Source organism: Solanum lycopersicum, chromosome 10, assembly GCF_036512215.1.
Source record: "Solanum lycopersicum chromosome 10, SLM_r2.1".
Taxonomy (NCBI): Eukaryota; Viridiplantae; Streptophyta; class Magnoliopsida; order Solanales; family Solanaceae; genus Solanum; species Solanum lycopersicum.
In genome coordinates, this window is record NC_090809.1 from 54,452,074 (window position 1) to 54,740,431 (window position 288,358).

The 288,358-nt window shown below is 33.8% G+C and overlaps 18 protein-coding genes across 31 annotated transcripts; 10 read left to right on the forward strand and 8 right to left on the reverse strand.

The window, feature by feature from the left end:
* Nucleotides 1-836: 836 nt before the first annotated feature.
* LOC101249968 (auxin-induced protein 15A-like) lies at nucleotides 837-1,564 on the forward strand. Its single transcript, XM_004248826.5, has one exon. It carries the CDS (start codon nucleotides 1,049-1,051, stop codon nucleotides 1,358-1,360), a length of 312 nt encoding a protein of 103 aa, XP_004248874.1. The 5' UTR covers nucleotides 837-1,048; the 3' UTR covers nucleotides 1,361-1,564.
* A 25,900-nt stretch (nucleotides 1,565-27,464) lies between these two features.
* LOC101249687 (auxin-responsive protein SAUR21-like) lies at nucleotides 27,465-28,786 on the forward strand. The gene has a single exon (XM_004248825.5). It carries the CDS (start codon nucleotides 28,174-28,176, stop codon nucleotides 28,459-28,461), a length of 288 nt encoding a protein of 95 aa, XP_004248873.1. The 5' UTR covers nucleotides 27,465-28,173; the 3' UTR covers nucleotides 28,462-28,786.
* Nucleotides 28,787-37,058: 8,272 nt separating this feature from the next.
* LOC101055584 (small auxin-up protein 81) lies at nucleotides 37,059-37,406 on the forward strand. Its single transcript, NM_001279255.1, has one exon. The coding sequence runs from the start codon at nucleotides 37,062-37,064 to the stop codon at nucleotides 37,386-37,388; it is 327 nt and encodes a 108-aa protein (NP_001266184.1). The 5' UTR covers nucleotides 37,059-37,061; the 3' UTR covers nucleotides 37,389-37,406.
* Nucleotides 37,407-69,300: 31,894 nt separating this feature from the next.
* Nucleotides 69,301-73,136, reverse strand: LOC101251935 (probable carboxylesterase 18). The gene is made up of 2 exons (XM_004248621.4): nucleotides 72,275-73,136; nucleotides 69,301-69,937 (listed from the first exon to the last, which is right to left on the reverse strand). The coding sequence occupies exons 1-2, from the start codon at nucleotides 72,875-72,877 to the stop codon at nucleotides 69,500-69,502; spliced, it is 1,041 nt and encodes a 346-aa protein (XP_004248669.1). The 5' UTR covers nucleotides 72,878-73,136; the 3' UTR covers nucleotides 69,301-69,499.
* A 5,568-nt stretch (nucleotides 73,137-78,704) lies between these two features.
* On the reverse strand, nucleotides 78,705-80,014 carry LOC101253031 (probable aquaporin TIP3-1). The gene is made up of 3 exons (XM_010329120.4): nucleotides 79,865-80,014; nucleotides 79,690-79,774; nucleotides 78,705-79,604 (listed from the first exon to the last, which is right to left on the reverse strand). Exons 1-3 carry the CDS (start codon nucleotides 79,960-79,962, stop codon nucleotides 78,801-78,803), a joined length of 987 nt encoding a protein of 328 aa, XP_010327422.1. The 5' UTR covers nucleotides 79,963-80,014; the 3' UTR covers nucleotides 78,705-78,800.
* A 687-nt stretch (nucleotides 80,015-80,701) lies between these two features.
* LOC101252233 (uncharacterized) lies at nucleotides 80,702-82,050 on the reverse strand. Of its 3 annotated transcripts, none has more exons than XM_010329119.4 (3): nucleotides 81,891-82,050; nucleotides 81,736-81,820; nucleotides 80,702-81,635 (listed from the first exon to the last, which is right to left on the reverse strand). In XM_010329119.4, the coding sequence occupies exons 1-3, from the start codon at nucleotides 81,983-81,985 to the stop codon at nucleotides 80,832-80,834; spliced, it is 984 nt and encodes a 327-aa protein (XP_010327421.1). In that variant the 5' UTR covers nucleotides 81,986-82,050; the 3' UTR covers nucleotides 80,702-80,831. The 3 variants fall into 3 exon arrangements, with proteins under 3 accessions (XP_010327421.1, XP_069146487.1, XP_069146486.1); XM_069290386.1 differs by having other exon boundaries at nucleotides 81,736-81,817; nucleotides 81,891-82,048; XM_069290385.1 differs by having other exon boundaries at nucleotides 81,736-81,823; nucleotides 81,891-82,048.
* A 2,338-nt stretch (nucleotides 82,051-84,388) lies between these two features.
* On the reverse strand, nucleotides 84,389-86,187 carry LOC101252534 (X-intrinsic protein XIP1.3). Of its 3 annotated transcripts, none has more exons than NM_001305562.1 (3): nucleotides 86,108-86,187; nucleotides 85,479-85,554; nucleotides 84,389-85,385 (listed from the first exon to the last, which is right to left on the reverse strand). In NM_001305562.1, the coding sequence occupies exons 1-3, from the start codon at nucleotides 86,134-86,136 to the stop codon at nucleotides 84,582-84,584; spliced, it is 909 nt and encodes a 302-aa protein (NP_001292491.1). In that variant the 5' UTR covers nucleotides 86,137-86,187; the 3' UTR covers nucleotides 84,389-84,581. The 3 variants fall into 3 exon arrangements, with proteins under 3 accessions (NP_001292491.1, XP_069145767.1, XP_069145768.1); XM_069289666.1 differs by lacking the exon at nucleotides 86,108-86,187 and adding an exon at nucleotides 85,705-85,895; XM_069289667.1 differs by lacking the exon at nucleotides 86,108-86,187 and adding an exon at nucleotides 85,740-85,863 and having other exon boundaries at nucleotides 84,451-85,385; nucleotides 85,479-85,548.
* Nucleotides 86,188-101,544: 15,357 nt separating this feature from the next.
* LOC101251423 (uncharacterized) lies at nucleotides 101,545-103,132 on the reverse strand. Of its 2 annotated transcripts, none has more exons than XM_004248619.4 (3): nucleotides 102,981-103,132; nucleotides 102,682-102,766; nucleotides 101,545-102,584 (listed from the first exon to the last, which is right to left on the reverse strand). In XM_004248619.4, the coding sequence occupies exons 1-3, from the start codon at nucleotides 103,073-103,075 to the stop codon at nucleotides 101,787-101,789; spliced, it is 978 nt and encodes a 325-aa protein (XP_004248667.1). In that variant the 5' UTR covers nucleotides 103,076-103,132; the 3' UTR covers nucleotides 101,545-101,786. The 2 variants fall into 2 exon arrangements, with proteins under 2 accessions (XP_004248667.1, XP_010327420.1); XM_010329118.4 differs by having other exon boundaries at nucleotides 102,682-102,769; nucleotides 102,981-103,126.
* Nucleotides 103,133-125,516: 22,384 nt separating this feature from the next.
* On the reverse strand, nucleotides 125,517-127,056 carry XIP1-1-beta (X intrinsic protein). 2 transcript variants are annotated; one of them, NM_001316770.1, is given in 4 exon segments: nucleotides 125,517-126,372; nucleotides 126,375-126,526; nucleotides 126,623-126,713; nucleotides 126,813-127,056. In NM_001316770.1, coding segments are annotated over 4 exon segments (981 nt in total). In that variant the 5' UTR covers nucleotides 126,908-127,056; the 3' UTR covers nucleotides 125,517-125,729.
* A 6,862-nt stretch (nucleotides 127,057-133,918) lies between these two features.
* LOC101253632 (uncharacterized) lies at nucleotides 133,919-139,064 on the reverse strand. Its single transcript, XM_004248627.5, has 6 exons — nucleotides 138,751-139,064; nucleotides 135,884-136,083; nucleotides 135,121-135,261; nucleotides 134,915-134,995; nucleotides 134,340-134,464; nucleotides 133,919-134,252 (listed from the first exon to the last, which is right to left on the reverse strand). Exons 1-6 carry the CDS (start codon nucleotides 138,971-138,973, stop codon nucleotides 134,204-134,206), a joined length of 819 nt encoding a protein of 272 aa, XP_004248675.1. The 5' UTR covers nucleotides 138,974-139,064; the 3' UTR covers nucleotides 133,919-134,203.
* A 5,142-nt stretch (nucleotides 139,065-144,206) lies between these two features.
* On the forward strand, nucleotides 144,207-156,043 carry LOC101247970 (uncharacterized). The gene is made up of 10 exons (XM_010329116.4): nucleotides 144,207-144,724; nucleotides 145,385-146,993; nucleotides 147,238-148,674; nucleotides 149,808-150,181; nucleotides 150,339-151,999; nucleotides 153,533-153,971; nucleotides 154,170-154,329; nucleotides 155,009-155,112; nucleotides 155,222-155,313; nucleotides 155,404-156,043. The coding sequence occupies exons 1-10, from the start codon at nucleotides 144,510-144,512 to the stop codon at nucleotides 155,478-155,480; spliced, it is 6,168 nt and encodes a 2,055-aa protein (XP_010327418.1). The 5' UTR covers nucleotides 144,207-144,509; the 3' UTR covers nucleotides 155,481-156,043.
* A 986-nt stretch (nucleotides 156,044-157,029) lies between these two features.
* Nucleotides 157,030-167,200, reverse strand: LOC101250846 (triosephosphate isomerase, chloroplastic). Of its 4 annotated transcripts, none has more exons than XR_003244037.2 (10): nucleotides 166,834-167,198; nucleotides 166,440-166,466; nucleotides 166,239-166,308; nucleotides 165,058-165,181; nucleotides 163,476-163,560; nucleotides 163,179-163,311; nucleotides 162,758-162,931; nucleotides 162,210-162,292; nucleotides 161,199-161,362; nucleotides 157,030-157,580 (listed from the first exon to the last, which is right to left on the reverse strand). XR_003244037.2 is itself a non-coding variant. In XM_004248617.4 (9 exons), exons 1-9 carry the CDS (start codon nucleotides 167,017-167,019, stop codon nucleotides 161,306-161,308), a joined length of 939 nt encoding a protein of 312 aa, XP_004248665.1. In that variant the 5' UTR covers nucleotides 167,020-167,200; the 3' UTR covers nucleotides 161,034-161,305. The 4 variants fall into 4 exon arrangements, 1 of the variants encoding a protein (XP_004248665.1); XR_011212210.1 differs by lacking the exon at nucleotides 157,030-157,580 and adding an exon at nucleotides 161,034-161,090; XR_011212209.1 differs by lacking the exon at nucleotides 157,030-157,580 and adding an exon at nucleotides 161,034-161,093.
* A 3,012-nt stretch (nucleotides 167,201-170,212) lies between these two features.
* LOC101253329 (translocon-associated protein subunit alpha) lies at nucleotides 170,213-174,842 on the forward strand. Its single transcript, XM_004248626.5, has 8 exons — nucleotides 170,213-170,485; nucleotides 171,228-171,392; nucleotides 171,744-171,794; nucleotides 171,884-171,972; nucleotides 173,535-173,612; nucleotides 173,741-173,944; nucleotides 174,354-174,431; nucleotides 174,558-174,842. Exons 1-8 carry the CDS (start codon nucleotides 170,422-170,424, stop codon nucleotides 174,606-174,608), a joined length of 780 nt encoding a protein of 259 aa, XP_004248674.1. The 5' UTR covers nucleotides 170,213-170,421; the 3' UTR covers nucleotides 174,609-174,842.
* Nucleotides 174,843-182,460: 7,618 nt separating this feature from the next.
* LOC101254847 (proline-rich protein 4-like) lies at nucleotides 182,461-183,600 on the forward strand. The gene is made up of 2 exons (XM_004248631.5): nucleotides 182,461-182,707; nucleotides 182,950-183,600. The coding sequence occupies exons 1-2, from the start codon at nucleotides 182,545-182,547 to the stop codon at nucleotides 183,477-183,479; spliced, it is 693 nt and encodes a 230-aa protein (XP_004248679.1). The 5' UTR covers nucleotides 182,461-182,544; the 3' UTR covers nucleotides 183,480-183,600.
* A 3,963-nt stretch (nucleotides 183,601-187,563) lies between these two features.
* On the forward strand, nucleotides 187,564-188,833 carry LOC138339055 (proline-rich protein 4-like). Its single transcript, XM_069290363.1, has 2 exons — nucleotides 187,564-187,940; nucleotides 188,183-188,833. Exons 1-2 carry the CDS (start codon nucleotides 187,778-187,780, stop codon nucleotides 188,710-188,712), a joined length of 693 nt encoding a protein of 230 aa, XP_069146464.1. The 5' UTR covers nucleotides 187,564-187,777; the 3' UTR covers nucleotides 188,713-188,833.
* Nucleotides 188,834-196,966: 8,133 nt separating this feature from the next.
* On the forward strand, nucleotides 196,967-197,762 carry LOC101254541 (peptidyl-prolyl cis-trans isomerase). The gene has a single exon (XM_004248630.5). It carries the CDS (start codon nucleotides 197,059-197,061, stop codon nucleotides 197,575-197,577), a length of 519 nt encoding a protein of 172 aa, XP_004248678.1. The 5' UTR covers nucleotides 196,967-197,058; the 3' UTR covers nucleotides 197,578-197,762.
* A 56,993-nt stretch (nucleotides 197,763-254,755) lies between these two features.
* On the forward strand, nucleotides 254,756-260,190 carry LOC101251132 (probable magnesium transporter NIPA6). 5 transcript variants are annotated; one of them, XM_004248618.5, is made up of 10 exons: nucleotides 254,809-255,250; nucleotides 255,354-255,541; nucleotides 256,946-257,002; nucleotides 257,113-257,203; nucleotides 257,297-257,457; nucleotides 257,559-257,686; nucleotides 257,829-257,966; nucleotides 258,806-258,898; nucleotides 258,983-259,100; nucleotides 259,592-260,190. In XM_004248618.5, exons 2-10 carry the CDS (start codon nucleotides 255,418-255,420, stop codon nucleotides 259,702-259,704), a joined length of 1,023 nt encoding a protein of 340 aa, XP_004248666.1. In that variant the 5' UTR covers nucleotides 254,809-255,250; nucleotides 255,354-255,417; the 3' UTR covers nucleotides 259,705-260,190. The 5 variants fall into 5 exon arrangements, with proteins under 5 accessions (XP_010327417.1, XP_004248666.1, XP_069146230.1 ...); XM_069290129.1 differs by having other exon boundaries at nucleotides 254,885-255,250; nucleotides 256,317-257,002; XM_010329115.4 differs by having other exon boundaries at nucleotides 254,756-255,541.
* Nucleotides 260,191-277,862: 17,672 nt separating this feature from the next.
* On the forward strand, nucleotides 277,863-278,342 carry LOC101247377 (dirigent protein 23-like). The gene is made up of 2 exons (XM_019215966.1): nucleotides 277,863-278,204; nucleotides 278,286-278,342. The coding sequence occupies exons 1-2, from the start codon at nucleotides 277,863-277,865 to the stop codon at nucleotides 278,340-278,342; spliced, it is 399 nt and encodes a 132-aa protein (XP_019071511.1).
* Nucleotides 278,343-288,358: the final 10,016 nt, after the last annotated feature.

Below are 288,358 nucleotides of genomic sequence, written 5' to 3' on the forward strand. Positions count from 1 at the left end.
TGTCTTTGTTGACGATGTGGCAAATTATGCTTGTGTGGCAACTAAGCTGTTAAGAATTGGTTAATATAAATAATTTTTACATCATCAAATTACTAATGGAACAAATAATATATTTTACTTTCAAAATTTTAAATCTCACAATTTGAAAAAGATTACTCGTACATATTTATTGTACAAACAAATATAATACTATACAAAGAAAAATTATGTTATTTTTCTTTTTCAGAAACAACCATGTTCAAAAAGTTTAAAATCCAATTCTCGACAAGAAATCTCTATCAATTAAGGCATTTTTACTATTGAACAGAGTTGGAATTAATCTTTAAGTAGAGAATCCAAATACAAATCTTAATCAACTAACCTGACTCAATTAAAAAATTTGTACAAGGTGAGTTGAGGCTCCAATATCAAGAATCTAAAATATATTATCCCAATGACCCTACTTAGTTTTAATTGTAAAAATAATGCAAGTTCAAGTTCAATGCTCCTATAATAGAGAACAAACTCTTTGGGATTCTAAATTTATTAGGTATCAACAAACAATCGTAAATTTTGAAATGTAGTGAGTGTAAGTGCTTGTAGAGAATAACTAGATACAAATATTAGCATATCACATTTTTTTATATTGTGTAATCTGCTTATTATTCTTCTTTGTACCCTAAAGTGGTAACACATGTTGTCTTAATATATATATTAAGCCAAATACCATGTGATATTTTGCTAATATCTAACCATATGTTTTTACCAAATTCACTTACTAGACTCTTCTTTATTCATAATTTGATGAATGTAGTGTCCCTATATATATAACACTTTACTTTTCAAAATCTACCATTGCAAACACTAGTCAATAGTACAATTCTATTCCCACACTTCAATCTGAACCTTTTTTTTCTAGTCAAAGCTAACTAGCTTTTCTATTGTCTTGCTATAACCTAGCAAGTCTTACATATTCACTATTACCTCCTAGTTTGTTTTCGTTTCTTTCTTTCGTTCTTTCTTTTTTTGAGAATACCTGTCCTGTTGTTTACTTATTTTTTCTCGAAAAATGGGAAGGGGTTTAGTTGGTATAGCTCATGCAAAAAACAAACTTCGACGATCGATTTCACATAAAAATGAAAGTGTATCACCAACAACCACGACTAATTATGTTCCAAAGGGACATTTTGTAGTATATGTTGGTGAAACATGTAGAAGATTTGTTGTTCCAATAGCACATTTGAGTCATCCTTTGTTTCAAGATTTGTTACATTGGGCTAAAGAAGAGTTTGGGTACAGCCATCCAATGGGTGGTCTAACAATTCCATGTAGTGAAGACTACTTCATTAGTCTCACATCCCTACTTAATAAGTCATCATAGACCAAACAAAACCGAAATAATGTATACTTCATGGTTCATCAAAACGATACAGAGAAGATTAGCATAATTTCTTACTTCGACATACTGATTTATTTTTTCCTTGTATTTATTTGCTGAAAGAGAGTTGACTAAGTCAGCTCTCTTTACTTGTAATTTATACATACATAATACATTCTTCGAAATAAAATGTTTCTTTTTGTCTCATTATGCTTCTAAGTCATGTTAGTATCATGTTTAGTTTATGTGCAATATTTGCTATAAATATTTTAGCCCTGTCAGAGTGGTTAAAACTAGGGGGTAAATGATCAGGTTAGTTTGGATTTTTAAATATCAAATCAAATTATTCATGTAATAATTTTAAATTTATAAATCAAACCAAATCAATAAAGTTTGGATTTTTTTTTTAGGTTTTTCAACTTCGGGTTGGTTCAGATTTTTCAAATACCAAATTAAACCATTATGTCGAATTTTTAAGTTTATAAATCAAATCAAACTAACAAACTTCGGATTTTTCCAGATTTTTGGATTTTTCCGTTGAAGCTTGCATATAAACAAATTATTAACTTGTGCTCCAAATATTTCTTTAGTCCAATCAAAATACAATTTTCTAAGGTGTTCCTTAAAAAAATAACAAAAAATATGAGATGAGTACTGATGACACAGAAATATTCAAAAATAAAATAAAATAATGAAATCAACATATAAAATAAATATTGTAAAGTCATAATAAAAATAATCATAATTTAAAAGTACTAAATCATGATAAAAGAAGTTTAATAAGTATTAGTTACATTACTAAATATTTAAGTAAAATTAAATTAGATTATATATTTTGATTGTCTAAATCAATGTAAAACTAAAGAACAAATATTCAATATTATTGTCATTCTTAGTGTTGAATTGATTTTCTTTTTGCATTAGTATTAATTTAAATTTGATTTAAGTTTTATTATAATTATCAACATCTATGAACTATATTCTTTATTGAACCATTCTGAATTCTAAGTTTTAAACTTGAAATAATATATTAAAAGATAAAAACTATGAAATAGTACCAGAAATATTTTAAAATGATAATATTTTAATGTATAAAAATAAAATTTTAAAATTACATATATAATATTGGGTTGGTTTAATCTCGGATTATTTTTTTTAGTTAAAACAAAACCAACCCAAATATAATCAGAGTTTTTTTCTAATACCAAACCATTGATCGAATTTTTTTTTTCTAATTTGATTCGATTTTTTATTTGATTTTGTACCCCTAGTTAAAAGTATATATAACTAGAGATATTTTAAAGTAATTACTTTCACTCTAATTAGGATCTAGATGTGATTAATGATTACTTATTTTCTTTTTAGTTCAAATTCATATTCTGAAATGTGATTCACTAATATACTTGACCGAAACCATTTAATTGAATTTTTACTTTCATTCTAATTAGTTTAGGATCTACATAAATTATACTCTCTTCTCCGTCCAGAAATAATTGTCAGTTATACTAAAAATAAATGTCCAAGATTAATTGTCAATTTAAATAATTAACAACTAATTGGCTCATTTTTCCAATTCTACCCTTAATAATTATTCATTTTAATAATTATTGATTTAAAGTTACAAGAAGACTTTAATTTATAAAAGGTTGCTTTTGCAGTTTTAATAAAATATCAACCATTGTCAGTACAGTTTTTTAAGAGTCATTAGATTCGTAGCACGTAAATATTCATTCTCTGTATACCAAAAGTCCATTCTCTGTATCCACTCTCTGTATAAACTTCATTTGCCTTTAAATGTAAGAGTCATTAGAGTTATTGTTATAAATCTGACAATTATTTCTAGGATTATATTAGTTAAATTACATATTATATTAATTTTTTCTTGAAGGATGTGTATGATCTAAATCTGACAATTATTTCTAAACGGGGGTGTAAATATTTATTGTTCTTTAGGTTATAATCTGTAATGAAAATAGAATATTTCTTTTATTTCAATCCATTTAATTCTTCACACATAGTAATGTAGGTCTTTTTATTACTGGGAGTGAATAGTTGACTTATCCGAAAAAATGATAGGTTTTTATTTGATTTTATAACCATATCGAATAATTAGTTGGGTTTTTAGTATTATAAAAACAACTTTTTAAAATAAAACAATAAAATAAAATAGCGAACCATCCCAAATAAATTTATTTGTAAATTATATTTTATGTATTAAGTTTTAAAATAATGAAGTCCTCCCTCTAAAACATTTTTTCTTTGGGTTAAAACTCTAAAACTAATTATATGTCACTCCTATTGAAATTAAACAAGGTCTAATATCTTGAATAGTAAGTTATAAAGTATTTAATAATTTTGAGTAGCAAGCTACAAAGTATTGAAAAACAGTCTATGATCATATCATTTGAATTTTCTTATTGGATATTTGATCAACTTATAGTAGATTCAGTTTTGAATCTCATGATCTCTTGATTAATTTTTTTTTCATTAGTGTGATCCAGATTTTTGTCTTTGCTTAATATTATTTGTTTTTATTATTGTAACATATTCAGATGTATCTGTAATCTTGCCTGTATTTTATTTTTTCTTAATTTACCACATTTTAAACAATAAAAATATTTAGAGATCTTTTCCGTGAATCTTACACAAGTATATACTTTCTTTGTTTTTAATTATTTGTCCACTTTTGATTCGACATATATTAAGAAAATAATAATTGACATAATGAATTTATCATTTTATCTTGTTAGTCATGAAGTGGTAGATTAAAAATTTAATATTTTCAAAAACTTCAATCCTTTTCAAAGTAATTAATTGAATGCATAATAAATAAATAAATTATTCTTTTTTGATTTGTAAAAGTAAAGGTAAATTTTACAAGTAACAGACGGACAAGTAAGATAGTGTGTTCTTTTTCATGATAAAACTTTATAGGTTAAGATAAAAATATTGAGAAATTCTAGTACTAGTACTATTGCTAGAAAAATTAATGTCATGTAACATTAGTGATTAGACTGTGACAATATGCTTAATTAAATAGTGACACTTAATTAATTATCAGAGACAAAATTTTCGAAAAAGATCCACTTGCACATTCTCACATTCAGATATGAGAATCCATTTTTTTAATCTTCAGATAAGAAACTAACTTAGATCGGTTATATGGTTAATTATTGGTTATATAATAAAGAAAAATGTGCTAATTCATGTTGACAACAATACTGGAACTATAATAAGTCTTTAATTACTAGTTAGAGTTATTATTTTGGAATTACCAACATTAAAATGTTTTCCTTTCTTCTAGCCAATAAAAGGAAAAGCTACTTAATTATATAAATATTTCTATCATATTTATTAATTGTCTTTATAATTTGAAATAATTATATTTTATTTTCTTAATTTAATAATTTTATATTAGAATTCAAATCACATACACCTAGATACATGTGTGTGTAACGACCTGTTTAGTCGTTTTGAGCAGCAGATTTTATTTCTGGAAAAACAGGCTGAGGCGACGGACTCCACGACGGACCGTCATGGGCACGATGGACCGTCGCAGGGTCTCGTTTCAAAACACTTAGAAAATCTGAAATTGGGTACTGAAAATCGACTCTCTGAACTTCGTGACGGAATGGCAGGACGGACCGTCACAGGCGAGACGGACCGTAATAGATTGTTCAGTGGAAATTGACTCTCTGACCCTCGCGACGACCTGCAGGACGGACCGTCGCAGGCACGACGGCCCGTCACAGGTTGCGCAAATCCCAGGCAGAATCGGATTTCCTTACACGTTTTAAGGGACGTTTTGGGACTATTCTTTCCTTAATTATAGATTTCGTGGGGTTATATTAATAACTCAAATTTTTGGGGGTTAAAAAAGGTAACCCTAAGTTAATTAGTGGGGTATTATTGCCATCTTTTATTCTTAATTATATACTAATTAGGGTAAAAGAAAGAGGGTTTGATTAAGAAAATAGAAAGAACAAGAAGGGAGAGAGAGAAACGATCGAGAAGAAGAGGAAAACACCAAGCTTTGAGGATTAACTTGCTTGATTTCAATTCTTCAGTGGAGGTAGGTTATGGTTTTCATGCTTTCATAGTAAACTCTTAATAGAGAATGATATGTATTGGTAGTATTGTAAACCCTACTATATGCTTAATTGTATGTTTGCATGAATATGATTATGTGATTGTGATAAGATAAGCATGATGAAAATATTGAATCCCAAATCTTGAAAAGAAACTTTAACATACATTATTAATGATGATGCCTTGGCATAGAGAAGGCTTGATGATTTACAGAATGATATTAGTGGATCGGAGTGTCACGTTCCGACACATAGATTTAGTGGATCGGAGTGTCACGTTCCGACACATAGATTTAGTGGATCGGAGTGTCACGTTCCGACACATAGATTTAGTGGATCGGAGTGTCACATTCCGACACATAGATTTAGTGGATCGGAGTGTCACGTACCGACACATAGTATTAGTGGATCAGAGTGTCACGTACCGACACATGTAGGGGATTGGAGTGTCACGTTCCGACACATGTAGGGGATCGGAGTGTCACGTACCGACACATGTAGGGGATCGGAGTGTCACGTTCCGACACATGTAGGGGATCGGAGTGTCACGTACCGACACATGTAGGGGATCGGAGTGTCACGTTCCAGCATATAGAATTAGGGAATTGGAGTGTCACGTACCGACACATAGTAGTAGGGGATCGGAGTGTCATGTACCGATACAAGAGGAGGAAAGATAATGAATCTTGAAAGATGATAATATACTCAACTTAATAAACTTAATTCCCAAATGAGTATGGTGTTGAGGCTTGAGCCCTCATGGATGAACTTGATGGTACTTATTGATGATTATAGTACTTGTTGTTGCTACATGTTGAGTTTTATAGTTGATTTACAATAATATTTGATATATACTGTTCCCTATTTTGAGTTGGCCGATGATATCTACTCAGTACCCGTGGTTTGTACTGACCCCTACTTTTATGTTTTTCTTCTTGTTATTTGTGGAGTGCAGCAAACGTGCCGTCATCTTCGACTCAACAGTAACTCAAGCCAGTCTTCGTCACACCGGATCTTCAGGGTGAGCTAACGCTTCTAGCTTGGACTGGATCTTCTCCTTCATGTCTTGATGCCTTGAACCTCCGGCATGGACTAGCTTCTTATGTATTTTTAGCTTTTAGAAAACTCTTAGAATTAGTAGTTTAAAGTAGATGTTCTTGTGATGATGACTTCCAGGTTTTGGGAATAATAGATGTTGAATATTGATAGTTATTGAATTGGTTTTTATTAATGAGTTGAAGTCTTCCGCATTACTTTCTGTTGCTATTACATTGAAATATTAAGATTTAGATTGGTTGGTTCGCTCACATAGGAGGGTAAGTGTGGGTGCCAGTCGCGGCCCGGATTTGGGTCGTGACAAACTTGGTATCAGAGCATTAGGTTCGTTGGTCTCATCACACAAGAACAGGTCTAGTAGAGTCTTAAGGAACGGTAGGGGGACGCCTTTACTTTTCTTTGAGAAGCTATAAGACTTTAGGAAAATTTCACTCTTTCATTCGTTCTTTCATGCTACTACTTGAGTCCAATTGGTATCTAGGCGATACGAATTGGTATCTGACCATCTTCACTCTATTTCGCGGATGGTTAGAACTAGAGCAACGACTGCGCCAACACTAACATCGGCAAGACAAGAAGCGTCTGAGCCAGCCACTGGGGCTGTGGCTCGAGGAAGAGCAACAGCAAGAGGCCGTGGTAGAGGTCGTGGGAGGACGTCCTCTAGGGGAAGAGGACGAACACCTAGTCCATCTGATACTAGGCAGTGACTCCTCCACCGACTGAGGAGGTAATAAGAGAAGGGGAGGATGGAGAAAATGAACAAGTGCAGAATGAGGGATTGCCACCCCAACCTACCCCAGAGATGATCAATCAGGTTCTCGCCTATCTCAGTGGGTTGTCTGATCAAGGTCTGGCACCTCCAATGTTTTCTGCGCCAACACCTCCGGTTTCAGAAGTACAACATGCAGCCACTAGGGCTCCTCGTATGGATGCCTCATTGGACATAGGCACATTTCCACGTCTGACTACTGGGCCTATAATGACAAATGATCAGCATAAACTTTTCAGTAAGTTCTTGAAATTGAAACCTCCGGTCTTCAAGGGTGCTGAATCGGAGGATGCTTATGATTTTCTGGTTGACTGTCACGAGCTACTACACAAGATGGGTATAGTAGAACGGTTTGGTGTGGAGTTTGTGACTTATCAATTTCAAGGGAACGCCAAAATGTGGTGGCGGCGGTCACATATTGAGTGTCAACCAACAGAGGCACCACCTATGACTTGGGCATCATTTTCGAGCTTGTTTATGGAGAAGTATATCCCGAAACCTTGAGGGATAGGAAAAGAGATGAGTTCTTGAGCCTAGAGCAAGGTAGGATGTCGGTTACTGCATATGAGGCTAAGTTTCGTGCATTATCAAGGTATGCCACCCAACTTTGTTTCAGTCCACAAGAGCGGATTCGCCGTTTTGTGAAGGGGTTGAGATCAGAGTTGCGGATTTCAGCCTTACAGGTAGCGGCTACAGCGAAATCCTTTCAAGAAGTGGTGGACTTCGTGATAGAGGTAGAGGGAGTGAAAAGCCCAACTTCAAGAGTTGTTGAGCAAATGCTTCATTAGACCAAGTGCATCTCCTTGGGGTGCTCCGATTCTGTTTGTGAAGAAGAATGATGGGAGTTTTCGGATGTGCATAGACTACAGACAACTGAATAAAGTAACTATTAAGAACAAGTATCCTCTTCCCCGCATTGATGACTTGTTCGATCAGTTACAAGGTGCTTGTGTCTTCTCTAAGATTGATTTGAGATCCGGTTATCATCAATTGAAAATACGGGCAACGAATGTGCCAAAGACTGCTTTTCAAACGAGGTATGGGCATTACGAATTTGTAGTGATGTCTTTTGGTCTAACGAATGCCCCTGCTGCGTTCATGAGCTTGATGAACGGGATTTTTAAGCCATACTTGGACCTCTTCGTGATCGTATTTATTGATGATATATTAGTATACTCAAAGAGCAAGAAGGAACATGAAGAGCATTTGAGAATGGTATTGGAAATGTTGAGGGAGAAAAAGCTTTATGCCAAGTTCTCTAAGTGTGAGTTTTGGCTAGATGCAGTGTCCTTCTTGGGGAACGTGGTTTCTAAGGATGGAGTGATGGTGGATCCTTCTAAGATTGAGACAGTGAAGAATTGGGTGAGACCTACTAATGTGTCAGAAATAAGGAGCTTTGTTGGGTTAGCTAGCTACTACCGTCGATTTGTCAAGGGATTCTCTTCTATTGCTTCCCAATTGACGAACTTGACTAAGCAGAATGTTCCATTTGTATGGTCGGACGAATGTGAGGAAAGCTTTCAGAAGCTCAAGACCTTGTTGACTACCGCACCTATCCTTCCTTGCCAATAGAGGGTAAGAACTTCATCGTTTATTGTGATGCATCCTATTCTGGTTTGGGTGCAGTACTAATGCAAGAGAAGAATGTGATTGCTTATGCTTCGAGGCAATTAAAAGTGCATGAACGTAACTATCCAACCCACGATTTGGAATTGGCTGTGGTAGTGTTTGCATTAAAGCAATGGAGACACTATTTATATGGGGTTAAGTGTGAGGTCTACCCGGATCATCGTAGCCTTCAGTATGTCTTTACTCAGAAAGATTTGAACTTGAGACAGAGAAGATGGATGGAACTACTGAAGGACTACGACTTCACCATTTTGTATCATCCGGGGAAGGCGAATGTTGTGGCGGATTCTTTAAGTAGAAAAGCGGGAAGCATGGGAAGTCTATCTCACTTGCAAGCCTCTAGACGCCCATTAGCTAGAGAGGTTCAGACTCTAGCTAACGACTTGATGAGATTAGAAGTAAATGAGAAGGGAGGATTGTTGGCTTGTGTGGAGTCAAGATCTTCTTTTCTTGACAAAATTAAGGGAAAACAGTTTGATGATGAGAAACTAAGAAGAATTCAAGATAAAGTATTGCGAGGGGAGGCTAAGGAAGCACAAATCGATGAGGAAGGTGTTTTGAGAATCAAGGGAAGGGTATGTGTACCCCGCGTCGATGATTTGATCAACACTATTCTGACAGAGGCTCATAGTTCAAGGTATTCTATACATCCGGGTGCAACCAAGATGTATCGTGACCTAAAACAACACTTTTGGTGGAGTAGAATGAAGCGTGGCATTGTGGATTTTATTGCCAAATGTCCAAACTGTCAACAAGTAAAGTATGGAAACCAAAGGCCCGGAGGAACACTTCAGAGAATGCCCATTCCGGAATGGAAGTGGGAAAGAATTGCAATGGACTTTGTGGTTGGTCTTCCGAAGACAATGGGTAAGTATGACTCCATTTGGGTGATTGTTGATAGGTTAACTAAATCTGCTCATTTCATTCCGGTCAAGGTGACTTACAATGTAGAAAAGTTAGTCAAACTTTACATCTCGGAAGTGGTGCGATTGCATGGGGTTCTACTATCCATCATATCAGATAGAGGTACGCAGTTTACTTCTAAGTTTTGAAAAACATTGCATGCGGAATTGGGTACTAGGTTGGACCTTAGTACCGCGTTCCATCCTCAGACCGATGGTCAGTCTGAAAGGACGATTCAAGTGTTGGAGGATATGCTTCGTGCGTGTGTGATAGAGTTTGGTGGTCATTGGGATAGCTTCCTACCCTTAGCGGAGTTTTCATACAATAATAGCTATCACTCAAGTATTGATATGGCTCCATTCGAAGCATTGTATGGTAGGAGATATAGGTCTCCCATTGGTTGGTTTGATGCATTTGAGGTTAGGCCTTGGGGTACTGACCTTTTGAGGGATTCGATGGAAAAAGTGAAGTCTATTCAAGAAAAGCTTCTAGCGGCGCAAAGTAGACAAAAAGAATATGCAGATCGAAAGGTTAGAGACTTAGAGTTCATGGAAGGTGAACAAGTCTTGTTGAAAGTTTCGCCCATGAAAGGGGTGATGCGGTTTGGAAAAAGGGGTAAACTAAGTCCAAGGTACATTGGACCATTTGAAGTACTCAAGCGAGTAGGGGAGGTGGCTTATGAGTTAGCCTTGCCCCCAGGGCTGTCCGGAGTACATCCGGTATTCCATGTGTAGATGTTCTTGTGATGATGACTTCAAGGTTTTGGGAATAATAGATGTTGAATATTGATAGTTATTGAATTGGTTTTTATTAATGAGTTGAAGTCTTCCGCATTACTTTCTGTTGCTATTACATTGAAATGTTAAGGTTTAGATTGGTTGGTTCGCTCACATAGGAGGGTAAGTGTGGGTGCCAGTCGCGGCCCGGATTTGGGTCGTGACAGTGTGTTTGCTATCGATATACTAAAATAGGAATAGAGGCGAGCAAGAACAAAGAGGGAGGTGTGTGGCATTCACCTATGTATTCCATATACGTGTGAATCAAACTAGATATATTTATCTGAAAATACATGTGAATCACACTAGATATATTTATCTGGAATACATCTTAGATACATCTTACATCGATGACATTTTTTTTTCTTTTCTATAATAAAGTTTTGGGGGTGAGATGAACGCACAAATCGTGAGAAATTAATATGAGAAAGAGATCTAATTAGGGTTAAACTAGATCTTGCATTTAAGTGATATATTATATACAAATGCCTTGTCGTTATATCAAGAGATCAATTACAAATATTCTCAAACATTAACAATTCAAATTTTTAATGATGTGACAAATCATGTAAGATTAATCCTTTCACTTTAAGTGTTGCTAATTATGATTTATTACAAGAAACTACATCTTTAGCAGCGATAACAATCGTCACAAAATTCTAAAATATCACCACTAAAGATTTTCATTGATTTTTAGCATAGATTATAAGAATGATTTACTTTTTTTTTTCTTCTTCATAACAGGGATATTATTTTTAAAAAATCACAAATGACATCGGAGGAGTTTGAACATTTTTATGTCATATGTGTGAATGTATGAAGGGTATGTATAACAATAGATTGTGTGCATAGTAGGAGATTCGGATCGAATAGTAATTTGGATTCTTTTCGTAATAATATTGAATGTTTTTAATACAAATAGTACATGTATATTTTTGAAACAATAGGGTTTAGTGGCTGCTAAAGTTTAATTTCTTGTGATGAATCCTAATTAGCAATGCTTAAGTGGATGAATTAGTCTCATATGACTCGCTACGCTACTAAATAATTAGGACCTAAATCAATGGAAATTTTTCTTTATTACTACTACGTTCAACTGCCCTTCCATCATAAAAGCAAGTGTTTAAGCTCTGGACAGTGGAGTACACAAAGTTCTTTTCGTAATCAATGTCACCTTTTAATGTACTATATATATAAAAATGTACTCTTGGGGTTTCTTGCACAGACGAATGTTACAATTACCCACTACACTGCACATAATTTTGTGCCAAAGCTTACTACAACACTATATATATATTTTAATTTTTTTCTGTCTTTTAATTGATGGCGTTTAGAATTTTAAAATCATGGATGTTCACTTTTTAATATAAATGCATGATTATTTTAATTAATGTGAAAATAAAAAGCTTATTATAAGAAATAAAATTTCTAGTGATCATAAGTTACCAAGCGAACTACGATCAATACTAATATATTTTTTTTTTTAAAAAAAAAAGCTTCTACTAGTATGATTCTCGACGAACTTTTATATTTTGAAGATATTGAACAATTGTATCATATCATTGCATGTTGACAGCTACGTATATTTAGGAGTTTTTAAAAACTTAAGTTTTTTGTTGTGATAAATGAGATATAGGAAATTAGAACAAGTATAAAAATAAACTAAAATAAAAATTAATATTGAAATGTTAGCGTAAAAAACCAAAAAAATTTTGCTTCCACCAAGATTTGAACTCCCATTCTCTGATGTGCTGAGCAAAGCATATTCAGCTTCAAATACAAAGCAGCTAATGCACTTTAGTGTAAGTTGGTGCTCAATTATTAATATATTAATTTTAAAGTATTTTATGTCTAATTTTAAACGTCACATGTTGAGATTAATGGTTGTTCAATGAAGGAATATTGATTGTATTGAAGTGTTAACCTAATAAGGGAATACATGAGAGAGATATATATAGGAGATATAGGAAGGAGTACTAATCCTAATAGGACTAGGATTAAGGAGTACTAATCCTAATAGGACTAGGATTAGTACACAGTAAATACTAATATTATTTATTAATATATGTTATTATCCCCCCTCAAGCTGAGCTGAGCGGAAGCGAACGGAAGCTTGGAACTGAGGTAATCATGTTGTCGGCTCGGGAGAGGCTTGGTGAGAATATCAGCCGGTTGTTCTTCAGTGGGTACATACTGCACAGTCATGCTGCCGGCCTGAACTTCATCGCGAACAAAGAGACAATCGGTATCAACATGCTTCATTCTGGTCTGTAGAACGGAATTCTTGGCCACACAGATGGTTGATTTATTGTCACAAAAGAGAGCAGGAACAGTGTGAGTGGCGCGGAGTTCGCGAAGAATATATGTGACCCACATGGTCTCAGCAGCAAGAAGAGCAAGGGCGTGGTATTCAGCTTCAGTCGAGGACGAGAGACCTTGGGTTGTTTTTTTGTACACCAGGAGATCAGGTTCGGCCCCCAAAAAATGAGAAACCCTGATGTAGATTTTGTGTCATTTTTATCATTTGCCCAATCTGAATCTGAGAAACCCCGAAGCTCCAAGTCCCCGGGTCGAATGAGTAAACCATGACCAAGAGTGCCAAAAATATACCTGAGAATGCGTTTTAGACAATGGTAATCATGTTCACTTGGTTGATGCATGCGCTGAGCAACTCGGTTGACAGCAAACTGGATGACAGGACGAGTAATGGCCAGATACTGTAGAGCCTCAATGAGGCTGCGGAAGTGGGGTGATATCGGCAAAGGGGGTGTCGGCTCCATTCGTAGACGAAGAGACTACCATCGGTGTTAGTTGACTGGTGCATTTTTTCAGTCCAGCTTTCTGCAACAGATCTCGAGCATATTTTGACTGATGAAGAAACAAGCCGTTGCCTGTCCGAGAAACCTCCATTCCCAGAAAATAATGTAACGGGCCAAGGTCCTTCATTTTAAAGGTAGTATGCATAGCTCGAGTGACATCCTGAATGAGAGCTGCAGTAGAGCCGGTAATAATGATATCATCTACATAGACAAGAAGAATGATTGTACCGTGTGCTGAATGTCGAGTAAACAGACTCGTGTCGTGTACGCAACACGTGAAGCCGAGTCCCTGGAGGAACGTTTTCAGACGTGTGTACCAAGCACGGGGGGCTTGCTTGATCCCATACAGAGACTTCTGGAGTTTGTAAACATGTTGAGGGAAGCGGGGATCAACATAGTCTGGTGGTTGCGTCATGTAGATAGTTTCATCAAGCATGCCATGAAAAAAAGCATTGGAAACATCCAACTAATTGATGAGCCAATTGTTGCGAACGGCGAGTGACAGTACCAGGCGAATGGTTTCCTGCCGAATAACAGGACTGAATGTCTCGGAGTAATAAAGCCCATACTCCTGATTGTAGCCTTTAGCAACCAAACGAGCCTTGTACCTGGAAATACTGCCATCTGCATTGTGTTTAATTTTGTACACCCATTTACAGCCCATGGGGCTTAGGTACAAGAACCCAATTTTTCTGATCAGTCAAAGCCTTAAACTCGTCATCCATAGCATGACGTCAATAAGCATTTTTGAGGCAACAGAGTAGGTTGTTGGTTCACTATCGGGAAGGGTGTATTTGGTAATATGGTAGTCTGAAAGGTTTTGGGTTTAAAGATACCGGCTTTGCCACGGGTTAACATGGGTTGAGTATTGGGGGTGGTACGGGCGGTGGTGATTTGGAGGTGGCTGGGAAGGACCCAAAATGGATCGGGCTGGAGATGTTGTGGGTATGGGGTGGTTCGGGTTGGTTGTGAGTGTGGGTGGTGGTTGCGGGTGTATTGTGGGTGACGGTCGAAGAGGTGATGAGGGGTGGTTGGGTAGTGGGTGGAGGTGTGGGGGAAGGTGGTGAGGGACCTTGTGAGTATGTTGGAAAAGGGGGAAGGACGCCAATGAATGATGTATTTGTGGAGGGGGAAATAGACTCGTAGGGAAACTTATTTTCGACAAATTTGACATGACGAGATATGTAGACTTTATGAGTTTGTGGGTCAAGACAGTGATAACCCTTGGAGGTAGGATGATAGCCCAAAAAAATATAAGGACGGGATCGGATAGTAATTTGTGAGTAATATGAGGGCATAGCCAAGGGTAGGCAAGACACCCAGAGACGCGGAGGTTAATATAATTGGGAAGTTCTTGGTAAAGGAGTTGATAGGGTGATTTGTTGGAGAGAGTGTGATTGGGCATTCTGTTAATGAGGTAATTTGCGGTGGCTAGAGCTTCTACCCAAAAGGAGACAGGGAGATGAGATTGATGTAGAAGAGTAACCACCGTTTCAATGAGATGGTGATGCTTACGCTCAGCCACCCCATTTTGTTCGGGAGTGTATGGACAGGAGGTTTGATGTATAATTCCCAGGGATTGCAGAAACTGTCCAAAGATGTTATTGACATATTCCTTTCCATTGTCACTTCGAAAAAGTTTAACATGAGAATTGAATTGTGTTTTGACCATTTTTTCAAAAGTGACAAAGGTGGTGTATGCCTGTGATTTGTGTTTTAGTGGGTACAACCAAGTATATTTTGTAAAATCATCCACAAAACAAATATAATAGCGAAAACCAGCAAATGAAGGAACAGCAGTAGGACCCCATAGGTCAGAATGAATAAGTTGAAAAGGTGCAGTTGTACGCTTCTCAGATAAAGTAAAAGGTAATTTATGAGATTTAGCAATTGAACAAGAGTCACAATTGTTTACTTGAATGGAAGAAAAGACTAACTGAGACATTAAAGAATTTATTATTTGAGTAGACGGGTGGCCCAGACGACTGTGCCACAACAGACTGTGGCCATCAGCTGAAAGAGCCACCGGAGCTACAGGAACGCTTTCTGAAACTGGGTGGGCAGACGAACTTGTGCCAGGAAGAACGTACAGACCATGCTCACAGGGGCCCTGAAAAATCACCCTCTTGGTAGTATTGTCTAGGATCTGAAAATCATTAGAGGTGAACAAGAGTGAGCAATTATTGTCTTTTGTGAATTGAAGAGCTGAAAGGAGATTGATTTTAATAGAAGGGACGTGGGTGAGGTTACCTAGGTGAAAGATAGCGGTGGGGGTTTTAATGGTACCCGTGCCAGTGTGACAAATATTAAGGGACTCACCGTTGCCAACAGTAATACCATTGGAGTCATGATATAAATTTGGAGCGTTAAGCTTGGATAGATCAGAAGTAACGTGCATGTTGGCCCCAGTATCCAACAGCCATTCAGAGGAAGGGTCGGCTTGAGATGCATAATTGGCACGGTTATCACTATTTCGACTCTCCTTATACCGAAACCAGCAACGAACAGCGGTGTGTCCTATTTTCTGACAGATTTTACAAGTTGGACGATCCCGCTCGTAAGTGCCTTGCCCGCCGCTGGAAGATGACTGCCCGCCGCTGCCGAAGGAGTGCAGGCTGTTGTTGCTGTCGTGCTGCTAACAGTTGTACGGCGGACGATTGCCCTGCCGCCCGTCGCGCCCGCGGCCTCCGCTGTTTCTGCCGTAGCCACCGCGGCTCCCCTGCCGGCCGCCACCACGCCCCCCGCGATAGTTCTGGCTTGCGGTGAGGGCGGTGGCCGGCTCCATAACAGCGGCTTCTCGGAGAAGAAGTTTGCTCTCCATATCCACGTTGATTTCTTCACTTTTTAGCCACGAGGAGAGAGTAGCCAGTTCAACGGGCGTTGGACTGATGCGAACCGCCTGTTTAATGGAGGAGTACGCTGATGGGAGCCCCCGAACGACGCACATGATGAGATCTTTCTCGAGAATGATTTCGTTCACGGTGTCGAGGGTTGTGATGATGGTGGAGACCTCGTCTAAATACTCCGTCATAGCTTTCGTGCCTTTGGTAATTGTGTGGAGACGATCACACAATTGAAAATTATGAGAGTGGGAAATTGATGCTTAGCGTGTTGCGAGGGCCGTCCACAGGGCTGAAGCAGTTGTGTAGGATCGAATGTGTTTCTGAACCATGGGAGAGATGACCGCAATCAAACATGATCGGATCTGGCCATCCACGGCTTTCCAGGAGGCATGGGCCGGATTGGTTTTTTCTGATTTGTCCGTGGCGGTTAGGGGTGGGCATAAACACCGGAAAACCGAAATACCGAACTGAACCGAAATTTTTCAAAATTTCGATTCCAATTTTTCGGTTTTCGGTTCGGTATTCGATTTATTTTTTTATATTTTTGATATTTCGGTTCGATTTTCGGTACGTATTACTTTGGAATTCGGTATTTCGGTTTAAACCGAAATATTATATTTTAATTTATAAATTATATTATATTTAAAAATTATTAATATTAAATAATTTTTTAAAAAAAAATAAAAAACCCTAAATCCCTAATACCCTATCCTCTTCACTCTTCAGCACAACTTCTTCAACTTCATCCTCTCTCTTCAACTTTATCCTCTTCCTCTCTCTTCAACTTCATCCTCTCCTCTTCACTCTTCAGCACAACTTCTGCCTTCTTTTCTCCTCTTCCTCTTTTACTCCAGCCGGCGTCCACCGCCACCAGTAGCAGCGCCGCAAGCCTCCGTCCTCGAGCAACAGCCAGCAGGTCAGCAACCGCCCGCGAGCTGCGACAGCAGGTAGCAACAGCCAGCAGGTCAGCCGCAGCCAGCCGCCGGCGACAGCAGGTCAGCAGCAGCCAGCCACCAGCCAACCCAGGTGCAGGTATGCAAATAGTAATTTCAGTTTTTTTGATTTTTTTTTTTTGATTTTTTTCATCTGATTTTATTTTTATTACTAGTTAATAGTTATTGGGAATTTATTATGATTTTTTTATATATATAGATGGTTGAACAAACAGAATTAAATATGGGTGTAGCTGATCAAAGTCGAATAAGTATGGCTGATTCTACGGATAATACACCTACTAATAGCAATGATTTGTCGATTGGTACAGAAATAACAAAAAAAAGAAAAGAAATGGATCCTAGGTCTCTTGTTTGGCAACACTTTGAAAAGGTTTTTGAAAATGGTGTATTAGTTAAAGCAAAGTGCTTACATTGTAAACAATATTATGCTGCCAATACAACAAGAAATGGAACAAGTGGACTAAAACAACATTTGACTTATCGGTGTAAAGTGTATAAACCTCCGACTGTTGCACCCGATATTCAAAAATTATTAAATATTCAAAATAACAATTTAGAGACTTGGAAATTTGAGCAAGAGGTATGTAGGAGAGCTTTAGTTGAGATGCTTATTTTGGATGAACTACCTTTTAGTTTTGTTGAAAAAGAAGGCTTTAAGAAGTTTATAAGTAAAGTCCAGCCTTTGTTTCATATTCCTTCTCGTAGAACCATAAAAAGGGATTGTTATGAAGTTTATGGTGAATTGAGAATAAATTTGAAACAATATTTAAGATAAATACAACCAAGAATTTGTCTCACAACAGACACATGGACTTCAGTGCAAAGAATAAATTATATGTGTTTGACTGCTCACTTTATTGATAGGGATTGGGTGCTTCATAAAAGAATATTGAATTTTTGTCCTATCACTAGTCATAAAGGTGAGCATTTGGCTGAGTCTATTAGTAATTGTTTACTTGATTGGAAGTTGGATAACATTTTTATTGTTACGGTTGATAATGCTTCTTCAAATGATGTGGCAGTTTTAGAGTTGTCCAAAAAATTAGATATGTGGGGAACTAATTTGATGGAAGGTAAGCATCTTCATGTGAGATGTATGACTCACATACTTAATCTAATTGTGCAAGATGGTTTGAAAGAAATTGGTCCTTCTATCAAAAAGGTGAGACAAATGGTGAAATATGTTAGATCATCTTCTTCAAGGGCAAGAAATTTCTTGAAATGTGTTGAAATGCAAAAGATAGAATGTGATAAGATGTCTTTAGATGTGCCTACTAGGTGGAATTCCACCTATTTGATGTTAGACACAGCAGAAAAGTTTGAGAAGGCTTTTGAGAGGTTTGATCTTTATGATGGTAATTTTCATTCTTTTCTTGCTACTGATGTTTGTGAAGATGGAAGTATCGCAGGGTCAATTCAATATGAAGATTGGGCAAATGTGAGGAATGTCACAAAGTTTCTTGAAAAATTTTATGAACTTACTTTGAAAGTTTCAGGTTCACGGTATGTTACTTTTAATGTTCATTTTGAAGGTATATGTGAACTTGATGCTTATTTGAAATTATGTGTAGCAAGTGATGACCTTGATTTGAGTAAAATGGCTTTGAGAATGAAAGAAAAATTCAAGAAATATTGGGGGACTCCTGAAAAATGAACAAAATGATTTTTATTGCTTCTGTTTTGGATCCTCGCAATAAATTTGTCTATGTTAGTTTTGCTCTTGAATAATTACTTGGGGAAGAAACGGAAAATGTAGTGAATACGAAAGTAGAGGCTTACTTGAGGGATTTGTTTGCGATATATGTAAGTAAGTATGGAAAAGGTTCCAAAAGTCAACCATATTCATCTGACTCATCTGATTCTTCTGGCAGTGGTATTTCTCAAAATATGTCCAAAAATTCTTTGAGAACTAAGTTGCACATGAAGAAACAAAAGAATGATTCTGAAAGTTTAGGTGTGAAATCTGAGTTGGATAAATATCTTCTTGAAGACCAAGAACTTGAATCTGAAGATTTTGATATTTTGAGTTGGTGAAAAGTTAATTCTCCTAGATTTCCAGTACTTTCACAGTTGGCTCGAGATGTATTGGCTATTCCTATGTCGAGTGTGGCATCGGAATGTGCATTTAGCACCGGTGGTCGAATTCTAGATCCCTTTAGAAGTTCATTGACTCCCAAATGTGTGCAATGTCTTATTTGTGTCCAAGATTGGCTTAGACAAGAAACCAAGCCTATTTGTGTTGAAGAAAGTTTGGAGTTTCTTGAAAAAATTGAACTTGGTAAGACTTTTTATTTTTTATTTATTTATGGAAAAAATAAAATACTTATTGTGTTGTATCTTGTATGACATGTTTCTTTTTATTAATTGTAGAGATGACAAATAGTGGAAGAAGCTCTTCCATTGTTGATCTATGATTGACTTGCAAGCGGTGAGTTTAATACATTATTTATTTAATCATATCATTTTTTAATCTTAAAAGTAGTATTCTAAATTTCTAATAATTGATTTTATCTTAAAAGGTCCAAGGGTCAAGACAATGAAGAAATAATTTTGTTGGCACGTGACACTTGAAAGTTGAAAGCGATCTCATGGAAGAAAGTCAAGAAACTCATTATTGTTGTTTGTTATTGTTGAAAGTAATCTCATGGAAGAAGACAAGAAGTTCAAAATACATTGTTTGTTGCTTATTATTGTTTATTATGAGTTAATGAAAGACTTTATTGTTACTTGTTAGATTCTTATTATGTTGTATTTGTGAAGACATTAAGTTATTAACTACAAATCTACAATGCAACTTTTGCTTTAGTGTCATTGTGAATTTAAAATTTGCGGTGTTAATGCCTAATGACATATTGAAGATTTGAATCATTGATAATTGATATATTGAAATTTGATAGTAAATTAGTAATGCACTTCTTTGATTTATTGTCTATTTTTAGTTTTTAGCCCATTAAGTTGAAAAATCAAACAAAAAATTGTAAAGTTTAAAATTTTAAAAAGCCCACTAAACAGGCCCATTAAAAAACTGAAATAAAAAACCGAACCGAATTAATAAAAACCAAACCGAATTAACAAAAATCGAACCGAACCGAAATATTTCGGTTCGGTATTCTGTACGTAATTTTAAAAAACCGAAAACCAAAAAACCGAAAAAAAACCTAACCAAACCGAAATACCGAATGCCCACCCCTAGTGGCGGTGATGACTGTCGGCGGCGGTTCTGTGCTTCCATCGACGTATTAGAGAAGATAATTGGCCTCAAGGGCTGTAAGAACGGTGATTTTCCATGTAGGGTAATTTATGTCTGATAATTTTTCGGGAATCGGGGCATGAAGATGCCTGAGAAGGAGTGTAACGCCAGAAGGAAGTGAATCGAGAGGATCCACCTCGGTTGTCATGGCTGCCGCCGCCCAAGAGAAGAGAGGGAACGATCGGTGCCCTAAAGAGAGAAAAAAACCTAGAGAAAAGAAGATCTAGGTTTTCTGGCTCTTGATACCATGAAGGAATATTGATTGTATTGAAGTGTTAACCTAATAAGGGAATACATGAGAGAGAGATATATAGGAGATATAGGAAGGAGTACTAATCCTAATAGGACTAGGATTAGAAGTACTAATCCTAATAGGACTAGAATTAGTACACAGTAAATACTAATATTATTTAATACTATTTATTTAATACTATATGTTATTACTCAAACACTCGAAACCTACAACGTAGGTCCACCCTGCTTTTAATTATAGATACATATTTGACATTTTTTTTCAAATGAAGTCGTGTTTCATGACACCTCTTGAGTGTTACTAGATGCACTTCTAACTATAGAACTAGATGCACAAGAGTAAGAAACTCTTGCCCAAAGTAAATTGTAATATAATCACATTGGATTATTCCCTCTACTTAAGTGTTGCCAACTAAGATTTACTAAAAAAATTATGAATATATATTGGTGACAACAATCGTCATAAATTTCAAAATATCGTCACTAGAGATTTTCATTGGTTTTTAGTATTAGATTATAAAAATGATTCTGCTTTTTCTCTCTCTCTTCATAATAGGGATTTTGCTTTTGAAAAATCACAAATGATGTGATTAAGGAGGAGTTTGAACATATATTTTATTTTCATGTCATATGTGAATACATAAAATGTACAATAATGCATTTGTGTAGTATAGGATATTCGAGTTGAGAGAAAATTTTGGTGTTTTTCATTATAATATTGGATGTTTTTAATATTGATAGTATATATATGTATATTGATTTTAGAAAATTAGATCGAAAATTGAAAATTACCATATTTTTTTGTTGAAAAATTAAGTTTTAGTGGCGGTTTTTAGTTGCCACTTAAAATCAAAGAAAATCTTTAGTAACAATATCCTGTATTTTGTGGCGATTTTTATTGCCGTTAGGTTCTTATAATAAATTCTAATTGGCAACACTTAAATGAATATAATTAGCCTCACATGGCTTGTCTTATTACTAAAAATTTAAATTGTTAGCTCTTGGAGTATTTATGAATAACGAAGATACAACTTATTTCAAAATATAATAAAAAATCCAAATGATCTATTTCACTTAATCAGTAAATGTATCGATAGCTGTTACTCTATAAGCGGATACAAGTTAAACTTCTTTTTGTGAAGTCTCGTTCTGTGTTAAGAAAAAATGAGCATAAATTTTCCAAGAAAAAATTGGAGTAGCCTATTCTTACTCCAAGCCAATACAATGTATTTCTCGAATTAAGAAAATTAGGATTTAATCTCTTTATTAATAATCTATGAATTTGTGAAATATTCGAGATTTTAATCTCTTTATAAATATTTCATGAATTTGTGGTGGAAATATAGTATCCTTTATATAGGCATGAACTAAAATTTAGGATTGGAGGCTAGTAGTCTTAAAGAATACTTATTAGAATTGGACACACCTTATAGATTTTCAACTCAAAAATTCAGCGCCCACAAAATTTCAATGTCTATAACTACGAAATATAAGCAAGTCACTTAAGGAAAGATACTATTTTATTTTACTTTTTGAACTTGGTTAATTGAGGTATATTATCAAAGCCATGTGAAGTAGCTCATAACATGACCCATTGCCCATAACAAGAGCTGACCTAGGGTGTCTTATAATTATATTGTGGCAATAGTACAATACGTAAACAGCTATATAAATGCAAAATGCATAACAAGAAAAATCAACCAAATTACATAACAAGAAATGGGGTTTCGTTTGTTACCGATGATGATTTCCAATGCTAAACATATCTACAAACTGCAATCCGCACTTACAGAGAAGAAACGATTCGTGGTCCCAATAACGTACTTGAATCATCCCTCTTTTTCAGAAATTATTAAGGCGAGAAGAAGATGAATTCTGGTTTCATCATTCAATGGGAGGTCTAACAATACCATGCAACGTAGATGCATTTGTTGATGTCACTTCTCAATTGAACACTTTATGAAATCAACAACAACTTATAGTTCAGAATTTTTATTTTTCAAATTTTTCCTATTGTCATCCAAGAGATGTGAACTTATGTACAAAGCCATCAACAAATGTAACATTTACCAATATTTTTTGACTTTGAAAATGTATAGCCAACTTTTTTTTTTCGCTTAAATTTATTTGTTCTGCTTTCGTTTTTAGTTCGTTTTATAAAAAAAAATTAACTTTTCGCATGTCATGTCAAAATCATAAAAATTAAACGGCATTTTGGTACATTTACATATCTTTAATTTAAGATCACAGAATTTAAAAGATTGAGATTCAAACCCTTACAACAAAGTGAAAGTTTAGATAATCAATCAACTAATTTATTAAGATTTTTGAAATTATCAGCATTTAATGATCAGTTAGTTAGAAAATTTTCTTTACTTCTTTCCTTTTAACTGTTGAGGGCATCTGAGTTTCATAGTTATACGTCAGATTCTAATTGAGATTGTGCATTACAGACAGTTATATTAAAATAAAAATTATGGAGTTTAAAGAAGACACATTCTCTTGTTTAATTTTGTTTTTGCATAATTTCTTATAGCAGTAAATTAGAATCTCTGTGCTGGCTTTCTCATTACATTTTTTAATGCCAACTGGAAGTCATGTTAAAATGTTTAGAAGGCATAGTATATAAAAATATACAGTATATATTTTTAATTTAGATTTAGTTGACATTTATGTTCTTCGTATAAAATTAAATAAATATTTTTAATTTAGATTCAGTTGACATTTATGTTCTTCGTATGAAATTAAATAAATAGACACACACGTCTTGTCCTACTTGACATAATATATACAGTATGCTACGTAGAACACAAAATTGTCAAATAGAATGTCACGTAAGACGAATATGTTTATTTGTTCAATTCAAGATTAAGAGCCTAGCTATTTGTGCACACCAATTTTGGAGGGCATAAATATCAATTAAAACTAGGTTAAAAGGATGTTTATGTATTATGTATGCCTTATTTAAACTGTGAAAGATCCTTCATTATCGATGCGAATTTAAATTAATTGAACTTTACTGTGAATATCGAATATTGGGCGAAAAAAGATTGCGAAAGATCTAGAATAATGGGATCAGTAGATACAGAAAAATTAAATAAGGTATATAAAAGTACCTAATTAAACTAGCTCAATCATACACATCAAATTAGTTGGAAAAATAATATAGAGCATATCTTGTAAAGGGATCACAAATCTGATATTATATCTCAGGACCATCCAAAGCAAATCTGTTTATTACTACTTTTATAATACAAATAAAACCATGATTACTAAATTACAAGATTAGATATATAGATGAGATAATATGCACATGTAGACAGTTAACAAAGAATGAAAAACTTGCGATCAATGATTGAACAATATTGGATGAATATGGTACTAATATAATGTAAGATGACAACAAGCTCACATGTAACTGTAGATCCAGGACATGTCTTCTTGAGAAAAGATTGGAAAATTACATACCTGAATTGGTAGGGCAGTTACGAATCGAAGTTACGGAGCTAACTCATTGAGGGAGGATTGTCCAAGTGTAACGGCTCAGTCCGTGATTATTTGCTATAGGCCTAGGCGTGCATAATTTTAAAACATGATACTAGTTGGTAAAATCTGCTTACTTATATACTCAATATTTCTCATGTATTAATAATCCCTCTATGCTTTGATATCATTTGTAATGATTCAACCCTCTAGAATATTGTCCGCTTTAAGCCTAGACAAGCACAAATTTAAACCGCATCACTAGTTGGTATACTCAATATTTTTTATGTATTTTTCTGATGTGGTCTTAAGCTGGGTGTCACACCAAGTCTATAGAAGTAGATCATCAGTAGATTCTCCAATTAATGTGGAAGTCTAAACAGTTCTTTGGACGTGCAGTCCCAACTACATGAGTGTGGATTTTTAGTTCAAACAGAGATGAATCTTACTCTGATACTATATAAAAATATGATATTTGAATCTATAAACATAAAAAATTATATCACGAGAAATTCAAGTTTATATAAGCAGATAATTAATCAAAACATATTATGAATTTCAGCAAGTATCATATATTTACATAACAGAGAATCCTAGGTCCGCCTACGTGGCGCCACCACAAGCAAGAATTTGCTTGTAAATTTATTTATTTCTAAAACTAGCCTTCTCTTTCATGAAAAGATGTGACTTTTATGAAAAGTTGTGACTATAATGAAGAGTTGTGATTTTTATTAAAAGTTGTGACTTTTATGAAGAGTTGTGACTTAAATAAAGAGATGCGACTTTTATCAAAAATTGTGTCTTTTATCAAAAGTTGTGACTTTAATGGAGAGTTGCACCTTTTACGAAAGGTTGTGAATTTTCCAAAGGGTTGTAACTATTCAAAATAGTTGTAACCATTCTGATAAGACACGGTAAGGATTTGTTGATACTACCCTTTGTTGTCTATACATAGTGGGATTTCCTCTCATTTTAAAACAACAAAAATTCTTATCTTCTTCTTCTACTTCCGCAAAATTAAATATTTCTCAATTAAAATCGAAAGGGTTGTGTCACATCGAGATGTTGATTCGTTTTCCTCCCGCAATGAGATGGGGAATTTTTCACCCCCTATTTTGATTTTTGGGCCCTTCATCTTTCTGAACATTGTTTTTGTCTCTCATTTTAAAATAACAAAAAATCTGATCTTCTTCTTCTACTTCCACAAAATCAAACACTTGTGTACTTTGCTCCTATTGCGTTACTTACTAACACCACAATTTTTTTTATCAATAAGTTTGTGAATAAAATCGTTTCATCTTGAGAGGATGTAATTCATTAAATCACTGATATTGGAGGAGAATAGTTTTAAGGGGACATTGTGCATTAAGTGGACTCAATTTTTTTCTTTCTATTTCATTTTAATTTTTACATATTCTGGTATGTTTTTTGCACTCATTAATTTATGATTATGATATTAATTGTTATTTTTTAGTATTTGTTTTAAACTCTGTTGTTTATGTATCTGCAAAGTTATTGTTTCCGGTTATATTGAACCTATACACATATAGTATGTATATTCATTGTGCAAAAAATAATTATTGTACTAAGTTTCAAGAACTCATTTTTGATATTCTATATTAAATTTTGTAACTTAAAGATATTTATAAGTTACATGTACTTTTTTTTACATAGATATGAAATTCTCACTTTTCAATTGACGAAATTCATTATGCAAGTTCAAAAGTTATAATTGTCTTCATGTTCAAGCGTTATTTCTTTTTTGAGTTCCTTTTTTCTTCTTTATTTCCCTTTAAATGTTTATTAAAAAACCATTGATTTATTATTTCGTGTATAATTCATTCATTAAAGGTTCTTGAGTTATGTGATAATAACAAATCATCAAATTCATGTTGAAATATTATTAATATGTTTTTAAAAACCTATTTTTCTATTATATATGATTTATGGATATTAGAAAAGAAATTATCTTTGCAAGTTAATTTCAATTATTATTTATGATCGCACGAAACGATAGACAAATTATGTAGTAGTTTAATAATTCTACAAGCCTGAGCCAGATGAGATGCTTCTGATTTGATTACAAGTTGCAGAGAGTTTTAAGGATTAGTCAACAAGTGATCATTTAGTTGAGCTTTAATGATTGAAAGATGCAGAGAGAATGACAAAGCAATTATATATGCTTATTAAAAGGCTGCTACAAGTACAATGAGTTGTTAGCACAAGCTGATAGGGAAAATATTACTTGCATTAAAAAAATAAAGTAGCAGAAAGCAATAAACTATTAAACAGAAGAAATATATATTATATTATAAAAGAAATAGTTGCTGAATCTAGGTGACGTTAGAAAGTACACAGTTTGAGCACAAAACTATGTGCTATTCTTGAAATGTATTGTTCCAGAAGTTTTCTTCCATCTACAAGTTGGGAATTGAAAAGAGTGTTAGTCATTTTGGTCCAGCATTTTTGGGAACTACTGAAATGAATTAAAGTGTTTTCTTAAAAGATAAGTTGGTCTCTTATTTATTTTTCTAGTGATTGGTAAGAAAGTAAGAAAATATTATTTGAAGAATACTTAAATATGTTATGTAGCAAAATATTACGAAGGAGGATAGAGATGGGCAGTGGGAGTTCAGGGATGGGGGAGTGGACTAAAGGGGTGAGAGTTGGATGAGACGATAAACTTGGAATGTCACTCATTATAGACATCAAAATCTCGTAGGATTCTACATGTGTAGTTTAATTTCAGTTAGGGTTTTTGGAAGCTATGCACTATACCAAAAATGATCATTAGCGGCAATTAAGAATATATATTTTTAACGGCAATTGACATTCTTTATATATGTCTCTAAAACCTTTAGCATATTGATTCTAATGACACTTAACTAATGCCGGTAAAGACTTTAGCACTGTTTACCTAAATCCTAGCTAGCTCATGTCTATATATCAAAGTTTATATATTTTCTTAAAGAGGCATCTCATGCAGAACTTCCATAAATTATGAAATATTCACAAAAATTAGATCAAGATGTGTTCAGCTTCTCGACATCATCCTAGTTCGAAAAAACATTTTCGAATCATGAAGAAATTTTAAGTGAAAAGAATCAAGTAAAGAACAAAATTATACTTGCATTGTATTATTAATAAAATCATGTTTCTTCATATTTTATATGTGATTACAATTTATTTTCTATCGCTTCAATTTGTTGCAGATAATCTCTTATGCTACTTGTTTTCCCAACTTGCATTAGGGAAGACATTTTCCTCATTTTATGACACTTCCCACCTATTAATCCCTCTACCACCATACTAAAATTGATCTTTAACGATAATTAATTAGCACTCTTCTTAAACGTTCCTAAAATGTCCTAAAATTTATAGTGATATTGAATTACTCAGCTAGGTAGGCAGACACCACTTCTTTTGCAGTCATCTTGGAGGCTGTCTTGATGCAAATAGTTATTATTACTAAAAGTGGAGTCACATGCATGTGTATGCATACTTCAATAGAAGTCTATTTGTTGAAGGAAATAAAATTTAATAAAAGCAGAACATGTCCAAATTACTTCAAAAAAGGTCTATGAATTAACAGAAACCTATTTATAGTAAAGCATTATTTCCAGATGTTCAGCATAGTAACTTTGATATTCACATCCTTATCGATCACATAGTAGTACGTACTGTTATGAAATCGTTGTACGATCAGCTATTCCCGATGCATCAGCAACAAAAAGGAGGCACTCCATAATGCAATAACTGCAGAACACACCTAGCAACTTGATCACATCAGTCTGATGCAGAACACACCTACTATTGAACATATTGCATTTTTTAATTTATTGAACTTTATGACCAAAGACATGTGGGTTAGCTCTCCCCCATAGCAACAATGTATGCTGGCAACTATATAAATATAACTTATTCCTTGTGCAAACTTCAGTGCAAGTGTTAGTTCAATCTAAATTACTCTAATATTAACATATCAACAAGTCATGGGATTTCGATTGTTACCTATGATTGTCGGTGCAAAGCAAATCCACAAGAGGCAGTCTGTTCTTACAAGAAATCATTCAGATGTTCCAAAAGGACATTTTGCAGTTTATGTAGGTGAGACAGAGAAGAAACGATACGTGGTGCCAATAACATACCTGAATCATCCTTCTTTCCAGAAGTTGTTACGGAAATCAGAAGAGGAGTTTGGATTTCATCATCCGATGGGTGGTCTAACAATACCTTGCAATGAGGATGATTTTTTCAACATCACTTCTCGATTGAGTTAATGATATGTAGAACTATGAGATAGTACTGTTGTAGAAATCAGACAATTTTGAGTTTAGAATTTTCATCTTGCTAGGCAAGAGTTGTAAACTTTTGTACAAAGTTAGCAAAGAATACAAATGAAATGTTTACAATTGTTTGTTGTTTGCTTAAAATGGATAGCCATATTCTTTATCTGTGAAAATCTCATGTATTCTTTTATAATACGACTGCAGTACAAGATAGCTCGTTTGCACTTCAACTAATTCACGAAACAGTTTACTATCTCCACAAGCACAGCGTAAAATGTTCTACATAATATCTTAAGATATGCAATCTAGGCTTTAGTTTGGCATCAGCTTAATAGTTTTTTGGTATGAATGAATCTCTATATATGTCACGGTTTTTATATATGAAATAATTTCACATGGAAAGTAGAAGTTATGTTAGGATGATTATTTGATCTGTGGAAAATCTTGATTGATTTGTTAAGAGGAATATCGATAGTGTTAGAGCTGTATTAAGGCATCAAAATCTGTTGCTGTATCTTAATACAAGCCAGAGCAAATCTGTTTATTAGTACTTTTTTTATACAAAAGCAAATCTTTATCACTTAATACAAGATAACATGCATGAATTTAATATCTTACATGTGGACAGTTAACAAAAAGGCCACAGGAACGACAAACGTCCTATTGATGATTGTGTTGGGAAAGACAAGGCACTAACAAAGAATGCCTGACAGGATAACAGCGGAAGAATACCCAAGTTTATACTTTCCCTTCTCAATTTGAACCAAGAGAAGACAAACAACCACAAGCAATATGATAGTAAGGCAGCAAGTAATTCAACCAAACAAATATAACAAGACAATAATAAACCAATCACACCAGACACCAAGATTTACGTGGAAAACCCTTCGATGTGAAGAGTAAAAAACCACGGGACCAAAAGCTTCATTATAATCACCAAGAGTTACAATATTGTTCTCCAAAATTGTCCACAAAACAAGTGTCAAACAACGAGCAACAACAAAATAAGATTGCACCAAATCTAGAGAATTAAAGGAGCAAAATCACCAATTTCGCAGCTACTGTTCACGACAGCAAAACTGAAGCTGCAGGCCACCAAATCCAACTCTGTCAGTTCCTAATCAAAGATTGAGATGAATATAATATGCTGTCCAAAAAACAGCTCAAACGGACAAGAAACGAAGTGGAATCGCAATTTGAAGTTGGCTGTTAGGGCTGAATTTTTGACTGCGAAAAAGTGCTCTTTTTTTTTCCTTTTTGGCTGCTGAAAAACTCTTTTTATATCTGAAAATAAGACCTAAATAGGCTTATATTTGCCTCATAAGAATGGGCTTATGGGAAAAAATGGGTTGGTCCAAATTGGACTTTTATTTATCCACATAGGAAGGGAAAAAGATCCATAACCCAACAATTCTCCCCCTCACGACTATGTGGAGGAGACCGCCATCCCGGCGACCATGCAACAATATTCAAACTTCCCTCTTGGCAAAGATTTAGTCATCATATCAGAACCATTGTCATTTGTATGAATCTTTTCAAGCTCAAGCAACTTAGAATCCAACACATCTCGAATCCAATGGTATCTCACATCAATGTGTTTAGACCGACCATGGAACGTAGAATTCTTGCCAACATGTATAGCACTTTGACTGTCACAATAAAACACATACCTCTCTTGAGCACAACCAAGTTCCCCCAAGAATCTCTTCATCCAAAGATATTCTTTACAAGCTTCAATGACAACAATAAGCTCAGCTTCTGTAGTAGATAGAGCAACACATTTTTGCAACCTAGATTGCCAAGACACAGCTCCCCCTGCAAAAGTAACCAAGTACCCTGAAATAGACTTGCGAGTATCAACATCACCAGCCATGTCTGAATCAGTATAACCACAAAGAATAGGCTTCCCTGTACCAAAACACAAACTCAGACTAGAAGTGCCACAGAGATATCTCATAACCCACTTCACAGCATTCCAATGTTCTCTTCCCGAATTAGAAAGAAAACGGCTAACAACTCCAACAGCATGAGCAATATCCGGTCTTGTACAAACCATCGCATACATCAAACTACCAACAACTGAAGCATAAGGAACTTTCTTCATATTTTCCTTCTCATCATCACTAGAAGGATACTGTTTCGTGCTCAATTTGAAGTGCATAGCTAAAGGTGTATCGACAACCTTAGCTTTATCCATACTGAATCTGCGAAGTACTTTCTGAATGTACTTCTCTTCTGATAATACCAATTTATTGGCCTTTCTATCACGGACAATCTGCATGCCAAGAATCTGCCTTGCTAGTCCTAAGTCTTTCATAGCAAAAGACTTACTCAACTCTTGCTTCAACTTCTAAATCCTGCAAGTATTATGACCAACAACAAGCATGTCATCAACATAAAGCAACACAATAATAAAGTCACCATCAGAGAACTTTTGCACAAAAACACAATGGTCTGAAGAAGTCTTCTTGAAGCCCTGCTGACTCATAAAAGAACCAAACTTCCTGTACCACTGCCTGGGAGCTTGTTTCAAACCATATAAGCTCTTCTTCAATTTGCAAACATAATTCTCTTTACCCTTGACTTCAAAACCTTCCGGTTGCTCCATATAAATTTCTTCATCTAAGTCACCATGGAGGAAAGCAGTTTTAACATCCATTTGCTCAACCTCTAAATCTAGACTTGCAGCCAAGCCTAGAACCACACGAATGGATGACATCTTCACAACTGGAGAGAATATCGCATCAAAATCAACTCCCTTTTTCTGATTAAATCCCTTGACAACTAATCTAGCTTTGTACCGTGGAACTGGATTACCATCTTCATGTTTCACCCGAAAAACCCACCTGTTTTTCAAAGCTTTTCTGTCTTTAGGTAACTTAACCAAATCAAAGGTATGATTATCATGCAAGGATTTAATCTCATCTTCCATAGCATCAAACCACCTTTCTTTTTCTTCACTTTTCATGGCCTCATCAAGACTCTCAGGTTCTCCCCCGTCAGTCAAGAGTACATACTCATTGGGAGAATAACGAGATGAAGGAATTCTCTCTCTACTAGATCGTCTGAGAGAACTCTCTGGAGCATCTATAATTAGTTGTTGGACAACCACATCATCTTGCACTGGAGCATCAACAACATCATGCCGGTCATTCTGAACATGATCAACATCTTCATTATCAACTTGATTTTCATCATTATGAAGATTTTCTTCCGGTGTGATAGTCAAAGGAACTGGATTAACATCAACTAAGCTCTCACTACTCTGAAAATCAGCCTTGTCAGCTTTGTCAAAATCTTCAATTGTTTGGTCTTCAAAGAACACAACATCACGGCTTCTAACAAGTTTCTTCTCAACAGGATCATAGAAACGATAGCCAAATTCATCTTGACCATAACCAATGAAGATACACTGCCTAGTTTTAACATCCAACTTTGACCTTTCATCCTTAGGAACATGTACAAAGGCTTTACACCCAAAAACTCTAAGATGATCATAAGAAGCATTCTTACCAGTCCAAACTCTGTCAGGGACATCACCATCTAAAGCAACAGCAGGAGATAAATTGATAACATAAGCAGCAGTATTAAGTGCTTCCGCCCAAAAAGAATCTGACAGCTTAGCATCTGAAAGCATACATCTAACCCTCTCAACTAGAGTTCTGTTCATCCTCTCTGCTAAACCATTTAACTGAGGAATCTTTGGAGGAGTTTTCTGATGCCTAATACCCTGCTCTCTACAATATCTATCAAAAGGACCAATATACTCACCACCATTATCTGAGCGAATGCATTTCAATGTCTTCCCTGTTTGTCTTTCAACCAAGGCCTGAAAACTCTTGAACACATCAAGTACTTGATCCTTGGACTTCAAAGGAAATACCCAGAGTTTGCGAGAATGATCATCAATAAAAGTCACAAAGTAAAGTGCACCACCATGAGATCTTACCTTAAAAGGACCACACAAATCAGAATGTACCAACTCCAGCAGATCAAGCTTTCTTGAAGGCGGATGACTCTGAAAAGAAACTCTTTTTTGTTTACCGGCTAAGCAATGAACACATTTCTTCAACTTTGCTTGTTTCACTTCAGAAAGCAAATTTTTCTTAGCCAAACTATCAATCCCCTTCTCGCTCATATGACTCAGCCTTCTATGCCATAACTCTGATGAAGTATTATTCTCCACCAAATTTACTGAGTCTCTGGAGATGGAGCCCTGAAATACATACAAGTTAGACAACTTGTCACCACGGGCCACAACCATCAAACCTCTAGTAAGCTTCCACTGGCCAACACCAAGTGTATTAACATAACCCTCATCATCAAGATATCCCACAGAAATCAAATTCAAGCGAACATCTGGAGCATGCTTTACATTATTGAGAACTAGTTTGGAACCATTGTTACTTTCCAAACAAACTGTCCCAATGCCAATAACTTCAACTTCATGATTACCATTTTCAACGTTCCAAAATTACCTGGAGTATAAGAAGAAAATAATTCCTTCTTTGGCGTGACATGAGAAGTAGCACCAGAATCCACAAACCAGCTAGACTCATCACAAACAAGATTAATGACATTTGCATCACAAGAAACAAAAAGATCATCATTAGCAACAACAGCAACACGATTTTCATTATCGCCTTCTCTCTTGTGTTGTCTCATATCTCTCTTGTGCTTGTAACAATATTTCATGATATGCCCATTCTTGTGGCAATAGTCACATGTAATATTCTTGTATTTAGACTTTGACTTGCTTCTACTTTTACCTCTATCATTCTGACCTCTGGACTTGTTTCTCCCCCTATCTTCAGTAACCAAAACATCGGAGTGTGAAGCTCAAGAAGATGAGGCTTGAGATCTTTTTCTCATTTCTTCATTCAAGACACCACTCTTAGTATATTCCATGGTTACAACACCACAGGGAGCAGAATTAGTCAAAGAAACTCGAAGAGTTTCCCAAGAGTCTAGCAGAGAATTAAGAAGCCAAAGTCCCTGTATCTTATCATCAAACTTTACACCCATTCCGGACAGTTGGTCAAGAACACTCTGAAAATCATTAATATAATCAGAAATAGGAGTGCCCTCTTTATACCTGATATTCATTAATTGTTTCAATAGGAACAACTTGTTGTTGCCAGTCTTCGAAGCATAAAGTGTCTCGAGCTTGTCCCACAAACTTTTGGCATGTGTCTCATTCACAATATGATTTCTAACATTATCTTCAACCCATTGTCTAATATAGCCACAAACCTGCAGATGCTCAAATTCTCATTCTTCATCATTCAAAGACTGAGGCTTATTAGAAGCAAACACAAGTAAATGCATCTTCTTGACAAATAGAAGATCTTTCATCTTGCCTTTCCAAATATGATAGTTACTACCAGTTAAACACACCATTTTACTCATATTTGCCTCCATCATTCAAAACGACAATCAACAATAACCAATGCTCTGATACCACTTTGTTGGGAAAGACAAGGCACTAACAAAGAATGTCTGACAGGATAACAGCGGAAGAATACCCAAGTCTATACTTTCCCTTCTCAATTTGAACCAAGAGAAGACAAACAACCACAAGCAATATGATAGTAAGGCAGCAAGTAATTCAACCAAACAAATATAACAAGACAATAATAAACCAATCACACAAGACACCAAGATTTACGTGGAAAACCCTTCGATGTGAAGAGTAAAAAACCATGGGACCAAAAGCTCCACTATAATCACCAAGAGTTACAATATTGTTCTCCAAAATTGGCCACAAAACAAGTGTCAAACAACGAGCAACAACAAAATAAGATTGCACCAAATCTAGAGAATTAAAGGAGCAAAATCACCAATTTCGCAGCTACTGTTCACGACAGCAAAACTGAAGCTGCATGACACCAAATCCAACTCCGTCAGTTCCTAATCAAAGATTGAGATGAATTTAATACGCTGTCCAAAAATCAGCTCAATCGGACAAGAAACGAAGTGGGAATCGCAATTTGAAGTTGGCTGTTAGGGCTGAATTTTTTATTGCGAAAAACTGCTCTCTTTTTTTCCTTTTTGGCTGCTGAAAAACTCTTTTTATATCTGAAAATAAAAATAAGACCTAAATAGGCTTATATTTGCCTCATAAGAATGAGCTTATGGGAAAAAATGGGTTGGTCCAAATTGGACTTTCATTTATCCACATAGGAAGGGAAAAATGTTCATAACCCAACAGATTGGACAGTCGAGCATATGCCAACCTGCAATAAGATGACATGATAAATCACAGTTCAGATATACTTTGAGACCTATGTGACATGTGCTCTGAGATGAAATGTAGTAAAGGACAATACCTCAAATTGGTTTGGGCAGATATGTTAGGATGAACAGCTAAATCATTCATTTTGACAGCAGAAAATGAACCAATCTTGATTGAAGGCCAAAATACGAGATAATTCACAGCGCCTGAACAAGAAGAATGCAGGTGAGTGGTGTAATAAAATGAGCCAAGTGGCACTGCTAGCTTCATCACCAATGTATTCTAAAGCGCTAGTATCAAAAACCCCATATTGTTTTGCTTGTAGGGAACTTCTATCGATAACCAGCAAGGACGGCTGCAAATACAATAATTGCATTCAAGTACTACACCAAACAGCAAAGCCCCCATATATGCCTCATTAATAAATCTGTTTCCAGTCTGAAGACTGAAATGATAACCAGTGAGACAACATCTGTGACTTCTCAGTCGAATGTCATTTCATTGTCAATTAACAAAGGTATACAATCCTAGCTCTTCAATCGATACCATCATGTGTGTTGTTGAAGGTTGGTAGCTAGTAATAGATTACAGAGTCCTCTCCTTACTAAACATTGTAGATACTATTTTCTTGTAAACATGTAACTATTGATCCAATTCATCATCTCGTTAAGCTGCATTTCATATTAAGAACAAAAGCTTCTGTCATATGACATGATATAGGCTTTTGTTCTGTTTCTAATCCAGCAACTTTACCATACTTACTTGAAACTACTCATTTAGTTGCATAATTTCCTTGTATGGACAATCATCAAAATGGAATCATTTGCTATAAAATTGCCATTGCGCGATCCTAGTTGAATAATCATCAAGTTTATATTATAGCATTCAAGGTTCAGTAATTTGCATATGAACAAAGTGGATCCTTTTAAGATTGTTAGAATAATGCATTATTTTCAGAAATTAGGGATGGCTTCTAGTGCTACTTTTTTCTTTCCCTGCAGACCATGAGAGCCTCGACATCTAAAGTAAGCGCAATATACAAGGGAAATATTCAAGGCATTAAAAGATGATTTGACAAAATACAAGATCACTTTTATGAAGATTAACATCAGATGTGGACAGTTAACAACTTGTCATCAATGATTGAATATTGAATTCCCTAGCAACCTGCATGCGCCAGAACAGTATCCGGATAATTCAAAAGAAATGTAGAAAAGGACAGACCAAATTGGTAGGGAAGATATGTCAGGATGAACATCTAATAAGTCACTGCGATAATAGGTTAACAATCTGTCTTAATTTAACCATTCAGATCCTAAAAGAGATATTTTACAATGTTCGAATATAGAAAACTGAAGGTGATATATCGTGGAATTGTAAAAAAAACTCCTCAGTACATAAGAAAAGACTTTGATTTTGGTAGTCGCGTTCCTTCGTCACATAGTATGGTAATGAATGTTTTCATTGTACGATCAGCTATTCCCGAGGCATCAATAATAGTATTAGAGCAAGCCATGCAATAACTTTATAGGAATTGATGAATGTTCTTTAGCCACTTGACTACTTCAGGTTGATGAATTCACAGAGAATAAAAGATACTGTATTTTTATTCAGCTATATGATCAAAGCCATGTGAGACTCACCATCCCTCTCCCACCTCACTAGAACAGTAGAACCATAGCCCATAACAACAGCAGTAGTTAAAGTAGCAAATTAAGGCATCAAGATATGATGTTTAACGTTAAGACTTGCCGAATAATATTTGTTTTTTACATTTTAACACAAAGAAAATATTTGTCACATGAGGACAGTTAAACTTGTTATTAATGGTTTTGAATATTGAATGCATACTGCAGCCTGCACCAGAATAGTATTCGGGTTAGTAAAAAATGACCTCATAATCACTTGTAGTTGTACCAATAGGACATATGCAAATTGGTAGGGAAGATATGTTAGGATGAACAACTAATAAGTCGTTTGTGAGAACAAGTAAACAATTACTCTTGATTTTAATAATTGAGGACCAAGAAGAGATATTTTCATAGTGCTCAAAATAGAAAATACTAGTGAGAGGAAGTGCAAATTAATCAGAGGGGGATTATAGATGCGGTTTTGAGCAGTAAACTATGTGCTATGAATTGTTAAATCAAAAGAAACCTCCTCTATCTTACACCAGCAAGTTGGGGAGCAAACATAGCTCTCTTACAGTGAATTTTGGTCCCTACATTGTCGATGTCATGCTACTATATATATATATATATATATAAGTCAGAGGACTCATTCGCAAAATCAAGTTTCTTTCTCCACACTACACATTACTCTTACCAGCTATAAGTTGAAGAGAAGTTCATCGATCATGAGGAATCATCTCAAGACAATCCTTCATCATGCTAAAAACAATATTCTTCACCGTCAAGGATCAACTGCAACCCCTTCATCAACATCAACAAAATTAACAGATGTTCCCAAGGGTCACATGGCAGTTTATGTTGGAGAGAACCATAATAATAAGCATAGATTTGTGGTTCCCGTCTCTTGCTTGAAGCATCCTTCGTTTCAAGACTTGTTAAGATATGCAGAGGAGGAATACCGATTTGACTATCCAATGGGAGCCCTTACTATCCCATGTAGTGAAACTGCATTTCTCTGTGTCACTTCTCACTTGAATGTCATTACCAATTAGTAAAGGCAGTGTAGAAGTATACTTCTTCAATCTATATAATCATGTATATTTATAGGTTAGATAGCTTATTAATGTAGTTCATATATTACTACAATCCTAACCTACAAGTGTAACTATATATGAAATTTACTATAACAATGCAATAGTAATCACGAACAATATATTTAATCAAATCATTCATTAACGATCTTATCAACCACTTGTAGAGGGATTGGAGTTTGATTATGCTAATCTACAACTATCAAAAATGTGTTTCTCTATTATGAAAGTATCTTTAATTTTACTTAGATCGCAAGCAATTATTTGGTTATAGTGATTGGTATTTGTTGTGCGGAATTTGAGATAATACGAGAAAATATAAACGCGAAAAACAAGACAACAGTTTACGTAGTTCACCAATAAATTGGCTACGTCCACGGGAAGAGAGGGAGCAGTTTTATTATGGAGAGGCAAAAACAGAATTACAGAATAGGGTTTCCCATAGCGTCTATATATAGTGCTAAGCTACGCCCTAACAGGCTTGGGCCCAACATACATAATCAACAGAAAATTAAGGGCCCAATACAACAACATTGTATACCATCGGGCCGGGGGCGTCTCCGCCCCCCCGGACCCCCAGGCCAGGGGGCGCGTCGCCCCCTGGACCCCCCGACTCGCTAACCGGGCAGCGAGACCCCCGTCCTTTCTGTTTGTAGCAGGTCCGATTCAAGGCATTCAACAGTATTACTGTGGACTATACTCTGTAGGTCCTAAAATAAGCCATAGCAATGATAAAATTGTGATCAATGATTGATTAAATATTATATGCACATATCAATATGCACCAAATAATACTCAGATTATCTAACAAATAATAATTGCATCGCTAGGACATGTGCTTTAGATGAAAGGAAGAAAAAGACATAACAAAATGGTAAGGAAAGGAAGATATTGAGCTCAAAATAAACAACTATTATTGTGACAACAAGAAATAATTAATCATTGAGGGGCCAAAACATAGATATGTCACAATCTTTGAACTAAAAAACAGCTGATGAATGGACTAGTTACAAAAATAATAAGAGGGGCACTGATTGACAAAAACAGTGATCTTTCCTATATCCATTTGCAACTAATTGGCAGATATTTTTTTAAAAAAAATTACCATGGTGTTCGGTTAGCTTGTACAGATACTAATTGATAGAATATTATCAAGTGGAAGAAAAATAGTAACAAATTGATGAACTGAGTTCGATTTATTCACCAAATCATTTTCCTTTTCTAATCTTTCAGAAAGTTGTTTGCCTTGAGTAGAATTCCATAAATCTCATTTACACTACTTCGTCTATTGGTTTAGTTCCCATAAGAAACACGTTCAATCTCAGACAGCAGATTTTAAGGCACCAAAATCTGGTGCTGCATCAGGACTGGCACTCGAGAAAATCTGTTTATTAGAAGTAAATATCTTTCAAGTTGCATGTGGACAGTTAACTAGAAGGCCTCAGGAATGACAAGTTTCCTATCGATGATTGTATATTTGGTCATATGCCAACCTGCAAAAAAATAGTAGTAACTGGATAATCTGTATATATAATGATGACATGATAAATCACAAATCACATGTACTTGAGACTTATAGGATGTGTTCTGAGAAGAAATGTAGAAAAGGACAATACACTAAATTGGTAGGGCAGATATGCCAGGACAAGCAAGAAAACTTCATTCGTTTCATTTTATTTGTCTGATTTTGACTTGGTATGGAGTTTAAGAAAGTAAAGTAAGCTTTTGAATCTTGCAGTGTTACATTAAAGATACTTAGAAGGCACTAAAATTTCATTTGATCTTGTAGTCGTACACATGATAAGTGGAAAGGACTGCTGCAAATACAATAAATTTTGGCACCACACAAATTAGAGAAGCAGATGGGAAAAAATAATTGCATTCAAATACTACACCAAACAATAGAGGCCCCAAATATGCCTCATTATAGTAAAGCTGTTTTCAGTCTGAAGAGTGAAATGATAAAGAGTAACAAAAACAATAAATTATCAATTAGAAAGGCAATAATAGAGCTGGAAACTATGTGCTATTCTGTAAATGTATTGTCTAATCAGACGAAAACTCTTCTATCCTTACAGCATCAAGTTGGGGGGTGCAAACACAGCTATCTGGCACGATAATATTAAGCAATCGAGTCCACTGTCATGTTTCATTAAATTGAATTTTAGTCCAACGGGGGGCCTTACTGTTCCATGCTAGAGAGACAACATTTCTCTATGGTCACTTGAATTTCATTTCTTTACCAATTACAATTCTAGCTCTTCAACCTTTACCAACAAGTGTATTGGTGAAGCTTGTTAGCTAGTGTAGCTATTGATCCAATTCAGCATCCCGTGAAGCTCAATTCCCTATTGTTAACAACAAAAGATTATGTCATATTACATGATATATGTATATATATATAAAGGATTTTCTTCTGTTTCTTATGCAACAACTCCATTCAAACAGAAACACTCGTGAAACTGATTTCAAGAATAAATAAAAATAGAGTGAACAAATGAAATTCCAGCTATGTATCAATTTGCACAAGATCTGAATTTATACAAGGAAAAATCTAACCATTTCCTATCTTGTAGCCACTTACAAAGTGAATGTTAAAACTAAATAAGAACATGTGTCATTAACAACCATAAAAGGGACCACTAACTTCATAGAGTTGAGCAACTAAAGTTGACCAAGTCTAGCTAGAAAATAGAAAACACTAAACTGAAATAAGTAACAATAATAAGCTGGAAAAAATGTCAATTGTCTAATACTCCTCCTTGGCATTTTTGTGGCAAATACCAATTCTTTGCCTCAGATCTTCAAACCTTTCCTTTGGCAATGACTTAGTGAAAATGTCAGCTAGCTGGTTCTCAGATGAAAAAGGAACAAGAAACACTGCATTAGATTATTGGACTTCTCTAATAAAGTGAAACTTGATCTTGATATGCTCAGTTCGATCATGAAATACTGGATTTTTGAGATGGAAACTGCTGAACTGTTGTCACACATGATCTTGGTAGCTTCTTTTTGTTCATGGCCCGAGTCCTTTAACATTTTCCTTAGCCAGATAGCTTGATACACAGCAGATGCAGCAGCTATGTACTCAGTTTCTACTGTTGATTGAGCTGTAGTTTCTTGTTTCTAGAGCTTCAACTAAAACAACTTGTCCCCAAACAGAAAAGATATCCAGAGATGCTTCTGGAATCGTCAACTCCACCACCCCAATCACTATCAGAGTACCCGATCAGGTCCATATTTACTTCGGCAGATGTTGGGAGAAAAAGTTCTAAACTAATAAGTCATTGTGACAACAAGTAACAACCACTCTTCATTTTAATAATTGAGTACCAAGAAGACATATTTTCGCTAACCTACAAGTGTAACTCTATGTGAAATTCAGTATAACAATGCAATAGTAATCACGAACAATATATTTAATCAAATTATTCATTTCCGATCTTATTAACCACTTGCAGAGGAATTGGAGTTCGACTATGCTAATCTACAACTATCAAAACTGTGTTTCTCTACTATGAAAGTATCTTAGTTTTCCTCTGATTGCAAGCAATTATTTGGTTGTATAAAACTAACATTAATGAACAACAATTGCTACTAAAAATACAATGAAATTTGAGCAGCATCTGTTGAATTATGAACAATTGCATTACAACCAAACAACAAAGGCATGTATCTGTCTTATCTTACATACTGATTACATATATCTTCGTCTCGAGACTTAATAGATACAGTAGCAAAAGAAAAAAATTATGTTTAACTGATTCCACTGATGCAATACTGCAAACAAATCAAGTAATTTCTCCAAAACTCAAACCAATCCCTACACATATCAGAGGACTCATTTGCAAAAGGCATTAGCTTATTTTTTTCAGAATACATGAATCAGTTGAAGCTTTTTAAAGTTGAAGAGAGGTTCATTTATCATGAAAGTTGTTGATCAGCTTAAGAGATTGAAAAAGCTATATGGTGTAAGTTAGTTAAAGTTGTTAGAAAAAATCTAGAAGCTTCTATAGTTAGTTAAGAAAGTAGTTACAATTCTATAGTCTATAAATAGATATTGAACTACAATGTAAACTTCACTTTTCAATATAACAGTAAACTCATTTTCATATATGAAAGATGCTCTCTTCTCTTCTCTTCCTTTTGTCTCTTCTCTCTGTACTTGTGTACATTCTCAACCTCCATTAATGGTGTTTTCATGGTATCAGATCCAGGTTGATCAAAGACTAGTTCCGCTGTAATTTGTACCACTAGGTGCTCAGAGTTCATCCCTATTCAAAGGAAACTCGCAAGGAAGCATCAAATGTTAAATTCAGCTGCAATCTATACTCTGCAAATGGCAATTGAATCAACTGTTGAAGGAACAAGTACTGGAGTTACAACCATGGCATCCTTCCCTGTAATTGGCCACAAAAATCTCTTGTTTCTTCAAAACACAGATACTCCAGGTAGATCTCTGATCTCTCTTCAATTAATTGGATCTGAAAACTATGTATTGTGGAGTAGATCATTTAGGATTGGACTCGTGGGATATAGCAAGTTAGGGTTTGATGGAAGATTCCCTAAATCTATGTTCGAACCTATGTTACATGATCAATGGGAAAAATGTAATGTTGTAGTATTATCTTTGATAATGAATGTTGTTCGACCTGGACTTCTAAGTTCAGTTGTCTATGCATCTGATGATCGTAAGGTATGGCTGGATCTAAAAGAAAGGTTTGATATAGTAAACGGATCTAGGATATTTCATTTACACAGAGAGATTCACACTCTCACTCAATACACATTAACAATTGCTGACTACTTCTCGAAACTCAGCAACCTGTGGGATGAGTTTGATGCTCTCATACCGTGTCCCTCGTGTCCTTGCCCAGAATCAAGGAAATTTGGTGAACATTATGAGTACCAAAGACTTCTTCAGTTTCTTATGGGTTTGAATAAGTCCTATTCACCACCTAGAAGTCAAATTCTTATGACGAGTTCTATACCTTCCTTGAACAAAGCTTGTGCTCTTCTTATGGACCAACGGTGACAAAGAAATCTAGTGAATTCAAGTTCAATGAACTTAGGATCTGGTACAATTAAAGTCACGGTCATGTACAACAATAGGAATTCAAACTCTCATACAGTTCCAAATACATTTAAAGGAGGCAGTTCGGGTAATATCTCGAGCTCTTCTGGTAGTTACAACAATAACGGTATAAGAATAAAAGACATTTGTTGCAATGTGATCACTGTGGTTGTAGAGGTCACTCTAAGGAACAATGTTACAAAATTGTTGGATATCCAACTGACTTTAAGTCAAAAAGGAAAGGTCAGTGATAGAATATATGCCTTCACTTAACAAGTAATGGACCAGGTCCCTTACTACACTAATGAATAAAACCAGAAAGTTAAATGCAGTAAAATCCACAAGATGATTTTATGTGGAAACCTCCTTGCTTAAGGGAGTAAAACCACGACCTGTCTCACAGGATTTTCAATCGTTTTCACTAATCTTCAAAAGCAAAACTAAAACACGATTACATCAAATGTAAGAAAAAGTTTTTAATCTCACGTTTAAGCAGTAATGACTATTGTTAACAAGCCTAAGTTGAAAACTATCTACCCACTAAGCTATCCCACTTGGACAACCTAGACTTTTAACACTACACACTGATTCCTTTATAGATTCAGGAATAATTTACAGTTTAAGAACAAGAGAATGTATTCTTAAACAACTACATGAAAAGCTCCAGAGATTGTTGTTGTTCTTGGAATAATTCTGCCTTTGTTTTCTAGCAGCCTTTGCAAATGTTCTTGAAGAGGTTTCTCTCAAGTTGCAAAAACTATCAAAAATGTTTAGGAAAGTACCTTTTATATGGACAAGTCACTTTCCTAAACCTCTTTGCCATTGGTTGGAAAAGTCACACTTTCTGACGCCATCGGGAAGTGTGCACCTACTTTCTGTACCGTCTCCAGCTGGCAGTCAACTGGCTCGTCATCATGAGAGCCTGGTACCTATACTAGGTCCCTGGGTTTGTTTCATCTGCAACACACAAGTAAGAAACCTGGTACCTTTACAAGGTCCCTAAGTTTGTCAAATCATCAAAACTACAAATAACATTTTCCCCCCTTTAGATGATGACAAACAATGATCTCAGATCGTCTCCAACTTTGTTCCCCCTTGCTATATTTCCCCTTACTGTATATTCCCCCATACTGTATATTCCCCCTCACTGTATTATTTAGCTAATTACAGTTTTACTTCCCCCTTTTGGCATCATAAAAAAGATATGCAGTAAACCAATGATGTCAAACAGAAATACCTGAACAAGATCAAAGCTAAAGAGCAATCAATCAGTAAGGGAAAAGCATGCACAAACGAAGATAATCAGAATAGCAAAGGAATAAATTAACCAGCATAACATTAATACATTAAAAACAAACTGAATATACATCAACACAGTGATAAGCCACACGAAAAAAATTGACACAGGGGGGAATTGTTCAACAAGCTAGGAAGAGGGGGGAGGATGAGACAGGGACTAAATAACAAGAGTGAGTCATGTATTGGTAGCATCATTATCTTTGATGGACTTTTCCTGCAAGGCAGTTATCTTCGCCTTCAACTCGGTATTTTCTTTCTCCAGAGCTTGAACCACTGAAGAACCAGGTCCCTCACTATGTGCAGTAAGCAGTTCTGCTTTGAGTATAGCAATCGCTGCCTCTTTACCACTTAACCGCACAGTAAGCTCTTCCACCTCGTGCTTAAGCTGATCATGATCATCAATAAGTTGGGCCATCTTGCTCTTAGGATAGCCTCTTCCTTCAATGAATTCGCACTCAACCAAGGTAATTTTGGAGATAGTCTGCTTAACCGTCCCCATTTTTCCCACACTAAGAGGGATTTGAAAATGCTTGAATACCTCCGTGAGAAAGTATCCGTAACCCATCCGTGAACACCTTTCCTCTCAATAACAGTTTTGTGGATATGCTCAAACATTAGACCAGGGAGGTTCAGGGCTTTGAAGCTGCACAACATCTCCATCACAAACAAATTAGCAGCAGCTGCTACTGTCCTCTTTTTAGTGCGAGGAAGGAGAACTTTGTTGATGAACTCAAAGACCAACTGGTACTCACTCTTCATGACTTTCTTATAAATCCCAGCAACCTTGGTTGTGGGTGTCTTAGAAATGACAGAAGCAAACTCAGAAGAGCAAGTTCTGCCCAGTATAGACCGGGTCCCCTCTCTAGGCACCCTGAGAATTTTGCTCAACACACCCTCATCTAAACATACAACAATGTCATTTACCAGGGTGAGGATGCTCCCATCGTCCTTGAATTGAATATTATAGTAAAATTCGCGCACTTCTTCTTCATGGAGGATGGGGGATTTTCTGTTGAACAAGTGTAACCAAGATTGGATCTCTACCATATCGTGAAGAGAATCCATGTCACGAAGAGTTATGATCCCCATATCAAAAATTCTTCCTGCCAAGACAGCTTGGTTTCTCAGGTTGTCAACAACTTCCTGCATGTTGACACTGAAGAAAACTTACCCCAGAACACAAACCAGGTTCGTGTAAGTTGCTTTTAAGTAAGACAGAGTAAAGACACAAACACTTATTGAATTAAAACCTTCCTCACTCAAGGAAGGAAAACCCTCATTTTATTAATTCAACTATAAGATTTTGTGATTACAACTCAATAATCAAAAGTCTTATTTCTACTAGTCCCTCGATTGACTCCAATCGATCTCTCCAAAAGGCCAAACCTACCTTTTGTTACAACTCTTGCTAACACCCAACCCTACAAAGAGCCAAACCCACCCTTTGTACAATAAACTGTGAACTATAATTAAGAACAAAAACAGGACAAATAGTTCTACACGATAAAAACCTTCTCACTCAAGAATGTTTTGACCGTAGTAATCCTATCAATCTTGACGACCTCAGGTTGATGAATAATTCTCTCTTGTTCTCTGCGTGAAGTGCTATTGTTTTCCTCTGCCTCGTATCCTTCTTATAGAGTTTTTGCCTTGCGCAATCCTTACTAATAAGGTAAGAAAGTTATATTTAAACAAGGATTTTTTTTAATTTAGAATCCTTATTATACACAACTTCCTTCTTTAATAATATATTTAAGGTTTTCCTTATTTGTATTAACTTGTACCTTTAATATATTATTTTGGCTTTGAAAAATAACTCTATTTTACTTGATCTTGGACTCTAGCTTGACTTCTTTGCTGCGTACATTTGCTACTGTTCTTTGCGCTTTTTGTCTATCATCAAAACGAATTAACGATTCTATCACATTCTATCATATTCCCCCTTTTTTATGAAGACAAACATGTAACGTGTGATGTGTGCACAAATAACTTTTCCCCCTTTTGACGAATCAAAAAGACATCCACAGCGGATATTCAACACTAATCAATGTCCATAGCAACAAAATACGCCCAGCCAGTTGAGCAATGTAAATTGTTCTGGCAACAAAACAAGGAGCAACAATACAGAGTGAAACCAACTAAGAGAACCAGGTTCAGACAATATGCTTTATCACTGTGGAGGTTGACCAGGCTTAGTTGAAGCAAAAGCCAGCATATCCAAAACTCTGTCAACTCTTGCATTGTTAGCAAGTTGCAGCTGCACCAACTGATCCTTCAACTTGTGTATTTCAGCATTTGAGGAATCGAGCTCAGCACGTAACTTCTGGTTGTCTGATTCAAGAGAGGCGTTTTTTTCTTCAGCTACTTTAAGTTCCCTAAGTAACTGAGCAACAGGACCAGATGTACGTGGAGACGCAGTTGCAACCTGCTCCAACTCCATAGGAATGCCACAATCAGCAAGGATAGTTTGAGTGAACATATTTGCACGAGTTAAAATCTTGCCTTCTCCCAATGGTACTTCAAAAGCATCAAACACCCTAGTCAATAGATTTCCAAAAGCTAACTGATGAGAGCCTAACTTAGGATCCACAATTCTAGCAAGATGTTTGATAATCAGTGTAGGCCAATCAATGCGCTCTTTGCGCTCAAGTGCGTTCATAAGTCCCATGTCTCTTATGGAGGCAATGTGACGTTGGTGACCTCTAGGCAGTATCACCTTATGAACTATCTCAAAAAGAAGCTTATGCAACGATCGCATTATTCCCTTTAAAACAGTTTGAGCCCTAGAATTGACTCTACCTTGAGAGAATCGAGCTGGCAGACTAGAATACTCATCAAAACCCCAATTGTACTCATTTATACCCACAGATGGTATATGCAAGATTTCCCCAAGCTTGGTTGCATCAAATACAATGTCAACCCCCCTTACACTAGACGACACCACATCTCCTTCAAGGATGACCAAGTTCGTATAGAATTCGACCACTTCCTTTTCATAGATCAAACTAGGTTCTAGAAATAACTCCTCTCACCCTTGAAACCTTAGAAGTTCACAAACCTGCTTCACTAAATCCATTGAAAGTATATCAGGGTGAAAAGTTCTACCCCTAAGCACTGATTTGGTTTGGAAGTACTTTTTCCTTCCCACTTTTAAAAATTTATCTGCATTTCTTTTCGCAAATTTTGATTTGGATCGAGGAGTAGCAGATTGTTTACCCTCAGACATAGCATCAGTATCAGAAGCAAGATCCATTTGGGAGACTGATGAAGGAACAGGAGACTTACCCAATCGGCGACGCTTCACCCCAGATATTGTATCATCAGCTGGTTTGACCACATGCGCACTCCTTGTGACTGGTCTGTGTGGACGAACCTGTTTGACGGAATATGCTTTCTTGGCCGCCTTGGTTTTGTAGGGTGAAGGGAACTCAAAAGAATATCATCATGGATTGGAGAGAGTGGTGGGTTTTGAGAAGTGGTTTGGTGAGATGGTGAAGAAGGGGGGATGGTTGGGACAGTGGCTGTGGGAGATGTTGGGTTTTGTGAAAGTGGGGTTTCGTGGACCGGTGATGCTAGAGTTTCTTAGACTGGTGAAGGGGGAGATTCGATGATGGGTGGTGGTGGGGAGTTTGTAACGACAGGTGAAGATGCTCCTTTAACTGGTGATGGTGAAGGGGTTACTTGTGGTGGTGGAGATGTAGCTTTTGGTTGTGGAGATGGAGTTTTTTGTGGTGGTGATGGAGTTTTTTTTGTGGTGGTGATGGAGATTTTGGTGGTGGTGATGGAGCTTTTGGTGGTGGTGATGGAGGTGTGGTTGGGAGTTGGCTTTCCTTCCAAAGATCAGGTACAACATCAACAACTGGGTTTTCTTCCCCCTGAGAATATGCACTATCAGACGAGCTTTCGTCATCGGAGTAAGCAACAAGTGGATTAGTCATGGTTGTGGAAGGGTTTTTAGTTTCTTGGTTTTCTAAAGAATGAAGATGAGAGAAAGTTGGTTGCTAGTTTAGAGAGAGTGCTTTATTGGGAACGGTTTTGATGTTGTAATCAAGGAGTTGGAGTAATTATGGCGGATTGACATCGAGGAGACGTGCGCTGTGACGGTTGCACCTGCTTGTCAAAGAGGGGGCATGGGAGAGAGAAGATGAGATTGATTTCCCCTAATTTTATTTTTTTTAAATTTAACATTTTTTTTAATTAATCTTTTTTTTTAAAGTAAAGATTATGTAGAACCATCTTGAGTGAACCTGGTTTATAACTCAAGTCTATTTTTCTGAAATGACTCTCTTCCTAGTGCCTTGGTAAAGATATCAACAACTTGATTCTCAGTTTTGCAAAACTCCATTATTATGTTTCCCTTTTCAACATTATCACGAAGAAAGTGATGTCTAACATCTATGTGTTTGGTGCACTTGTGTTGAACTGGGTTTTTGGCCATGTTTATAGCACTTGTGTTATCACATAGAATAGGAATATGACCTGTTTCTATACCAAATTCTTTAAGCTGCTGTTTTATCCAAAGAAGTTGGGCACAACATGAAGCAGCTGCAACATACTCAGCCTCTGCAGTAGATAGAGCCACTGAATTTTGTTTTCTTGTTGCCCAGGATATTAAACATGGTCCTAAAAAGTGTGCTATCCCAGAAGTAATTTTTCTATCAACCATGTGTCCTGCATAATCAGCGTCAGCAAATCCCTTTAGATAAAAAGAGTCACCAGTTGGATACCAGAGAACCAGGTTTATTGTGCCTTTCAAATATCTCAAGATTCTCTTGACAGCTTTTAGATGTGATTCCTTTGGGAAAGACTGAAATCTTGCACATAGACCAACACTAAACACTATATCAGGTCTGCTAGCAGTGAGATATAGGAGTGATCCAATCATACCTCTATATCTAGTGTCATTGACTGGTGAACCTGGTTCATCTTTATCAAGCTTTGTTGTTGTCCCAACGGGGGTATCATTTGTCTTAGCTTCATTCATATCATACTTCTTCAGTAATTCCTTGATGTACTTTTGCTGATGAATTGATGTTCCAACTGGAGTTTGCTTAATTTGAAGTCCCAAGAAGAAGTTCAATTCTCCCATCATACTCATCTCAAACTCACTATTCATTAGTTGAGCAAATTCTACTCCTAGTGAGTCATTGGTTCCTCCAAATATGATGTCATCTACATATACTTGGACTATGAACAGATCTTTACCTTGTTTTCGAAAAAACAATGTATTGTCAATTTTTCCTCTTGTATATCCATGTGTGAGAAGAAAAGTAGACAATCGATCATACTATGCTCTTGGTGCTTGTTTTAATCCATAGAGTGTTTTGTCCAGTTTATATACATGATCAGGATTTATGGTATTCTCGAAACCTGGAGGTTGTTTTACATACACCTCTTCTTGTAGATAACCATTTAGAAAGGCACTTTTAACATCCATTTGGTAGAGTTTGAACTCCATGTGAGCAGCATATGCAACCAGTATTCTAATGGCCTCAATTCTTGCTACTGGTGCGAAGGTTTCATCATAATCTATCCCTTCTTCTTGGTTGTATCCCTGTATAACTAGCCTAGCTTTAATGCGCACTATTTGACCTTGCTCATCGAGCTTGTTTCTAAACACCCACCTAGTTCCTATTACTGTTCTATTTTGGGGCTTTGGAACCAGGTTTCACACTTTGCTTCTTTTAAATTGGTTGAGTTCTTCTTGCATAGCACCAATCCATTCAGAGTCTAGCAATGCTTCCTTTATATTTTTAGGCTCAATCAGGGACACATAGGCAGAGAATGCACACATACCACGTAGTTTGGATCTTGTAGATATGCCTGAGTTAAGAGGAGTAAGAAGATTTTGCAGAGGGTGAGAGCTTTGATGTTTCCAATTATGAGTGGGAATAATCACTAGTTCTTGAGGTGCAGATGAACCAGTTTCGTCAACAGACTTATCTCCTATTTCAGATGGTATGGTTTCTTTTTCCCATGTTTTTGGGTCTGATGGCTTGGAGCAGGTTCCCTCATTTTGTTCATCCTCTAAATTTCCTTCAACTTCACTAGTATGTTATTAAAAACAACATGGACACTTTCTTCTACACGATTTGTTCTTTTATTCAGTACCTTGTAGGCCTTGCTTTGTGATGAGTAGCCTAGAAAAATTCCTTCATCACTCTTGGCATCAAATATTCCCATATTGTCTTTGTCATTGTTGTGTATAAAACATACACATCCAAAGGCCCTAAGATGTGCCAGATTTGGTTTTCTTCCTTTTAGTAGCTCATATGGTGTTTTGTTTAACACTGATCTGATCATATATCTATTTATTAAATAGCATCCTGTATTTACGGCTTTATTAAATAGCATCTTGTATTTACTGCTTCAGCCCAATAGAATTTTGGAAGTTTGATTGAGATTAACATTGTTCTTTCAATATCTTCCAGTGTTCTATTTTTCCTCTCAACAACCCATTTTGTTGTGGTGTTCTAGGTGCTGAGAAGTTATGCTCAATCCCATTTGTAGTACAAAATTGTAGGAATTGTAAGTTCTCAAACTCCAGTCCATGATCAGATCTGATGCTGATTATTTCTTTGTTGAATTTCTTCTGAACCAGCTTTGCAAAAACTTCAAACATAGTGAATGTCTCATCCCTTGTTGCAAGAAACAATGTCCAAGTGAATCTTGAGTAGTCATCAACTATTACAAACACATATCTTTTTCCACCCCTGCTTTGTACACGCATTGGTCCACACAAATCCATGTGAAGCAGTTCGAGTGGCTTAGTAGTACTTACTGTCAACTTTGGTTTGAAGGATGACCTAACCTGTTTTCCTTGAATGCAGGTTCCACATACTTGGTTGTCCTTGAAACTTTTGGTTGGCAATCCCCTAACCAGGTCTTTAGATATGAGCTTGTTTATAATTGTCATGCTAATGTGTCCCATTCTTTTGTGCCATAGCATGGAGCAATCTGAGACTGCACTTAGACATTTAAGATTATTTTCCTTGGATTCAACAGTCTTGACTTTGTACACATTCTTGTGTCTCTTTCCTAGTAGAACCAGGTTTCCAGTCACTGAGTTTGTTACTCTACATTCTTTTTCTGTAAAGAGAACGTTGTTTCCTTTATCACATATTTGAGATACGGTCAAAAGGTTATGTTGTAGACCATTCACATAATATACATTCTCAATTGCATGAGTATCCATTGATCCAACCCTTCTAATTCCCTGAATTTCACCACTTTTACCATTACCAAAGGCAACGTTTCCTCCTTTGATGTTCTTGAGTGAGAGGAAGCTTCTTTTATCTCCAGTCATGTGTCTTGAGCATGCACTATCCAAGTACATTGTTGTTGCTTCCTCTTCACTGATCACTGCAATTTATTATTGGATTTTAGATTTTGGTACCCAAATCCACTTTGATTTAAGCTTAGAGAATGGGTGGATAAGATTTATTCTGGCCCATATAGGAAGAGATTTATCTCAAGGGATTTGTTTTTGCTCATTGGGTTTATCATGATGAGGTTTTCTCAAGGATTTCAAGTTTTTGTTATGAGCAGTTTGTTTCTTGACAATCATGACTTTTATGTCCTACCAGTCCACAGTGCATGCATAAACAGTCTATGTTGGGATTTTTTACTTGAGAGATGGTTCTATCAAAACCTATCCCATGTTTCTTAATTGTGCGATTCTTGTGAATGCTGTCAAGCAGTATGGAGGACCTGGTCCATCTCATTCCATTTTCTGCTTCAGTTTTAGTCACAAGAAACTCTTTGGAGAGTGTTTCATTCCTTTTAGTTACCAATTCTAGATTTCTACTTATTTTGGTATTCTTAGATAAAAGATGAAGATTCTGTTTTTCAAGACTCTTGTTTTCTTCTCTTAGTAATGCATAGTCTTCCATTATCAGTTCCCTTTTTGAGTCTATGGTTTTATATGCATCAATGAGAGTGTAGAGTAAGGATTCTAGCTCTCTTTTTGAGTATGAACCTAGATTGTCTTGTAAGTGATAAAGACTAACCTTTTCATTTATGTCTTCTTCTTCTTTTTCCTCTTCAGAATCTGATCCAGCCATGAGTGCTAGTATAGTTTCTTGTGATCTGCAAGTTTCCCTTTCTTCCTTGGTTTCCACTGCTACAAGGGCAAGAAAGTCATAACCATCTTTTTTTTCTAGTGCAAGAAGAGACTAGTTTTCTGTCTCATCACCCTCAAAGTCTTCATCAGATGAATTCCCTCTTGCTGCAAAAGCCCTCTTCATTGACATGTCTGCCTCTTGAGTTGTCATTCTTTTGTTTGAGGGAACAAACTTATCCTTTTTGATGTCTTTACCTTTCTCAAAGTTTACCTTTTTCTGCTCTACAGCCCAAAGTGGACTGAATTTTATGAAGTGATCTGGACTCCCACACTTGTGACAAACCTGGTCTTTAGTGTTTTCAGATGGTTTTTGAAAAGCTTTCTTTTGAAAGGGCTGCCCTCTCTTTAGCATTCTAGTGAACCTTTTAGTTATGACGGTGATATTTTCATCTTGAAAATCATCTGATACAGTAGCCTTTAGAACCAGGTTCCTTTCCTTTCTTTTTCCTCCAATTTCCTTTTCTTGGTTTTTCTTAAGTTCGTATGTGATGAGATTACCAATTAACTCATCCATTCTCAGTGAGTCTAGGTCGCGGGCTTCAGTGATAGCCTCGACTTTGCTTTCCCAAGTTTCAGGAAGGACACTCAAGAGTTTCCTTACTGCTTTTCCATTAGGCACTATTTCTCCTAAAGAGTACATCTCATTAATGATGGAGGTGAACCTGGTGTGCATGTCTTGAATAGTCTCTCCTTCTGCCATCCTGAATAGCTCATATTGCCTGTTCAAGTTATCAATTTTAGACTTCTTGACTTGCGTTGTTCCCTCATGAGCTGTTTGCAGTGTTTCCCATATGGCTTTGGCATCTTGACATGACGAGATTCGATTATATTCGTCTGGTCCTATGCCACATATCATAATTTTCTTGGCTTTGGCATTGTTTTGAATTGCAAGCTTGTCTTCAACATTCCATTCCTTTCTTTCTTTTGGGATTTTGGTGATTCCATTAGTTGCTGTTTTCATAGGTATGGTTGGGCCATCTAGAATTACTCCCCATAGATCAGGGTTTTCGCCAATAAGATGGTCCATCATACGATTTTTCCACCATCCATAATATTTGTCATTGAACAGTGGTGGTCGTGTTTGTGAAGCTCCCTCTTGTGGGGTAGGTGGTGCTGCCATTGAGTCTTTTCAAGGTGTGAATCTTTCAACGAAAAGACCTGCTCTGATACCAATTGAAGAAACCTTACCCCAGAACACAAACCAGGTTCGTGTAAGTTGCTTTTAAGTGAAGACACAAACACTTATTGAATTAAAACCTTCCTCACTCAAGGAAGGAAAAACCTCGTTTTATTAATTCAACTATAAGATTTTGTGATTACAACTCAATAATCAAAAGTCTTATTTCTACTAGTCCCTCGATTGACTCCAATCGATCTCTCCAAAAGGCCAAACCTACCTTTTGTTACAACTCTTACTAACACCCAACCCTACAAAGAGCCAAACCCACCCTTTGTACAATAAACTGTAAACTATAATTAAGAACAAAAACAAGACAAATAATTCTACACGATAAAAACCTTCTCACTCAAAAATGTTTTAACCGTAGTAATCATATCAATCTTGACGACCTCAGGTTGATGAATAATTCTCTCTTGTTCTCTGCGTGAAGTGCTATTGTTTTCCTCTGCCTCGTATCCTTCTTATAGAGTTTTTGCCTTGTGCAATCCTTACTAATAAGGTAAGAAAGTTATATTTAAACAAGGATTCTTTTTTTTTTAATTTAGAATCCTTATTATACACAACTTCCTTCCTTAATGATATATTTAAGGTTTTCCTTATCTGTATTAACTTGTACCTTTAATATATTATTTTGGCTTTGACAAATAACTCTATTTTACTTGATCTTGGACTCTAACTTGACTTCTTTGCTGCGTACATTTGCTACTGTTCTTTGCGCTTTTTGTCTATCATCAAAACGAATTAACGATTCTATCACATTCTATCAGACACCTTCATCTCTCCTGGCTTGGGCACCAGGTCCCTGTGACCTCTTCCTTTTTCTCTCATAACTCTTCCTTTTCGACTTTGTGTTTTCCACCCTTTTTGAAACTTTTTCCTTCTTCTTCTCTAACCTCTTTTTCTTAGTTTTCTTTTCCACTTCTTCACCGGAAAACTCAACCACATTAGACTCAGATATACTAAAATTTGATACCTTGAAGGTTCTTGCACTTCTAACTGCAGCGGTAGAACGTGCACTAGCCTTCAAGGCATCAGCCATCAACTTTTGAGCGGCAGACCTAGTAGTAGGTCGTCTCCTAGGGGCCTCCTCTACAACCTTTTCCTTCCCTTTTCTAGATTTCTCCGCTTCTCTTCTCTCAACCTTCAATTTTAAAGGTTCCTCCTCGCTTTCAGAGTCAGAGGAAGAGGAAGAAGAGTACCTTCCTATATCAGGGGTTTTATCTAAAATAGGTTGAGTGGTTCTTACCTCTTCCCTCTCCAATACTTCAGTTTGCTCCGTCATTGCTTCTTCCTGCATCATAGCCAAGATTTCAATCACCAACTCTTCACTCGCTGCCAATATGTTGGACTCAGAAGCCTTATACTTGGGTAAATCCCCTTCAAACAGATTGTCAGGCAACATGTCTTGAAACGGACCAGGTCCGGTAGGCACGACTAAACTGTTCAGATCTATGGCATAGAAGGGATTGTCAGGAGTGTCTTGTTGAGAACTGGAAGGGGGATTGAGTCTGGACTGTGTAGTGGTCGGAGAGTAGAAGGCAAGAGGCTCTATTTCACTAATTGCATTTAGTATCTGTTTGGAGGAAGATGAAGGGGAAGACATGTTTTTTTAAAAAAAATGGTTTCTTTGAACAGTGAAGAGAAGAAGAAGAAAACAATTTTTTGCCTTTTTAGCTTTATGCTAAAACCCTTCGTGAACAAGAAGAAAGTTAAGAGACAGATGAGGATTTCAAAAAGAAGTAAATGGGGTTTTTAAAAGGCGTGAAAAGGTGCCAGGTCCGTGATTGGATGTGTCGTTTGAGAGAGAAACGATGGGACAAACGGTCAGAATAATCGATGACTGACACGTGGCATTATCAACGGTCATATTTTTCAGTTTCAATTTAATGTATAAATGCTAACCTGGACAGGCACCAGGTACCATAGCACAGTTAAATTTCATTCCTCAGTTGTTCTAGTTGTTTCCCTTACTAAGCAGGTCCTTACTAAGAGTATACCTATAAAAGGCACAAAAAGGATCTTTGTTCAAATATTTAAATATTCACACAAAGGATACCTGTACTGCGATTTTATCCATCAAGGGAGTTCAACTGTTGGAAGCTAAGAGCATCACTTGGATATCAACATGCCCAACTTCAACCGATTTCTCTCAAATTGATCCTTGCTGAGAGCCTTGGTGAAGATGTCTGCAATTTGCTCCTCCGTTGGACAATATGTGAGAACAATATTTCCCTTCTCAACATTATCTCTCAAAAAGTGATGTTTAACATCAATATGCTTTGTTCTCTTATGGTGGACTGGATTCTTTCCCATACTAACAGCATTAGTATTGTCACACATAAGGGGAATTGCTTTGATGTGAATCCCAAAATCTTCCAAGTGTTGCCTGATCCACAGCAACTGAGAACAACAAGCTGCAGCAGCTACATATTCAGCTTCAGCAGTTGAAAGAGCCACAGAGTTCTACTTCATAATACCCCAAGAGATAAGTGATGATCCAAGGAAATGATCCATTCCAGAGGTACTCTTCCTGTCAACTTGATAACCAGCAAAATCAGCATCTGCAAAACCAACCAGATCAAAAGTATCACCTGCAGGATAAAAGAGAACCAGGTCCCCTATTTTCTTCAAGTATCTGAGAATACGTTTTGCAGCCTTCAAGTGTGAATCACGAGGACATGCTTGAAACCTGGCACACATTCCAACACTATACACAATATCAGACCTGCTAGCAGTTAGATATAACAAGGATCTAATGATTCCCCTGTACATTGTCTGATTCACAAGAGGATCAGATTCATCTAACATCATCTTGGAATTTGTTCCCATAGGAGTATCAATAGGTTTAGAATCAAACATATTGAATTTTTTCAGCAGCTCCTTAATGTACTTCTCCTGACATATTGAAATCCCATTTGATGATTGCTTGATTTGCAGACCTAGGAAGAATGTTAATTCACCCATCATGCTCATTTCAAACTCCTTTCCCATTAAAGATGAGAATTCTTCACACAAATGTTTTGAAGTAGCTCCAAAAATTATGTCATCCACATAAACTTGAATGATAAGCAATTCTTGTTCTCTTTTTAATAAGAACAAAGTATTGTCTATCTTGCCTCGTTTGAAACCATTCTTCAGCAGAAACTTTGACAACCTTTCATTCCATGCTCTTGGAGCTTGCTTTAAACCATATAGTGTCTTATTCAATCTGAACACATGATTTGGTAGCTCTGCATCTTCAAAACCAGGAGGTTGCTTGACAAACACCTCCTCTTTGAGATCTCCATTCAGAAATGCACTCTTCACATCCATTTGATACAGATTGAACCTCTTAAATGCAGCAAAAGCTATTAAATTTCTAATAGCTTCCATTCTGGCAACAGGTGCAAAAGTCTCATCATAGTCTATTCCTTCTTCTTGATTGTATCCTTGCAACACCAACCTAGATTTATTTCTAGTAATCACTCCATTTTCATCAAGCTTGTTTCTGAAAACCCATCTAGTTCCTATTACTGTTCTGTCTTCAGGTCGGGGAACCAGGTACCATACCTTGCTTCTTTCAAACTGATGAAGTTCTTCTTGCATAGAATTGATCCAGTCTACATCACCTAATGCTTCTTTCACATTCTTGGGCTCAATAGATGATATGAACGCTGAGAATGCAACTAGATTTCTTGTTTTTGATCTAGTATGAATTCCAGAATTCAAAGGAGAAATGAGATTATCAAGAGGATGTGATGAACTATGCTTCCATCCTGACCTTGGAGCAGACTCATTGAGTTGATCAGCATGTTCTTCTTCATCAAGAGTGACATCATTTTCTGGGGAGTCTGATGTACTCTGGCTGGATTTTTGAGTAGTACCAGATACCATATCATCCTTTTCAACCTTAGCAGCCTCTTCAGGTAGACTATGATTCTGATCATCACAGTCATTTTTCAGTTGTTGATCTGCATCAGCTTCACCTCCTTCAGTCTTCTTTGATTTGAACATTTTCATCACATCATCATCATCATTTGATCCATCATTCTTCAGCTTCCATCTTCATCAAATACAACATGAATGCTTTCTTTAATGCATTGAGTTCATTTGTTGAATATTCTGTAAGCTTTGCTGGATGAAGAATATCCAACAAACACTCGTTCATCACTTCTAGGATCAAATTTTCCCAGATCATCCTTTCCATTATTCAGCACGAAACATCTGCATCCAAATGCTCTAAGATAGCTCAGCATTGGCTTTCTGTTGTTGAGCAGCTCATATGAGGTCTTATTCAAAACAGCTCTTATTAAACACCTGTTGGTAACATGACATGCTGTGTTAAAAGCTTCAGCCCAAAAATTTTGAGGAAGATTTGATTCAATAATCATAGTTCTGGCAATGTTCACCAAGGTTCTGTTTTTTCTTTCCACTATCCATTTTGTTGAGGAGTTCTTGGAGCAGAAAAATTATTGCTCGTACCGTTCTCCATGCAGAATCTATCCAGTGTTGAGTTCTCAAACTCGGTTGCATGATCAGATCGAATGCTGCAAATAACTTGATTCAATTTGGTTTGAATCATTTTGAAAAATACCACCAACTCTTCAGCTGTGTCTGCCTTTGATCTCAAGTCTTGTCCAAGTGTATCTCGAGTAATCATCAACAATCACCAAAATGTACTTCTTGCCATTTCTACTTTGAACCTTTAAGGGTCCACACAAGTCCATATGAAGCAGCTCTAGTGTTCTTGATGATGTTACTTGCTTTTTGGGCTTAAAGGATGATTTGATTTGCTTTCCTTTAACACAAGCTTCACAGATTTTATTTTCAGCAAACTTCAGCTTGGGCAGACCTCGGACTAGGTCCTTAGAAATCAATTTGTTCAGTAAAGATGAGCTTACATGTCCCAGCCTATGATGCCAGAGATCAACATTCTCATTCAGAGCACTAAGACATGTTAGGTCATCTCCATGAGACATTTCTATGTTTGCCACATATATATTTTTACTTCTGTGTGCAGTGAGAATTACCTTATTTGTAGTTAGACTCACCACAGTGCATTTCTCAGAAGTAAACTTGACCTCATTTCCTTTGTCACAAATTTGTGACACACTCAACAAGCTGTACTTCAATCCATCCACATGATACACATTGTCAATTGAATCTTCAAGAGATCTTCCTACTTTGCCAACTCCCAAAATGTACCTTTTCTTTCCGTCGCCAAAAGAGACACCTCCTCCTTGAAGTGTCTTGAGTGAGAGGAAGTTTTTTACATCACCAGTCATATGATTAGAGCATCCACTGTCCATATACCAACATTGATTGTTGCTCCTCTCACTCACCTGCATCAATAATCACTTGTTTAGCTTGGGAACCTATTGCAATTTGAGTTCCCAGAAGGCAGACAAAGGAGTGATTAGATTGGATTTAGTCCAATAGGGTAGATTTTGAATCTTTCTAACAAAGTACATGGAAGAAGGGACAGATTTTTTCTTTGAAAATTTGTGAGTTGAAACATGCTTTGGAGGACCAGGTCTCTCTTTTGGTAAATTTTGCCTTTCAGCATAATTAGAGAGCCTATCACAGGAGTTTCTCCAGCTAGAACACTCACCCTTCAAATGTCCACTCTTACCACAGTGAAGACATAGCAGATTGTCAGACACAAACACATACTTACTGTGAGGATTATAAGGAGGAGTGATGTTCAAACTTCCTAGTCGAAATTACTCTGATTTGTTGCATTTGACAATAACTTTAAGGATTTTGTCCATTTAAGGGATTTTTCAAGTTCTTCCTTAAGTTTGACAATATCCTATTCTAATTTGTTACTCTTTTCAAGCGACAAACCAAGTTTTTTCTCAGAGTTTTTCAATTTTTCTTGAATTTCAGCTCGCAAACCATTTGACATTCCATTCAGCTTTTCAGCTTCTTCAGTAATCTGGTTCAACTGGTTCTTAAGTTCAGAGTTATTTGACTCTAGAGACACCATTCTTGACATTTTCTCTTCAAGTTTAACTTTGTTTTCAGTTAAACTGTCAAGTTCAGCATTCATGGTGTCTCTTTTAGATGTTAACTCTATCACAGAATCAATCATGACTTTTGCCAAAGTTCTCAATTTTTTAAGAGAATATTTATCCAAGTCATTTTTCATATCTAGAAGAGTTACCTGATTGTCCTCTTATTCATTTTCTGTGTGAGCCATGAGAGCAAACATTTCATTGAAGACAGTTTCCTCCTCATGTACAACAACCATGGACACATCTTTTGGCTCATCAGGGTCTTCTGAATCACTTGAGGAATCACCCCATGCAGCAAGAGCCTTTTTGACAACCAAATCTGAAACAGCTTTTCGATATCTCTTGCCGAGTACCAGGTCCCTTCTATTCTCTGTCACTTCTTGGTTTTTGATGTTCCTTGTTTTCATTCTTGAGCAAAGGACACTCTCTAATGAAGTGCCCAACTTTTCCACACTTGTAGCAAGTATCACCTTGAGCAGCATTTCGAGTACCATTTGTTCCTCGTTTATAAACTTTGTTTTTTCTCACAATTTTTTGAAATCTGCTGATGAGATATGCCATATCATCATCACTGGAATCTTCATCTGATTTGTACTTCAGCATCAATGACTTGTCCTTCTTGGCTTCCTTCTTAGACAAATTGTAATTTCGATTCATCTCATGTGTCTTCAGATTACCAATCAAAGCATCCATAGTCAGCACCTTCAAATCCTTGGCTTCTGTAATGGCATCAACCTTGCTTTCCCAAGACTTTTGAAGAATTCGAAGCACTTTTCTAACTTGTTTGGTCATGCTTATAGGTTCACCCAGACTTCGCAGCTCATTTGTAACGGAAGACAACTTGGTGAATATGTTATGTATTATTTCTCCTTCCTTCATTTTGAAGTTCTCATGCCGTGAGGTAAGCATGTAAATCTTAGATTCTTTGACTTGTTTAGTTCCTTCATGTGCAGTCTTCAAACAGTCCCAAATTTCCTTAGCAGACTCACAAGTTGACACTCTGTTGTACTCATCAGGTCCTATCCCACAGACAAGAAGAGTTTTAGCTTTGAAACCTTTTTCAATCTTTTTCCTGTCAGCTTCGTCATATTTCTGTCTTGGCTTTAGAACAAGAATAGTCTTCTCTCCATCCTTTTCTTCTATCGTTGGAACAAACGGTCCATCCAGTACAATATCCCATAAATCACTGTCTTCAGCCCTGAAGTAATCGTGCATTCTAACTTTCCACCAACTATAGAAATGTCCATTGAAACGGGGAGGTCTTGTTGACGACTGACCTTCATCGAGGTTAAGTGGAGCTGCCATTCTAGAGAAAATATCACTTCCTTGGTGTTAACCAAATAGATAGTACCTGCTCTGATACCACTTGATATAATATATGCCTTCACTTAACAAGTAATGGACCAAGTCCCTTACTACACTAATGAATAAAACCAGAAAGTTAAATGCAGTAAAATCAACACGATGATTTTACGTGGAAACCTCCTTGCTTAAGGGAGTAAAACCACGACCTGTCTCACAGGATTTTCAATCGTTTTCACTGATCTTCAAAAGCAAAAGTAAAACACGATTACATCAAATGTGAGAAAAGGTTTTTAATCTCACGTTTAAGCAATAGGGACTATTGTTAACAAGCCTAAGTAGAAAACTATCTACCCACTAAGCTATCCCACTTGGACAACCTAGACTTTTAACACTACACACTGATTCCTTTATAGATTCAAGAATAGTTTACAGTTTAAGAACAAGAGAATGTATTCCTAAACAACTACACGAAAAGCTCCAGAGATTGTTGTTGTTCTTGGAATAATTCTGCCTTTGTTTTCTAGCAGCCTTTGCAAATGTTCTTGAAGAGGTTTCTCTCAAGTTGCAAAAACTACCAAAAATGTTTAGGAAAATGCCTTTTATATGGACGAGTCACTTTTCTAAACCTCTTTGCCATTGGTTGGAAAAGTCACACTTTCTGACGCCATCGGGAAATGTGCACCTACTTTCTGTACCGTCTCCAGCTGGCAGACAACTGGCTCGTCATCATGAGAGCCTGGTACCTATACTAGGTCCCTGGGTTTGTTTCATCTGCAACACACAAGTAAGAAACGTGGTACCTTTACAAGGTCCCTAAGTTTGTCAAATCATCAAAACTACAAATAACAGTCAGACTTCTAGAGCCTATGCTAATCAGGTTGATACACCTCCTAGTATCGGGTCAGCTTCCTCAAATGCATTTCAAACTTCTGGAGGATTTATCACTCAGGACCAGTATCAACAAATTCTTCAGCTACTATCCAAGAATGGAACTGATAGCACAATAGAATCTTCTGCCAAGGTGGCCTCTATTGATGCAGGTATACATACTTCTTCTCTTTTGTGTTCATATGATGCAGGTGAATGGGTAGTAGATATAGGATCTACTCATCACATCAGATCAAATCTTGACACAACACACGAGTATTGTATATGTTCCTAATGCACATAATAAGGTGTATCTGCCTAATGATAATACTACTATTTCTCATATTGGTAGCATATGTATGTTTATAAATAAGTTTGTATCAAATGTATTATACCTACCTGACTTCAGAGTTAACTTGCTGTCAGTGTCCAAGATCACTAAGAAGCTTAACTGTCTAGTGGTATTTTATCCTGACTTCTATGTGTTTCAGGATCTCTCAAATGGTCAAGTGAAGGGGATTGATAAGGAACAACATGGACTTTACATACTAAAAGGAGGACCAACTCAAGCTCCAAAGAAGCTGGTAAATAGTAGTAGGAGTCTTAGTGAAAAACAACTTGTTAAGTCAAATGTTGTACCTGTTTCTTCTAACTCGGTTGAGATATGGCAGAAGAGGTTAGGACATGCACCTCTTGATATAATAAAGAGACATGGGTTTCTTAGGTCTTTAGAAGAACAAGATCAATCTCATTGCACAGTGTGTCCTGTTGCTAAGCACACAAAACAACCATTTCCTTTAAACTCTACTGTGTCTAGCTTTATCTTTGAATTTGCTAAACTGTGATATTTGGGGACCCTACAGAGTTCTTACTTATAATGGAAAAAAGAATTTGTTACAGTTCTGGATTACTTTAGTCGATATACTTGGATTTTTTTGATGAATTCCAAAGCTGACACTATAGTTGTTCTTAAACATTTTCTTACTCAAATTAAAAATGTGTTCTCTACAAGTGTTAAAACATTGAGAACAGGCAATGGCTCTAAGTTCTTGATTCACAACTTTCAGTCTATGCTAAGTGAACTTGGCATTGTTCATCAATCATCTTGTGTGTATACCCCTCAACAGAATGGAGTAGTTGAGAGGAAACACAGGACCATTTTAAATATAGCTAGGTCCATCAGAGTCCAGGTTGCTATTCCCCTCAAGTATTGGGGTGAATGTGTTTCTACTGCTGTCTATATTTTGAACAGGCTTCCTTCAAGGTTATTGGGGTTTCAGTCTCCTTTTGAGAAACTATATATGCATCCTCCATCCTTGCCTCATCTCAAGGTGTTTGGATGTTTATGTTATGTTGTCTGTCCTAAAGTATTGGAAAATTCTCCTCTAGAGCCATGTCTGATGTGTTTATGGGATATTCTTCCACATAGAAAGGTTATATCCTATTTGATCTACATGCCCATTCTTTTTTTTTGTAAGTAGACATGTGACCTTCCATGAACACATATTTCCTTTCAAGCATGTACATGAATCATCTAATCCTATATTTTTAGTTCTGGACATACTGCTACCCCCTAATGATACTGTGTGTGTACCACCTGCTGATGATTGTGTTCCACCAACTAAAGGTTCTGTCCATTTTGATCCTTGTCCTGTATCTACAGTTTCGTCACTACAGGTTACTCTACCTGTTCCCTCCAGAAGATCTACCAGAACCAGCAAGCCTCCTTTATGGCTGCAAGATTTTGTTACTCAACCCAAACGCAATACGTGTTCTTATACTCTTGCTGATCAGCTTACATATTCCCATCTATCTCAACCCTATCAACATGTACTTCAAGCATATTCAGCTTTATATGAGCCTATGTCTTTCCAATAGGCTCTGCTGATCCTACTTGGGTTAAGGCAATGTAGTTGGAGATTGATGCATTAGAGAGCAATCACACATGGAGTATTGTAGATTAACCACCTTGTAAGAAGTCTATTAGGTGTATGTGGATTTATAAAATCAAATACCTTTCCTTGGGGCTGTTGAAAGGTTTAAAGCAAGGTTGGTTGCACAGGGGTTCAGTCAGAAAGAAGGTATTGATTACAGTGGGACTTTCACTCATGTTGCTAAGATGGTCAATGTTAGATCTATTATGGCTCTGGCAGCATCTAGGGGTTGGTATATCTATCAAATGGATGTTCATAATGTCTTTCTTAATGGTGATCTTCTTGAGGAGGTTTATATGGTTATTTCTAGTTGGTTTGCTAGACAGGAGGAGACTCACAAGGTCTGCAAACTACATAAGTCCTTATATGGACTTAAGCATGCACCAAGGCAATGAAATATGAAGTTAACAGAAGCCTTGTTAGATATGGGTTTCAAGTAGTCATTATGACTATCACTATATATTAAGTACACTGAAAATGACATTGTTGTGATATTGGTCTATGTAGATGATTTGCTTATAACTGGGAATAATCAACATCTCTTATGCAACACTAGATTGGATATTCAACAAAAATTCAGAATGAAAGATTTGGGTGAGTTAAAGTTCTTTTTGGGTATTGTGTTCTCAAGGTACAACCAAGGCATACTTATGTCACAGAGAAAGTATGCATTAGAATTGATATCTGAGTCTGGCCTAGGGGGAGCAAAACCAGCTTGTACACCTTTAGAGATGAATAAAAAGCTAACATCAGTTCAATATGATGAGCATATTAATGAAGGGACGGATGAAGGAGACAACTTGTTAACTAACATTACAAAATATCAAAGACTGGTAGGGAGTCTCTTATATCTTACTATGACAAGATCGGATATTTCTTTCTCAATACATGTCTTGAGCCAATTCATGCATTGTCCTAAACAGTCACACATGAATGCAACTCTTAGAGTAGTTAGGTACATCAAAGAAACACTTAGCTTAGGCTTGTTAATGCTTGCAGCAGCACAGACACTTCTAAACTCACAGCTTACTGTGACTCTTGATTGGGGAGCATGTACGGAAACTAAGAGATCAGTTACAGAATACTTGGTTAAATTTGGAGAAGGACTTATTTCTTGGAAATCCAAGAAATAAGAAACGGTTTCAAGGAGCTGAGCTGAAGCTGAGTTCAGAAGCATGACAACATGTACAACTTAGTTAATTTGGTTGATAGGATTGTACAAAGAGTTGGGGGTCAAGATAACCACACCCGTGAATATGATTTGTGATAGCAAGGCAGCCATCCAGATTGCAGCTAACCCCATCTTTCATGAAAGAATAGAACATTTTGTTATTGATTGTCACTTTGTTCAAGAAAGGATTTGACATGGCATGCTGAAAACTCAACACATAAACACAAAGGACCAACTACCTGTTCTATTAACTAAAAGTTTGGGCAAGATACAACACACTAGTTTGTTGAGCGAATTTGGAATGAAGAATGTGTTTCAATAATAAAGCTTGAGGGGGAGTGTTGATCAGCTTAAGAGATTGAACAAGCTATATAGTGTGAGTTAGTTAAAGTTGTTAGAAAAATTCTAGAAGCTTCTATAGTTAGTTAAGAAGGTAGTTACAATTTTATAGTCTGTAAATAGATATTGAACTATAATTCAAATTTCACCTTTCAATGTAACAGTAAACTCATTTTCATATATGAAAGATGATTTCTTCTCCTCTTCCTTTTGGCTCTTCTCTTTGTACTTGTGTACATTCTCAATCTCTATTTATGGAGTTTTCAAAAGTTCAACTCAAGACGCTCTTTCATCATGCTAAACACAATTTTCTTTTTCCGTCAAACATGAACAACAACAAATTCATCAGAATCAACAAAGTTAGCAAATGTGTCCTACCTTTAGCTAAATCTATATTGATTTCGAGAAATTGTAGACTACGAATAACATCTTTATCTATAATTTCATTCTCTTAAAATTATAACGAGCCTATTGTCTAAGTTGTTTGTATTTCAACACAACAATACCCCTCACCTCAACTTCGCTCTTCTAATGCTGACTAAATTTCAATACAGATATTCGATCTTACTTCTACTTATCCAAAAATCCTTAACTTTCCAAAGCAATGTTCCACAACTCAAGAATTTGATTGACACTTCAAAGTTATTTCCATCAATCAATACAATATCGTTAGCAAATAGCACTTATCATGATATCTCATCTTGTAATTTGATGATCAACTTATCCATAAGTAAGTACAGGGTTCAATTTTGATCCTGTAGACAAAGTGTTATGAAAAACACCTTTCTATTTGATTTCCAACAATTGCTTTCACATTAGCGACAACTCCTCCATGCATGTCATTATGACACTTATATATTCAATACAAATTTGTAATTCTACTCCATAATCTACAGAAAAATTTTATTATGTATGAGGCATTCCATGTCACGAGGCATTGTTTGATTGATATATAGACATGAATGGGACCCATTTTGTCAAGCTAATAAAGGGACATCTTTTTAAGTCTCCTTTGTATTTTCTTAGTTTTAAATATATTATTTTCTTAACATTATTTTAATCATATCTTTTAAGAATTTATTTGTTGATCTACTTAGTTTATGCTTTTCTTTTTTTGCGAATTTTTATTCAAATTTTACGATCATTATATAAGTTTTTAGTTAGTTATTTTTAATATTATTTTTCTATTTTATGTTATTTATTCTATTATAATAAATATTTGTCTTTTTTTGTTTATAAAATCAAGATATAATAGGTTTTCTAATCCTAACAATTATTTTTATTAAAATTATAAATAAATTTTGTAAAATGCGAAAATTCATTAAAGGAATAAATTATTAAAATTATTATTTATATTTATAATTTCTTAAGAAATGTATAAGAAAATTTAATCAATAAAATGTTAATTAAATTTCACCTACCTTGAATTTTAAGAATAAAAATATCATATAAATTGACGGAAATAATATGAATTTATGTTGGTGTTTATGGATGTATTTCTTTTTCGAATTTCATGATAATAATATCAAAACTTATATAATTGTTTGTCAAGATCATTGATTTTTTTCGTTATATTTACTTTTGAAGAGTATTTGTGAATTGAAGTGTTTTTGAATTATGAAATTTTTGTGAGTAAAATAAAAGAACATATTAAATTTCTACCTTCTTTATTTTCATATTAATAATTTATTTTTTGCTCTTACAAATTTCTTAAAAATCATAAATAGAATAATATTTTACTAATTTACATCTTAACTTTTAGGTAACTTTATTAATTTATTTTACTTTTAAAAATAATTAATTGTTATAATAAAATAGAAAATTGTAATTAATTATATCTTTGAAAATTAACAAATAATTTTATATAACTATTTTTAACAATATAAATAATTAATATTAAAATGAAAATATGATATCAAAATGTTAAAAATAAAATAAGTTAGGCAAGATTTTTTGAATTTCTTTTTTTTCATGAATAAAGTTATTAAAGTATGAGATTTGGGACAATGGTTAGAAAGAAACTAAAGGAAAAAAAGTAAAAAAAAAAAAATAAGAAAGAGAGAAAAAACGTAAAAAGGAAGAGAGAGAAGAGTTTGGTCAATTGTCTGACATATATTCAGACAGTTGTTAAATATAAATGGGTCTCATAAATTGTCTGTCACAGAGTCTCATTCATGATAAAAAAAACTTCATAATCTACCAAAAGATCTTTGATCGTATCTTAGCTAAGTCAATGAATACATTACGTTTGATCTTTTCTTTTCGTGATGACTAAATTTTCGTCAATCTTCTTATAAAAAAAGATAGTGTTCATTGTATTAAATCTACGAAACATAAATTCAAATTGATTCTCTCGTCATAATCCTAAAACCTGCACAATATTACAATATTTCGTTCGCAAATTGAAAAGATTTACTTGTCAGTATTCATTAATAAATAATTTAACTTACTATAATATTCCCCTTGTTTGTGGCATTATATAGTTTCATATTGTAACTTGCATATGGACAGGTAAAGCCTTTTTTAACATTGTTAGGATGATGTAATTCCAGGAATTAAGGATGACTTCCACTATCTTAAAACAAATCATATTTCAGAGGTAGGTGGTTTTTAATAGGGGACGATTCGATGAAATCTATGACCAGAAGTCAAATTATAATAAGAGGCTTCAAAACAAATCGACTTATTATGTATGTATTAAACAAACGAGATAAACAGAAATTACTAAGTCATAAGAGTTAGGTGGATGATTTATTTAATTTGTAGAAAATCTTCATTGGAAACTAAGACATCAAACTCTTATCATGTTTTATTTTAAGATCACAAGCCAACTTAAATCAATTCTATTTATAGTAGGTACATTTTATATTACAATATTGCAAATATTTATGATCATTATATACATTATTAAATGTCTTTGAAGTTCCATACATGTGGACAGTTAACAAGTTGTTATTAATGATGAACCCATATAATTACAAAATGCAATAAATTAGAACCTAGATATGTAGTTGCAACTTGCACCTACTGAACATGAATGTGATCTTCACAAAAGTACATACACAAATGGGTAAGGAATTAAGATATCTCAGGATAAGAAGATAAACTAAACTACTTTCTTTAAATAGACAAGTACCGGAGATGGGTGGATTTTATAATCTATTGTTAGATGAAGAAAAATCTTTCATCTTACATGTTGGGTAATGCTAACATTCTGTCTATAGCAAGACTCACTAGGGGTTAAGTGGCCTAGATCGAAGTCATGATCGGACATGAAGTTTATTTGGTGGATTTAGTTAAAAAAGAAAGTTCCGTTTTTACTATTAGCAATAGCTTTTTTGACATAATGATAACCGTTTGATCCTAATATTACCGCTACAATTTAGGGATATTCATCATAATTTACAAGGGTTCACATACTCCATGTTTGGATTGTACAACCCCCTGATCTGTACTCTGTAGCATCATGCAAAGTGAACTATCTTTCCAACTAATCCTAACAATAAGTATTTCCAACTAATCCTAACAATAAGTATTTCCAACTAATGTCATAAACTATCTTTCCAACTAATCCTAACAATAAGTATTTCCAACTAATGTCATAAACTATCTTTGCTAGTAGTCCCTTTGTACTCCCTCTGTTCAAATATAAATGATTCACTTTACCTAGCCTTAAAATAGAGGTGTATTCAGGAATTTGAAAAGATACATGCATTTCTACGGGGAAAAAACAAAAAAAAATTAAGATATAAATTTGATCGTTTTGATCTTTTAATTCTTATTGCTGAACCTGCTAAACTTCTAAACATATAGCAGTATGTACTATATATGTAAGTAATTTTGTGTATGTAATCAAATATCCAATTAGGATAGTACTTCTACAAATGGATTGATCAATCTTTTTAGGGGTTGTTTGGTTACTGGTTAGAGTTATGCAGATATTAGCTTTTCAAGTATTAGCTATGTAAGATTTAGTTATTTAGATATTAATTATTCAAGGTTTAGTTATGCAAATTTAGTTAGTGGCAACCACAAAATAGTGCCACGTAGGCCGAAACGGGTAGAAAATTATTAATAAAATAAGTTCAGGGGGGTAATAGTACCTTAGTATAGTATAAGTGTCCCTGAGATTTCGGGCATAGATTGAGGGAATATTTGTACATTATCCCTAAATTATTTATGTATAGGTTTTCTTCATAGGAGCCCCCGGAGGTAGGGATAGCTGGGTCATTTGCATTTTTGCCCCTATTTTGTGGTTGGCCTTTAATTTTATCATGAACTTGTAAAAGATGAATGTTGAATCTAATTCAATCCTCACGAACTCGCTCATGAAAGGAGGATCAATGTCCAAATTCATACAAGGAGATTATGCACCCATCCCTTTTTTCTTTGATGTGGATACTTCTACCCCACCCCACGACCCATGTTGGACATTTGATGCGTGAGCAACTTAATTTAAAACCTCCAATATCGATACACAATTATTGAGATGGAACTTGCTTTGGTACCTTATAAAAAATGATATATTGTGGTTTGCTCAATTGCAAAAGCTTATGCCCCACTAGACATTAGTTCCAGAGCAAAAATTAAAATAATCAATCCATTTGAAGGGTAAAACGTGCAAATTAAGGAAATGAAATACAACCATTTGTTTATTACATTACAACACATAAACATGGATCCTCATGAATACATGCCTATTTTACTTGTTTAAGCTCTATCCATGAGAACCCTAACAAATACTACACACATGATATGACATCTTGGTTAGTGAATCATGGCACATCAATTCTTCACAACTTTAGAGCATTGCTTATTGATAAAGTCCTTAACCTCAAGAATAAGTTGTGTAGCTTCAGGAACCTCAGGGAAAATGTAGAAAGCATGCACCATAGTTGGATACTCTGAGAGGTGAACATCTTTGCCAGACCTCTTAAGCCACTCATAGTACCTCCTTTGCCAATCTTTAAGGGGATCAAAACCACCCACGACTACCACCGTTGCTGGAAATTTGTCCAGCTTTGATATGTCAACAGCCCTTGGACCGCTAACATTAATAACCTCATGATCGCGATCCATTCCTTCACCTGGTGGAATGAACGCGTTCCACATCCAATCTGTTTTTCTCACTGATATCAATGGATCAACGTCTACTAGTTTTAATTCTGACTCCGTTCGTTCCTCTCCTCCAAAAAAGGGTTGTATAGCCACCAGTCCAATTACCTAGAGCACATAATACAGTAAGGCAAACCCAGAATCAGGGGATATTGTCTGATTAGTTTAATATGAATAGATTTTGGGCAAACAGGGTATATACATTTTTAAAAGTGCCACTATTTCATACTAGTGACATTCAAAATAAATATCCAATCTGTTTTAATTTATCTGTCTTAGTCTTGCTTTACTTTACACTCCACAAATTCCATATAGTTTGTGGGCGAGGGAGAAGTCTCTAGTTAGAATCAAGCACGCAACCAACTGTGACGTGAAAAAGTGAAAAGATGGTAAGGCTTGATTGTCAAAAAGGAAGAAAAATCTGCAATAGACTCTAGTATAATTAATGATTGAGATTGGCTTCCTCACAATTTATTTTTTTTCAAAGGTACATGTCTATTTTTTTTAATTTTTTTATTTCAAAAAGACATATTTCCACCATTTAAAAAAGGATGACGTAATTTTATTTGAAATGAAATTTAAAAAAAAGAAAAAAAACTTTTTAATCTTGTGGTTTTAAATTAAAGTTATGTCAAATGTACCAAAATGTCTTTTAATCTTACGGTCATAAACATGTCACGTGGAAAGGTGTTGTGAAAAAAGGAAAGAAATTATTCTTTTTTAAACATAATAAAAAAGAAATAGGGATATTCTTTTTTTAAACGGAGGGTAATACATAAATGTATCTTTTAACTTGATAACATTTTCTAGTTGTGTCATCTAACTTTAAATGTGCACAAATATTTCACACTTGTGTGCTCCAACTTTGGGTGTGCACAAATAAACATTTTCATTATATAAAGTTGAACAAGTAGAAACGTGTGTCCTACGTATATAAGACACCACCATGTAGGATGAAAATTGTCTAAGTATGATGTCATAAGATGTGTCTCTACTTATGTAATTTTATATAAATTTAATATCTACTTAATGCACACCTAAAATTAGAGAAGATAAATATAACTTAACTTCAAACGGTAGAATTCTGTTAATGTCAATCGAACTACTTTGTGAAAAATGTGTAGAATTTCTACTTCTAAGTTCTAATCTCACTGATCTATTGAGTCCTAATTTAGCTACAAATATCACAAAATTAAAGAGAAAGAGACACAATCTTGAAAACACTAACTACTATCGTCATACGGTTCGCACTACTAAACACCAAATGAAATGAAGAATTGGTAAGCGAAGAATACAATAAAATTGGGATGGAGATGACATAAAAGACCAGGGAAAAAAAAGGAGGAATAAGGTGGAGAAAATGGCATTTCAAGTATGGCTATGGTGGAAAAGATAATTAATATAATGAAGAAAATGATTGTATGGGTATGGATTGTGGCGGAAAAAAACAATTAAAAGTGGAGGAAAATGATAGAGAAGATGATTGTGTAGGGATGGGAATGTTAATTTTTTCTTTTAATTTATTGAAACCTTTTTTAAAAACATATTTGGATAAATAATTTACCTGTCGTTTGTTCATTGGTCGCTTTTATCTATTTTTGATCCTTATTTTATATTTTTAATATGACATGACTTGAAATGACTTGGCTGTTGTCGCGATATAAATTGTAATTGTCATATTATCACTTGTCACTTATCCCACCATTTATAATTTACATTATTATTTATATTTTCATTATTATAAAATTTATTATTATTATAAATTAATTTTTATTTTAGCATTTTTTATAAATTAATTTTATTATTTTTTACAAAATTTATTACCAATTAAATTGGCCAACAAATGATGAAAAGTAATAATATTAATTTATTTTACGATCATATAATCGAGAAATGCAAGCATTGTTTGTACTAGATGTAAGGATTATATTATAGACTAGTACATTATAATTTATGTTTTTTTGTTGAATCAAAATTTAATTAATAAATGTTAGCTTTATGACCTTGTATTATGTGATTTTATAATTTTTTACTTATTTGGTATGATTTCTATAACTATATAATATTAAAAGTTCAAATTATACACATCCAAACAAATTTTCGATTTCATCAAGTAATTTATATGATAATTTCATATTGGATGGTCAAAGTGAGCCTTTACGATCTCATAGTTTATATTAATATTTCATATCTTCATTTTAAGATTTCTATCATTTTACATAACATGGTTAAGCGGACCCTTATCAGAAGAAGATTTTTTATGAAGAAAAAAACTCAAAATCACATCACAAGAAGATGTCTGAAATAAATAATGCTAACTTGAGGTAGCTATGGCCTTCATCGCAAATTAGAAAATTTTTAAAAAAAAGGACCGAAAAGTTAGGCAGTATAGTGACGTGACATGTATTGGCATGGAATATGATATGAGTAAAAGAGGGACCATACCTTCAGTGCGCCAAAGTTGGACGTCATTTCAGATGCGCGCTTAGCCACGTGATGAGCGAGGTTCCCGCCGGCACTATCTCCGGCAAGGAAGCAGCGAGATAAATCGACATTTTCCGGCAATAGCTCACGGCTCTTCTCATTGTCAAGGAACTTGAGCACATCAAAGCCATCGTCATACTGCGCAGGATACTTGTGTTCCGGAGCAAGCCGATAATTAACAGAGACAACAACAGCCGGGGTTTTCCTCGCGAAACGACGGCAAACGGCGTCGTACGCCTTCGTATCCGGGCTGAGATACACAAATCCGCCACCGTGGAAGAAGACGATGATTGGAAGTGAACTCAAATTCCGAGATTCATCGGTAGTTGGAATGAAGAGGCGAAACCAGAGATCGCGAGAAGAATCTACAGTGACGTCGTAGGATTTAACGCCGTTAACTGGATTTGGATTGGCAGAAGTTTTGAGACCAAAGATCCCGAGTAGCCGGCGGTTAACGGTGCCGTTTTGACGGCGAGAATAATCGGTAACGGTAGAGACGAAGGATAGTGCAATTCGTGTCCTCCAAGGAATTCCCGGAGATGATTTCTTCTCTTTTTGGGCCATAGATGAAGAAAGAAAAAAACGGAGAGAAATTGTAAATGTGTGCAAACAGAAAATCGGTTGTGAAGAAGCACAATAAGTAGGATTTAAGAGCCTGTTTGGCCAACAGTTGGGGAGACCAAAAAGACTTTTTTTTAAGAAAAAAAAAATTAGTAGTATTTACTTTTTTAAGAAATAAAAGTAATTGACAAATTAGTGAAACTTATTTTAAATAAAATTAGAAGCCGGATTCTTAGGTTGGTATGAAGAAAAATAGTAAAAAAATAAGTGAATTTTTTTTTTAGTTGTTTGAAAAGTAGGTAAGAAAATGTTATTTTAAAAATATTTAGATGATGTTATTTAAGTGAATAATGTAATGTTTCGAATCATCATAAATTAGGAAACGAAAAAAGTCAGGAAAGTTGGGTCTTTCAGCCTGCCAGAGTGGGTCTAATGCTACTAAGGCGACGACGCTCAAGGAGGATAAGTGGCCGACAGAAAAGGGATGGATGAGACAAAATTTAAATAACGCGGATTCTTATTTTCTCATTTTTCTTAAAACACCAAAAAGAGGATAGAATCACAACAGAAAACTTCAATAGGTTGCTCTAGGCTTGGGAATAAAGCAAAAGGATGTTTCTAGCGTAAGGGTAGCCTGAAAATTTCCTGTCAAAATCCACCCTATCTTCGTTCGAAAGCCTGGATTGGAGTCATAATCTCTCTACATCTGCTTGACGTCCAGGTTAGCTAAGTGTATTTAATTGAGTAGTTATAATTAAATTCGTGATCACTGCATAGTATATTGATAATTAATGGTAGAATTAATGTGTAGGCTTCTGTGCACCGAAAAGAGATGAGTATACATATATTCCTAGGGTTACATCAGACGTATATAGTTGGAGGAAACCCTACTACGTGAACTAACCTACGTGATGGTTTGATCTTGTTTGTGTGATATATGTTGATGATTACTTCATTGTAATGTATTTATGTATGTGAATGAAACCTTGTTGATCAAACCTAATGAAATAAGTGTGGATGATTAAATGTATTTCATGATTCACCACTTGATTGTATGATTATAAGAATGTACATATGAGTGTAATTGTGATTGTGGTTGTGCTGAATGGATTGGGTGTCATGTTCTGACACACGAACTTTAATTCGATGTCACGTTTCGGCGCATACCATTAAAATGTTCATATCTATTAGTTATTGATAATTAATGTGGACGATATGTTGCTCTAAAATGATGACCAAATTGTTGAATTGACATATGTACTTGTTATTGAGAATGTGGAGACGTACATTGTTCATGAAATGTTAATTGATTTATGCATTCTGGATTTGTGTGTTCACTACGTCGTAACGTGTTGGATATTTTGTTACTGAATGAACTGAAATGATAAGGCCCAATTGGGATGTGGTATAGTGGAGATTGAGGTCGAAGTTACTATGCATTACTTAAGGTGGGTGGTGTTCGTGTTGCAAATGTTCTCTTAAGGGGTAGAATGACTAAATTATGACCAAGACCGAAGCGAATCGGGGGTTAAAGTCAAGTGTACTATTGTGATTAAAAGTATACGAGAATGGTAGAGGTGGAGGAATAGACAGTCTTATTATATGTTTCCTACTAGTTGATTTCCCTATATTATGTGATGGTATTGGTTTAACCGATGGTACCTACCATTACGTATAGTTGTACTGATACTACTTTTGTTATGCTTTTTTGTCATAGTTTGGTTGTAGGCTCAATGAGTTTTCATAAGTGAAGATGAACACCATCTCCAACAGCTCATATTTTTCCTTCCATGTGGTGGGAGTTGCGTCATTTGTTATTATGTTGTTTTCCTTGTGAATCTTAGAAGCACTTGTACATGCTTAGACTAGATTCTTGGGGAAGTTGATTACTTTACGAGTTAACTTTGAGTGATCCAAAACTCTTATTTTATAAATCATTACATAAATTTCCTTTTTATTTGTCAGTTTTCTATATTATTTTGCACCTTTAAAATAGTTAGGATTGAGGTTTCTCCAATAAATGCGCGCACGACCCTATGACTTGGATCATGACAAATAAGAATAGGAAGCGGGAACTGAGTTCTAAGGTGGCGGGTATGTGATGATCAAGGAATTAGGGTTGTGTGTTGGTGGAGAGGGAGAGGGAGTGGGAGAAAATAATATTTGAAATGTCAAATAAAACCATTTGTTTTCTATCTCTATATGAAGAAAAAAAAGATTAAGGAACTTGATTTCTAAGAAAAAATAGTTTTCAAAAATTGAAAATGAAAAATTGAAAGCTCCCATACCAAACAAAAAAGTTATATATATATATATATATATATATATATATATATATATATATATATATATATATATATATATAAAAGATTCTTTTCGTCCTCTTTACCCAATACTCTTTATTTTTTGTTTTTTTTTTTGTATTTTATCTATTACTTTCTCCGTATACAAATTTATCATATTAAGCTTTTTAAAAGTCAACTTGATTTATTTTCAAAGTTAATTAGATTACATAAATTGATATTTTAAATAAAAAATTTAGATATTCAAAAATCATACGCAAAGTTATATAAATTATAATTTTTATATATAAATATGATAAAAAGAATATTGTAAAATGTTAATCAAAGTTCTTATAATTTGACTCTAAAAATAGAAATTATGTCAATTAAAAATGAACAGATGTTGTATCATTCAAAGTCTTACTTTTACCTTTGCATGTAATTTACTCTCTCTTTTTTTGTGTTTCTTTTTAGGGAAATTGTATAAAATACTTCTCAAATTATTAATTTAGATTAAATGTTATATTTATAGTTAATTTTATTCGTAATTCACAACAAACATCACTTTTTGTCATCTGACTCGATATACAATTAGTCATTTTCGTATACAATTAGTTATTTTATATATTTTAGTATAAAATGTGTTTGTATTTATATAAACGATAGAAAAGTGTATATACAAGTACAACTACATATATTTTCATCTTATATACTTATAATTATATAAGTACAAATCTTACTATACAAATTACAATGTATAAATGAAATTATATAAAACTGAACGATTTATATAAAATTGGATTTATTTAGCTAATTATACAAATCAAAAGTTCCATAGCAAACATAAAATTTTTATATGAAGCGTAATTATATAAATTATAGCTATAAAATACAAATATAAATTTTATATTTGCTATACGTAAAAGTTACTTTTTTTATATGCAATGATTTACTTTGTAGAATGATATTTATATATAAAAAATAATCTGATATTTTTTAGTATATTGAAATCTTTATGTTATTATTATATTAATATTTATATTATTCAAAGTTTTACTTTTACCTTTGCATGTAAAAAGTTTTACTCTCTTTTTTTGGCGATTCTTTTTATATGCAGTGATTTACTTTGTAAAATGATATTTAAAATCTGATATTTTTTAGTATATTGAAATATTTATGTTAATATTAATTAATATTTAATTTACCTATAGATTACATTGATTAAAAATGTATCGTATATGTACTTTTTAATTGAATAAAAGTACAAATATTATTAATATCAAATGTTGTGGTCGAGATATGCTAATATAACAACGAAAGAGTTAATTATATTATATCTCTATTCTTATTCAAATTACAAAATTTCTCAAGTTTAACAAAATTTGGATATATCCCAAAACTTTCAAACATCGTATTTCGATTCTGGATACATTGCTCCGACACATCACGTTTCAGTTTCAAATACATCACTCAAGGTCCTGATACATCGAATATGTTTAAATACATCGCATAAAGTGATGTATCAGACTTATACATTACGTAAAGTGATGTACCAGACCTCGATACATCGCGCAAAGTGATGTATACACTACAACAAAAATAACTTTTAGCTGCATAAATATTGACACTAATAAAGAGTGCTAAAGTCTTTACCGGCATTAGTTAAGTGTCATTAGAACCAATGCCACTAGAGGCTTTAGGGACATATACAAAGAGTGACAACTGCCGCTAAAAATACATATTTAATGGCAATTAAGAATTAATTGTCGCTAATGATCATTTTTGTTGTAGTGATCCGAGAATATGAGAGAGTATGAATTTTTATAATTTTTTAAATTGTGATTTTTTTTAAGAATATGGTAAAATAAATTCTATATTTTGGGCTAAAATTTTAATAAAACAACCTGATCTTATATATATAAAAGAAAGAAAACCTTGTTGAAACATTTTACATGAAAAAACAGCATAACATGACATCCATTTTACTAATTGACAACATATAGCCTCTTTTTATTTTATAAACAAAAAAAAGGTTTTTTAAATTCAAATTTTACAATTAGTAACTCATATATTGGGAAGGCTTTTTTTAATTAAATTAATAATTTTAAAAAGTGGTATCATGATATCTTTTTTTATTGAGAAGTGGTTTTTTTTTCTTCATTTTTTTCTCTTTTGTGCCATACATATATGATTCTTTTAAATTGTGTTTCTTTATTGATTATCTTCTTCATTATTATGAATAAAGATGATTTGTTTTCTTGTTTATTAGTTTTACATATTGAATTTTATAAAAAACACTTATTCATAGTTTATTTTGTCTCTTTCGCTTTCAAATTCTTGATGGTTTGTTGATATTTACCCATCAATTTCTGTACTTGTTAGCCTAAGTTTAACCCTCTTTTGTATTGTCGTTCGATTTTTTTTTTTTATGTTTTAATTTGAAATTGAAGATTATATCTAATTTAGATTTAAAAAAATTAGGTAATAGTAATTAATTGTGGGTATCAATTGTCATGTTTAAGAAACTTATCCTAGGATTATTTATAAAATTGGGATTCTGATTCTAATTTTGTGGATTCTCCATCCATAACTCTAAATTTTATAGTCATGTAAGTTCTTCTCGTTATTCGATTCAACTTGCGTGTTTTCCATTGAGCATCTTATATTTCATGTGCAATCCTCATTTTCTGAAGGAAGAATTTGAAATCTATACAATTTTTAAGAGAATGAATACACGGATATGCATACATGATCTTCCTAATTAAAAAAAAAATTCAATGCAGTGTATACATATTATGAGTGAATGACTACATAAAGTGTTTAAATTTTTAATATGTATACATTGGACAGGATAACATAGATATAAATGTATAGTAATACTAAGTGAATGAATACACCATTTTTAGGCGGTTACGTATCGTATATATAATTTTGTATGTTTTCGGGTTATTTTTGTTTTTGAGTGATTTTGGTTATACGAGAAAAATAAAAAAATAAAAACTATAAAAATATCATTAATTAATTTGGGTCATTTTATGCTTATTTTTTATTTGTCTATTAAATACTAATTAATGTTGAACTATTTATTGTTAATTGTAACTATTAGTTGTATATATATATGTCATTTCCTCTTTTTACATCGAGTACTTAGTACTCAAGTCCTATTAAAGATTTATTACTGGCCCATAACGGATACCCAAAACTAAATAAGAAAAATTACACGAATAAATACATTTTTAAAAATAATTATTGATTTTTGCGATACTTTTTGTTTATTATCATTTATAATAATTATTGTGATAAATCTGTAATATGTATTAAAAGTGAATTATGTATGCAATATATTTGAATTATAATTGTTTTTGAAATATGTTATGTTTGTTTGGTAAAAAATTGTCACATTGTACTATAAGTGTATTAAAATGTGTGATAAATGTATTATCCATCATTAAAACTTGTATTATATTTGAATAATAATTATATTTGTAATATGTATTAAACTTGTATTATAAATGAATTAAAAGTGATCAAGTGAAAAGAAAATGTAATTGCTACAAAAAGTAAATATTTTTTTATTATCATATATTTATGTAAGTTTCCGAACTAAATACAATCACCATAGGCCCATTATTACATCTGGGCCTTTACACATTCGACTCAAACAAAGCCTTAACAACTCCAACAAAATCATGTTTGTATCCATATTCTGCATGGAAATGTTTTGGTGGAATAATCTTTGTGTACACATAAAAGGCCAGACAACTAATAGTAGGACCAATCCAAAAGATCCAATGTCCATCCCAAAGGTGACCTCCTCTAACGATCGCGGGTCCCAAACACCTCGCCGGGTTCATCCCTACCCCGGCGTAGCCCCTTTTCGTGGTGACCGTGGTTGAGATAAACACTAGAAGGCCTAACACCAAACCAACAATGGTCAAGACAGTGACAAGGCCAAGAGCCTTAGCTTGTCTATGATCATAAGCCATCCAAATTGAAGCAAAGAGTAAAACAAATGTACAAAAAATCTCAAGCCACAAGGCTTGGGCCGTCTCTAGGCCCAAAGTTACAGGCCCATTTGGGCCCGGTGCAATTATTGTGATAGTGCAACCACCAAGTGAGAAAGTGTCTTCAATTGTTGAACTAACCACAGCTTTGAGAGCTAGTGCACCTAAAACTGCACCAAGACATTGAGCCATAATGTAAATTATGGCTCTTGACATAGATATAATTCCGACTAGCGCAGCTGAGAAGGAGATAACCGGGTTGAGATGGCCTCCGGACACTGGAACAACCGCAAGTAGTAGAACTATGAGCACAATTGCTAAGAGAATTGACATGATCAAATTTGGCATTTCAGCGTCACTTTCGGAAGTAGAGATCACTATAGTATCCACCATGAAAACAAGTACCGCTGAGCCTAGGAGTTCTCCCATCGACGCTCGCCATACCTATATTAAAAAAAGTTTCAATTTTTTTGGCACCGACAATTATGGTCAATTAAGTAGTGTTTGAAATCAAAATATATTTACTAACGTCCAAAGAAAAAAAGTCAGGAACGCCAAGCCTTTGAGAGAGTGAGAGAAAGTTTTGCTTCTTTCCCTCGTCATCAATAGTGTTCCTAGTAACATGAGTGAGGTAATAAATGTTAGTTCAGCGAGCATCCGATAAATCAATCTGACAAAATTAAAGAAATTAATTCCACACATACTTTTTTGGTGTGGAAGAGTAAGGTTGAACTCTATTAGTATTACCAGCAGAAAGCTGGCTTTCTTCATCACCTAAAAAAATATTATTGTTGGAACCCATTTTTTAGGAGAAGACTAAGATAGTTGCTAAGTATTTATTAATGCATTTTCCCTGAAATATTGTGCATGGATATGGGGTTATAAATATTACTTCCCAACTACCACTGCCTAACCTATCTTTTGTTGTTGCTAAAATACAAGAAAAGAAAGAAAGTTACGTCTACGTATATATAGGGATCTCTTAGCCAATTTTTATTCATTTTGTTGAATATGCACTCAAAATTGTCATACAGTTAAAATAGGTTATTACTGCGTTGTTGAGAATTGAAGATTAAGACGCCTTTTCCCATTTTACATCAATTAACAATTAATTAGTCAATTAGCCGAATAACTTGAATATGTAAATGAAAACTGATAATTTAGTTTCTTCATTAACTAATAGTATTAATTTTTTTCTATAAAAAATGACAGAAATCTCACCTTTTAAGTTCTTTTTTTACCATTATTCCCTATTAGTTTTACAAATCCCCAAAATTTCTCATTTTCACGCATCAAATTAATGTATCAGAGCATCAAATTAATGTATCTCGCGCATCAAATTAGTGTATCATGTATAAAATATATATCAGATTAGTGTATCATGTATAAAATGTAATGTATCTTACTTAATCATTAATGTATCATCGCTTATATTATTGTATCAGTTTGAGGAATTTCTGTGATTATAACTTATAAATAACAAATGATAATAAGTATTTGATTTCTGTTCTTTGCCCTATGGCAGAAAGAGAAAGAGAAAATTTATTGAAACGTAATTTGATAAAATTAAATTTTCATAAATTACATCGAGTGGATACTGGCTAGGCCCATTATTGAGTCCGGGCTATAAAGCTAATACAACACCATAGGCCCATTATTGCATTTGGGCCTTTATACATTCGATCCAACCAAAGCCTTAACAACTCCAACAAAATCATGCTTGTATCCATATTCTGCATTGAAATGCTTTGTTGGAATGATTTTTGTGTATACATAGAAGGCTACACAACCAATAATAGGCCCAACCCAAAAGATCCAATGTCCATCCCAAAGGTGACCTCCTCTAACGATAGCGGGCCCGAAACACCTAGCTGGGTTCATCCCTGCCCCAGCGTAGCCCTTTTTGGCGGTGACCGTGGTCGAGATAAACACTAGAAGACCTAACACTACACCAACAATCGACAAGACAGTTACATGGCCAAGAGCCTTAGCTTGTCTATGATCATAAGCCATCCAAATTGAAGCAAAGAGAAAAACAAATGTACAAAATATCTCTAGCCATAATGCTTGGGCCGTCTCTAGGCCCACACTAATGGGCCCATTTGGGCCTGGTGCAATTATTGTGATAGTGCATCCACCAAGTGAGAAAGTGTCTTCAATTGATGAACTAACAACTGCTTTGAGAGCTAGTGCACCTAAAATTGCACCAAGACATTGTGCCATTATGTAAATGATGGCTCTTGACATGGATATAATTCCGACGAGCGCGGCTGAGAAGGAAATAACAGGATTGATGTGGCCTCCAGACACTGGAACAACCGCCAAGAGTAGGATTGTGATTATGACTGCTGCGAGAATTGACAAAATCAAATTTGGCATTTTAATGTCACTTTCTAAGGTAGAGATTACTATTGTATCCAACATGAAAACAAGAACCGCTGTGCCTAAGAGTTCTCCAATTGACGCTCTCCATACCTATATAAGAAAAAAGAAATGTTTAATTTATATGTAATGAAGAAGATCGATTTATTTATTCTAAAGGCAATTAGTGATGAAATCAAAATGTAATACTAACATCCAAAGAAAAGAAGTCAGAAACGCCCAGCCTTTCAGAGAACGAGAGAAAATTTAACTTCTTTCCCTCATCATCAATAGTACTCCTGCTAAATACATAATTAATTAAGACAAAATAAAGGAAAAATGATATAAGAAGAAATTAATTTGACGCACCTTTTTGGTGTAGAAGAGCAAGGTTGAACTTTATTAGTTCCACAAGAAAACTGATTTTCTTCATCACCAAAAACAGCGTTATTATTGGAACCCATATTTTGGGAGAAAAACAAAGTTAGTTGCAAGTATTTAGCTTAAGCTTTTTAATTATTTTCCTTGAAATTCTGTGCATGGATATGGGGTTATAAATACTACACTCTCCAACCTCCAATGTATTATAATATAAGAAAATTATGTCTACGTGTATATAGCAACAAAGAAGATCTCTTGGTCAATTTTATCAGAGGCTTCATTTTATTATTAATTAATTTTGTTAATTTGTTCTAAAATATGGTATTTCTACTAGTACATGTAGGAGTGTGGTAGATCCTAATTAAATAGTAGGCCTTTTATGATTCACTAAATAATTTTAGTAACGTATTATTATTGAAAGTTATTCGCACCACATGAAACTTATTCGAGAAGATTTTAGTTATGGTACTTCTTATAAATAGTTGGTTCAAAAATAATTATTGCGACAGAAAAAAATTTAGAGATAGAAATGATTCAGCTTTATTTATCTTTATTCAATAAATGTGGTAAAAAAGGATTTTTTTTATGGTTTTCTTTTTGTAGAGTCCAATAATAAAATGAATTTTGATTAATATGTAAGGATATTTTTTTTAATCATATTGAGATGAAAAATATTGCATTTTATAGAATTTTTTAAAAATAATTTTTAAGTATCTAAATTTTAATTTTAGAATATCGAATTAATCTAATATAATTTGATTTAAAAAAATTTCTGACTCTCAAAAAGCGAAATGTGAGAAATGTTTTTGAAGAATGGAGTATTAAATTAAAATGAAATAGTAAATAAGGATAATTTAATTAAATTACACTATAAATTAATACTCCCTCTGTTCTATATTAACTGAATTTGTGAGGTAATGCATACTCATTAAGAATAACATGCAAAATCATAATTTAAATCATTTTTTTCGTTATTATCGTTTGTAAAATCATAGATATAGCTTCTTAAATTGTGCAATTTATCTCCTTAAAATATAAATTCTCATTAAATAAAAGAGTAAATATGAAAAATATTTCAAATTCACCTTAAACTTTAAACAGTTTAATTTTTTAAAACAATAAAAAAATCGTTAATATAAAATAAGAAAAAGATATCAAATCTTTTCACATAAATTAAGACGGAAAAAATTTCATTTAACTCTCTTTCAAAACAGTCTATTTTTTTTTTAAAAAAAAAATCAAAGTATTTGGAAACTAAGTAATATGGAAAGACAATTGATGTGGGGGAGTAGAGGAATGATTTTTTAAAACAAATACACCAAATGTTAAAAAATGTAAATCAAATATTATCCAATAATAGAGAATATGGGAGATCAAATATCTTATTTTGACAGAGTGTTGTTGTTATCAATATTTCCCTATTTGTAAGTATCAACCATGAGACCTGGGATTTGCATGGCTGTCACCATGATCCATGGTTTTTAACTAATGAAAACAAAGCCATGCTAGTATTTAATTTTTTACACCTCTAAAGAAAATATTTTCTTAATTCTTCTTGATTTTTGTGTTGCATACTTTCGCATTAATTCATGCACCAAACAAATTATGATGATATAATATATCATTATATACTTCCTTCGTTCAATTTAGGTGATGACGGTTAAATAGTGGATATAAGATTTAAGAATTAAAAGAAAATATTGAACATGTCAAAAGTTATAAATATTTACTTAAAGAAAAAAGGTCTTAATATTTGTAATGTACTTTTAAAAAAGGTTATATTTATCTTTCGTAATACTTTTTTAATATATTTATTTTTATCATAATTTTAGATACATATTTATTGTTTTTAAGTGTTAAGTCTAACTATTCCACTTTTATCATTTTATGTGGTGTCTACACAAATATTATTTTATCACAACTAAAATTTACTTTCTATTTAATATTTTACTCAATCATATTATGAAAAGCTATATATATAGGATAAGAAAAGAGGTGATATGATACTTGATTATTCGAGAATAAATGTATGTTCAAAGTTGAATGACAGGGATAAATATATTAGAAAAATACAACAAAAATAACTATTAACTCTTTTGCAAGAGTATAAAGGAAAAATATAATCCTTGTTTGTCTATATATAAGAGATTAATTTGACCGTCCTTTTCCTGTTCAATATTTCCTATCAATTCACAATTAATTCATCAATTAGACAATCAAAACTTTGGATATGTAAATGACAAATGATACTTTAATATAGTTTCTTTATTAACTAATACTCCTTTTATTACTGTTTGTCATAGTTTCTATTTTTAGAGGCTTCTCCGATTGAGAAAACCCCGACAATTACTTTTATAGTAGCTGCGAGCCTAAGATCAAAATTTAACTTTGAAAGTTAGTTAAATTGAGTTTCAAAAAGCATAACATACAAATAAAAATCGACGGAGGGAGTACTAATTAATTTCTTAATCTATAATATAATAATAGAAAGAGAAACTTATTGAAACATTGATAAGTTTAAGAGTAAATTACATCAAGTTGAAGGGAAGTGGGTAGGGACAATATGATCTGATATTCTATTACTAAGGCTAGGCCCATTACACATTAGTTATTGTTGGCCCATAATAAAGAAATCCAAAACTAAATACATCAAATAGGCCCATTATTGATTATGGGCCTTTATACATTGGACCCAAACAAAGCCTTGACAACTCCAACAAAATCATGTTTGTATCCATATTCTGCATTGAAATGTTCTGCTGGAATAATCTTTGTGTATACATAGAAGGCTACACAACCAATAGTTGGTCCAACCCAAAATATCCAATGTCCATCCCAAAGGTGACCTCCTCTAACAAGTGCGGGCCCCAAACACCTCGCCGGGTTCATCCCCGCCCCACCGTAGCCTCTTTTAGCGGTGATTGTGGTTGAGATAAACACTAGAAGGCCTAACACCAAACCAACAATGGACAAGACAGTGACAAGGCCAAGAGCCTTAGCTTGTCTATGATCATAAGCCATCCAAATTGAAGCAAAGAGAAAAACAAATGTACAAAATATCTCTAGCCATAAGGCTTGGGCCATCTCTAGGCCCACAATAACGGGCCCATTTGGGCCTGATGCAATTATTGTGATAGTGCAACCACCAAGTGAGAAAGTATCTTCAATTGATGAACTAACCACTGCTCTGAGAGCTAGTGCACCTAAAATTGCACCAACACATTGTGCCATTATGTAAATTATGGCTCTTGACATGGATATAATTCCGACGAGCGCGGCCGAGAAGGAGATAATCGGATTGATATGGCCTCCTGACACCGGAACAACAGCCAGAAGTAGAATTGTGATCACAATTGCAATGAGAATTGACATGATCAAATTTGGCATTTTCGTATCACTTTCTAAAGTGGAAATCACTATAGTATCCAACATGAAAACAAGAACCGCTGAGCCTATGAGTTCTCCCATTGACGCTCGCCATACCTATATAACAAAAAAATAATAATTATGCTATGATAATAATTGATTTATTTATTCTCAAGGTAATTAGTGATAAAATCAAAATATATTACTAACATCTAAACAAAAAAAGCCAGGAACGCCCAGTATTGAAAGAAAATTTGGCTTCTTTCCATCGTCATCAATATTATTCCTGCCAATTGTGAAATTAATTAATTTAGACAAACTAAAACTTGAACTTTCTCACATTAACACTCACCTAATTTTTATTATCTCAAAAAGTCACCATATCAAAACTTTTCAACAAAAAATTTGACTTTGTGAGATAACAAATATTGGTTACCTGACCATCTAATAAAACAACAAATCAAAGAGATTATTAAATTGACAAATTTTGTTGATGTAGAAGAGCAAGGTTGAACTCTATTAGTCCCACCAAGAAGCTGGTTTTCCTCATCACCAAAAACAACTTTATTCTTGGAAGCCATGTGTGAGAAAACTAAGATAGTTCATCCTAGTATTTAACTTAAGGTTATATAATAAAGTTTTGTTTACGTGTATATATCAAGCAAAAGAAATCTATTGGCCAATTTTATTGGAGGAGTCAATTTCTTATTATTATTATTATTTTTTTTAAAAAAAATATCTGTTATGAATAATTTAAGAATAGTAAGCTCTACTTTTTCATTCTCTTTACTATTTACGAGTCATTAGAATATATAAAAGTACTAACAAGTTATACACACAATTTAAATCTTTGGGTGTTGGAGAACATGCTTCGAGTGTGATTAATTGATTTTGATACTCGATGGGATCAATATAGAATGGATTCTCTTATAAATTGTTCGACCACACAACTTATACACAACTAAAAAAAGGCCAAAAAGAGACCTAGAAAAGAGATCTCGTGAGGTCTCTTTTCGGGAAAAAGAAACCGAAAAAGAGACCTCAACGTTAGGTCAGTAAAATGCAGGTCACTTTTTTACAGACACCTCATGAGGTCGCCAAACGGAGACCTCACGAGGTCACCAACAAATTATCTGATTTTTTACAAAAAAGAGACCTCATGAGGTCACTATTGTATTATTTAATTTAATTTTATATTTTTTATATAGAAACCTCATGAGGTCACAATTTTATTATATTATTTAATTTTATATTTTAATAAATAGACCCCATTAGGTCGCTAAGATATTATTTAATTTAATTTTATATTATTTTAAAGTAGAGACCTCATGAGGTCTCTGTTCTGCATTTATTTTTGGAGATCTCGTGAGGTCTCCATAATGAAATTTACGGAAAATATAATGCAGAAAAGAGACCTCATGAGGTCTCTTTTCTGCATTTATAAAATATAAAATATTAATTAGAGACCTGGTGAGATCTCTATTATGAAGTAGCTGAAAAAATTAATACAAAAGGGAGACCTCATGAGGTCTCTTTTCAATATGCATTACATCAAGATTATGTCGAAGAAGATTGTCCTTCCAATACGGTAACTCCCAGAATATGCTTTGTTTTGTCCAGTTATGTGCAACACCATATCCATCAAATTTATAGGGTTGTTCTTTTGCGACCTTTGAAAAGTTTTGAACTCTCTCCCAAACTTGTTCTCCAGTTAAGATTGGAGGAAGATAACCTTGTTCAACAGAATTCTTTCTGAATGCATTTTTCAAACACCTAAACTCATGATCCATTGGCAAGAACTGTCGATGACAGTCAAACCAAGAATTTTTACGACCATGTTTCAAAGTGAATGATTTAGTATTTTCCATACAATAAGGACAAGCTAACTTTCCCGCTGTCATCCACCCTGACAACATTCCATATGCTGGAAAATCATTAATAGTCCACATTAAGGCAGCCCGCAAATTAAAATTCGGCTTAAGAGACACATCGAATGTTTCAACCCCTTGAACCCACAATTGTTTCAACTCATCAATCAAAGGTTGCAAGTATACATCAATCAATACTTTTGGATTCCGAGGGCCAGGAATGACACAATTGAGAAATATATATGGACTGGTCATACACATCTCGGGTGGAAGATTATATGGTGTTACAAATACAGGTCAATAAGAATATGGTGCAGCAGAAACAGAATGTGGCGTGAATCCATTTGAACATAAATCCAATCTAATGTTACGTGGTTCAGCTGCAAATTGTGGATATGTTCTTTCAAAATGCTTCCAAGCCTCTCCATCGGATGGATGACACATAACTCCAGGTGGTCTTCTATGTTCATGGTGCCATCTCATATGAGGAGCAGATCTATTAGACGCATACAACCTCTTTAACCTTGGTATAAGAGGTAAGTAATGCATTGCCTTAATAGGAACTTTCTTCCCACTAGCTGTCTGTTTATAATGACATTTTCCACAAAACTTACACGATTCTAGATCAATATCATCCTTATAGTATAACATGCAACCATTTTCACAACAATGAATTCTCATCGGTGACATTCCTAACTTTGATATCAACCTCTTTGCCTTATAGAAATTATCAGGTATCTCTAGATTTGGGTCAACTAAATCATGAATAAGGTCAATCACAGAGTCCATTGCCCCTTGAGAAACATTCCAATCTGATTTGATACTTAATAATCTAACCGCAATAGACAACTGTGAATGTGGACTCCCCTCATATAAAGGCCGACTAGCAGATTCCAATTGTTCAAAGAAAATTTTACATTCAACATTAGGAGCTTCTTCACCTTTAGCAAAATCAAAATCAGAATGCACACCAAAAGCATCTTGAACCATGTCATCAATTCTATAATTTTGTGCATTAGAATTTACATTGCTACTACTTTCACCAGGAACATAATGTTGGAATACATCAAAGTTATTATCAATTTCTCCATGACTAGTCCACACAGTGTATTCTTTTTTAAACCCATTTCGATAGATATGAAGCTCAACAACATCTGGTTTTTCATAATTCAAACATTGACATTAATTACAAGGACACTTAATCATACCACTAAGTTGAAAAGGATCTAATGTCTTTGCATACTCCACAAAACCAATGACACCTTCTACAAATTCAGGTCTTAGCCCCATTCGACCAAAATTAGTCATATTATACATCCAATTACGATCCATCTACATAAGAATCATAAATTAAATTTGTCAAGCACTAACACAATAGTTACAAATTTAACTTATTAACCAACTTAACAAATTTCTAAGTCTAATTAGTCTAGTTTTAACTAAATTCTAATACTATAGTAACAAGTTTAACTTATTAAATAGGGATAATACCCAATTACCCCCCTAGCCTATACCCAAAATCCCTGCGACACACCTTATCTTTGATGAGGTCCTATTACCCCCTCCAACTTTTTTTAAGTAATTAATTACCACTTTCGTGCCTACGTGGCAATAATAATCTGAAAGGTCGATGTGTTTGTTCAACACGCGCCGGAACCCACTTTTTCAGCTTTCGAAAAAGTAACTTTTACACTTCCCAAGTTTGAAAAGCTGGCGTTTTATGTTTTCCAAATTAATTTTACCAAAAAAAAATAAGTAACAAGGAAAGAAAGAGGGAAAGTGCTGCATGGGTGGATCAATTTCAAAGGTTAGAAATTTGATTTCCAACTGAAATTTGATTTTCGATGTTGGATTTTGATAGTTAATTTTCGATGTTGGATTTTGATAGTTAATAATGGATGGAGCTTCTTCAAAAATGAAGAACCATGAAAATGAGATTATTTTTTCAAAAATGAAGAAGAACTGCTTTTGAGAGAAACAATAAAAAAAAATTTCAAATTGCTTTGACACGTGGCTAACTTTTATTGGTCATTGTTAACCAAAATCTGCACTCACACGCCCTACATGAGTGAAATCACGATTATTGTCACGTAGGCACGAAAGTGGTAATTAATTACTTAAAGAAAAGTTGGAGGGGGTAATAGGACCTCAACAAAGATAAGGTGTGTCGCAGGGATTTTGGGTATAGGCTAGGGGGATAATTGAGTATTATCCCTATTAACTAACTTAACAAATTTCTAAGTTTAATTAGTTTAGTTTAACTTAATACTAACACGATAGTTACAAACTTAACAAATAATTATTTATAAAATTTAAAGCCAAGTGTCAACACTAGATGGACACAAAATTGATTTTCAAAAGAAAATCAATTTTGTCATCAATAGGATCAACTAGTGTTGGTACTTATGCTTAACAAATAATTATTTCTAAAATTTGAAGCTAAGTGTCAACACTAGATGGACACAAATTGATTTTCAAAAGAAAATCAATTTTGTCATCAATAGGATCAACTAGTGTTGGTACTTATGCTTAACAAATAATTATTTCTAAAATTTAAAGCTAAGTGTCAACACTAGATGGACACAAATTGATTTTAAAAAAAAAATCAATTTTGTCATCAATAGGATCAACTAGTGTTGGTACTTATGCTTAACAAATAATTATTTCTAAAATTTAAAGCTAAGTATCAATACTAGATGGACACAAATTGATTTTCAAAAGAAAATCAATTTTGTCATCAATATGATCAACTAGTGTTAGTACTTATGCTTAACAAATAATTATTTCTAAAATTTAAAGCTAAGAGTCAACACTAGAAGGACACAAAATTGATTTTCAAAAGAAAATCAATTTTGTCATCAATAGGATCAACTAGTGTTGGTACTTATGCTTAACAAATAATTATTTCTAAAATTTAAAGCTAAGTGTCAACACTAGATGGACACAAATTGATTTTCAAAAGAAAATCAATTTTGTCATCAATAGGATCAACTAGTGTTGGTTCTTAAGCTTAACAAATAATTATTTCTAAATTTAAAGCTAAGTGTCAACACTAGATGGACACAAATTGATTTCAAAGAAAATCAATTTTGTCATCAATAGGATCAACTAGTGTTGGTACTTATGCTTAAACAAATAATTTTGTGATATTTGGTTCTCATGTGTAGTATATTATGACTTATAATTATGTAGATTAATGTTAGGGATTGGGGAATTGTTGTTGATTCATGTTCACATCTCTATAATATGTATATCATTCTACATCTAACTATTATTATATGTATATGATTAGACATCTCATAATGTTTATCTAATTTAGAGTAAATGAGTCATCCCAACTCTTATTAATTGAAAAAAATAATAATTTTTACTTCACAAGTTCCCAATATTGCTTTGATGAAAAAAGAGATGTTAAAGAGTAAAAATCACATATTTTAAATTCATAGCAACATAAGTATATGTGCAAAGTGACAATATTACAATGAGATATAAATATATAATAATACAATCAAATGAACCTCAAACACCTCATCTCAATGATCTAACACATTTATTTTCAATGACCAAAAATAAATAAATTTACCTGGAGATGGAGGTGCTGCTGCTGAGGCGACTGCAACTGGCGGTGGAGAGCTGGCGATGAGCGAGAGGGTCGACAGAGAGCGATGAGCGAGAGGGTCTACAGAGAGAGAGAAAAAGAGAGAGGCGGTCAACGATGAGAAAGAGAGAGGCGGTCGACGAGGTCAGTGAGAAAGAGAGAGAGGCACGCGGTCGACCAAAAAAATTAAGAGAGAGGGAAGAAAGAGCTATTTTAATTTTCGCTAGGTTTTTGGTTTTGTTTAAGAGACCTCATGAGGTCTCGAACTTTTTAAATATTCAATTAAATTAAATTATTATTTTTAATTTAAAAAGTATAGACCTCATGAGGTCTCTACTTGTTAAATTAAAAATAATAATTTAATTTAATTGAATAGTTAAAAAATTAGAGACTGAGGTCTCCAATTTTATGAGAATCAGATTAAAAATTTAAAATTTTTAAATAAGTCAGGTAAAAAAAAATTATTCATTAAATTGACCTCACGAGATCTCTCCTACATTAAAAAAAAATTAAAAGATATTAATTTAAATAGCGACCTCATGAGGTCTTTTATTATTGACCTATTTTTGAGTCTCCATTTCTAGGTCTCTTTTTGGCCTTTTTTTAGTAGTGTTATTTTCTTGTTTTAAGTTTTACTAATACAAGTTTATTTCTTGATTTTATAAAATTATATCGTATCCAAGTTAAACAACCATCATGATTCATGTGGTAAGTCCAGTCCAATTTACATCGCTATATACTAATCTCTATTTCTTTAATTACTTGTCTATTTTAATAAATCATAAAATAACAATAAAAAATTTACCTATTTATCTTCAATTAATTACTTTAAAAAAAATAGAACTTTTTCAAAATCTTAAGTTTTTAATTCATTCACTTCATAATTAATAAGGGTAAAATAATAAATTCAATGTCATCAATTGTTTTATTAATAGGTGAGTCAGTTTAAAAGTGAACAAATAATTAAGGGAAAAGGCATAGATTCCACCTTAAACTTGTACCGAAAAGTCAGTTACACGCTTGAACTATATTACGACCTATTACACAGCTTTATTATTTAAAAGTAAATTTATTTAATCCAAAAGCTGACATGAAAAAATAATAATAATTAAAAAAAGTGTGTGTATGTGTGTGTATATATATACATCTTCTTCTGCATACCTCACCATCCTCGTCTTCTTCACACTCCATTAAACTTAAAATAAACTAATAACAAGAAGCAATAAAGAAACAAATTACTTCAAATAGGAGTAAAATTTTGAGAGGTTTCAATTGTTGAAGCTTCGACGGACATTTTGAGTGAATTGGGTGACCGATTGAAAATGGGAAGAAAATTATTTTTCTATTATCTTGATTTTTTAGAAACCTCCATGAAAAACATGGAAAAAGAACAAAGAATGTATGTCCAGATCTGAAAAATATTTACAACTACAAGCCGCAACAAATAACAGTGGAAGCTCATTTTTCATATGAAAGAAATTGAAGCAACCTTCTTGTGAGTACATTTTGGAATGGAAGAAATCTTCAACTTCGACTAAACTCCAAATTTAGGGTAACTTTTTTTATGGTCATTCCTAAAAGTTTCTTTTTTACCATTTTGATATGAAGAAGACATAATTATTAGAGAACTTTAATAATGGATTAGAAATTAATTGGTGTAAAATATAATTAATAAAATAAAACATAAGTAATAAAGAAAAGAAAAGAAAAAAGATTTAGAAAAATACAAATTCTAACGTACACTAATGTGGCAGCGAGTGTAATACATTGCATACTCTAGAGTAGTGTTGCACACATCAAGATAGTATTAAATTCACTTTGAAGTAGTTAAATGTGTAATAATCATTATGATAGTTAGAGTGTGTAACTAACTTTTCAATATAAGTTTAAAAAGAAATTCATGCCTTTTCCCAATAATTAAGAACATAATTTCCAATAATTAAAAACAGAATGAGTATTAAATCTTTAATTTTCTAAAAAAATAATAAGAAGAACTGAACCACTGGCTCTTCCAATGGAGCTTGCTAACAAGTTAAAGCCATAATTTTTTCATCATAATTAGTTAACTCGATTTAGAATTACATGAAGTATTGACCTCTTTCATATTTAAGAGACTAGATTTATTTAACATTTTCTCAAGTTATGAGATTAATCAATGTCACTATTTCTTTAGTCTTGATGCTTAATATGATATCAGCTAGTCCAAGATCTTTCGTTAAAATAAAAGATCTTTTCAATTTTTTTACGATATGTGCATAATTCTTGCTATTTTTTTGTTTCAAATTATCGAATCGTTGAGATATTTTTTATTTTTCAAATTAATTTAATTGTGTACTTTTCTAGATTACTTTTAGATATTAGTGTCAAAAACACAACTAAATTCTTTTTTTTTTAAGTTTCATATCTAAACTATTGAAAGTATGAATTTCATACTTAAACTATCACTTTTTAGTTTGAGAAATACCTCAGTGGTGTGCTAGTGCACTCTCTCTTTTATATGAAAAATCATTGACACGTGACAGACATTCTACATAGATAAAATATTTTATCTAGATAAGTGGGATGGGTAGAATTATATTTTTAAGAAAAAATAATATCTAAATTAGTATTGATGAGGGAGAGGAGATGAAGTAAAAAATGAATTAGTTTTATAAAAGAAATTTAAACAAAATAAAAAACTTTAAAAAATGGTGTGGGGTAAGACAAATAGTTTACATTTTATTTTATAAAGAAAATATTATTTTTTTATAATAATTTTTTAATTTTTAATTTTAACTAATACTAATAATTTATTTATTTTTTGTTAAAGTTGAATATTTTGTTCATATGGAGTGTGATGTGAAAATTCTTTAAAATAAAAGGGAGAGAGTGTGTATTACATATACACTGATGAGAGTGGTATAAAAGAGAGATGTGTGTTTCTCAAACTAAAAAGTGATAGTTTAGGAATGAAACTCAAACTTTCAATAGTTTAGGTATGAAACTAAAAAAAAAAGGGGGTATAATTTAGGTGTGTTTTTGACACTTATCTCTTACTTTTAAAATGTTTTTTCAATTTTATTTTTCATTAATTAGTATTTTATTAGTTGTGAATTAATATTTAGTTATTTTATTAGAAAATTTGACAATAATTAATTTCGATAAAAATTGAAAATTATACCTTAGTTATATTTTAATCTTCTTTCTTTAAAAAGTGTAAAAAGTCTCAATAATTCGATTAATTTGAAATGTAGAGTGTATCATTATATCAATAAACTATGTCAAATTTATGTTCTCCAAATATATATTAGCTAATGCGAAGTCTGCAATTAATTTCTAATCTTAAGCAACAAGCCTCCCACATTTTGGATGTTTAGAAGCTTATTCCATCATATATGAAAACTCAAATCACATTTAAGTAAATGCACAAAATTATAGGCTTCTTACAACATCAAACTCACAAGATGTATTGACCTTTGAACGGTAACAAATATTCTCTCTATTCACTTTTATTTATCAGTTATTTCTAGAATAAATTTTTATTTTTACTTGTTATTTTTGACATATCAAGAAAAGATAATTTTTTTTTCTTCGTAATGATGATGAAGATTTTATAATATGAGCAACGAAATAGAACTAATGACTTAAAACACTTCCCAAAAATGATATTTGCTTCTTCTCCTTTTCGAGATTGCTATAGGATTGCACGTAAATAGGTTAAGTGGATGTGACAAGCCTATAAATTTCTGCACTAAGCAAATAATGAAGAAATCCCATTAAAAAGCAAGAACTAGAACTTGATCTTTTTGAAGAAGAAAGAAATTCTTTGTATAATGTGTTGTATTAGCATTTTAATTTTAATATCATAATATGCAAAAGTGTTGAATGTTCAACAGCTTGTGACATTGCTACCGTTGGTGCATTACTTGTCCATCGATGCTCATAAACATTTTCGCCTCAACCTTAGAAGAGATTTATTTTTTCATTTTCATTTTCATTTTCAATTGTAATCTTATATTTTTTGTTATTTAGTAAGTTTTTCACTAACATAATATTATAAGGAAGAATATTATGTTAAAAATTACAGTGAAATCTGCCTTCGTCTGATTTCAATAAAATTTGAGGCAATCAAATTAAAAATGAACAAACAAACGCTTTAAATTAAAATACACCAACTAAAGAGTAAACAAACTTTTTTTTAAAAGACACATTTTCAATCAAAATACTTATATTATTTATTTAATCTTAATCTAATCAAAATTTCAATAAATTTAACAGTGAATTTTGTCCTTAATGAAATGTACTACTAATTAATTTTGATGAACAAAATTTTCATAATAATATTATTAAGCTCGAGAGTTCGTTTACTTAGGGCCCATTTGGCCATGCGATATCATGATATGAAATCATGATGAGGAATTATAAAATAAAATTGAAGTTTTGTTTGGACATGCGATATGGAATTTTTGTATTGTATATTTTCTCATAAACATAAAAATCTTCATAAGTTGTAAAACTATTATAATAACCTGATTGTTTATTCATCATATCAAATTAAAAAATTATAAAATCGCATAATAAATTATTACAAAGGTATTTGTTCTCCACTTAAGTAATTGTTTTATCTATTTTTAATTTAATAAAAAATTGAACATAAATTGTAGTGTACTAACTTTTAATATAATTCTCCCACATAGTACCTCAAGTTGAATTTGCATTTCTCGATCATGTGACGGAAAAGACGAACCAACATTGTTACTTTAAGTCATTTGTTGGTCAATATCATCCGCAACTATATTTTCATGTTTATAGACCATAAATATTTTATCACTTTAACAAGCGGTTGGTGTGAGTTAAAGTGATTATATATTGGTGAGAATAATATATTTTATGCCGCTGAGAATAATAAATTTTAAAAAGTAATGATGTGATTATAAATTTTATGCACATGTGAAATAAAAGGTAAGTAGATATAAATGTAGGGTTGTTTTAACAAAATATAAACTTGTGGATCAATTTTTGTATTAAAATATCTCAAATCATGATATGGAATCACCATGAAATTTCATATCATGCTTTTAGAAGAATATGGAATCACATCTCATGATATAAAATCATGAGATGAAATCAGTGTGAAATTGCATGTCCAAACATTGATTTATCTCATAATATCGTATCGTGATATTGTTGGAAAAACGCAAACAAGCTCAAAAGAATATATGGTAAAAGTAATGAAAATATAATGGGAAAATAATGATACCAAGAATTTTACGTGGAAACCCTTCTGAATAAAAAAAAAACCACGGGTCAAGAGGAGCAATTGATATTACTATATTAAGGAATTTTACACTGTGTAGTCACGAATACAACACTCAAAGTGACTACTACACAATCAAAAGGAACAACACTCTTTTGGTTTCCGTCTTACTAAAATATCGCTCACACTCTATTTTTCTTCACAGACTATTTACTTGTATAGTCTTTGGAATACCTCACTTTGCTCTCAAAATGATTTCTCTCTCTAACTTGGTGTGTTCTACAAATGAGCAAGAATGCTCTATTTATAGAAGGATAAAACCATGCTTATGTCACTAATGACATATGTAAACATAGCAAAGTCAAGAATGGTTGCAAATCTTACCAATTTGCCAACTACCAAATCTTTTATTTTCAACTCCAATTACTATTCCTTTTTAACAATTGCTTGTACCAATTGAAGAACTAAAGTTGACTAAAACAATGGGATGGATTCAACAAATCTCCCCCTCCAGTCCCATTTACTGGAAGAAGGTATCTTCAACTTCTTTAGAGAGAGCTCATACACACAAGTTCTTTGCATAATTCGAACTTGTCTTTCGGTACCATCTTTGTCAGCATATCTGCAGGATTTTCACTTGTGTGAATCTTTTTGACGTGAAATGATTCATTCTCCACTTTCTCACGAATCCAATGATATCTGACGTCAATGTGTTTTGTTCTTGCATGATACATGGAGTTCTTTCTCAAGTCTATTGCACTCTGGCTGTCACAATAGACAATATACTCCATCTGATTCAAACCAAGCTCTTGAAGAAATCGCTTTAGCCATATCATCTCCTTGTCGGCTTCAATAGCCGCAATATACTCAGCCTCAGTTGTAGATAGTGCAACACACTTCTACAACTTTGACTGCCATGATATAGCTCCCCCCAAAAAAGTAAACAAATATCCAGTAGTGGATTTTCTGTTATCAAGGTCACCTGCCATATCAGAATCTGTATAGCCTTTCAAGATTGGATTTGATGCTCCAAAACACAAGCATTCATCTGAGCTTCCTCTAAGATATTTGAGTATCCACTTCACAGCTTCCCAATGCTCTTTTCCCGGATTTTTGAGAAATATACTGACAATACCAACTGCATGAGCAATATCAGGTCTAGTGCACACCATTGCATACATTAGACTTCCGACGACGGAGGAATATGAAACTTTGGCCATGTTCTATTTTTCCTCTCTGGCTGTAGGACACATCTTCTTGCTCAACTTCATATGACCAGCAAGAGGTATACTAATAGGCTTAGCATTCTTCATATTGAAGCGCTCCAGTACACGTTCAATGTACTTCTTCTGGGACAAATAAATCTTCCTTTTATCTCTAAGACGATTAATTTTCATGCCCAAAATTTGCTTGGCATGACCCAAGGCTTTCATAGAAAAAGATTTACACAACTCTTTCTTCAGCTCGTCAATCTTGGAAGTATTCTTGCCCACAATCAACATATCATCCACATACAACAAAAGGATGATAAAATCATTGTCAGAAATTTTTTGTACAAATACGCAATGATCTGAAGAAGTCTTCTTATAGCCTTGCTCCCCCATAACAGATTTAAACTTTTTGTACCACTGTCTGGGAGCTTGTTTTAGGCCATAGAGACTCTTTTTGAGTTTGCATACAAAATTTTCTTTACCATCTACTTTGAAGCCTTCAGGTTGTTCCATATAAATTTCTTCTTCTAGTTCACTGTGAAGTAAAGTCGTCTTCACATCCATCTGTTCAATCTCTAAATTAAGACTAGCAACCAAACCTAGAACTGTGCAAATCGAGGACATTTTCACAACAGGAGAAAATATTTCGTCAAAGTCAATACCTTTCCTTTGACTGAATCCCTTAACAACCAATCTAGCTTTGTACCTGGGCTTCAAGTTGTGTTCTTCAACTTTAACTTTGAACACCTATTTGTTCTTCAAAACTCTCATGACCTTGGGCAATTTTACCAACTCATAAGTGTGGTTCTCATGCAAAGACTTCATCTCGTCTTGCATGGCTTCAATCCATTGATTTTTGTGCTCATCTTCCATGGCCTCCTCATAACATTCATGTTCTCCCCCATCAGTGAGTAACACATACTCGTTGGGTGAATAACGGGAGGAAGGAAACCGCTGCCTTGTGGACCTTCGAAGTGGAATATTTGATTCGTCCACAACTTCATGAGCAACATGATCATCAATAGTAATATCATTGTTATTATCAACATCAACATGTTGATTCGATACATGATTCTGGGCGTCACCATGATTAACAAACCCAACAACATCATGCACACTTGTGTGAGGAACTTTATCATGATGAACTATACCATCAAAACTTGAAGATTCTACCTTCTCCGCTTTGTCAATATCTTCAATTGATTGATTCTCCGTGAAAATAATATCACGGCTTCTCATAAGTTTCTTTTCAATTGGATCATATAGCCTGTAACCAAATACATCTAGGCCATATCCAATAAAGATGCATTGCCTTGTCTTGGCATCTAATTTTGACCTCTCATCTTTCGGCACATGTACAAAAGCTTTGCAACCAAATACTCTTAAATGGTCATAGGAAACATCCTTTTCATACCAAACACTATTTGGTACATCACTTTGCAAAGCAAAAGCAGGAGATAGATTAAAAACATGTGCAGCGGTTAATAAAGCCTCACCCCAAAATGAGTTCGACAACTTTGCTTCAGAAAGCAAACATCTAACTATTTCCATCAAGGTCCTGTTCATCCTCTCAGCCAAATCATTAAGCTGAGGAGTCTTCGGAGGAGTCTTCTGGTGTCTAATATCTTGATGCTTGCAGTATTTGTCAAATGGTCCACAATATTCACCACCATTATCAGTACGAATACATTTCACTTTTTTTCCAGTTTCTCTTTCAACTGAAGCCTGAAACTGCTTAAAGACACCTAGCACTTGGTCTTTAGTGTTCAACACATAGACCCAAAGTTTTCTCGAGCAATCATCAATGAAAGTGACAAAGTAAAGTGCACCACCTAATGTCTTTGTCTTCATTGGACCATATAAATCAGAGTGCACTAACTCAAGCAACTCTGTCTTTCTCGAAGGAGGGTAAGACTTAAAGGAAACTCTATTTTGTTTACCAGCCAAGTAGTGCTCACATTTTTCTAATTTAGCACTTTGGAAATTTGACAATAATTTCTTCTTGGCTAGAACATTAAGTCCTTTCTCGCTAATGTGGCTAAGCCTCTTGTGCCATAATGTTTAAGAGCTATTGCTCTCAACCGCATTCACCATATCAATACAAGCAGAGGCCATAGTCCAGTATAGACCACGACGTTTGTTACCACGAGCCACAACCAAGGAATAATGAGCTTCCATTTTCCATCACCGTTGGTACTAACATATCCTTTATCATCTAAAACACCAACAGAAATTAGGTGCAGACGAACATCAGGAGCATGTTTCACATTGTTCAAAACTAGTTTAGTTTCAACACTAGTTTCCAAACAAATTGTACCAATACCAACCACCCTAGAAACAGTCTCATTACCCATACTCAAGGTTCCAAAATCACCAGGAGTGTAGGAAGAGAAAAAATCCTTCCTTGATGTCACATGAGATGCGGCACCAGTGTCCACAACCCAGCTTGACTTATCACAAGCAATATTTATCATGTTTGCATCAAGAACGCTAACAAGATCTTCGGTGGTGACGGTGGCTAGGCAATTTTCATTGCCATCAATTTAGTTTCCTCTTTGTTTTTGTTCTCCCTCTTCAACTTCCTGCAGAAATTCTTTGTGTGCCCTTTCATGCCACAATGATAGCACTCAATATCCTTAAGTCTGCCTTTGGATTTGCTCCTATTTTGTTCTCTATGCTGAGAACCACGAGTTTTATTTCTCCCACTGGGTCCAGTTATCAGGACATCCGACAAAGAGGAACCTTGAGTTTTTCTTCTCATCTCTTCGTTCAAGACACTACTCTTGGCGGAATCCATAGAGATCACACCATCCGGAGCATAATTTGACAATGACGTTCTAAATGTTTCCCATGAATCTGGTAGGGAACCAAGTAGAAACAAGCCTTGAATTTCTTTATCAAATTTGATGCCCATAGCAAATAATTGGTTTATAATCTCCTGAAAATTATTCAGATGGTCTGTCATCGGAGAACCATCATGATACTTCAAACTCAACATCTGCTTTATTAAGAACATTTTGTTGTTGCCAGTCTTTCGAGCATACAAAATTTCAAGATGCTCCCATAGGGTTCGAGCATGTGTTTCCCCAGAAATATGGTTCAACACATTATCGTCGACCCATTGCCTAATGAATCCACAAACCTGTCTATGCAACAGATTCCACTTTTCATCTGTTTTATTATCAGGCTTTACAGTGGTAAATACTAGTTTGTAAAAATTCTTAACATAAAGAAGATCTTCCATTTTTCCCTTCCAAATGGCATAATTAACACCATTCAAAGTAATCATTCTACTTGTGTTGACTTCCATTGTTTTTCCCAAAAAATATAGTTATCGCAAATCAAAGTAAATCTTTTCTGATGTGGAAGTTCAGACTGTGCTGCAACCACAGAGCATACTCAGATAAAACCTTAGCTCTGATATCAGTTTGTTGGGAAAATGCGAACAAGTACAAAAGTATATATGGTAAAAGCAATAGAAATAAAATGGGAAAATAATGACACCAAGAATTTTACGTGGAAACCCTTCTGAATAAGGAAAAAAACCACGGGTCAAGAGGAGCAATTGATATTGCTATAATAAGGAATTTTAAACTGTGTAGTCACGAATACAACACTCAAAGTGACTAACACACTCAAAAGGAACAACACTCTTTTGGTTTCCGTCTTACTAAAATATCGCTCACACTCTATTTTTCTTCACAGATTATTTACTTGTATAGTCTATGGAATACCTCACTTTGCTCTCAAAATGATTTTTCTCTCTAACTTGGTGTGTTCTACAAATGAGCAAGAATGCTCTATTTATAGAAGGATAAAACCATGTGTATGTCACTAATGACATATGTAAACATAGTAAAGTCAAGAATGGTTGCAAATCTTACCAATTTGTCAACTACCAAATCTTTTATTTTCAACTCCAATTACTATTTCTTTTATAACAATTGCTTGTACCAATTGAATAGCTAAAGTTGATTAAAACAATGGGATGGATTCAACAGATATGATATCGCATGGAAAAATGCCTACTTAGTTTGATATATATATATATATATATATATATATATATATATATATATATATATATATATATATATATATATATATATCTTATGTTGGATAAAATAAGGGGTTAATAGTTTCAAACGTACAATCTAAGTTTTAAAAATCAACACTTCACACTGTAAACTTTATGTATGAGTCACTTAATTTAAATTTATATGTTAATACATTAATTTACTATTATATGTTTAATAAAAATATCACACAAATCAATATTTGATGATATGCTTTAATTAATATGTCGTTAATGCACTTATCGTCTTCGAATACCAAACAAAATTTTGGATAGGTAAATGACAAATGATACTTAACTGGTTTCTTCATTTACTAATACTATTAACTTGTACAACCGAAAGACAGAAAAACTTGTCGAATCATTCACAAGTTTAAGCTTAAATTACATAAAGTGGGTACTAGGTAGGGACAATAGGATGATAATGTTCTATTTACTTATTATTCAAGTCTTATTACACATTTAGTTTATTATTGGCCCATAAAGGAAACCCCATACATCACCATAGGCCCATTTTTACATTTGGGCCTTTATACATTCGACAAAGCCTTAACAACCCCAACAAAATCATGCTTAAATCCATATTCTCCAAGAAAATGCTTTGGTGGAATGATTTTTGTGTACACATAGAAGGCTACACAACCAATAGTTGGTCCAACCCAAAAGATCCAATGTCCATCCCAAAGGTGACCTCCTCTAATAATAGCTGGCCCCAAACATCTCGCCGGGTTCATCCCCGCCCCTCCATAGCCCTTTCTCGCGGTCACCGTGGTCGAGATAAACACTAGAAGGCCTAACACTACACCAACAATGGACAAGACAGTGACATGTCCAAGAGACTTAGCTTGTCTATGATCATAAGCCATCCAAATTGAAGCAAAGAGAAAAACAAATGTACAAAATATCTCTAGCCATAAGGCTTGGGCCATCTCTAGGCCCACAATAACGGGCCCATTTGGGCCTGGTGCAATTATTGTGATAGTGCAACCACCAAGTGAGAAAGTGTCTTCAATTGATGAACTAACCACTGCTCTGAGAGCTAGTGCACCTAAAATTGCACCAACACATTGTGCCATTATGTAAATTATGGCTCTTGACATGGATATAATTCCGACGAGCGCGGCCGAGAAGGAGATAATCGGATTGATATGGCCTCCTGACACCGGAACAACAGCCAGGAGTAGAATTGTGATCACAATTGCAATGAGAATTGACATGATCAAATTTGGCATTTTCGTATCACTTTCTAAAGTGGAAATCACTATAGTATCCAACATGAAAACAAGAACCGCTGAGCCTAGGAGTTCTCCCATCGACGCTCGCCATACCTGTATAACAATAACAACAACAAAAATTATGCATGGATAATGCTCGATTTATTTATTATGAAGGTAATAAGAGATGAAATTAAAATATATTACTAACATCCAAACAAAAGAAATCAGGAACGCCCAGCCTTTCAGAGAATGAGAGAAAAATTGGCTTCTTTCCCTCATCGTCAATAGTATTCCTGCTAATCGGAATGTACAATAATTAATTAGGACAAATAAAATGTTTAGTTTTTTCATATTGTTACTCAACTAACTCTTACTATCTCAGAAAGTCACCGTTTCAAAACTTTCCAACAAAGAAATTGACATTCTGAGATAATAAATATTGGTTAAGTGACGATATGAGAAATCAATATAATATCACAATAAATCGAAGAGATTAATTTGACATACTTCCTTGATGTAGAAGAACAAGGTTGAACTTTATTAGTCCCACCAGGAAGCTGGTTTTCCTCATCACCAAAAACAACATTATTCTTTGAAGCCATATGTGGGAGAAAACTAAGATAGTTGATCCTAGTATGTAGCTAATTAAGGTTTTAATTGTGTGCATGGAAATGGGTTATAAATATTAAAAATACTACTCTCCAACCTCCACTGCCTAACCTATCTTTTATTGTTATTATTATTAATTATTAAAATATAATAAAGTTTTATTTGCCTGTATATATCAAGCAGAAGAATCTCTTGGCCAATTTTATTGGGGGAGTCAATTTCTCATTAATTTTTTTTAAAAAAAAAATTATTATAAAATATGGTAGTTCTACTACTAAATGTAAGGATTTGACAATTCCTCATTAAAATTGTAGGCCTTTTTGTGATTAGGAAATAATTTAAGAATTGTAAGCTATACTTTTCATCCCCTTTATTATTTACGAGTCATTAAAATATATAAAGTATTAGTGAAAGGTATTCGCACTATGTGAACCTTAAGAAATATGCTAATTTCTGAATCATATGAGTTATCGTACTTTTTGAAAAAATATTTAGTTTAAAAGTTTATTAATTTAAGAAATTAAGAGATGATTAAATTTTTATTTTCACTTAATAAATATAGAAAGGGAGTAATGTGATGAAAATAATTAAAAGGGTAGCATCAAATCAAAATTAAAGAGTAAATAAGAATAATTTAATGAAAGTATTTCTTTTTGTTAATCTTTTGAAAAAGAGTGTAATGAAAAATATAACAAGTAAAATAGACCGGAGGAATTGATTAATTTGTTAAATTCGAATTGATTAATTTGTTAAATTCAAAAGATATTTTTCTCCCACCCTCTTTTATGTAAAATGGTTATTTGTTTTAGGAGTTAAATATTTTTAAATTTTCTTTGACTAAATAATTTTCTCAAAACTCTTTTTAAATTCTTTCAATTATATTATCATGTTAACTTATTTTATTTTTAAATGTATAATTTTTATATTAAGAAGTTTGAGGGAGGGAGGGGTATATACCTTACTTCATAGTAAAAATTGAGTGGTTTATCCTTAGTAATATTGAATCCCTTCTTATAAATTAGGGAATAAACATCATTTCTCTCTCTCTTTTAGCATGATTTAATTGTGGAGTAATAAAATGAGAGTCCAAAAAACATATTACATATATATGTTTTTTTTGAGTCCGGAGCCCAAAAAGGTATAAAATGTTAACAAAAAATTTAAAATGATAAAATCGCTGCAATAGCAATGATCGCTGCCCTTGCAGCGATTTGCTCTTAATATTTTTTTAATTTCAAATAAATAATTAAAAAAATTTAAGAAATCGCTGCTTTGGCAGCGATTTATTAAAAAATTATTTTAAATCATTAAAAAAAATTATTTTGGAAATAGCGATTTCTTTAAAAAGAATTTTTTTAAAAAAAAAATCAAATTTTGCAAAACGCTACTATTGCAGCGATTTTGCTTTTTCCGGCGAGCGAAATCGCTGCTCTTCTATTGATTTTTCCCTTTTGGTTAAAATAAAAATTCATATACCGTTTTGAAAATTTTGTTAACATTTTATACCCTTTAGGCTCGGGACTCTATGTTTTTTTTGTAAGTCAAGTATTTTGAAACTACCACAATGTTTTGATCATTGTTATCCATTGTATTGTGTTGTATTGTTGCTATATCTACAATGTTTATTTTGATTGTTACTTAAAATATATTGTACTGTATTGTTAAATTTCATTGTTACGTAACAATGAAAACCCTTAATGGAACAACCTATTTGGTGTGTTCGCATTGTTAGTTAATTTCTTTTTTCAATTATATCTTTACATAATATTTCAAAATACTATTTTACCCTTTACGTTAATTATTTAAATATTATAAATTTATAATTTACAATACAGTACGATACAATTAAACTAAACAATTAAAATGTTATTAAACAACAACAAACAATATAGTTTGATCAAACCTTATATCTACCATATAATGCAGTACAATATAATGAAAAATACATAACAATGATCCAAATTAAGCGTAAATAATTCAGTAATATGGGAAGACAATTGTTGTTGGGGAGTAGAGGAAATACAATATATTTTAAAATAGGTAAATTAAAGAACGCGACAAATTGTATGGAAGTATCAAAAAGTGAGACTTGATATTAGCATTGTTTGCTCCATGATTTGTGGTTTAACTAATAAATGAAGTCACGCTCATTCAAATCTATAATGTCTCAAAATTACATCGATAAACATTTTATTTTTGCTCTTAACTCATATATGCTTAGTATTTTAATGGTCATGTGGTATTCAAAATTCATGAACATTTATGGAAGTAAGTTTGAAATCTCAAACAAAGTGGTATTACTTTTATGTGTATATAGGTGAAACTTTTTTAGTGTCTTTGTCATTTTGAGACGCTTGTTCCTTAAGGCATGATACAAGTAATTCCATTTTAAATTAATTTTCTCATGCAATCATGTGAAAAATTATGCCTTTTGACTTCTTATAATATGATATCTCCATGCTCGAATTAGAGTGACTTGTGTTGGGAATAAATCCGTAACAGAAATAATATTTGCGGTAATAAGGCAATAAATGCGGAACACAACAATACGATTAATCAACGAGAATAAAAGAGAAATAATGACATGACACCAAGATTTTATGTGGAAACCCTTCTAAATAAGAGAAAAACCACGACCCGAGAGGAGCAACGAATGTCATTGTAGTAAGGATTTTACACTTGTATGTCTGAGTAAAACTCCAAAGACCACTACACATTCAAAAGAAATAACACTCTTTTGAATTTTCTACCTCACTACAATATCGCTCGCACTTTCTATTTTTTTCATAGATTATTTTCCTCTGTGATGCCTCACTCTTCTTTCTTTCCTTTGTAATTCTTTTTGGTGCATTTTTGAAATGAGCAAGGGCTCTGTATTTATAGGAAAATCTACTCCTAATGATGTCACCAGTGACATCACAAAAAACACAAGATTCAACCTTTTCACCTATGTAGAAATCTTGCTAAGATTTTAGTTGAAAAAAGAAATGGTGAGCTTTGAATTTTGTTGCAGCATTTGTTGACTTTAACAATAAGCAACAAACAAAATTCAACTATTTCTGCATTTTAACTTTCCTTATGTTTATCTACAATGGGTATGGACTCCACTAATCTCCCCCTCCATACCCATTCACCTGAAGGAGGTAGCTCTAGGTTTCTAGCTTGAGTGCATGCCAACAAGTTCTTTGCATAGCTCAAACTTGTCCCTTGATACCACCTTGGTCAACATATCTGAAGGGTTTTCACTAGTAGGGATCTTTATGACCTGCATAGATCCGTCCTCTATCTTTTCACGAATCCAGTGATATCTCACGTCAATATGCTTCGTCCTTGCATGGTACATGGTGTTCTTTCTCAAGTCTATTACACTCTGACTGTCATAATAGACGACATACTCCTTCTGATGCAATCCAAGTTCTTGAAGAAATTGTTTCAGCCATACCATCTCTTTGCCAGCTTCAGTAGCTGCAATATATTCTGCCTCAGTTGTAGAGAGTGTGACACACTTCTGCAACTTTGACTTTCATGATATAGCTCCCCCTAAAAATGTAAACAAATATCCATTAGTGGATTTTCTATTATCGAGGTCACATGTCATATCAGCATCAGTATAGCCCTTCAAGATTGGATCAGATTCTTTAAAACACAAGCAATCTCTTTTGGTACCTCTTAGATACCTAAGTATACACTTAAATGCCTCCCAGTGTTCTTTTCCAGGATTTTCAAGGAATATGCTAACAACACCAATTGCATGAGCAATATCAGGTATTGTACACACCATCGCATACATCAAACTCTCCACTGTTGAAGAATAAGGAATTTTAGCCATTCCCTCTTTCTCCTTTTTTGTTGTAGGACACATCTGTTTGCTCAACTTCAGATGACTCGCAAGAGGCGTGCTAACAGGTTTAGCACTCTTTATGTTGAAGCATTCTAGTACACGTTCAATGTACTTCTCTAAAGATAGTCACAACTTTCTTTTTTTTCGTCCTCGAACAATCTTCATCCCTAGAATTTGTTGTACTGGGCCCAAGTCTTTCATGTCAAATGACTTGGATAAATCTTTCTTCAACTTTGCAATCATCTCTTTTCTTGTCCTACAATTAACATGTCATCCACATATGACAACAAAATAATAAAATTGTTATCAGAAAATCTTTTGAAGTATACACATGGATCAAAATAGGTCTTTGTGTACGTTTGACTTTTCATGAAAGAGTCAAACTTTTTGTACCATTGCCTTGGGGCCTGTTTCAACCCATAAAGACTCTTATTAAATTTGTACACCTTGTTTTTCTTTCCAGATACTTCAAATCCCTCTGGTTGCTCCATATAAATCTCATCTTCCAAATCTCCATGAAAAAAATGCAGTTTTCACGTCCAATTGTTCCACTTTAAATCTAGACTAGCTGCTATGCTCAAAATAGTTCAAATAGAAGTCATTTTGACAACGGGTGAAAAAATTTCATCAAAATCAATACCTTTCTTTTGTTCGAAGCCTTTTACAACCAATCGAGCTTTATACCTCACCAACTTGCCATTTCCATGTTTCTTGAGTTTAAAGACCCACTTGCACTTAAGTGGTCTTTTCCTTTTGGAAGTTCAATTAGCTGGTATGTGCCATTTTTCGGTAGATATCCCTCTCTTCGTGCATAGCTTTCATCCATTGGCTCTTTTCTGGATGAGACAACACCTCCTTAAGACTTTCTGGCTCACCTTCATCATTGATAAGGACATACTCTGAGGAAGGGTATTTGGTTGATTCTACCCTTTGTCTTTCTGATCTCCTCAAAGGTTGAGATTGTTCTTCTTCTGGGTACTCCATTTGGTCGGTATTATCACCAAGTTGCTCCCCCTGCTCAACAATCTCATCAGGTTGCTCTTCATGCTCAGCAACTTCATCAATCATACTTTCTGCACTTATGGGATGGTTAGAAGAAGAAGGAATGGTAACAAGATTAGGGACTATACCATTCTTTTTCTTGGCCTTCTCGGATAGATTATCAGCAGTTCCAACTTCACTTTCTCGAAAGATTACATCTCTACTTCTGATGACCTTCTTCTTTACAAGATCCCATAGTCTGTACCCGAACTCTTCATCTCCATATCCGATGAATATGCAAGGAACTGATTTATCATCTAGCTTGGTTCTTTGATCCTTCGGTACATGTGCAAAAGCTTTACAATCGAACACCTTTAAGTGCGATTAAGACATCTCTTTGTTGGTCTAAACTCTATCCGGAATGTCAAACTCCAACGGAACTGATGGACTACGATTGATAAGATAACACGCTGTCCGAACTGCTTCACCCCAGAATGTTTTGGGTAATTTAGACATTCTGAGCATGCTTCTGACCATCTCAACAATGGTGCGATTCATTCTCTCAGCTACACCATTGTGTTGTGGGGTTCCAGGAACTGTCTTTTCATGTCTAATTCCATGATTTGAATAGTACTCTTCAAATTCTCTTGAAGTGTACTCACCTCCATTGTCGGTTCGGAGACGTTTTAGCTTTTGACATGTCTCTCTTTCTATCAGAGCATGAAACTTTTGAAATACTTGAAACACCTGATATTTGTTTCTCAAGATATAAACCCATAATTCTCGAGAAGCGTCATCAATAAAGGTAACAAAGTATTTATTACCTCCTATCGATTCTATCACCATTGGACCACAAATATCAGAATATACCAAATCAAGTATATTCGACTTTCTTTCAGATGATGTCTTAAATGAGACTCTATGTTGTTTACCAAATAAGAAGTAGTTCACGATTTTATTGTTGTACCTTTGGCAAAAGAGATGAGTGAATTTTGGAAAGAATTTGCAACCCTTTCTCGCTCATATGACCCATTCTTTTATGCCATAAATCTGCAAAATTTTCTTCTTGAGCCGCATTTAATTCACCTTGGAATATTTTTGCATTTGTCTTGTATAACATGCCACGAGCAACTCCTTTTGCAATCACCAATGCCCCTTTGGTGAGTCTCCATTTTTTATTTGCAAAGTAGTTCTCATATCCATCTTGGTCCAAAGCGATTCCTGAGATCAAGTTCATCCGCAAATCAAGTACGTGGCGCACATGTTTCAATACTAATGTGCATCTGATATGCTCAAACTTACTTCTCAAATAAGAAGTAAAGCGGTCGTGTCAAGTAAATAACCCAACTAGTGAGGTTGGGATCGTTCCCACGAGGAAAATAGTCTAGACTTAACTTCAATCTATTATTACTTTTGTTTAATCAATTACTTCATTGGAAAGTAAAAACAATAAAAGGGGGGTTTCTATTTCTAAATGAATGAAAATAACTACCTAAATTAAAAGAGACACTTAACATCTTTGAATGTTGGATTTTAATCAATTAATCAAAGTAACTAGGGTTTACGTGTTCCCCACAGGTTCATAACTTGATAATTCTAACCATAACAATTCTTTCCTAGTATCTTGCATGTAAAGTGATAAGTTATGTATTTCTAACTCCTTGGTCCGGCATCTAGAAAATCTCACTCCGCACCATGGTCCGGCTACATGTGTTGTTATCCTAACCCTTATCTTTACCTCATATTAAGCATCGTATTCGATATTTGACTAAGTTATTACCTCGTACCAATCAATAATAGCCTATTAGATAGTATACACTAAATCTATGTTGATAATTCTTTTCCTATTATCTACCTCCTTGGTTCGGCAAGTAGCATTAAGGAAAGTTCTAACGTTGGCCATCCGTTAAAAATAATTCTAAGCGAAAGAATTATTAATACATGCAAGTCACTATTCTAGAATTGTTATTTTAGTTAGGTTTTATCTCATTATTTGCCTATGGTTCCCACAAACCTAGTTATGGAGTTTAGTTACTCATAGTCATAATCATAATATTCAAATATATTCAAATAAGAATTCATGTACTTGCTTCAATGAGAAAGAGTAAAATCCAAAAGTTTGCTTGATTAATCACTTGCAAGAATCTCAAAGTAATCAATAATCTCACAAAAAGTCTAACAATAATCAAGAATCTAACACTAATACATAGAGTCTAATAATGATCCAGAGTCTAACTAATAATACCGAGTCTCCCTAAAAATGAGGTTTTTTGAACTATTTATAGAAAATAAAAACCTAATTAAACAAGGACTCTATTTGCTGGAAATCTGTCAAAACGCGGCTGGGTCGACGGACAGCGCGACAGATCGTCGTGGTCACGACGGACCATCATAGACTCCTTCGTCCCATACTTGATGAAATTTCTATTACTGCTCTCTTCATTACCCTCGACGGCAAGTATGACGGACCATCATAGGCACAACGGCCCGTCGAGGGTCTTCGTTTGAAAACACTTAAACTCTTGGAATATGGGTACTGGATTAATTCTCTGAACTTCATGACTAACCTGCAGGACGGACCGTCATAGACACGACGGACCGTCATGGACTCCGTAACCCCACACTTGGTCAGACTTTCCCATCTTCCTTCAGTAGCTGCACTACGCTGCCACTTACAGACCGTCACAAGCATGGCGGACCATCACAAGCTCCGTAGGTGGTCTCTTCTACATGCCTTCACTCAAAAAACTCCGCATACATCTTTGAACAGATTTCCTGCAAATAAAGAGAAACGTATATAAAAATTAGCACAAAAGACTTTTGGACACACTAAACTTAAGGAAAAAGTGTTAATAATACCGTGAAAACACGGTATATCAACACTCTCAACTTAAATTTGCTGTTTGTCCTCAAGCGACGCACTATGACTCAATACAAAATCTTTGTCCAATAGTATCCATGGTTTATCCTTTGCAATCATTTGGCTATCAATCTCGATTAATCTCATCATATCTATGCATGTTATCACTATTAGGCTTGAATTATGTGGGACCAGAACATGACACAGACTAACCATGTACTAACACTTATCCTCTTCAATTTCTCACCGGTGTGCTAACAATTTCGGTATTGCAACTAGTGTCCTTACTTTAAAACAAAATCCTCATTTTTCACACAATGATTTCAGTTGAGTATAAGAATTACTTTTCAACACTCGCTCTCAGAAAAAATTCACACTCATTCACACCTATTGCCATAAGCTTGCCCTTATTTTCACTGCCTTAAGTTCACTATACAACCCTTAGGATCACGATAGGAATTTCTTAGCTTGTAACATAGGCTCAGGGTCAGGTAGGGTATATTTAGGTATACTTTAGTGTCTTTTTGCTCTCCTTGACATATCGGCTAAACCTACCACTTTCTATCATTTTATCTCGCCCAGTTTCTCATATTCTTTCACCTTGCTATTTTCTCTTCTTTCTTCATTTGTGTAAGTGACTCTCTTATTTTCTTGCTTGTATTTCTTGTATATTTTTCTTTTTCTTTACTTTTCTTTCAACTAATTCTTGAGTCACTTTACTTATGTTCTTTCTTTCTCTTTGTTCTTTCAACCCCACTTTCCAGAGCATTCCTCATAATAGTCACCCTCAACTCATGGCTTTGCCATGAGTCAAGGTACACAATACCCAAAGTTGGGTCAGGTCCATAACGAAGGTTGTTTTCTAAATTAGCCACCCTCAACTTATGCTTTTGGCATAAACTGAGGTGCACATGTCCAAGGAGGGACCAGGGCCAACACATTATTCCCAGAAAAGATCAGTTGGGGTGAAAAAGAAAGGTCTAATTTAGGCTCAGATCATTTGGATCAAAGAAGGATAAATTTCATTTGGTTTTCTTTTATTTAGGCTAAGAATGGGCTATATTGAATAAGGGCCTATGATCCTTTCCTAATTGTTTATTACAGCTTACTTTTAGCATGAATAACCAGGCAAGTTCTAGGTCAGTACAAATGGTGGACTATTTAAATCTTCCTCACACTCACTTGACATCTCATCACTATACCAGATTATCAGACACCTAGTTTGAATTTTAGACTTAGGGTAATGCAATGGTGTACCTCTATGTCATGCTTAGAGCCACACATTTATCAGTTACTATGCCTAGTCGCGCATCATTTTCCAATTTATCAGGATATCATTTTAGCCATCATGCTCAAGAATTAAACTATGTACAAAAGATATAGACATGCCGGTTCAACAGAAAAAGTAATCAGTCTCTTGGGGGAAAAGAACACAGGCAAGAAAAACCCCAAAAGAGGATAGTGAATTGGGCTACTCAGACTGCACCTTATCACTCACTTTCCATTTACCGCACCCCCAACAAAAAGACATGCAATTGTCCCCAATGCATAAAAAAAATTGAAATACAAGAGTGGTAGGTGAAGCAAACCTGGGGCGCAAAACGCCGACAATCAGCACAAACCATTGTGATTATGACGGTCCGTCGTCGATGTCTGTCGTGGGACACTAAAAAAATGGAGACCCTTAAGAGAGGGGTCTTTGACCGTCATGACGGTTATGCAGGACGGACCGTCGAGAGTATGACGGTCCATCGTAGATGTCCGTTGGAGGACACTTAGAAAATGTGAGAGACCCTTAGGAATAGGGTCTCTGACAACCAGAACGGTTGTACAGGACGGACCGTCGAGAGAACGACGGTCCGTCGCATGTGTCCGTTGGTGACTGTTGTAGAGTGATTTTCTGCAGAATTTCCTGGTGATGTGCCTGCAAATTTAAAACCCATTAGTAGAAAATGCTACCATTACTAGAAAGAATGAAAGGGGAAAAAAACTATAAGTATTGGGTTGCCTCCCAACAAGCGCCTGATTTAACGTCGCGGCACGACTGAGGACACTTGATTACTCAGACTTCATCAAGATGGTATGCCTCTATCATTTCATTCACCGATGTAGTATGCCAAAAATAGAGTTTTATTCGTTCTCTATTCACCTTAAACCGCACTCCCTCCTTGGTTTTTAACACAACTGCTCCATGAGGGAATACTTGGGTAATCAAGTAGGGGCCAGTCCATTTAGACTTGAGCTTGCCCGGAAGACAAGGCACCCCAGAACTATCTACAAGCACCAAATCCCCAATCATAAACTCTTGTTTTGCATTTTTTTCTTCATTCTCTTTCTTCATCTTTTCTTTGTGGGATATGGCTGATACCGATTGAAGCTCACCACTCTGCCTCATGGTCCTATAAATGTTGAAGGTCATTTCTTCATTGTTCAATCGAAATTTCATCTGCCCCTTTTTCATATCAACTAAGGCTCTACCTGTAGCAAGGAATGGCCTCCCAAGAATAATAGGCACTTCAAAATCGACTTCACAATCAAGAATAACAAAATTAGCCGGAAAGAGGAATGACTCCACTTTTACTAGCACATCATGAAGTATCCCTATAGTCCTTTTCACTGTCCAATCAGCCATCAGTAGCCGCATCGCAGTGGGTTTTGGATCACCCAAATCCAACTTCTTGTAGATCGAGAGGGGCATGAGATTTATGCTTTCCCTCAGATCACATAATGCTTTCGCAAAATGTAATGACCCAACTGTACAAGGAATAATGAACGCACCCGGATCTTTTTTCTTTTGTACGAAGGATCTTGTAGCAATAGCACTACAATGCTGCAGTCTATCATCATCCTCAAAAGTGACCGATCTTTTGTTTGTGACCAGATCTTTCATAAACTTGGCATAACTGGGCATTTGTTCTAGAGCTTCTACCAAAGGGACATTGATAGAGAGCTACTTCTTATAAAACGCCGATATTTACCATCCTCGGTCTTTTTCCCTACTCTCTGAGGGAAGGGTGGTGGTGGTCTAGGCATGGGAATTACCATCATAGGGATTTCTGCATCTTTTCCATTGCTCTCTTCTTCCTTAACACTACCCTTTACCACCTTATCATCATCCTTTCTCACATTTTCCTCATTAGACGGCATAGGTGGGTCAATGGTTTGCTTCCCACCCCGAGTAGTGATTGTCATACAGTGCGCATCATTTTTTGGATTTTGGACAGTGTTGCTAAGAAGAGTTCCCGGTTGCCGTGTGTTCACTGTCGCAGATAATTGGGCCATTTGCAATTCGATCTGTTTAATCGATATTGCAGTATCAACTTTTTGCCCAATACTAGCTAAATCACCCCTTAACTCTTTAATGTGCTCATCACTAGCATCGAACCTCCTCATCATTTTGTGCAACATATCCTCAACTCGCGCCATACTATCTCCACCATCCCTAGGATTAACTTCACGATTTTGAGGAGGGACATAAGGCTCATTCCTATCATTTCTGTTACCGTAGTTACCCCTATTGAAGTTATTGTCGCGGTTGTAGTTTCTATTTCGGGCATAATGACCCTCATAGTTATATTTACCATAGTTTCGACCTTGGTGCCAATTATCCTGATTTGAGCCTTGGACGCTCGGTTGGAAACCCCCTGTTTGCTCATTTACCGCATAGGAGTCCTTCGCATAATAGCATTCATCATTATATGGTGGTTTCGACAAGTAGTTGACTGCATTTATCTTTTCTGCACCCCAGTGACATGTTTTAGTACCAACCCAAGCTCAGTTCTCATCTGAGCCATTTCTTCGTGAATCTCATCTGTGGCTGGGTTGTGAGTGGACTGTACTGCGAAGGTGTTTCTCCCTATGTCAGGCTTTCTAGTACTCCAAGCTTTATTATTTCAGGAGATTTTCTCTAATTTTTCAGCAATCTCAACATAAGGACACTCCCCATAAGATCCACCTGCTATAGTGTCCAACACCGCTTTATTATTATCATCTTGTCCCCGATAGAAGTATTCCTTCAGTGACTCATCATCTATATGGTGATTTGGAACACTTCTCGAGAATGAGATGAATCTATCCCAAGAACTACTAACTGACTCTCCTGGTAATGCCACAAAGTTATTCACTCTGTCTTTGTGGTTTAGTTTCTTGGAGACCGGATAGTAGCATGCTAAGAAAACATCCCTTAGTTGGTTCCAAGTGAAGATTGAGTTGTATGGGATCTCAGTGAACTATATAGCAGCCTCTCCCGTCAGTGAGAGAGGAAACACTTTGAGCCCTATTACATCTAAGTCCAAGTCAGGCCTCCCGATACAGCTTTTACACACTGCCCTTACCTTAGCTATATGGGCATGTGGATCCTCAGAAGGTAGCCCTGAAAACAAACCTCTGGCAGTGAGCATTTGCATCAGGCTATTAGTTACCACAAAAGTATGGACTGTGGGTAGAGGAGGCAAAACAAGTGGCCCATCGGAGGCTGCTATGTTATCATAGCCTCTGTAGTATGCTTGGGGCCGTGGAGCAGGATTTTGTCCCCTCTATTGGTGTTCACCCGGAGCATCGGGTAACAACTGACCATGAACATCAACCGGAGCTGGGATGTTCTGGTTTGGATCATCATCATTGATTCCCATGTTTCGATTCATATTGCGTAGTGTACGCTCTAATTCATGATCGTAGGGAAACAAGGATTCTCTTCCTCTCCGTGTATTTGGAATACAAGGAGGATAGTTCTAATCAATTAATCAAAGTACTAGGGTTTACGTGTTTCCCACAGGTTCATAACTTGATAATTCTAACTATAAGAATTCTTTCCTAGTATCTTAAATGCAAAGTGATAAGTTATGTATTTCTAAATCCTTGGTCCGGTATCTAGAAAATCTCACTCCGCACCTTGTTCCAGCTATGTGTGTTGCTATCCTAACCCTTATCTTTACCTCATATTAAGCATCGTATTCGATATTTGACTAAGTTATTACCTCGTACCAATCAATACTAGCCTATTAGATAGTATACACTAATCTATGTTGATAATTCTTTTCCTATTATCTACCTCCTTGGTCCGGCAAGTAACATTAAGGCGAGTTCTAACGTCGGCCATCCGTTAAAAAGAATTCTAAGCGAAAGAATTATTAATACATGCAAGACACTATTCTAGAATTGTTATTTTAGTTAGGTTTTATCTCATTATTTGTCTGTGGTTCCCACAACCCTAGTTATGGAGTTTAGTTACTCATAGTCATAATCACAATATTTAAATATATTAAATAAGAATTCATGTACTTACTTCAATGAGAAAGAGTAAAATCCGAAAGTTTGCTTGATTAATCAACAATAATCACTTGCACGAATCTCAAAGTAATCAATAATCTCACAAAAAGTCTAATGATAATCAAGAATCTAACACTAATACACAAAATCTAATAATGATCCAGAGTCTAACTAATAATACCGAGTCTCCCCTCAAAAATGAGGTTTTTCGAACTATTTATAGAAAATAAAAACCTAATTAAACAAGGAATCTATTTGCTGGAAATCTGTCAAAACGCGGTTGGGTCGACGGACAGCGCGACGGATCGTCGTGGTCACGACGGACCATCATGGACTCCGTCGTCCCATACTTGATGAAATTTCTTCTACTACTCTCTTCAATACCCTCGACGGCAAGTATGACGGACCGTCATAGGCACAACGGTCCGTCGAGGGTCTTCGTTCCAAAACACTTAAACTCTTGGAATATGGGTACTGGATTACTTCTCTGAACTTCATGATGAACCTGCAGGATGGACCGTCATAGACACGACGGACCGTCATGGACTCCGTAACCCCACACTTGGTCAGACTTTCCCATCTTCCTTCAGCAGCTGCACTACGCTGCCACTTACGGACCGTCACAAGCTCCGTAGGTGGTTCCTTCTGCATTTCTTCGCTCAAAAACCTACGCATACATCTTTGAACAGATTTCCTGCAAATAAGGAGAAACTTATATAAAAATTAGCACAAAAAGGCTTTTGGACACACTAAACTTAAGGAAAAAGTGTTAATAATATCGTGAAAACACGGTATATCCATCTAATAATTGTTTTTAAGCACATGTCTCTGATCCCCGCAATCTTCGAGTAACTTGTGTTACCCTTTTGCACATTTCCATAATCACCTGCTACATATCTGCAAAAAAGATCTCTTACCGGTGTGGCATGATAAGATGTTGTTGTGTCGACCACCCATTCCGACTCTATACCTGCCAAATGCATGCATTCTTCTTCCTCATTTATGAGGAGAACAACATCGTCATTATTTTGCACCATGGCAGTTGTGTTGTCATCATTCTTCTGGTCGCTGCTTTCCCCTTTGCCCCTTTTTAGATTTGGACAATCTCTTTTGAAGTGTCCTGGTTGATCACAATTGTAGCAATTTCTGGCCTTTGATTTTGATCGGACCTTGGACTTTCCACGAGCTTCGGATCTACCATAGTTACTTGAGATCCTTTGGTAACTTCTGCCTCTACTTTCCGTGATGAGAGCCTGTCCGTGATTTTCAGGCCTTTTTCTCATCTTCTCATTAAGCAAATGGGCTGATGTGACATCCTTCAACTCAATAGAGTCCTTACCATGTAAAATGGTTATTGCTAAAGTATCGTAGGAAGATGGCAACGAGTTTAGGAGCCCTATGGCTTTATCTTCATCCTCGATCTTTACTCTGAGGTTTTCTAGCTGCGTGATTAGTCCATTAAGTACATTTAAATGAGACAAAAAATTTGTACCTTCACCCATATGTAGCGCATATAACTGCTTCTTTAGGTACAATTTATTTGTCAGCGTTTTGGACATGTATAGATTTTCTAACTTTGTCCAAATGCCACATGCACTCTCTTCATCGATGATGTTATTAACTACATCATTCGTTAAGTGCAATCTGATTGCACTAGCAGCCTTTTCATCCATTTCTTCCCAATCTTCAAGTTTCATGGATTCGGGCTTTTTGGATTTGTCGCCTAGTGCCTTGTGCAAACCCTGTTGGATGAGCAAGTATTTCATCCTTCTCTGCCACGTTGAGAAACCGCTATCACCGTTGAATTTTAATACCTCATACTTTACTCCAGACATTTTTTTATTGAGTATAGTACAATAAGTTGCAAAAAATATTTCTGTAAATGAGCAGAACCTGTGCTCTGATACCAATTGTTGGGAATAAATTCGTAACAGAAATAATATTTGGGATAATAAGGCAATAAATGTGGAACACAACAATACGGTTAATCAACGAGAATAAAAGAGAAATAATGACACCAAGATTTTACGTGAGAACCCTCCTAAATAAGGGAATAATCACGACCCGAGAGGAGCAACGAATATCACTATAGTAAGGATTTTGCACTTGTATGTCTTAGTAAAACTCCAAAGACCACTATACATTCAAAAGAAATAACACTCTTTTAAATTTTCCACCTCACTACAATATCGCTCACACTCTCTATTTTTCTTCACAGATTATTTTCCTCTGTGATGCCTCACTCTTCTTTTTCTCCTTTGTAATTCTTTTTGGTGCATTTTTGAAATGAGCAAGGGCTCTGTATTTATAAGAAAATCTACTCCTAATGATTTCACCAGTGACATCACAAAAAACACAAGATTTCAACCTTTTCACCTATATAGAAATCTTGCTAAGATTTTAGTTGAAAAAAGAAATGGTTAGCTTTGAATTTTGTTGCAGCTTTTGTTGACTTTAACAATAAGCAACAAACAAAATTCAACCATTTCTGCATTTTAACTTTCCTTATATTTATCTACAATGGGTATGGACTCCACAACTTGTTCTTGGTCTTAAAATAACAATATAAACAACAATCAATCACAAATGACTTTTTAATTTACTTAGATTACTAATAAATCTTTATCTCTGGCCAATATATGATCATTTCCCCTAACTTGGGCTTCTTCCCACCCTGAAATTGTACCCAAACCTTTCCTCAATGTTAACCACTTAGGGGTCGTTTGGTAGGCTGCATTAGAAGAAATAGTCCATCAATTATGTAAGGTATTATTTAGTACTATGTTTGGTAGGAATTTGAGCCTATGTATAACTAATCCATGGATTAGTTATACCTCCAACATGGTATTATAATTTATAGGATGTATTACTAATACCTTCCATTTGAAAGTATTAGCTCTGATACCATGGGACTATTCTAGGTAAAGACAAAAATATCCCTCAAATTCTTCTAATATTTTATTTATTTTTTGATTTTATATTTTATATTTTATATTTATACTAATAAAGTTATTTAAATAAATTAGCTTACAAATTATATTATATAGATATAATTTTTTGTTTCTAAAATATGAATTACTTTATCTAATTATTATTAATATAAAATATTATAATCCGACTAATATGTTAATGTTGATGTATGAATATAAGAACAATTCATAAGTAAAATATTGTCTCTTAATGAAAGTTCATTAAACATTACACAAGTAGTCTAAAACAAGAGTGTGTGTGTATATATATATATACACACACATCTCGAGTATAAAAATAGTTTAATTTATTTTTCTATATTTATTTTATATTTTTATTTTATTTTATGATAAAGAGTTTTTTAAAATTTATTGATACAAAATAAAATTCAATAAATTTTCTCTATAATCATTATAGTTGTGTGACCTTTTGAGTTATTAACTCTAATTTATTAAGATAACAATTATTTACTCTCAAATAATTTAAGTGAGAAAATAGTGAACATGACAATAAAAAATTTATTCTCCTAACTAGTTAAAAATGTTATAAAAAAATAATATTCTCGATTAATTATCTACTTTGAATCAATTACATGAAATACAAAATCTCATAATAACTCTAGGGTATAATTGGAATTTTTTTTAAAACTTTTAAACCACACACAAAATAAGATAAGAACAATGAACCAAACACTTGATAAAAATAATCTCTGTATTACTAATCCCTGCATTATTCATTTTTGTATCAAACGACCTAAGAATTTGAGGAATAATTTACAAGATTGAGGAGTCGAATTTTTGCTTTTACCATGGAATTTCGTGGGAAAAAGATAGCAAGTTTTTCAAACTTCCTCTCTCTGTTTTCAAGAACACAATTGCAAAAAATATGAATTTTGTGTGAACTGTAAGTTTGAGACTTAGCAAATGCACCAGAATAATGTACATTTATTCATAGGTTCCAATGCCTTTTTATAGGAAATACATGAAAGTTAAAGAAAAACGAAAATACAGGACATGACTCAACTAACTCCACTACTGACAGAAAAATAGGAAATAGAAATTGACTTGTTCCAACCCTGAAGAATAGGTCTTTGTTGAAGTAAACTAAAACTGAAGAAAAACTAACTCAACACTCCCTCCCTTGAACTGAACTCAATCAAGAGTTTCAATTCACAATTTTTATCCCAAATGCTTCTCTGATTCTTTGAAATGATGCCATCCAAAGGCTTTGTCATTATGTCTGCCAGCTGCTCCTCAGTGCTGCAATAGACCAATTTAACAACACCTTCATTTGCCAATTCTCTGAGAAAATGATATCGAACCCTTACGTGCTTTGACTTTCCGTGCATGACAGCATTTTTTGACAACTTGATAGTGGATGTGTTGTCACAAAACAGAACCATCTCTTCATCTTGTTCATGCCCGATTTCATTCAATATTCTTTTCATCCAGATGGCTTGACAGGCACATGTAGTTGCTGCTACATACTCTGCTTCAGTAGTTGACAGAGTGATGATTGGTTGCTTCCTTGAGGACCATGCCACAGCTCCTCCACTCATTAAGAAAACATATCCTGAAGTGCTCCTACTGTCATCCACATCCCCCGCATAATCACTATCGGTGTAGCCTAAGAGTTCACTTTTTCCTTCACGTTGATACCATATTCCAAATTCCAGAGTTCCCTTCACATACCTCATGATTCTTTTTGCAGTACCAAAGTGCAACTCAGTAGGATTTGCCATAAAACGACTAATAAGACTTACCACGAACATCAAGTCAGGTCCTGTGGCTGTGAGATACATTAAGTTGCCCACCATTTGCTTATATAATGTTGAGTCGACCTTCACACCAGCTTCATCCCGGCCAACCTTCTGTCCAAGGACTATCGGATTGCAAACAAAATTGTAATTCTGCATCCCAAACCTCTCGATCAGCTCAGCAGCATATTTTCTTTGACATATAAAGATGCCATCAGCCTTCTGTATCACTTCAATGCCAAGAAAATATCTCATCTTCCCCAAATCAGTCATGTCGAATTCATCCTTCATGGAGCGCTTAAACTCATTCAACAACTCCTCATCATTACTAGTGAACAATAAATCATCAACATAAATGCTCACAATTATGAGTTTACCTCCCTTTTGCTTGATGAATAATGTTTGTTCACTAGAGCTGCTTACAAAAACTTTCTTGACGATATAAGCCTCAATGCGACTGAACAAAGCTCTGGGTGCTTGTTTTAGTCCGTAAAGGGCCTTATGTAGCTTATAAACCATGTTCTTCTTCCCTGCTACTTCATAACCTTGTGGCTGCTCTACAAATACATCTTCCTTCAGCTCACAATGTAAGAAAGCAGATTTGACATCTAGCTAATAGATTCCCCATCCTCTTTGTGCTGCTACAGCAATGATCATCCTTACTATATCCATTCGAGCCACTGGTGCGAATACCTCTGTGTAATCTACTCCGTACTCTTGAGCATATCCTTTTACAACCAGCTGAGCTTTGAACTTGTCTATCTCTCCCAGTTCATTTAATTTGGTCTTGTAAATCCACTTAACCCCAATAGCCTTGGCTCCAACGGGAAGTGTAGTTAGTGACCACGTGTGGTTCCATTCGATGGACTGTATTTCAGCATCCATCACTTGTTTCCAACTCTGATGTCTGATGGCTTCTTGAAAACTGGTTGGATCTGATATGATCATGAAAGCTAGAGTTTCAGTCTCGACTCTAGCCATGTTTACTTCTTCCTCTATATCTGATAGCCCTTCTCCTGTGGTATAATCTACAGACCCTATTGGTGGTTTTCTTACCCTGCTAGTTATTGTTATCGTTTCTCCAGTTGATGGATTATTTGGTGAAGTAACATCATCAATGTATTCTTCTGTTTCTTCCGCTTCCTCAACACTTTCATATTGTTTTCCCACTCAAGTTCAATGCTTTCTTCACCAGAATAACCAACAGCTTCCCAATTCCACTTCTTATCTTCCTCAAAAATATCACATCTCAGCTAATGTGAATTCTTTTCTCCACTGGATCGAACATCTTAAAAGCCTTGGATTCACTGCTGAAACCTAATAGGACACACTTCACGCTTTTATCATCAAGCTTGCTTCTTTTAACAACTGGGATATGAACATAACCAATACATCCAAAAACCCTGAAGTGTTCGACTGATGGTTTTCTTCCACTCCATGCTTCTTCTGGGGTCATGTCTCTTACAATGAGTGTAGGAGATCTATTAAGAATATGATTCACCCATTGCACAGCATCTGGCCAGAAAACTCTTGGTACATCCTTCTCTAACAAAGTTGCTCTCACCATGTTCATGATTATACGGTTTTTGCGTTCAGCAACACTATTCTGCTGGGGTGTGAAGGCTGTGGTCATCTGTCGTTTGATTCCATGCTCTCTACAGAATTCCTTGAACTCATTTGAGTTGTATTCTCCTCTTCTATATGTTCTTAGACATTTGATGAACAATCCAGTTTGCTTTTCCACAAATGCTTTGAATGTCTTGAACTGATGAAATGCTTTTGATTTTTCTAGCACAAAATATATCCATATTTTTCTTGAGAAATCGTCAATGAAGCTTATCAAGTACCTTATTTGACTGTTTGATGGTGGATTGATCGGACCACAGAGATCAGAGTGAATAAGCTCTGCAATCTTTCAGTGGCTCTCCACTTGCTCTGCTTCGGAAATGGAACACGATGGTGTTTCCCTTTGACACATGCCTCACAGGTGGTTTTCACATCTCCAATTTCAGGTAATCCCACAACCATCTCTTTACTGCATAATGTGTGAAGTCCCTTGTAGCTGAGATGCCCATATCGATGGTGCCACAGCTCTGCCTCGTCTGAGATGTCAACCTGTAAGCATTTCTCCTCTTTTGTTTTGTCATTTGATTCACCTAGCAAGATAAACATTCTATTAGCACTCATAACATATTCTGTTATCTTTCCTCTCGAGGGATGAAAGATGTTGCATGTGTTCTGATCTCCTCCTTTGAATAGCACATCTAGACCCCTTTCTTGAAGTTGTCCAACACTCAGCAGGTTGTTCTTCAATTCCGGAATATAATACACATCGTTGATCACATAGTTTATTCCTTTAAGCAATATTTTTACCACTCCTTTCCCACCAACCATCAGTTTGTGATTGTTCCCAAGCTTAACATTATGTGTGAAGCTAGTGTCTAAACTTGAGAACATACCTCTTTCTCCACACATATGGTTTGAACATCCAGAGTCCACGAACCACACATCTCTTCTTCGAGCACCTTGAAGCTCCACATACGTCATGAGAAGAACTTCATCCTTTTCTTTGATCTCTGGAAAATTTGCTCCACTATTCCCATTTGGACATTCATATTGGAAATGTCCAAGATTATGGCAGTTGTAACACTCGATTGTTGTTTTGTTGAATGAGCGTCCTCTGCCCCTGCCTCGGCCTCTGTATGATCCTCTGCCTCTGCCTCTAACATTTAGAGCCTGATCATCTTCTTCATGACTGATCTTCTTTAAAAAAATTTCATGTACAGACAAAGAGCTTTGCAGTTCGTCAATCGTCATCCTTTCTGTGTCTTTTGACTCCTCGATAGACACCACTACATATGTGAATTTGTCGGTCAGAGTTCGAAGTATTTTCTCAACAATCTTTGAATCTGTCATGTCTTCTCCGTTGCTTCTCATCTTGTTGGAGACAGACATTACTCTTCCAAAGTAATCATCAATGCTCTCTTCATTCTTCATTTCAAGAACCTCAAAATCTCTTCTTAAGGTTTGGAGAAGAGATCGCTTCACCCTTTCGTTGCCTCCAAACTTTTTCTTCATCGAATCCCAAATGATATTGGATGTTTTGCGATTCAAGATCTGTTCAAACACAACCCGATCAATTGCCTGGAACAGGTAGTGCTTCACTTGATGGTCCTTCATCTTGATCTCATCAAGACTTTTCTTCTCTGCTGCTGTCATTTCAAATCCTTCTGCTGGTTCGTCGTAACCCTCATCCACTAGACTCCACAGACCCTTGGCACGTAAGAGATTTTCCATCAGTTCACTCCAGTGGTCATAGTGACCATCAAATTGTGGAATCTTGGTGAGTGTTTTGTCGTCGCTCATTTTTCTTTCTCTTAGATCACTCTGTTTGCTCTGGCTCTGATACCAAATGTGAACTGTAAGTTTGAGACTTAGCAAATGCACTAGAATAATCTACCTTTGTTCATAGGTTCCAATGCCTTTTTATAGGAAATACATGAAAGTTAAAGAAAAACGAAAATACAGGACATGACTCAACTAACTCCACTATTGACAGAAAAATAGGAAACAGAAATTGACTTGTTCCAACCCTGAAGAATAGGTCTTTGTTGAAGTAAACTAAAACTGAAGAAAAACTAACTCAATATTTTGACCAATTTTAATTCCCTCGCTATAGTGACGCCTATCTCACGATAATGATAACTTACTTTGCTATAGCAGTTTGAACGCCGCTAAAGTGGGAGGCCGGATGCTATAACGAAATAGACGAAAGTTCAACAACCTCAACTCCTGAAAAAAGATTCTTTTTACAATACAACATTTTCCCTTGACAACATAACTCGTGTCTTTCATACCAAACTTAATTTTTAGAGTTCTACAAAATCTGAATTCAATTTTGAAAGGACTTATGAATTTCTAATGTATTAGTATACATCAATCAAACCTCAAACCAAGACCCTACCCTTTCCTAGATGACCCTAGACTTCATTTAGCCTAAATTCCAACACTTGCCTAGCCATGAATTTTCAAGTTACTATCAAAAAAATTGTGGCCTAAATTTCTTCTCTACTTGTTCTTGTAGAAATTGTAGTATGCTTTAATCAGTCCATGAACCGGCGCCTCACAGGCCGAAAATTAAATGCTAAAATTACTACTTCTTTTTTTTTTTGTAGTTATTGTTTCTTGTCAAATGCTCCAATGTCAAGTTATAGTGCATGACAATAAAATAAATTATATTGATATCTAGTACTTTAAATTGAGTAATTGATGAAAGATATCAAGAAAAATGTTTGATAATATGAACAACGAAATAGGCAAAATGCTTTCGTAAAAATGATATTTGGTCTCGAAATTGCTATAGGATTGCATGCACATAGTTTTTAGTGGATATGACACGCCTATTATGCACTAAACAAATAATTAAGAAATTCAATTATAAAATAAGGAATACCCTGCTAAAATATATGTTGAATCTGCAATTGTTTGATTTAAATGAAAATTGTGGTAACTAAAGAATGAAAGAACACATTCTTTCATTTTAAAGACACCAACTAAAAAATAAAAAGACACTCTCTTTTATTTAAAATACTTATGTTATTAGTTTAATCTAAACTAAATTTCAACATATACAAAAGTGAATTTTTGTCCTTGATGAGATGTACTGCTAATTAATTTTGATGAACAAAATTCTCATGATCATATTATTAACCTCGAGAGTTTGTTTTACAAAATTTTGGACATGTAAATGACACATGATACTTAATTTGATTTCTTCATTAACTAATAGTATTAGTTTCTACAATTGGAAAAGAGACAAACATGTTGAAACATTGACAAGTTTAAGCTTAAATTACATCAAGTAGAGGTACTAGGTAGGGACAATATGATATGTTCTATGTAACTAGTACTCAAGTCCTATTACACATTAGTTTAACATTGGCCCATAGGCCCATTGTTACATTTGGGCCTTTATACATTCGACAAAGCCTTAACAACTCCAACAAAATCATGCTTAAATCCATATTCTGCAAGAAAATGCTTTGTTGGAATGATTTTTGTGTACACATAGAAGGCTACACAACCAATAGTTGGTCCAACCCAAAAGATCCAATGTCCATCCCAAAGGTGACCTCCTCTAATAATAGCTGGCCCCAAACATCTCGCCGGGTTAATCCCAGCCCCTCCGTAGCCCTTTTTTGCGGTCACCGTGGTCGAGATAAACACTAGAAGGCCTAACACTAGACCAACAATGGACAAGACAGTTACATGGCCAAGAGCCTTAGCTTGTCTATGATCATAAGCCATCCAAATTGAAGCAAAGAGAAAAACAAATGTACAAAAGATCTCTAGCCATAAGGCTTGGGCCGTCTCTAGGCCCACAATAACAGGCCCATTTGGGCCCGGTGCAATTATTGTGACGGTACAACCACCGAGTGAGAAAGTGTCTTCAATCGATGAACTAACCACAGCTCTGAGAGCTAGTGCACCTAAAATTGCACCAACACATTGTGCCACAATGTAAATTATGGCTCTTGACATCGATATAATTCCGACGAGCGCGGCCGAGAAAGAGATAACCGGATTGATATGGCCTCCGGACACCGGAACAACACCAGGAGTAGAATTGTGATCACAACTGCTATGAGAATGGACATGATCAAATTTGGCATTTTCGTCTCACTTTCGAAAGTGGAAATTACTATAGTATCCAACATGAAAACAAGAACCGCTGAACCTAGGAGTTCTCCCATCGATGCTCGCCATACCTATATAACAAAAGAAATAGAGTTTAAATTTTATGCACTCGTGATATATAATTCATTTATTTGCAATTAGTGATGAAATCAAAATATATGACTAACATCCAAACAAAAAAAGTCAGCAACGCCCAGCCTTTGAGAGAGTGAAAGAAAATTGTGCTTCTTTCCCTCATCATCATCAATAGTATTAATCCTGCTAACGGGAGTGAGATAATAAATATTAATTGAGTGACCATATGAGAAATCAACCAGACAAATTAAAAGACAAATGATGATAATTCAAAAGACATACTTTCTTGGTGTAGAAGAACAAGGTTGAACTCTATTAGTCCCACCAGAAATCTGGCTTTCCTCATCACCAAAAACAACATTACTATTAGAAGCCATATGTGGGAGAAAACTAAGAAAATTGATCCTAGTATTTAGCTTAAGGTTTTAATGCATTTTCCCTGAAATTGTGTGCATGAATATGGGGTTATAAATACTACTCTCCAACCTCCACTGCCTAACCTATCTTTCTTTTGTTATTATTAGTATTATTTATTATAAGAAAGTTCTGTTTACGTATATATATATCAACCAAAAGAGATCTCTCTAGGCCAATTTTATTGGAGGAGTCAATTCTTTTTATTTATTATTTTTGTTATATAATATGGTTCTTCCACTGCTACATGCAAGGATGTGACAGATCCTTATTAAAATTGTAGGCCCTTTTTGTGATTACAATATAATTTTAGAATAGTAAGCTCTACTTTTTCATCCTCTTTATTATTTATCTACGACTATCAATTCTAAGAATGTAAAGATATTAAGTATTTTTCATTCTTAATTAGAAATTTTGGGTTCGAATTCTTCTATTTATGAAAGTTTTTTTGTTAGAGAGTACTTTACTTTCAAGTAATTTTTCAAGGCGAAATTCGAATTTAATCACGCTCCAACGGACATATCGAACATTAGGTGAAAATCAAAAAAAAAATGCCTCTTTGAGAATCATTGGAGTTATCGTGTTTATTAAAAATAATTATTTTAAGATAATCATTATCTTTAGAACATAAAATATAACTGATTATTTAATTCCATTTAATAAATATGCATGGTGAAAGATTAATATAGCGAAAAAGAGAATAATAATAAGTTGAAATCAAACAATAAATAAGAACAATTTAAATGAAATTACTTTTTAAGTAAATGCTTTCTTAAAAGGACGATCAAAGAGGAATATAACAAACAAAATGGATCGAAGGAAATATTAAATTGTGTTAAACAAGAAATATTTTTCTAAACTTCTTTTTCCCCATCCCATTTTGTGTAACATTGTTATTGTTCAGGAAGTCAATAATTATATCAATTTTCTTTGACTAAATAATTTTCTTCCTCAATTTTTTTTAAAAATATTTTAAATCATTATCGATGTTTTTATAGTATTTTTATTTATTTCTTTTAAGGGTGGGGGGGGGGGGGGGGTATAGCTGAGTTTTGTTTAGCATAAATTATGATTTACAAAGAATATTTCATTTATCTCTCTTTTAACACGATTATGTATTTTATGGAACAGTAAGGAAGAGTCCAAATATCAAGTATTTTAAAACAAATTTAATAATATGGGAAGACAATTGATGTTGGGAGTGGAGGGATGATTTTTTTAAATAGATACACCAAATATTAAAATATGTAAATTAAAGAACACGTAAGATCGTGGAAAATAGTTGTTATTTAGATAGAAAAATCACAAGGGAAATTAAATATCCAATAATAGATAGGGGAGATCAAATATCTTATTTTTATTGTATCATCAATATTTCCTTTATTTTATGCAAGTATCAACCGGTAGACTTGGGATTTGCATTGCTGGTTCCATGATATGTGGGTTTAACTAATAAAAATGAAGTCATGCTCATTCAAGTATAAAAATTTGGCTTAATTTTATCCGTTGTTACTTTCTTTTGGATAAGGTCGAAATATTATCTAGACTTTGATCAAAATTTCAGAGAAAATCTATTATGAAACTGAGAATCGCAGCTAAAGTTTGCTAAAGAATCTGCTATTTTGTTGCTTTTTATGAATGTTTAGACGATTTTGAAATGTCTAGTCGATAATATGAATGAAATGAAGTTTCACAATGAGTTTAGGTATGTATAGGTTTAGGAATATCTTTATTTTCACTGAAGCAATCAACAATGATTTTGGAGTCAATTGCGAGTTTATGAGCTTGATGAATTTAGATCGCATCCAGAAGAGTAGAATCAGTAAACGTCCAAGACGATCTGATGTCAAGAAGCAGAGAACAGTCTTTCAGTCAGTTCGTAATTTTTTTTAATAATAGCATCCGATTGAGATATTGAATTTTCTAATTTACTGGTATTGTCTTCCTACCAAAATTCCCAAACTACATAAATAGTAAGTATGGACTTGACATAGCCAACTAGAGATTTCCCAGAAAATTTGTTAAACCATCGGGACTGATTGAAATCCGTTAGGAAGGATCTTATATTGAAAAGACGATCAAAATGGTTCCGATCCAAACCTCCATATCAAGCTCATTGATGCATGTAGAAACGATCAATACTTTATTTATCATGCTCCAACATCTTAGCTAAACTAAGATCTTATAACATTTTAGAATTTTTTTTTAATTTTATACACCTTTTGACTTTTGTGACACACTCCATGACTCAACATATCATGTAAGCCAAAAAGATGTACAAAAATTACAAAAGAATGAGTTCGAAAAGGTAATAGGACCTTAATTTAATTAAGATGTATGTGTCTCCGCGATTTCGATCATAGTCTAAGGGTACTTGTGTCTTTCTCTTTTTTTTCTCCTTAAATACAAAAAAAAAAATATTTATTCATTTACTTTTACTAATTATATTTTTTTTTAGAGTTAAATGCTTAAATGAACACGAAAATTTATAATTAGAAATTCCCAACAAATGAAAAAAAAATAATGCTTAGCTATAAATATAATCGATCTTACACCATGCATTGAGTGTGATTACATAAGTTCTTTTCCAAGAAATTGGCAATGACGCATTCTTTTTTTCTTTTAAAGGAAAAAATCAAAAACAAAAATAAGATGGCTTAGAAAATTATTTTATTTGTTTATCGATCTTTACTTGTTCAATATTGTTTTGGTATATATTTTTAAGAATAATAAATAGAATAATAGTTTTATTAGATCGTATTTTGAATATAATAAATTTATTGTTCAAAAAAAATAATTATAATCGATAATATCTTTTAAAACAAATAAGCTTTAAATATGATAGAATAAATAAAAGTGAATGGTCAGTACAGTTGAATAATATTTATATTTTTAAGAGTAATAATTAGAATAATAATTTTATTAGATCGTATTTTGAATATAATAAATTTATTGTTCAAAAATAATTATAATTAATAATATCTTTTAAAACAAATAAATATAATAAATATTTTTTTAATATAATAGCATAAATAAAAGTGGACGATTTGGTACAGTTTGAAATGATATTTAAAGATAGAAGATTGGGCAATCTTTTTATTGTTGAAACTTATATATTGCGGAATAAATAAAGATGGAGATAACAATCTTTGGGTTGGGGTCATTTATTAGGCAGGTCACGAAGCTTTCGACTTTTTAATTCTTAGTAACTTTCTCCGTTTAATAATAATTATTTAGCATATTAAAAATTATTATTTAATAATATTTATTTAATTTTAAAAAATTAAGAGATAATTTTATTTTTATATTTATTTTATTTTGCTATTAAATATTATTCTATTATATATCACATTTTTTAAAGTAATAAATTTAGGGAAAATGCACAAGTAACCTTCAACCCATGTCGTAATTTTAGAGACACATTTATACTATATTAAGATTTTACTATAAATAATTTTGTATTCCTTTTCGGTCTACGTGACATTAGTTTGAAAAAAATCAACACATGCTGAGCCCACAAGATAGTGACATGTAAGCCGAAAAGGAATAGTAACTTATTTATAAAATAAGTTTAGGAAGGTAATAAAACCTTAATATAATATAAATGTGTCTCTAAAATTACGACATGGGTTGAAGGTTACTTGTGCATTTTCCCTAAATTTAATAAAATTAAAAAATAATATAATATTATTTATAATTTTTTAAGAGAAATATTAAATTAATAGTAGACAACTATTATTAGTGAGTGGTACAATATTAATTAAACTGTTCAAATTTTAGCACCAACTTGCCCAACAAAGTTCTCCTCCCTATTTATGGTTTTAGGTATTTTTATTTAATTTCTTTTTAATGAAAAGTGTGTTGATGAAAGTATCTAACAGTCATAAATAAAGAGATTGGAAGATTAACATTTTCTATGCTAAATTTGTCAATATTTACTTCCCGGAATAATTTCTTCTAAGGATAATAAAATAAAATAGAAACAATATTATGTCTTTGATTTTCTAAAATGATGAACATCATGAATTATCTATTTTTAACAAGAATGATAAGTATTTAAGAACGGAGAGATTATATTTTTATATATCTGATTAAGTTACAATTTGCATTAATTCTCCCTTGTATTCCCATGAATATACAAACTTCGTTTGGGATAGTTCGTCCATTTACACTATCAGAAAAATAAGTTTTAATTTACGTTTTAAGAAGGATTCCTGTTGTATGTGATGCCCAAATGTGTTCGTTCTAGATTCAAATTTATTTTTAATATATTGGCCAAATAAAATTGAATGATCAGAATGAACCTCAAAAGAGCAGACATACACTATGTTGTTGAAGAAACATACTTCTATATATATATGTAGGGAAAAAAACAATACCATTATTAATTTGGTTATTCATGAAAAAATTTAAATTAAAATTGTCAAGAAAATTCTTACTATTGAGACGAAAGACAATATTTTTACGTGTTGTCATGCTAAATAAGTCACATCATATCGTAGCTACTTTAAATCGAGAGATTATTCATCACAAAAGCAAACTAAAGAAAAACAGCTAAAAAGGGAAACAAAGCAACTATCTTTTCATGCTCATTAACTAGAATCATAAAATCTACTTTTTTTTTTCTTGTTGCAACTACAAATTTCCTTTTTCATAATTTTTATTAAATACAATAAACTAGAATATATGCACGATCAGAAAAAAAAAAAAAAAGGAAGTTTTTAACTGTATATCTTTTCCTCTCAAAAGTACTTGTATAGAGTGTATGTCCAAAATGTTATCCAATTTTTCAAAGTAGTAAGCAGCTTTGCTGTTATGCTTGAAATTTTTCCGGATTAATGAATTCTGAATCGTATAATAATGATTTTAAATGATGATAATTGAATATAATTTAATAATTTTACTAAGAGAAATATATTATTTGAACTAGTTGCGAAGTTAGAGCATCAAGGATATCCAAAATTTAATATATATGTATAAAAAATATTGACTTGTATATTTGATACAATTTTTTATATACATAACATAACTTTTTAATAAAGAGTATTCGATTAATCACGCTAAACTATATATAATTGTCGAATTTAATTATGCAGACTACTAGTTTCGCACTATGGACGGACGATAGAGATGGAAGGCTAAAGTCAACAATTTGATTGCATTAAATGGGATTTGAAAGTTGATAACAAAAAGTGGGAGAAGTACTGTCATAAATTAGAATCGTAGACTTAGTTGAGATAAGCTCAAAGCCCATGGAGTGTAAATAGTATTCACAATGTAACGCCATATAAATTTGGTCACATGCATTGCTGTTGTAGAAGCATTTATGATTATGATTTGTATGAGATAAGAGTTTATAATTATTGTAGTCAAGTGGACTCCCTATATATTTGTTAATTGGGGGACATCTTTTCTAATGAGATAATTGTACATGTCTGATCTCCGTTGAAATTATTATTTTCTTTATTTTAATTTAATTATATGACGTTGATATTTAATTAATCATAACATTTTAAAGAAGCTTTTGAAATTAATATCTTTTAATAAGTAGTTGATATATGTACATACAGTCTTGTTCAAATGTGGAACACCGTTATTAAAAAAAGTATCAATTTGTACGTTCCTTCGCTAAAAAATTATATTTATATTTGTATATTTTGACTCTCTTTATATTAATTTCTAACTTCTCTGTTACTTTGTGTGCATTGTTTCCTAATTAAAAATAAGAGCATATATATTCTTCTCCTCTACTTTATTCATCTTTATTTAAAATGAAAGTATGCTTAGTTGACTGCTTTTATTCGAAAATTCAATTATCTACACTTACTAGATCAGTCTACAAATACTTTTTTAGTTCTTGTTGTTATACTTCTCATTAGAGTTGGTAATGAATTTTTTTTTTATAAAATTTAGTTTGATTTAATTTTTAATTTTAATTTTAATTTTAAATTTTGATAATGATTTGAATTTAATTTTAACAAAAAAATATATAATCAAATCAAATTAAACAATATAAAACTTATTTAAAAGTATATTTGTGTGTGCGCACACACATGTATATTTATGTGTGTTGAATTTTTACATAAAAGTCTAGAGTATAGCATATTAATTTTTTTGTGCTCTCGAATTATAATTTAAAACATTTTTCTATATAGTAATTCAATTATTTACTTTTCGTTTCTAGTTTGATTTATAGTCTTTGTTTTGATCATTCCAAAACATTATTTTATGTTCAAATAATTTGTCTTCGAATTTATTAATTGTTCTATCATTGTTTAATTCAATTATTATCAAGATAACGGGGCAAATCACATCTCTTTGATTTTTTAGGCTAAAAAATCATTGAACGAAATTTTAGAATATAAAGTTTCTTGAAAATGGCTTTATTTTTGGAAATGCATATGACTTTCTCAAGAAAGCTACATTCTCTATAATTTAATTAGATGTTTTTCTAGTTCGATTAAAACTAAAGCAATAAAAATTGACTTAGGACCCGTTTAGATGGGCTTAATAAAAGCAGCTTTAAAAAAGTACTTTTAGAAGTGCTGAAACTTATTTTTAAAATAAGCAGTCATGCGTTTGGATAAAAGTGCTGAAGTTGAAAGAGATGTTAGAGTTATATGGGTAATTTGGAGATTGTATAAAAACATTAAGGGCAAAAAGACAAAAATGTAGTCAACTTAAAACACCTTATAAGCTAAACAAAAAAAAAGCACCACTACCCCAGCTTTTAACTTTTGGCTTAAAATAAGTATTTTTTAACTTAAAATAAGTTATTTTCAGTATTATCAAACAGCTAAATAAGTCAAAAATCAGCTTTTAAGTCAGTTTGACCAGCTTTTAAGCTGAGCCTAATTGATTTGATCTAATTCCAACATTTGAGAAATCGATCCAAACCCACTATATACATCACTACAAGAAAATTCGTTTTTTTCAATAAACCATTTTATATTGTCATCAAACAGACACTATAGTTTATCTGAGAACCAGCATCATCAATCATTCAACTTAGTTCATGAAAACTACAAGTATGAACTACCTTTCTGAAGCAGAAAAAATTAGAGCTCATAACGAAAAATTTAAAACTATGATATTGATAGCCACAAAATCAACTACTTAATTTAAATAGTGCTAGCTTTACAAAAACATCCACGCTTGGTTTTGCCCCTGGAGAAACTAGACCAAGTTGGACTTGTGTAGGATACAAAAAAATAAGCAAAGGCAAGCGTGGTACACGAAATTTGTCCATCAAACTTCAGTTACACAACCCCTGAAGGAAGGCGCAAAACCAGCTGTCCTCCGAAAACACTGCAATACATTCATAAAATAAGAAGGATACGATCAATAGAGAAGAATAGTGAATAGAAAGGAAGGCATGGGATGCTGATACTCAACCTTTTAACGTAGTAGTAACAGAAGTCTGCTAAGATGAATGTCTGAACAACTTCAGATATAAGCACCATTGAAGGCCATAGACCATGACCCAACGCAACTAGTAGATGGCCGTTACTGTCCAAAACCTGTCGTCAGCCCAAGAGAAACTTAGAATGTTGATATGGATCTAAAGGTGACAATCTTCCTCAATCTCTAATCGTAGACTTAAGCCTAGAATCTCAACTTACAGCTATCATACAGAAAAGGATACGTTGTTCAACAAACTAAACATGTGTTCAAAGGGTCCTTCATCAGTTCCTACAATGTAGTCAATACTAGGTGCACAACCTGACTTTGTGAGAATTAATAAAACCAACACTTAGACATGCACGATAAGGCACTTATCAAAATCTAGGACAAAGTAACCAATACCACATATCTACTCATTTTTACTTCAACTAAGACGTCCAATCCATGCCAGTTCGAATCATTATAGTAGCCAAATAAGATACTGCGTCTATACCAAATATGAAGAATGGAAACCTTGTCAATGAAAACTTGTGTTTTATGCGATTTTTTAAGTTAGCAAATCAAACCTGGAGAATCCAATGAGCGCAGCTTAAGAACCTCGCAACACCCAACGCAAATACATAGTGAGCCGTGAATGGTTCAACTATCTGTAGACAATACACCAAGCATGTTGTCAAAGGTTACAAGAGCATTTGATCCAACTTCCTAGTCAGAACAGAAGTTTTATGAAAGCGAAATCTGCACGTTCATCAACAATAAACAGTAATTATACCTGAGTGTTTTGCATGACACGAAGTTGAGGAAGCACAGAAACCGCCTCCAAGTAAACACAGAAAGCCCAGAAGATTCTATTGATTAAGTGATGTGATGTCGATGGATGAATTAGCAAGGCTAAGGCAGCACAAGGGATGACCTGGACAAAAGTGGGTTATAACAATTTACTTCTAAAAGATAAGCCAGAAAAAACTCTACACAGCACGCATTACAGAGAATCATGCAACTGAAATCCTAAACAATCAAACAAAGAATAATAAAGACGATGAAATATTGGTAACTTTTTAGGATAAAGTAAACATTCGAGATCATTTCTAGTTTAAGTTTTGTACAACGTGACATGGACTACTATAGACAATACAAAAGCGAGAATAAAATCCCTTTCTTTACTCAAATGCATTCTTAAAAAGGGACTTCACTTTACAAATGTCATCATAATAAAAATCTGTCTTAAGTACAAATGACAAGATAATTTGATCTTAAGGAATTTCACAAAGAGAGATCAACCACACATGGATCTTCTCTAATCAAATTCCTAGTTTTCTCTATCTTTTTCATTTGCCAGTAACCAAGTAAAATTGTAATTGAATTGAAACAATTATTCAACATCATCACAAATACAGTCTGCTTCACTAGTACAGGTATAAGCGGTATCTGGTAGCTATATCTATCAAAGATCAGTACATCAATCATCAATTTATGGACTACCAACTAGACCTTGAATGAAGCACATCTTAAATTGAGGTTGTTTGAAGACTTACCACGTAATAAACTGAACAATTGTCTTTGTCCTCCATGTAACTTGATTCAAGTTTAAATCGGATCATAAAAATAACCCACAACGTTGTCGCCAATGTAGCTAAATCAAGTAAGGTATGTATATCATATTCCATGACAAAACTACAATACAGTCTGACAGCCAAAAACAGAGCAGTGAGCTCCTGGGATTTGAGTGAAATCCCTGCAATAGTATGAGAGTTACAAATGATCAGTGGCATGCAAAAGATAAAAACTAACATGGCAAATAGGAAAACCCAGCCATAGGATTGAGTCCAGATAAAATTGAGAAATAGGTTTCCTTTACTATTTCATTTTTTAAAATCTAGTTTATAAACAACAAGAACAACATATACCCAGTGGGGTCTGGGGAGGTTAGGATGTCCACTGACCATACCCTGTTGTTTCTGATAGACCTTCAGCTCAAAAGGGAAGTATGCGACACAAGATTGAAAGAACAGAGACAACAAAGTAGCAAGATACAAACAAATGCAGCGAGAGAAGTAATACACATCAAAGAATACAAACTATGAGCAAATTGAATAATACTACTAAGAGGACAATAGGAGGCTAGCCTACACCCTCTCCCACACGAAAAAAGGCAACATTCAGCTCTCTACTAACCTTCTACCCTAATCTTCGACCTTCATACCTTCCTATCTGACGTTATGTTCAGATGAAGCTGTGGATATGAGGAAAAAAACTCAAAAACTACAATGAACAGATAAAGAAGAGTACAGAGCAATTTACTAAAGAATAAGAATAAGATAAATGCTATCTCATGTGAAAACTAACAAGGGCACATGACCATGAAAAGGTTACAACATTCTATCAATAATTCTAGTACTATCACCTTATAACCCATCTCAATAGCACACAGTGATTTTCAACATGTATGAATTATAAATATGAAGTATTATGATATATAGCACAGAAATTGTGAAAAAGGCTTTGGCGTTTGGGGAAGTTATATTAAATGGAAAACAAAAAAAGATGCTCTCACCATCCATGTTACAGTGCAACAAAATGAATTTTGATATTATATTCAGAGGCCAAGTTTAGCCCCACAAAAAAGATTGATTGAATTGGCATTAGACAAAATTGTTGGCCTAATGTAGAAAATCACACATCTAGGTTAAGTCATCTAAGAAACATGAAAGCAAAATAAGTGGAGAAAAAGATGAGTTTTAGGGAGTTTCATGCATAGGACAAGACCTAAGTAAAAGGCAAATTTTAGAGAAGAGTTGTGACACTAGCAATGTTATATAGAACAATTGTTGTGCTTCTAAGGCGAAACAAATCCACAATCTGAATTGCAGGATTCAAATGTTAAGATGGCAAAGAGGTTATACAAAATCAGACAAGACTATACATGATCATATTTGACAAGAGTACAAATATCATAGAAATGATAAAATGCGAGAAGGCCGACTCAGATCATCTGATTATATCCTTATGCAACAGTCCTTAGGGGCGCCATTATGATAGTTGAAGGTGATATAACGAGGTATACCTAAGATCTCAGGGAAGAAAATTGTCTCAGAAAGTAGACAATCAAAATTAATATGGATTTAGCAACGAAGATATTATAACGGAGGCAAATGATCAAATAGGAAATCACACTATTTGAGATTAAGGCACATTTGTTGTTGTTACTCTTACACAAATCTGGTCTTCTTATGCTGGTTAGACACTTGCATGTCTGCGTAAATATGAGTTCCAGAGAATCTCCAGTTTTAGATAACTTTTAATTAGCCTTAAAATATCAATCATTTAGTATTGAAATTAATGGTCCTGAAAAGAGCAAAATGAATACAGAGGATTCATCCAGCCAACCCCAACTATTTTGGAGTTGTGGCATAATTCATAAGTTGACTGATATGCCAAGTTGTGAGATGTAAAGAAACTGAAGGCAAGTAAATACTGTTCAGGCACTTATGCTTCTTTGAAAAAAACAATGCTTTAGAAATAAGAAATAGGAATCTCATTCTCACAGACTGTTACTACCAAAGATCCCAGTAGCAAATGTTCGACCTCCTCTTCACCTGCATCGGTGTTTATTTAGAAAGAACGTAGAGGACAGAATTGTCTGAGAAGAATCATTCAATCATTTCCCACCATCTATTCAAATAACCAGTTAACCATAAAATTCCAGACTGTCAGATCACTAGCCATTAAGGTAGCTGCAGAAAAAAAACAGTCTCCATATGTTTTCATACAAATGCAAATGATTCATTACAATATAGCTGATTCAACCAACCCAAAGGTGGCAATGAAAAGCAAAAGTTAATAGGTATAGGGGACACACTTTTTGCATAGTCCAACTATGAAACTGGTACCATACAATTCATCAGTCACATTCATTACGTCAAAGACTCCACAAAATCAATATCATCCAATACAGCAATAGGTGGACTACAAAGGCCTAGCATGCAAGTAAAACTAATAAGATTCAATGTTTAAACGAATTCATCAGGAAGACCATAAAACTCCCAAATATAAATGAGTTTAAAACAGCTGAATAAAGTAATCTAAATAAAGCTGAATGAGTTCAGATGATTCAAACAGCTAATCCGTACTAGTTCAGAAGGTAGCACTGATTGATCGATAAATTAGTATTCAGTTAGGAATCGAGGGTCTTTCCAAAAGAGTCTCTCTACCATAGTGGTAATGTCTGCACACATTTTACCCTCTCCAAACTTCACTAGTGGGATTTCAATGGGCATATTGTTGTGTCTATTGCAAAAAGGTTCTAAATTTCAATCCAAGACTACCAATCAATGCAGATCTCCTAAAAGCACCAATTTTCGATAACAATATATAAGCAGAAAATAGAATGTGGGATTGTTACCAGCACAAGTTTTCTCTTTGGTGAGCTTATAGATAAGAACGGATATTCCGATGGCGTGAACAGCCTCGGCGGCGACGAAAAGGTTGTCGTGATCGTGAACAATGGCACGTAGCAGCACCAGAACTGTCATTCCGGTGACCACTGCCAGAAAAGCCTTTACCTTTGGCGGTTGCCGTTTAACCCATGTTGACACAGCGTGGATCGGCCTCCTCGGAGCCATCATACTGCTTTCTTGATGTGCTAAAATAAATTCGACTGTCAATTGAAAATTGGAGATCAATAAATATACCTTAAATTTCGTAACTTACCTTTTGTTATTAAAAAAAAAAAAAAGGAACCAAATCTATTTTTATTTGCTTTGATTTGTATTTTTAAAAATTAATATTATTTAGTTTGGTTTTGATTTTTGTTTCGAAAACTAATTCTACACATATTTCATAGTTAGAGTATGGTCAACCCAAACATCAAATTTTATATCAAATTTAGTCTAAAGTAGTATTTTTGATGTAATCAACTTCAATTTACCTTACTAAATTTTACATAAAAAAAAAAAGAAATATTTTTCTCCCCTTTCATTATTATATTATTTATTGGTTATTTTTAAGTACATTGTATTATTTGTTTAAAAATTTTATATATTTGCATTTCTAATTTTTTGTGAAAGTTAATTGTAGTTATATCCAATCATAATTTATAGTAAAATTAGCATAATTATTTTTTTTTTAAAAAGTGATATATAAAAAAATTAATTTATAAAAAAACTATATTTTATATCCAAAATTAATATTATAAAAATATTACATAAAAAATAATTAAATATACCAAAAAAATTTAATTAAAACATACCATTTATACGATGTTTAATTAAAATTTTGCATAATGAAATAATGATATATTATTTTTAATATAAATAATTTAAGTATAATTGAGTTATTGTATAAGAATTAATAATTATAATATTCAAAATGGAATAAAGACAATAATTCATTTTTCTCGTTTGAATGAATCGCTTCCTATACTTTGATGTATATATGATTAATAACTAAACTATTGAATCAAAAGTGATAACAAATCAATCAATTGAATTGGTTTGATTTTGATTTAAATAATTTATACTAATTAAATTAGGTTAATTTAATTTTGATAATATTTGTAAAAGCAATAATCCTAGGAGACTAAATAAATGAATTAATATTTAAAAATAAACAAATGAGCTACCCTAATAATATTTCATATCTTGGAACAAGGCAACAATATTTCAAAGTTAATTTCACTTAAATTTTCTAAAAATCAAAAAGTTCCAAGAAAAAACACTATTTCATTTAATTAGGTGGAGTGAATATCCCATCATGAAGTTTGGTGAACTATTTGTTTATATTTGGTCATAATATCTAACAACTTTAGTTGAATTGGATTAACTAATTTAACATGTGATTACAATACCTATATTATGAATCATGATGTGCATTAATATTGATTAGTATTCACAACTTTGTAATAAGCAAAATTAATATTAATATCCAAAGAAAGTATTAATCACCTAAAAGCTTATTCGTGCATCACGATTACTAAAAGCTTTAAACGAAAGTTAATTTAGAGGGTTATTATATATTTTTAAACATTTCAACTTTTATGATCAACTCGATTAATGATATTTTCGATGGTAATTTAAAATAGAAAGTCTTTTCAATTTGATTTGAGTCGGGATTCTTCACCAATAATAGCCTCTTGAATTTGTCGAATAAGTTCTTTCCCACAAAGTTTACCAAGCTACTTTCTTTCTTCTATGTTTAGTGACAAAAATATTTACACACCGATTATAAGCTAATTTATAATTGATTCCAACCGAAAAATAAAAGAAAATATCCATAATTTTTTACTCGATGTTTAAAGTATGCACAACTTGGAGTTAAGAGTTAAAATTTGAATCCTCTCCACCAACTCAACTTTTTCGATTCCTACCTCCTTAACTTCCCCAATCCCTATATATCTTAACTATTTCTCCCTGCCACTGAGGCTCCACTACTTACCATCTCTTGCCCCTATGGTGTTTTACTAGATTTCATATAAATGCTCTTAAGATAATGTCTTTTTTTACTTATAATTATAAAATACTGTAAAATAAGTAAGAAAACAATTTATTTTTTAAGAGTTTTTCGTGAATAGGGTGAGAGCGATCTCTATGGTAGACAAAATGAGAGAGGTGAGAATGTGATGGTTTGAACATGTAAAGAGGAGATTCATAGACACATCAAGGAGGAGATACAAAAGGTTTGTTATAAAAGGTAGAGGAAAGGCAGAGGTAGACCGAAGAAGTAATATTGGAGAGAGGTGATAAGACATGATCCGACACAACTTCAGGTTACCAAGGACATGACCTCAGAAGAGAAGGTATAGACGACGTTTATTAGGGTAAAATGTTAGTAGGTTGTGAAATTATGTCTTGCTTAGGTGACATGCTCATTGTTTAAAGTATGCGCAACTTGGAGTTAACACACCAACTCAACTTTCCTGATTCCTACCTTCTTAATTTTCCCAATCCCTATATATCTTAACCATTTCACCCTGCCACTGAGGCTCCACTACTTACTACTCTCGCTTTTTATTGTGTTTTACTAGATTTCATATAAATGCTCTTAAGATAATGTCTTTTTTACTTATAATTATAAAATATTGTAAAATAAGTAAGAAAACAATTTGTTATTTAAGAGTTTTTCATGAATAAGGTGAGAGCGATCTCTATGGTAGACAAAATGAGAGAAGTGAGATTGTGATGGTTTGAACATGTAAAGAGGAGATTCATAGACACATCAAGGAGGAGGTACAAAAGGTTCGTTATAAAGGGTAGAGGAAAGGCAGAGGTAGACCGAAGAAGTAATATTGGAGAGAGGTAATAAGACATGATCCGACACAACTTCAGGTTACCAAGGATATGATCTCAGAAGATAATGTATAGAAGACGTTTATTAGGGTAAAACGTTAGTAAGTTGTGCAATTATGTCTTAATTAGGTGACTTGTTTTCATTTATATTAGTTGTATCTAATATTGTAGTTTTTGTTTTGATTTTATCATTGTTTTATTGTTTTCAATAATCTATCCTAGTATGTTGTTTAATGTCTTTTAATTTTCACATTATTTTATTATTGTTTTCGAATCCTTTTCGGTAGACTTTGCAATGCTACTTGTTAATTGATATATTATCTTTACGATTCCCTTATTCTTTATGTATGAATTTGTTGCACTTGAGTCATGAGTTTTTCAAAAATAAAATATAAGATTTGTGTATATTCTATGCTTTCCAGACCTTACTATGAGACTTCACTGGAATATTATTGTTATTGTAATATTCTTGTACCACACACACTCTAAAATTTTATTAATCGATTAAGAATTGAAGTCGAAGATTATTCTTTACTAAATAATTTTTAATTATTTTCTAGATCTATTTCGATATTTTCTCTTTCATTCTTCCTTAGTATTGTTGTTATAAGTAAATTTTTTTATAATAGTATGGAGAAAATGGTCAACCCCACTCCCCAAACTTATAATCGAATTTTCAACTACACACTCATACTTTATGGGGGTTTCATTACCCCTGAACATTTTTAAAGTAGAATATATATTCTCTTAATAATTTACTCCCAAATTCGTATTAAGTGGTGTTGGACACACGCCCGCCACGTAGTATATATTTTTTAATATATAAAAATCAATGATTTTGTTTTCTTTATCTCAAGGCATGACATTAACTACTGGTTGAAGATTTTTCCATCCAAATTTCTCTCAATCTTAAAAATTCTCTATTTTTTTCATAAATCGCCTAATTACCCTTCAAAATCTCAATTTCTACATCATTTTCTGTTTTTCTCTCGATATAAATGAAATTTCACTCAAAATCATTAACAAATGCTCCAAAAATTTGATCAATTTGGGGATTAAATTTTTAGATGTAGTTAGTTTAGTTTCGTTGGATAAAAATCTTTAAAATGAAGATATTCTAAGATTTTTGTACTATTCGATATTTATTGTAGATTCGATAGCAAAAACTTTATCAGATCTGAAATAGGAAGGTAGATGCAACACCTAACCATTTAAATTTTGTGTTTATGCTTGAATTTGCATCTCATACTTTAAAAATCTTGAAGCTACAAAGGAAGTGACATTGGTGGTTTACAACGAAATTGATGGTTGATGAGTTTGTTCTCACGTAGTGAAAGGCCGATGAAAACGAAGAATTGGTGGTGGATGAGTGAAGTTCATATGGTGCCGCCGCTGCTGCAGCCCATGTTGTTGTTGCTGATATTTTTTGGTAAAGAAAAAAAAGATAAGGTTCCTAGTTTTTCTTGTTGAAGAGAAAGAAGAAAAGAAACTTAAAAGTAAAATAAAAAACAAAGGAAAGGAAACATTAAAAAAGTGAAAATACACGAGTTTCCCTTCAACCTATGTAAATTTCAAATACACACTTATACTATACTAAGGTTCTACTACCCATGAACTTATTTTATAAATAATTTCTCTAGTCCTTTTCGGCCTACGCGACAGTAGTTTGAAAAAAAATGTCAATACACGTTGGGTCCACAAGATAGTGCCACGCATGCCGAAAGGGGTAGAAAATTATTTATAAGATAAGTTCAGGGGGTGATAGGACCTAGTATAGTATACGTGTGTCTCTGAGATTTCGTGCAGAATTAGGGGTGTGCATCGGTCAGTTCGGTTCGATTTTATGTGTTATCGATTTGGTTTATCGGTTTTCAATTTTTAAATAAACTAACCCGATAACAAATCAATAAGATATTATTTATCGATTTGGTTTTCGATTTATCCAATAAGAAAATATCCGTAAAATATTATATGACGTCTTACTTAGCTAAATATAGTAGAACGTTATAATTACATGTCAATGCCAAAACATAGTACGAACATTTACAAACTTGCAAATGCTACAACCTACAAGTACAAACTAAAACTAAAATCAACTAGTCAAACAAGACTAAAACTAAAACTAAAATTAAAATCAAAAGCTACAATTGCGAAACTTTACATTAGTTTTTAATTTTTTAGTAAATAATAAAACTAGTAAAGCGGCCTAGTGTGAAGTAGATAGAGTATTAATAATTTGATATAGTTATAATGTCTAGTTATATATTAAAATATTAGGGAGGGTAAAATAGTAAATTATTACTATTTTATTGGGTTTCGGTTTATCCAATAATCCAATAGTAAAATTAGATACCGAACCAACAACCAATGACTTTTTTTATAAACCCATTAAAAATCCAATAACCCAATAACAACAACCCAATAATATTTTTTCGATTCGATTTATCGATCGATTTAATTTTTGCACACCCCTATGCATAATGTTTCATTATTTGTTTTTGCTCTCACTCTGTAGAGTAACTACACATTCCTTGCCATCTCAGCACATAAGAAGCAAATAATTTCATTTTAAAATAGTTTAAGGAGATAATAAAATCACTCTAAAATATGAGTGTGTAATTGAAAATTTGATTAGAAATTGAGAGTATTTTTGACCATTTTTATGTGTTGACAATAAATCAATTAACACATTACATTTTTTATCCGTTTAGATTCAAAGTCTAAAAACCCTTATAATAAAAAAATTTCAGAGTTTTGGACAAATCGATTGACCTCGAGCGCTAAACGGCGTCGCATCTTTCTAAGCCAAAACCCTGCTAAAACCCTAACAACAATGGCGGATTGTGAGTAGAACTCAGAACACGGAAAGATCAAAAGGATGAAGATGAAGAAACGAAAGCAACATAGCACTGACAAAGAAGAAGGCTGTAGCAGACCTTCAAAATCCCATCGCACCGAACAGCTGGCTGGTGAAGTTGAAGAACCTATAGCTGTTCCAGAAAGTGAAGAAGCAATAAACATACAGGATGATTCCCCATGGAGAAATCTACAGTTGATATTGTCCCTTCAGAACAACTCTATTCCTCTCCAAGAGTCAGTACTAATACTTCAATGTTTGGCTATATTTTGCTGATAAAAAAGTTCTGTCTCGTTTCTGTTATAGAGTGTTTTTTTTTTTGGCTTTGTTTGCAAGTTGACGGATTTGGTTTTGGGAAATTTAATTTTCTTATTAGTTAGAAGAGAAACTTTGTGCATTTGATAGTTTTATTTTTTCTTCTAAACAAATACGCGAAATTCAAGCTAGTTGGTCTGCTATATGAATAATCATTATAGATGGGAATTAATCATAAATTGACTAGTTTTATGCTGTCTGTCAACATACCTTAACCCTTCTCGGGCAATGTTAGCAAGTTCACAGGCAGAGTTGTATGTTTGGACAAGAATGGAGAACAATTCTTTAGGAAAAAAAGAATATCTAAGCTGATAATTGGTTCAAACTTTTGAAAAAGGGTTGCTCCAAATGCCATTGCAAAAACTGTTTCTCAACCAAAACTAACTGAATTTTTTTAATTCTCTAGCTTTTAGATGAAAACTAGTTTTTGCAACAAAAAGCTGATTTTTTTTTTTTTGGCAAAGATTCTTCTTTGACCTTTTGAACCAAGTGCCAGCTATAATTTTCATGTCGAAACACAAGTGTTCTCTTTGATTATTGTGAAATGATGATTTTCTTCTAACAAACTAATTTTAGTGCAGAAAATTGGAGCTGGCATATAATTATGTGAAATCAAGAACAGAAGGGGCTGGTGAATGCAGGGAGGACATTCAGACAGTAAACTTTTCAAGAGTGGTAGTTTTCTTGAATAATTGGGTCCAGAGGATACTAGTTTCTTCTGAAAAGAAAATTAGGGTGGAAGGAGACAAGCATGCGATGGAAATTGCAGGGTCATATTCAGATTGCAGATGTTGGGTGATTTTCAGGTTCTGCTTGGAGGAATCAAAGAAGATGGGTGTTTCATTACACTTCTTAAGGGACTTGTTACGGGTCATCCAGTACATTTCAAGGGATGCATTGATACGTCTGGGTGATCAGCCTATGGTAAGTGAAGATTTGGAGTTGCATAACATTGTGCTTGATTGCATATCTCTGGTCTTCTCATCTCATGGGGGTATTTCTAATGAAAATCTAGACTTATGGATATCATTGATTAGTGTGGTGCTTGAATTTCTCCGAAAGGTCCTCAATGATAAGCTCGATGGAACGAAGGCGGGTATTTTTGCCAAGCAGTTGTCTTGCTGCTTGCTTGAGCCATTTGTTAAGTTTCTAAAGGTCCATCCAACTCGTAAAAATGGTTTCCGCGAGTTTATAGATAAGCTTTTTGAAGATTTGGTGATTGTGTGGGATGTGTTAGATGTTCATGGCTGTGAAAGCAATCCAGAATGGAAAAGAAATCTATTGGTGTTGATAGAAGAAGTTTTGTCACAGGCATTATTCCATCCAACTCATATTGATGGATTTTTGAGCCTCCAAAGTACATCCAAATATAGGCATTCCGATGATAAAAAATCAAAAGAGGAGAAAACTTTCATAAAAAGTTACCATAGACACTTATTTGATAAGTTGGGGAAGATTATAACTGGGAAGAATGAGTCAGCACTCAGTGGTGCTGGAGAGCTGCTTCGTCTGTTCATTAATTGTATTTATATGAAGAATGGGGTTGTAGTCGGTGCAGAAGCATTTAGACACCAGGAAGGCAATTCTACTGCTTTTTCCAGGAGCTCTTCCAACAGCTCTGCGATCTCAACAAGTCCTCCCCAATATGCTCTGCCTGCAGAAGCACGGAAATCAGTTTTTGATTTTTTTGTAGAGATTATGGAACTTTTCTTATCAGAGATTTATACTCACTCACAGGCCGGTGTGGATGCTGAACCTCTGTATATGGGTCTTAGCACATTAAGATCTATCAATAAGTTGCTTGCAACATGTGTACAGGAAAAGGTATATATACGAACTGAAGATACCTCCGAAGGGGCTTGTTTTAATTTTTTGAAGTTAATTTATGATGCGATCATGTCACTTGCTGTCCAAATGAATCGGTTACTACAATCATTTGACTCTCCAGAAGAACGAATACCCGGGCAATTGTTGATTCTAGCTGCCAAGGAAATTTTTCTTGCTATTCATTATTTAGTGGATATTGAATATGAGGTTGTTGGGGATGATCTAGAAAAACTATGGGGTATGATACTTGCTCTTACAACCAGTAGTCACCCTCTGATGAAAGCTTCAGATCAACATTTGTTGACTTCAGAGGTACTTAAGCTTGGATGCAGACTGGTTCACCTCTACAGTGAACTTCGACAGGTTTGTGAGTTTTGTTGATTAATTTGTAGACAATTACTTTGTATTATGGAGGAATACCTTAAATTTTTTAGAAGGTATGACACCTTCACATAACACCTTAGTTTCATGAACAGCTATCCACCTTCTTCTGCACCTTTTGTGCTAGTGATAATGCGTGAGCTAACTTTTGATTTCATGCTTTACTATTGTTTATTTTTTGGGGAATCGAATCATTTTTTGGTCCTTTTTATCCTAAACTTTATAGGTTAACATTGCCATATTCACACTAAGCAAAGCTGTAAGAGATGTATTATCATCATTCAGAAGCAACAAAGTGATCAAATCTTCAATGCTCTGTCACTCATTTGCTAATTCTATGAGCATGTTATTGTGCTCTCCAGAATTCAGACTTTCCATCAGAAATGCTGTCAAGTCCATTCCTGAGGGCCAAGCAAGTGGATGCATCCGACAGATGATTGTTGATGTTGCAGAATCTCTGGAATGGATAAAATCTGAATATCAGTTGCCTGCTGAGAGTGATTTTGCAGAACCATGTTTTAGTAGTTGTGGCACACTTTGCTTTGATCTAAAAGCTGAGATTTTGGGGAAAAGCTTGACTGAAATGTATACCCTTATTCTCGACTCAATAACTATTACTACTGGTAATAGCAACCTCATTGCTCTTTCCGTGAAAGATTTGATGGCTGTTATTCGCCCTGGTTTGAGTAGCTTGGTCTCTCAAGGTCCAGATATTCTTAGCGTTTTCTTTACTCTGGTAACAGGCAGAGGATTCAGTAAGGCAGCTGCACTTGGGAATGACATTCTCTCAGCATGCTGGATTGTGGTCTTTTTCTTCCGTTTGTATATGTCTTGCAGAAGCTTGCAAAGACAAGCCATCAGCCTGATGCCCCCAGATGCATCAAGGAAGATGTCAAGAGTACTTACTGATTCTTTTTCAGCTTATTCTGCGAAGGACTGGTTGGAGAGCAGTGGTTGGGAAGACGAAAGTTATTTTTCATGGGTTGTCCAACCTTCAGCTCCTCTTCCTGCTGTTTTACATATTATTGCTGAGTTTTGTGATCAGCACACTGTTATAGTTTGCTATCCCCTTATTTATGTATTGAGTGGCATGGCTCTTCAAAGACTAGTTGATTTAAATAGGCAAATGAAGTCCATTGATTACTTGCTTCAGAGGAATAATAATATTGTACAGACTATATTAGATAATGATGCTGGTCTATCATCATACTCCAAGGATACTAAAAAGTGGAACAAACATGTCTCAACTCTGAAGAAAGAGGCAGCAGACCTCACAGAATTCATGATAAGATATCTCTCATTAGTGACTGAAGATAGGATATATAAGTCCACAGTTGACCAAGTAAGCAGTAAGAATACATATCTCAATCATCTGTACGAAACTGAGGTATGGGATCTTGGTACCGGATCTATAGATGAGAAGCTGTTTCCATCTGCTTTGTGGTGGATTATTTGCCAAAATGTTGATATCTGGTGTCCTCATGCTTCTAAAAAAGACATGAAAAAGTTTCTTTTGGCTTTAATTCAGAACTCCCGTCCTTGTTTAAGCACGAATATGAGTGATCTCAGGAATTATATAGAGAAATCTGGCCACGTGACAGGAGTCAATCGACATTTGATCTCAGTGGAACTTCTGAGCAACATCATTCTATATGAACAAAGAGTAAGTTCTTGGGTAGCCTCTTCAGCACATACATTTAGCACTGTTTTAGCTTTACTAATGACCATCAAATCTTCATGCATCACATGTCACAACTTTGTGAAAGAACCTTTCTATGAATCCATGTAAAAGTATTTGTTAATCCCTCAATTAAGAAGATCTCAGCCAAAGAAGACACGGCAAGGAAGCAGGTTTATGCTCTTTGGTTTGACTGCAGGCTTCGTGGGTATAACTTGAACATTGTGATATATAAACTGAAGTAAAATTTCATCTACTTATAGAAAGACCCACATAAACACTAGACTCTTCACTTTCGGTGCCGAACACTTAGTTGACATAACATGGCGTGGGATCCGTACCCGATCTAGTCAATAGATTTTGAGTACTTTGACTAAAATCGATGGAGAAATTTCGGACAGATTCAATGATTTGTGTAATCAAATCAAATGCTTAGGCGAAATTGAAAAAAATGGAATAGCTTGCATATAGAATGTTCTCTGTCACTCCTTTTTGTTTTATCTCATTCCAAGATTTTCCTAAAGTTTTCCATTTAATATCTCGTAATTTAGGTTTTATAACCCTATTTTTAGATATTTGAATTTTTTTTAGCTGAATGCCCGCACCCGTGGCGTATCCATACCTGGCTCCTTATCCCCAAATTTTATAGTTTAGATCATGAAGGATCCGACCTCTAGATCTGCACCTGTATCAGACACTTGCAAGTTGCACCCGAGTCCAAGCAACTTAACAGAAACATATTCATATGTGAAATCGATCCTGATATGCAATTTGGACTTGTGTAGCAGTTAATGCCTGCTACAATTTGAGATTCAAGTCTGAGTCCTCCTGGAGGCAGGTTTTCATAATCTAGTAAGAAACTAAGAATGATGTTGCAGGTAGATCACGTAAAGTTTGGTTGCTTAGGTCTCTCTATGTCAAACTGTCAGTTGCATAAGGGGTCACATTAGCATCCCACATTTGTTGGGGATTTTGGACACTTCTCATGTCCTGGTGTAGTAGATTTTCGAGAATCCTATTCCACTTACCCCTTAGAGTTATTGTGCTCTCTGGTTGCCTTGTTGAGTTCTATTGAGAATGATAATTTCTTGTGGTATTCTAACTGTATGTTATGATAGCCCATTTGCAGGCACATGGCATCCGTATTTTGCCAAATTTTGAAGAAGTCGGTGTCGTCAATATTTTCATATGTTGGAGAAGTTGATGTAAATGGTGCACCTGATTGGGAGAATGCTATTCTCATGCTTGAAAAGTCATCGACTATATTTTTCAGAAGTAATCATCCTCAGGATAATGACTCATTATTGATAGAGCCAGTCCATCATTTGCTAAATGACATACCTGCTGAACTTATTGAAAAGGAACCAAGTCCTTTAAACGCAGAAATCACCAGATGCCGGGCATTTCTCAACCTTTTGAGCTGGATACCGAAAGGACATCTTAGTTCAAAATCGTTCTCACGTTATGCGACTAGCATTCTCAATATCGACAGGTATCACATCTTCACCCTTTTTTTTGTTTTCAGTAGACATTAAAGCCTTTAGCATTAGCTGTTGGAAAGCTTTTAGATATTGACATGACAACTTCAAGGCTCAGGCTAGTAATATAAACTGTAATGTTGGTTTGCTAAAAAGGCTATAATATTTCAGGCTTGTGGTTGGCTGCTTGTTTGATCAACATGGTTCAGTAGCTTTATGCAGCCGTTATGAGCTCTTGAGGTTGCTTTTAACCTGCCGGAGAACCTTCAAAAATCTGTTAATGGCATCACGCGAAGGGAAGAAAGGTCATCAATCCTTGCTAGCTTGCTTCCTGTCGGAAAGCTCTCCTGTTTTTTGGCTTCTGAAGTCATTGTCTGCAGTAACTGGTTTTCTGAGTGTGATTTCTCAAGAGACTTCTCCTCAATTAAAACATATGATTTTCTCGTTGATGGATCACACATCTTTTATCCTTTTGACTCTGTTCAAAGATCAATTTGAAGCCATTTTTGCTGATGGCCAAGAAGAGACTGTTCTGAGAGAAAATGGTCCGTGTTCACAATTCTCTGATAACAACGATGCATGGAGAAGTGTTTCATCTGTAGCTGGCACCTTAACAGGACATGCACAGGAATTGCTGGACTCCCTAAATCTAGCGGTTGTTAACAGAAAAGTGGGTGATCTAGCTGGGCTTCAGGAAATGGATAAAATCTCACCTGTGATCTCTTGCTTTCAGGGCTTCTTATGTGGTCTAGTTTCTGCAATGGACAGTTTGGATATTAAAAGTAGCAGTACTTTTATAGAATCAACTATCTGCAACCTGAAAATGAAACCATGTATAGAGACGTGTGCAAACTTGTTATACTCCATTTTGCATTTGTTATTTCTTGAGGGTGATCAATGCCCTCAAGGTTTGTCTAGTACCCACACTACTATTGAGACAGAATGTTGCAATGAACTATTGGCTGCGGGAACTTACCAATCTAGGGACTCTGCCGATGAGGCTAATAATGTGAATAAGGAAGAACACTATTCTGGTTCTGCTGACTCCTTACAGTCTAATGACAGTAAGAATGACTTGCAAAAGTTTGGAGGTATTGAGTCTCTTTTGGCCAATGTGGACTTTGAGCAACAATATTTGAGGAAATCTTTATTGCAAGCACTTTCCATAGGAGAAAATCTTGAAGCAGCATTTTGTCTGAAGCATATTTTTGGTGCTTCTTCAGCTATTCTAAAATTTTCGCTGCATACCAAGTCTACTTCCTTGCCGAAGAATCTTCTTCCCTTACTAATCCGTGTCTCTCATGTCTTGCTTTCTGATTTTGCCAACCACAGTGGGTCACTTGAACAGTTCTCTTTTATTTGGTTAGATGGTGTTGCAAAGTTCATTGGAGAGCTGGGAAAAGTATTTCCGCTGCTTAATCCTTTGTCTTCTAGAGATTTATTTGTGAAGCATATAGAATTGCATTTGAGGGCCATGGGGAAGTGCATATCTTTACAGGGGAAGGAAGCTACTCTAGCATCTCGAGAGATAGAATCAAGTACCAAGATGCTAAGTGGTCTGCCAGAACATGACCTATCCAACTCTCATTGGCTAAACCACTTGGATGAGTTAAAATCCAGATTGAGGATGTCATTCGCAAATTTTGTCAGCAGAGCTTCTGAATTGCATTTATTGTCTGCTATTCAAGCTATTGAGAGAGCATTAGTTGGTGTGCAGGAACACTGCATTATTAACTATGAAATAACTACTGGAAGTTCACATGGAGCACAGGTCTCTGCTTATGTTGCTGCAGGCATTGATTGCTTGGATCTGATTCTTGAATCTGTATCAGGTACTATTTTATATCCAAGGTTTACTTTCAAGTACTAAGCTTGTGTTTGGACATGCAATATTAAGTCATAATTTCAAATCAGTGTTTGGACATGTGATCTGAGATCACGTTTTCAAATCCCCAGTTCTCCAAAAATCTCAAATCATGATTTCAACTTTTGTAAATGTAAAACTTGACCCATAAGTTTATATTTTCAAAAGAGAAAGGACCCGCCATTTTAAATTTTGCAAAAGAACTTATTTTCAGCGTGAAAAGATAGTTTGTACCATGTGAAATTATCATATTAAAGAATAACTAGTTACTACTGTTGACTAGTGAATCCTTATAAAATTATGTGTATTTGCAAGTTCGTATTCACAAACATATATTTATAAAAGTAACATGGATATATGTGATCTATCAATGTGGCGCCTTTTGATATTCCAATATCTTGTTTATAAATTGTGGTTTGTTCAATTTTGTAAGATTGCGTAATAATTGGGGAAGTTTTGATAGTTATCACAACTTGTGGGGTTTTCATGTTTATATTAAAAAATGCAACTGAAGAAATCCGAATAGAATCAAAACTTCTACTTCATATCAATTTGATTTCATATCACATGTCCAAATGGGGGCCTAAGCCAAAAATGCGAGATAGGTATCACAATGTTTACGTCAAAGTTCTTTGCTTTCATTTGGACTCCACAAATGATCAGCATTTTTTTCTCACAGATATTACATAATTTTGTCTGGATAAGAGAGAAATTAAGCTCTTTAGATTGCAAGAAAGATCAAGAGATGTTGTATTTACATTTCAGTTTTAGCCTTGTGAAGGATAAGAAAACACTGGTTCTTCAGTTCCAAAAAAAAGAAAAAACACTCTGGTTCTTGTCGTCTTGTCGACATGAAATTAACTGAATAGCTCTAGCAATCAGATGCTCATTATGCTATTACTAATGTTTGAATGTGAAAAAAATTTAAATGGTTTGAATTCTGAAAGGATATGTTTGAGTAGGAGCTAGTAGGGCTGTTCAAATAGTTTTTAATTCCTCAGATGTTGCATTACATGAAATATGAAAGCTCTGGTTTGGACAGTTAAGTAACTTTAAGTCATAAATCACAAGAGGAGTGTGATGAGTGCAGGGGAGAAAATAGCATAGTCTCCCTGAAAAGGGGGACTTTTAATTCTTTTTGTCCATGATTTCTCGTTTTTTTTTTTGAGGATCTTTTGACTGGGATTTTGTTACTTTGTCAGAACACTAAATTAATCAAAAGGAACAATAGTTTCCTTGGCTTTACTCATTGCATGTAAAGAGACTAAGACGACATCAGTTTTAGGATGTCTTCAGAGGCAAAGTAGTACTTGCAAAGATCTCTATCTATGTGTGAGCTCTCTCTGGAAGCTGTGATGTTTTTCATTTTTTGTTGGATGGTTTAGGGAGCTGATTGTTCTTCATATTAAGTTGCAAAAAAATCCCGATACTGTTGCCCTATACTTGTATTTTAGATTTGTTCATAACTTGTGGTTTCGTATGTCCTTTGTCTTTTTTATAGGGCGTAAAAAGGTGGCTGTGATCAAAAGGCATATCCAGAACTTAGTATCATCTCTACTCAATGTAATCCTGCACCTGCAAGGCCCCAAGATGTTTTTCAGAAATCATAAGTTCAGGAAAGATTTTGCTGAACCCGACCCTGGCTCTGTTTGTCTGATGTGCATTTCAGTGCTGACAAAAATTTCTGCTAAACACGCTTTCTTCCAATTGGAAGCATGCCATATTGGGCAGTTATTGCATCTGCCTGCTACAGTATTTCAGTGTGCTTTTCAGCTTTGGACATCCAAAGTTCTGCTTTGTTCTAATTATACAGGAGGCTCGACTTTCGAAGAAACTGAGGTTCCTGGAAGCGAAAGAAGCGTCGTGGATAGAGAATTTTGCATAAAGCTATATGCTGCATGCTGCCGAATGCTGTGTACTGTTCTAAAGCATCACAGAAGGTTTGCTACTTCCTTTGTTCTTATTTCCTTCAAACTAGAAATATTTGTGGCCTATTCCCTTGTGTTGTTCACACTGCAATTTATGATGATTACTTGGGAACTTCAAAAGAGATAGAGAAACATTATAGATGTGTGGATGTTGAGCAAATATTCTCTTATAAGTCCATGATCTATTCTCTTGGTGTTCGCGATATGTAGTGAGACACGGCGCTGCATCGCGCTTCTGGAAGATTCAGTTGGCAGACTTCTTAATTGTTTGGAGATGGTATGCACTAGTCCAGTTGGAGGAGATTATTTTGGATGGGAAGTTCAAGTAGGAGTAAAATGCGCCAGTTTTCTTCGAAGGGTGTATGAAGAGGTAAGGTTACTTCTACGTTATACTCTCTCCTCAATAATGGAATTTTCAATTACTGAAATGTTGGGTTAACATGATCTAAATACATCCTGCATCATTTATAGTTGCCTTTTGCTTTTCTGAAAAAATGGAGTAGAAGACAGATGGCTTTCGGGCTTTACAGGTTGCTTCTGGATACTTAGGCCTAGGCTCATGAGTGCTTTCATGATTCGAAATTCATGACCCTGCCCAAAATTGAATGTACTATAAACAGTGCTCAACTTGGAAGAACTTGCGTTGAGCTTGACTTCGAACATGTTAGTTCTAAGCTTTGATTTAGTCATAGTCAGTTCTGAGGTGGTTGTTCCCATTCACAACTAGCTTTGTACCGAGTTCCTTTTTTATCCATTTGCTAGCTTGGCAGTTAGTATTGGAAGTCATTAATAAAATTTCCATTAGTTATCAAAAGAGAAGTTCTGAGATTGTTGAAACTAGATAACATAGGAGGCATTCCTTTGATTTAAAGATAATTTGACGATGTTGGTTTCTTGTCTCAATTACATTGTCAGAAGGGTGCTAGTGCAAGTTTCGATTTAGGGTCATCAATGCATTAGTTTCATTCACTATTTGTCAATTCACCTAATTCCAAGAGGTTTCTTTTATATGTCTTTCATACAATGACTGTCCCCTTTCTATATTGCAGATTAGGCAGCACAAAGATGTCTATGGTAACAATTGTTTTCAATTCCTATCTTGCTACATATGGGTGTACTGTGGATATGGCCGGCTTAGAAATGGAATTATCCGGTACTTTTTTGTTGTATTCACTTTTGATTTTAATGTTAGAGGCACAATGTGATTTGCATTCTTGATTCCTGTTCTCTTATCTTAATGATTTTTTTTTTCAACTTGGAAGGGAAATCGATGAAGCTTTAAGACCTGGTGTCTATGCTTTAGTAGATGCTTGTTCAGAAGACGATCTTCAACGTCTTCACACAGTATTCGGAGGTGAGCAATCTCAACCTGTTCTAAAGTTTGAAAGAATATTAAGCTATTAGTTGTCTGTTGGCTCACTATTTAATCTTTCTGTTTTTATAGAGGGACCCTGCAGAAATACCCTTGCTACTTTGCAACATGATTACAAGATTCATTTCCAGTATGGTGGAAAAGTGTGATTGATCATCATAACTACTTTTGTTGGCAAAGTCTCTTTGTGGAGTTTCCTCGTATCACTACATTGCTCACAGGGTTGAAGGCTCGCAGCGGGGGCATTCACCTGCAGCCTGTTTTAACAGCTATCGGATAACGCCCCTCTTGATCCGTTCTTCAAGACCTACAGTTGAAGGCTAATCAAAGAATGCAAAATTTGACATTGGTTCCTTGGGACATGCTTGTGCTCTGCTGCTAAAATGTTGTAGCAAACTGTATACACACACCCTTCTTCGAAAGCTGAGACTCAATTCTGTACAAAGAAGTTTTGCTGAGCTCGAGCCTGGGGAGTTCATGTGTACTAGTATGAGTAGAAGTATGGCATCATCTCTTTTTAATTATGTGAATTTGATATCCCTTGCCAATGCTTTGAAACTCGAGGGGCAATAGACCTTTTTGAAAGCACATAAGATTTAATTGAAAATATTTTCCAGTTCAATTATATGTATAATGTATGGATCCAATTTTATTTGGCCGATGTGAACAAATACCCAATTTTGTGATAGTCATGTCATTTTTGTGCCCATTATATTTTTATGCAAGTTTATTTGCTTTGGGAACAACTTCAGACATACGCCGCCGTTGATGTTGGAAATTGTGAAGGCCAAACATTATATTTTTGGCCTCAAGTTTGGTATGACTTGTCAAGTTCTAGACATAATTTTTTTTACTGAAGTTTTTTTTTTAATAATTGAGAAATACATTATTTACCTGTCGCATTTGGAACCAATCATAACCTTATAAATTCGGTGGATAATGAGTCTGTTCTTCTATTCTTCTCCACTTAAATATCGAGTTTAACTTTGTATGGTGTGGGATTCAAACCTGCTACCTAAATCAAATCCTTCACCTTTTGCCACTCGAGCATGCCTTGGGGCTTTTTTTTTTTACTGAAATTATTGATTGATTTGATAAAGCTAAACTTGGGACATTTTTTGGCTATAGTTGTGGCCTAAGCAAGGATCTAACTTCAGTCATGTGATTGTATTGCATATAAGAATTGGATAAACTTTAGTGATGTATGATTTGACTTTTATAAAAGAAAAATAGGTAACTGATTTGTGATTTGAATATTTTTATCCATTTTTTAAAAACTTCTTTCAAATAAGCTCAAATTCAAGACATAAGTGTCATATTGTTTCATAAAGAAATACGAAAACATAAATAATTTTTATGAACAAAACTTCAAGCATCAATCAATTTGTCAAAACAATAAAAATCGTACAAATTCATTCAGCATCCTTTTCGATGTATATATGTTCTAAAATTTATTTGAGAAACATGCATACACATAATGACACTCAATTTGAACAAATAATTTCTTTTTCTTTATTTGTTTTGCAATTACAACTTACTTTTTTTCATACTTACAAAAAGTTATTGCAAAACACTATTGGAAAAACGCGTACAAGCACAAAAAGATATATGTTAAAAGTATTAAAAATAAAATGAAAAAATAATGACACCAAAAATTTAAGTGTAAACCCTTCTAAATAAGAGAAAAATTACGGGCTAAGAGGAGCAACTGATATCACTATAGTAAAGAATTTTACACTCTATAGTCACAAATACAATACTCAAAGAGACTACTACACACTCAAAAGGAACAATACTTTTGATTTTCACCTTACTAAAATATCGCTCACGCTCTATTTTTCTTATATAGTCTATGGAATACCTCACTTTGCTCTCAAAGTGGTCTTTTCTCTCTAACTTGGTGTGTTCTACAATGAGCAAAATGCTTTATTTATAGAAGGAAAAAATTATGCCTATGTCGCTAATGACATAGGTAAATATAACAAAGTAAAAAAGGATTTCAAATCTTACTAATATGCCAACTATCAAATCTTTTATATTCAACTCTAATTACTATTCTTTTTTTAACAATTACTTGTAGCAATTGAATAGCAAAAGTTGACCAAAAATATGGGATGGACTCCACAAATCTCCCCCTCCAGTCCCATTCACTAGAAGGAGGTATCTTCATTTTCTTTAGAGAGAGCTCATACCCACAAGTTCTTTGCATAACTTGAACTTGTCTTTCGGTATCGTCTTTGTCAGCATATCTGCAGAATTTTCACTTTGATGAATATTGTGGATTATTTGACGAATATTGCAACATTAATGTATTTAGATACTAAAAGACTCCTCCTAAGACTCCTCAACTTAATGGTTTGACTGAAAGGATGAATAGGACCTTGATGGAAAGAGTTAGATGTTTGCTTTCGGAAGAAAAATTGTTGAACTCATTTTGGGGTGAGGTTTTATTGACCGCTGCATATGTTATTAATCTATCTCTTGTTGTTGCTTTGTAAATGTACCAAATAATGTTTGGTATGGGAAGGATGTTTACTATGATCATTTGAGAGTGTTTGGTTGCAAAACTTTTGTAGATGTGTCAAAAGATAGGAGGTCAAAGTTAGATGCCAGGACAAGGCAATGCAATTTCATTGGATATGACCTTGATGAATTCGGTTACAGGCTATATAATCGAATTGAAAAGAAACTTGTGAGAAGTCCTGATATTATTTTCATGGAGAATCAAACAATTGAAGATATTGACAAAGCGAAGAAGGTAGAATCTCAAGTTCTGATGGTATAATTCATCATGATGAAGTTCCTCACATAAGTATACATGGTTTTTTTGGGTTTGTTGATCATGGTGACGCCCATAATCATGCATCGAATCAACATGTTGATGTTGATAATAACAATGATATTGTTATTGATGATCCTCTTGCTCATAACGTTGTGGACAAATCAAATATTCTGCTTCGGAGGTCCACAAGACAACGGTTTCCTTCCTCCCGTTATTCACCCAATGAGTATGTGTTACTCATTGACGGGGGAGAAACTAAATGTTATGAGGAGGCCATAGATCAATGAATTGAAGACATGCAAGATGAGATGACCTCTTTGCATATGAACCACACTTATGAGTTGGTAAAATTGTCTAAGTGCATGAGAGCTTTGAAGAACAAGTAGGTGTTCAAAGTTAAAGTTGAAGAACATAAGTTGAAACCCATATACAAAGCTAGACTGGTTGTTAAGGGATTTGGTCAAAGGAAGGGTACTGACTTTGACGAAATATTTTCTCCTGTTATAAAAATGTCCTCGATTTGCACAGTTCTAGGTTTGACAGTTAGTATGATTTAAAGATTGGACAGATGGATAAGAAGAAGGTTTTTCTTCACAGTGACTTAGAAAAAGAGATTTATATGGAACAATTGAGGGCTTCAAAGTAGAAGGTAAAAAAAAATTTGTGTGCAAACTCAAAAAGAGTTTGTATGGCCTAAAACAAGCTCCTAGACAGTGGTACAAGAAGTTTGAATTTGTTATGGAGGACCAAGGCTATAAGAAGATTTCATCAGATCATTGCGTATTTGTACAAAAATTTTCAGACAATGATTTTATCAACCTCTTGCTATATGTGGATGATATGTTGATTGTGGGAAAGAATACTCCCAAGATTGACGAGTTGAATAAAGAGTTGTATAAGTCTTTTGCTATGAAAGACTTGGGTCATGCCAAATAAATTTTGGGCATGAGATTTACTCGTCTCAGAGATGAAAGGAAGATTTATTTGTCCCAGAAGAAGTACATTGAACGTGTAATAGAGCGCTTCAATATGAAGAATGTTAAGCCTGTTAGTACACCTCTTGCTGGTCATATGAAGTTGAGCAAGAAGATGTGTCCTACAGCTTGGGAGGAAAAAGAGAGCATGGCCAAAGTTCCATATTCCTCCGTCGTCGGAAGTCTAATGTATGTAATGGTATGCACTAGATCGATATTGCTCACGCAGTTGGTGTTGTCAGGAGATTTTTCAACAGTCCAGAAAAAGAGCATTGTGAAGTTGTGAAATGGATACTCATGTATCTTAGAGGAAGCTCAAATGAATGCTTGTGTTTTGGAGCATCAAATCCAATCTTGAAAGGCTATACAGATTCTGATATGGTAGGTGACCTTTATAACAAAAAATTCACTAGTGGGTATTTATTTACTTATCATGGTAGTCGAAGTTGCAGAATTGTGTTGCACTATCTACTACTGAAATTGAGTATATTGCGGCTACTGAAGCTAGCAAGGAGATAATATAGCTAAAACAATTTCTTCAAGATATTGATGTGCATCAGATAAAGTATATTGTCTATTGTGACAGCCAGAGTGCAATAGACTTGAGCAAGAACTCTATGTACCATGTAAGAACAAAATACATCGACGTCAGATATCATTGAATTCATGAGGAAGTATAGAGTGAATCATTTCACGTCAAAAAGATTCACACAAATGAAAATTCTGCAGATATGTTGACCAAGAAGATACCGAAAGACAAGTTCGAGTTATGCAAAGAACTTGTGGGTATGAGGTTTCTCTAAAGAAGATGAGATACCTCCTTCCGGTGAATGGACTTCAGGAGGAAATTTGTGGAGTCCATCCCATATTTTTGGTCAACTTTTGCTATTCAATTGCTACAAGTAATTTCAAAAAGGAATAGTAATTAGAGTTGAAAATAAAAGATTTGGTAGTTGACAAATTGTTAAGATTTGCAACCCTTTTTGACTTTGTTATATTTACCTATGTCATTAGTGACATAGGCATAATTTTTTCCTTCTATAAATAGAGTATTTTTACTCATTTGTAGAACACACCAAGTTAGAGAGAATAAAAATATTTTGAGAGCAAAGTGAGGTGTTCCATAGACTATACAAGAAAAATAGTCTGTGGAGAAAATTATAGTGTGAGCGATATTTTAGTTAGGTGAAAATCAAAAGTGTTGTTCCTTTTTAGTGTGTAGTAGTCACTCAGAGTGTTATATTCGTTATTACACAGTGTAAAATTCCTTATTATAGTTATATCAGTTGCTCCTCTTAACCCGTGATTTTTTCCTTATTTAGAGGGTTTCACGTAAAATTCTTGATGTCATTATTTTCCCATTTTATTTTCATTACTTTCCAACAAACACTGTCCATATGCTCTGTTCTCACTTAAATTTCCTGACTTGCGTCAATTTAATGTTCCAACTTGTCAAGTATGCCTAACCCATACTTCATTAAACCAAGTATAACTTATACTAAGTAGACCTTTACGCCACCTTGTTGAAATATAATTAACTTTTGCAAAGTAGTTTAGAAATAGTTACTTCTCTATTACAAATCAAGTGCAAAAAGACTGTATACGTTCAAATTTCGACTGTCATGGAGCTTCACTTATAAAAGTTTTAACTCTAGAACACTATTCTTGAGTTTCACTTTTATAAGTTTAACTCCAAGACGATGTGATCAAATATGAATTTCTACTAATGAAACTTTACTTACTATGCTGGAGTGATGATATGCTTGAGATAAAACCATGTTGTGCAGTGCACTGGAATTCTGGGAACAAAGGTGCCTTCAAACATCTGAAGTCAAATTGTAGGTAGTTCCAAGAAAAAAAAAAGCAGCAGAAAATGTACTAATTGACCATACTTCTCATTTGAAGCATAGATATTTATTCTGTGTTGGGACTTGGGAGGGGTCAAGTGAATTCAACGAACTTTGGTATAATTAGAGTCGAGGAACATACAACACATCCAAGCCCTGCTATAAAAAAAAATTTACACTCTGAAGCTCCACAATTTGCTTTCAGTGTGTTATTGAAATGAGATGGATGGAAAACAAGTTATACAAGATGAGTTGGGAAGTTACCAAAATTCCACTAGATAAAACTCCTTCGTAAATTAGCCATCTGATGCTTCCAGCACTGCTATTTCTCTACGCCATTTGTTTCCACGACTACAACCCATGACAAATGATCAAGCAGCTACCTTCTTGGATGTTACAGAATTAATAATGGTGGCAAACTCAGGACCCTGAAACACAGAATATTAAGGTTACGGCGCATTTCAAAAATCATACCCTTTCAAAAACAATGGAGAATTTCTACTTGGAATAAATGATGCAGCCACAACAAGTTAGAAATATCCAGTACAGAGGAGTTGGTTTAGTACACAGTTAATGAAACTAATCGCAATGTGTATTTTTATATTCTATCTCCATGTAAATTTCTAAGATACAACCACCACCTATGGCTGATTACCTTCTATCATCTTTTTGTGATAACAAAAAAAATTTCGGAGGGACATTTGATGCATGGTTGTAACTTGGTGGATAATGGTTGTCCCTTTACCCGTCTCTACTTAACTACCGGCTTTAGTCCATTGGCAGAGTCGAACTATTGACATGAGTGTAACCTATGTGTCATGCATTGTGCTCTTACCATTGAAGCGAAGCCCTAGGGATATTGCTTTGGTTACACTCCATCAAAATCCCAAGTCCCAATGATCTTCACATCGAACTCCACATATCAATAGAGTTCTTTCTAAACCAACTTTGGCACTCCAGAGTGTTTGCAGTAGTTGCACCAACACCAAAGAATTTTTAGTGTCCACGATAAAGGGTAGGTCCACCGTCCACTTATAGTCACGATGAGCGACAATTTTTTCCCAATACTAGTCACAGTGAACAACATTTTCTAGATATGATGTTCTTTCTCAAGGGATGCCATAAAATCTAGGTCCAGCTCAAATTTAATAACTTAACCATGTGTTAATTCTTGCAATTTTGGTCCAGGATACAGTTCTTGCATGTTACAGGCAAACAGGAAACTATAAAATATTTTCCAGACAAAATGCATGTACTTAGCAATTAAAAGATAACCTTTAAAGAAGCACCCCCAACTAGAAAGCCATCAATATCTTCTTTCTTTGCCAGGTCAGAAGAGTTGCCTCCGTTCACAGAGCCTATCAAAATTTTACAGTTTAATGAAACAGGCAAATTACAATTCAGTTTCACGAAAAATCTAGGCATATCAACAGAAGGGAGACAGGATTTTGAGGCACCAAATACAGGTTAGATATGCCTCAATTTAACAATGTGTCAAAGTGACTCACAAAAAGAGAAAAAAAAAAAGAATTCTTCAAAAGACAAACAAATAAGAATTCAACAAAAAGAGTTAGGTGTTCACTTCCCCATCCCCCCTATGTATAAAAAAACAAAAAGAGGAGTTAACTACTGTAATTTTGATACGGCTCAACACAACCAAGCGGAAGCGGGGAACTCTTACGATATCTAGTTGACATATCAATAACAAATCACAACATGGCTGAAATCCTTAAATTTTAACAACTCATGCAATCTCTATTTGCATGCATGAAAGAAGAGGAAAAGGTATTTTTTACATGAAATTCAACACTCAAATTCATTACCTCCATATATGATGCGTGTTTTAGAAGCAACTTCTGCAGAAACATTCTTACTTAGCCAATCACGAACAGCTGCATGGACCTCCTGAGCCTGCTCAGGTGACGCCACTTTACCAGTTCCAATGGCCCATACAGGCTCATATGCGATGACCACATCATCCCAACTTGGTAAAGCATCTGCACATCACAGAAATGTCAATCAAACAGATCTAAGAAATATAAAGCTTTCACATGAACACTTTTATTAGCTTTAGGGAGAAAATTCATTAAGCCAAAAGCAATGGATATAAATGACTATCCCATCCCTCATCCCTGCCCCCAGTGAGTAATCTTAGTTTTTAATAGAACATCATATACATATATAGGTCCCATGAATATGAGATGAAAGATTCTGCAAGAAAGACTATACTCAACAAAATCTCACCGGCAAAAGCCTTCAACTGGTTGAAACATACATCAAAAGTTTTTCCAGCTTCTCTTTCTTCCAATAGCTCTCCAATACAGGCTATCACTCCAACATTCTGGCTTAAGGCATAAGCGGCCTTCTTCCCAATAAACTGCACAAGAGAATGGCCCAGTCAAGTCCTTAGTGAAGGTGAACAGCTCAACACACAACGAAGTATCATCAAGAACCAGCAAATGTTTTACTTCATTTCACTTGTGACAAATTGCTTAGTTTTCCATAACATTCACAAATCAAATGATTCTTGCAAAGCCTTACTTCATCATTTTCTCCAATTACATGTCTCCGCTCAGAATGACCAAGAATGACCCACTTGCAGCCAATATCTTTCAACTGTTCCACGCTACATATGTTAAATAAAACATATTATAAATTGAAGATGAGTTACACGAAAAGGAGAGTAATTGGGTCCACATTTGATCTATGATATATTTTGAAGTCATACACAATGAACAATGAAGAAATGACGGTCTCTGCCGTCCATTTACCTAATGAACTGCACTTCTAATAGGATTCTTGAAGTGGAGTTTAACTTTTAAGGTTGGATTCCACATCTAATTGGCGGAAAGAAGCATTGGCTTATATTTTTATGGAAATGTTGCCTTGTAGGACAATCAGATAACAGATTCCCTTTTATTTTTTATTCAATACCTTGACTACATAGTAATGCTATTGATCATGAAATACAAATACAATGGTGGATATTGTTGTACTAAATTCACTACTCAGTATTATCTTCTTTTTCTTGACGGATAATTGGGAAATCAATAGGCTTCAAATTTCTTCATAACACTGAAGCAATTTTCTGGAAGTATTGATCAACCAGAAAGACTGACATGACTAAGCCAGATCTACAATGTCAAATCTTCATACACAGCTTTAAATCATACTGGATCGCTGGCTGGTATTAGGCACTGGAAACACAGATGGGAAAAATTACCCATCTAAGTGGCACTCTTTACTTGATGTGGTAAAATTCCGGCTTGTATTTGGTGGACTGTTTGGAAGGAAAGAAAATCAAGATGTTTGGAAGATATAGTCAGGCTTGTCCAGAAGATTAAGATGACTTCTATGCTTTTGTTCCATTTTTGGTGTAAAGAAGAATTACTATAAGTAGATTCGCTGTTTGATATCCTAGAACCCTTGCAAGAAGAACAAGGTTACTCTTTTTCTCCTTTCGAATAGTAGATTCGGCTCTTAGTACAGTTTTACCTCTTTTACTCAAAAAAAGATAACCATAACCACGGAGAAAACACAAAGAGAAACTTCTGATCTCAACAGCCATGTCATGCAGGCCTTATTGGTGAAAATATAGTTAAAATCTTTCATTAGGATGACAAGAAAAACATTGGTTTTGATACACCTTGAAAGGACACAACCAATTAAAACTACGCTGAAAATCAGGAAGAATAAACTTGTAAAGATTCCTTAGCCATCTTGTCGTTCCTATAATGGGGCAATTTCCCCTTATAGTTTGGTTGTGAGAAGGCTATTGAGAACCTATCTTTATCAGAGTTCAAATACCCAAAGACCCAAAAATGCTAGGTCATTACTTCTATTTAACTAAGCCTTCGGGAAAAAAGTTACCAGATACATATGCCAGTGAGAGGTAGCAGATATCAAGTAGAATTGTCAGAGGTATGCCTTGCTGAGCCGGACATCATCATTATATAAAAGAAAAAGAAGTAAACTTTGGTCTGGATTTTCAGTAAATTAGGAAAGACTGCAAATTAACATTCGAAACGAGACTGTTGAATTACCAAAAACCATCATATAGCGAGGAACAAAGCAACTCTGGCGCATTAGTTGATTTAAATTCAATTTTACATGCGAGCTTAACCTGATTTCACCCGTGAAAGCTCCACCTTTGCCAGTCCAGCAATTCTGACCAGAAATCTCAATCCTATCAGTTAGTGAACTCTTCACTTGATCAATGTACATAAAGGGAGGTGCAACAACCACATCTGCAAGTATCCAAGTAGAACATATTATTCTGTGATAGCAACTGATTCAGAATATAAAATCACTATATGAATGTTATAAGCTAATAATATTTTCAGCAATCTTGACTGGTTGACTGATGAAGATGAAGCAAATCAATATAATTGGTAGAGAGAGTGTTTTATCTATACACGGATATGATATCACAATGCCGAAAACCCTTACGGTGCATACTCTGGAAGGACTGTGCTATCAGCACCAAACATTCATGAAACTTTGGACATGGACAATCCAATTAAAAATACTGGTATTACATCTTTATCGATACTACAGAGTGAATATTGGGAAGCAAAGAAAGAAATAAGAGAATGAGAGTACAGTAGGATGAACAACTGAATCATCTAAAATGCAACAGACCTGCAAACAAGAAACAGAAAAAGGAATCCCCTAAACAGAAGCATCATCTTTTGTGTGCCTTTGTCATGCCTTTTGCAACACCACTTTGAGTAGGCTAATTAACATGAGTTTGCTTCTAAATCCAGTGGCCAGAACATTCAAAGATGACTTGCTTTTCCAAGACGTATCTCTACGTCTAGGTTTGTAAAGAATAAGTATCAACAGGACATGTAGATATGGCCAGTGTCATGAACACTTCGATTGCAAATCTTCACAATTCTTATAAGGTTTCTATATTTTTCATTAATGCTTGCATAATCAACTTCATTCTCATTAAAACTGAATACCAGTATTACCAAGACGAGGAAAGATATCATTTCAGATTTCAAATACAAGTATAAAACAAAGAGCACGGTGTCATCCGTGTGGCCTTGACAAAAACGAGATATCATCCTAGATAAGCACTATATAAGGGATATGCACAACAAACAATATTGAATGTAGGTGAGAAGTAGTAGTCAGCAAACTAGGGTCAAACAAAGTGGCAATTATAACAGGCTTACAAAGATTGCTCTGCGATCAAAATCTGAATAGGGTAGAAAGTCATTGAGACAGCTTCATAGAAAGCTGGATATGCATATACAGCTTGAGGCAATAGAAAGTGAGCAATATTGAAGAACTCACCAACATCTGACTCGAGTTTCGCACTGTTCAGATCAGATACAAGCTTGCTTATGGAGTCCTTTGTTCCATTCTGCGAGAAATATTGACAAAGTTATAAAAACATAAAAACCATAGGGAAATAAACGCCACCGCCCATTATGAAAAAGAGGGGTTCCAAATTTCAATCGCATAACTTGACAAGAGGGCATAAGATGTACTTACACATTTCCAGTTGCCACCAACAAAGAACTGCAAACAAGAAGAAAACTATAATCAGACATCCAACCATGTTGCATTGGATGTTTGTTTTTATAAAGAAGAAGCCAACCAGCCTAATCTAGTGTGCTAAGGTGGGAAATTGAAGTAGTCCCATAAACAAAAGAAAGGGGCTCAAATAGAGTAGAACAAATATAGAGGATTCATGTAGTAAACCCCAACTAGTTTGGATTGAAGACACAGTTGAAAACAGTTGCTGTTTGCTCAGTACAAGTGATTCAATACAGTCATTGTACCATACTCTGTTCTAATAACTTGTATCAATTCAGATTACACACAGAGCCTAACAAACTGATGAAATCTACAAAAGCCAAATGTATAATGTAAAAGTTTTATATACCTTGCCGGAGCCAGCCATGGAGACGACGGGTCTGCAACCTTTGTGAGAGTCCACATTTTGGAAAAAAGAGCGAGTATTGTCAAGCTTGAAATTAGAAGATGGACGGAGACCAGAAAAGTGTGGTGGAGTGGAAAAGGCAATGGCGGATTTTGGACCAGAAAGTTGAGAAGCTAAAGAAGTTGCCATTTCCGAAACAAAAATGGCCACCTTTCACTTATCTATCTGCTAACAAACTGCTGTTACTATTCAGAACATCTGTATCTGATCACTTTTACTTTAAAAAAATACTTTTAATACTAACTCATGTACACGTAGAGAGAATATAATAATCAAAACATTATTAATATGCATGTAAAGCTTGGTGCAGAGTTGTGGTATGTGGTGGATGGATAAGGTTAAAAATGATTCTAAGAGAGTGGAAGGATATGTCATTTTCTGTATATGTTGAGGCCATAAATTGATGGCTGATTTAATCTCCAGAACAAGAACAAGAATATGTTTTGGTAGGGACAGGATAACATTGAACTTCTTCCTCTGAAGTAGCAGTGGTGGAAATTATTTCTAGTGAAAGATACTCTCAAGTCTTATCCATCACTTGAACCATTCGAACCACACCAATTTTCCCACACAAAAATAGGAAACTAGGGATGGAAATTGATAGACAATGTTAATTTTAATACTACTCCTTCCCACTATGTTTTTGCTACATTGCTACTAAAATCAATCCGTGCTGTAACAAAACAGCTCAATAAAGAAAAAGAGATTGAAGAAAAGACGTGTGTCTATGGTTGTACTTTGAATATAAATACTCTCTCCATATATAAACTTGCATGGTGTGGCAACTTCTCCTAGAACTAATTCTATATAAACTACAAATAATTTATACTAAAACATTGATATTGAAAATCTACAGTTACATAAAAAGGGAAAAATGAGAATTTCTTTTATGAAACTTGAGAAATTTGTTTACAAGACTATTGCAAAAGAATAAATAAGAAAACGTATAAACAGGGTGGGACGAGGCAAGGCTGGGCTCGACGTGGTCAATTATTTTTAAAAATGCTAAATAGGATTGGATAGGACGGATCAAATCTAAGCAAGTTATTTGTCCCGCCCTTACCAGCCCTATTGCATCCCTAAACTCAAACAATCGTTCTATCAACACACAACGAAGAGCTTAGTTGCGGGTTAAACCACTAGCATACCCCTACAATGTTCTTAATCCAAGAAATCAAACATTAGCAAATTTTTTTATCAAAATAATTTATTATTTAAATCAATTTATAATCATACTATATTTTTTTAAAATTTTACAAAACTAATATAAACATTGTTAATAATAACATATTAGCCATGTTTTAATTTCTGCTAAGCAACGGATCAAAACTGACAGGACTGACGTTAAAGTTGGAATACGTTATTACAAGTAACGTTTTAGTGTTTAAGTAGAGCCGCTAATGTTTTAGAATCATTATACTGTTTTGATCCTTCTATCTTAAACCCAATTTACTGTACTTCCTCACCTTACCCTATACCCAATTTCAATTCAATATTTCTTCCCCTTGCTGCAGAAAATATATGCACAACGCTATTTTCATTCTCGCCGTTAGTGTTACTGATTCACAATATCTCAGTTGCATAAGTATTTCGAGGTAATTTCTTAATTTAAAATTTGGTTTTTCTTTATAAAGGAATTGAATTATATTGAATCGTAAGTAGGATTTGTATAAATTGAAGAATCCATTAAGCAACCCATGAAATTGGATTCCAACATAAGTTGTTACCTGGTTATTTATTTTGTTTAATTCAATTTAAGAATTTCTTTTATGACCACTAGACTCGAAATTGTTATTTAAAGCTGTAGCAATTGTATATATTGTTGAGGAATTGACAATTTGCATAGCAGTGCATTGAAGAGAAGAGCTATAGTTACTGTTACATAGCATTGTGGAATAGTATATGTTTGTTAGCTACTTACATAACAGAATTAGTTTGTAAGGATAAATTGTGTGAGCTCATTAGTTGGTTTGCTTTGATTATTGTAACTAGCACTTTAGTCATTTATATAAATAGCCTAGTGTATGGATGTAAACAAACAATGAAAATATCTGAAATAACCATCTATATTCTTATTTGTAATTCCTCAATTTTGCCTCATCACTTCAAACAATTTTGATTTCAATTCTTAACCTATATTAAGAAAAAAAAATTATACTCGATCTCTAATGTTGCTTAGTATAGTCTAAGATGGTTTGTCTTTATTCTGTTTTTAATTATTGACATAACCGATTAATTGAACCAAAAAAATCCAAATGAAAAAGAGAAAAAATCAAGTCAAATTAAATTTATTTTGGTTCGAATTGTGTTACACTTCTTCAAAATAAAAAATAAAAAAATTCAAATCGAAAAACTGAATGCACTCTCCTAAATTGCGAATGGATGCAACAAAAAGTAACTAAATAAAGATAATCAAAATAAAAAGACCAAAAGCAAAAAAAAAAACACTCCATTATTTACAATATAGAAGCAAGCGTTGATTAATCTAGTAATAATATAACAATAACAATGTATATCTTGTGTATTCTCAGAGATGATGTTTATGATCAAAACATCTAAATAAAATTAGTGGTGTAAAATAAAATTTTAATAAAACACTTCTAATATATATATATATATATATATATATATATATATTATTGTATGTTTTACATAGCTATTTCTAATCTTGACCAATAGTATACATCAATACACCCAAGAAAAGTTATGATAACAAGAGATTTCGACATACATTAATACATTTCAAAAAATTATTAGTATAAAAAAAATACTTGTAAAGATATGAAAACTTATAGGCTCAACAGAAAAAAAAATAATTATTTGATTAAGAAAAGAGAGGTAGAGACATCAGGGGAGAGAGAGAAAAACAGAAGTTGTACATTATTTTAATATGAAATAGAGCTTATTAAATGAATGTGGTTAAAACTCTTTGTATAAATTTGATTCAGTTAGATTATTTTTTAAAAATCCAATAAGATTTAAAAAAAAAAACAAAAAAAACAAACAAATGAGCTTTATGGTTTGAATTTAAAATGCTGAGATTCAGATTTAAAAATTCAAATGTAAACTTTTGTTAAATTAATGAATATCTTAATATTTAAATGTGCCTCCATATATTAAAAAATGAAAACAATTATATATATATATATATATATATTTTATTTTTTTAAAAAATAGGATAGCTAATATTTCCATAAAGAAAACGTTGGTTAATTGGAAAGTTAATATATATATATATATATATTTTTTTTTTTTTTTTTTTTTTTTTAAAAAAAAAAAAATAGGATAGCTAATATTTCCATAAAGAAAACGTTGGTTAATTGGAAAGTTAAGTTGGGCCCCCGTATTGGTATGGTTTTGGATCTTCGTATTTGGTAACACGACGAGATTCACTTCCTATTCCTCTGTTTTACCGTCGCCGAAAAACGACAAAAACTGCTGCTTTTGCTGGGCTTTATTTTTTTTTTTGGGTCCTTCTTAGCTCAGCTCTACATTTCTGTTAGCTCTCTCCATCTTCATCTTCGATCTACAATGTCGATTAGGGTTTTCTCTGTTTTCCTCGCTCTCATCCTCTTCTCTGCACCATTCATTCAAGGTTAGTTTCCTCAGATCCAGATCGCTCCTTTGTATATTATTCAATGTCTTCTAATTTTCTTTGTGATCTTTGAAGTTGACATTCAATTCGATGCAATCGAGGTGCCTATTTACTGTTAAAAGTTGAGATGCTCTAGATATTCGAAATCACTGGCAAATATCAGCCTATTGCTGTTTGTTTTTGAAATTTTTTTATCTATTTGTTTCCAATTATGTTATCGTTCTAATTGGTGTGAATATGTGATTTGTCTTCGTTGAGTAAATCTGTCTCTGAATGCTAAGGCTACATACCTTGATAATCTTCTCCATTTGGAAACGAAAGTTAAAGCAAAATTTAGTATTTGGAGAAAAATTGGATTTTGAATTGTGCTGTGGGTGGCGATAGTGGAAACGCTGTACTAGTAATAAGGTAGAGTTAAATTAACTGTCTTTGATTTGATAATCTCATTTTATATATGATATGGGAAAGAACTGTTGATGCATGCATAGATCCCACCTAATAGAGTAGTTCAGTTGCTTGATTTTTCAGTTTTCAGTTAGTTATTCTTGAGGTTTGCATACCTTATTGACTATTGTCTTCTAGACTTTGGGCATGATTATAGAAGAAAGGTTACAGAGGATTTGTGTAGCTGATTTGCTTATTAGTGTTTCTTCTTTTGCAGTTGATTATTAGGAGGGAGTCCCCCTTTCAAATATTTCCTGCATTTCATGTTGGTTTCTTATTGTATTGACTTTCTTCATAGTTGCTAGATGTCAATCCGACCCTGAAACAGATGTGGTAGAAGGCACTGGAGAAGCAGGAGATCTTGGAATTGTTGATGAGGATGTCCGGGATTTTGGCAGTGATAGTTTTAGTCCCGCACCTGGGATTGAGACGGTTTGTGTTTTCCCCAAAAACCCTTCTAAGGGTATAATCCCTTCCTGTTTTCTATCTTTAATCTTTTGCTTAAATGATACTCCCTCCGTTTCACAAAGAATGACCTACTTTGACTTGACACGGAGTTTAAGAGTATAAAGAAGACTTTTGAATATTATGGTCCTAAATTATAGGTAGATCAAATGTACAAAATTGCCCTTTGATCTTGTGGCCTTAAACATGCCACGTGGAAAGTTGTTACCAAAAAAAGAAAGAGGTCATTTTTTTTTGAAACATTCTAAAAATGAAAGAATGTCATTCTTTTTGAAAATTGAAACTGAGTGAGTAGTACTTTATAGTTTAAGAATTGCATCTCTCTGAACATATTTCATCATCTTTGCAGTAGTGGCAGCTGGTGAGGAAAGTGAGCTGTTAGTTGGAATGAAAAATGATGGTAATCCTTTGGTATTTCAGTGTATTTATCCTCCCTTTCAAGTGCTTAATTTTAGTGATTCATTTCCAAATTTTGGCTGCCTAATACAGGAGATTCAAGTTTGAATATCATTGCAATCCAAGCCAGCGTTCACCTTCCTTTTGATCACCGCTATTTGGTTCAAAATCTGTCTGTACAGGTAATCGTTTGGATTTTTTTTTGGTAGAAATCAGGACTCACCCTGCTTCTTCCATAATGTTTGTGGTGTATTATGTCCTTTATGCTGAAAGAAAAACTTCTCATCTCAAATTTAATTTACTTGTTATTTTGGTTCATTAAGCTGGAATTTACCTATCCACTGAGTTTTGAGTTCTTCGGGTCACATTCAATATTATTTAAGGTTTCTTCATGTTGACTTTAAACCTTAAGGTTAATAGTTTCCTTATTTAGCTTAAGTTTCATGCACTTGCTTTTATAGCAAGCCAATTTTCAAGAAAGTTGTTGTCAGGCCCTTAACTTTTCTGGTTTTAACAAATGGGTTGCTTTGATTTTCTCAAAAGTTGGTGGTCAGAAGACTTTGAACATTTAGTACCATGAATAATAAGGTCATTATTTAATATTTAGGTTAATTCACATTGATTTAGGATGATGAGAATGAGCAGATCATTTTCAGTTTTACAATGTGAAAAATGAAAAAAGTAAATTAAACATTTATGCATATGAAAATCTCCAAAATGTATTTCTATTGTAAAATGATATCAAGAATGATCAAGCAATAGACATGAATTGCGATTGCTCTGAGCCTCTTGACTTGTTCGTAGAAAAGTTTAGATCACTACTACTTCACCTAAAAAGTACATTCCACTGTTTGTGCAAAGTCCAAGTTTACATTCCACTGTTTGTGCAAAGTCCAAGTTTAATGAAATATTACAGAAATACCCTAGAAACTGGAACGTTAATTATATTGTTATCTGTTTGACATGGATAGATAAAATATAAATTCGATAAAAGCTTCTGAAGATGTGTAGGGCTTTCTATAAATTTTCTTATACAGAGTGTTTCATGGATTGCATGTCGTTGATTGTAGTGTATGTTGTCTGTTTTTCAAGCTGCACTAAGTTCAGTTGCCATTAATCTGTCCGTGATTCAATAGAGAATTGGAGTTAACAGTTGCTGGAATGAGCTCCTCCTATAAAGCATGGGGGTGTGCTTTGCCGATATTGGTGACTAATTCAATTTTGATGGTGCATACTACATATCATTCAAAATGAATGTTAAATTTAAGGTGAAGCTGTTGAGACTAATAATACCCACCCCTACCCGGGGTGGAAAAACAAGGGATGTGAGCTGGTTAGCTGCCAGTTGAATGAGCTTATATACAAAACTCATTCTTCTCACGATTGAAACAATTTTTTCCTTTTTGGGTTTTTGTCTTATTTCTTATTATTATTGCTCCTTGGATATAATTTTAGGTTTATCATTAGTCTTCTGTATATTACTGAAATTGATCTGTTCTTAAAGTAACACAGATGGTAAATTATTTGAGAAGAAAATATCACTTCAAAATTATCTTGAAAGTAAAGTACAATATATATGTCACAATGGCAACGTTTGCTTTATTATGCTTTACAGGATGAAAGCTCTTGTGAACATCTGTTGTTAATCTGGAGTTCCTGTTCAAATTAGTCTCTATTTTCATGCTATTTCACTGTGATTTGTGTTAGAGACCTTGCTAATTTTGTATTTTCTCCCATTTCCTAGGCTTTTAACAATGCTACAGTTCCACCTTCTGCTCAGGCCACTTTCCCATATATATTTGCTGTCAGCAAATTTATGCAGGTTGGTTGCTTGGCAAACATTTGTACTGATTTTCTCTTTTGTTATCTGCTTATCTTTGTACTTCGTTTGCTCACACTTAAATGCTGCTGTTGGTTCATACTCTGAATAATTTTTATTTAATGTTGCAGCCCGGAAGCTTTGATCTTGTCGGTATTATTGTTTATGAGATAGACCAGAACCCTTTTCAAAGTACATTCTACAATGGCACTATTGAAGTGACTGAGCCTGGTGGTCTTCTCAGTGTTGAGTCTGTTTTCTTGTTTTGTCTTGGAATTGCCCTCCTTGCCCTTCTTGGATTCTGGATTCGTGGTCAGATACAAAATCTCTCAAAGGTGATTACATTTACTCTTCATATAAGCACCTCATGAGAGCAGAAGAATATTGCTAGTGCATCAGAATTACTGAGTGAATTGATAAATACATGTGTGAATGGCCTCATTCGTGATTAGGGTTATACTTTTCCTTTCATACACCCCTATCCTCCTGACATGGTATGATTAGTTTGGTATCAACAATCTTCAGAATTTGGTACTGACTGAGACTTGATCTGGCGGTGACAGTTAGATATATCCATACATATAAGGGCATTACTTTAAGAGCACAAAATGTACGAGGGGTTTACCTATGGGGCCGAGACAATCTTATTGTAAATGTGTGTTTTAAGTCCAAAAAGTGTATATTGCACTTCTGTTGGTCCTTTTCCTTTTAACCTTTGATTTTCTTTCTTTGATGTATGTATAGAAAACTAAGAGAGCACCAAAGGCAAAGGTTGAAGTTGGAACAGCAACAACAGATGCATCCACGGATGAATGGCTTGAGGTTTGTGGTGGTTTATTTTACTTTTGGAAATATTTTACGTCTAGTTTTTTAAAATCATGTTAAAATGATTTCTTTTTATGTTTGTACTTCGGTATGATCTCGATCTCCTTGTGTGTGTTTATGCAGGGAACTGCGTATTCTCAATCGCTCTCTAACAAGTCGAAGAAGAAGAAGTGAATTGCTTGAAGTTTCTGATACTGAGGCTAGAGATAGAGTTGCGAATAGTTGAAAACATGAAATAGGTTTCCGAAAATAGAATCCATAGACGTTCTCCACTGTTGTAGCACGAGGGAAAAACCTATCATCCATGTCTATTTAGTACCAACTGACTTGTAGTTGGAGGTCGCAAAGACAATTTTGTCTAACACATTCACATTTTTTCCTTTCAAATATTTATTGTTTTTCTGGGTAGATAGATTTGGCCAGCTAATGGTTCTTGTGGCCTTGTTTGAGTATATGGAACTTGGAAGACTCCTTTTACCTTGTGGATCTTTAAAAACATATAATAGAAATATTACATGTGATATAGAAACTAAATAAAGAACAATAACATGTACTCAGCAAGGTAAAGTTCACTATAAGTAGTGGTTAGAGAAACTAAATAAAGAACAATAACAAGAACTCACAAGGTAAATTTTATGGACCCATCTCATATACTCTAGGCTACGCACTCCAGTTCAATTGGTTGGATTAGAAACTGATGATTTGGGACGAATCATATAATAGTAGTAGAATGTATGATTTGGGACGAATCATATAATAGTAGTAGAATATACATGCAAGTTTCTGTAGGATTTTAGCAAGCGTGAATGGGAAAAGAAAAGAGAGAATATGAAAAGTAAGGAAACTACTTTGGATTTGGATTTGGATTTGGCAAATGATGTGATTGATTGATAAATTTTTTGGATAAAATTTATTTAATCAATTTTTGTTAAATCAAATAAATCCTGTTAATATTATCTTTTATAAATTTGCGGGTAACGGTAACATTTCGAAAAGTTGTTACTTTTCCGAAAAGTCGTTACTTTCCAAAAAGTAGTTATTTTTCTAACACACAGATTTTTTCGAAAAGTTGTTATTTTTTCCAAAAGACACAACTTTCTGGATAAAATGGTCTGAACATATTTCACTAAACAAACATGTTCCTTGCTGAAAATGGCTATAAAAGGAAGTCAATTTTTGATTTTTCAAACACAGAAAATTTTTCTTTCTCTGCATTTATTTTTCTCTCAAATAAAATCAAAGTGTCGATCGACTGAGTCTGTGTGACTTGTTGCTGTTCTTAAGTTCGTTGAAGTTAAAGAAGTTTGAGGTATCGCTATTTCTTTAACAGGTTTAATCCGTTTTATCTTGGGAGAAATTAATCCATAACCTTGGGTACAATGAGGGGATTAAATTTCTTAAGGACATACATTAGTTTCTGTGGACTCGGATTAATTCTTGTATTCTATATTATTTTCTGCTTCATCTTATTTCTGTTTCTGTTTCTGTTTATTAACTTTATAAATACAAGTTGTTGTAAGAATAACAATCTTAAGAAATTTAACAGTTTCTGTATTTGAGGTTTCTGGAGATTAAAACCTTTATGGTTTTCTACTCTGCTTGAATTTTTAAAATTCATTCGATTAACGATTAAAAGAACATAAAAACTTTATCGTTAAATCAGAAACAGTTTGTGTAAAAATTTGTTCTTTACTGTTAGTATTTTAAATACTTAATTTATCTGCCATTTGTGACAGAAAAAAAATGACTAATTCAAGTTAAACAAATGCTGGAACAGTAAGTGCTGCAACAACAACGGTTGCACATAATCGTTCAAATGCTGCCTTAGCACCGGCTGAGAAACCTGCAAAGTTTTCTGGAGTCGACTTTAAGAGATGGCAGCAAAAGATGTTCTTCTATCTCACTATGTCGAGTCTGCAGAAGTTCATCAATGAGAATGTTCCTATTATGTCAGATGAAACTCCGGCTGATGAACGATTCTTGGTAACAGAAGCATGGACACACCCAGATTTTTTGTGTAAAAATTATATTTTGAGTGGTCTGCAAGATGATCTGTACAATGTGTACAGCAATGCCAAAACCTCAAAAGAACTCTGGGATGCTTTAGAAAAGAAGTACAAAACAGAAGATGTCGGAATCAAGAAATTCATTGTGGCAAAATTTCTGGACTATAAGATGATAGACAGTAAGACTCTCGTCAACCAAGTTCAAGAATTGCAGGTCATAATCCATGATCTCCTTGCTGAAGGATTGATTGTGAATGATGCTTTTCAAGTGGCTGCAATTATTGAAAAGTTACCTCCATTGTGGAAGGACTTTAAAAACTACTTGAAACACAAACGCAAGGAGATGACTGTTGAAGATCTCATAGTAAGGTTGAGAATCGAAGAGGATAATAAGGCTGCAAAAAAGAGGTCACGTGGTAATTCAGCAATATCTGGAGTAAATTTTGTTGAAGAAGATTCCACAAAATTAAAGAAAAGAAAGAAAGCATCTGGTCCAAAAAGCAATCCTCCTAAGAAGAAATTCAATGGAAACTGCTTTAATTGTGGTAAACATGGTCATAGGGCTAGTGAATGCCGGGGTCCTAAGAAGGACAAGAAAAAGAAAGATCAAGCAAACTTGGCTGAATCCAAAGGAGAAATGGACGATCTCTGTGCAATGCTTTCAGAATGTAACTTGGTTGGAAATCCAAGAGAATGGTGGATAGATTCTGGTGCCTCATGCCATGTTTGTGCCAACAAAGAATTATTTTCATCATATACTCCAGCACTTACAGATAAAAAATTGTTTATGGCAAACTCCGCTGTTGCAAAGGTGGAAGGAACTGGCAAAGTCCTATTAAAGATGACATCAGACAAGGTGGTGACTTTGAATAGGGTCTCATATGTTCCAGAATTGAGAAAGAATTTAGTTTCAATTCTAGTTCTGACCAAGAATGGATTTAAATGTGTATTTGTTTCTGATAAAGTAGTAGTAAGCAAAAATGATATGTATGTAGGAAAAGGCTACCTTAGTGATGGCCTTTTCAAACTCAATGTAATTGCAGTTGATATGAATAAAGATTTTGCTTCTTCTTACTTGCTTGAGTCTAAATGTTTATGGCATGAACGTTTGGGACACGTTAATAACAAAACCTTGCGAAAACTGATTAACTTAAATATTTTGCCAAAATTTGAGTGCAATAAATCAAAATGTCAAATTTGTGTTGAATCTAAGTATGCTAAGCATTCTTATAAATCTGTTGAAAGGAATTCAAATCCTTTAGAATTGATTCACACTGATATTTGTGACATGAAGTCAACACCATCACGTGGTGGGAAAAAGTATTTCATAACTTTTATTGACGATTGCACTAGATATTGTTATGTCTATTTGCTAAATAGTAAGGATGAAGCAATAGATGCATTTAGGCAATATAAAACTGAAGTTGAAAATCATTTAGATAAAAAAATCAAAATGATCAGAAGTGATAGAGGTGGAGAATATGAATCTCCATTTGCAGAAATATGTTTAGAAAATAGAATAATCCATCAAACTACTGCTCCCTACACTCCTCAGTCTAATGGAATTGCAGAAAAAAAAAATCGAACTTTAAATGAAATGATGAATGCATTACTTATAAGTTCAGGTTTACCACAGAACTTGTGGGGTGAAGCTATCCTTACAGCAAATCAGATACTTAACAGAGTGCCTCACTCAAAGACAAATGTAATTCCATATGAGAAATGGAAAGGTAGAAAACCCAATTTGAAATATTTCAAAGTGTGGGGATGTCTAGCCAAAGTCCAAGTTCCTATACTCAAGAGGGTAAAAATTGGACCTAAGACTGTGGATTGTGTATTCATTTGATATGCCACAAACAGTAAGGCATGTCGATTTTTGGTTCATAAGTCCGAACATCCAGATGTTCATGATAATACGGTAATGGAATCAGATAGTGCTGAATTTTTTGAACATATCTATCCGTATAAAACTAGACTTGAGTCATCTAGTGGGGGATCTAAACAATCCATAGAAGAACCAAAAGAGAATGAACAAAATGAACAAAGTCCAAGACACAGTAAACGTCAAAAGACATCTACTTCATTTGGATCAAATTTTGTAACATTTCTTCTTGAAAGTGAGCCTCAAACATTCAAGGAAGCAATGTTGTCTAGCGACTCAACCTCTTGGAAGGAGGCTGTTAATAGTGAAATTGAATCAATCTTAAGCAATCATACTTGGGAGTTGGTTGATCTTACTCCAGGGAACAAACCCTTGGGTTCAAAATGAATCTTTAAAAGGAAGATGAAAGACGATGGAACTATTCACAAATATAAAGCAAGACTTGTTGTCAAAGGTTTTAGACAAAAAGAAGGTCTTGATTATTTTGACACATACTCGCCAGTGACTAGTATTACATCAATTCGAATGTTAATTGACTAGCTGCAGTATACGGTCTTGAAATTAATCAAATGGATGTGAAAACAGCCTTCTTAAATGGAGAGCTTGAAGAGGAAATTTACATAGAACAGCCTGAGGGTTTTGTAGTTCCTGGTAAAGAAAAGAAAGTGTGCAAACTTATTAAGTCACTTTGTGGGCTGAAACAAGCACCAAAACAATGGCATACAAAGTTTGATCAAACCATGTTGTCAAATGGATTTAAGATCAATGAATGTGATAAATGTGTTTACATTAAAGATACTCCAAATCAGGAAGTTATTTTATGCCTATATGTAGATGATATGCTTATAATGAGCAAAGACATTGCTAATATAAAAGCTACAAAGCGTATGCTTGCTAGTAAGTTTGATATGAAAGATTTAGGAGTTGCTGATGTGATATTACGAATTAAAATTCTTAAAACTCCTAACGGTCTAGCATTGTCTCAAACTCATTATATTCAAAAGATACTTGAAAAATTCAAAATTTTGAATTTTAAAAGGGCAAAGACTCCAATTGATGTAAATCTTCATCTTGCAAAGAATAAAGGCGAAAGTCAGTCTCAATTGGACTATGCTAGCATATTGGGAAGCTTAATGTATGTCATGAATTGTACACGACCAGACATAGCTTGCGCTATCAGTAAACTGAGTCGATACACAAGTAATCCTAATCATAATCATTGGTTGGCAATGAAGAGAGTTTTGGGATACTTAGATGACACTCAAAACTATGCTTTACATTACAACAGATATCTAGCCATTCTTGAAGGATATAGTGATGCAAATTGGATTACTGGATCAACTGAAACAAAATCCACAAGTGGATACGTTTTTACTATTGGTGGAGGAGCAATATCTTGGAAATCATCCAAACAAACATGTATAGCTCGCTCTACAATGGAGTCTGAATTCATTGCTTTAGACAAGGCAGGTGAAGAAGCTGAATGGCTCCGAAATTTCTTAGAAGATATTCCATTTTGGCCCAAACCAATGACCCCTATATGCATACATTGTGATAGTCAAGCTGCAATAGGAAGGGCTGGAAGCATTATGTATAACGGCAAGTCTCGTCACATAAAACGAAGACATAACTCTGTGAGACAACTACTCTCTTGTGGAATTATCACAATTGACTATGTGAAGTCAAAAGATAATGTGTCGGATCCACTTACAAAAGAACTAAATAGAGAGGGAGTTGAGAAATCATCGACGGAAATGGAATTATGGCCGAGAACAAGTCATCATGGCGGTAACTCTACCTAGAAGACTGGAGATCCCAAGATCTAGGTTCAAGGAGATAAAATAAAGTCATTGATGACGGTTCAACATTGTCAAAGGAAAAAAATATTATTATTATTTTATGGTCCATTTTCATGATGAGACAATGTTTAGTAACCAGGATAAAGACATAAGGACTTTTTAATGGTTTTAAGTTTGATACAGGGAATATCAAATGGTGTATCTATGGGATAACACATTTAGAAATCACCTATGTAAGTGTGAAGTGTAAGCCGCTTCAAGGAGAATCCGGTAAGGCCAGTTCTTTAAGCACTTACTATCCAAGATGTGTTCATGGCTGAAACGAACAAAACAATGAGAACTAAGAACAGTTCAAGGGTTGATTGTGTGACATATATTGTCTAGGTATACATCAAAGCTCGACGGTTCAAAGATATCAAATCTACCGATTGACCGAGTATATCCGATATATGTTCACTACGAAAGTTTAAAGGGAAACCTACTTATCCAGATGCGATTAACCTTTACCTACAAGACACACAAGTTTTTTCATGCATATGTTTTAACAATAGCCTTCCCCATTCATGTGGGGGATTGTTGAGTTTTAGCAAGTGTGAATGGAAAAAGAAAAGAGAGAATATGAAAAGTAAGGGAACTACTTTGGCTTTGGATTTGAATTTGAATTTGGCAAATGATGTGATTGATTGATAAATTTTTTGGATAAAATTTATTTAATCAATTTTTGTTAAATCAAATAAATCCTGTTAATATTATCTCTTATAAATTTGCGGGTAACGGTAACATTTCGAAAAGTTGTTACTTTTCCGAAAAGTCGTTACTTTCCAAAAAGTAGTTATTTTCCTAACAGACAGATTTTTTCGAAAAGTTGTTATTTTTTCCATAAGACACAACTTTCTGGATAAAATGGGTCTGAACATATTTCACTAAACAGACATGTTCCTTGCTGAAAATGGCTATAAAAGGAAGTCAATTTTTGATTTTTCAAACACAGAAAATTTTTCTTTCTCTGCATTTATTTTTCTCTCAAATAAAATCAAAGTGTCGATCGACTGAGTCTGTATGACTTGTTGTTGTTCTTAAGTTCGTTGAAGTTAAAGAAGTTTGAGGTACCGCTATTTCTTTAACAGGTTTAATCCGTTTTATCTTGGGAGAAATTAATCCATAACCTTGGGTACAGTGAGGGGATTAAATTTCTTAAGGACACACAGTAGTTTCTGTGGACTCGGATTAATTCTTGTATTCTATATTATTTTCTGCTTCATCTTATTTCTGTTTCTGTTTCTGTTTATTAACTTTATAAATACAAGTTATTGTAAGAATAACAGTTTCTACATTCGTAGACAAGTTATATAGAGATTAGTTATATAAGAATTATTACGTGTTTGGTTAAATAAGCTATACTGCATTATATTATTTGAAGGAGGATGAAGAATATAATATGCATATGCATGATGATGCATATAGTCCGTCCATAAGTACGAGTATGTTGAAGTTAATAGCAAGAAAAATTAGTTGAGAAATGTCCACTTATTCACTGTCTGTGTGAGAAAGATGAATAATTCCCATTTCATGAAAATGCCAGCATGATATACCTATCTTTTTCTCTTTACTGGATACTTCATCCGTTTCAATTTAAGTGTCTTAGTTTGATTGAACACGTAGTTTAAAGAAATAAAAGAGATGACTTTCGAATCTTGTTATCTTATATTATAGACGTATGAAGTACTTTAAATTTTATGATTTTAACTAGCTATGTAAACTGCTGGAATTGACAAACTTATTAAATAAAAAAAGAGATATTGGTTTAGAAACAAACTAAAGTAAGATAATTAAATTGAGACAAATGAATTACTTCCACACACAAAAAAAGAAGCAAATCAGGCACAGCAGTAGAAAGAGTGTCAAATATGGTTCGATTTTTATTTGAAAAAAGATCAAACTAAATCATCCATGTCAATTTATAAATACAATTGATTTTAAAGTATTTGTTGAACACCCCAAATGGAAATTTAACAAAAAGTAGTCAAAAGTTCACATGTAACTACTCTGAATTTTAGCAAAATTTACATAAATGAGAACCGCTAAGTAGGTTTAGAAATAGAAAACAAACGAGGTTTGTAGTTGGATGATACTTCATTGAATGAAGTTAATGACTTTTGATCTAACAACTCGCCCATATTAGTTATTTTTTTTTGAACTTTTGCTAGCTACAAACCTCTTCTAAACATTCCATAAGTCAAAAATTTCATGTGAATGTGCTTAACTGTGTTGGTTGTAAGTGTAACTAATAAAAAATGTTATCATTTTTTGTACTATAAATACACCCTTTAGCATCTCAATCAAACATACTCAACACATCAATTTTTTCTTTAACTTGACATTTTTTGCAAAAGAGCTCATTTGCCCTTAGCATAGTGATCCCAATGGGGCTTCATGAGTCCCTTTTTGGCAGAGTCTTCTCTGTTTCTTTGTTATTATTTGCAGTGAGCTTCTGCTATGCTGATGATAAGACAGTTCAGGTTGTTGGATTTGGGGAATGCGCGGATTGCAAAGAGAGTAACATAAAGACCATTCATGCATTTTTAGGTATGTAATCGTTAAAATCAAAAAAACAATCTCTTGCAGAAATGTAAAAGAAAAAAATTGCTTACAATACACCTAATGTGGTCTAGACATTTCTTGAACTCTGTGCACAGTGAAAACTTTGTGCACCTGACTGCTTTTACAGTAGTGGTACCACTAGTTTGAAGCTTGTAAAACCCTGTATTCTTCATTTGAAATCCTAAATCTGACTCTGACTATAACGATTCTTTCTTTCTTTCTTTCAGGGCTTGGTGTTACCATCAATTGCAGGAATGCAAATGGAGAGATAAATACAAGAGGAGAGGGAAAACTAGACAAAGACGGAAAATTCGTGGTGTTACTTCCTAAAGAGATGGTGAAAGAGGGGAAATTGAGAGAAGATTGTTTTGCACAACTCCATAATGCATCAGCTACACCATGTCCAACACACAATGGCATAGAAGCCTCAAAAATTGTATTGACTAATTCAGAAAACAATGAAAAACAGACATTGAAACCACTTGAAAATCTAAAATTCTCAACAACCTTATGCACCTCTGCTTTCCTTTGGCCATTCTTCAAGCATCCACCATTTCCAAAAATTCCACCTTTTCCCTTATTCAAAAATCCATTTATACCTCCAATTCCTCCAATCCTCAAAAAACCACCTCTACCTCCAATTCCAACCTACACTAAGCCACCTCTACCTTTAATCCCACCAATGTTGAAAAAATCATTCCCTGAGATACCAATCTTTCAAAAACCATTGTTCCCACCTTCTCTTACTCAGCCATAGCAGGGCTTTAAAAAGAATAATGCACAGACATATAGGCGGATTCAAGATTTGAAATTAGTTATTGTGCCTTTTAATGTATGTGCGTGTTTTAAAATCGTTTAATAAAACTTCTATTTACATATATAGTTCGAGTTGAAAGTAACAAGTTCACGTCTACTATTGCATATGTGCTGAAATCAATGTCAAACTTTCTACTGTATGAAATAGTATAAGTGAAGGATGATGGTGCTTGAGAATGTGAAACCATGAAAGATAAAGGCAAAATGGTTAAAAAAAGAGAAGGATTAACATAGTTAATGGAGTGGTGAATTAATAGAAATATGTTACTTATCTAGTTGTCTGTTCACGCAGATTATTAACATTCATAAGTAACCTATATATTGGTTGTGGTGTTACTACTTCACCCTTAATTAGAGGTCTTGGATTTAAGTCTTGGGTATATATAAAATTATATATCCCACATGCCCCAACAATACGCGATACAATAATCAGAGGTCTTGAGTTCGAGTCTTGAGTATGTATTAGATTCTGTTGAAAACGTCACTCCGAATAACCCATGCAGTGCACGATATATAAAAAGCCTAGTAAACTGCCTTTTCTAAAATTAAGAATTTATAAACTTAAAATCCTAACCCAAACCCAACTTTTATATGAATTATGCCCCCGTTGTAAAAATGGTTATATATCCGTAAGGCATAATGCATAAACATGATCATTAACTTGGCATCACTTGACAATTATGACTTTTAACTTCGAGTGTGCACAAGTAGGAACTTAAGCTTATACTACTATTGAACAAATAAACACATTATTCCTAATATATATTTCATCCCTTCACTTTTACTAGTCACTTATTCCTAATATATATTTTTATTTTTTTACTTATCACTTTTGACATATCAAAAAAAGACAATTATATTTTTCCATGTTTTACCATCAACATTGAATACTCTTTCTTCAATTCATTTTTCACGACTTAATACTAAACATCATTCAACAAGGATAGTTGGTAAAATATCTATTTCAATAATTTGTTTCTTAATTGGTGTGCCAAATCAAGCCACATAAATATGAGATAACTTGTACTCCCGTAGTTCTTATTTAGTTGTTGTCAAAGTAAAAAAGTCTCATATTGGTGATTAATGAGATAAGTGGAGTCCTTATAAGGCTTGACCGATACTCCTTCTTTTAAGCTAAGTTTTGAGGTGTGAGTCAGACCAATTACACAATTTAACATGATATCATAGCAAAGTCTATCTCACTGATGTTGGGGCCCAAAACAAAAATAATCAAAAGTTACCCAAGAAATGTGTACGCACCAGATGCTAACCATAGATCATAAGATGGGTCCAAAATTACCCACCCAATCTAGTTCAATTGGTTGGATGATAAACTGATGATTTGGGACGAATCATATTATAGTAGTGGAATATAAATGCAAGTTTCTATATTCGTAGACAAGACAAGTTATATAGAGATTAGTTATATAAGAATTATTATGTGTTTGGTTCATTGCACTAAAATAATATATAATGCATTATATCATTTAGTAGATCATTTGAAGGAGGATGAAGAATATAATATGCATATGCATGATGACGCATATAGTCCGTCTACAAGTACGAGTATGTTGAAGTTAATAGCAAGAAAAATTAGTTGAGAAATGTCCACTGATTCACTGGGAGTGTGAGAAGACGAATAGTTCTCATTTCATGAAAATGCCAGCATGATATACCTATCTTTTTCTCTTTACTGGATACTTCATCTGTTTCACTTTAAGTGTCTTAGTTTGATTGAACACGTAGTTTAAAGAAATAAAAGAGAGACTTTCGGATCTTGTTATCTTATATTACTAGTTTCTGGACACGTGCTTTGCACGTGTGTTCATATGTTAGAATAACTAAAATGCAATGGAAACATATAGTGTGTAAACAACATGCAATGAATAATATAATACAAAAATTATAAATAAATCTTTAATAATATAATCATAAAACACCAATAAGGGGCACATTTTGATGTTTCAAATTAATTCTTTTTAAGCAATCTACTATAACTTTTAAACTTTGGTTAATAGTTAGCAAACTTTTAATAAAGTCACAAATGGCTAATTTGAGCTCAAACAAGTATTTAGACTTATGACTTCATAGAAAACTAAATTAAGATGTCTAATAGAGACCGAAAAAACACAAAAAAAATAGAGAAGGAAAAAAATACAATGTATACATTCTTCATAAGACGTTGATCAATAATAATGTAGATTAAAAAATAAATACAAAATTAGTACATAATATTTCGATTTATTATTGACTCTTTCTCCCATATCCTATTAAATTCAATAGTCTTCTTCATGATATACGTCGATAACATAAACTATTTGAACATACATCAATTTGAAAATGTCTCAGTTTTTAAAAAGTAGCTTATCGATTATGAAATTGAAATCTAAATAAAAAATAATATTAAAAGAGAAGTAAACATAAATTGTAAAAAAAAAGATATGGAGCAAAATTATGGATGAATAATCATTAAAGCTACAACAATCTCAATAAGAAGAATGAGTTACTCCATCAGTAACCATCAATTTTTTGTACGTGTCCTTACAATCCACATTAATATTAGAAGTAGAATAATATATTGTGATAATCTATGAGTTGATATATAATATAAATAAGAAAAAAAATGATACATGAAAAATACAATATATAAATATAAGATTCCAAATAAATTCAAGAATTCATAAAACAGCAAACCTGTTGAAAAAATAGTCATCTAAAGTGATAATGATGAAAGTAGGATACAAAATATCACTATTAAAATCTTATATAATATTATGATAAATAAACAAAAAAATAACATAACCGGTACCTGAAAATCGCCGAAATAATCTCATCAAAAGGAGGTAATTGTTGAACAAAAAATATTCCTCCATTAGTTAGAGATTTATATAAAAGAAGCTTACGAGCCTCACCATTTAGTTTTTTTTTAAAAAAAAAATATTTATAGGAATTATAAATGAAGACCATAATTTTACCTCTACAATTGATATTAAGATAAGAAATTAAAGACTATTGATGTCATTAACTCATAACTGAGTATTATTAATAATTAAAAGAGAAGATGAGAAGTTGAAGAATTTGTATATTTAATGAAATAATCATCATCTTACACATGGGGAGATGGAGGGTTAATTTTTTTACTAACCAATTTAATATAATTTAATTTAATCATAGTAATTATAGATAGAGAATAAAACATTAATCAAATTATTTAGACATTTAAAATCTCAAAAAGAGAATATATATATATATATATATATATATATATATATATATATATATATATATATATATATATATATATATATATATAATAGAAAATAGGTATTATTAAGTTAGATCTTTTAATTAGGAATTAACCTAAGGAAGTGAAAAAGTCTATCAACATTTTATTTAAAATGAAATAATTTAATATTTAAATTAAATAGTTAAATATTTTATAATATTTTAATTTATAGTAAGGGTAAAATCGTAATTTAAGTTTTAACTTTTTTTGTTCCCACTTATAATAATATATGATAGACGTATGAAATACTTTAAATTTGATGATTTAACTAGCTATGTAAAATGCTGGAATTGATAAACTTATTAAATAAAAAAGAGATATTGGTTTAGAAACAAACTAAAGTAAGATAATTAAATTGAGACAAATGAAATACTTCCACACACAAAAAAGAAGCAAATCAGGCACAACAATAGAAAGAGTGTCAAATATGGTTCGATTTGGATCGATTTTTATTTGAAAAAAGATCAAACTAAATCATCCATGTCAATTTATAAATACAATTGATTTTAAAGTATTTGTTGAACACCCCAAATGGAAATTTAACAAAAAGTAGTCAAAAGTTCACATGTAACTACTCTGAATTTTAGCAAAATTTACATAAATGAGAACCGCTAAGTAGGTTTAGAAATAGAAAACAAACGAGGTTTGTAGTTGGATGATACTTCATTGAATGAAGTTAATGACTTTTGATCTAACAACTCGCCCATATTAGTTATTTTTTTTTGAACTTTTGCTAGCTACAAACCTCTTCTAAACATTCCATAAGTCAAAAATTTCATGTGAATGTGCTTAACTGTGTTGGTTGTAAGTGTAACTAATAAAAAATGTTATCATTTTTTGTACTATAAATACACCCTTTAGCATCTCAATCAAACATACTCAACACATCAATTTTTTCTTTAACTTGACATTTTTTGCAAAAGAGCTCATTTGCCCTTAGCATAGTGATCCCAATGGGGCTTCATGAGTCCCTTTTTGGCAGAGTCTTCTCTGTTTCTTTGTTATTATTTGCAGTGAGCTTCTGCTATGCTGATGATAAGACAGTTCAGGTTGTTGGATTTGGGGAATGCGCGGATTGCAAAGAGAGTAACATAAAGACCATTCATGCATTTTTAGGTATGTAATCGTTAAAATCAAAAAAACAATCTCTTGCAGAAATGTAAAAGAAAAAAATTGCTTACAATACACCTAATGTGGTCTAGACATTTCTTGAACTCTGTGCACAGTGAAAACTTTGTGCACCTGACTGCTTTTACAGTAGTGGTACCACTAGTTTGAAGCTTGTAAAACCCTGTATTCTTCATTTGAAATCCTAAATCTGACTCTGACTATAACGATTCTTTCTTTCTTTCTTTCAGGGCTTGGTGTTACCATCAATTGCAGGAATGCAAATGGAGAGATAAATACAAGAGGAGAGGGAAAACTAGACAAAGACGGAAAATTCGTGGTGTTACTTCCTAAAGAGATGGTGAAAGAGGGGAAATTGAGAGAAGATTGTTTTGCACAACTCCATAATGCATCAGCTACACCATGTCCAACACACAATGGCATAGAAGCCTCAAAAATTGTATTGACTAATTCAGAAAACAATGAAAAACAGACATTGAAACCACTTGAAAATCTAAAATTCTCAACAACCTTATGCACCTCTGCTTTCCTTTGGCCATTCTTCAAGCATCCACCATTTCCAAAAATTCCACCTTTTCCCTTATTCAAAAATCCATTTATACCTCCAATTCCTCCAATCCTCAAAAAACCACCTCTACCTCCAATTCCAACCTACACTAAGCCACCTCTACCTTTAATCCCACCAATGTTGAAAAAATCATTCCCTGAGATACCAATCTTTCAAAAACCATTGTTCCCACCTTCTCTTACTCAGCCATAGCAGGGCTTTAAAAAGAATAATGCACAGACATATAGGCGGATTCAAGATTTGAAATTAGTTGATGTGCCTTTTAATGTATGTGTGTGTTTTAAAATCGTTTAATAAAACTTCTATTTACATATATAGTTCGAGTTGAAAGTAACAAGTCCACATCTACTATTGCATATGTGCTGAAATCAATGTCAAACTTTGTACTGCATGAAATAGTATAAGTGAAGGATGATGGTGCTTGAGAATGTGAAACCATCAAAGATAAAAGGCAAAATGGTTAAAAAAAGAGAAGGATTGACATAGTTAAAAGGAGTGGTGTTGTGGTGTTTCTACTTCACCCTTAATTAGGGGTTTTGATTTCAAGTCTTGGGTATGTATAAAATGTTATTCTTACAATAACTTGTATTTATGAAGTTAATGAACAGAAACAGAAACAGAAACAAGATGAAGCAGAAAAAATTTAAAATAAAAGAATTAATCCGAGTCCACAGAAACTACTGTGTGTCCTTAAGAAATTTAATCCCCTCACTGTACCCAAGGTTATGGATTAATTTCTCCCAAGATAAAACGGATTAAACCTGTTAAAGAAACAGCGGTACCTCAAACTTCTTTAACTTCAACGAACTGAAGAACAGCAACAAGTCACACAGACTCAGTCGATCGACACTTTGATTTTATTTGAGAGAAAAATAAATGCAGAGAAAGAAAAAATTTTCAGTGATTAAAAAATCAAAAATTGACTTCCTTTTATAGCCATTTTCAGCAAGGAACATGTCTGTTCAGTGAAATCTGTTCAGACCCATTTTATCCAGAAAGTTGTGTCTTTTGGAAAAAATAACAACTTTTCAAAAAATTGTGTCTGTTAAGAAAATAACTACTTTTTGAAAAGTAACGACTTTTCGAAAAGTAACAACTTTTTGGAAAGAGTAACAACTTTTCGGAATGTTACCATTACCTGCAAATTTATAAGAAACGACTTTTCATTTGCACTTTGCAAATGACTTTTCATTTTTTCTCCAAAGTAGTTCCCTCACTTTTGATATTTTCGCTTTTCTTTTCCCATTCACACTTGCTAAAACCCAACAATCCCCCACATGAATGGGGAAGGTTATTGTTAAAACATATGCATGAAAAAACTTGTGTGTCTTGTAGGTAAAGGTTAATCGCATCTGGATAAGTAGGTTTCCCTTTAAACTTTCCGTAGTGAACATATATCGGATATACTCGGTCAATCGGTAGATTTGATATCTTTGAACCGTCGAGCTTTGGTGTATACCTAGACAACATACGTCACACAATCAACCCTTGAACTGTTCTTAGTTCTCATTGTTTTGTTCGTTTCAGCCATGAACACATCTTGGATAGTAAGTGCTTAAAGAACTGGACTTACCGAATTCTCCTTGAAGCGGCTTACACTTCACACTTACATAGGTGATTTCTAAATGTGTTATCCCATAGATACACCATTTGATATTCCTTGTATCAAACTTAGAAACCATTAAAAAGTCCTTATGTCTTTATCCTAGTTACTAAACATTGTCTCATCATGAGAATGGACCATAAAATAATAATAATATTTTATTTTATTTTTCCTTTGACAATGTTGAACCGTCATCAATGACTTTATTTTATCTCCTTGAACCTAGATCTTGGGATCTCCAGTCTTCTAGGTAGAGTTACCACCACGATGAATTGTTCTCGGCCATAGTCCCATTCCCGTCGATGATTTCTCAACTCCTTCTCTATTTAGGCCTTTTGTAAGTGGATCCGACACATTATATTTTGACTTCACATAGTCAATTGTGATAATTCCACTATAGAGTAGTTGTTTCGCAGAGTTATGTCTTCGTCTTATGTGACGAGACTTGCCGTTATACATAATGCTTTCAGCCCTTCCTATTGCAGCTTGACTATCACAATGTATGCATATAGGGGCCATTGGTTTGGGCCAAAATGGAATATCTTCTAAGAAATTCCGGAGCCATTCAGCTTCTTCACCTACCTTGTCTAAAGCAATGAATTCAAACTCCATTGTAGAGCGAGCTATACATGTTTGTTTGGATGATTTCCAAGATATTGCTCCTCCGCCAATAATAAAAACGTATCCACTTGTGGATTTTGTTCAATTGAACCAGTAATCCAATTTGCATCACTATATCCTTCAAGAACGGCTGGATATCTGTTGTAATGTAAAGCATAGTTTTGAGTGTCATCTAAGCATCCCAAAACTCTCTTCATTGCCAACCAATGATTATGATTAGGATTACTTGTGTATCGACTCAGTTTACTGATAGCGCAAGCTATGTCTGGTCGTGTACAATTCATGACATACATTAAGCTTCCCAATACGCTAGCATAGTCCAATTGAGACTGACTTTCGTCTTTATTCTTTGCAAGATGAAGATTTACATCAATTGGAGTCTTTGCCCTTTTAAAATTCAAAAATTTAAATTTTTCAAGTATCTTTTGAATATAATGAGTTTGACACAATGCTAGACCGTTAGGAGTTTTAAGAATTTTAATTCCTAATATCACATCAGCAACTCCTAAATCTTTTATATCAAACTTACTAGCAAGCATACACTTTGTAGCTTTTATATTAGCAATGTCTTTGCTCATTATAAGCATATCATCTACATATAGGCATAAAATAACTTCCTGATTTGGAGTATCTTTAATGTAAACACATTTATCACATTCATTGATCTTAAATCCATTTGACAACATGGTTTGATCAAACTTTGCATGCCATTGTTTTGGTGCTTGTTTTAGCCCATAAAGTGACTTAATAAGTTTGCACACTTTCTTTTCTTTACCAGGAACTACAAAACCCTCAGGTTGTTCTATGTAAATTTCCTCTTCAAGCTCTCCATTTAAGAAGGCTGTTTTCACATCCATTTGATGAATTTCAAGACCGTATACTGCAGCTAGTGCAATTAACATCCGAATTGATGTAATCCTAGTCACTGGCGAATATGTGTCAAAATAATCAAGACCTTTTTATCTAAAACCTTTGACAACAAGTCTTGCTTTATATTTGTCAATAGTTCCATCGTCTTTCATCTTCCTTTTAAAGATCCATTTTGAACCTAAGGGTTTGTTCTCTGGAGAAAGATCAACCAACTCCCAAGTATGATTGCTTAAGATTGATTCAATTTCACTATTAACAGCCTCCTTCCAAGAGGTTGAGTCGCTAGACAACATTGCTTCGTTGAATGTTTAAGGCTCACTTTCAAGAAGAAATGTTACAAAATCTGATCCAAATGAAGTAGATGTCTTTTGACGTTTACTGCGTCTTGGACTTTCTTCATTTTGTTCATTCTCTTTTGGTTCTTCTTTGGGTTGTTTAGATCCCCACTAGATGACTCAAGTCTAGTTTTATACGGATAGATATGTTCAAAAAATTCAGCACTATCTGATTCCATTACCGTATTATCATGAATATCCAGATGTTCGGACTTATGAACCAAAAAACGACATGCCTTACTGTTTGTGGCATATCCAATGAATACACAATCCACAATCTTAGGTCCTATTTTTACCCTCTTAGGTATAGGAACTTGGACTTTGGCTAGACACCCCCACACTTTGAAATATTTCAAATTGGGTTTTCTACCTTTCCATTTTTCATATGGAATTACATTTGTCTTTGAGTGAGGCACTCTACTAAGTATCTGATTTGCTGTAAAGATAGCTTCCCCCACAAGTTCTGTGGTAAACCTGAACTTATATGTAACGCATTCATCATTTCTTTTAAAGTTCGATTTTTTCTTTCTGCAATTCCATTAGACTGAGGAGTGTAGGGAGCAAAAGTTTGATAGATTATTCCATTTCCTAAACATATTTCTGCAAATGGAGATTCATATTCTCCACCTCTATCACTTCTGATCTTTTTATCTAACTGATTTTCTACTTCAGTTTTATATTGCCTAAATGCATCTATTGCTTTATCCTTACTATTTAGCAAATAGACATAACAATATCTAGTGCAATCGTCAATAAAAGTTATGAAATACTTTTTCCCACCACGTGATGGTGTTGACTTCATGTCACAAATATCAGTGTGAATCAATTCTAAAGGATTTGAATTCCTTTCAACAGATTTATAAGAATGCTTAGCATACTTAGATTCAACACAAATTTGACATTTTGATTTATTGCACTCAAATTTTGGCAAAATATTTAAGTTAATCAGTTTTCTCAAGGTTTTGTTATTAACGTGTCCCAAACGTTCATGCCATAAACATTTAGACTCAAGCAAGTAAGAAGAAGAAAAATCTTTATTCATATCAACTGCAATTACATTGAGTTTGAAAAGGCCATCACTAAGGTAGCATTTTCCTACATACATATCATTTTTGCTTACTACTACTTTATCAGAAACAAATACACATTTAAATCCATTTGGTTAGAACTGGAATTGAAACTAAATTCTTTCTTAATTCTGGAACATATGAGACCCTATTCAAAGTCACCACCTTGCCTGATGTCATCTTTAATAGGACTTTGCCAGTTCCTTCCACCTTTGCAACAGCGGAGTTTGCCATAAACAATTTTTCATCTGTAAGTGCTGAAGTATATGATGAAAATAATTTTTTGTTGGCACAAACATGGCATGAGGCACCAGAATCTATCCACCATTCTCTTGGATTTCCAACCAAGTTACATTCTGAAAGCATTGCACAGAGATCATCCATTTCTCCTTTGGATTCAACCAAGTTTACTTGATCCTTCTTTTTCTTGTCCTTCTTAGGACCCCGGTATTCATTAGCCCTATGACCATGTTTACCACAATTAAAGCAGTTTTCATTGAATTTCTTCTTAGGAGGATTGCTTTTTGGACCAGATGCTTTCTTTTTTTTCTTTAATTTTGTGGAATCTTCTTCAACAAAATTTACTCCAGATATTGCTGAATTACCACGTGACCTCTTTTCTGCAACCTTATTATCCTCTTCGATTCTCAACCCTACTATGAGATCTTCAACAGTCATCTCCTTGCGTTTGTGTTTCAAATAGTTTTTAAAGTCCTTCCACAATGGAGGTAACTTTTCAATAATTGCAGCCACTTGAAAAACATCATTCACAATTAATCCTTCAGCAAGGAGATTATGGATTATGACCTGCAATTCTTGAACTTGGGTGACGACAATCTTACTGTCTATCATCTTAAAGTCCAGAAATTTTGCCACAATGAATTTCTTCATTCCGGCATCTTCTGTTTTGTACTTCTTTTCTAAAGCATCCCAGAGTTCTTTTGAGATTTTTGCATTATTGTACACATTGTACAGATAATCTTGCAGACCACTCAAAATATAATTTTTACACAAAAAATCTGAGTGTGTCCATGCTTTTGTTACCAAAAATCGTTCATCAGCCAGAGTTTCATCTGACATAACAGGAACATTCTCATTGATGAACTTCTGCAGACTCAACGTAGTGAGATAGAAGAACATCTTTTGCTGCCATCTCTTAAAGTCGACTCCAGAAAACTTTGCAGGTTTCTCAGCCGGTGCTAAGGCATCATTTGAACGATTATGTGCAACCGTTGTTGTTGCAGCACTTACTGTTCCAGCATTTGTTTGACTTGAATTAGTCATTTTTTTTCTGTCACAAATGACAGATAAATTAAGTATTTAAAATACTAACAGTAAAGAACAAATCTTTACACAAACTGTTTTTGATTTAATGATAAAGTTTTTATGTTCTTTTAATCGTTAATCGAATGATTTTAAAAATTCAAGCAGAGTAGAAAATCATAAAGGTTTTAATCTCCAGAAACTTCAAAATACAGAAATTGTTAAATTTCTTAAGATTGTTATTCTTATAATAACTTGTATTTATGAAGTTAATGAACAGAAACAGAAACAAGATGAAGCAGAAAATAATATAGAATACAAGAATTAATCCGAGTCCACAAAAACTACTGTGTGTCCTTAAGAAATTTAATCCCCTCACTGTACCCAAGGTTATGGATTAATTTCTCCCAAGATAAAACGGATTAAACCTGTTAAAGAAATAGCGGTACCTCAAACTTCTTTAACTTCAACGAACTGAAGAACAACAACAAGTCACACAGACTCAGTCGATCGACACTTTGATTTTATTTGAGAGAAAAATAAATGCAGAGAAAGAAAAAATTTTCAGTGATTAAAAAATCAAAAATTGACTTCCTTTTATAGTCATTTTCAGCAAGGAACATGTCTGTTCAGTGAAATCTGTTTAGATCCATTTTATCCAGAAAGTTGTGTCTTTTGGAAAAAATAACAACTTTTTGAAAAATTGTGTCTGTTAAGAAAATAACTACTTTTTGAAAAGTAACGACTTTTCGGAAAGAGTAACAACTTTTCGGAATGTTACCGTTACCTGCAAATTTATAAGAAATGACTTTTCATTTGCACTTTGCAAATGACTTTTCATTTTCTCTCCAAAGTAGTTCCCTCACTTTTGATATTTTCTCTTTTCTTTTCCCATTCACACTTGTTAAAACCCAACATAAAATCATATTGGAAACGTCATCCCACATGGCCCCAACAGTGCGCGATACAATAATTAGAGGTCTTGAGTTCGAGCCTTGAGTATGTATTAGAATCTGTTCGAAACGTCACTCCGAATAACCCATGCAGTGCACGATATACAAAAAGCCTAATAAACTGCCTTTTTTAAAATTAAGAATTTATAAACTTAAAATCCTAACCCAGACCCAACTTTTAAATGAATTATGCCCCCGTGGTAAAAATGGTTATATATCCGTAAAGCATAATACATAAACATGATCATTAACTTGACAATTACAACTTTTAACTTCGAGTGTGCACAAGTAGACACTTAAGCTTATATACAATTAAACAAATAAACACATTCGTCTAACATGACACCTACATGACAAATTTATTTTCTACATGGTGTCCTACGTGTATTATACAATGTAGGACATGTATGTCTACTTGTTTATTTTTATACATTGTTGGACGGACAAGTATTTCATCCCTTCATTTTTACTAGTCACTTATTCCTAATATATTTATTTTTTTACTTGTCACTTTTGACATATAAAAAAAAGACAATTATATTTTTTCGTGTTTTACCAGCAACATTAAATAATCTTTCTTCAATTCATTTTTCACGACTTAATACTAAACATCATTTAACAAGGATAGTTGGTAAAATATCTATTTCAATAATTTGTTTCTTAATTGGTGTGCCAAGTCAAGCACATAAATACGAGATAACTTGTACTCGCGTAGTTCCTATTTAGTTGTTGTTAAAGCAAAAAAGTATCATATTGGTGATTAATGAGATAAATTGACTCCTTATAAGGCTTGATCGATACTCCTTCTTTTAGGCTAACTTTTGATGTGAGTTAGACCCAATACACAATTTAACATGATATCATATCTCACTGATGTTGGGGTCCAAAACAAAAATAATCAAAAATTGCCCAAGAAATGTCCACGCACCAGATACTAACCATAGATCGTAAGTTGGGTCAAAAATTACCCACCCACCATATGCTAAGCATTGTGGGGTGTTAAAACAAAAAAGTCTCACATTGCTGATTAATGAGATCAATGGACTCCTTATAAATTCTTGAACATTCCTCCTCCATTTAAGCTAGCTTTTGGGATGTGAGTTAGGCGTAAGACGTATGGGGTGTGGGTTAGACCTTAGACTTGTCATATCTTTAGATTTTACGTTCCTTAAGAAACTAGGTAAATTTACTATTGTATCCTTAATTAGTGTTCTCTTAAAAAAATATTTTAATCATTGAACATAAATTAATTTATTTTTATTAATTAATTTGGCCAAGAAAAATAACTAAACAATTAATTAGTTTTCTTATATTGGTCAACTACATACTTTCAAAGTCGGATAACCCTCAAGGGTAAATATAGAAAGAGTGATATCATTTATAATTTTTTTAAAATAACAATTATTAAGAAATATCTATTTTAGTAAGAACAACGTATAAATAAAAATTGAGGATATAAATAACTAAATTTGATTTACCTTTAATATCCTTAAAAGAAGTTTAAATTACGAAAAAGAAAAGGCTGACTGGGTTCCCATTGGACGTGGGCTTTTGTGGGCCGAATGTTTCCCCTCTTTTAATCGGTCCAATAGCATCATAAACGCATATACCACGTGATACTTTAAACTAACTCTGGTAAATATTCAACTAACCATGGTCAAATCCAGCCGCTCAGTTGCTGACACCTGTTAGTATTTAACGGTTAAGATCATCTCTTCACAGATTTTTCGTTTTGCATTTTCCTATATAAACTCCTTCTAGCTCGATGACAAAGCAGAGATTGTGAGCATAGTGTAAAAATCAAAAGAAGTTTCTAGAAGAGAGAAATGGCAAACCCTAAGGTTTTCTTCGACCTTACCATCGGAGGTCAAGCGGCCGGCCGTGTAGTAATGGAATTGTTCAATGATGCAACTCCTAAAACAGCGGAAAATTTCCGAGCACTCTGTACCGGAGAGAAAGGCGTAGGGAAGGCCGGCAAGCCGTTACACTACAAAGGATCAAGTTTCCACCGTGTGATCCCAGGATTTATGTGCCAAGGGGGTGATTTCACTGCCGGAAACGGTACCGGTGGTGAATCAATCTACGGCTCCAAATTCGCAGACGAGAATTTCGTCAAAAAGCATACTGGTCCTGGAATCCTCTCCATGGCTAATGCCGGACCTGGAACTAACGGATCACAGTTTTTCATCTGTACGGCGAAGACTGAGTGGCTTGATGGAAAACACGTTGTGTTTGGGCAAGTGGTTGAAGGCATGGACGTGATTAAGAAAGCGGAGGCCGTTGGATCTAGCTCCGGTAAGTGCTCGAAAGCAGTTGTGGTGGCTGATTGTGGCCAAATTTCCTAGATCTGAAGATGATCGTAGGCATATTGATGATGATCTAGTCTAGTTAATTACTCCTGCCGTTACTAATTATGTTTTGTTTCGTTTTGTTTTTCCTTCTGTAGGCTTACTTCTCTATACTGTAATAGGTAGTTCTTACTACTACCGGTGCATGTTGAATTTTGAAATAAGATAGATTTCTTGGTTTATTTCAGCGATTTAAGTGCAAAATTCTCATCGTTTTCGATAAATTATTCAATGGTTCAAATGGATACATTTTATTGAAAATTCTCTGTTTCGATATCCGTGATATAACCTATAATTCTTCAATTTTTCTCCTTTCAGTTTCACTTCCTGCAGTATTTAATTTATTTAATAATATAGTAAGACTTAGTTTGGTTAGTTAACAAGTTATTTCGGGTCTGATAATGATGTCATTACAATCGAATATATATATATATATATATATATATATATATATATATATATGCATATTATTTAAACCAGTAAGATAATTTTTATTTTCAATTTTAACTTTAGTTTTATTTTCAAAGCTTTGAGAGGAAAGTTTGGAGAAAACTAATATATTTATTTTTCTAATTACTAAACTATTTTGATGCCTTAGATTATGTTGTGTTTCTGACTTTCTGTTTGGCAGCATTAGATCTCCGACTCTTGAGCATTACAATTAGGAGTGTGCTAAAATTGGTTATAATATATTGAATGGGAAAAAAATATTATTTATTTATAGTTGTTCAGTTAATAATTTTCCAAATTAACTTTCGAAAAAATGTTAAATGTATTCTTTGTTTTATTGGAAATGATTTAAATACATTTTCATTATACTTTTAAATATAACTCGTTCGTGTTAAAAAAAATATTCAATAAAAAATAGATGTATTCGGGTCTAACCCACCATAATAATATAACTCAACTTAATTAATACCAATGAATCACTCAAACTCGAATTTTTCATCAAATTAAACTATTATTTAAAGCAATTCATCAAAATAATATGTTTTTTTTTAATTTTTTTTTTACAAAACTAGTATAAACGCATTTCATAATAACATTATAGGGTATATTTTATTTTTTAAAAATCTAATGGCGTTATGTTGAGAAATGTTACTCACATATATATTTTACACAAAAAACGTTACTCACAAATACGTTTTTTAATACATGACTTTGAGTCAGGTTTTACTCCTAAAACGTTTCTCACAATAACGTTTTTTAAGAACCGAATCGCACAAATATAGCTATAGAGTAATGTTTTATTTTAATTAAAATGTTACTCATAATAACGTTTTTAAGAATATAATCACATAAATATAGCTATAGAATATTCTTTTACTTTAAAGACGTAATTTTCAATTATGAGACTATGAATACCAGTTTTATTATAAACCTTAAATGCTATTCTATCTTAAATTCATCAGAAGACTAACCTGTTGTTTTTTCTAATGTTTTTATAAAGCATTTAATTTCTTTTCTTTTGTTTTTAGTGGACCGCCTATTTACTTCTAAAATTACAAGTTTCTATGAAGAATTTTAACCATTTGCTTGGGTGGCGTTTGTTAGATAGCATTTCCCCAAAGTGTTTGCTTGAACTGCTCTTTCATTTACCTCTTTTTGAGCATTTCCAATTTCAATTGTTAGTGCAAAACTCTTTGAAAGCAGCTTCTTCATTTTTGTTTGTTTGAATAAGAAAAGGACAATTTCTACCTCTTTTGACTTAATAAGATCAGTCAGGACACACTAAGTCATGCAATTAAATGCAGGTAATTGCAAGACATAAGAATCAATAATCGCAATGAATTCCTTTCATATAACCACAAAATACTCATATAAAATGCAATGACTTCGAAATCACAACATAATTACAAAAGGACGAGATAGTATTTTAGGAGTAAAATCTGACTCAAAGTCATGTATTAAAAAACGTATTTGTGAGTAAAGTTTTTAGTGTAAAACGTTACTATAAATAACATTTCTCAACCTAAAGGAGTAAGATTTTTTTTAAAAAAAATATATCCTAAAATATTACTATGAAAAACGTTTATGCTAATTCTATAAAATTAAAAAAAAACATATTATTTTACTGAATTACTTTGAATAATGTTTTAATTTGGTAAAAAATTCCTCAAACTCTGCTACATTTTTCACCATATTGTGACGTCCCGCCATCTATCCAGGCATATCGCCACCTATCCAGGCAGCTTGCAGCGTGTGAAAGGGGACAGGCGGCCCAAAAGTCCAGCAAATGAAGGGGCAGACGGTCCAAGTATACGGCAGACGGAAGGGCAGGCGGCCTTGAGCCTTGGAGAGGCTTGTGCAAAGCCTTGGGGCAGACTAGAGAAATTTAGGAGTTTCTTTGGAAGAGTTAGAGACATTCTTGGAATGTAGATATGTCTTGAGTGCATGTACGTAGGGACTTGTATAGCAACATTTATTTACTCTTAGGCATTAGAGTAGTATAAATAGGAGGATCATTGTATTTGTAAATTATTCATCAATTGACTAATAAGATACAGTCCTCTCTTCCAAAATTCTGCCTTTTGTCTTTCTTCTTACTTCTTTTAGCGATCCAAACAGTGAAAGGCTTACTTGAGTTTACGAGATCGTGCAAGAATCGCGAGTAAACCGTCAAGTGCCGCACGGAGTCTTGTCAGAATCTCTAGGTCCGTGACAATATGCTGCAATATTTTGAGGTGAATTGTCACTGCCTTAGTCAGTTAGTAGGTTTGACTGAATAATCTTAGTCGTTTACGTGTAAATTGGTTAGTTATAAGGTTATATTTAGCTTGAAAATGCAATGGAGTTGAAAGTATTACAAATATATATTTAAATTATTTTTAATTTAGGGATAATGCCCAAGTACCCCCTCAACCTATGCCTGAAATCTCAGAGACACACTTATACTATACTAAGGTCCTATTACACCCCTAAACTTATTTTATTAATAATTTTTTACTCCTTTTTAGCTTATGTGGCACTATTTTGTGGGTCCAACGATGGTTGACTTTTTTTTCGAAATAGTGCCACGTAGGCTAAAAAGCGGTAGAAAATTACATATAAAATAAGTTCAGGGGGTAATAGGGCCTTAATATAGTATAAGTGTGTCTCTGAGATTTCGGGCATAGGTTGAGGGGGTACTAGGAGATTTTCCTTTTAATTTATATGAATATATTTGTCAATTTGTTTATTAGGTTATCTATTCGATTTTTAATGTTATAATTTTAATTAAAAATTAAATCAATAATCCAATAAGATTATATTAAAATTATTTGATTCGTAATAGTGATTTTAATATCTTACCAGCTCTATTTTCTAAATTTTAATATTGTTTTTGGTCGTAAGCAACACGCACTAACCTCTTAATCATATTCGTTTTCGAAAAAAATACTACGTCCAAGATGCACGATTAAAATTATTTTGTATGTATACATATAATAGGCGTTTACTTTTCAAATTTTGAGCTCACTTATTAAAATTTTTTACTTCTGTCATTATAAAGATGACTAGTAATATTTAAATTACTTAATCACAGTTAACTTGATGCTCCCTATGGTATACTCACCAGAAAGAATCGTGATCAGTGTATGAGTTTTCAAAATTATAATGAAACTTTTATCGGTGCTGAAATTATATTTTCTAAAAAATAGCCATGCAGTCTTTCTTTTTCATCTTCTTCTTCTTCTACGACGTCTTCTTCATTGTTTTCCTTTTTCTTTTAAATTTAAAGTACCACTAAATTAATTTGAATAGTTTAAAGGAAATTATGTACTAAAAGACTCGAAATATCGAGAGAATTTTATATATGAAATTAGGGATTGCTTAGATGTGATTTTGAGTTAGTTAAGATTGAACAATCAATGTATACTTCATGTATAGTCAATAAGTATTATTTAATTTTTTGAGTGTATCACAATCAATCGTAAGTGTATAACTCATGTATATAAAAACTTAATTCATTTTTTTGAGTGTATCATAATGTATAGTTAGAATATATTTTCTGACTATACATTATATTGAAGAGTCAATGGATGGACGATCACTGGCGATAATATAAACACTCATTTTTTACTGTGTAGAATGCCTAGGGTAAAAACATAAATATATACTAACAAATACACACTGTGCATTACTCCAGAACCATCCATTTCTTCTTTATAAATATTCCACACTAACACTACAGGAGAATTGAGTGGAATCTTTGTTGGCATATATATGTATCTTCTTTAATTCTCTTCAACTTCATTATTATAAAATAAAATAATTCTAGAAACATCTCTATTTCACCTTCCTGATTTAATCGCAATTTTTTAAAAATTATTTATAAAGATATTTTTTCACCTTCTCGAGCTGGTGTTTTCGTTTCATGTCTAACTTTTATATCGATTTTTGCCCAAATGAGTTGCTCGATCAACTTAAGGGGGCATTCTTTTCTTTCAGTTATTTTATCTTAGTATTTTGATTTTAATTTTGGTATTACTTTTGAGTTTTATTTTGTTGCATTATGAGTAAATGTTTGTTTTTCTCCTTTTGCTAAATTATTTCAATAGTGAGTTCAGAGTGAATTGCAAGTAATTTAGTGCATGGCTGAGTTTGTACGACTCTACTTCATTGCCAGTATTATATAGTATCATTTGTAGTATCTCGAAAATGATTTGATTCTTATTCATTGTCACTAAAAAGGATACTTTATGAGGAGTTGGATCCAACAACAAATTGAGATATATGAATAAAATTTTGAATCTCAAAAATTTTAGAGGTCCCATGCAAATTGAGACAAAGAGAGTATATTGTTGACCTGTTGTGTTAAAGGATAAAAAATAAAGAACAAATGTTGATCAGTTAATGTTGGCTTCTAATTATTGGCAGATATAATATAATTATTCCTTTCTAGAGCCATTACGCATACTTGAGAATCTTTATGCAATGCTTTACTTGTTTACTCCCATTTGTAGGTAAATTGTTTGGCTGATCGTTGTGTTGATATATTTGATGATCAATTGGTTATTATACTACGGAAAAGGCTAAAAAATACGTCGAAACTATTAGAAATAGCTCACATATAACCTTAAACTAAATCTTGGCTTAAAAATATCCTTTTATTAAAGTATTGGGTCATTTTTACTCTTATTTTTAACAGAAATGTGTTAAGTGCCATATGAACGCCACGTGGACACCATGTGGACGCCACATAAGCACCAAACAACCTCACCTCCACACAAACTCATAAAATCTTAATTACTAATTTTTCCCTCATTTCTCTACTAGACACAATTTTCACTCATTATTATTTCACTAAAACATAATACGATTCCCCTTTCTTTCTCTTATACAATTTTCCTCTCTCTTATATAATTTCGCGTTTCAAAGATTTCCTCTCATGAACGTAATTGAATTTCTTAGTTGATTTCATCCCTTTCTTCATTTCACCAATTCTTATAGATAATGCACAAACACCAGTCATAATTTGTAAATATCTTAAAATTAAAGTAACAATAATCGAGTTAAAAATCTTTATCGAAATAAAATCAACAGATTATATGAGCAATTGTACAAATGATTAAGCTAAGGTTTATAATTCAAACAGCATCATATATATATATATATATATATATATATATATATATATGAGCGTTGTAGAGATGAAAAAAATGAAGCATCGAGTAAAATACAAACATTTTCTGACGATTTCGATCTCAGCACCGGAGCGACGGGCAGCATTCACAACTTTCTAATCCTTGCGTGCGGTGGCGGTCGGTGCCTTCTTCTGGATCACCACCGGCTCTCAGTCTTATGATAATCCTCCACTCATATTTTTTTTTCTGCGGGAAAAATCTCTCTCTTGCTTCTCTTTCACTTTGTTATTATTGAATATATATTCACAACACTAATTAAAACTTGAACCATAATGCATTACCAACATAAAAAATAAATAGTAATAAAAATCTTATTGGAAATAATTAAAGTAACTTACTGTCGTTAAATGAAGAAAGGGATGAAATCAACTCAGACATCCAATAGAGTTCATGAGAGGAAATTTGTGAAACAGGAAATCGTATAAGAGAAAGAAAGGGGAATAATATTATGTTTTAGTAAAATAAGAATGGGTGAAAATTGTATCTATTAGAGAAATGAGGGAAAAATTAGTAATTTAAGATTTTATAAGTTTATGTGGAGGTTAAGTTGTTTGGTGCTTATATGGCGTCCACATGGTGTCCACGTGACGTCCATGTGTCACTTGACACAATTTTGTTAAAAGCAAGGGTAAAAGTGACCCAATACTTTAACATAAGGGTATTTTTGAGCCAGAATTTCGTTTAAGGGTATATGTGATCTATTTCAGATAGTTCAGAGATATTTTTGAGCCTTTTCCAATTACATTATTAAAGGTAATATTTACATATCCTTTTTCTCTTGAGATGTCTCCATGCTTTTCAGTTTTGTCGTGCTTTTAATTTTCTTTTGTTTCATTCACAAGGAGATTCATGATTACCTCATCGTGTTTCTTAGAATATCAAAAGATGCTTTGTTAGATGGTTGGATTTGCACAACATTCAATTGACTTGTAATAATAGAATGTAATATGAATAAGATGCTTGTGTTGCCTTCTTTCTTTATGCTATATGATTTTTTAAATGCGAATTCAACTTAAAATGACGATTTCGCTTCAGCATCTTCAATATCAAATCATATGTTAGAATCAAGATACAAGTATAGTTCATTGAGGTATGTCACATTTGAAGCTTATTTGGATCAGGTGCAAGGCCCTGAGAAATGGTATCATATTATTTTAACAGAGTGTTAAGTATATTATTTCTTATACTTTCATCATTACGAAGCTACATCGACTACCTTTTCATTTTTCTTTTCTTAAGTAAAGTTTTGGAACATTGTAAAATGTTTGATACCTCACTAATGAATATCTCTAAATTATTTGTACAAACAGAGATTCAGGTAACTTATTTTTTTGATTTTTGAGTGCAGTTAATGGTGAAAAATGATATTTAGAATGTGAAAATATATATAATAATTTGTTGAATGTGGTATCCCTTTATGTGTATAATAGAAATAAATGTCTGTGTGGCAGTTTCTGACCGGACTTGGCTATATGAGTTGTGATTTTAGTCATTTCCTAAATAAATTTTGATTTGTTCAATTAGTGCTTCTCTTGTTTTTTCTTAGACTAGCGCCTCTTCAATAAATAGTTTAGCTACATCTATGTATCTGTATTATTGTTAGCATGATTATTTCCGTATGTATATATATATTGTAACATTTTAACATAATCATTTTGAAACTTGCTTCGAAAGGTATTAGTAATGAATTGTGGCTCACATTCCATGGAATAGTAACAGAATAAAAAAAAATTCTCATTCAATGTTATTTGGCACACAGTTGAGCAGTTCATCAGACTCCATTTTGAATTGGGAGTTCATTACTTAATCCTCTCTTTGGGGTCCAATCTCAAAATAGTACAAAGGTGGTTGATGTACTTCAGCTGAAGTTATGATAAATTTGTTTATCATATCAAGCTTAAGTAAAGCAGGATGAGTATGTTCAATTGTGAAATGCAAGATCAATACTCACGGTATCATTTGAGTTGAATATCTTGTATTATATGAAGACCAAATAAACAAATGAAGTTACAACTATGAAACAAAAAATCATGTTAAGAAATTTCAATAGAAACTTGAGAGCTTTTTGCTTTAACCGTAACTTCATATTTTACAATTTATTTGTTACTTCAGCAATAGTAAACTATATACCAATAATAGAATTAATTAGTCTCAAGATTTTTATATACTTGCTCATATTTTTTTTAGTTTTATTCTAAAAGGAATAACACACAAGTACTCCTCAACCTATGCCTGAAATCGCAGAGACACATTTATACTATATTAAGGTCTTATTACCCCCAGAACTTATTTTATTAATAATTTTCTACCACTTCTTAGCCTACGTGACACTATCTTGTGGGCCCAATGCTGGTTGACTTTTTTTTTCAACTTAGTGTCACGTAGGCCGAAGAGGGATAAACAATTGTTTGTAAAATAAGTTCAGGGGGTAATACGACTTTAGTATAGTATAAGTATGTCTGAGATTTCGGCCATAAGTTGAGGGAATACTTACGTAATTTTCCATTCTAAAATGAAGTTTATAAGTTGTTTGAAAAGCGATATGATGAAGAAAATTAGAGAACTGAAGGTGAAGGTGTTATTAAAAATATTGCAAAATATAAATGTTGGGCCTGTGCTCATAGGCTAACCCTATCTAGTATATATATATTTGTTTATTTATCGAACTACCCCAAAATATTACCAATAATTCTTCGTGCTACTATATGATTGGGTTGTTGTATTAGGGTTGTCCAAAATCAAATAGAAATCAATAAATAGAATTGAAAACTATATTGATTTATCGTTAATGGGTTAGTGATGTAGTAGTCTTGATAACGATATTGACTTTTTTTATTATTAGGTTATCGGTTCGTAACGATTTGAGAATTTTCCTTAACGGACTAATTATAATTCGATAGTAAATTAAATAATATTTTTATAATTAGATTATCTTAATGGTTCTATAATAATTTAACATGCTTACAAATTAATAACTGATAAATCGAACCAAACAAATCGATATGTGCCCTAGCTGCATTACAACCCTAATTCTCAGCCCTAGTGAGCTACCTCCAACATCCCCATCACTCACTAATATGTTGACATCTTATTAGCTTCTACCAAATATGGCTTCCAATGATGTTGCTTTCGGTGATGAAGACCGCCAGCTTTCTGGAAGCTTTAGTGAATTTTATGTTTTTCACCACAAAAAATTGGTAGGGTTGGGGGAGCAAATTTACTAAATTGTAAACACTATTTGGAAATAATTTGTTTTCTTATGTAAGATCTATATATGTTTTATCTTTCGCAAACTAAACAAACATAAAATTTATATACACTCTATTTTTTTTCCACAAATCTTTAATTACTACTTCCTCAGTTTAAAAAAGAATGACCTTATTTTCTTTTTAGTCTATGTCAAAAGGAATAACCTATTTCTTTTTTAGTAACAACTTTTCACGTCACATATTTAAGGCCACAAGATTAAATGGTAATTTTGTTCATTTGACATAACTTTAATTTAGGACCACATGATCAAAAATCTTTTTTATTTTCTTAAATTTCGTATCAAGTCAAACTATACCAATCTTTATGAAACGGAGGGAATACTGAAATCACCGAACATGGTCATGTTGAATTTAAGAAAAGTTCTTCTAACAAGTCAGCACCCAAGTCTTCAAAAATCAAAACTGTTTTCTTCATCTTCTTCTTCCTATTTCTCCTCTTCACATTTTTCATTCTCATTTTATATTTTTCCTTTAAAGCAGCTGCTGGAGACAAGCCATCTTGGATAAAAAAAATTAATATTTTCTAGTGATTCTTGGACCTTTTTTCGTTGAAAAATTGAGAAGTGCTAAAGGACCGCGCATTGAAAATGCAGCTTGATCATAAACTAAAGCAGCTTCTTCAGCCGTATCAAATGTCCCAAGCCATACCCTAATTCCCGTTCTTGTTGAATCCCTTATTTCTGCTGCATATTTACCCCATGGCCTCTTTCTAACTCCTATATAATGTTTTTCTTCATCTTTTTCTTTTTTTTTCATCCGCGTCTTTTCTCTTGATGGAATATGATGTCACCTCATCATAGTTGCGTCTTTTCAAAAAATTTGTAGTCTCTGAGGATGACGAACTTCTTGGTATATGATGATCATGATCATTCAACTCGCAATCAAATTCCCATTTTCGAAATTCATTTAGTAAGAAATCATAATTTGGGCAATGAAGGGATGAAAGTTTCATATCCATTAAGGCTTTGAGTGTTGGTTGAATATTAATGATATTATATAGTGTTCAGAATCAACCTTGAAGTGAATGAATTAGAAATAAAAAAAAATGAGATGACTCTTTTTTGAACTATATCATAATCATATACTTCTCTCTCTATATATGTATGTTTTTGCATTGGATAAGGAAGGACTTGAGGAGTTGGATAGATGAATACATACATCTTCAATTTTCAAGATTTTCACCTTTATCTCTCTTGACTTAATTATTAATCCAATTCTTGACCTCAAGTCTTTAACTCTTTTAAAAATGGTTAATTTAATGGATAATGAAGGTCTATCTAATCACTAATTATACATAAAAAATATCTTCTAAGTTAAAAAATGCACCTGGGCCAATGTTTCGTATAAAATTGTACTACTAGATTGACATATGCTATGGCCAAGTGACAAAATTTCAATGCTAGTTAACTTGAAAAAAAAGTCTCCTGAAATGTCTCAAGCAAGTGTTCGGAGAGCATTTAATTTCTTCTAGCAGTGGTGGAGCCAAAATTTCGAGTTTCAAATATAAAAAAACAAACACATGAAGAACAAGTGAGATAATCTCAACACTCTTTAATTTTAATAGCCTATTTAACAAAATTTTCAAACTTCACTAATTTTGGCATCAAATTTTTTTTTTTTATTCGAGAAGTAGAGTTCTGTGTTTTGCTAATCTATCTAAAAATCGCTCTTGTCAATAGTAGAGTATAAAATTTGTATTTTTTTTGGAGACAATTCATTTTTCTAAAAGACATTTTATACTACTTGAGAACACTTCTTTTTTCTTTGATCACAACTCTCTACTGTAAGCATTTTTTACTTTTCTAAAAACTGACTAAATAAGCTATTATCATCGAATTAAAATAGTACTCCGCCTACTTTTCTTTTTAATTTGTTTGAAAAAATGTCTTTTTTCCTTTTTAGCTACTCTTTGGTTCCCGTTTTCAATATGATATATTTACTATCATAAGATTAAAAAAATATATTAATATATTTGATATATTTTCAACGTAAATTACATAATTCCAAAATTTTCTTTACTTACAAATATTTCATATCGAAGTAGTAATAAGTGATGGACAAGTAATCAAAGTGGTCTCAATCTTTTTATTAAAGAAGTTGAATTGCATCAAGACTGTGACATTTGCAAGTGACTTTAAATTTGACAAAGACATATATAGTGAATATGCAATATCTTCAAGGTCTTGGTATTGTAATGGATCAACACAAAATAAAATGAGTTCGATAGTACATTCGGCATAATACATACAAGAATATGTAGCTGATTTAGAATCTTGCGATCGCAAAGTCATAAGTTCGAGGGATTCATATATTTTTTATTGGAAAATTTGAATTTTGTTCTCCTCATCTTAAAAAGATAGAATAGAGGAGGTAAATCATGATGAGGTTATTGTTTTGTAGGTGCACTTTCCTAATTTAATAATTTCAATTAAAGACGGTAATTTTTCCAAGATATAACATGATATCATCTAAAGTAGTCTAAAATGTGCTATTTATTCAGCCAATTTAAATTTTGATAAAAATAAAAATATATCTTGAAAAGTAAAAATCAACAATAAAAAATTAGATCAAAATTAGAAAAATGAGTCAAAATCTCAAAAAGTCAATAAACGTGGAATGAGGTGGAACACGTGCTCAAGACTATTGTTGCTTCGATACGTAATTCCACAATTTTGTATGTCTTTAAAATGTCACAATCTTTTGTGACTTGGACCTTACATATTAACTTGATGATAGACTTCAAAACCCTTTCTTTTATAAAGCAAAAATAATTTGTAGGAAGGGTGTTTCTTGTAATGAAGCTTATGCGATATGATTTGACTGATTTATGTAAAATTATACGAAAAGGAAAAGGAAGTATGAGATAATTGATCTTAACTTCTTGTTTTTGAGGGCAAATCTATCTAATTTGATCAAATTACACTATCTAGATTAAATAGAACCAATGAATATTGAATAATTACACAAAATATCCTTTGATAAGAAAAGGCAAGCAAATACTAACATAAAATGTTTATACAATTTACTTGTGCCCGATGTTTAAATAGTTTTTAACACATATCTTCACTTAATTCTTATAACTAAATGATAGTTGATTAAGCCATGATTATTTTCATTCGGTAGTTAACTAATAATCAATAATAAATTAGAATAATTTGATGTAAATCCCATTTAAAAATATAGTTATTGACATTAAAGTATAGTCTTATGTTCGCGTAATAACATTGGAAGTTGATTCATAATTAAAAAGGAAGTCAAGTCAGTGTAATTAGCTTATGGGACATTAGAAAAGTCTTTTTCACTATCATAATAACACTTTTTAACGACAATTAGAGCTGTCAATATGAGTTAGTTTATTCGATTCGGGTTAATTCATATAAGCTTTGATATTTTATGGATCAGATCAAAATAGCCTATTTTTGGTGTCGATCAGAAAACGGTTGGCTCAACCTACAAGTACGTGGGTTACAGGCTTGCCGGACTAGCCCATTTTCGTAAAAAATTATATTCTTTTTTATAATTATTAAATTAAATTGTTAATTATAATATAAAATATTATCATAAATATCGACAATATTTTATCGAAAAAAAAGATTTTCGAAAAGAGTTTGTTTTCTTTTAAAGGCATTTTTCGACTTTTTTGGAGTTGCCACTTAATTTTGAGAAAATTAAGGAAACTTTTGTTTTCAAAAGACTTAACAGAAAAATCAATTGAAAAACATTTCAAAAAGGGTTCGGGATTCCTATTAATGTCTTAGGAAGGTGTAAAGCACCTAAGACACTCCGCTAACTTACGGTTTTCCGGCGATTAACTTATTTGACTATCTTAACCTTTGCAAAGCTTGAATTTTATCAGAATATTTAACTTAGGCAAATTATCAAGTTTTGAAACATTTATTGTTTTATCTGGCAAATTTTCAATTAAGGTTAAAGCTCTTTAGATTCAAACGAACTTGTGAAATATTAGCTTCAAGGCTTCGCTAAAGTTGAACTTTTTAAACTTTTACTCTAAGCAATTTTTCAAACTTAAACATCTATCTTTTTTAACACTTAAATTTTAGTTTTAATCTTGATAAAAGTAGAGAGGCGTTTCGACGGGTTGGAGTTTTCTAACCTAAAACTAACGGCAAATCTAAACAAACGCACAAAAAAACAAGTAATAAAGAGAGGGAGAGAGAGAGAGAGAGAGGGAGAGAGAGATTTGGGTCCAAGCTCGGGTTCTGTTCGCCTTGACCGAGTTTGGATCCACCTGTTTTCGGGTATTTGACCCGTTTTGTACCTGTCCTAATCTAAACATACAAAATAAAATAAGAAAATAAAAACGACAAGAGGGCTTATGCCCATTACAAAATAAAATATAAAAAATATAAAAATAAAGCAAAAACATCTTCTAATTCTCTTCTTCGAATTTCCTCAATCTTCAAGGAATTGGAATCCGCGCATCTGTCCTGATGGTTTGACTCGGTAAAGACTTTCCGAGCCTTTATGGCTCTTTGGGATGCGAGAAAGAAGTCCATGGGGACTTGTACGCAATTTGCATGCCACAGGAATAAGAAGAAGGAGAAACGAATTAGCAAGATAAGATAACTAACTTGGAATAGAGGGTAAGAACAAAATACACTAACTGGAAGACTTCATAAAGCATGATAAGTAAAGAAAAATATTTAGACACGTTAATACACAACCAAGGCAAATTAAGAAATCACGACACTTTATTAACATTTATGTAAGACAGATGCCTATTATAACCATGTTAATTAAACCTCTATGGCCTAAAAATGACATAAATAATATGCGAACAATGAGGGGAAAATTTAAACCCATTCGTGGCAAGAATTCATAGAAGTACAATAAAAATGGTTTTCAATCACATGGGCTTGATACAAAGGAAAATATACTTTATCGCGCTAGGTGTGTTAATTGTATAATGATGGAACAATATACTTGGACGATAAAGTCATACATATGATTGAAATATTTAAAAAAAAATTACAGTAACCACCCATGACCAGAATCATGCAAGAAAAGCATAAGCGAACAACCCGGATGTGCACACAAACTTAGGCGATTGAAACATTACTCTTATATTTTAGCTGTGGTAAAAAGAAAAGATCATGACGAATATCCAAACAATAACAAAACCAGAAGGCATGTCCTAGGTAATATCGAGAAAAGGAAGAGAATCATATAGGAGACTTCAAACATCAAACAGAGGTCAACAAACATATAAATCTATCACTCGAATACTAGGCTATCTTGTTTCATCTAACTCTAGGGGAAGGGAAACAAAGGATGCAATCGTATTATCAATCCATGGCTCTTCTGAAACAGAGCAGTCCAAGCTTAAGACGATAAGAGTGCAGATGCTACGCCATGACAGACTCGGAACAAAGAACAATACAAAACCAGCAGGCATAACCAAACAAAATCACAGCGAGCAATGCATCTCGACATCGAGCCACCAATAGATATAGCATCTTATATTTACGGCAAAACAGGCCCCCATGCTCCACATTAGAATATTTTAATACATTCAATTCAGTACAAACGAAATATCAGCATATGGATTAACAGCAACTCACAGAGCAATGAGCGACAGAGAAGACCATTTCGAGATGACAGAAGACGAGAAGATAGTTTAGAGTGGAGAGATTACCTGTTGAGGAGCAGCGACACTAGGACGGGCGAGCAGCACAGCAACGAACTTCCACCACCGAAACCAAAATGACGGAATACGTCTTCCTCTTCCTCACAAAGAGGAATACCCAAACCCTCGACGATCTTTCTTCTTTGTAACAGAAACGGAAAATTACTCTTCTGAAAATCCCTCAATTTTTCCCGACCCAAAATCTCTCTGTTCTTCTACCACGGACAGGAAAGAAATAGTGTTATTATTATTTATATTTTTTTTCTTGAAAATTCCCTCCCCATCCCCGAAAACTCCAATCCCAAAACTGAAGAAGGAAGGGGTTTATATAGAAAATTTTTAGGGTTTTCGGAATGGAATCGCTGAAAGATGGCCTTTTTCCGTCCAAATTCGAATTTGAAATTCAAAATTCACCGCATCTGAAGGAATATGCCCTTTCGATGCCAAGAATGCAACGGACTGCAAGCACGTGGAGGGTCGAGATTGCTTCTTCGTCCTTGGCGAACGACGTGGCTCGATCCTACGTCGCCAAGAACGAGTTCGCGTCGCCTAGCGTGTTGCAGGGCTGTACGACGAGGACAGGGTCGCAGCACTGTTGCAAGGCTGTTGTGGTACTCTGTTCACGTGCAAATGGAGAGAGGAGGAGAGAGTGTGGGGAGAGACGCGGGGGGGGGGGGGGGGGGGGGAGGTCGCGTGAGGGTTTCCGTTTTTGGGTGCGATTTGCTCTTCCGCGTCTGCTTCTGGGAATTATTTTGGCGTTTTCTGGGAATTTGTCGGCGTCTGTTTCTTCTGGGTTTTCTGTTTTTGGGGATTTTTGAAACGAGGAAAGGGAAGAAGAAGGGGACGGGCGCGTGAGGGAAGAAGGGAAGGGGGAGAGCGTGGGAAGAAGGGAAGGGAAAGAGGGGGGAAGTGGGCTGGACGGGTCAAGGGAAAATGTTGGGCTGGGTATGTTAAAGTGGGGAAGGAAATGGGCTGATGGTGTGAGAATTAATTTGGGGCTGGTAATTGGGTTGAAGAGTTGGGATGATGTTTGGGCCTGGGAATTGATTGAAATGGGAAAGGGAATAGGGCTTCAGAATTGGGTTGGTTTCGAATATACACAAGATATACCGGCTATATACACAACTATGTAAACATTATATCGTTATATTTTCGCAAAATTATAAAACTAATTAATTTAAGTGATTTGGAAAACTCATGAAGCTCGCTAATTAAATCATACCGGCGCGGGTCAAAAATTGGGTGTCAACAACTGTCCCTCATTTTACTTGGGTTGATGCAAGCAACTCGAGGAAAATGAAATTGACCGAACCAATTTTGACCAACTCCAATCATTTTCTAAAGGAAGTATTCGACAAAGAGTTTAGGAATTATGGTTGAACCCTCAAAATGGGTTTCCTACATATCTCAGGCTATATGAGAATTCAGGCCACTTGTAGTTCGATGAGCTTGATTTATCGCACGATTTTGAAAGGATCAAAAGCCACCTCGATACCGAATTATGAAGGTATCGAAATGCTCGAGAGTAGGATTCAAGAGCGAATGTTGGAATACAGCCGAATTTTCAACATTGAATCCGCCTACATACCCTTAAACCTTCGGAATCAGGCTGTGTGTAGTTCGACTCGATCGGTGGAAAAGAAAATCTATTATGCTAGATAACCTTTGGTTTTGGACAAGTGACAAATTAACGAGTATGAAAAGGAGGCTTGTAACCTCTTAGCCATGAATGTGGTATGCTTCACACCCATAATTAAGAAATTACACGACATAATTTCCAAAGCTCTTGGCGTATTTTCACTCAGATTGAAAACTTGCATCCGATAAGTCGAAACTTCCGGATGCGAGACTAAAACTGACAGCACTTAAAGAAAAAACTCTCATGCCTCGAGAGGGGTGGTTCGATCGTGGTGGAAGTCGCTCCTCTGCTCGCGTCCTAAGAGTTTGACATTCCTCTTTGGACTGTGTCCCAGTTCGCTGCTAAGAAAAAGTTCCACGTTGTGCTGCATCCTTTTTGATGTCGTCCGCACCTGTGGTTTTTGGAGAATTCATCCTTTCGGATGCTCTCGACAAAGACTGAGATAAAACTCGTCAGCTTAAAAAATGCAATTAGGATGGGAGACAGTGTCTTTTTTACCGTGCCGACACTTCATTGTTCTCCTCAATATTCGTCGTCGACTCGATCGGTCTGACGTCCAGCAAATAAAGCTTATGCTTTGTGTTTTGCGAATAAAATCTTCAGTGTACTCTTCATTTGATGCTAAAATCAATAAATGTTGATGCGATATTGATGTCTCTTTTGTCGTTATCTTCGATGCTCTTCTTGATATTTATTTTTCTTTTCTTTTCTTTTCTTTCTTTTTTTTTCAAAAATAGAGGATGAAGTTGAGGCCGATGGATAAATATTGCTCTTGGGATACACGATTTCCCTTTCTTTATCCATGTATGTCCTCTTGCGGGGAATGAATATCTTCCCGCGATACGTAACTTCCTGCGAGGTATGAAATCCTCTCGCAATGCATAATTTTCAGCGAGGCATGAAACCTTATCGCGATGTGAAAATTTCGATGCGGCATGGATTATTCTCGTGATGCATAAATTTCGGCGAGGTATGAACTCTTCTTGCGATGTCTAAATTTCAGCGAGGTATAAAGTCTTTCCGCGATGTATAATTTCAAATTCGCGATGCATGATTTTCAATGAGGCCTGGATTCTTCTCGTGATGCATTAACTCCAGCGAGGTATAAAGCCTTCTCGTGATATATAAATTTGACGAGGCATGAAATCTTCTCGTCGTGCATAAATTCCAGCGAGGTATAAAGCGTTCTCGCGATATATAAATTTGATGAGGCATGAAATCTTCTCGTCGTGCATAAATTCCAGCGAGGTGTAAAGCCTTCTCGCGATATATAAATTTGACGAGGCATGAAATCTTCTTGTCGTGCATAAATTCCAGCGAGGTATAAAGTCTTCTCGCGATGTATAAATTTCAAATTCGCGATGCATGATTTTCGCGATGCATGACTTTTCGCAATGCATGATTTTTCGCGATGCATGATTTTTGCAATGCATGATTTTCGCGATGCATGTTTTTCCGCAATGCATGATTTCCGCAATGCATGATTTTCGCGATGCATGATTTTTGCGATGCATGTTTTTCCGCAATGCATGATTTCTGCGATGCATGATTTTCCGCGATGCATGATTTTCGCGGTGCATGTTTTTCCGCGGTGCATGATTTCGGCGATGCATGATTTTCCGCATGCATGATCTTCGCGATGCATGTTTTCCCGCAATGCATGATTTTCTGCAATGCATGATTTTTGCGCAATGCATGATTTTCCGCAATGCATGATTTCCGCAATGCATGATTTTTGCACAATGCATGATTTTTCGCAATGCATGATTTCCGCAATGCATGATTTTTCATGATGCATGATTTTCGTGATGCATGATTTCCGCAATGCATGATTTTCGCGATGCATGTTTTTTCCGCAATGCATGATTTTTGCGCAATGCATGATTTTCACGATGCATGTTTTTCCGCAATGCATGATTTTTGTGATGCATGATTTTTGCGTAATGAATGATTTTCCGTGATGCATGATTTTCTGCAATGCATGATTTTTAACGAGGCCTAGACGGCTCGATAAAGTTCCAACTGTAACGATGAGGTGGATGGCTCGATAATAGTCGAACTGTAACGAGGTGGATGGCTCGATAATGTTCTACTGTAATGAGGTGGATGTCTCGATAATGTTCCAACTGTAACGAGGTGGATGACTCGATAATGTTCCAACTGTAACGAAGTGGATGGCTCGATAATGTTCCACTGTAACGAGGTGGATGTCTCGATAATATTCCAACTGTAACGAGGTGGATGGCTCGATAATGTTCCACTGTAACGAGGTGGATGTCTCGATAATGTTCCAACTGTAACGAGGTGGACGACTCGATAATGTTCCAACTGTAACGAGGTGGATGGCTCGATAATGTTCCAACTGTAACGAGGTGGATGGTCGATAATATTTCAACTGTAACGAGGTGGATTGCTTGATAATAATACAACTGTAATGATGTGGATGGCTCGATAATATTCCTACTGTAACAAGGTGGATGGCTAGATAATGTTCCTGCAAGATAAAAAGAAACATGTTTAGAAATCACTTGAGGCAATATAAAGGAATAGAGATGAAATGAGATGGAAGATTTTCTAGGTTTTGTTGAGGAGTCCACGATGGGTGCAAGTGACGCCTTTTGTCATTCTTGACAGCTTTATATAGCCATTTTTGTGACTTCAATGTTCCTGCTTCCAAATGCTCCTTCTTGCAGTTGGCTTGCACGCTCGCCCATTCTTTATATGACATATTTGATGGTATTTTTTGAAGACCCTCCTCAAAAATTTGTCCCGGTCTAAAATATATAAGAACTCTCATAACTTGCTCTGTTAACTCTGAGGTTGCTCATTTTGAAATTTTGAGGCCCCTCCTCAAAATTTGTCCCAGTTTACCTCAATAAGTAACAAATGACATTTGTGGAAATTTTGAGATCATCTCAAAAATTTTGTCCCAGTTGCAAGCTAGATTGTCATAATTTTTGAGATCCACCCAAGGCTAATCTCCGTAGAATTTTGGTCTTCTGTTTTGACTTGTTAACGAAGTCCAGCTTCAAATGAATTTTTGAGATCCTCTCAAAAATTATGTCCCAGATTCCATTATGAAGAGAAATGGAAATCTTACTAGGTATATGAACGAGCCGTTGTGGCGCCTTTGTATCCCGTTGGATCAGGAATCAGGTCAAACGTAGTTCCCCTCTCAGGGATTAACCAAAATAGGAAGTTTTGATAAAGAAACGACCGAGGCCGATATAGGCCGCCTACGTATCTCATTCTTGAGAATTCAGGTCGAACGTAGTTCAGACATAGAATTTTGGTCTTCTTGTTTTGACTCATTAAAGAAGTCCAACTTCCAGTGCATTTTTGAGATCCTCTCAAAAATTCTGTCCCAGTTTCCATTATGAAGAGAAATGGAAATCTTACTGGGTATTATGACCGAGCCGTTGTGGCGCCTTCGTATCCCGTTGGAGCAGGAATCAGGTCAAACAAAGTTCCCCCGTCGAGGATTAACCAAATAGAAAGTTTTGATAAAGAAACGACCGAAGCCGACAGAGGCCGCCTACGTATCTCATTCTTGAGAATTCAGGTCGAACGTAGTTCCAACCGTAGAATTTTGCGATACATTTTCAAAATAAAAGGTAACAAAACTTCATATGTAAAATTTTGGCCAATGTCGGGCATTCTTCTTCTCGAATGAATATCTTCAAATGACTCAATTCAGATATGTCTTGTACTCATTCTTGAGCATCCAATATGTCATCCATTCAGGTGGTTTCCTCAATACTGATCAAGTTTTTATTGATCATGTTTTGTATCTTGTGCTTCAGAGTCGAACAATTCTCTGTGTTATGTCCAACGGCTCCTGAATGATAAGCACATCTGTGGTCAGCTCTGTAAAATTTTCCCAAAGGATTGGCTGGTCTTCCTTCGATAGGATAGAGCATACCCATTGCTTTCAACCTTTCATAAAGTTGAGTTTGAGATTCTCTTAATGGTGTAAATACTTTAGGAGTCTTTCTGAATTTTGGGCGAGGAAATTTTTCCTGACTGACATTATGGTTTTGATGTTTCCTTTGAGAAGCTTACCTCATATGAGTAGCCGTGATCGTACTTACCTCCTTCACTTTTGCTTTTGATCTATCCATATCACTGATTCTAGTAGATTTTCCATTAGATCGCAATGCGGTAAGTTTGGTGAGTTTTCCAGTCTTGAAACCATCTTCCAAAGCTTCTCCCACTTTGACAATCTCGACGAACTTTTATCCCATCATACACAACATTCTTTCATAGTACTTTGGCTCTTGAGTACGAATGAACATTTCAGTGATCTCACGTTCGGACGTTGGAGGTCGAACTCTTGCGGCCTCTTTTCTCCAACGAAAAGCGTACTCTCGATAATTTTCTGTAGACTTTTGTCTGATCTTCTCCAAGTAGAAGCGATCTGGGAAATCTTCTGTGTTATGTCCAAATCTTTCCGTGAAATCCTTTGCGAGTGCATTCCAACTTTTCCATTGTTTCAGCTCTTGTGATGTAAGCCACTCTAAAGCTTCTCCACTTAGACTTCGATCGAAGAGACGCATCAATAATGCTTCATTTTTTCCAGCTCCCACGAGTTGATCACAGTAAACTTTCAGATGTGCTAGAGGATTTCATGTTCCATTAAAAGTGAAAAACTTTGGCACTTTGAACCGTTCTGGGAGGTCGAGATTCGGATGGATGCATAAATCCTTATAGCTCAATCCATAGACTTCGGAAATATAGTGCAACTCCTTCATGGCTTTCCTGATATCTTCTTTCATATTCACCTTGACTACCTCTTCTTTTGACCTCCACTCTCTCTTCTGTTCCTTATAGTGATCAAGCTCAGAACAGTTGGCATAAGGTTTATTTGGAATTGGGATTTGGAAAGTAGTCTTTTGAGGTATGTGTGTAACAATAGAGGGGTTCTGGGTATTTTGAGTGGCTTGATAATTTTGGGGGAAAGTTTGAGGATCGGCATTTTGGTTTTGAAGATGTGGGAAGGTTTGAGCATTGTTCGTATTTTGGTTTTGAGGGAGATGGAGGATTTGAAGGTTAGTATTTTGAGGATGATGTGGTGCTTGACGTGACGTGGTGGCGTGACGGGGATTGGGGGTAGTTAAGTCAATGGTTGGAGGATTTTGAGTGGGGTTAGAGAGAAGGTTCTGAACCTGTTCCGTGCTTGAGGGAGGAAAGTGGAATGGAGGTCTTCCATCTCTTGGAGGGTTGAAAGAGGAAATTGGATTAGGCAAATCTTGCATTCTTTGCATTTCGACCCTCATTTCGGCAATCTGTTGCATCAACTGCATAATCAATTCATTTTTATCAGCGGTGTCGGGTAGAGCTACGACAATATCATTCATGTCAGCCTCATCATTGTTATCCCCCATTGTTGTCTTTTCTTTTTGCAAATTTGATCGGGGAAGGAATCTTTTGGGGCCTTAAACCTTGTGAAATACGGATGATCAACCAACTTATCAACACAAATCAGTTTTAAATACCTGTCAAATGAAAAAAACTCAAAAGACCAATGTGTTAGTGCCTGGAGGTTGTGAATAATGCAAGACATCACATATAGGTGTAAACACATAAGAGTTGCTTTATTCGGAGATAAACTGGCTCACAAATATAGAGAAATGATTAAATAGACAGAAATTTGTCTACTTGACTTTGGTATCAGTGAAAAAATGTCGACTTGAGTTGAGACAAAGTTAACAGTATCTTTCATTATCGTACTTTGATTCTTAATTGAGATGTAAATCCAATTTCCTTGTAAGAGTTGGAAAAGATATAATTTCTCAAAATTCTTTTGATTTGAAAAGCTGAATCTTTTTCAGATATTAGAGTAGTACTAAAGAATTTTTTGTATTATTATTATTTTTTTAGGAAACTTAAGACTCGAAGAGTATTTGGAGGCACTTTGGATAGTGACTTGATATTCATGCTTATGGGTTCTAAAAATATTTGAAGAAGAGTGAGCTAGAATATCTCCAGATAAAACAACATATTCAAATAAGCAGTTATAAACAAATATTACGCGTTCTAAACAGATATGTGATCCTTTTTTGACAAGGGTGGGCCTAGCGATTTGAGGGATGTATACGTCATTTTGAAATTTTTTTCGATCACCGTATATATCCTTCAAATTTAAACATATAAGTATGAACGTCCATTTAGGCCGTGGGCCGTTTTGGACTCAAGGTGGTCTTCTAATGGGCCCAAAACGTCATGGGTATTGGGTCATCTTAGGCAAATGCGCTATTTCAGGATTTGGTTTAGCTCTATCTTAGGTTTACTAGAATTGTTTTCAAATTGACGGTTACCTGAGTCGGACAAACATCGGGGTGGAGCTATCGAACAACGCCGAATGACCGCATTCCGACTATTTGTTCGATACTCCCAAATGATTTCTTGTGGTATTTCTGAGAGAAGTCGAGGTAAGCCGCGTAACTTCCGTTTCCTAATGCAACTAGTTGCCATTTGGCGGAAGTTATGCCATGAAAGAATGCAATTTTCAAAAACTAAAATATTTAAACAATTTATACAAGTAAACAGTTAACGCAAATAGTCAAACAACTTAACCTTAAGGTTAGAATCCTCCAAATAATCCCCAGCGGAGTCGCCATTTATATTTTATCGAAAAAAAGATTTTTGAAAAGAGTTTGTTTTCTTTTAAAGGCATTTTTCGACTTTTTTGGAGTCGCCATTTAATTTTGAAAAAATAAGAATAACAGAAAAATCAATTGAAAAACATTTCAAAAAGGGTTCGGGATTCCTATTAATGTCTTAGGAAAGTGTAAAGCACCTAAGACACTCCGCTAACTTACGGTTTTCCGGCGATTAACTTATTTGACTATCTTAACCTTTGCAAAGCTTGAATTTTATCAGAATATTTAACTTAGGCAAATTATCAAGTTTTGAAACATTTATTGTTTTATCTGGCAAATTTTCAATGAAGGTTAAAGCTCTTTAGATTCAAACGAACTTGTGAAATATTAGCTTCAAGGCTTCGCTAAAGTTAAACTTTTTAAGCTTTTACTCTAAGCAATTTTTCAAACTTAAACATCTATCTTTTTTAACACTTAAATTTTAGTTTTAATCTTGATAAAAGTAGAGAGGCGTTTCGACGGGGTTGGAGTTTTCTAACCTAAAACTAACGGCAAATCTAAACAAACGCACAAAAAAAGGGTAATAAAGAGAGAGAGAGAGAGGGAGAGAGAGATTTGGGTCCAAGCTCGGGTTCTGTTCACCTTGACCGAGTTTGGACCCACCTGTTTTTGGGTATTTGACCCATTTTGTACCTGTCCTAATCTAAACATACAAAATAAAATAAGAAAATAAAAACGACAAGAGGGCTTATGCCCATTACAAAATAAAATACAAAAAATATAAAAATAAAGCAAAAACATCTTCTAATTCTCTTCTTCGAATTTCCTCAATCTTCAAGGAATTGGAATCCGCACATCTGTCCTGATGGTTTGACTCGGTAAAGACTTTCCGAGCCTTTATGGCTCTTTGGGATGCGAGAAAGAAGTCCATGGGGACTTGTACGCAATTTGCATGCCACAGGAATAAGAAGAAGGAGAAACGAATTAGCAAGATAAGATAACTAACTTGGAATAGAGGGTAAGAACAAAATACACTAACTGGAAGACTTCATAAAGCATGATAAGTAAAGAAAAACATTTAGACACGTTAATACACAACAAAGGCAAATTAAGAAATTACGACACTTTATTAACATTTATGTAAGACGGATGCCTATTATAACCATGTTAATTAAACCTCTATGGCCTAAAAATGACATAAATAATATGCGAACAATGAGGGGAAAATTTAAACCCATTTGTGGCAAGAATTAATAGAAGCACAATGAAAATGGTTTTCAATCACATGGGCTTGGTACAAAGGAAAATATACTTTATGGAGCTAGGTGTGTTAATTGTATAATGATGGAGCAATATACTTGGACGATAAATTCATACATATGATTGAAATATATAAAAAAAAATTACAGTAACCACCCATGACCAGAATCATGCAAGAAAAGCATAAGAGAACAACCCGGATGTGCACACAAACTTAGGCGATTGAAACATTACTCTTATATTTTAGCTGTGGTAAAGAGAAAAGATCATGACGAATATCCAAACAATAAGAAAACCAGAAGGCATGTCCTAAGTAATATCGAGAAAAGGAAGAGAATCATATAGAAGACTTCAAACATCATACAGAGGTCGACAAACATATAAATCTATCATTCGAATACTAGGCTATCTTGTTTCATCTAACTCTAGGGGAAGGGAAACAAAGGATGCGATCGTATTATCAATCCATGGCTCTTCTGAAACAGAGAAGTCCAAGCTTAAGAGGATAAGAGTGCAGATGCTACGCCATGACAGACTCGGAACAAAGAACAATACAAAACCAGCAGGCATAACCAAACAGAATCACAGCGAGCAATGCATCTCGACATCGAGCCACCAATAGATATAGCATCTTATATTTACGGCAAAACAGGCCCCCATGCTCCACATTAGAATATTTTAATACATTCAATTCAGTACAAACGAAATATCAGCATATGGATTAACAGCAACTCACAGAGCAATGAGCGACAGAGAAGACCATTTCGAGATGACAGAAGACGAGAAGATAGTTTAGAGTGGAGAGATTACCTGTTGAGGAGCAGCGACACTGGGACGGGCGATCAGCACAGCAACGAACTTCTACCACCGAAACCAAAATGACGGAATACGTCTTCCTCTTCCTCACAAAGAGGAATACCCAAACCCTCGACGATCTTTCTTCTTTGTAACAGAAACGGAAAATTACTCTTCTGAAAATCCCTCAATTTTTCCCGACCCGAAATCTCTCTGTTCTTCTACCACGAACAGGAAAGAAACAGTGTTATTATTATTTATATTTTTTTTTGAAAATTTCCTCCCCATCCCCGAAAACTCCAACTCCAAAACTGAAGAAGGAAGGGGTTTATATAGAAAATTTTTAGGGTTTTCGGAATGGAATCGCTGAAAGATGGCCTTTTTCCGTCCAAATTCAAATTTGAAATTCAAAATTCCCCACATCTGAAGGAATATGCCCTTTCGATACTAAGAATGCAACAGACTGCAAGCACGTGGAGGGTCGAGATTGCTTCTTCGTCCTTGGCGAACGACGTGGCTCGATCCTACGTCGCCAAGGACGAGTTCGCGTCGCCTAGCGTGTTGCAGAGCTGTACGACGAGGACAGGGTCGCAGCACTGTTGCAAGGCTGTTGTGGTACTCTGCTCACGCGCAAATGGAGAGAGGAGGAGAGAGTGTGGGGAGAGACGCGGGGGGGAGGGGGGCGTGAGGGTTTCCGTTTTTGGGTGCGATTTGCTCTTCCGCGTCTGCTTCTGGGAATTATTTTGGCGTTTTCTGGGAATTTGTCGGCGTCTGTTTCTTCTGGGTTTTCTGTTTTTGGGGATTTTTGAAACGAGGAAAGGGAAGAAGAAAGGGAGGGGCGCGTGAGGGAAGAAGGGAAGGGGGAGAGCGTGGGAAGAAGGGAAGGGAAAGAGGGGGAAAGTGGGCTGGACGGGTCAAGAGAAAATGTTGGGCTGGGTATGTTAAAGTGGGGAAGGAAATGGGCTGATGGTGTGAGAATTAATTTGGGGCTGGTAATTGGGTTGAAGAGTTGGGATGATGTTTGGGCCTGGGAATTGATTGAAATGGGAAAGGGAATAGGGCTTCAGAATTGGGTTGGTTTCGAATATACACAAGATATACCGGATATATACACAACTATGTAAACATTATATCGTTATATTTTCGCAAAATTATAAAACTAATTAATTTAAGTGATTTGGAAAACTCATGAAGCTCGCTAATTAAATCATACCGGCGCGGGTCAAAAATTAGGTGTCAACAGACAATACGATATTACATGATGTTAATATTACTGCTTGAAAAAAAATCATCTTTATAATATTTATTTAAGTTTTTTTCAAGTAAAAGTAAATATCTAAATAATAATGTTAACCTAATCATTTTGAGCTTGGGCTTTCTTTAATTTTAAATTTTAATGTTATATCATATTTTTTAATTAATTTTTATTGACCGACGGCTGGCCTTATCTATATTTTTCAAGCCCACAAATCTGCACACTTATCTAGGCAGGGCTAAAAATACTTTTCTTAATGAACTCCAAAAATCTTAGCTGAAACAATTAAATTCCAGGTTAGATCAAGCCAGCCCAATGGACCTAGCCCATATTGACGGCTCTAATTTATATATATATATATATTATAGAAACCACATATTTTAAATACTAAATAACATCCTATCCCTTCTAGTTTCTATTTATCAAAAATCCCGTTAAAATATCGTTTGCGGGATACATATTGTTTTGTATGTGATACATAAGTTTGGATACATTCCAGTTGATAGTTGTTGCGTTTAAGAAGGAAATAATAACATCTATTTGATTTTAATAACTATAAATCTCATATTTCACGCGCGACAACTCGTAAACTTTCAATTCCATTACGTAACTGATTGATTAATTCAAATTTCATATTAGAGCTCCTTCATCAAACAAAATTTATCCTGATAAAGTTGATCTACATTCTAAGAACTCGAAAAAAAACAGTTTAAGAAGATGAATGTCTTAATTTTGTTATGGCATTCTGGGATTTGAGTAAGTGATGTTAATTACAAAGGTTACAAGGTTGATGGAGTTGTCGTTAGACAATAAATTTCATTTATAAATCTGAAAGCATTGATTTTAGCAGATTTGGAGATCGACGATGTTAGAAAAGATATTGAAATTCGATACATCATAGACGGAAACTCATGTCCACTAAAAATCAAGAACGACATGGGTGTGCAACTTTATTTGGAAGTAAAAAGGAATGAGCCTGAATTCGACATGTATCCGCTATGTATTGATACAACTGAGTAAATGGTTGGGGGAATACATAATTTTGATTGTTCATGCGAAAAAATTGTATGCGTAGAATGTACAAAAAGAGATACGAAAGCTCTTGCTTTGGTCAAATCAAGAATTTGTGACTTCGATTATATTTTAAAATTAAATGCTACAAATTACATAACTGATTCCATTAGTACTGATGTGAAGATGGACAGTTGTATAAGGATAAAGGAACACTCATTTCCGCTGTAATGACGAAATATTAAATAAAGAACAACTTACATTTTTGAGTGAAAAGATCGGATTAAAAAAGGTATTTGATTGTTTATCTCTAATTTGATTTATTTTTCTTTAGTTTATGAATTTAATTAGTACAACTTTAGTTGCTATTGTGTTTGATACATAAGTCTAATTAGTATATGTATCATAATGATAAGTTTGTCAGTGTTTGATGATATAAACAAATTGGTAAGAATTATGATTATTAGTATTGACAATTGATTTTGGTGTGTATTGATAAAGTTTATTATGTGATACATAAAAATTTTGTAAAAAAATGATTGTGTTCTTTTTATGGTAGATCCATTAGTTGTGAAAAACAGTAACATTGTCTTTGTTATATGAATTAATCTGATTAAAATTTTTGGATAGCTATGTGTTAGTTTGCTTCAGCGATCAATGTGGATGGAATTTAAAGTCTTCTTGCAGAAAGAAATCTGATGTATTGAAAGTAAGATACTTCAATAGTGAACATACATGTCCAATGGTGGATAGGATACTAACAAAAGTACAAGCAACAATTGGATTTATTAGTGGTGTGACTGCACCTAAGGTAGTAAATCATAAAACGAATTCATATGCCTCAATATGTAATTGAAGATATTCGAGCATTATATGGGGTTGAAATATCATACCAACAAGCATGACGTGCTATGGAACGTGCACAAGAAATGCTCAAGAGTAAGCCATCAGAAGGATATAAGCAGATGTCGAGATACATATGTAGTTGTAGTGGACGCTGTACATTTTGGCGGGGCTTACGAAGGTACTTTTGTATCAGCGAGCACACTCGATGGTGCAGGTATGATTGTTGTAATACTAATGTAATTTAAAGCTTGTTTTATATGTATGCTTAATGTATCTTAGTGTAAATGTTATGTATTATGAAGTTAAATGTGCGCTCAATGTAATTAGGTTGCATATTGCCATTGTCATATGGTGTTGTAGACACTGAAAATGACTGTTCGTGGACATGGTTCTTCGAACAATTCAAAAATGCATTTGACGAGCGCAAAAACATATGTATTGTATCTATTAAAAATGAAAGTATTATGAATAGTGTAAGCACTGTGTTCCCAAATGTACCTCATTATGCATGCATATGACATCTTTGGAAGAATGTATGTTCAACCTTCAAAAGGAGTAAAAACACACTAAGTGATATATTTTACTTAATGGCAAAGATAATACCATTAGGACGACTTTGATAAATTAATGGCTAAGGTGGTGAAAGTTGATCATAGGGTGAAGAATTACCTTGAGGATGCTGGGTATGAGAAGTGGTCAAGAGTTCATTCAATAGTATACAGAGGTAGAATGATGACTTTGAACATCGCAAAGTGTATCAATGGATGCCTTGTTGATTCATGTAGGTTAACTATAATAGGCTTCTTGGAGGAAGCTAGACTTCTATTTGGTAGTTGGAACTGTAAAAATAGAGAAATAACGTCATATACAAAAGACACATTGGGCCAAAGATTTGAGGAGGTATTGATTGTAAATACATCTAAAAGTTCAAAGATGAAGATATTTATTAATATCCCTAACCTTTTGTTTTATATACCAGAAACTCAGATGATTTCTCTGATAAACATTGCTTGGAAAACGATATATAAATGACATATTATGTAATGTATCACTAATTTTTTATTATTTTCAGGTTGTTCCATCGTGTGAATATATTTTCTTAGCTTATGAAGTCGGAAGAAGAAAATTGTATGCCTTGAGCGGAAAATATGTACTGTGAAAGATTTCAACATAATGAGATATCTTGCGCACACACAATTGCAGTTTTGAAGCACAAGAGTGTTACATATATGCATGCATATTGTTCTGATTACTACAAGCTTAATGCATTAGAAAAAACATACGAAGTTGCAATGGTTTCAATGCCAGATAAGGAGGATTGACAGTGCCAGATTATGTTTTAGATGAAATTGTCCTGCCAACTAGGTATTGGACGACCAAGGAAGTGAAGAAAGAAAAATGCAGATGCTATAACAGTGAACAAGTATTCTTATGGACAATATGGACAAGAAGGTCACAATAGGAGAACTTGTACTTTCTTTTCGAAAAAGAATTGAAATAATATTTTAAAATAAGACATTCATGTTAATAAATTTCACTTATATGCATTTTTCACTTTTATATTTGGATTAAATAAAGTGTATTGGTTACACAATTTATTTTGTTGTTCAACTAAATGCATTTGTTGAAAATTCTGTGACAAGCTTATATTAAATATAAAATTATTGCTATATTGTTACATAAATAAATAAAAATAATTATTGTGTAAAAAAGTCGGTTGATTAGGGTAAAATTGTATCCCTTAGGAACCGTACATGCGCCTTTTGATTCGACGACTTGTGCACTAAAGCTCACGATGTGGATTCGAACCACTGCTTCTCCTTATTGTCGTGAGCGGGTCTGTCGTCCTCCTCATTATAGTCCTCCTGAATGAAATATTGATTCAATATCATAATCATAGTTTAAACAAATTTAAGTGTTTCAAATTTGACTTTTTCAAACGTGTACTATATGTATCATATACACAACATTATGTTATATCATATACAATGAAGAAGTAATGAATCACACGTTTAACTATTAAAACTATATTAGATACAATTATAATTTTGATATACTTATCCTTAGCAATGTTATCTTTCAATTTAATAGTATGTTGTGATTTATTTGTTAATGTATATGATGTATCATATACATTTATATAATTCAAGTGTCCTAAACATAAATGTAATTGATATATGTGAGTAAAACTCATGTACACTATACATTACAACTTATATATTATATACATCATTTCGTAACTAAACTTGTAAAATACTTAAACTCAAACAATGATGATTGTGGAGCTTAACATTATGAAGCAAATAATGTATCTAAAGCAATATACTGAAAACACAGAATTTTAATAAATAACAAAAAACTGTAATACAACTAGGTTTTTAGAGAAACACATAAAAAATAAAATTGTCTTCAAAACAAAATAACATGAAAAATTGTTCATGCTATCCCTACTAAGTACTAATCTATGTTAACGAAATCTTGTTCAGTTGGTTTTGTGAATTGACCCTTAGGCTTTAGTGGATCGTCATTCTCACTTACATATCTACCCTTGAACTTATCGATATAACAATGTTGCATATCTATTGCGTAGATAATTTCCAAGATGGCCATCAATATCAGGTGGTATAACAAGTTGGTCACTCAAAAACTCTACAAATGTAGCTATATATAACCCGCAGTCCCTACACAAAATGCTAAATATAAAATTATAAAAAAAACTTACACATATTATTATAGAAAAAAAATTTAAATATTTATAGGCTATCGCCTTCTTGTTACATGATGTCTTCAGCGTATTCAACATTTAAAGGATTATGTGACTCTAAAAGTGTACCAATTTGTTTGTCCTTGTATGCATCAAATTCTAACCAGCTTGTCCGCTCAATTTTTTCGAAGAACCCACTGTCAAGAAAGTAAGAAGGTAGAATCCTTGATACTTTTTTATGTCCTAAGGATATACTTGTTTTTTTGTGCCTAAAGAAGGATAATATACGCGTATCAACCTTTGATTCAAATCAATAACAACTAGCACCCAATGAAAATTTTCATCATAATTAGTCGGAATATGAACATCGTTCATAAGATGCCATGACAATTCAGCTGGTATTGAATATTCTTTCATGACTTGATTATTGACCTCTCATATATAGATACAGCTCCCGCACGATCAATGTGTTCTTGGTACTAATATCATCATCAACCTCATTGTTATAATACCTTTTATGGGTATTGTTGATATGTGTACTAAACAAACAATTGACTGTTGTATATCTATATTGATTCATGCTGCGAAGTTTTAATTTTTTACGAAGGTAGTAAAAAACAAAATCGTTGTGCTACACAAAACATTATAAACATAATTATAAATTTTAAAAGAAAAATAAAGAAAATAAAATGTTAGTTACTGAAAGTGGTATATAGCATTGTTATGTATATAACATCTATTAAATGAATGTATTATATATTAAGATAACTATATATGATACTTTTGCAGACTCATGAAATTTACATATACATGTCAAATTTACCTGATCAGTCCAGTAGTTTTTGGGATGGGACATGACATAGAACCAATTTTTTATTGGACGGATTTGCGAAAATATAATCCATTATTTCAAAACCCAATGAAGAGGCTTTTGCTCTGTACTTATCCTCTGATGGTTTCCTGTATTATTAAGTGTAAGAAAAGATGTTATTTAAAAGTGGAACAAGAGTTGTAATTTCAAAATTGAACAAATCCATTAAAAATTATATAACTTACTTTTTAGCATGAGTTTTGAGAAGACCTGTAGTAACACACTTAACAAACTCATCAATAAGATGTGACGGGACTCGATTTGTGATCTCACAACCTTCATTTAAAAAAATGAACGAATTACATCCTCCATGACCTTTTTTCCTTTTTCGTTTGACCCAAATGAAGTTAAATCAGGAGATTTGTAGTTTTTTTAAGGCATTTTAATACGTGCAAGAGGAGTATTTGTATCATTTTGGACAATAATCTTTGTGATTGAAATATTAATGGGTAACTAACTGTTCGAAAGCAAACTTTGTATGTTGTTTAACTCCTGAAGATTTGACACACTAACCGGTTTAGCATGAATAGGCAATCTTCCTAGATCAACAATAAGTATATTCATGACTTCTCGAATTTCAAATGATACTGTACAAGATGTTGCAGAATCCTATATGATTTAAATTGATAATTAAATAAGGTTTGATAATTCATACGATATATAAATGATAAATGAAATATAAATTATTGATGTATCAAATATAACAGTATCTGACATAGACTGATTGGTGTTGTATTAAACTTTATATGAAGCATCTTCGTGTATTGTTCCTTTAAAGAAATGTTGAAGCATTTGCGCTGATAGAGCATCATGAATAATAACATATTGTACAATTTATGATACATTAAACAACAAAGATTTAAATACAAAGGACTGTTAATGTATCAAGATAAATTACATCAAACTACAAATTACATATAGTATACAAACAATTTTAGTTAGTCAGACTGGTATGTATCTTGCAATGGAATGTATCATATACACATATAATTAAAAATGTAAAGTATCATACACACCAAAGTGAAAAACACTACTGATGTAAACATTAACAATATGTATCATAATCATACAAGTAAACTGCAATGTGTCATAATAACACAGTTTGATGTATCACTACAAAGTTGATGTATACTAATAGTCAATTTACAATGATAATATTACCTTCTTATGTTCAGCTATTTCTGCAGTATGATGAATAATTGCATCTGAGGATTGAAGTTCTGATACTTCCTTCATTTCTTGATGATTCTCCAATGTATTTTCAGTTTGTATTTTTTAAACATATTTTTTCGAACAAAATATGTTAATGATAAATTATATAATTGGATATACGCAATTAATTACGTAAAATAAACCTGATCTGTAACATCAAAATCAGATACACCAATGCTTTGATCATTATTGGCAAAATTCATTTGTATCAGTGAGGTGGATTGTTGATCAAACTTAAAGGTACTTGTGTGATGTGCATAATTACCTTCTTTACCATAAACTTCAATAATGTACGACGTAGACTAGCCGCTCATCTCCTTCACGAATTAATTTTGTAACATAATAACCTATGAAAGTTAAAACATACAAATAAAAAAATATATAAAATACACTACCTTTGGTTGTTGGTTGTCCTCCCTATTTCTAGAATTCATCATCTCAGAGTGATTTACCTTTATCAAATTCACAAGATACTCAAATTTACAGTCAACTTATTAAAAAAATTGACATTCAATTTTTTTATTTATGAATAAACATAAAAAAGATTGATATCATTACTTACTTATTTCTTTATATGTTGTCTCAGTTCTTCAATATCAAAATATATAGACTTATTTTTTTGGACTTGTGAAGAGACAAACAAAAGATACATTAGTAGGCGGGGTAGGTGCTTCATTTGGCATTGAGCATAACTTGTTTAATGGCGGGCTTAACTGCTCTGACGATTTAGATTTTGACACCTTTGTTTTAGGTGTATCAATTTTCTTTCTCCTTTTGGGTGGTGGTGGATATGACATACCAGACCACGTGATGATGTACCAGACACACCTCTGAACGACATTCTGTGTGGTCTCCCAATTCCCCATTATAAAATATTGAATCAAGCGACTCTTGATTATATATACATGCAGTCAAATTAGGAAAATATCTTTGTAATAATCAGATCGGAATGGATTTTGGATATAAAAACTCATTGACATTTTCTTTGCATTTAAGGCCAGTTACAATGGCAAATTCCTTTATACTAAACTTCTATACAATCCCGTTAGCATGACGAACATGTAATACATCTTTGTTCTCCTGTTACGCCTCCAATAACAACAAACACTTAGTAATCTGATCCTGGAAATTGTATTTTGAAATGTTCAAATATGGCCCAAAAATTGTATTCTTGAACATTTCAATGCCTTCATCCTTTATGGACTTTTTGATTTCATTCACAAAATTAAAATTGAACGTTGCTCCAAACCTCAACGCGTATGCTGGTATTTTTATTTTTAGAAAAGACATAAAAATACCATCAAAGTTGTCCCGTATTTGTATAAAGACACCTTAACTTTTAAAGTGTCCTATCATTCCACAGAATTATTTAATTTCTTTGTAAATGGACCATTTTGACCCATTCTCAAATCTGGATTGTTACCACGCACATGAGGCGCGTCATGCAGTATTTTTACTGCCATGTACCAGTTCAAAGGTGTCATGTGTCATTATTTTTCTTTATTATTAATTATTTAATCAATTTATGTCATCTTCCCCAAATTTAAACCCAAAATAATCATTGTTTGTCCTCATTTTTTGATTTCATGGTTTTGTTTTGAGCTTGCACAAATGTGTGGAATATTCGAAATAAACTTCAACCCGAATCTTGATAAACTTGACTTCATGATTCCAGGACAAACTGCAGCCGCTTTCGAAGAAGCTTGATCTCCTGGTTGTTATCTTGCTAGACAATAATGGCTCTCTTTATGGTGACCTGAAACGAATTTGTGAGACTGAGCTTGGAGTTGTTTCACAGTGTTGTTTGACAAAACATGTATTTAAAATGAGCAAACAATATCTAGCCAATCTAGCACTGAAAATTAATGTGAAGGTGGGAGGAAGAAACTCTGTGTTAGTTGTTGCAATATCTAGGCAGATTCCTCTTGGGGCGCTACTTAGATCTCGGAATAATTAGTGCAGATATGAGTTTTGCTACCAAAAGGGTTGCAACTAAAAGCAATTTTACATTCAAAGTTTTCTTGTCACCTAACTCCATAGTTGAATAAAAAAAACCCGAATGAAGAAAAATTAATGGATGTTTTTTTGAACGTGCATGCCAAACTGAGAAGAAAAGGAAAGGAGAAGATGACTTTTCTTCAAAGAATAGGGTCGGGTCGGGTTGAATTATATCATAGGAAGTTGAGCAACACGCACCATTACATAGACTAGGGAATGGGTCAAAATGGTCCATTTACAAAGAAATTAAATAGTTCTATGGGGTGATAGGATACTTTAAAAGTTAAAGTGTCTTTATACAAATACGGAACAACTTTGATGGCGTCTTGATGTCTTTTCTCTCTTTTTTTTATAACATAATTCATGATCTGTTTATACAAAAAAAAAATATAAAATTGTAGTTGTCTAATCTCAAACAGATGATGTAATGGAGAGTGAATGATACATTGAAGATAATCTGTATATTCAGTAAATACATCATGATTTTATAGTGACATCATCTCAAACCCATCACCAAATGCATAAGATACATGAGTAATTAACATCAGTCCAACCAACCAAATACTTGAATTGTTATGAGAAACAAACTTCAAAAGGACACTAACAATATATTGTACATGAATTTCTTTCCCATAATATACTAATTACATATATGTATAAGACACTAAAATTATATGAATGTATATGATACATTATATGCATCGACAAACAAAATCATGATCAGATACACCGTCAAAACATTATAACAACGAAAGAAACATTGATGGAGCAATATATGCATCTAATACACCTTCAAAACTATACGACACATGATGTTTTTACTGAATTTGAAATTAACATGATTGAAGATACATGAATGGTAAAGTTAGTGAATCTACCTTCATTGTTAAATAACTCTTAATTCGATTTCACAAAAACATGCATCAATGTAAAACTAGGGTTTTAATGTAGTATCAACAAAACACAAAATTAATCATTACAAATCGATATTGTTTTAACATACTATGAAAAGATTGAATTGATAAGTAATGTATCTTCACTATTAATAAATTTAAATTATTTTTATCCAAACACAACCAACACCATAACAAAATCCTAAAAATAGAAAAGTTTCTTTAAACACATACCTTAGGAAGTGTGGGTCAGGAAACAACATATGTCACTTTTCTTCCCCCCCCCCCCCCCTCTTTTTTTTTGGGGGGGGGGGGTTCTTCAATTTTATTTCTTTTGGCTTGATAACACTCTTGTCCTTCATCGCTAATGGGTCATGCAATCGCTTGGATCTGTTCTCGATCCACATTTCATCATATGTACGATTAGCATTAGTATGACAAACTCCATAGCTATGCGATGGACCCAGTTCCATATGAATCAGTAAAAAGCACGAAGAAAACAATGGAGAATAATATTCTTAAACATGAGGGAGACTCCTAGTTAAAATTAAATGGATTTGAAATTTATAACTACTAAGGAAGTGGAGAGATTTTAGGAATAAAATGGAAGAGTATATTTGGTAATAGAAAACGTGTGTGTTGGTTGGAAAAAAAGGAGTGAAATTTGTAATGAAAAACATGGTATTGACTACAAAAAAGGTGAAAAATCTTTATGTATTTTACATATTTTATTAATTGGGGGAAATAAGGAATTTTTAAAAATTTTAAAATAAATAGCGATAAATGGATATTATGGTAAGTAAAGAGTGTAGTTAAGTAATTTGTCCTATACATATATATTAACAAAGAGCATTAAAGTCATCCGTCAATGTAATCTAATTATTATTATTGAATCTAATATATATTTACAAAAATATTTACATATTGAGCGGGTTGATAAACTTTTCATGAGAAATTTTTTACTATAACTCGTGGTTTTTTTCTGTTCTTTTTTTTTAAAAAAAGAATAACAATGTATTTGCTTGCATACTCTTGAAATTCACCAAATGATTTCACATATGTTAGTATTCCTGTGCGGTTGTGTTAATAATTTGCGAACAAACCAACACTGAAGATTTCTATGTTCAACCATTATATTGATTCTATGATCTCAAATTTCATCTGGGGAAAAGATAATGATAACAAGAAATATCATTGGGCATCTATGAATACTCTGTGTATACCTCAAATAGAAGGGGGAATAGGGATTAGAAGGCTTACTGATATATGCACTGCTTTACAATACAAATAATGGTGGCTCTTTAGATCCAAAAATTCCATTTGGACAAAATTTCTTCAAGCTAAATATTGTCCAAGAACTAATCCAGTTGCAAGGAAGTTTGAGAATGGTCAATCATTGATTTGAAAATATATGATGAAGAATAAACATAAAGTGGAAGAACATATTAAGTGGCAAATTAACTCTGGTAGTTGTTCATTCTGGTGGAATGATTGGTTAGGAATTGGAGCTTTGGCTAAGTACAATAATAATATCTCTAGTTTCAATAATGACATTGTTAAAGAGTTTTTGATCAATGGTAATTGGAATGAAAGGAAATTGAGACAGCAAGTTCATCCTTTAATAATTCCTATGATCTTGAACATCAGATTTCAATACCATAATGAAGACAAGGATATAGTAGTATGGAAACCTACTGAATCTGGTAATTTCACTTGTACATCAGCCTGGGAAAATTGCAGATTTAGAAGGAATGATGATGTTGTTAATAAGCTTATTTGGCAGAAAAAGGTGCCTTTTAAAATGTCATTTCTTCTTTGGAGAGCTTTAAAACTAAAGTTACCAACTAATGAAAATATGGCAAACTTTGGAGTGGAACCTGTTAAGTGCTACTGTTGTAGGAATCAAGGTTGGAATAATGTAGAACATATTTTCATGCAAGGACAGTTTGCACAAAATATATGGAATTACTTTACAAATACTATGGGAATCAATATTCAACAGACTACTTTGAGTAATAGGTTAATTCATTGGTGTAGCACCAAAGGGGAAAATGAGGCACATGGACATATTATCAGAATATTACCTATTGTGATTTGCTAGAATCTGTGGAAAAATAGATGTTCAGTTAAATATGGAGGAAAGAGTTCCAGTAGCTTTAAAGTAAAATACTTTATTCATAAGGATGTTCTTCTGTTTCTATATTCTGTTTATTCAAATATTCAATAGCCAGGGAAATGGACTGATCTGGTAGATTTACTTGAAAAATGCAAACATGATATAAAGGTTAAAATAGTCATCAGGAAACCACCTCCTACTACCAAATATAAATTGAATACAGATGGTAGTGCTCTGAATAATCCAGGAAATATTGGAGGAGGTGGCATTCTTAGGAATGATTATGATAATATCATATATGTCTTCTCTATTCCCTTTGGAGAAGGCTCAAACAATCAGGCAGAGGTACAAGTTGCTACATATGGACTTAATTAGTGTATTCAGCATGGTTTTAGAAATATTATTCTTGAAGTTGATTCAGAGTTATTGACAAAGTGGTTATCACAAAAGGATAAGCCTCCTTGGAGAATACAAAGGTTAGTTAAAGACCTTCAATTACTTACTAATCAATGTACTGTATTTTCTTGTGTACATGTTTACAGGGAAGCTAACAATACAACAGATATACTAGCCAAACATAATCATAATCAGGATATCATACAACATTATTACACTTATAACCAGCTTTCACAGGATGCAAAAAGAAGTTATTTTTTGGAGAAAATGGGTGTGCAAAACTTCAGACACAGAAAAATGAGGAGGATTAAACAACCTCCTTGACTGGTCCAGTCTATAGACTATATCATATATTTGTATTGTATGGTATATGTTGATGCAGGTTAAAAGGTAGCAGGCAATAAGAAGAGGCAATATCAAGTAGTAGTTTTGTATTACTACAACTACAGCTAGCAAGGAAGGTGAAAGACACAGAAAAGACAGCAACTGAAGATGATCAGATTTAGCAAAGATGAGGAAAATATATCCAGCTTACAATTGGACAATTAGATTAATTTTATTCATAGAATATAGTCAATTATTCTAATAGGCTTTCTTTATATGTAAGGGAGAATCTCCTTATTTATGTTTTCTTAGAAAATGTATATTAGATTTTCTATAGATTTCATCTCAATGTAAGAGGTTGAGTTGACTAACCTTAGTAGGTAAGTCATCTCTATACTCACCATAGGATAGAAGGTAAGGTTTATGCTCCCTTCTTGTAAAAATTTCTTTTATTACTGATAAGGCCTGGGGGTGTTGCTCAGCCCCTAACCCACCACAAGGGTCGTTCAAAAAAAAAACCATTATAAGAAAAAATATTTAGCCTTATAAATATGTATATTAACCAAAAATGTTATTTCCTCCGTTCATTTTTATTTGTCATGTTGCACTTTTTAATAGTTAATTTGATCAATATTCAAAGTTAAATTAGATTAAATTAATTCGATATTTTAAATAAAAAATTTAAATATTTAAAAGCTATATGAAAAGTACTATAAATTGAATTTTTTGCATATCAATATGATAAAAAAATACATCTTAAAATGTTAATCAAAGTTAGTTTGACTCTAAAAATGAAATCATGACAATTAAAAGTGGACGAAGGAAGTAAAGTTTCTATCGCTAATAGTTAATTGTCATTAGGTCTTATATTGTTATAGACTTCAGGGACATTTACAAAAAAAAAATTAATTGTTTCTAAAAGTACATATCTAGCGTGTTTGATACAAATAACGTCCAAAACACACTTCTTAAGTTTGGAGAAATTTCCAGATTTTCTTCTTTCTTATTAAAAGTGATTATTTTTAATTTCTTAACTTATTCTTGATTATTTCAAATTACTCGAGTTACAAGATGTTACATAAATAAACCTAATTACTCAGCAGCATATTAGTTGTTTTATAGTTTAGGTGAAGAAACCAATTGGAATGAAACAAATTAGTTACGTTTGAAACTGAAAGTTTGAGATATAACAGTTTCTATATATATTATTAACATCATATTTGTCGCATGACATTTCGTCATTCATTTAGTGTGATAGTGTCGTAATCATTTTTCTTTCTTCTTATTTTGCAGTTATTATTCAATAATTTTATATATTTTATTCCTGACCTTATCTTATTTTAATTTTATACCTCTTCCTTATATTTATTTATTTTTCTTTTATAATATTATAAGTCTATTTTTCAGATGAATAGTTCTTGACACTATTATATATTCAAACATTATATTCATCAATTTCATTGCATGAAAAAATTATAGAAGGTTTGGTGTATCGGACAAAATACAATCATCATTAGCAATAAAATTAGTTGAACTTTTCAAATGCCAAGAAAAAAAAATACTATTCTTACGTGATCCTACTTCTTGTCCTAATTATTTATCTTCAATTTTTTTCTGAGATGGACTTCTTATAAAACACAATTCTCACGATTTTAAAATATTAGCCAAACAAGCTCTCCCTTTTATCCATTTTAATTTATCATGCTTATTAAAAATAGTAAGTCTAAAAAAAAATGTTATATATAAAAAATTAGATATAATTAATTATCATGCTTCTTAAAAATAGTAAGTCTAAAAATAAATGTTATATATAAAAAATTAGATATAATTAATTATTATTTTCACCAAACTCACACTTAATAGTAACCTGTAGGCCCTCTATTTTTCTTTTCAAGAGTGAAGCAACTGTTGAGAGAAAATGAGTGCGTCTCGAGTAAAAACAAAGTTTTTTTTTTGAAAGCTAAGAGTAGCTTTGCATGAAAACACTTTATGAAAATTATTTTACAGAAAAATACATTTAAAATTATGTTTTAAAAGTTTGGCTAGACATTAATGGTTTGTTCAGAAGCGTTGTGTAAATTTGGCCAACACAAATTACTTTCTAACCAAATATATATTTTATTTTATTTTCAAAATAAATTCACTTTAGAAGTTTGGCCAAATATATTTATAGTCACTTGAAATTTATTAAATATAAACTTAAAGTTATTCAGATTATTAAATTAATGAATATATTAGTCTAAATAAATATTATGGATTAATTAATTTAATTATTTATATTTAGATAAATATGAATTTAATTAAAGTTCGCTCCATAAAGCCCATATGATATTTCATTTAAATCTGATTGGCCGAAGGGAGTCCTGTTCCAACCGCAACTCCTCTATTCTAAAACTATAAATGGAGGTCTCATAATTCAAAAAAAGAAAAACAGAAATTCTAAACAAGAAACTAGAGAAAATCCGTGTACAAATGCCATTTAATTCTCTACAAAGCTACAAGTTTAAGAATAGCATTCAAGTTTAAGAACATCAAGATCAAGACCATTGAATTCAGGAACAAGCTCGAAGCCCTTGAATTCAAATAAAAGTCAAGATCATGATAAAGTTCAAGTTCAGGTTCATCAGAAATTCAAGAACAAGCTTTAAAGCCCTTAAATTTATATTTGAAAAAGCGAATTCAGAGGAATCATAGAGATTGTAACATCACATTTGAAATAATAAATCGATTGTTACTGTAATTTACCATTGCTGATTACTGTTTTCTCGATGTGAATTTTATTGTCTACAATATTATAATATGCTAAATTGAAATTAATGAATAATAAGAATAATTTAATATTTGGTATCTAATTAATAATAATGAAGTGATAGAATACTCGTCAAATTGTATTTTTAATTTTATTATTTTTTAAAACGAAAATATATCAAATCTCCCTTGAACCTGACAACAAAATTTATTTTAGTACTTTAACTATAAGAGCATTTAAATAACCCTTAACAATTCTGAACTAATTGAATATTACCCTAAGAGCTGACGTGGCAAAGTGAGTGTACTCACTCTCCTCAAAGCGCTTGAAATTAAAAAAAAATTAAAAGATAAAATCATTCACATGACATTTTTTTATTGGTCAATATCTAACTAATAATTTTTATTCTTTTTACAAGTTAAAATTAAAAGAATATGAAATTTCTTGTTTAGAAGTAAATAAAATTTGTGGGTTCAATTATTTCAAAAAATATTTAATTTTTTTGTTCTCTCTTTATTTTGTTGTATTTTTCAAATGTCTTTCCCATTGAAGCACTCCTTATAATTTTGTTCTTTCATATTAAAATTTTTCCTTCATCTTCATTCCTCACTTCATCCATCATTCATTAATCACAAAAATTGAACACCCAATTCATATTATTGAATGCAAACTTTCTTGAATTTTAAGTGACCCATTTTGAATTCTATTAGTTGTGATGCAAAAAAATGTGGTCTATCTTCTACACAATCTTCATTTTTCATTTAAGTTGTTAAGAAAAAATAATTATCAAAAAATATTATTCTCCAAAGAAAAATTTTGTGGGAGAGAGACTGTTCGAAGAAGAAAAAGTAAGTATTTGATGATTGTTGAAGAAGAAAACAACCATTGAAGACTGAAAATTCAGGATAAAAAAAGCTAGTGAAGGTTGAAAATTATGAAAACCAAGAAAGACAAAAGAGGGTTGGTTGGCGGGGGGTGGGGGGGGGGGTGGGGTGGAGTAGAAGATTAGGAGTTGAAGAAGATGTGACAATTTTGATTTTAGAATGTAATGAGTTTAAGAAAACAAAAAAGGTGAATAAAAAAAAATTAATGATGTGGTACTTACATGGAAGTGACATGGTGCTTACATGGCTATGACATGACAGATGAGAGTGATATTCTACTCTCAGGGTTGTATTTAATACAGTTCATATGTTAATGAGGGTATTTATAACGACCCGCTAGGTCATTTTGAGAACTAGGACTATTTTAACTCTTTTCGAAAAATTTAAAGGAGTATTTTAAACCATTAGGTAATTATGAGTATCTAACTGATAAAATTTTGTTAAATGATTATTATAATTAAATAGTTAATGGATCACGTCCATAATTAATAATTATCGTTTGACACATATATTGAATTTAAATCGAAGAATTTTCACTTTAATACCTAATTATACTTTTGGAAAGGAAAAAAGAGAGAGAAAACAAGAGGAATACCAGAGAAACTCACCGACAGCAACGAACAAGAAGGACAAAAACAATAAAATTTAGATCTCCAATAAAGAAAAAAATATAGCTACAACTTAATATTGTCGTTTATATATGTAATGAATGATTAGATATTATATTTGGTTTATGGGGTAGAACCATTAATGACTATTGACCAATGGTATAGTTTTCAGTTGAAAAAAAAATAGGTAGATGAAATAATTTTTTGAAGTTTAGTGTTACTGTACGCGTGATGGTTGTTGATGTGGCGGTAATTAATTGTTAGCTATAGGAAATTCAATTATTTTTTGTCAAAACAAAGATAGAGCTATTTGAATTATGGGTACTTTCATAGTGGAATTATTTTAATATTATTATAATTGAGTTGTGAAAGAAATATAAAAGAAATTGAATAGGAAAAAATAAAATAAAAATGGGGACTTCCTGTAACGTGTTGGATATTGAATTTAGAGATGGTTATGACTATTTTGCTGATCATTAGACTAGGGATGAACTTTGGGTAATAGGGATTAGGAGTTTTGATAGTTGAGTAATGACCTGGAAGTTCATTTTCTCGAGTAGTGTATTGAAATTTAACTTTTAATAAAATTGGCATACATATAATTACATTGCATAAGAGTTGAAATTGTATAAATATTATTAGATTGATGGCACTTTGGGGAATTGTGATTTAACCTGTTAAATTTAGGAATATCAGACATGACATGTATAGTTAACGCTGAGATTCATGAACTTGATTATAAATTTTGGTAAGTTTTGAGTTAGGATGGACATATATAATATATGTGTCTATGAACTACGTGTTTACAAATATTTCACAATTAGTAGATTGGGAATATTCCGAAACTTTGCGAAAAGGAAAGGAAAAATCTTGAAGTTTTGTGGCACGAGTTCGGCATTTAAGGTATGTTAAGACTTTTAGACTTCGTTGAAGAAAATTTTCCTAATTAAAAATTAAAAACGGTATAGACAATGGGTAAGGACGAAAGATGGGGTTCTCGTACTGATGGTGTGACAGGCATTGGTACGAGTACCGGTGATATAAAAGAAGAGTTTATTACTATAGTACGCGAATTGTAATTCGAGAATGCCAGCATATGGGCATTAACTGATATATAACAAATTTATTATGTGTGATTGTGTTCTTATTTGAACCCGTATAGTCGTGATAGTTAAGGTGGTTATGATTATGCTGATATTTGATTTGATTGACATGCACCATCATCCCCTTTATGTGTAATCATATTGTGCACATGCATTGACATGATGTTAAGTATAAGTTGGGCACGTGAAGTTCGTCTGTGCTAAGGATGGTGAGATGTTAAGATTATAATTTTTAGGCACATGGAGATCGTCCGTACAAAAATTATTTGATTTTATGATAGCACGTTGAGATCGTCCGCACAGACACATGGAGATCGTCTATGTCAGTTTATGGACCTCGCGAGTCCCCCATGGGTCTTGAACTGTTGATGTATTTTCGAGTAGTATCATGTATATACGGTTGAGAGAGTACTGGGTATTCGGAGACGTATCATTCCATGGTATCATATTGCATTGAATTTCATAACATCCTTCAATATTACGATTATGTGTTTTTATTGGTGGTTGGGAAGTGTTTGATTTTGATTACCTCTATTTGATGAAACTTGACTGGTAAATATACTATAGACTTATATAAGTAAAGAACTGATTTTCTTGTATAAACTCTCGTCACTACTTCTTCGTTGTCGGTCAATGAGATATAATAGATACACGTGATTTCGTACTCATACTACCGTTGCACTCTTTTATGGTGCATATTTGATTTCGAGTATTAACACATCTCGTGAGCTTTTTGAGTCCGAGTTTGGAGTGTCTTGGATTTGTAATGAGTTGTTTCGCTGTTTTGTGACTCACACCTCCCTGTATCTTTTAGTTATTCTTTTATTTTAGTATTCAGACAGGATATTCTTTATGTTGAATTTGTCATTTAGTTTCAGACTTGCATCATATTTTAGAAGTTCTTGCACTTCTGACACTAATTCTTGGATATTATTTTCATTTTTCCGTATTTCATACTTATAGGGTTTACCTTTATATTCATGACTTCGTTAATTTTGGTAAAATATGTTGGGTTGACTTACCTATTGGTTGGGAACATAGGTGCCATTACGACTTCTCAATTTGGGTCATGACAATTTGGTATTAGAGCCCTAAGTTCATCGGTCTCTCGAGTACAAGAGCAATGTCTAGTACAGTCTTGTGTATCTGTATGATGACGTCCATACCTATATTCGAGAGGTTATAGGATATTTAGAAAAAAATCTATTCTTTCATTCATTATCGTGCACACTTGACCTTATTGAAATTCTAATCTTGATATCTCATTCTCTTTTAGATGGCGAGAACTCGTACATCAGCAAGTGGTGATCAGGAGCGTATTCCTACGCTTGCTTCTGGGATAACTATCCAAGGTAGAGGCAGGGGACTAGCTTGAGGTCGAGGTCGAGGTAGGCCCATATTGCAGAACCTGTAGAAGATCAAGTAACAATAGCTACCGAGGGTCGTGATAGGATGGTACCTCTCGATGCAGATGTTATTCATGGAGATGTGCAGGGTCGTATCGAGGGGGATGGACCAGCTCAGGTTTCACCCAATATTATTCTCACTCAATGCTTTAAGATACCTTGGCTCATGTGTTAGTACTCCTAGAGGGGATGACTCATGCAGGAACTTTACTTGTCACCTCTGATGCTTCACAGACACGTGTTGGAGGTCAGAATCCAAATTCGATAGTTGTTCCAGTCTCAAACTCTCAGGACTGAGCCAGCTGCTATTGTAGCTCCCAGTTTGGATAGCATGGAATGTTCAGGTATTGCATCACATTTGATAAACAAGCCTTCTATTACCGTTGATGAACAAAAGATGTTTGGGAGGTCCAGACTAATGAATACTCCGACTTATACTAATGACTTAACTGAGGATGCTTATGAATTTATAGTTAGTTGTCATGAGAGGTTGCATAATGTTGGATTAGTGGAGTCTCATGACGTTGACTACACAACATTTCAGATGACTGGCTCCGCCAAGCAGTGGTGGAGGGGTTATATTAGTAGTAGGCCAACTGGATCCACTCCACTATCTTGGACTTAGTTTACTCAGGTATTCCTAGCCAAGTTTGCAGAGTATAAGGGTAACTTTCATGCCTTGGCTAGGAATGTTTCAATGATACTTCCTACAGAGGCTGAAAAAGTGAGAAGGTTTTTTAAATGATTGATTATTCCAATTCCTCTGGGAGTTTCTCAGGTTTTCTACTTCGGATGTTCCATTCCAGAAGGTGGTAGATGTTGCTAAGGAGTTGAAAATGATTCCACGTGAGGGATTTGAGCAGCGTGAGGGTAAGATGACCCGTCATTATGGTGGTGATACACCTAGGTTTTGAGGTTACTTGGAAGAGGTTATCACTCTCAGTCTAGCATACCCATCCATGCAGTTTTTCCAGTATCTGAGGCTGGTTAGAGTGGGCATAGTTCTTCAAGTTTGGTGCATACTTTACAGGGTTCATCTTCCAAGCCTGTAGGTTGTGGAGGAAATTATGCTTATTCAGGTTTCTCTCATTAACTTACATCTCGTAGGGTTGTTTTGAGTGTGGTGATATGGGACACTCTGTGAGATACTACCCGAGGACCAAGCGTGGGAGCTTACATCAGAGTTTTCAGGTTTTGAACTTCAGGTCTGCACAACCTCCAGCTAGGGGAGACGTATAGAGTGGAAGATGTGGTACCCATTCAGGTAAAGTGGTTCTCCTTCTGGTCGAGGTGGTGGTCTTGGAGGTTCACAATATGAAGGCGGTCATTCTCATTGTTATGCTTTTTCGGGTAGGCCAGAGATTAAGGCTTCAAATGTTATTATCAATGTTTTATATATATATATATATATATATATATATATATATACACATACATACATACATACATACATACATACATACATACATATATATATATATATATTTTAAAAAATTAATCTTGAAGTTATTGGAAAAGAATAAGATTTTTTAATTTGAGAAAGAATGTGTTTTGGGGAAGAAGATGAAGATGAAAGGAGGTTGGGGTGAGGAGAGGTAAGGTGCGGTAGAATAGGTTGACATTTTCATTTTTTTTCTTTTTTTAAAAATTAGATATTAAATGTGTTTTTTTTATAATTTTCGGGGCCCAATGCCAAATGTTATTTTTTAATTATTTATTTTGTCATGTCACCGCAAGTGTATCACACACTCTTCACATTTTTTGATGATTATCAAAAAATGTCTAATAATATTAGTATAATTGAGTTGTGAAAGAAAAATAAAAGAAATTGAATGAGAAAAAATAAAATAAAAATGGGGACTTCCTGTAACGTGTTGGACATTGAATTTAGAGATGGTTATGGCTATTTTGGTGATCATTAGACTAGGGATGAACTTTGGGTAATAGGAATTAGGAGTTGTGATAGTTGAGTAATGACCTGGAAGTTCATTTTCTTGAGTTCTATATTGAAATTTAACTTTTAATAAAATTGGCATACATATAATTATATTGAGTAAGAGTTCATATTGTATAAATATTATTAGATTGATGGCACTTTGGGGAGTTGTGATTTAACATGTGCTTAAAATTTAGGAATATCAGACATGACATGTATAGTTAAGGCTAAGATTCATGAACTTGATTATAAATTTTGGTGAGTTTTGAATTAGGATAGACATATATAATATTGGTGTCTATGAACTACGTGTTTACAAGTATTTCACAATTAGTAGATTGAGAATGTTCCAAAACTTTGCAAAAAGGGAAGGAAAAATCTTGAAGTTTTGTGGCACGAGTTCGGCATATAAGGTATGTTAAGACTTTTAGACTTCATTGAAGAAAAATTTTCTAATTAAAGATTAAAAGCGGAATAGACAATGGGTAAAGGCGAAAGATGGGGTTCTCGTACTGATGGTGTGACAGGCATTGGTACGAGTACCGGTGTTATAAAAGGAAAGTTTATTACTATAGTACGCGGATTGTAATTCGAGAATGCCATCATATGGGCATTAACTGATATATAACTGATTTATTATGTGTGATTGTGTTCTTATTTGAACCCGTATAGTTGTGATTGATGAGGTTGTTATGATTATGTCGATATTTGATTTGATTGACATGCACCATCATCCCCTTTATGTGTAATCATATTGTGCACATGCATTGACATGATGTTAAGTATAAGTTGGGCATGTGGAGATCGCCCGTGCTAACGATGGTGAGATGTTAAGATTGTCATTTAGGCACGTGGAGATCATCCATGCAAAAATTATTTGATTTTATGATAGCGCGTCGAGATTGTCCGCACAGACACATGGAGATCGTCTATGTTAGTTTATGGACCTCGCGAGTCCCCCATGGGTCTTGAACTCTTGATGTATTGTAGAGGAGTATCATGTATATACGGTTGAGAGAGTACTGATATTTTGAGATATATCATTCCATGGTATCATATAGCATTGAATTTCATGACATCCTTCAATTTTATGATTATGTGTTTTTATTGGTGGTTGGGAAGTGTTTGATTTTCATTACCTCTATTTGATGAAACTTGACTAGTAAATATACTATAAACTTGTATAAGTAAAGAGCTGATTTTCTTGTATAAATTCTCGTCACTACTTCTTCGTTGTCGGTCAATGAAATATATTGATACACGTGGTTTCGTACTCATACTACACTTGTTGCATCGAACTCATATTACACTTGTTGCACTCTTTTATGATGCAGATTTGATTTCGATTATGAGGACATCTCGTAGAGCTTTTTGAGTCCGAGCTTGGAATGTCTTGGAGTTGTGTGAGCTGCTTGGCTATTCTGTGGCCCACACCTCCCTCTAGTCTATCAGTTATTCTGTTATTTAGTATTCTGACAAGACATTCCTTATGTTGAATTTGTCATTTTAGTATCAAACTTGCATCGTATTTTAGAAACTATTTGTACTTATGACATTTATTCTTGGGTGGTATTTTATTTTCCGTATTTCGTACTTATAAGGAACTCAGTGTTGGAGATTTTTGCTAATGGTTTACCTTTTTACTCATTAGTTAAGTTTGATAAAATATGTTGGGTTGGCTTACCGATTTATTGGGAACATAGGTGTCATCACGACTTGTGAATTTGGATCGTGACAGTATTTAAACGCCCGTATAGTTAAAGTACTAAAGTAAGTTTTGTTGCCAAATTCAAGGGGAATTTGATATATTTACAAAGAAAAAACAATTTTCATACATTTCGATGTTGAGAAAACAAACAATTTCACTACTTAGTTTTAAGATCTCAATGAGACATCTTAATATTCAAATGCAAATTTAAATTCAGATATTTTGATGTTCATGAAAGCAAATGAGTCATAACTCCTAAGTGTCATGTGCGTGGAAAAGGTATGAGAGTTGAGCTGAAGATGAAGTGTGTTGAAGGGTGAAAAAATTAACACAATCAATATCAAGTCATTTTTTCATTTTAAGGAACTTGTTTTCGTAAAGAAAATATTTTCTAAATCTTTTTATTAACAGAATATGAAAAAATTACAAGTTTTTCCCTTCGAATTAAACATAGCTTAAGATTATACTTCCTCTATTAAAAACAAAATATAGTTTGACTTGATAGAAAATTAAAAAATCTATTTTTTTTAAAATTTATGATCCTAAATTAAAATAATATCAAATATATTAAAATATTTTTGGATTTTCTGACTTTAACATCCCACGTGAAAAAATAAATATATTATCTGTGTAAAGAAAAAAACTTATGTAGTTCACAATTTTTTCCATGTCAGAAAGCGGGTTTAAATATATTTTTTGATAATATTTTTTCTTTTCATTTTTGTAATGATTTCAATTTAATTTTAATTATATCATAAAAAGAATCAAAGTTATTTATTTTGATTGAATTTTTATAATATCTAAGCAAAATTTAAAGAGAAAATGCACAAGTACCCCCTCAATCTATGCCTGAAATCTCAAAGACACTTATACTATACTAAGGTCCTATTACCCCCCCCCCCCCCGAACTTATTTTATAAGTAAGTTTCTACCCCTTTTCGACCTACGTGGCACTAGCTTGAAAAAAAAGTCAACCAACGTTGGACCCACAAAATAGTGTCACGTAGGCTAAAAAGGGATAGAAAATTATCAATAAAACAAGTTCAGAGGGGTTAATAGGACCTTAGTATAGTATAAGTGTGTCTTTGAAATTTCGGACATAGATTCAGTAGGTACTTGTGCATTATCCCAAATTTAAATAACATTCTGGTTATAGACAAAAGTTTAATAGTATTAAGTAAAATAACTTTTACATTATAAATTTTAGGAAACTTTCACATATAGCCACTAAAAAATAGCCTAATTACTCTCCATAGCTATAGTTTGATAATTACATTTCGTAACTACATGTTATATAGAGGAGATAGGAGAGGGAGATTGAGAGAGAGGAGAGAGGCAAGCGAGAGAGGGCATAGAATGGAAGAGAGGTGAATTGTATAGGTATATTGGTTAGATAATAGTATCTTATACATATGTATTTGTATATATGACAAGAGAGATTGAGAGAAAGGAGAAAGGCGAGCGACGTTGGGAGAAGGAGGAGAGAGACGAGCGAAAGAGGACAGAGAGTGGGAGAGAGGTGAATTGTAAATGTATATATGTTAGATAATTGTATATTATATATATGTACTTGTATATATGACAAGTGAGATTGTGTTAGACCCCTAATCTAATTCACTCAATTAAATGGAAGCATAGATAAGGTATTAAGCATGTTAACCTTGTCACTTGCATAAGCCAAGGAAACAATCCAAGGCTAAGTTGGCGACGGACTGTTGACGAAGCTAAGGTGTGCGCAATGGCACCATAACCTGATTTCGATGCAACAAGTGAGGACCAAGGACTTGAAGGCAAGACATCTTGGTGAGGACTTTGACAAGATGAAAGCTTTACATGTTGTGTGGGCATAACATTGATTTTTGACGAATGAACATGTGCAAAGGACCAGCAGGACTGAGGCAACAATGAAAGGACATTGATGCCAACGTAGGATGAAGCAATGACATAGATTTATGACCGTGGCGTGGCAGTATTGAGTAGGAGAAATGCAAGGCTGAAAATTCTAAGTATGACAGTGTTGAACATGAGAGCAGCTCATCCAAGAGTCAAGCGAAGTCAAAGCTGATCGGCGGTTACCAGAACACGTGCCAAGGACATGATCGGCGGTTGCAAAAAGTGCAACATTATCTCATTTCATGTGGGACTTATTTTTGACACCTTATTTGAATTATTTTAAACATACAAAGTATTGTGGGTGACAACTACATCGGACAAGATCAGGCTGTCAACAAGTGTTTTATTCTTATTACGCCACTTGTTGGTAGTTGGCTGCACATAGTATTATAAATGTGCAGGCTGCCTTATGGTGTAATTCGTGTTTGATTGTTCTAAGTATTAGGGAATACTAATTAGAGTGTCAAATATAAGTTAAGGTCTAGGGTGATAATATAGTGTCAAGGTTGGTATGATTTGGGAGTGTTCTTGTATTCACTTTATTAGTACAAGTTGAAAATTAAGTTTTCTCTAAAGCTGAGTGTCTTTGTCTAATTTTATATTTTCATGGCTCTTTTATATTGTTGCTTACTGTTTCATGTTGCTAAAAACGTTCAAGAGTTGATCTCAAAACGTTGCTACCTATTTTTTTGACTTAACTCCAAAAAATTCTAAATTTGGTTAAGTGATGGAAGACTGAAATTGACAAGGTTGTTGGCTGCCAAAGTGTGTTAAATAAGTGAAATATTTGTGTTCATAGATCAGCCCCCTTAAAGTTGGTATCAGAGCGTGGTATTGCAAGGAATGAGATGATGGTGACGAACACCGAAATACGAGAACATGTACGAAGGATAAGATATTTTGTTGGCTTGACTGAGGAGCGTCTTGATGACCCAAACTTGGGGGATCTTCTCACACATTTCTATGGTATGAAAATTGAATTTAAAAAATTTCACTCAGAAATGACTTTATATCGAGCTGACATCAAAGAATAGTCAGCAGAGAACCTTACTCTTCGTGAGTCGGTGTCTTTGCAAATTGATGGAGTGATGAAACAATGAAGAACTTTGAACTGAAATTGACAATGTGTTGAACGAAAAACAAATTTTTTATGCTGAACTTTCCATCTTGCATTTGGCCATTGCTGATTCTAGAATAAATCATGAAGAGTCTTCAAAAGTGAAAGTTCCTGAGCCTAAGGCATTTGGAGGCACAAGGAGTGCCAAGAAACTTTAAAACTTCTTATGGGACATGGAACAATACTTCATTGCATCCCATGTACGTTGTGCTGACAAGGTGTCCATTACTACTATGTATCTTGCGTATGATGCAAAATTGTGGTGGCGTACAAGAATGGTTAAATAAGTAACTGTTGAACGTCCTAAGATTGATTCTTGGGAACTTCTGAAAAAAGAGTTGAAAGATCAATTCTACCCTCACAATGCAGGTTGAATTGCTAAGAACTGTTTGACTCTAAGGCAGACCGAATCTATTAGAGACTATGTCAAGGAATTTTTTCTTTGATTATGGATTACATAATGAACTACGAAGGTAGAACATTAAGGATCATTCTAGTGCCATTGTGGCAGCAGATGCATTGACAGATTTTCGTTTACGACGAGATGATGCTGAAAATTCTTCTGTTTATTGTACGTCTAAAGTTAAGGAGAAGTGAAAGATTGGAAGAAAAAAGATCCTAATGTTGAATACAAGGTCAAAGAAAAGGAAAAACAAAAGGTTGGATCGTCCAAAGGCAAAGAAAAAGCAAAGTTTGATGGTTGCTTTATTTGTAATAGACCACACATGTCAAGAAACTGTCCAAAATGGGCAAAAATTGTCAATTATTTATTAGCCGAGAGTTATGATGTTGAACCAGAGGAGGAACCAGTAGCATATGCTAATCTTATGAGTGTTTTATTATCCAAAAAAAAATATTGTATCTCAATTTATTTCATTGACAGCGATTAAGCAAACTGGTGGGGATGGTCTGTTATGCCCCTAATCGAAGTCACTCAATTAAATGACAATATTGACAATGTATTAAACATGTTAACGTTTTCACTTGAATAAGCCAAGGAAATAAACATGCAAGGCTAAGTTGGCGACAAACTATTGACGAAGCTAAGGTATGCACAATGGCACCATGGTCTGATTTCGAAGCAAAAAGTGAGGAACAAGGACTTTAATGTAAGGAATCTTGGTGATGACTTGACAGGATGAAAGTTTTACAATGTTTTTGTGGGCATAGCATTGATATTCAATGAATGAACAAGGGCAAACGACCAACAAGACTGAGGTAAAAATGAAAGGACAGTGATGCCAACGTGGGATGAAGTAATGACATAGATTTATGACTGTGGCGTGTCAACATTGAGGGGGAGATATGCAAGGCTATAAATTCTTAGTATGACAGTGTTAACATGGGAATATCTCGTCCAAAAATCAAGCAAAGTCAAAGTTTATCGGCGGTTACAAAACACATGTCAAACACATGATTGATGTTGAAAAGTGCAGCATTATCTCATTTCATGTGGAACTTGTTTTTGGCGCCTTGTTTGTATTATTGTGAATATACCAAGTAGTTGTGGATGTCAACTACATAGAATAAGATCATGCTAAAACAAACCAGTGTTCTATTCTTATTACGCCACTTGCTGGTCAAAAACTGCACATAGTATTATAAATGTGCAGGCTATCTTATGGTGTAATTCGGATTTGATTGTTCTAAGTATTAGGAAATACTAATTAGAGTGTCGAATCTAAGTTAAGGTCTAGGGTGATCCTATAGTGTCAAGGTTGGTACGATTTGGTTGTATTCACTTTATTAATACAAGGTGGAAATTAAGTTTTCTCTAAAGCTAGTTGGCTTTGTCTCATTTTATATTTTTGTGGCTTTCTTATATTGTTGCTTACTGTTTCATGTTGCTAAAAACATCCAAGAGTTGGTCTCAAAATATTGCTACCTATTTTTCGATTTAACACCAAACAATCCTAAATTTGATTAAGTGTTGGAAGGCTAAAGTCGACAAGATTGTTGGCTGTCAAAGTGGGTTCAATCAGTGAATTATTTGTTTTCATAGATCAGCCCGCTTACAAATTGGGAGAGAGAGGAGAGAAGCGAGTGAGATTGGGAGAGGGAGGAGAGAGGGGCGAACATAGAGTTGGAGAGAGGTAAATTGTATATGTGTATTGGCTAGATAATTGTATATTATACATATGTATTTGTATATTCTGGCGAATTATACATATACAAACGTGACTAATTATACAAACTCGAAGTTAGCCCACATAATTAATGTATAATGTTAATCGCGAGTTATAATTATAACAAACTATAGTTAGATGAGTAATTAAATAGTATAAGTTTGCTTAACCGCATAATTTTCCTAAAAAAATTATTTAGAGGAATATGCACAAGTACTCCCCCAACCTATGCCGAAAATCTCATAGACACACTTATACTATACTAAGGTCCTATTACCCCCTGAAGTTATTTTATAAATAATTTTCTACCCCTTTTCGGCTTACGTGGCACTACCTTGTGGACCCAACGCGTGTTGACATTTTTTTTTCAAGCTAGTGCCACCTAGGCCGAAAAGGAATAGAAAATCATTTATAAAATAAGTTCAGAGGGATAGTATAAATGTGTTTCTGAGATTTTGAACCTAAATTAGAAATACTTATACATTTTTTCATTATTTAATAAGCTTAATAGAATAATACCAAAACTAAGTGAACCTTAATTACTCATTGGCAGCGTATTAATTGTTTTATAAGTTTGGGTGTAGAAACTAATTGGAATCATGATACAAAATTAGTTCCGTTTGAAACAGAAAGTTTGAGATTTAATAGTTTTCATATATGCTATTAACATCATATATAATTGTCAGTTTGTCACATGACATTTTGTTTTTTTATTGCTACTTGAAATTATTGTATGGTACCGACAAATCCATTTCCCTATTATAATGATACATCATGTAATGTTCCATTGATTTATTGTAATAGCGTCGTAGTCTTTTTTTTCTTATTATCTTGCAATTACTATTAGATAATCTTATAGTATATTTTATTCATTACTTTATGTTATCTTTATTTAATAATTACTCTACTTTATACTTTGATTTTTATTTTATAATATCATAAATATATTTATAGGCAAAACTAATATTATTAATAAATTAATATTAATATATTTATATTTTTTTTATAATAACTGTGAACTACTACCATTACTCCAACTTGAAACTTCAAAATTACATCCTAAAGAGCATCTTTGTTCCAACCACCCCCAAGAAGATGTTTAGGACTATTCATGCCTCAAGCAAAACTATTCCAGAAAAAACATAAACTATTACCAAATACAAACAATTTATTCTTTTGATCTAAACTATTTACTGTCCAGTTAGTTTTTTCAGTAGAGTCTGACACCTCGCAACACCCCTTGTGTTCTGGAGAGTGACTAGTCGAGCCCTCACTTCTTTCTGTACCTATATAAATGCACAACTTGTACTCACATCTATGCTTCGAAAAATCTTCCAATTCCTTGCTTTCCATGTGTGATAGATCATTGCCCCTATACATTTATGTTATTCATTAATATTTTATAAATTTTCAATATACTAGATCCTTTTAATAAACAAAAGTTTAAAATTATATAATCTCTACAAAATTTAATTGAAATTTAATACTAAAATCACAATTTAAATTAAATATATCTTATTGAACCAAAAAAATTCAACGTCTATGATATTCTTTAGATTGATGACGGATGATATTACTTTTTACTATATAAGAAAAGCATCAATTGGAAAATGATGGAAGGAAAATTTTGAGAATTAGAAAATGATGGAAGGAAAATTTTGAGAATTATTTTTCTCGTTTTATTAGAAAATTATATTCAATTTTTTTTTTTAAATATTCTATAAAATGCTTCTGATAGGTTTCAAATTTCAATCTTCTTATAAGGACAGCCACGTGGTTTATTACGTGATTTTTAAGGTCTTTCTTCCTTGACTGACATTTTAATACCAAAAATAAGTTAGTGCCAAGTGGCTCATAAAAGTCAAATACACTTTCAGTTACTCCTTCGGTTATGTCATATTTTACTTTGTATTTATATTAAGAAATAATATATTTTACACTTTTATTTATTTATTTAGTTTTTTGGAACTCAAGTTTTCAATTAATGTATATGAATTAATTTATTTTGATTAATTAGTTTAATCAATGTACATGAATCATTTACTTAACTTGGTCAAATGTATATTTTCAAGGCCAATAACTCAGAAAGGTAAAAAAGGAAACAATATAACAATTTATGCATTTATTTTATGAAATAACAAAATAATATGAATCTATTATTTATAAAAGAATAACATATAAAATAGGATGGAGGAAATATTTTTTTTAAATTCTTAATTGAAAAGATTAATATTAATGGAGAAACTAATTGTTCGATGCAAAAGACAATAAGAACATATTGGCGGAAAAGGTCAAAATAATTTTGGGTTTTATATTAATTGAACTTTTCAAATGCAAAAAAAACTACCGTTGTTACGTGATCCTACCTCTTGTTCTAATTACTCCTATTTATCTCTAATTTTTTCAATACAACCTCTAATAAAACACAATTTTCAAGATTTTAAAATATTATCCATATAAGCTATTCATTTTATCTATCTTAATTATTATGCTTATTAAAAATGTTAGTATAAAAATAAATGTTATATCCTCCATTTCAAATTAATTGAATTATTGAAATACTTTTTATTTTTTAAATTAACTTAATTATTCAATTTTTGAGACTAGTTTAAGAATGTTATTTTAATTTTACCTTTCATTAATTAGTATTAAAATTAGTTATAATTAATGTTTAGTTATTTTAATAATAAATTTGATAGTAATTAATAAGAGTAAAAAAAGGAAAGTTATGTTTAATTTATGTCTTAATTTTCTTTTTATAAGAATGTAAAACACATCAATAATTCAATTAAATTGAAACAGAAAAAATATATTTGCAGAAATCTATATACAATTAATCATTTATTTTCACCTTTACTCTCAATAATAAACCATTTGCCAAAGTGTAAAAAAAACAATTTTTTCTTTCAGAAGCTAAAAAGAGTATCTTTTGCCTGAAAACACACTTTTGATATCTTAGAGAAAAATAAGCTTAGAATTACTTTTTAGAAGTTTGTCGAATCATTAATAGTTAAGTTCAGAAGTGTGTAAAAATTTGGCCAAACACGGGGTACTTCCTAAACACATACATATATTTTTGTTTTCAAAATAAATTGATTGCAAAATATATTATAAATATGCAAAGAAATTAATGTATTTTAAAAAAAAGAATTATATTAAATTAAAATTAATGAATAATAAGAATTATTTTGTTGGTATAATAAAATACTCGTAACACTGAGCCCTGATGTGAATCTGAAGCCGCGTAGAGAATAATTGTTTCTACTATGATTAATTAAAAATAAAATAAAAATACAAGTTTGAAATTCGAACAATGTGAACAGAACAATTGGCCCAGCTCAAAAGACAAATTTGGGTTTGTGCAGCCTGTTTGGACAGGTCTTTCATGGTGGTTAACCATTTTCTCACGATCAGCAAATCCTCAAATCTTCAATTATTCTCCATTTTCAAGTCAGTGTTGCCATCCTTCAATCGTCATTCATCATACTGAATCCATTGAAACGAAGCTTCCGAAAAGGGGAGACCGAGCTTCCATTCCCTGATGAGTCTTATGGATTTCTCAGATCTCCCTTACATAAACCCATACATACATTTACTACTCCTTTTCTAGCCCCCTCAAAGATCTTGATTGTTTTGTTCCGAATCGGTATCCAATTACTAGCTTCAGTTTGCTGCCTGGTTGGTCCGATGTCAATTCTTCCACTTTTGTCTTTCTCGACTCTATTTGGCGGGAAATTGGATTTGTCCTCATCTTACTTTTTGGAATTTTGAATTCAAACAGGTCATTATCCTGATCCCTTTTATAAGGATTTTGTATTATTATAGCGGAAGAAGTAAGGAAGAGGATGGCGATTTCGGATAATACCAGAGGGTTAATTCTGGCGATATCATCAAGCTTGTTTATTGGAACAAGCTTTATATTGAAGAAGAAAGGTCTAAAGCGTGCTGCTGCTGCTGGCACTCGAGCAGGTTTGTTGATCTTTAATCTCAATTCAATTGTAAATCAGCATATTTGACTTATCCTTTTCTAATGATTAAATAGAAGCCTTGTTCACGTTCAGAGTTGTCTAACTTTACATCGAAGTGGAAATTACTATACAACTTGTGCTTGCATTTTATTATTTGGACTATGTACGGAACCAATGGATTATACACAAAAGATTATGTTTATTATCTCAGTTATATTTGTTAAGGGGTTCTAAAGAAATTTCAATTTTTTAGGAAACTTGGATGTTGACAATCTGGTACCTAGACAGTGGTCTCAGGTTCAGTTTTAGGAGTCAATTTGACACAGTTTATTTTGAGAGATTTATTGGATTGCCAATTTCGAGTTATTTTATCTTAAGATCTGCCTAGGATTTGATAGACATTCTAATTGAAGATTAGTTTGGAAAATTTTTCATGGAGATCATAGATAAGTTAGGGAGCTGTTCACATACAAAAATTATTCTGTGAAGCCTTACAGACGCGTTGCTGCAAACTAAAGATTATCAACTGATTAGTCATGAGCAAGATGAGAGGCAAAGATATACATGGTGGGGGTTCCATATATCAATATAGTTTCTGTAGTATATGTAATGATTATATGGAAATTTTAAAAATGTTAGTATGTTAACTTATGGTTTGTCCATGTTCTGTGAAGTGCATTCTTAGATATCCGCGTGGAAGTACCCTCAAGGGTGACCGGTTTACCTCTCTTGTGTGGTTTGCGAGCTATTATAATTGAGTCGGGTAATGGTTGCAGGCTCTCTTGTCATCAAAAAAGGATAACCGTGTGGAAGTTTAGATATATGCTTGAAGTTGTGGAGAAATATTAATACCTTTGATGGTTTTATGGACTCTTATTATGCAAGAGATTTTGATAAAAAGGATCACTCACAGGCTATAAATTTTGTATTCGTGGTTGTGTTGGTTGCTGCAAGACGCCATTACCACATCTTGTAACATTATCTACTATGTGGCCTTATATGGATATGGCTGAGGTGATTAAAGAAGTTTCGAGGTTAAAGGGTTGTTTTACGAGCTAAGTCCATGTCGTGTGTAATTACTATTTATTTTCATTGAGTTGGTAACAGTTAGAAATATAAAAATACTTCAGAGTCTTATGCTTTGTTTTTAAGAGATTGCTGTTGAAGTTTGTTATGTTGTCTTGATATATCAATTCTATTGATTTTTGAAAGTAAAACTGCAATGTTCTATTTACATATTTTCAGTTGTTCTGAAGTCTATTAGTGCCACATTATCCTTGTCTAATTTATGAATTCATGACCCTTAACTACTTAAAATCTGTAATACAAGATCATTTTGTCATCATAACATACTGTGCCAACTTCTGGTGGCTCACTTAAACAGTTATTCTGATATTTAATGCAGGAGTTGGAGGCTATGCTTATTTGCTTGAACCACTTTGGTGGACAGGCATGATATCAAGTGAGTAAATCATGAGTTGTCTCCATACCTTAACCCCCTTTGCGGATAATGAATGTATTGGTACCGTGTGGTTTGGATTTTGATGAAAATTTTGGATTTGGATAATGTAGTGATCGTTGGGGAGGTGGCCAATTTTGTGGCTTATATTTATGCTCCAGCAGTTCTGGTGACTCCTCTTGGCGTTTTGAGTATAATTATCAGGTATGATTTTTGAACTTTATGAACTGTTTGTACGCTCTAATAATGAAACATGAGTGGTGTTGACAAAACTTAGCTTGGTGAATTTTTGAATAGTGCTATTTTGGCACACTTTCTGTTGAAAGAACGATTGCAAAGATTAGGTGTACTGGGATGCATTTCGTGCATTGTGGGCTCAGTGGTTATTGTTATCCATGCACCTCAGGAGAACATGCCAGCTTCTTTAGAAGAAATCTGGATTTTGGCAACTCAACCAGGTTTGAATTTTGGGTCTTTAGCATAAATGTTTTTCTGTTTACCATAAGTCATCACACTTGTAGAAGCTATTACTTATTTCTTCATTACTGCCTGTCTGCAGCATTTTTGGCTTATGTAGCTGCAACTTTATCGATGGTGCTAGCTTTGATTTTGCATTTTGAGCCCCGCTATGGACAGACAAATATACTGGTTTATTTGGGAATCTGTTCCTTAATGGGTTCATTCACGGTAATTTGTTTTCTTTTAAGCTACCATTCTTAGCTGCAATGTGGCCACAACTGTTTCTGTATGTGGTGCGTTTTGCACATATCAACAGTTATCTACCTTGTCCAGAGATAGGTTGCTGTAGTTTTTTCATGGTTCTTTGCAGATTGTCAGCATAAAGGCTATTGGAATTGCGATAAAACTTACTTTGGAAGGAATTAGTCAAGTTGCTTATCCTCCGACATGGTTTTTTCTTTCTGTTGCAGTGATATGCGTCATCACACAGCTAAATTACCTTAATAAGGTAATACTTTATCTATAGAGTAGAATATATGAAGGGGATTTGAGAAGCCAACCCCAACTAATTTGTGATTGATTTGTTCTGAATTGATGTATTCTTATCAACCTATCAAGTCTTTGCTTGCCCATATCCGAGAGTACTTTAGGTCATATATCTATGTGCATATTTTCTATCATTCATTTAGATTTATTAAAGTAATTATTCTTCTTTATGCACTCCTATTGGTGCTAATTTTATCATAGTGTGATTCGGTATGTCAGAAAGATAAAGTGTAAGGTTGATAATGAGAATTGGTACCTACTTTGCTGGAACGTTCTTCAGAACTGCAGACTTTGTTTATGTTTCTTTCAGGTTTTTGTAATTTGGAAATATAAGTCAGCTTTAAGATTTATTTTTGATAAACGTCATTAGATGCCCATGAATAGTTTAATGTCCACCTTGCACAGTCCTCTAGGAATGCCTTTTCTCATCCTATGTTGAGAAACAGGGTATCACAGTTCAGTTCCTTGAGTCACTTGTTGGTATTCCCTAAAAGCTTAATGATAGAGCAGCATGATTTTGGATATCTCAAACAAGTAGTTCTGTTTTCTAATATAGCACAATATTCTGGTCTATTGTCGTGTTAAATTTTCCTAATTAGCTGATTGGGGGATGCATAATTGATTGAAAAACCTTGACTGCTGCTGGACGACTAAAGTTAGTTGGTTTGGAATGTGTACTGTTAACATGAGATGCGTAATTTTTTGTTGGAGTTCATTACATGCATGATTGTTATGGGTCATTCAGGGTGGTATCCTTTGGGGAGTTTAAAAGCATTTCTGATATTTGACATCCTTTGATAGGCACTGGATACATTCAACACCGCAATTGTCTCTCCAATATATTATGTAATGTTCACCACAATGACCATCATTGCAAGTGCAATAATGTTCAAGGTATTCTCTCAATTGAAGCTCTTCTTGTTATGGTCCTCTATGAATATGCTACAGGGTATTATGAATAGTCATCTCGCTTTGCAGGACTGGGCAGGACAAAGTGTCAGCGACATAGTTTCTGCGATATGTGGATTTATAACAGTACTTTCAGGAACAGTCATGCTCCATGTCACTAGAGAGCAGGAACCAGTTCCTTTGCCAGGTATAGATTAGACTAAAGTTTACTGGAAGTTCTTATCCTCACATTAATATATGTTCATTCTAGATACTAAGCTACCTTGCCTATTATCTACAACAAGGATGTCATCATGTCTTTCTGTTGCACTCCTTTATAAAAAAGACGTTGAACTAGGCGTCATTACTGCTACTTCTGCGTTCCTCTGTGGTTTGGTGCATCATCGCCAAGGGAGAATATATTTTATAGTGTCATATTATTTGATATATTGACATACTCGCTAGCTATTCCATTTGGGATAATTTCCAATCCTCTCGAACACATTTTTGACAGATGCATACATGTGTACTTCTGATGTTATATCACCATAGTAGACGTTGAAATATGAGAATGAACTTTTCGTATCTAGATATGCATCTCTGGAAACTACTACTCTAGAAGGCCAAAAGGAGTCTGTAGTATCTCTTTCTGCTAGCACTGCTTTTTTTCTACTTCTAACATTAAATTGGTACATGTAGGAACTGTAACATGGTACGATGGGGATCAAATAAAGGCTATAGAGGATGGACATTACATCATGTTGCATGATTCAGAATACTTAGACTCGTATAGTGTCTCGACGAAGAATTAGAGAGGTTGATTGCAGAACTGGAAGTTCTATCACAGCGCATACTTGATTTGTGCAGTAGAGGGAATGAGGTTCTGACTTCTCCTTTAAGCTGATTGATCTTGAGCTTCACAACTGCCTGCCAATTTCTTCCTATGTGCATAAGGCTAGAGGGAGAGGTTTCGATTTTTCCAAGATTTCTTGAGCAACATGGGGATACATCTGGACTTGCAAATCTCTAATTGGCTAATTGCAGTCGGGGGTTTGTACATATATGGCTTCCTTCTAGTGTAATTATTCATTATTTTTTTCATAGTGAGGCATAGCATATCAAGCATATGCTTTTTCTGAAGTATGATAAGTGGTCTTCTCGTTGTTTGTATGTTTGTTTAGATATTTTAAGTCAAAATTTAGTGAAACTCGCTCATTTGACACCTATAGACAAGATCAAAATGGTAACTTAGAACGCAGGGATAATATATTTTGAGAATCATTATTCTGGGAAACAAATTTCTAGATAGAGAAGTTTGATTTTAGTCTAGAATTAACTTCACTTCATGTTTACCCTCATATTATTTGCCTGAATTACATAGAAATGTCGCCTTTAGTTTAAACAACATTTATTCAAGAGACAATAAATTTCTATAAAATTTATACGTTGTGGGAGTGATGATCGTGCAGATCACAAGGATACCAACATTGTCAATAAGCCAGCTAAATGGCGTTTGTAATAATTAAATAAAAGAGTGATTCTGGTATGCCAAAGAATAATATCCTCTGAATTACAAACAAATGAATATAAGAATGGTTAATATAATATCTCAAATCACAACAAAGATGTATAATGCGTGATTAAGATAAATGTGGAGAAAGATTCCTAAAACTATATATCCTTAAAAATAATACTTAAGCTATTGAGGATTATGGCAGCTAAGTTGGTGAGCTCATATCTTCCTCTATTTAGGTACAAGGTTTGAATTCTCCAAGGAATACAACATTGACTTCAAAATGACAACAACGAGATTTTACATGAGTGGTTTAAAATGAACATCGTCCAGTTAAGGTTTCTAAGTGAAATTTTGTGCCAATTTTAAGGGGCCATTTCGTGCCAATTTTAAGGGGTCACCCATGGATTAGGCCTAAACTATGACGTACAAATTGATAAGTCTTTATTACTTAACATACAATTTTTCTAGCAAAATGATGTAAAAAGTCACATCTTCATAAATTGCAGGGGGTTAAAACTCCCGTTAATTTTAATGTGGGGATTTTAACTCCCAGAGTTCACAAATTTGTTGAGATTTTGACTCCTAGAATTTGAAGTGCATTTTTTTTTTATAAATAAAGACCCTTGTGATGGGTCAGGGGCTTAGCAACACCCCCAGGCCTTATCATTAATAAAGTCAAAAAATTACAAGAAGGGGGGCATAAACCTACCTTCTATCATTTGGTAGGTATATAATTGACTTACCTACTAAGATTAGTCAATTCAACCTTTATACAATAAGATGCACTCTATCAAAATTAAATACCTAAAAGAGGACTCCTCTTTTTAATACAATTTTCTAAGAATGCATGAATTAGGGACACTCTCCCTTTACATGAAAGAATAAAAAAGGAAAAAACCTATTTTGCTAACTATCAAATAGTCAATGAATAGGTTTAAGTAACATTTGGATGAATCCAATTCTTTACTTCCTCACTAAAGCTAAGGAGGATGCTTGATTCTCTTTGTTTTTCTTCTTCTAAAATTCTGTATTCCCATCTTGTCCAATATGTAACTTCCTCTAATTGATCCAAATAGTTGTTGAGTAGTATAGAAGTGTTGTAGTATATTCAAATTATGACTCCACTTCGCTAACAAATCTGCAGTGCCATTGGCTTCTCGATAGACATGTTTGCATTGAAAGTAATCCAATTTTCTGCTTATGTCTTGAATTTGTTGGACTGTTTGTTGACATCTCCAAGGTATGCTTACTGTATTGTTTATCCATTTGCACAACAGTTCTGAGTCTACTTCCAACTCAATACTTTTATAACCATGTTGTTCACACCAATCCAGTCCATATAATGCTGCCTTTATCTCTGCAATATTGTTAGTGCCTAAACCAAAAGGTAAGGAAAATGCATAAATTAAGTTACCTTGGTGATCCCTTACTATTCCTCCTCCTCCAATCTTACCAAATTCTTGTAGTGCACTTCCATCAGTATTTAGCTTGTAAATTCCATCATCTGGTTTTCTCCAACATACCATGGTTACTTTAAGCTGCTGTTGACAGTGATACACCACCTTGCTGTCCCAGCTAGGCTGCCATGGTATGTTAGGAAAAACTACTTTTATAACCTGCATGGTATCTTTAAAAATACCATATTGTACTCTTTGTATGCTTGATTTTTTTCCTCCATATTTCACAACACACCTGTTTTTCCACAAATTCCAACAAATAAAGTTAGGTAAAATCGGAATAATTAATTTATATACCTCATTTTGAACAGGCAGATTCTTCCAATATAGTAGCAGGCTTCTCAAGTCTGTATTTGCTTGCATTGCACCAAGTTTAGCTGCATAATATTTCCAAATATATTTAGCAAAATTGCCAGTGAGTAATATATGTTTGATGTCATCTTTGTCTTTCCTATAACAACAATAACATTCAGCCTCAACTCTCCCAAATTTCTGCAAGTTTTCATTTGTTGGTAACTTTCTTCTCAAAGCTCTCCAAATAAGAAGGCTATTTTGAAAGGAATATGCTTATGCCAAACAATGTTATTAATAGGATCCTTAAGTTTTTTCTTTCTAATAACCTCCCATGCAGATGCAATAGTGAATTTTCCATTCTCCTCAGGTGTCCAAATAACAGTATCATCAATATCTGTATTATAAATGAAGTTTGTTCGAAGAATATCAGGCACCAACAAAGGAGGCACATTTTGTCTAACAAACCTTTCTTTCCAAATGCCATTATTTAGAAAATCAGACACTAGACTATTGTTTAGGCTGGAAATGCTGTCACAGTGATTGGCTATTGCACCATTCCCTAACCAGTTATCCCACCAAAAGCTGCAAGTGCCTGAATGAATTTTCCATTTAATATGAGATTCCACAGCCTGTCTATTTCTAGTAAGAAGTGCAGTTTTATTTATATCAATTTGTGGGGTTCAAAATCCCCTAATAAACCCTTGCTAATGATAACCACGCTTGACATTTAAAAAATTCTCGTGACTTAATTATGTCACACCTAATTTTAGGGATTTTTTAAGTACCACAAAACTAAATTGTAGGGATTATTGACTGCTGCAATATGTAATTGAAATTCCACAATTTAATTGATTTTATTATATATGTATAGCATTATTGATATACCTGATCAATTCATTAATATTCTCTCACTGTTATTTTATTTGGATCATGTTGACTCAACATTTTTTCTTTTATAAAAAAATCTTGGTCTAAATTAGCATACACAATATTTTCTAAAATAATGACATTTTGACATTTTTACTAAGATTTATAAAATATGAATATTTTTAATAATTATGTTAAATTTTTTGACTAATTGGCTAATTTATCCTTTAATGCACGGGCCGACCCAACTCATATAGTTCAAGCCCCCAAGGCTAATGGGCTTATTTAGGTTGGGCTAAAGAGTCCTATTTTTAAATGGGCTTCAAACATCTTGGTCTAATCCAATCAAATCACGAGTTGACCCAGACTCAACCCTAATAAACAGCTCCACTCACTATTGATATTTTCTTTGTTTTTCAAGGATTCAACTCAAGTTAGTCATGAGTTTTTTTCGTAGATCAATTGTTTATTGATTTTTTTCTTTGTTGCTTAAGTGACAGATTCAACTTAAGTTCGATATGAGCTTATCAATTTCTATTTGATTTTTTCTTTGCTATTCAAGTGAAAAATCAATTCATATTAGATGTTTCTTAATAAATCAATTTTTAATTGATTTTTCCTTTTACTGCTCAAGTTACAAATTAAATTCAGTTTAGGTTTGAACTTTTCGTAAAAGATGAATATGTTTTATTGATTTTCTTTTTCTGCTCAAATGAAAGTTTAAAATTAGGTTAGGTTTGAGTTTCTCTGAATAGATTTTTAAAAAAAATTGATTTACCTTTTAGTGCTCAAGTGACACATTCAACATAGTATGATGTAGTATTTTCTCAATAGATTAATTTATTAATCGATTTTTTCTTTGTTGCTCAAGTGATAGATTCAACATAGGTTAGATTTGATCTTCTCGTATATATATAAAAAATTATTTTTTCCTTTTTTGTTCAAGCGACAGATATTCTCGGGTTAGTTTTGAACTTTTCTACACAGTTCATTTTTTTTAAAAAATAAAAAAATATTTGTGTTAGGGTTAGTTTGTGCACACTTTATATATTCCACAGAATACCTTCTATATCTCACCAGCATAGTTACTGGGTAATTTTACCAACCAAGGTTCTACTTATACTATTTTCTCGCTGGGATTTCAACCTTAGTATTCACGCCCTTGGATGCGAATCATTCAATCATTTAGCACATTTCTTGGTGCTAGCAATATTATTTATAATATTGTTCAATGAAACCTATTGCGTATGGTTAGAAGTTCTTTGGTTCCAAAATATAAATTTCAGTGATGCACTTTTACTCTAACCTTAATTTTTTTCTAATTTATCATCAACTAAGTTAAATAATTATCCCAATAAGATTTGCAAAAATATGAAACATGAGAACCCTAACCTTGTGTCATGAAAGAGTAACAATTAAAGATGCTTACAAACTATATAGGAATCTATAATTACACGATAATAATAGGTACAAATATAAAGGTACCCTAGGAATAGACAATCAAAACATATCTAGTTCGTTTGCGGTACAAGAGCTACTCGATAATATGATATTGAAATTCAACTATTTCGTTTCCAAATGGTTATGAGATGGCTTAGACCATGTCGAAACAATTTAGTCAAATATTTTAGTAATGAAATAATCCCTAACTTGGCCTCAACTTGCTACTGAACATTCAAACTTTGACGATGCACATCTAGACACCTCAACGCATCTCCAACTTCGTGTTCGGTTGTGTTCATACTTTTATGTATCTATGGTTTCTCTTGTAGCTCTTCATGTTATTTACATCAACTTATTTTAATCTAGTCTCAAAGTAATCTCCGGAACAAAATTGATTCTGTAGGCAACACAGAGGACAAAATCTCTAATGGATCATCACATGTCCTAAGAAAAAAACCTCAGCTTTCCCTTCAACTGCGTCTGCACTTAAGGTAGTTGTCAGCTATTTTTCTGTTCAACTGCGTAAATATATATTTAGCATAACCTCAAAATAAGAGTATGTCTTTTGAAGATGCCCCAACTTGCTTCAAGCGTATCAACAACAAATGTTGAAATATGAAAGTCCATTACAGTGGACAATATCAAAGAGAATAAGAAGAAAAAGAGGACCAAAAACAGAAGAACATGCAAGAAAAAACAAGTTACTAGACCTGAAGAAGAGAGCCTTCAACACAAGAAAACCAAGCTTTGGATGAAAAACAGAAAGACCTTTCCTCTTTCTAGTTTAAACTTGTACCACAGGGAGGCAAGTAAGTACCAATATACCAGGCACATCGATCCGAAGTTTGTTTTCTCATTGATTTGACATAAATTTTTTCTTTTACTCTTGGCATGAAGGGACTTATATTGCCTCCCCTTGACAGGCCCAATATCCATCTCAAGTATGTTTTTGCACATGCATTATTGATTTGTCTCCTATATTTTTAAAACTCATGCTCATCAGAATATAAAATGTAATGAGTGTTTTTGCATCATTTGCATGGATAGTAGCATTACTGTAACTTTAGTCGAAAGAAGTTCATTGTAGAAAAGGTAAATTTGAATGATCATGCTGAGGAGATAATTTTATAAGCTAAATTTTGCATTTCTTTGAACTAGTAGTTATATAAAATTTAAGAATTAGGAATTTTAAAAAATTTCCCTTTTATTTGAATAAATATATTAATTCTTACTTAACAAAGATAAAGGAACTTAAACAATTGATGATCTCTCGGATTAAAAGACGAACAAATATAAATAGCTACGATGGTGAAACAAATTTTTATTTTATACTACATGAAGTTATGTTGAAAATATCATTACACTACTGCTTTGCCATTGAATCGTCTTTATATCATTTTGTGCAGGTGAGTATTGTTTGTTGTGGTTAAAAGTTTAATAGAGATATGATGTTCAAAGTAATTCAACTTAGATGGAAGTCTAGATGGAAGTCACACCTTCCCAATTCTAGAAAGTGAAAGACAAAATGGGAGTTGGAGGAGGCTATGACTCAGCTAGGATGCATCAGAAGCAAGAAGCTTCAAACTCCACCCAATAAATAACAAGTGTGTGGCTAGTGAAATCATGGCTTAAAAGAAGTGAACTACCTATATCACAACAGACTTAAAGACTAATAAGTAGACACTTTTTGACGTGCATAATAATAGTCTCAGAGCTATTAGTACCTTAATTCTCTGCTTTAATATCGGCAAACAATCTATGCTTTCAACTTGTATTGTCTAGTTTTCAACGAAATATTATGCTATAGACTTTTATATTAGCAATTTTTTCAGCATGCATCTTATAATAAATGGGATTTTCTGATTCTCACTAATTTGTTTTCCTTTAAAGGGAGATGGAAGTGAGACTATTTTACCTATCAGATTTTATTATAAGATTTAAACATTTAATTAGTTTGAACAGGTCTTTAATCATTAAGATTTTGAACAAAGTCTTAGAATCATTAAGATGTATTCTTTTGTGGATAATATTCATTGTCACACTCACCAACCACGACCATTAATCATTTCTTTCATCACAATGACGCGAAGCATCTTCCTGAAATTTAGCTCTCAATATGAAATTTTTTGTGAACTTGAGACTTTGTACATATCTTGATGTTAAATAATTATTTGATTTTCCTTTTGTAGAACACAAGCTATTGTTTGCATTTCACCAAATAACATCTAACACTGAGTTTATCTCGTCAATATCGATTTGTCTCCTATATTTTTAAATCTCATACTCATCACCATGTAAAGTGAAATGACCGATTTTACAACTTGAATCTAAATGATTTAGACCTTAGGTCATCAAGTGCATATGTTATCATTTAGATTTGGGAAAATACCCAAGTACCCCCTCAACCTACGTGGCACTAGTTCGAAAAAAAGTCAACCATCGTTGGGCCCACAAGATAGTGCCACATAAGCTAAAAAGGGGTAAAAATTATTAATAAAATAATTTCAGGGGGGTAATAGGACCTTAGTATAGTATAAGTGTGTCTCTGAGATTTCGGGCATAGGTTGAAGGGGTACTTGGGCATTATCCCTTAAGATTTTAGCATTTAATTAATCTGTACTTGGGCATTATCCCTTAAGATTTTAGCATTTAATTAATCATTAAGTGTTGAACAAAGTATTAATATCTTGTCTAGATAATTTACCACTCTATCCACAACCACTAACGATCACCATTATCGTTATCAATCACTAAACACCTTTGTTATCACGACCACCATTGATAACCACACTTTATACAAGCTCATTCGAAGGCAAATATCGTTACACATTCTATCATATAGAATACTTACTGAACTCGATGTTTGGTGCAAACTTATATTATACTTATTGGTTTCAACTTCTACTATATGTTTTGATAAATATACACTTTGAGTTCAAAAATGATGGTGAGCTAGATTTGCATCGTCTAGCTTCATATTACCTATCCTCTAGGAAAAGGCCTTGTAACATTATACATGTGGTGACTAGGAATATGGGTGGGGTTACGATGGTATTTTGTAACTTGTAAAATTATACTTGGGTTGATCAGGAATACCGGGTTACAATGGTGCTTTATAACTTGAAACATTATACTTGTGGTGATTTGCTTTTAACAAAAAAAATGAAATAAATGGATAATGAGATTATGTGGAGTCATGATAAAAGATTATGTAGACAAACAATTGCACTAACAAAATTCCTCTCTAAATAAATTATCTACATGCTTTATTTTCCTTTATAAATAATATTAACATATATACCATATTTCCTTTTGAGCAAAAAAGTTTAATCTCCAAAGCTTAAAAATCCATATAATCTTAAAGAACAATTCTTCAAACAAAAGAAATCATTTAATTTCCATATCACCCACTAAAAAAGAAAAGGATTTACATTGATCTGAAATCATATAGTAGCTGCAAGATTGCTTACTATTGATGTGCATATTCCCAATTTATATATGAAAATAATGAACTCATTTATGAATCTAAGGAAAAATCTTATAAAACCAAAAAATATTCTAATTTCTTGTTGGTTGGGCTTATTGAGCCATTGTTGACATTTGAGCAAAGATGCTAGCATATTGTACAACAGTATGTCGTGAAGTGTATTGATAAGAGAGGCCAAACTCTGAAAAATTTGGTTCAACATGCACAAAATGACCAGGTAATGATTTTTTCCCAAGAGTTTCCTTCAATATCTCGAAGAATTCACTCATAATACGATGTGATGTTTTTCATGAGGAAATAGGAAGATACTCCATCTACAAAAAAAAAATCTCATTCCTCGTAGAATCAATAGTTTTTCTTAATCTATATTAGTCATTAAATGTATTTCTTAATAAAAATTCCCTATAAGTGTACTATCTAGTTTACATATTTATTTTTATTAATTAATAAACCAATTTTAAAAAAAAGATGTTTTGAAGGATTAAACAAATCAAAACACTCATACACCGAATATGAATTGTTTATAGTAAAATATATTATATACTATCTTTATTTCATCTTATATAATACAATTCAATATTGGGAGTCAAATAATTTCTTTCAGAAGTTCTTTTCTACCCTGCATGCTTTTGATTACAAATTTCTGACTTAAGTTAAAAAAGAATTTAAACTATTTTCCACATCACCTATCGCATTAGGAATATTACAATATTTTATGGTAATTAAAAGAATTTATTTGTGTAATTATCCTTTTATAAGTTTTCTTTAAATTCTGACCAGTGAAAGATCGATCGGGTAGGATGAAGGGCAGATCAACTAACGTACGATCATTCAACTTCAAAATCATACAAAGTGACCTTTTGGATTAGCTTAATTAAAATTAACAATATGTAAATTTAAGTGTAAAAATTAATTTTATACATAAACTGTTACAATTTTGAATAGAGGTAATGAAATCGATAACAAAAAACTGATGTGTTTGGCAAAAAATATTGTTAAGTCGTCCTACTATTAAAATGATTGAAAGACCCTAATAATGCCAAAAAGTTGTACATTAAAACTAATTCTCTATACAAAAGAACAAATGGCATATACCAATTAAAGAAATTTGGTGAAGAGATTAAATATATGTTTTGTAATACCAAAGACAATAAAGTGTTGAACCTTTTTTGTATGTGGAAAAATGTATTAGACCTCAATTTCATGTTCGATAGAATTTTAAATGTTTTACTTTCATTTTTTGGACTTACATATTGATGAATGTTGTTTTATTATCAAGAACTTATTGGAAAGTGATGACCTACAAAGAGAATTCATCTTTTGTTATATTGAAAATGTTGTCATTGTTGCATTTGTTGTTAAAGGTAGATCAGAGGAAGGGCATGCATATGAATAGAGCTCGTTTCAATCAAAATTTTAAAGTAGTGGTGTCAAAATAAAGCTCAACCATTCAATCCACCGAATTCATTCAAGTTTGGATGGATAAAAATTTATCCATCTATTAGCTCAATTTTATTTCACCAACTCATTTCAGTTCATAAAAAAATGAATTGATATGTGACTCAAATTAATTCATGTGTAATATTATTAAAATATTTTTAAAAATGACATTTCTTTATTTAATATGTTATATATAGTCATAATTAAGAAAAGTAATAATTTTATTAAGAACTAAAAACATAAAAGAACAAGATAAAGGAATTAAGTATTAGTGAGAATTAAGCGCGGGATGAGTTATTATCATCCGCATTCTATCTCATTTTAGTCGATCTATTTCAACTCAAATATCCTTTGAATAATCAATGATTGACATATTTATAAACTCGTCTTAATTACATTCGGAAGCTAGGGAAATAACAAGTACTTGTTTCCAGTTCACGTGAACCAAATAGCTTTTGTGTTATGAACAAGCTCCATCCCAATGTTACACAACCAATTGCTTATTGGTCGAAGAAGAAGCAATAGAACTGGAATGTAGCTCAAAAAGGTTGATTTGGGACCCAAGCCCAATCAACAATAGGTTAAAAAGTACTACGACTTAGAAAATGTATTCACCTTTGATAAAGCACCTGAATTGGGTGCTTTGCTAATTGTATATTGTTGAATATGATATTCTTAGATTGTAAAATTATTTCTATATTACAATTATTGAGGATAAATCTAGTTGAAACCAATAACATATCCGGTGTAGTCCACACGGTGAATCTAATGAGGGTATAGAATAAACAAACTTTACCTCTACCTAAGAGTTCGAGATATATTAATATTGTTATCCATAAAAATAATATTAACTAAGAAAGGGTAACATAAAAGGAAGGAAAATACGGAAAAGTGAGAATAGGAGATGTTTAGACCATGAAATTTTTTCACATTTTTTTTGGGAATTCAACTCCGAAAAACACATTTGACCATAAAACTCACACTAAAATTTAACTTCAAGTAGAATTTCAAAATTTCTGAAAATTTGAAAAATAGCAAAAAGTTATTTTCACTTCTATAGTAGAGAACAAGGGCTTCAACATGACTCACTTGATCAATTGCAGAGAAAATTCCAAAAGCAAACATATACTTTTACTTTTTATCTACATTTCTTTGTCTTCCATATGGAATAAGATTTTTTGAAATGTTATCTAATCAAACATTCCTACTTTAATAATGACCCCAGTTCTTTTTTAGTTTTCATTGTCATAATACAAATTCTTCATTATTATTCTGTTTGTTAAGCTTTCCTTTAACAGAAAACTAGTGTCTCTCTCTCTTTATATATATATATATAGCAGAGTTCATAATTAATTAATAATCAGATATGGAATTGTTATCTATTGTTATGGAAAAGGTAACGGACTGCTTGATGCATCCAATTGCGCGAGGGATTGGGTATTTATTTTACTACAAGAGCAACATCAGATGTATGCATAAAGAATGTAAGAAGCTGAAGAATATCAAAAGTAAGGTCCAGGAAAGAGTGGAAACTGTAAGGCAAGGTACAACTGAGGTTGAAAGGGGTTGCTTTTATGGTTGGTGTCCAAACTTGAAGTCATGTTACTCGCTGAGCAGGAGAGCTAAGAAAATTACACTGGAGTTGATTCAACTTCAAAGTGAAGGCACCAATCCAAATGCTTTCTCCTTTGATTGTCCAGTTCAAAGTCAACAGTGATGAGGTGTTTGACTCTAGAAAATTCCAAGAAGACGAGGTCATGGCAGCTTTGAAATATGAGGGGGTCACTATGATTACGATATGTGGTATGGGTGGTGTTGGTAAGACAACAGTGGCTAACAAAATCAGACAGAAGGCGAAGAAAGAAAGGATGTCCAATAATGTTGTTATAGTAATTGTCAGTCAACAATCAGACCCTAAAAGAATTCACGGTGAGATCGCTAAAGGAGTCGGACTGACATTAGAAGGGGATGATATGTTGAGTCATGGAGACCGGCTGTGTACAAGGTTAGTGGATCAGAACAGTCACATTCTTATAATATATATGAGTGCCGTTATATTGCTGGTACAAGCTTCTAACTTTAAACTCTCAAAAGTGTGGACCGTATCACCTAACAAAACTACTTGTTAAGAAAATAAGTGACTAAAACTATATTTTGATTAAATTACGTTTATTATCTAATCTTAATTTAACACTACAAATTGTCCTCTATGTTAGGATCAAATCCACACACACACTTGATGAATGAAGAACACAAGAACTTTAGAGAGAGAGAGAGAGATGATAGATCTAGAGAGAGAAAGAAAGAAACCAATATTTCGTGGTAACACCCCATGAGTAAACATCAACGGAGATGGGTATATATATTAATAATTCAGAGTATTTTAGGATACAGAGAATAAATGGAGAATAAATAGTACAACCTAAAATTGAACCACATGAACATTAATATATGACAGTACATCAAATATTAATCAGGCTCCAGAACCTAACAATCCTCCCACTTAGAGACTGATTCAGTCATCCAAAAAATACATTCTCAAAAAAAATATCTTCATCATAAACATCTTTACCGCACCGCAACATCTGTAGCAACTACTACAGAAGACCAACCGAGCTTTTGCATAACCCAGTTTCCCAACATCAACACATTTCATCATAATGTCTGCCGAGTTCTTTGCACCCTCTATCTTCTCCAAACACATATCACCATCCTCCACTACCCTGCAAGTGAAATGGTACTGTTCTTTGTCTTCGAATGTTAGACTGGATTTTTCACCAACTGTATGTCACTCTGTCTATCTGAGTAATGAATCTTCTCGCTCTACTTCTTGCTCGTTTCGTCCAGATAAGCCTCCAGCCATATCATCTCTTTCCCAGCTTCAGCTATTGCTACATACTCAGCTTCAGTAGATGAAAGAGAAACACACTTATTGCTCCAACTCACTACTGTTCCACCTATGGTGTAAATGTACCTGGATATACTCTTGCTCGAGTCCACATCCTCACCAAGATCAGCACCCACAAAACCCTGTAGAGTCACCTTGCCTTTTCCAAAACAAAGTGAAGTACTGGATGTACCTCTTAGATATCTCAGAAGCCACTTCACAGCTTCCCAATGCTCTTTCCCCGGGTTCGCCATGTACCTGCTAACAACCCCCACTGCATGTGCTATATCAGGTCTAGTGCAAACCATATCATACATCAAACTCCCAACTGCTGAAGCATATGGAACAAGTGCCATATGCTCATGCTCCTCGACAGTCTTGGGTGACTGCTCCTTTGAAAATTTAAAGTGATTTTCCAATGGAGTAGTCCTGGGTTTAGCAGCATTAACCCTAAATCTGCTCAACACCTTCTCAATGTACGACTCCTGAGATAGATTTAAAGTGCCAGCAGATCTATTCCGAGAAATCTTTATCCCCAAAATCTGCTTCGCTGGACCCAAATCTTTCATCTCAAACGCTGCAGACAACCTTGTCTTCAGATTGTTAATATCCCTCATACTAGATCCTGCAATCAACATATCATCCACATACAAGAGTAGAAAGACATATGAATCAGTGTATTTCTTGAAGTAACAACAAGGATCCTTTTCAGCTTTGCAGAATCCACTCTTGGTCATGAAGGAGTCAAACTTTTTGTGCTACTGCTCTGGTGCTTGCTTTAGTCCATACAAGCTCCTGGTGAGCTTGAACATCATATGTTCCTTTCCTTGAACCACAAATCCTTCCGGTTGCTGCATATAGATTTTTTTGTTCAGATCTCCATGTAAAAACACTGGTTTTACATCAATTTGCTCTAGATGCATATTCTCCGATGCAACAATACTCAAAATAATTCGAATATGGGTTAACTTCACAACAGGAGAAAATATTTCAGCATAATCAATACCTTTCCTTTGTTAATATCCTTTAACCACTAAACGAGCCTTGAACCTTCTTTTGCCATCTGGTTCAGTCTTGATTCTGAACACCCACTGCTCAGCAAAGCTCTCTTCCCTGTAGCTAACTCAGTCAACACCCATGTGTCGTTCTTCTCAAGTGACCTCATCTTATCATCCATGGCTTTCTCCCACTTGATCGAATCCTCCACCTGTAGGGCCTCATCAAAAGACTCTGATACCCCCTCATCTGTCAGCAATAGATAGTGTAATGAAGGTGAATACCTATCTGGTGCCCTGATGGTTCTGGATGATCTCCTTAACACCTGCTCAGGTGTAACTTTCTCCACTTCAGATTCTTCAGTAGGATTTGGTTGAGTATCTTCTTCGACATCTCTGGAGTTACTTTTGTCCAACTCAACCTCAACTCCCACTTTTTTTTAATCTCTAGAACCTTCTATTCTATGTCCTTGTACAGGACAAACTCATCAAATGTCACGTCACAATGTCTCAGGATCTTTCTGTTCTTGTCATCCTAAAACTTTTAACCAAACAAATCAAAACCATATCCTATGAAGTAACACTTCACAACCTTGGCATCAAGCTTGTCTCTCTTTTCTGGATCGACATGAACATAAGCAGTACAACCAAAAGTCCTCAAGTGTGAGTACTTGAGTTCTTTTCCTGTCCACACCTTCTCTGGAATCTTGAACCCTAAAGGAATTGAGAGTTCCCTGTTGATGAAGTATGCAACTATACTCACAGCATCCGCCCAAAATGTTTTGGGCAGCCCATAATGTATCCTCATACACCTTGCACACTCATTCAATGTTCTGTTCATCTTCTCAGAAATTCCATTCTGCCTTTCCTTACCAAGAACTGTTCTCATCAATCTGATTCCCTCAGCTGCACAGAATGCCTTAAACTCTGATTTGTCATAATCTTCTCCATTATCAGACCTTAGGCTTTTGACTTTCAAACCGGTCTGATTCTAAACTTCAGCTTTCCACTTCTTGAACGTTGAAAACACATCTGACTTATTCTTCAAGAAGTAAACCCATACCTTCATGCTGGAATTATCAATGAAGATGACAAAGAATCTGGATCCTCCAAGTGATGTTACTGGAGATGGTCCCCAAACATCTGTATGGACCATTTACAGCCGCACTTTCTTTGGCTCTCCAGGAGTCTTTGTGAAGCTTACTCTTTTCTCTTTGCCCATAACACAGCTCTCGCAAAAACCCATATCAACAGACTTGAGACCCTCTAATGCTCCTTTTGCAACCAACATCTTCATTCCTTTAGAACTTATGTGTCCAAGTCTGTTGTGCCACAGACATGAACCAGAAGCACCTTCAGCAAGAACGACCATGTTAATACACCCTGCAGTAGTGTACAAGGTTCCAGATTTGGTGCCACGAGCTACTGCCATAGCACCCTTCACAATCTTCCATCAACCTTTTCCAAACTCTGCTGCATATCCCTTGCTATCCAACTGACCAACAGAGATCAAATTTTTCTTAAGCTGAGGAATATATCTGACATCCTCCAATATCCACTGGTTTCCCGAGGTTGTCTTTATGCAAACATCCTCCTTTCCTTCAATCTCTAAGGCTTTATTGTCAGCACGATACACCTTTCCAAAATTTCCAGATTTGAAATTTTGGAATAACTCCTTGCTTGGAGACGAATGGAAAGATGCACCAGAATCCAAAATCCATAATAAAACCGGGTTGTTCATACTAAGGATTAGAGCATCCCAATGTCCTCTGCTGAATTAACATAATTATTATCATCTCCCGATTTCTGATTTTGTTTCTTCTTTGGCTTGGTACAGCTCTTCCAAAAGTGCACTTTTTCCCCATAGTTCCAACAAGTCACGTTTGATCTGTTCAAACATTTTCCTCGATTCTTTGATTTTGATCGACCATGATGATTTTGGCCTTTCGTCTTACTTCTCCCCTTTCAGTCAACACTGAGAGCACTGCCCGATGAATCTCCCACTTCTCATTTGTGAACACTTTTGCTAAGGACATCACGGATTTCATCAAACTTCAGTTTCTCAGATCCACGAGAACTGCTTATCGCAACAACAACAGTATCCTAAGACTCGGGTAGAGATGACATCAAAATCAGTGCCTTAATTTCATCTTTGAAATTAATATCCACAAAATTAATTTGACTCACAATCATATGGAACACATTTATATGATCATAAACAGATTCATTCTCAGATCGGACATAGTCTTCTCCTTCACGATGTTGAACACCACATTTCTTGAATAGTCAATCGGATCAACCCTAGAGCCTGGCGATCCTTGATCTTCCACTTCTCCTTCGTCATGCATTCCCGCTTCACCCCGGTCAACGGTTCGTGAAGATCTTTCTGGTACACATAATCTTCTATCTGCATCTTCCAGAAACTAAAATCGGATCCATCAAACTTCTCAATTCCAAGCTTCGAACTATCCATCTTCAGTGATCCTGTTGAATCTCCTTAGCTCTGATACCAGTTGTTAGGATCGAATCCACACAGACACACTTGATGAATAAAGAACACAAGAACTTTCAAGATAGAGATGAGAGATCTAGAGAGAGAGAAAGAGAGAAACTAATATTTCGTGGTAACACCCCATGAGTAAACTTCCACAGCGATGGGTATATATATCAATAATTTAGAGTATTTTAGGTTACAGAGAATAAATGGAGAAGAAATAGTACAACCTAAAATTGAACCGCGTGAACATTAATATATGACAGTACATCAAATATTAATCAGGCTCCACAACCTAACACTCTACTCACACACTCCATATAAATATCAAGCTCTTTGTATATGATTAATTCATTCTTTCTCAAGAAATTAAGAGATGGACAAGTCTAGTTCTTTTGCTTTGCTTCATATTTGTTATGGCCATGCCAATGGCTCAAGGTGTTGAATTAGGTTTCAAGGCTGTTGAAAAATGGTTCAAGAAACTTCCTCATGCAAAGTAAAAGGTAACTAATAAGAAGTAAAACAGTCGTGTCAAGTAAATAACCCAACTAATGAGGTTGGGATCGTCCCCTATTACTACTATTGTTCAGTCATTTACTTCCTTGGAAAGCAAAAATGATAAAAGGGGGGTTTCCTATTTCTAAGTAAATGAAAATAACTAGCGAAATTGAAAGAGACACTTAACAGCTTCAAATGTTGGAGTTTAATCAATTAATGAAGGTAACTAGGGTTTCCGTGTTCCCCACAGGTTCATAACTTGATAATTCCTTTCCTATTATCTACCTCCTTGGTCCGGCAAGTAGCATTAAGGCGAGTTCTAACGTTGGCCATCTGTTAAAAATACTTCTAAGCGAAAGAATTATCAATACATGCAAGACACTATTCTATAATTGTTATTTTAGTTAGGTTTTACCTTATTATTTGTCTATGGTTCCCACAACCCTAGTTATGGAGTTTACTTACCCATAGTCATAATTACAATATTCAAATATGTGATATAATAATTCATGCACTTACTTCGATGAGAAAGAGTAAAATCCGAAAGTTCACTTGATTAATCAGCAAAAGTCACCAACAATCAGTGATAAAAGTCTCAAGATAATCAATAATCTCTCAAAGAGTCTACAAAATAATCAAGAGTCTCACAATATTCAAAGGTCTAACAATGATCCAGAGTCTAACCTCAAAAATGAGGTTTTTTTGAACTATTTATAGAAAATAAAAACCTAATTAAACAAGGACTCTATTTCCTGGAAATCAGTCAAAACGCAGCTGGATCGACAGACATCGCGACAGATTGTCGTGGTCACGATGGACCGTCATGGACTCCGTCGTCCCATACTTGATGAAATTTCTTCTGCTTCTCTCTTCATTACCCTCGATGGCAGGTATGACGGATCGTTACAAGCACAACGGTCCGTCAAGGGTCTCATTTCCAAAACACTTGAACTCTTGGAATATGGGTACTGGGCTACTTCTCTGATCTTCATGACGAACCTGCAGGATGGACCGTCATGGCTACAACGGTGTGTCACGTTTTCCGTAACCCCACACTTGATCAGACTTCCCCATCTTCCTTCAGCAGCTGCACTACGCTACCACCTACGGACCGTCACAAGCATGACGGACCTGCACAAGCTCCGTAGGTGGTCTCTTCTGCATTTCTTGGCTCAAAAACCTCCGCATTCATCTTTGGACAAATTTCCTGCAAATAAGGAGAAACTTATATAAAAAATTAGCATAAAAAGGCTTTTGGACACACTAAATTTAAGGAAAAAGTATTAATAATACCGTAAAACCACGGTATATTAGTAACACCTCATGAGTAAACTTCCACGGCGATGGGTATATATATCAATATTTCAGAGTATTTTAGGTCACAGAGAATAAATAGTACAACCTAATATTGAACCACGGAACATTAATATATGACAGTACATAAAATATTAATCAGGCTCCACAACCTAAAACTCTACTCACACACTCCATATAAATATCAAGATCTTTGTATACGATTAATGCATTATTTCTCAAGAAATTAAGAGATGGAAAAAACAAGTCTAGTTCTATTGCTTTTCTTCGTATATGTTATGGCCATGCCAATGGCTCAAGGTGTTAAATTAGGTTCCAAGGCTGTTGAAAAATGGTTAAAGAAACTTCCTCATGCAAAGCAAAAGGTAACTAAATTTCATTTCTATTTTCACAACAAAGTTAGTGCGAAAATTCCAACTGCAGTCCAAATAGCCCAATCAAACATGACTGCCAAATACCCAACTTCCTTTGGATTTGTTACAATGATAGGCGACCCACTAACAGTTGGACCAGAGTCTAACTCGACAATAGTAGGTCAAGCCCAAGGGATTTATGGTTCAGCTGATCAAGATAAGGGTGCCCTTCTCATGACCCTAAATTTTTGTGTTCACAACTGGAAAGTATAATGGGAGCACATTGAGTATTCTTGACCGTAATGCATTTCAATAGTACCGTGAAATGCCGTTTTTTGGTTGGCTCAGGGAATCGCCAACGGAAGATTTATTGGTTCAATAGGACTAATGGGATGCTGTTGTTGAGTATAATGTTATGGTTCTACATTACTCACATTAATTTAATTATTTGAATCTTTAATTTGCTTAATGTTGGTGTTCATTTGATGATATTGAATGGCACATTAACTTCTCAATTACTGAATAATCATGATGCTGCAAAAGGAAGTTAGTTGGCTGACGTTGAAGCCATCAATTTGCTACTCTTGATCTTTCCCTTATATAATATCAACAAAAATCATTTTCTTTTGGGAGGTGGTGATGGACTCAACTTCTTTCTTCCTATTTTACTGTGAGCAAGCTTCTAATAATTTTATGAGATAATGCACAATATCCCCTCAACTTATGTCCAAAATCTTAGAGACATACTTATACTATAATAAGGTCCTATTACCCCCTGAACATATTTTATTAATAATTTTCTACCCCTTTTTGGCCTAAGTGGTACTATCTTGCGGGCCCTACGCTGGTTGACTTTTTTTTCCAAGTTAGTGCCACATAGGCTGAAAAGGGGTAGAAAATTACTTATAAAATAAGTGCATGGGGTAATAGGACCTTAGTATAATATAAGTGTGTCTCTAGGATTTCGGGCATAGGTTGAGGGGGTACTTGTGCATTTTCCCTAAATATGTATATAGGGCAACAATAGTTTGGTCTTACAAAAAAATAATTTTTTTGCTTCTATTTCTGTTTTGCTTAAGTAGTAGAAATTTTTAACTTCTTCCAACAACCTCTAATCTAGATCCTAACATGTACTAAATTCGGATTAATAGATAGACACAAAAAGAGGAAATAAAGAGCAACCTAATGGCCTCACCTCATTAATCCATCAAGAACCCAACTCTTACGAAGATCAGCTTGAGGGAATCAATAACCCAAGCAACCCTCATTTCTAAACAATGCTCAAAAAAATCTTACAAAGCTTTCAACACTCACACAAGGAGTTCAGGTTTACGACCACAATATTCAAAATCAGTATCCTTTAAAATGAACCCTAAGACACCTATTTATAGTTTTAGGACTTGTTAAATAAATGAACCCAAAAGTGACCCTAAAATAGGCCAATGGGCGAGCCAAATCGGGCTCACCAAACGACTCGACGATCCGCCAAATGAGTTTGGCGATAGCCCTGCTCCTTGGCTTCTCCTTGGATGGCTTGTTGCAACTTTCAGTGATTTGGGGGTCAAAGGGCGATGTGCCGAATGTCCTCTACGCTCGCTGAATGGGCAACCTTTTTATGAATCTCATTGGATCAGTCGGCGATCCTGGAACCTCGCCAAAGGGGTTCAACGAGTCGTCAAAGTGGCTGGCATCTCGCCTAATGGAGAAACACTTTCCTTTACTCCTCCTTGACTCGTTGGACGTAACAAATCAAAATCCTTACTATATTAATAAGATCACTAGAACATGATTACAACCTTCAGATTCGAATTGAAATAATCAAACTATCGAATTACAATGGAAATATTGAAATAACGAGTAATTAAAGATAAAAGAAGAATGGAGATGAAGACTTAGATTCTAGAAGAGAAGGAGAAGACAAAGATTTCTTCAATATTCATAAACCCTTCTTTCCAACTCATTTTTTATTTAAACCAAATGCTAATGGGCCTGGATCCCAAATAAAACACTTCAATAATTTACTAGGCCCAATCTCATTTCTTAATTCTTACTCATAGGCCCTTATAGAGCTAGCTTGGTTCACAACAATACACACCAATGTAACAAATCGGAACCCTCACTATATTAATAAAAGCACTAGAATAGGATTATAACCTTAATATTCTAATTGAAATAAACTAACTACCAAATTACAATGGAAATATTGAAATGAAGAGTAACTAAAGATAGAAGAAGAATGGAGATGAGAACTTAGATTCTAGAAGAAGAAGAGAAGACAAACATTTTCTTCAATATGCATAAACCCTTCTTTCCAACTCATTTTGTCTTTAAACAAAATTATAATTGGGCCTGGATCCCAAATAAAACACTCCAATATTTTACTCAGCCCAATCTTATTTTTCAGTTCTAACTCATAAATCCTAATAGAGCTATCTTGGTTCACAACAACACACCTGTCTCCAAAAAGAACCTCGTTCTCAAGGTTCGAGTCAGGATACATCATCCAACAATATGGAGAATAATAAACTCGGCTAGAACAGGCAAAACTGTGTAGGAACCATATCATAATTTGGTTGGCAGCTTTGACAAGTCTAGACATGGTTGCATAATTCTTGATCATCTTTGGAACATGGCAGGGATGTTTAATAATTTGAAATATGTCCAAAAGAGAAATGAACCTAAACATCTAACCCAAACTTATGGAAGCAATACTAGCAGCAACATAAGAGACCTTTGACATATTTTCTAAAAGCAACCAACACATATGGCTAACAAGAGCTGCAATTCCCTTCGTACTCCATTTTGCCTTCATATCCTTTATGATCAATTGAAATATTCACCTTCAAGAGCTGATGAATAGTGTTAGAAGCTAACCTTCCCCCAAACCTCTACATTGAAACTGATATCAGCCAACAACCACACTCTCTTTGATTTGCAGTAAAACTCTCCGACATTAACAAATGGAGTTCATGTACAACCTGCCCTGCAACCATACACTTGTTCAAGAGGATAACAAAACTAATGGAGTATCTAAGCCATGATGTAATCTATGATGTGCAGCGCACTCTATCATCTCAAGGACCCATAAAGTGTGTAGCCTGTAGTAGGGGACTCAACCAGAAATATTACCTTATATCCACTCCTGAATACTATCTCTTCCCACTCCAGTAACATTGTAGCAAGCAGATGTATATAGTGAAGATGTAAAATTGATGTATGCTTGGAGTTGGCCATATGTAAAACTGATGTGTGCTTGGAGTTGTCCGCCAAAACCTCATATTTAACATCATAATAATATCGATGTAAGACTAGTGTATATGCAATTTACAGACATATGAACAAATTTAGCAAGTAGAAATTTACAAACCATTGTAGTCCAGGATCCCACACTATATTCATAGAGTTTGAATACGTAATTATGAATAACTTGTCAGTACTTCTAAGCAATAATAGTTCCTTTGCATTGTATATTGTAAAACTTGTTAGAGCCATGAACTCAAAATGTATTCCTAGATCCGAGGCAAAAGGATCACAATTGTTGGAATGTTTACAGTCAGAAAATCAGTAACAAAAGCAAATGGAAATGGACTCAACTTATGTTGACCGTCGAATTCCTCAACAGATTTTGCATTGCCAGCTTCAAGATATACGTCAACATAATGCATCACACTTGTTGGAGTGGAAACATCATCCTCCAGAGAAAAGTTACCAAGACTTAGAGCTTCAACAATCTTTTTGCCCTGAAAAGATATTGTTATACTTTTACTAATCGTTGGACCGCTATCTACCTCGTTATGTATCATAGTAATTGTAGAATGTAGAAATGCACGGGAAGAAATCGTGTTTTACCCCCATCATCCAACCCATAAAAATGACACTCCCTAGAGACAAAGTCAAACTGTCGTATATCCTGTGCGCACCTATACCAAACAAAAAAAATAATTAGAAGATTGCCCTCCTGCCCAGTATCAACCCAATTGAATCAGGTTAGAGCTTCACCATCAAGATAGATTGAAGGAAGAGGTAACCAATACTTCTCGTCGAAGCCAATGAATGTGAATTACTGCTCCGCCCGAAAAAGCCAGCCCTCTGGATTGCCGATGCCACAAAATCGTTCCAATATCACCACTTCCATCAGATTACGAAAATGAAAGCACTAGTGTAACAAACCGAAATCCTCACTATATTAATAAGAGCACTAGAACATGATTACAACCTTTAGATTCTAATTGAAATAATCAAACTACCGAATTACAATGGAAATATTGAAATAACGAGTAATTAAAGATAGAAGAAGAATAAAGATGAGGACTTAGATTCTTGAAGAAGAGGAGAAGACAAATATTTTCTTCAATAAGTATAAACCCTTCTTTCCAACTCATTTTATCTTTAAAACATATGCTAATTTATCCAGGATCCCAAATAAAACTGTCCAATATTTTACTCGGCCCAATCTCATTTCTCAATTCTAAATCATAGGCCCTTGTAGAGCTAGCTTGGTTCACAACATTGAACCTCCCACACTCCAAGTTATCATCCTTACAAGGTGGTTCACAGCTGGGAGCTCCTTTTAAGCGCATTTCCCAAGCCCATGAACCTCCATCCTTGATAATAATCCATTAGTACGTTGTAATTCGTGAATGAATGGTTTGGGGGCAATCTGTATTGCATGAAAATGTGTGAGTTCGCCTTTGAATCATAGGTCATCAAATCCTACAAATTTAACTATAAAACATTATTATCAGTAAAGTTTTTACCTTCAAAATATGATTGTCGATTATGATACTCTGTTAAAGTCATAATCCTCAATTTTTTTTGAACTGACCACATATGATTATAAAATAAATCTTGTCGTAAGGAATGCTTTACATATTCCAACAATATTCAATAAAGTTTTTACTAGTGTGACTCATTATTCAGAAAACTTCATCATGTACAAATAAGTCAAGTTAAGGTATTATACTCCCTCTATTTTAAAAAGAATGACCTGGTTTTACTTGACACGAAGTTTAAGAAAATAAAGAAGACTTTTAAATCTTGTGGTACTAAATTAAAGTTATGTGAAATGTACAAAATTGTCTTTTAATCTTGTGGCCTTAAACCTGTCACGTGGAAAGTTGAAATTAAAATGTTACCAAAAAAAGAAATAGGACAATCTTTTTGAAACAGACTAAAAAGATTATTATGTTAAGTTCTTAATATAGCTTTACAATTGTTTTTCTGATTTATAAATTATTTTAAAAATGTCTTATTTTTATCTGTAGGATAAGATGGCAAACTTTGAACATAATTTGATGATTGCTTTGAATTGATTTGATGAAATAATTACTTATGTGAATTGATTCAAATATATAGAACGTGCTAAAACGATTATTAGCATGTCTACCTTAACTAACTATGTTGGATTGGTTGGACTGTTGCATGAGAAATTGGGAACAAATAGTGAAAATTTTCAAATTGATATTTCTGAAAAATATTTATGTTCAATGCAAAATAACAATACAATTATTAACTAATCGGATTAATTTAATTGACCTTATGTATAGTATGTAAGGCAGGCCTCCACGGGTGATGATGCAACTCTAGACCTTCAAAGACGTTCATCAACTTTGTCAATAGTTGATCTATCAATAGATCTTCACCTTCTATGTCTGCCATACTCATCAACTCTGATAATTGCTTCTGCCGTGATCAGAATATTTATGAATTCTTGTAGCTTGGCAACCCATTATACCATTATCCAATTCAATTTTTTTTACTTATTTTTATTACTTGACACAAAATTTAAGAAATTAAAGATTTTTAAATAAAATATATCGAGATGTCTTTCGTGCGGTCTTAAACATAATGTGGAAAGTTCTAATGAAGAAATATATATAAAATTACATCTAAACTATTTTTTTAATTTCATGCCTAAACTATTGAAAAAGTATTTATATGGAAAAATAATCACATGAACAAATAGTTTTCTGACTAAACTCGATTTATTATTTATATAATTCTTAAAATATATCTTGTATTATTTGTAACAACTAATTTATCCTTCTTTTATCCTAATGACATCGTTGTATATGTAAGTTTAACAAGAATAAACAAAAAGAAAAGTGTATGGGAGGACAAGCATGAGAAATAGGTAAGTGTTCTTTCCCTAAAGAAAGAGTCGTTAATCGCATATATCAAATGCATTTACTTAAAGCATAGATGCAAGTATGTGCGACTATCACAATTTACAAATTAAGGAAATACAAGTCAATATAAAATATTACGTCACATAAATTAAAATTTAAATGCACACCGTTTATAATTGTAAGAAGTTGAACTTTCACATATAACCACTCAAAAATAACCTAATTACTCTTCACAACTATAGTTTGATAATTACAATTTGTAACTACATGTTATAGGGAGGAGAGAGGTGATCGAGATTGGAAGAGAGACAAGTGGGAGAGGGCAGAGAGTGGGAGAGAGGCGAATTGTGTATATACATTGGTTGGATGATTATATGTTATACATATGTATATGTATATGGGCGGCGATATTGGGAGAGGGAGAAGAAAGGTGAGCAAGATTAGGAGAGGGAGGAGAGGCGATCAAGATTGGGAGTGGGAGGAGAGAGGCGAGCGAGAGGGGGTAGAGAAATGAATTGTATATGTATATCGGTCAGATAACTCTCTCTCTCTCTCTCTCTCTCTCTCTATATATATATATATATATATATATATATATATATATATATGCATTTGTATATATTTCAAGCGAGATTGCGAGAGGGAGGAGAGAAGGGAACGAGATTGAGAGAGATAGGAGAAAAGTGAGCGAGAGAGGGAAGAAAGGTAAATTGTATATGTATATCGCTTAAATAACTAGCTGACTTCAGGTAAAATTTTGGTTGTATGAATTTCATTTGAAATTACTCTATTTTTTTTTAAAGATCATAGGTATAACAACAATAACAATAACATGCTAGTGAAACTTTACTCAGTGAGGTGTATGGAGGGTAGAGTGTACGTAGACCTTTTCACTATCTCATGGAGCTTGATAAGTTGTTTCTAAAAGGCCCTCACCTTAAGCACATCAAACTTAAGTAACAAGGAGAAGAAGGTAATGAAGAATCATTACAAAAATATAAATTTTATGTGAGGATTTGAACTTTGTGATATTTATACGCATGGTTTAAGGCTTCGAGTTTAGGTTCCTGTTGTTAGTTTTAGTATTCTATTTTATTATAATTTTAATTAATTTTTAACGGAAATTTTTTTAAAATGTCAATATTTTAATATTTAAGAGGGTTCATTAGCAACACTTTAATATTTAGTAAAAATGTCAAAACTTTAGTTTGTTATATATATTATTTATGTTTTTATTTAAAGAATACAATTCTTATATAACAAATTGGAGGAATTTTGGAGAGAGAATTTTTAAAAAAAGGAACAAATGCTTAAGAGTCTAATCTGTTACAATTTATCAAAATACACCAACTTCCATCTCTTTCTTCTTCTTTCATCACGTTCTAAAACAAGCATTTCACATTGTTCTAAAAAAATTAAATATCCAGTTTTTTTAATCTTTTTTTTTCTGAACACTTTTATTTGCCATGAAAAATATCCAATTTTCACTAATTATTATTATGAAAATCACGACATTAAAGAAGTACCACATCTATAAAATTTTCAATATCCAATTTTCACTAATTATTGTTATGAAAATTACAGAATCAAAAAATTCAATATCCAATTTCACTAATTATAATGAAACTTTATGATAATACGTTATAGTTTTATCAATTAAATTTAAATTTTTATCATTTAGAAATTTGTACACCAATAGTTTTATCTTTATTTGGAATATTTTTTTCACAATGTATTTTATTTTATTCTTCAGAATTTTGTAATTTTGCTTAAATCATATCCATTCCAACTTGTATACGATTTGTATTTGTATTCATTCTAGTTTTCGTGTTGTATTTTGTATAATGAAACTTGTATTTCTTGATTAGTTTGTATTCATTCCAACATGTATGCCAAATAAATATGTAGCTATTTAAGAAACATATTTGTATTCGTATATTTTTTCAGTATTTATTTCTCTTCAGAATTTTATTTCTTTTCCTAAGTCGTATTCATTCCAATATGTATATTATTTGTATTTCTATTCGTTCTTGTTTTTATATTGCATTTTGTATAACGGTGTATAAAATATAAAAATAATATGATGAAAAAGTGAGAATGAAACATAAAATTGAAAAAGAATACGAGAATATTTGTTGCAATCATTGTTAAATAAAATACATAACTAGTTGGCTTACCTTCGAGATGAATATAATTAGGAAAAAGAAGATTCATAAACTATGCAACATGAGATTTTTAATAAATACCAATATTAATAGCATACACAGTAGTTTGAATACGAATTGAGAAAAGATACAAAAATTTAAAGAAAAAATTGTATAAACAAGGGAAAATGTACAAATACCCCTCAACCTATGCCTGAAATTTCAGAGACTCACTTATACTATACTAAGGTCCTATTACTCCTCTTGACTTATTTTATAAATAATTTTCTACCCCTTTTCGGCCTACGTGGCACTAGCTTGAAAAAAAATTGAACCAGCTGGGATGAATAAAAATTAGGGACAAATACAATATTTATAAACTATGCAACAAGAAATTTTAATTAATACAAATATTGATAACATACATAATAATTTGAATACAAACTGAGAAGGAATACCAAATTCTTAAAATGAACTATAAATACAAAACAAACTAATTGGAAATTATTCTACCCTCAACTTGGTCTTCAACAAGTTTTCAAAATCTTGTACACCTAATTTTTTTTTTTTATTAATAGTGATACAAAAAGATGAAAACACCAACTCTTTGATCATCTCTGTTTCGTTGTTTTAATAATGGATCCTACATTGTCTGTTATTTCTTGAGTAATATATATATTGAAAGATGAAAAGTCGTTAGAAAATTGTTGATTAAGTTGCACTCTTGTAATCCTCTTAGATTCAACCATTAGAGAGTGATTTTATGTTTTTCAAACCCTAAACAAAAGTTGATCGATTTGATACTCAACTACAAATTTTTTTTTGAAAAAATTAAATAAAAAATTAGTAAACAAACCTATAGATTGGATGATGCATACCTTAATCAAAAGGATAGTTGTGAATATCTTTAGAGATATATTTTCCAATTTCAGAAAAAAAAACAAACAAAAAGAACGGAAAAGAGAAGTGAGAGTTAAAAGATGAAGAATTGGAAGAGTGAAATCAGTGTGAGAGAAAATATTTTTTTTAAAAAAACATATGAGAGCGAATGAATTGGATATGGTATAATTCAGGTGAGATAAAATAGGTTCTAAATTACAATACACAATATTTTCTAAAATAATGACATTTTGACATTTTTACTAAATTTTTTAAAATATGAATATTTTTAATAATTATGTTAAGATTTTGACTAATTTTCTAATTTATCCTTTAATGCACGGGCTGACCCAACTCATATAATTCAAGCCCCCAAGGCTAATGGGCTTATTTAGGTTGGGCTAAAGAGTTCTATTTTTAAATGGGTTACAAAAATCTTGATCCAATCCAATCAAATCACGAGTTGACCCAGACTCAACCCTAATATACGGCTCTACTCACTATTGATATTTTGTTTGTTTTTCAAGGATTCAACTCAAGTTAGTCATGAGTTTTTTTCGTAGATCAATTGTTTATTAATTTTTTATTTGTTGCTTAAGTGACAGATTCAACTTAAGTTCGATATGAACTTATCAATTTCTAATTGATTTTTTCTTTGCTATTCGAGTGAAAAATAAATTCATGTTAGATGTTTCTTAATAAATCAATTATGAATTGATTTTTCCTTTTGCTGCTCAAGTTACAAATTAAATTCAGGTTAGGTTTGAACTTTTCGCAAAAGATGAATGTATTTTATTGATTTTCTTTTTCTGCTCAAATAACAGTTTAAAATAAGGTTAGGTTTGAGTTTCTCTGAATATATTTAAAAAAAAATTGATTTACCTTTTAGTGCTCAAGTGACACATTCAACTTAGTATGATGTAGTATTTTCTCAATAGATTAATTTATTATTCAATTTTTTCTTTGTTGCTCAAGTGATAGATTCAACATAGGTTAGATTTGATCTTCTCTTATATATAAAAAAAGTTATTTTTTCATTTTTTGTCAAGCGATAGATATTATCGCGGTACAAAAGCTACTTGATATCATGATATTGAAATGCAACTATTTACTTTCCAAATGGTTATGAGATGGTTTAGACCATGTAGAAACAATTTAGTCAAATATTTTTGTAATGAAATAATTCCTAACTTGGCCTTAACTTGCTACTGAACACTCAAACTTTGACGATGCACATCTAGACATCTCAACTCATCTCCAACTTTGTGTT

Coding starts and splice junctions, on each gene's coding strand:
- LOC101249968 (XM_004248826.5), top strand. CDS start 1,049: ATGGGAAGGGGTTTAGTTGGTATAGCTCATGCAAAAAACAAACTTCGA.
- LOC101249687 (XM_004248825.5), top strand. CDS start 28,174: ATGGGATTTCGATTGTTACCTATGATTGTCGGTGCAAAGCAAATCCAC.
- LOC101055584 (NM_001279255.1), top strand. CDS start 37,062: ATGAGGAATCATCTCAAGACAATCCTTCATCATGCTAAAAACAATATT.
- LOC101251935 (XM_004248621.4), bottom strand. CDS start 72,877: ATGGCCCAAAAAGAGAAGAAATCATCTCCGGGAATTCCTTGGAGGACA. Junction 69,938..72,274: donor CCAACTTTGGCGCACTGAAG/GTATGGTCCCTC, acceptor TATGTGCTCTAG/GTAATTGGACTGGTGGCTAT.
- LOC101253031 (XM_010329120.4), bottom strand. CDS start 79,962: ATGGGTTCCAACAATAATATTTTTTTAGGTGATGAAGAAAGCCAGCTT. Junction 79,775..79,864: donor TACTCTTCCACACCAAAAAA/GTATGTGTGGAA, acceptor TCATGTTACTAG/GAACACTATTGATGACGAGG. Junction 79,605..79,689: donor CTGACTTTTTTTCTTTGGAC/GTTAGTAAATAT, acceptor TTTTTAATATAG/GTATGGCGAGCGTCGATGGG.
- LOC101252233 (XM_069290385.1), bottom strand. CDS start 81,985: ATGGGTTCCAATAATAACGCTGTTTTTGGTGATGAAGAAAATCAGTTT. Junction 81,824..81,890: donor TGCTCTTCTACACCAAAAAG/GTGCGTCAAATT, acceptor TTATGTATTTAG/CAGGAGTACTATTGATGATG. Junction 81,636..81,735: donor CTGACTTCTTTTCTTTGGAT/GTTAGTATTACA, acceptor TTTCTTATATAG/GTATGGAGAGCGTCAATTGG.
- LOC101252534 (XM_069289667.1), bottom strand. CDS start 85,849: ATGGCTTCCAAGAATAAAGTTGTTTTTGGTGATGAGGAAAACCAGCTT. Junction 85,549..85,739: donor ACAAAATTTGTCAATTTAAT/AATCTCTTTGAT, acceptor TGGCAGGAATAA/TATTGATGACGATGGAAAGA. Junction 85,386..85,478: donor CTGGCTTTTTTTGTTTAGAT/GTTAGTAATATA, acceptor TTTGTTATATAG/GTATGGCGAGCGTCAATGGG.
- LOC101251423 (XM_010329118.4), bottom strand. CDS start 103,075: ATGGCTTCAAAGAATAATGTTGTTTTTGGTGATGAGGAAAACCAGCTT. Junction 102,770..102,980: donor TGTTCTTCTACATCAAGGAA/GTATGTCAAATT, acceptor CATTCCGATTAG/CAGGAATACTATTGACGATG. Junction 102,585..102,681: donor CTGATTTCTTTTGTTTGGAT/GTTAGTAATATA, acceptor ATTGTTATACAG/GTATGGCGAGCGTCGATGGG.
- LOC101253632 (XM_004248627.5), bottom strand. CDS start 138,973: ATGATGGCTCCGAGGAGGCCGATCCACGCTGTGTCAACATGGGTTAAA. Junction 136,084..138,750: donor CAAAGAGAAAACTTGTGCTG/GTAACAATCCCA, acceptor ATACTATTGCAG/GGATTTCACTCAAATCCCAG. Junction 134,465..134,914: donor GCGCTCATTGGATTCTCCAG/GTTTGATTTGCT, acceptor GGCTGACGACAG/GTTTTGGACAGTAACGGCCA.
- LOC101247970 (XM_010329116.4), top strand. CDS start 144,510: ATGAAGATGAAGAAACGAAAGCAACATAGCACTGACAAAGAAGAAGGC. Junction 148,675..149,807: donor TCATTCTATATGAACAAAGA/GTAAGTTCTTGG, acceptor ATGTTATGATAG/CCCATTTGCAGGCACATGGC. Junction 150,182..150,338: donor AGCATTCTCAATATCGACAG/GTATCACATCTT, acceptor ATAATATTTCAG/GCTTGTGGTTGGCTGCTTGT.
- LOC101250846 (XM_004248617.4), bottom strand. CDS start 167,019: ATGGCAACTTCTTTAGCTTCTCAACTTTCTGGTCCAAAATCCGCCATT. Junction 166,309..166,439: donor TTGGTGGCAACTGGAAATGT/GTAAGTACATCT, acceptor TATTTCTCGCAG/AATGGAACAAAGGACTCCAT. Junction 165,182..166,238: donor GAAACTCGAGTCAGATGTTG/GTGAGTTCTTCA, acceptor GGATACTTGCAG/ATGTGGTTGTTGCACCTCCC.
- LOC101253329 (XM_004248626.5), top strand. CDS start 170,422: ATGTCGATTAGGGTTTTCTCTGTTTTCCTCGCTCTCATCCTCTTCTCT. Junction 170,486..171,227: donor CTCTGCACCATTCATTCAAG/GTTAGTTTCCTC, acceptor CTTTCTTCATAG/TTGCTAGATGTCAATCCGAC. Junction 173,613..173,740: donor CTGTCAGCAAATTTATGCAG/GTTGGTTGCTTG, acceptor TTAATGTTGCAG/CCCGGAAGCTTTGATCTTGT.
- LOC101254847 (XM_004248631.5), top strand. CDS start 182,545: ATGGGGCTTCATGAGTCCCTTTTTGGCAGAGTCTTCTCTGTTTCTTTG. Junction 182,708..182,949: donor GACCATTCATGCATTTTTAG/GTATGTAATCGT, acceptor TCTTTCTTTCAG/GGCTTGGTGTTACCATCAAT.
- LOC138339055 (XM_069290363.1), top strand. CDS start 187,778: ATGGGGCTTCATGAGTCCCTTTTTGGCAGAGTCTTCTCTGTTTCTTTG. Junction 187,941..188,182: donor GACCATTCATGCATTTTTAG/GTATGTAATCGT, acceptor TCTTTCTTTCAG/GGCTTGGTGTTACCATCAAT.
- LOC101254541 (XM_004248630.5), top strand. CDS start 197,059: ATGGCAAACCCTAAGGTTTTCTTCGACCTTACCATCGGAGGTCAAGCG.
- LOC101251132 (XM_010329115.4), top strand. CDS start 255,418: ATGGCGATTTCGGATAATACCAGAGGGTTAATTCTGGCGATATCATCA. Junction 257,687..257,828: donor CCTTAATGGGTTCATTCACG/GTAATTTGTTTT, acceptor GGTTCTTTGCAG/ATTGTCAGCATAAAGGCTAT. Junction 259,101..259,591: donor GGAACCAGTTCCTTTGCCAG/GTATAGATTAGA, acceptor TGGTACATGTAG/GAACTGTAACATGGTACGAT.
- LOC101247377 (XM_019215966.1), top strand. CDS start 277,863: ATGGCCATGCCAATGGCTCAAGGTGTTAAATTAGGTTCCAAGGCTGTT. Junction 278,205..278,285: donor TTTGTGTTCACAACTGGAAA/GTATAATGGGAG, acceptor TGGTTGGCTCAG/GGAATCGCCAACGGAAGATT.